Below are 288,358 nucleotides of genomic sequence, written 5' to 3'. Positions count from 1 at the left end.
GTCTCCATGTCTCATCACACCATCTTGTCTCATTGTCTCGTCATTTCATCGTCACCTCTCGTCATCTCATCTCATCGTCTTGTCTCTTCATATCATCTCATCATCTCATCTTGACTCATCTCGTCATCTCATCTCGTCATTCTGTCTCGTTGTCCCGTCTCGTCTCATCATCCCGTCTCATCATCCCATCTCGTCATCTCATCTGATCTTGTTGTCCCGTCTTGTTTTCCTGTCTCTTCTTCCCATCTTGTCTCCATGTCTCATTCCACCATTTTGTCTCATAATCTCGTCATTTCTTCGTTCGATCTGGTCATCTCATCTCATCGTCCCATCTCATCGTCTCATCTCATCATCTCATCTTGTTTCGTCTCATCGTCTCATCTTATCTCATCATTCTGTCTCATTTTCCCATCTTGTTTCATCATCCTGTCTCATCATCTCATCTCTTCATCCCGTCTCATTGATTGTCTCACCATCCCATCTCATCATCTCATGTCGTCGTCTCATCTCATAGTCTTGTCTTGTCATCTCATCTTATCGTCTCATCATCTCATCGTTTTGTCTCATCATCTCGCTTCATCTCATCATCTCTCATCATCCCATCTCGTCGTCTCATCTCATATTGTCATCCTGTCTCATCTTCCCGTCTCGTCCCCATGTCTCATCCCACCATCTTGTCTCATTGTCTTGTCATGTCATTGTCTTGTCATGTCATTGTCCCGTCATCTCTTCTCATAGTCCCATCTCATAGTCTTATGTCATCATCTCATCTCATCTCATCATTCTGTCTCGTTGTCCCATCTCATTTCATCATCCCGTCTCATCATTCCATCTCATCATCCCATCTCTTAGTCCGTCTTGTCATCCGGTCTGATCATCTCATGACGTTGTCTCATCTTGTAGTCTCATCTCATCATCTCATCTCATCATCTCCTCATTTCGTCATCTCCTCTCATCCTCCCATCTCGTCGTCTTGTCTCATCTCATCGTCCCGTCTCGTCTTCCCGTCTCATTTCTATATCTGATCCCGCAGTCTTGTTTCATTGTCTCGTCATTTCATCATCTGATCTCATCATCTCATCTCATCATCCTGTCTTATTTTCTCTTCTCATTGTCTCATCTCATCTCGTCTCATCATCTCATCACATCTCATCATTCTGTCTCATTGTCCTGTCTCATCTCCTCATCCCGTCTCATCATCCCATCTCGTCATCACGTCTCATCATCTCATGTAGTCATCTTATCTCGTAGTCTCATCTCCTCATCTCATCTCATTGTCTTGTCATCTCATGTCATCTCATCATCTTGCTTCATCTCATCCTGTCCTCTCATCATCGCCTCTCTTCGCCTCATTCCATCTCGTCGTCCTGTCCCGTTTCCATGTCTCATCCCACTGTCTTGTCTCATTGTCTCATCATTTCATCGTCCCATCTCATCATCTCATCTCATCGTCCATCTCATCTTCACACTCATCGTCTCATCTTGTCTCATCTCATCGTCTCATATATCTCATCATTCTGTCTCATTTTACCATCTCATCTCATATCCAGCCTCATCATCTCATCTCGTCATACCGTCTCATCGTACATTTCATCATCCCATCTCATCATGTCGTTGTCTCATCTCATAGTCTCGTCTCATCATCTCATCTCATCATCTCGTCATGTCATCTTGTCTCATCATCTCACTTCATCTCATTGTCTCCTCTCATCATCCCATATCGTCGTCTTGTCTCATCTCATCATCCCATCTCATCATCTCATCTCGTCTCCATGTTTCATCCCACCATCTTGTCTCATTGTCTCATCATTTCATCGTCCCATCTCGTTATCTCATCTCATCATCCTGTCTCATCGTCACACTCTACGTCCCATCTTGTCTTGTCTCGTCATCTCATCTCATCCCGTCATACTGTCTCATTGTCCCATCTCATCTCATTATTCCATCTCATCATCTCATCTCATCATACCTGCTCATCGTCTGTCTCATCATTCCATATCATCATATCATGTCGTTGTCTCATCTCGTAGTCTTGTCTGGTCATCTCATCTCATCATCTCATCATCTCATCTTGTCTCATCATCTCGCTTCATCTCATCATCTCCTCTCATCATCCCATCTCGTCGTCTTGTCTCATCTCCTCATCCCGTCTCATCTTCCCTTCTCATCTCCAAGTCTCATCCCACCGTCTTGTCTCATTATCTCATCATGTCATCATCCCATCTCATTATCTCATCTCATCGTCCCATCTCATTGTCCCCTCTCATGGTCTCATCTTGTCTCATCTCATCGTCTCATCTCATCTCTTCATTCTGTCTCATTGTCCTGTCTTGTCTCGTCATACTGTCTCATCATGCCATCTTGTCACACTGTCTCATCCTCCGTCCCGTCATCCCATCTCATCATCTCATGTCGTCAACTCATCTCGCAGTCTCGTCTCATCACCTCATCCCATCGTCTCATCATCTCATCTCGTCGCATCATCTGGCTTCATCTCGTCATCTCCTCTCATCATCCCATCTCGTCGTCTCGTCTCATATCATCGTCCCGTCTCATCCTCCCATCTCATCTACCTGTCTCATCCCTCCATTTTGTCTCATTGTCTCATCATTTCATTGTCCCATCTCGTCATCTCTTCTCATCATCCTGTCTCATCGTCTCATCTTGTCTCATCTCATTGTCTCATCTCGTCATTCTGTCTCATTGTCCCATCTCGTCTCATCATCCTGTTTCATTGTCCGTCTCGTCATCCCATCTCATCATCTCATGTCATCATCTCATCTTGTAGTCTCATCTTGCCATCTCATCTCACTGTCTCATCATCTCATCTCATCTCATCATCTCACTTCATCTCGTCGTCTCCTCTCATCATCCCATCTCATCATCTCATCCCATCTCGTCATCCTGTCTCGTCCTCCCGTCTCATCTACCTGTCTCACCCCTGTCTTGTCTCATTGTCTCATCATTTCATCGTCCTATCTCATCATCTCATCTCATCGACCCATCTCATCGTCTCATCTCATCCTCTCATCTTGTCTAGCCTTGTCATCTCATCTCGTCATTCTGTCTCATTGTCTCGTCTCAACTCTTCATCCGGTTTCATCATCCCATCTTGTCATCCCATCTCATCATCTCATGTTGTCATCTCATCTTGTCTCATCGTCTCACTTCATCTCTTTATCTCCTCTCATAATCCCATCTCGTCATCTGGTCTTATGTCATCCTCCCATCTCGTCTTCCCGTCATGTCTCCATGTCTCATCCCACCGTCTTGTCCCATTGTCTAATCATTTCATCATCCCATCTTGTCATCTCATCATCCCGTCTCATCATCTCTTCTCATCATCTCATCTTGTCTCGTCATCTCATCTCATCTTGTCATCCCATCTCATCATCTCATGTCATCGTCCCGTCTCGTTCTCCCGTCTTGTTTCCATTTCTCTTGCCACCATCTTGTCTCATTATCTCGTCATTTCAATGTCGCATCTAGTCATCTCATCTCATCGTCCTGTCTTATCATCTCCTCTGATCATCACATCATGTTTCAGCTTATCGTCTCATCTCATCTCGTCTTTCTGTCTCATTGTCCCATCTCATCATCCCATCTCATCATCTCATGTTGTCATCTCATCTCATAGTCTCGTCTCATCATCTCATCTCATTGTCTCGCTTCATCTTGTCGTCTCCTCTCATCATCCCATCTCGTTGTCTCGTCTCATTTCATCATCCTGTCTCATCTTCCTGTCTCATCTCCATGTCTCATCCACAGTCTTGTCTCATTGTTTCATCATTTCAATGTCCTACCTCGTCATCTCATCTCATCGTCCTGTCTCATCGTATCCTCTCATTGTCTCATCTTCTATCGTCTCATCATCTCATCTCATCTCATCATTCTGTCTCGTTGTCACTTCTCATCTCCTCATCCTGTCTCATCATCCCATCTCATCATCTCATCTCATTGTCTGTCTCGTCATTCTGTCTCATCATCTCATGTGTCATCTTATCTTGTCCTCTCGTCTTGTCATCTCATCTCATCTTGTCTCAACATCTCACTTCATCTCGTTGTCTCCTCTCATCATCCTATCTCGTCTTCTCATCATCCCGTCCCGTTTTCCCATCTCATCTCCATGTCTCATGCCACAGATTTATCTCATTGTCTCACCATTTCATTGTCCCATCTCGTCATCTCATCTCATTGTCCTGGCTCATCATCTCATTTCATCATCTCATCTTGTCTCGTCTCGTCATCTCATCTCATCTCATCATAATGTTTCATTGTCCCATCTCATCTCGTCATTCTGTCTCATCATCCCACCTCGTCATCCCGTCTCATCATCCGTCTCGTTATCCTGGCTCATCATCTCATGTCATCGTCTCATCTCATAGTCTCGTCTCGCATCTCATCTCATTGTCTTGTCAGCTCATCTCTTATCATCTTCTCGCTTCCCCTTGTCATCTCCTCTCATCAACCCATCTCACCCTCTCGTCTCATCTCATCGTCCCATCTCATCTTCCCATCTTGTCTCCATGTCTCATCCCACCGTGTTCTCATTGTCTCTTCATTTCATCGTCCCCACTCGTCATCTCATCTCATCATTCCATCTCATCGCTTCATCTGATCGTCTCATCTTGTCTCATATCATTGTCTCATCACATCTCATCATTCTGTCTCGTTCTCCCATCTCGTCTCATCATCCCATCTCATCCCAACTTGTCATCACATCTCATCGTCCATCTTATCATCCCGTCTCATCAGCTCATGTCACCGTCTCATCTCGTAGTCTCGTCTCATCATCTCATCTCATCATCTCCTCTCGTCTCATCATCGCGCTTCATCTCATCATCTCCTCTCATCATCCCATCTCATTGTCTCCTCCCATCTCATCTCCATGTCTCATCCCACTGTCTTGTCTCATTGTCTCATCATTTCATCATCCCATCTTGTCATCTCACCTCATCGTCCTGTCTCATTGTCTCATCTCATCGTCTCATCTTGTCTCATCTCGTCGTCTCATCACATCTCGTCATTCTGTCTCATTGTCCAGTCTCGCCTTGTCATTCTGTTTCATCATCCCAACTCCTCATCCCGTCTCATCATCTGTCTCGTCCTCCCGTCTCGTCTCCATGTCTCATCCCACCGCCTTGTCTCATTGTCTCCTCTTTTCATTGTCCCAACTCATCATCTCATCGTTTCATCTCATTGTCTCATCTTGTCTCATCTCGTCGTCACATCTCATCTCGTCATTCTGTCTCATTGTCCATCTCGTCTCATCATCCCATCTGGTCATCCTATCTCATCATCCCGTCTCATTGTCCGTGTCTTCATCCCGTCTCATCATCTCATGCCGTCTCCTCGTCTCGCTTCATTTCATCATCTCCTCTCATCATCCAATCTCTCCATCTCGTCTGATCTCATCGTCCCGTCTCGTCTTCCTGGCTCCTCTTCATTCTCATCCCACCGTCTTGTCTCATTGTCTAATCATTTCATCATCCTATCTTAGCATCTCAACTCATCATCCTGTCTCATCATCTCCTCTCATCGTCTCATCTTGTCTTGTCTTGTCATCTCATCTCATCTCGTCATTCTGTCTCGTTGTCCCATTCCATCACATCTACCGTCTTATCATCCCATCTCGTCATCCTGTCTCATCGTCTGTCTCATCATCCCATCTCATCATCTCATGTCATCGACTCTCGTAGTCTCATCTCATCATCTCATCTCATCGTCTCATCATCTCATCCTGTTTCATCTTCTCGCTTCATCTCGTCTTGTCCTCTCATCATCTTACCTCGTCATCTCTTCTCATCTCATCATCCTGTCTCGACTTCCTGTCTCATCTCCATGTCTCATCAATCCGTCTTGTCTCATTGTCTCATCATTTCATCATCCCATCTCATCATCTCATCATCCCGTCTCATCATCTCATCTCATCGTCTCATCTTGTCTCGTCTCATCATCTCTTCTCCTGTCGTCATTCTGACTCATTGTCCCATCTCGTCTCGTCATCCTGTCTCATCATCTCATCTTGTCATCCCATCTCATCATCTGTATCATCATTCCGCCTCATCTCTCATGTTGTCAACTCATCTCGTAGTCTCATCTTGTCATCTAACCTCAATTTCTCATCATCTCATCTCGTCTCATCATCTCACTTCATCTCATCATCTCCTCTCATCATCCCATCTTGTCGTCTCGTCTTGTCATCTCATCTCGTTGTCTCCTCATCTCATCTCATCATCTCGTTTCATCTCGTCATCTCGTATCATCATCCCATCACGTCATATCATCTCATCTCATCGTCCCGTCTTGTCTTCCCCTCTTGTCTCCATGTCTCATCCCACTGTCTTGTCTCATTGTCTCATCACTTCATCGTCCCATCTCGTCATCTCACCTCATCATCTTTTTCATTCTCTCATCTCATCATCTCATCTTTTCTCATCTCGTCGTCTCATCTCATCTCATCATTCTGTCTCATTGTCCCGTCTCGACTTGTCATCCCATCTCATCATCCCATCTCGTCATCCCGTCTCATTGTCCATCTCGTCATCCCGTCCATCATCTCATGTCGTCGTCTCATCTCGTAGTCCCGTCTTGTCATCTCATCTCATCATCTCGTCATCATATCTCGTCTCATCGTCTTGCTTCATCTTGTCATCTCCTCTCATCAACCCATCTCACTATCTCATTATCCCATCTAGTCTTTCCATCTCATCTCCATGTCTCATCCCACCATCTTGTCTCATTGTCTCATCATTTCATCGTCCATCTTGTCATCTCATCTCATCATCTCATGTCATCATCTCATCTTGTAGTCTTATTTCATCATCTCATCTCATCGTCTCATCATCTCATCTCATCTCATCTTCTCACTTCATCTCATCGTCTCCTCTCATTGTCCCATCTCATTTCATCTCCTGTTTCATCATCCGTCTTATCATCCCATCTCATCATCTCATGTCGTCGTCTCATCTCGTAGTCTTGTCTCATCATCTCATCTCATCGTCTCATCTACTAATCTCATCTCATCATCTCGATCATCTCGACGTCTCATCTAATCATCCCATCTCGTCATCTCATCTCATCGTCCAGTCACATCTACCCGTCTCGTCTCCATGTCTCATCACACCGTCTTGCCTCATTGTTTCATCATTTCATCGTCCTATCTCATCATCTCATCCCATTCTCCTGTCTCATCTCATTGTCTCATCTTGTCTCGTCTCATCATCTCATCTCATCTCATCATTCTGTCTCGTTTTCCCCTCTCATCTCATCATCCTGTCTCCTCATCTCATGTTGTCATCTCATCTCATAGTCTCATCTCGTCATCTCATCTCATCATCTCATCATCTCATCTCGTCTCATTGTCTTGCTTCATCTCGTCGTCTACTCTCATCTCATTGTCTCGTGTAATCTCTTCGTCCCGTCCCATCTTCCCAACTTGTCTCCATGTCTCTTCCCATCATCTTCTCTTATTGTCTTGTCATTTCATCGTCCCATCTTGTCATCTCATCTCATTGTCTCGTCATCTCATCTCGTCTCATCGTCTCGCTTCATCTCGTCATCTCCTCTCATCACCGCATCTCATCATCTCATCTCATCTGTTCATCCCGTCTCATCCTCCCATCTTGTCTCCATGTCTCATCTCACTGTCTTGTTTCATTATCTCATCATTTCATTGTCCCATCTCATCATCTCATCTCATCATCTCATCTCATCTCATCACCTCGCTTCATCTCGTTGTTTCCTCTCATCACCCCATCTCATCGTCTCGTCTCATCTCTTCATCCCATCTCGTCCTCCTGTCTCTTCTCCATGTCTCATTCCTTCATCTTGTCTCATTGTCTCATCGTTTCAACATTCCATCTTGTCATCTCATCTAATCATCTCATCATCTCATCTCATCTCACCCTCTCGCTACATCTCGTCGACTCCTCTCATTATCCCATCTTGATATCTGATCATATCTCATCGTCCCATCTTGTCTCCATGTCTCATCCCACTGTCTTGTCTCATTGTCTCATCATTTCATCATCCCATTTCGTCATCTCATCTCATCGTCCCATCTCATCTTCTCATCTAATCTTCTCATCTTGTCTCGTGTCATCGTCTCATCTCATCTCCTTGTTCTGTCTCTTTGTCTCGTCTCGTCTCATCATCCCATCTCATCATTTCATCTCGTCATCCTGTCTCATCATCCGTCTTGTCATCCCATCTCATCATCTCATGTCATCGTCTCATCTCACCGTCTTGTCTCGTAATCTCATCTCATTGTTTCATCATCTCATCTTGTCTCATCATTTCGCTTCATCTTGTCGTCACCACTCATCATCCCATCTCGTCGTCTTGTCTCATCTCGTTGTCCCGTCTCATCATCCCGTTTCGTTTCCATGTCTCATCCCACCATCTTGTTTCATTGTCTCATCATTTCAACATCCCATCTCGTCATCTCATCTCATCATCTTGTCATCGCATCTCATCGTTCCGTCTCATCTCATCATCTCATCTTGTCTCATCTCATCGTCTCATCTCATCTCGTCGTTCTGTCTCGTTCTCCCTTCTCGTCTCCTCATCACATCTCTCCATCTCATCTCGTCATCCAGTCTCTTCGTCCGTCTCATCATCCCATCTCGTCATCCCATCTCGTCATTCCGTCTCATCGTCCATCTCGTCATCCCATCTCATCATCTGATGTTGTTGTCTCATCTCGTAGTTTCATCTCATCTCATCGTCTCATCATCTGATCTTGGCTCATCGTCTCGCTTCATCTCGTCATCTCATCTCATCATCACATCTCGCCATCTTGTCTCATTTTGTACTCCTGTCTGGTCTTCCCGTCTCATCTCCATGTCTCATCCCCCCATCTTGTCTCTTTTTCTCATCATTTCATTGTCCCATCTCGTCATCTCATCTCATCGTTCTGTCTCATTGTCTCATCTCATCATCTCATCTTGTCTCATCTTGTAGTCTCATCTCATCTTGTCAATCTGTCTTGTTGTCCCATCTCGTCTCATCATCCCGTCTCATCATCCCATCTCGTCATCCTGTTTCATCATCCGTCTCGTCATCCTGTCTCATCATCTCATGTTGTCAGATCATCTCGTAGTCTCGTCTCATCATCCCATTGAATCGTCATCTCATCTCATCTCATCATCTCGCTTCATCTTGTTGTCTCTTCTCTTCATCCCATCTAGTCATCTTGTCTCAACTAGTAGTCCCATATCATCTTCCCATGTCATCTCCATGTCTCATCCCAACATCTTGTCTCATTGTCTCACCATTTCATCGCCCCATCTCATCATCTCATCTTCTCTTGTCTCGTCATCTCATCTCATCTCGTCATTCTGTCTCGTTGTCCCATGTTGTCTTGTCACCACTTCTCATAGTCCCATCTCATCATCCCATCATCTCATGTCATTGTCTCATCTCATTGTCTTGTCTTGTCATCTCATCTCATCGTCTCATCATCTTATCTAGTCTCATCGTCTTGCTTCATCTCGTCGTCTCCTCTCATCCTCCCATCTCGTTGTCTCATTTTATCTCATAATCCCAGAATTGTCATCTAATCTCATCTCATCATCTCGCTTCATCCTCTCGTCTCCTTTCATCATCCCATCTAGTCATCATTTCTCATCTCATCTTCCCATCTCATCTCCATGACTCATCCCAACGTCTTGTCTCATTGTCCCATCATTTCATCGTCCCATCTCGTCATCTCATCTCATCATCCTGTCTCATAGTCTCATCTCATCACCTCATCTTGTCTCGTCTCGTCGTCTCATCTCATCTTGTTGTTCTGCCTCATTGTCCCATCATGTCTCATCAACCCATCTCATCATCCCATCTTGTCATCCCGTCTCATCATCCGTCTTATCATCCCATCTCATCATCCCATCATCGTCTCATCTTGTAGTCTCATCTCGTCATCTCATCTCATCATCTTGTCATCTCATCTGGTCTCATCATCTCATTACATCTTGTCATCTCCTCTCATCATCCCATCCAAACTTCTCATCTCATCACGTCTTCCTGTCTTATCTTCCCATCTCATCTTCCCGTCTTTTCTCCATGTCTCATCCCACCATCTTGTCTCATTGTCTCATCATTTCATCATCAAATCTCATCATCTCATCTCATTGTCCCGTCTCATCGTCTCATCTCAACATCTCCTCTTGCTTCATCTCATCGTCTCATTTCATCTCGTCATTCTGTGTCATTTTTCCATCTCATCTCGGCATCCCGTTTCATCATCCCATCATGTCATCCTGTCTCGTCGTCTGTCTCATCATCCCATCTCATCATCTCATGTTGTCGTCTCATCTCGTAGACTCGTCTCGTCATCTCATCTCATGTCTCGTCATCTCATGTCATTGGCTTGTCATCTCATCTCATTGTCTCATCATCTAATCTCATCTCATCGTCCCACTTCATCTCATCGTCTACTCTCATCATCCCATCTCATCGTCTCATCTCATCTCATCATCCCATCTCATCTTTCTTCTCATCTCCATGTCTCATCCGATCATCTTGTCTCATTGTCTCATCATTTCATCGTCCCATCTCATCATCTCATCTCATTTTCCCTTCTCATCTTCTCATCTCATCGTCTCCTCTTGTCTCTTTTTGTCATCTCATCTCATCTCCTCATTCTGTTTCATTGTCCCGTCTCATCATCCCATCTCATCATCCCATCTTGTTATCCTGTCTCATCGTCCGTTTCATCATCCCGTCTCATCCTCTCATGTCGTCTTCTCATCTTGTAGTTTTGTCTCTTCATCTCATCTCATCGTCTCGTCATCTCATCACCTCGTTTCATATGGTCGTCCCTTCTTATCATCCCAGCTTGTTGTTTCATCTCATCTCGTCATCCCGTCTCATCTTCCCGTTTGGCTCCAAGTCTCATCCCACATCTTGTCTCATTATCTCGCCATTTCATCGTCACATCTTTTCATCTCATCTCATCATCTCATCTTGTCTTGTCTCATCATCTCATCTCATCTCCCCATTCTGACGCATTTTCCCGTCTCATCTCATCATCCAGTCTCATCATCCCATCTCATCATTCTGTCTCATTGTCTGTGTCATCACCCCATCTCAGCATTTCATGTCATCGTCTCATCTCATAGTCTCGTCTAATCATCTCATCCCATTGTCTCATCATCTCATCTTGTCTCATCGTCTCGCTTCATCTTGTCCTCTCCTCTCATCATCCCATCTCGTCATCTCGTCTCATCTCGTCACCACATCTCATCTTCCCGTCTCATCTCAATGTCTCATCCCACCCTCTTCTCTCATTGTCTCATCATTTCATCGTCCCATCTCATCATCTCATCTCATTGTCCCCTCTCATCATCTCCTCTCATCGTTTCATCTTGTCTCGTCTCGTCGTCTGATCTCTTCTCGTCATTTTGTCTCGTTGTCCTGTCTCGTCTCATCATCCCTTCTCATCATTCCATCACATCGTCTGTCTTGTCATCCCATCTCATCATCTCATGTCATCATCTCATCTTGCAGTCTTGTCTCCTCATCTCATCGTCACGTTGTCTCATCTCATCTCATCATCTCGCTTCATTTCGTCATCTTGTCGCATCATCCCATCTCGTCCTCTCATCTCATCTCGTCGTCCCATCTCATCTTCCCATCTCGTCTCCACGTCTCATCCCACTGTCTTGTCTCATTGCCTCATCATTTCATCATCCCATCTCATCATCTCATCTCATCTTCCCATCTGATCGTCTCATCTCATCATCTCATCTTGTCTCATCTCATCATCTCATCTCATCTCATCATTCTGTCTCATTGTCCCATCTCATCTTGTCTTCCTGTCTCATCATCCCATCTTGTCATACCATCTCATCATCTGTCTCGTCATCCCGTCTCATCATCTGATGTCACTGTCTCATCTCGTGGTCTCGTCTCATCATCTCATTGTCTTATCATCTCATCTCGCCTCATCGTCTCACTTCATCTCGTCATCTTCTCTCATCATCCCATCTCTTCGTCTCATCTCGTCTCGTCATCCCGTCTTGTCTTCCCATCTCCTCTCCATGTCTCATCCCTCCATCTTGTCTCATTGTCTCGTCATTTTATCATCCATCTCATCATCTCATCATCCCATCTCATTGTCTCATCTCATCGTCCCATCTTTTCTTGTCTCATCATCTTTTCTCATCTTGTCATTCTGTCTCGTTGTCCTGTCTCGTCTCCTCATCCTGTCTTATCATCGCATGTCTTCATCACGTCTCATCATCCGTCTCGTCATCCCATCTCCTCATCTCATGTCATCATCTTATCTCATAGTCTCGTCTCGTCATCTCATCTCACCCTCTCATCATCTCATCTCGTCTCATCATCTCGCTTCATCTCGTCATCTCCTCTCATCATCACATCTCTTTGTCTCATCTTATCTCGTCATCGCATCTCATCTTCCCGTCTCGTCTCCATGTCTCATCCCACCGTCTTCTCTCATTTTCTCATTTCATCATCCCATCGCATCATCTAATCTCATCATCCAGTCTCATCTTCTCATCTCATTGTCTCATCTATATTCATCTCATCGTCTCATCTCATCTCGTCATTCTGTCTCATTGTACCATCTCGTCTCCTCATCATGTCTCATCATACCATCTCATCATCCCATCTCATTGTCTGTCTTGTCATCCCATCTCATCAACTCATGTCATCGTGTCATCTCGTAGTCTCTTCTTGTCATCTTATCTCATCGTCTCATCATCTTATCTCATCTCATCGTCTTGCTTCATCTCATCATTTCCTCTCATCATCCTATCTCGTCGTCTCGTCTCATCTCGTCGTCCCATCTCGTCTTCCCATCTCGTCTCCATGTCTCATCCCACAGTCTCTTCTCATTGTCTCATCATTTCATCATCCAATCTCATCATCTCATTCATTGTCCCGCCCCGTCGTCTCCTCTCATCATCTCATCTTGTCTCATCTCGTTGTCTCATCTCATCTCGTCATTCTGTCTCATTGTCCCGTCTCGTCTAGTCTTCCCATCTCATCATTCCATCTCGTCATCCCGTCTCATCGTCCATCTCGTCATTCCATCTCATCATCTCATGTCATCGTTTCTTCTCGTAGTCTCATCTTGTCATCTCATCTCATCGTCTCATCATCTCATCTCGTCTCATCGTCTTGCTTCATCTCATTGTCTCCTCTCATCATCCTATCTCATCGTTTCATCTCATTTCGTCATCCCATCTCATCTGCCCGTATCATCCCCATGTCTCATACCACCGTCTTGTCTCATTGTCTCATCCTTTCATTGTTCTATCTCATCATCTCATCTCATCGTCCCTTCTCATCATCTGCTCTCATCGTCCCTTCTCATCTGCTCTCATCATCTCTTCTTGTCTTGTCTCGTCATCTCATCACATTTTGTCATTCTGTCTCATTGTCCTGTCTCATCTCGTCATCTCTTCTCTTCATCCCATCTCATCATCCCATCTCATCGTCTGTCTTGTCATCCTGTCTCATCATCTCATATCATTGTCTCATCTCGTATTCTCATTTTGTCAGTTCATCTCTTCGTCACATCATCTCATCTTGTCTCATTGTCTCGCTTCATTTCATTTTCTCGTCCCATCATCCCATCTCATCATGTTGTCCCATCTCATTGTCATGTCTCGTCTTCCTGTCTCATCTCCATGTCTCATCCCACCATCTTGTCTCATTGTCTTATCATTTCATCATCTGATATCGTCATCTCATCTCATCATCTTGTCTCATCATCTCATCTCATCGTCTCACCTCATCTCATCATACTGTGTCGTTGTCCTGTCTCATCTCGTCATCCCATCTCATCATCCCATCTAGTCATTTCGTCTCATCATTTGCCTCATCATGCTGTCTCATCATCTCACGTCATCATCCCATCTCGCATTCTCATCTCGTCATCTCATCATCTCATCATATCATATCGTCTCATCATCTCGCTTCATTTCGTCTTCTCCTCTCATCATCCCATCTCTTTGTCTTGTCTCATCTCGTCGTCCCATCTCATCTTCCCATCTCGTCTCCATGTTTCATCCCACTGTCTTGTCTCATTGTCTCGTGATTTCATTGTCCCATCTCATCATCTCGTTTCATCTTCCCATCTCATCGTCTCATCTAATCATTTCATCTTGTCTCGTCTCGCCGTCTCATCTCATCTCGTCATTCTGTCTCTTTGTACCATCTCATCTCATCATCTGATCTCATCATCCCATCTCGTCATCCCATCGCATTGTCCATCTCATCATCCCTTTTCATCATCTCATGTCATCGTCTTATCTCATCTCATCTCATCAACTCATCTTACTGTCTCGACATCTCATCTCGACTCATCGTCTCACTTCATCTCATCATCTCCTCACATCATCCCATCTCATCGTCTCATCTAATCATGTCATCCCTTCTTGTCTTCCCATCGCGCCTCCATGTTTCATCCCACCATCTTGTCTCATTGTCTCATCATTTCATCGTCCCATCTCATCATCTCATCTCATCATCTCATCTTGTCTCATCTCATCGTTTCTCCTCATCTCATCATTCTGTCTCGTTGTTGCGTCTTGTCTTGTCAACCTGTCTCATCATCCAATCTCGTCATCCTGTCTCATCGTCCGTCTTGACATCCCATCTCATCATCCTGTCTCATCATCTCATGTTGTGGTCTCATCTCATAGTCACATTTCATCATCTCAGATCATCGTCCCGTCACCTCATCTTGTCTCATCGTCTCGCTTCATCTTGTCATCTCCTTTTGTTATCCCATTTCATCTCGTCTCGTCTCATTGTCCCATCTCGTCTTCCTGTCTCATCATCTCATCTTGTCTCGTCTCGTCGTTTCACCTCATCTCATGATTCTGTCTCGTTGTTCCATCTCATCTCATCATCCTGTCTCATCATCCCATCTTGTCATCTCATCTCATCTCATCGTCTCGCTTCATCTTGTCTTCTCCTTTCATCATCACATCTCATCGTCTCGTTTCATCTCATCTTCTCCTCTCATCATCACATCTCATCACCTCATCGCATCTCGTCATCCTGTCTCGTCTTCCTGTCTCACCCCCACACCATGTGGAGCTCAACTCAACTCTCCTGAATGCCTCATCAGCACTCTCTCCCACTTCCTGTTCCCTGAAGCTTGTTGTCATTGCATAGAGTGTGCTTACCCCAACCTCTATACCTAGGCTGTACCCGATCCCAGCCCAGAGTTTTTGAGAGCCCCACCACACCCTGCATGAGCTTTGTACTTTTGCTTATGGCACTCCCAGGCCCAAATATGCACACGGGCACCCATTCACATCATTCAGCTCTGGGACCCACACTTTATGGCAGTCCTGGAAACGCACATGTGCACAGCCCTCAGCCTCACTTCCCAGCTCTGAAAAAGTGTGACCTGTGCAGCTGGGTCACATCTGATCATTATCCACACAGGTGTAAAAATAACCTGTTGCTGCAGTTCTACGCCTGTACACAAGGGGCCCTATGCCTTAAACCAGCGCTCACCAGGGTGACAACCCCAGGACCAGTGCACTTGCACAGCTACATCCTCCCTGTCTGCAAGACAGCCACATTCACAGCATCAGCATAACATCCCCAAACTGCATCTGTACCTGCCCTGAAATAAATCTCCACACTGAGTGCCACATACTGTGTCTTGCTCCCTGATGTACAACCATCACACACACACAAGGCCTTAGGCTACTGAAAGAAATCAACTCCCCAAATAAGTCAATCAAGATAGTTACATGCCAGGAAGACAGCAGAAGATCACTGAGCATATCAAAATGCAGACAGGCATCGCCTACCTAATGAAGAAATTAGAACACCAGAGGAGATACAGGCATTGGAAAAACTAAACAAAGATATTCATATGACTCTACTTAATGAAATAAGAGGATAGCAAATGACTTAAAGGAGATCAAGAAGACAGAGAAGAGCAGAAAGAGGAACTTGAAAGAATAACTAGAAAAACAGCAGACATCACAGATACTAAAGACACTGTTGAACAAATGAAAAACATGCTGGAGTCATACAACAATACATTTGAAGAGACAGAAGAAAGAACAAGTGATATAGAGAACAACAGAATTGATTTCAATGACTCAAAATAGCAAATGCAAAAAAAGATGGAAAAAATTTTAACTGGAACTCAGGGAAATGATAGACCAAACAAAGTATACAAATATAAGACTGATCGGTGTCCCAGAATGGAAGAGAGAAGCAAAGGGCTAGGAAGAGTAGTCAAGGATATAATAAGGGAAACCATCCCAACCCTGATAAAGGACATAAATATTTAAGTCAAAGAAGCCCAACAAACTTCAAAAAGAATAAACCCAAATTTCTGGTGGTCCTTACTAACAATTATTGAGAAGAAAAGAATTTCCAGATCAATAGATGCATGGTACCAGGGGATGTATTGCTTTGCTCAAGCAATGACATACCATCTGAAACAGCAGCTACAATTGGAGTTACCACCTGGTTGAGTTTACGATGAACCACTGTCATCCTCCAAGACCCATCTGTTTTATGCACAGGCAAAACATGAGAGTTGAATTTGGATGAGATGGGAATCAACAGCCCTGCATCCTTCAAGTCCCTAAGAGTGGCAGTCATCTCTGCAATCCCTTAAGGAATCCAGGATTAATTGTGAGTCACGTTTTTCTAGGTAGGGCAATTCTAGTTGCTTCCACTTCACCTTTCCCACCATAACAGCCCTCACTGCACAAGTCAGAGAGTCAATGTGGCGTTTCAGGTAGTTGCTCAGCATTTTTATTCCAATTATGCATCCTGGAACAGGGGAAATAACTACAGAATGGGTCTGGGGGTCCACTGGACCCACTGTGAGGCAGACCTGAGCTAAAACTCCATCAATTACCTGGTCTCCCTGAGCCTCAAATCTGACTGGTGTACCAGAGTGACGTTTGGGGGACCTGGAATTAATGTCACTTCTGAACCAGTGTCTAATAATCCCCGAAATAGTTTATCATTTCCTTTTACCCAGTGTGCCGTTGCCCTGGTCAAAGGCTATCAGTCTCCTTGGGGAAGCCTTGGAGGAAGATTAATAGAATAAATTTCTGACAGTGTAACAGGTTGCTCCCCCAAAGAGGCCTGGCCTTCCCTTCATCAAGGGGCTCTAGGTCTATAAATTGTCTCAAGTCTGGAAATTGACTAAGGGGCTGTGACTTTATGTTTTGGTAACTCATGTTAGACTTCTGTTCACTTTACCTGGAACACTTTTGTTTATGCAGCTCGAACTAGAATTCAGTAGACTGCCCATTTATTATATTTCTAAGCAGCCTATGATTGACTAGTCAATGTCACAAATTTCTGTGGATCTGATTGTTCTGATTCCTGCTCTGAGTCTGCTGTCTACTGGAATAGTCACGTCCGCCCTGTCTTTGGTGATTAAGTGCTGTCACCTGGCTTCTCCCAACTCAGGATCCCATCATCTGCAATTGTGTTTAAGGATTCCAACTCAGTGACAGCAGTTCCCCAGTAACATCCGAGGTCATATGGTAGCCCTGACAAACTGTGGGATCTGGCCTATAACTATTTCTTGAAGACTGCTTTGAAATATTGCTTTTCTCTTTCTTTGCTTATACATTTTATAGTTCACAATTAAAAAAGTTAAAAATCCATGCATTTTGGATAAATTACCATAATTTGGACAACTTGCCTCTAATTTTTAAAGGCAAACCTAGGAAAGAGACAGATAAAATGTCAAGAGTTTACAGACTTCATTAAAGTACCTTGTCGCCAGATTTTGGTGACTGGTGCACCTTCTCATAATCTTTCTTGGTCTCCAAATTCTTTGTTACCAGTCCACCTGTTGAAAATGCATGGTTTTGTGTGAAAGTTCATTCTCTGACATCAGAAACTATTCTGAATGAAGGGGAAAGGGACATGCAGAATTCTTAATTCTTATTCTACACTAAAAGCAGCTATAAGTTAACTTATTGAGAAAAATGTATTATAAAATAATACAACAGCTGTCAGTTAAAATTAACTATAAAATCTCTGAGAGGTTCAAGGAAGCCCTGTATCACTGAACAGACCTGGTTTGGAACATTTGTCCTTGGGGCCATGTGAATATGTCACACTAAGAAAAAATAAAGCAAATGGTTCAATGGTGGGCTTCCTGGAAGATGGCTGACTAGACGAGCGTGAGATGAGCCCTGCTCCATGGAAGAATTAGATAAGGGACAGGAGGGCAACTGCGGTGGTGATTCAGGAGTGCAGCTGACCTGAGAGAGCTTCTGCACCACCTGGGGCAGCCCTTTCTGCAGAGGCAGAGGAACTGAGAGGCAGAAAGCTGGAGGCTGGTGCGAATGCACCGAGCTGATGGGAGTGCATGGACAGGAACACAGGACCAGGGAGTAAGCCAGGCTGCATTCCTTGGGTGCACTACCCTCTCCTGCACAGCCCCATGATCGGTGACTCACCCCACACCAAACAAACCCAAACCACATCACCTGCTCCCATTTTCTGCACCTCAGATGCCCCCACCCACCCAGCCTCCAGTGCAAATAACTTGCCCTCACCCCCACCCCATGTGCAGCCCAACTCACCTCTCCTGCATGCCTCCTCAGCACTCCCTCCCACTTCCTGTTCCCTGCAGCTTGTTGCCAGTGCATAGATTGTGCTGACATCAACCTGTATACCTAGGATACACCCGACCCCAGCCCATTGTTTCTGACAGCCTCACCACACCCTGCCTGAGCTCTGTGCATTTGTTTATGGCACTCCCAGGCCCACACATGCACCCGGGCACCCGATCACATCATTCAGTCCTGGGACCCACATTTTATAGCAGTCCTAGAACCGCACATGTGCACAGCCCTCAGCCTCACTTCCCAGCTCTGAAAAAGTGTGACCTGTGCAGCTGGGTCACATCTGATCCTTATCCACACAGGAGTAATGCTAACCTTCTGCAACAGCTGTACCCCTGTGAACAAGGGGCTCCATGCCTTAAACCAGTACTCAACAGGTTTACGACCTCAAGACTGGTGCACTTGCAAAGTTACATCCCCCTGTCCACAAGGTGCACACGTTCACAAACACCAGCATAACATACCCAAACAGCATCAATACATGCTCTGAAACAAATCTCCACAGTGAGGGCCAGAAGCTGTGTCCTGCTCCCTGCTCTTCAAACATCCCGCAAACACAAGGCCTTTGTCTACTGAAGAAATCATCTTTCAGAATAAGTCAATCAAGATAGTTACATGCCAGGAAGACAGCAGAAGATCACTGAGCATATCACAATGCAGACACATATCGCCTGCCTAATGAACAAATTTGAACACCAGAAGAGACACAGGCATTGGAACAACTAAGCAAAGATATTCATATGACTCTACATAATAAAAGGAGAGGGATAACAAATGACCTAAAGGAGATCAAGAAGACAGAGAAGAGTATGAAGTGGAACTTGAAAGAATAAGTAGAAAAGCAGCATATCACAGATATTAAAGACTCTGTTGACCAAATAAAAAACATACTGGAGGCACACAACACTACATTTGAAGGACAGAAGAAAGAACATGTGATATAGAGGACAGGATAATTGATTTCAAAGACTCAAAATAGCAATTGGCAAAAAAGATGGAAAATTTTTTTACTGGAACTCAGGGAAATGATAGACCAAACAAAGCATATAAATATAAGACTGATTGTTTCCCAGAATAAGAAGAGAGAAGTAAAGGGCTAGGATGAATAGTTAAGGACATAATGGGGGAAAACTAAACAACCCTCAAAAAGGACATAGATATATAAGTCAAAGAGGCCCAACAAACTTCAAACAGAATAAATCAAAATTTCAGGTGGTCCTTACTAACAACTATTGAGAAAAAAAGCATTTGCCGGATCAATAGCTGCATGCCAGGTACCAGGGAATGTATTGCTTTGCTCATGCAATGATATCCCATCTGTAACAGCAGCTGCAATTGGAGTTACCACCTGGCTGAGCGCACGATGAACCACTTTCATTCTCCAAGACCAATCTCTTTTCTGCACAGGCCAAATAGGAAAGGTGAATGGGGATGTAGTGGGAATCACCAGCCCTGCATCCTTCAAGCCCCTAAGAGTTTCATTAGTCTCTGCAAAATCCCTTCAGGAATCTAGTATTACTTCTGATTTACTATTTTGCTGGTAGGGCAGTAATAGTGGCTTTCACTTCGCCTTTCCCACATAACAGCCCTCACTGTGCAAGTCAGATGTGCAACGTGGGGATTCGGCAAGTTGCTCACTATTTTTATTCCAATTATGCATTCTGGAACTGGGAAAGTAACTACAGAATGGGTCTGGGGGTCCACTGGACCCACTGTGAGGTAGACCTGAGCAAAAACTCCAGTGATCACCTGGTCCCCCTAAGCACCAACTCTGACTGGCAGACCAGATTGACGTTTTGGGTCCCCTGGAATTAATGTCACTTCAGAACCAGTGTCTAATAATCCCCGAAATAGCTGATCATTTCCTTTTCCCCAGCGCACCGTTGCCCTGGTCAAAGGCCATTGTTCTCCTTTGGGAAGGCTTGGAGGATGATTAATTGCATAAATTTCTTACAATGTAAAAGGTTTCTCACCCACAGAGACATGGCATCCCCTTCTTTGAAGGGGCTTTGGCTCTATAAATTGTCTCAAGTCTGGAAATTGACTAAGGGGCTGTGACTCTATGTTTTGGTAATTCATGTTAGACTTCTGTTCACTTGACCTAGAACTCTTTTGTTTATGCAGCTCAAACAGGAATTTAGTAGACTGCCCATCTATTCTATTCTTAGGTACCCCATGATTTACTAGCCAATGCAACAAATTTCTGTGGATCAGATTGTTCTGATTCCTGCTTTGAGTCTGCTGTCTATTGGAATAGCAACATCCACCCTGTCTTTGGTGATTAAGTGCTGCCACTGGCTTCTGCCAACTCAGGATCCCATCATCTGGAATTCTGTTTAAGGACTCCAGCTCAGTGACAGCAGTTCCCACAGTAATATTTGACCTCTTAAGAAGTACAACTACAGTGCTCCTAAGGGATGATGGTGCTAGTCTCACAAATTTATTTCTCACACTTCAGGTAAAAGGTGCATTTTCCATGAATTCCAGGGGTGTAAGAGCAGGCTTTGCATGATAAATCCACTCTAACATTCCAGCCTCTCTAAGCCTCTGGATCCCCTCATCTACATTATACCAGGGCAGGCCCTGGCATTTCAACCTCAGGTAATGTTGGCCAACTTTTGATCCATGTTTCAGCCAACCATCCAAACAAACTGTTAATACCTTTTCTAACCCCTCAAATTTTTTCACTGAATCAAGAATCTCTGGTTATTGGGCCCATATCAGGGTTTCAGCTTTATATTCTTCCCACCATTATCCCACACCCTGAAAATCCATTGCCACACACATTCCCCTGATTTCTATCTATATAAATTGGTAAACTCACACAGTTTTTTGGGAGTAGAACGTACCTTTTCATGTGTGAAACTTTGTATTTCATCTTTAGGGGCCTGTTGGGAATTCAGCCTAGTTATAATTCTGGAAGAAAAGAAGGGTTGTGGGGTGCATGATGAAAAGAATTAGAAATATCTTCCAAGCCATTTGCTTCTGGGCATTCATTTGCAGTTTCATGTGGTGAAACAGGATTAATCACTCCAGAGCTAATCCCTTCAGAAGGATCTTGGTTGGCCAACTCTTCAAGGCATGCTGGTGGTGGGGCTGTTATGTCCTCAAGGCAAACTATTACATGGTTATCTAGAAAGTACTCAGCATAACCTAGGGTTTCAACCACACCCCCAACATCATTATCAATCTATATGTCGCCATCCCATTTTTCAGTGTCCCACTCCTTTCCAATCAATGCCCTCACTTTAATGGCAGGCACCATGCAAGATAGACATTTCAGTTTACATGGCAAAGTTGCTACCCTAACAATGAGATTTTGACTCTGATTTTCAGAGATCTCCAGTCTACAGCTACAAGAAATAAGATTTTCCTTCAAGACACTCATAAAAATGTTTATATCTGTCAGACAGCACTTAAGCTTCTCATTTGAAACCTTAAACCCATCTCTTTCACTCCTTAGTGTATCCAGCATATCTAACAACAACCAGCCTGCATCTCTAAACCTCCTATTTTCACAAAACTCCATAAAGTTGTCAAAAACATTGCCCTCCAGAGCCTGGCTTTGTACAAGCAAAGCATTAGAAGAATTGAATGGTGATATTTAGCTATCTCTTCGCATGGATTGGCAGTGTCATTCTGATTATGGGAATCAGAGTCCTCAGTGCCTTTGAGTCCAGTTAGAGTAGAAAACTATTCATAAAAATTTATTTTTAAATTTCTGTTTCTGAAGAACCACTCCTTGTAACAAGTCATGTTAGTTGGGGTTCTCTAGAGAAACAGAATCAACAGGATATATCCACAAATATAAAACATTTAAAAGTATCTCACATATACAAGGAAATGTAGAATCCACAATCCATAGGAACGGCTGAGAAGCTGATGATTCCAATTGAGGATCTGGATGAACTCCACAGGAGATGCTTGCCAGCTGAAGCAGGAACAGAGCCTGTTTCTTCAGAATCCTCCTGAAAAGGATACCATTGATTAGATCAAGTTTCACCCATTGCAGAAGACACTCCCACTGGCTGATTACAAATGCAATCAGCTGTGGATACAGCTAATGTGAGCATGATTTAATTGTATGAAATGTCCTCATCACAACAGACAGGCCAGCACTTGCCCAACCAGACAAAAAGTTACCACCCCTGGCCAAACTGACTCATGAACTTGACCATGACATGGGTTATAGGGGGGAAATTAAAATGCATGCTCTGGCCATTAGTTAACAGGAAGCTATCAACATTACTATTGCACTACCACAGGAAGCTAATTTTGGGGGGTGACAAGAGATAAGGGGAAGATTTTGTGGTGGTGGTCATTGTTTTGTGACATCATGGCCCAAGAATTGAACCCAGGTCTCCTGCATGGGAAGTAAGAATTCTACCACTGAACTACTTGCACCTACCTCCCAAGGGTAGTTTTGATTTGATAGTTGATGATGTTATGCTTTTCGGTTCTTTGCCATTATGGACCAATGAAAATCGACTAAAATTGAGAGTGCTGCTGCTTGTACAACCAAGCAAGGATGCTGTAAGACATGATTTGTTTATTTGGGACATTATCCATGGTGCCCTGCAGATGGCGGGAGCTGAAGGGTTCAATGACTGAGAAGCAGAATGGTGAACCACGATATGTTTATATGATGGAATATGGTGCCTCTACAAAAAGATGTCTAGAGACACACAGCAAGCTGAATAAATCTCAGGGACAAGGTGTTGTACAAAATAAGGTAAATACAAAAGAACAAATATGTTAAGATCTCTTTCAGAAAGTACTTATCTGAAAATCAGAGCCTTGATGCAAGCCCTTCTAGCAGCCACACTTAGTGAAGTTGTAAGTGTATTTTTACATTCTGAGACACGGAGGTCTGTGTGGGTCAACTGGCATTTCCCTGCAGGTTTTAGTGACTGTGCAACACTTAAGACCTGGAAATGGAATGCTGCAGCCTTGAACGTGAGCATAGCTACCTAAAATGACAAAGGAATAGAGAAAGAGAGCAGGCCTCAATTAGAGTTAGAAAAATGAAGCCAATCTGGTAAATCAGAATACAGGGCAAAATATGATAGTGCATGTACTCTAAATCTTCAGCTACTATAGGAGACCAAAGGCAGAGTGGTTTATGATGTCTAGAACAAAAATATTCTGTAACAAAAATGTAAATCTACCTGTCTGGATAGTTCATTTACAAACCAAACTCCTGGAGCCTAGAAAAGGAATGAGACCATGTAATTCTGGAAGGATTAATGTAATACCTGGATATATTTCAGATTATTCTGGGCTGATAATTTCAAAGTATTGGTAGAGTCCCTGGAGGGTCCAAAGGAAAAAAAAGGGAACTATTTAACTTTACTATCTAGGAAACCCTGGGTACCCTCTCAACCATTGGGAACTCCCAAGAAATAGGCCAAACCCTGGATTTTGGGGATTACCCTTATGAAACTTATTTATGTAGTGGAAAAGTGAAGACTACCTATAACAAGGCCTAAGACTTGTTCCCAGGAAACCTCTTTTGCTGCTCAGCTGTGGCCTCTTACTCTGCCCAAACCTGAAGGAACAGCAATGCCCTTCCCCTTACATGTGGGACATGACACCCAGTGGCAAAAGTCTCCATGACAACGTGTGGCATGACTCCTGGGGAAGAGCATGGCCCTGGTATAGTGGGATTGGCAGCACATTCCCAATCAAAAGGGGGAAAAGAAACATAATAAAATAAGGCATCATGGCTAATGGAGATCAATAGCGTCAAGAGGCTATTCTGGAGGGGACTCTTATGCAAGCTTCAGGTAGATAGAGCTAATTGCCATGGTTTCCAAAATCCCAACTACCAACACCCCTGTTAAATCTTCAGAACACCTAGGGCTTAAACTGAGACTCTATAAACATTTCATGCACTAAGTTTGCTTTCCTGAAACCTGTAATTCCAAAAGGGTTCCTAGGTCAAATCATTCCTGAAACTGAGAGGGGCCAGCCTCTATGAGATTATGAACTGATCACATTTCCCTATCCTTTACTCCTGACACCCCTTCTCAACATGAATAATTCAGAACAGGCATTGCCTAAAGATCCCTGTAGATTGGGAAAGAATCAGAGGAGAAGGAGGACTTATAAAAGAGAAAATAAGATTTGACCAATCAATATGACTGCTGAATCATTTTATCGACACTTCTTTTAGCCTCCAGTGTTTTGGACCAGCTAGATAGAAGGAAAAATCTATAAGAGTTGAATGGTGACCCTTAACAATCTGTGAAATCTGTTGAAACGAGCTTTGAAAATTGTTGCTTTTTTTTCTTTATACATTTTATATTTCACAATTAAAAATTTAAAAATTTATAAGTTTGGGGGTATCATAAATTTGACAACTTGCCTCTAATTTTTAAATGCAAATGTAGGAAAGAGACAGTGAAAATGTCAAGAGTTTACAGAAGTCATTAATGTACCTTCTCGCCAGATTTCAGTGATGGCTGCAACTTCTCAAAATCTTCATGGTCTCCAAATTCTGCTTTACCAGTCCACCTGTTGAAAACCCATGGTTTTGTGTGAAAGTTTATTCTCTGCCTTTAGAAACTATTCTGAATGGATGAAGGGGTATGGGATATGCAAAATTCTTCTTATTTCTTATTCTACACTAAAAAAGGCTTCAAGTAAACTTTATTGATTAAAATGTATAATAAATGAATACAACAGCTGGCAGTTAAAATTAACTATAAAATATCTGAGAGTTTCAAGGAAGCCTTTTATTGCTGAACAGACCTGGTTTGGAACATTTGATCTTGGAGTCATGTGAATATGTCACACAAAGAAAAAGTAAACCAAACATTTCAATACTGGGCTTCCAGGAAGATGGCTGACTAGAGGAGCATGAGATGAGCCCTGCTCCATGGAAGAGTTAGAGAAGGGACAGGAGGGAGACTGCAGCTGTGATTCAGGACTGTAGCTGACATGGGAGAGCTTCTGCACCTCCTGGGGAAGCCCTGGCTGGAGAGGCCCCAGAACTGGGAGGCTGAAAGCTGGAGGCTGGTGCTTTCAAGACTAAGTAATAGGAAGTAGCTTCCCAAACTTTATACCCAAAGAACAGGCAGCTAATGAAAAAGTGGACAAATGAGAATTTCTCACAATCGAATGCTTCTGCACCTCAAAACACTTTGTCAAAAAGGTGAAGAGGAATAAAACTCAATGAGAGAAAATATTTGGAAATCATATATTGGACAAAAATTTGATTTTCTGCATATACAAAGAAAGCATACAATCAACAACAAAAGAAGAAACAGCCCAATCATAAAATGGGCTAAATATATGAATAGACATTTTTCTGAAGAGCAAATACAGATGGCTCATAAGCCCATGGAGATGCTCATTTTCATTGGCTATAAGGGAAATGCAGATCAAGACTACAATAAGATACCACCTCCTAGCTCTAAGAATGGTTGCTATTAAACAAATAGGTATCTATGAATGTTGCAGAGGATATGGAGTAACTGGGACACTTATGCACTAATGGTGCAGACACTATGGAAAATTGTTTGGTAGTTCCTTAGGAAACTAAATATCAAGTTATCCAATGATTCAGCAATAGCACTACTTGGTATATACACAGAAGAGCTGAAAGCAGTGACACAAGCAGAGGTTTCCACACTGATGTTCATAGCAGCATTATATACATTGGCCAAAAGATGGAAACAAACCAAATGCCCATTAACAGACGAGTGGAATATTATGCAGCAGTAAGACAAAATGACATCCTGAAGCACATGACCCTGTCATGTGGGATGAGCCCTGAGTACATAATGCTGAGTGAAATTAGCCAGACTCAAAATGATAAATAATGTATGAGTCCACTTTTATGACTAGCATAAAGGTATAATCAGAGAGCTACAATACAGAATAGCTAGAAACTGCATAAATACTTAAAAAGTATAAGAATGGTTTGGTCACCTTTAGCAAATGCTCGTAAGAGAACAGGGGCCTAGATTGTAAGCTTTTAGAGCAGACACATTAAGTCTGGAGTGGTGATAATTATTTATGGATTTTGAAAGGATGTTTTGCATATATAACCTGATATTCAGAGATAAGAATGAACCCTAACAGGTTGGGGTTAAAGTAATTCAGAATATAGAGGTAAGAAAGACAGTGTCTATAATTTAGAACCACCCATACTCTTTGAGGCAAATGAAGAAAGGTTTATTTAGTCTGGAACTGAAATTTTCTGTAGTGCATAATCTAATTCAACCTATCTGTATTGATCATTTGATCATCTGAACGACTGAAACACAGGGAGCACAGAAGAAGAAAGAGGTCCTTTAATCCTGGATATATTATTGTAATGCCTGGATACATCCAAGAGTATATTAAACAGATAATCAAAAAGTATTGGCAAAGTCCCCTGAGGGATGGGAGAAAGAATATGGAACAATTAAACTTTGCCATCAGGGAATCCCCTGATACCGTGTCAAAACTTGGGACACCCAAATCAATAGGCCATGCCCTCGATCAGCAGGCTTACTCTTGTGAAGCTTATGAAGGTAGCAGAGAAACTTAGGCTGTCTATAGGCATGCCTAAGAGTTACTTCTGGAGGACCTCTGTTGTTGCTCATCTGTGGCCTCAGTCTTTCTAAGCCCAACTCTGCAAATACATCATTGCCCTCCCCCTTACGTGGTACATGACACACTTGGGTGAAATTCTCCCTGGCAATGTGGGACATAACTCCCAGGGATGAATCCAGACCTAACACCGTGGAATCAACAATTCCATCCTGACCAAAATGGGGAAACAAGTATAATTAATAAAGTTATCAGTGGCAGGGAGAGTTCAAATAGAGTCAAGAGTCTACTCAGGGAGAACTTGCTGCCTATCATAACCTGTCAACCCCCAACCAGGAGCATTTCAGCCAATCCTAAAAAAAACACCTAGGGCAATATATTATATTCCACAAAGTTTCCAAGCACTAGAGTAACTTTCCTGAAACCTTCAACCTCCGGAGGGGTCACAGGCCAGATAAGTTCTGAAACCGTGCCCATCCTCTCCAGAACATCAGATAGATCCATCTCCCTACCCCATATTAGTGATGGACCATTCCATTACAAAAAATTTAGAAATTCCATAACCCAAACACTCCTAAAGAGAGGGATGGAAAGATCAAAGGTGATGTTGGAGTTATACTGAGAAGAAAGGGTTTAACAAATGAATATGAATGCTGAATCATTAAATTGATATCTCTTTTAATCTCCAGGATTTTACAGTAGCTAAGAAGTAAAACCTAAAGTTGTGAAATTGTAACCCATCTCAAACTCCAAAGCACACTCTACAGCTAATTGTGGTGTTGTATTTTGAACTTACAACTTTTTTTATATGTTATTTTTCACAAAACAAGGAAACAAAGTTGATTGTGATGATAAAAAAAATTAAACCTTCTAGTATCCTATACTCGGGAGCAGCTAGAAGGAAAAATATTAGAAGATCATATGGAAGCCCATCACAAACTCTGGGATCTATCCTTTGAACACGTGTTGAAGAGTTCTTTGAAAACTATTGTTTTTTTATTTCATTGTTTTGCTTTTGCATTATACTATACAATAAAAAAGTTAAAAAAAATAAAATAAAATGGTACAATGCTGGGTGGTGTGACAGTGGCTCAGTGGCAATATTTTTGCCTACCATGCAGGAGACCTGTGTTAGATTCCTGGTGTGTGCCAATGACAAAAAGAAAAAAAAAGAAAAGGAAAATTTCAATGCTTATAACTTGAAAGCAAAATGAAACCAATGAATTTAAACATATCAAATTAGCAGCCTAGGCTAATGGAGAAAAATTATTTTATAAGTTTAAAACAAAGTAAGTACTGTACATCCCTAATGGGATATATTTTAAGGACAGAGAGACAAACATCTATAAAAAAAATCCCCAGTGCTTTCAGTCATCACGTAGCTGTTAATGAGCACTGGCACTGCTGATCTGAAATCGCTGTGTATATGTTGCAGGATTAGGAAACACAAGAAGGGAGTTTTGCTTGTGGCTGCTAGGCTTTGGGATGGGGGTGCCAGAGATGGGAGAGGTGTGTGAACTCAAAGACTTAATTTGGATTAACCCTGCAGGCCTAAATTTGGATTAGAAATACCAGCATGAACTCAGGACATATTTTCTTATTTAAAAAATGCTCTACTCTGTCCAGGGAATACACCTAAATACAAGGACTAGTCCAGAAGCAACAGGCCCCCAGGCTCCTTGTGGAAACAGCAGATCCCAGATATGGGGCAGAAAATACACAAAATGAGCCTGAAACCTCTTGCCATATCTGAAAACAAAGCTGTCGCAGTCTAATGTCAAATGGTTCCCATTGGCCGAAGACTAGGCAACTGGAAAGTCACAAGAAAAACTGAGATGGAATGAAATGAAGCACAGTGGATGTGTTAAAACTCTTTGATCTCATATAATCACCAAACAGTACAAACCCCAAATCCTTCATTAGCCACCTTTGTTGGATGGCAGGAAACAAACTCACTACTATGAAAGCTGATCCATAAAAGACTTGGGTCAGGCATACAGCCTCTTCCAGGAATGGTGCCTGGGGGTATCGGAAGGCTGGGTAGGGAAATGTCTGAACCAGAATTTTCCAGCCTAAGAGTAAGGGAGGAAGAACAGTTTGAGAAAACCACCACTTTGCAACCCTGAATGTTGAAATAACAGATCTTCCCCAAGGAGAGAGACAGACAGACAGTGGCAAGCACAAGCTCCACCTACCAAATATCCTTCCAAACAATCAAACCAGAATCTGATCATGTTTCTAGAACCACTTTACAGGACATGGTGGACACACAAGTACACTGAAGCACACCATGGGAGTGTGATAACCAGTGGCTGGCTGTGAGAACAAGCTCCGTCAGCAAACAAATCAAAGCAGGAAAGAGGAGGAGGGAGAAAGTGCAGAGTAAAGCTAGAGCCTCAAATTGCAACAGTCTGTTTTTATGTCGCTGCTCACTCGTCGACATGCCTTGATACTGGGGGGTGAGCAAGTGAGGAGACATGGGCCTGGGGACTGCTGGGTGAGTGGGTGAGGTGACACAGGCCTGGGGACTGAAGGCAGAGCAGTTGAGGTGACACAGGCCAGGGGACTAGGGGTTGAGTGGGTGAGGTGACATGGGCCAGCGGACTAGAGGCTGAGTGGGGCAGGTGATATGGGCCTGGGGGCTGGGGGGCGAGCAGTGCAGGTGACATTGCCTGGTGTATGGGCGCAAGCAGGGGAGATGACATGGGCCTGGAGACTGCGGGGCAAGTGGGTGAGGAGACATGAGCCTGGGGTCTGGGGGTTGAGCAGGTGCAGGTGACACAGGTCTCAGGACAGGGTAGTGAGCAGGTGAGGTGTAAGTGGCCTCGGGCTGCTCCGTCCTGCTGAGGGGTGAGGACTATGGACACCCCTGCACTGGGGAAGAACAGTAGCATCGTGGAACAGCACACAGCCCACTCCAGCAACCTCATCTTGAGGTGCAACAGAGCTGCCAGTCAGAAACACAGAGCTGGGTGCTGGGGTCATGGGGTGGCCACCCCCAGTCCTGCAGGGACAGGTCACAGCACTCCTGAACCCCCAGAATAGAAACCGCCAGCATCGGGGAGATTCAGCCCTCAAGTGTCCCGTGACTGCTCTTCTGACCTCTGAGCTAACCACAGACAGAACAGACACAAATGCATGTGCTTTGGATCCTTTCCACACACACAGGCACGCACACCCACACCCAGAACCCACAGTGCCTCTCATCTTCTTCCACTTCCACTGCTGCTGCCTGACCAGGAAGGAGAAGAAGATTCCCACTGGCTGAATTCTGAAAATCATGTTTCTGTGTATTTCAAAATAAATGACCAAATTAAAGAGGGTACATAACTAACTGAAAATTAGAGGAACATTGGTCTACATAATTTTAAAAGCTAGAATAACTCCAATGTCATTAAATACAGTTACCCACAAGCCCTAGCCTGCAGTAACTGACCTTTCAATTTCTGACATTGCTGAGGCCTCCACCACAAACGGTTCATCCTTCATTATCCAAATGCTGGGACTCTACAATCACACTTGAGACCATTTTACAGCTCCCAGTCCTAAATAAAAGAAATAAAAGTAAACTGGAAGCTGCCCATCAGCCACAGGCTTCTGTGAATGGTAGGTTCTGGAACCATGGAAGTGTCTGGGAGGAATGGACCCACCCACCCAGGAAACCAACCTGCGAAAGCTGGGCCTCTAGGCAGGGGTTGCTCGGCCAGGCCTCTGCCCTGAAGCCCCACCCCACACCCTCGCCCCTGCCCAGGAGAATGTGTCAAGACACCTTCACTGCCAGCACCTCCCACTTCACCTGTCTGGCACCAGCACCTCCATGCTCTCCTGGCATCTGACCCTGGGAAGGGCTGGCCATGCACAACCAGGCTGAAATATTCTCCTAAAGCCAAGGGTGCTAGCACAAAAAGGATACAAGTTGCACGTTTCAAAGCAGAAAAGAGAAAACCAGGTGTTTTAGTTTGCTAGCTGCCAGCATGCAACACACCAGAGATGGATTGGCTTTTAATAAAAGGGGATTTGTTTTGTTAGTTCTTCAGAGGAAAGGCAGCTAACTTTCCACTGAGGTTCTTTCTTATGTGGAAAGCACAGGATGGTCTCTGCTGGTCTTCTCTCCAGGCCCATGGATTCCAACAACTTTCTCCAGGGTGACTTCTTTCTGCATCTCCAAAGGCCTGAGCTGAGCTGCGAGTGCTCAGAGGAGGAATGCCGAGCTGCTTAGGCTGTGCTTCATTGAGTTCTCTCATTTAAGCACCAGCCAATTAAGTCAAATGTCACTCATTGCTGTAGACTTGCCTCCTAGCCGACTGCAGATGTAATTGGCAACACATGAAGTTCACATACCTTTGGCTTATATCTGCAGCATCAAAACTAGGTATGCTCACCTGGCCACATTGACAACTGAATCCAACTAACACACCAGGGTAACATCAACAATGATTTTCAACCAGCATCTTGCTGGCTGTGACATATGCTACAGAATATTCTAAACATTGCATCAACCTGATAACTTAAAAAATACCCATTTTTTAATCTTATATTTTAGGGTTCAAAACCTAATTTTATTTAACATAACTATCAGTAATCAAAGCACAATGAGCTTAAGCCATACTTATGGATTTCCCTAAATCTTTAGAATGCTCTACATATAGTTGCTTATACCTCAACAGCAGAAAAATTACACAAATGGTTCTTTCTTTGTACAATATTTCCCCATAATTAAGCTCAAGTATTAAATAAAGACTGAATGATATAGAAAAAAGCTGTGTCAAAGTCGTGACTGTCTTCCCAGGTAAAGGTGTAAAATTCACACGGATGTAAAGCTTTATGAGAGCTTATTGGGGTTTCCACATTCTGTAAGGCCTCTGACTTATCCTGGCCAGCACGTCTGCCTTCTCCTTCTGTGTTCATGACAATTTGGACAGAGGTCACAAAGGAAGAAACAGATCATCACTTGAAAAGACAGCAATCAACTGTAAAGATAAAGGAGCTATTTTTTTTTCGTCCATCTCTTTCAAAAGATAAAACAGACTTTGATATTCACATTGGGTGAGGGTTTGAGGAAAGGGTACCCTCAAGCCCTGGAAATATGAACTGGCTCAATGTTTCCAGAAATCAAAATTCAAAAGGTAGCCAATCAATTCAGCAGGATATTGGAAAGAAAAGAAGCCTGAGCAAAGAAATGAACACAAATGCAACAATACCTTCAACAAGGTGCACACCCCGTGAGTCACCTCATCATCATCACAACACTGGCAGAAGGTGACCATTAAGTACGTGGCACACCGACTGCCCTCTGGATCGCCAGCCAGGAAGCTGTCCATGGCCACGGCAGCCCCAGGTGTGTACTGTATGGTCAACACAGGCAGGCAGCACACCTGGCAGTGACACACACATGCACCTGGGGGTGACACACACAATACTTGGCAGCAACACACACATGTGCCTAGTAGTGACACACACATATGCCTGTCAGGGACACACATGTATACCTGGCAGTGAAACACATGTGCTTGGTAGTGACACACACATATGCCTGTTAGTGACATACACATATGCCTGGCAGCGAAACACACATATGCCTGGTAGTGACACATACATACACCTAGTAGTGACGTGCACATATGCCTGGCAGCGACACACTTGTGTGCCCCTGGATGAGGCCCCCATCCAGCAGCACGGGGCTGACCATGATTTTCCATTTTCTTCTTCAGGTTCCTCCCTGTTTTCTATTTATTTACTACTTTGGGCATATACCATATTCTTCTTATAATCTGATATGTTTTCCTCATTTTCATAAAAAGAATGGGATCAGTAAGTAGCAAACCAAAGTATTAAAAGAGTTACATTTACTTCATTATTTAAAGAAAAAGAGATTTATGCTTTACAGAGCAGTAAAAATAAACCAGAATTTGAGTACTGGAAATATACTCTGGAAAAAAACTCCTGACATGTAATACTTTTAAAATTAAAACATGTAAATTAAATCTTAATCTGGTACAGTCAAGATATACTTTCCTAGGTCATCATGATGAGTGAAGCAAGCCCAGTGTCGAAGGACAAATACTATATCATGTTACTTATACAAAATAAGTATAGTATGAAAATTCATAGTCAGAAAACAGATGCAGTTTCCAGGGACGGGGTGGGGTGGGGAGCCGGGTTCACTGCGGTCACAGAGGGGCTTTGGCGTGGGTTGACGGTAAGACCAGAGCAGCAGGGGTGGAAGCACAGCACAGGAACCACGCACCTGAATGCTTCAGGCTCTACTTGTCACCAGAACAAACACTTTTACAAACCCTGAAGCTGCACAACACAAGCAGTGAATGTGAATGTAAACCATGGACTCCAGTTAATAGAACAATTACAATAATATTGTTTTACCAGTTATAACAAAGATGCCACACTAATCAAACTGTTAATAACAGACAAAACTGTGCATGTATGTGGAGGGGCAAATGGGAACTCTGTTCTCTCTGTTAATAGAAAAAAGGTGCTTCCTGAAGTTACTTTCACTGATGCAATGTAATCACGTAAAATATAAATCTGCAATGCCATGCCTATTTCTATAAAGGTATACAATTTATACTAAACATATTTATTTATTTTAAAGTTTTTTTTAAAAACATGACAACATACAAATATGAACATTCTTATCATATGGTCATTCCATTCTTGATATATAAACGATAACTCACAGTAGCATCACACAGTTGTATATTCATCATCAAGATCTCCTCTCAGAACATGTGCATCAATCCAGAAAAAGAAATAAAGAAAAAAGAAAAAAATTGATGCATACCACACCCCAACCCCCCTACTCACCAATCACCAGCATTTCAATGTACTAAATTTGTTTTAACATTTGTTCCCACATTAATTATTTAATTTTAATCTATATGTTCTACTCATCTATCGATAAGGTAGATAAAATGAGCATCAGACACAAGGTTTTCACAATCACACAGTCACATTGTGAAAGCTGTATCATTATACAAACATCTTCAAGAAATGTGGCTGCTGGAATACACCTCTACAGTTTCAGACGTTTCCCTCCAACTTCTGCAATACATCTTCATTAAACAGGTGGTATCTATTCAATGCATAAGAATAACCTCCAGGATAACCTCTTGACTCTGTTTGGAATCTCTCAACCATTGACACTTTGTCTCATTTCACTCTTCCCCCTTTTGGTAGAGAAGGTTTCATCAATCCCTTGATGGTGGGTCTCAGCCCACTCTAGGATTTTGTCCCACGTTTCCAGGAAGTTCCACACCCATGGGAGTCATGTCCCATGTAGAGAAGAGGAAGGCAGTAAGTTTGCTTGTTGTGTCAGTTGAGAGGGAGGCTACATCTGAGCAACAGAAGAGGTTCTCTGGGGGTGAATGACTCTTAGGCCTAATTTTAAGTGGACTTAGCCTATCCTTTACAGGGTTAAGTTTCATGTGAACAAGCCCCAAGATTGGGGTTGCAGACTGTTGCTTTGGTTGTCCCCACTGCTTGTGAGAATATCGAGAATTCTCCACTTGGGGAAGTTGAATTTTCCCCCTTTCTTGCCATTCCCCAAGCAGACTTTACAAATACTTTTTAATTTACTTAAACACATTTATTTTAGTCCATTTCTTACCTTCATCACTGATGGAGTCACCTAAAAAATCACATATCAGAAAGTTACCATTTATGTTAGCAAACCTTGAAATAGAAATAAGCATCACAGGATTTGAGAATAACACACGTAAATACTTATGGATCTGTACTACAAAAAAATGCACCCATTTTTTCCTAACTGTTTTTCTAGTTCCTACCATCATTTGATTTTCAAAGATGGAAAGCCAAAGAACAAACACAACTATGAATTGTAACATGGTATTAGGTAAAAACACAGGAGGAAAGTGTATCAGAGTTAACATCAGACCAATAACTAGACAATGCCCATGAGAACGTGGGTGTGGGGTGTGGGGCAGGAGAGTTGGGGGCCTTCCCCTTCTCTCTTGACCACCTTGTGGGAGTGGGAACCTCTGCCTAATGAGGGCCACCGGGAGTAGCAGCCCAGCGGCTTCTCACCAGGAGAGGACTGCATTCCAGCTCCCTGCGGCCTCCTCCAGCCTCCGCCAGGACGCTCTCCTACAGGCTTCCCCTGGGCTCTGGGGCCTGATTGTGGGTTCCCTCAGCACTCAGGAGCTTGGAGAGGTGGAGGCCAGGCCCACAGAGGGACAGAGCAGAGCATCCACTTTCAGAGTTTCCACAGACCTACAGGCTCCCTCAGACCTCATCCTCCTTGGCCCCCGGCCTCCATGTGGTCTAGTTCCCTACCCAGCCCCTGTTCACTCAGCAGCCCAGCCTTTGCCCTTTAGCACCTCCCCACAGGCTGAGGCCCAGGGCTGTCCAGCAAACCCCCCTTGGCTCCCTGCCCCTTTCTGACCTCCCTGCACCTCTCCAACCTCCTTGTGTCCCTCTAGTCATTCTTGCACCCCCTCAGGACTCCCTGACCCCTCCAGCCTCCCTGCACCCCTCCCGGCCTCCATCCCCAACTCCCAGCCTCCCTGCCCCCTCTGACTCTCGCACCCACCTCTGGCCTCCCCGCAACCTTCCAGCCTCTCAGGGTCTCAGTTCCCTCTAGCCAGTGTCCACACCACCCCTTCCTCAGAGAAGGCCCCTCACCCCAGCACAGCCTGTCTCCTCATAGCCACAGGCCTGCAACACATGGTGTCTGCTTACACAGACACACAACCAAAGTGCAGTCTTGTGGTCCAGACATCCATGCATCTGAGACACAGCCCATGCCCAGCCTGGTCACTGCCACCCGAGGGGTCCCACGTGATGACACACAATGACATGCTACAACACGTGATGGCACGGGCCACTGGCAAACCTCCATGCCAACGGTTAGCTCCTGGCTCTTAAAGAACAAATCCTGAGTAATAAACAACTCAGAAAACATTTTTCTCACTGTTATACAACTTAACACCCTGACAGAATATTACAGAGAAACACATTCTGGTAACAATAGTGTCCACGTTTAAAAATTTTTTTTTTAATGATGTATACAACCTATTCTGAAATGTTTAGAAAATAAACAGACGGATGGATGGATGGTGAGATGAAAGAGGAAGAAAGGAAGACGGAGGGAGAAAGGGATGGCAAATGTGACAAAATATTTAAAATTCATGGGCCTGGGTCTCTGGGGGGGGGTTCTTGGAGTTTTCTCTGTGGGTTTTGTATTGTTTTTGCAACAGTCCTCTAAGTTTGAAATGATTTCAAAACAAAAAACTGTCATTTTCCGTGCTTTGTCAGTGTGAACGTGGGTTTTGTATTATTTTTGCAACTGTCCTCTAAGTTTGAAATGATTTCAAAACACAAAACTGTTATTGTCAGTGTTTTGTCAGTGTGAACACAGGGTGTGCCCAGCTTGGCTTACAGGGCCCCACACAGTGACCAAACCCTCATTTTCTCAGGCAGCCTTGGAATGTGTCCTGCAGCCCCAGGAGTGCATGTGTGGCAGTGAGCCCAGGGCCCCACTGAGGGAGCTTGGTTGACCCTGATACCCAGTGGCCCAGGAGAAGAAGAGGCTGCACCATGTCCTCCCTTTGGGGCACACACCCCACACCCCTTGGCAGGGAGAGGGCATGACAGGGCCTCGTCTTACCTTTCTATCTGACCATGGGATCTGCCTCAAGAGTCTCACACCACAGACAAGTTGAATTCTCATCTGAAATACTAGCTGAATGGGTATTAGCTTCTTCTGTTCCTGACATAAAACAGTGAAAATCAGTCATTAAGTGGTGCCCTTGGTGGGTGCAGTGCTTTGTCAGTGAATGACACCGACTTATATGTCTCCTGTGCTGCAGCTTCCAGAGGCTCCCTACCCGGGTTGCTGCTATGGGGTTAGAAGGAAGGGCAGGGCACCCCAGGCTGGCAGCCAGGCCCCTGGCCCCTCTGCTTCCCATCCCCAGACCCATTGGCCACTGTACCCCAAATTGCCTATCCAGGCACAGGAGCTGAGTAGCACAGAGAGACAGCCGATTGGGAACTGGAGGAGAAGAAGTCTGACAGGGGAGCAGGGAAGAAGTGAAGCACCCCTGGCACCATGCAAGTGCTGCACAGGCGAACTTCCACACCACTTGTCACCATGTGAGTGCTGCACACATGGCCTCCCACACTCCTTGGCATCATGCGAGTGCTGGACTCATGGCCTCCCACACCCCTTGGCGCCATGGGAGTGTTGCACATACAGCCTCTCACAACCCTCGCTACACATAACTCACAATGTTCTGAAGTTTATGAAAATGGGGTGGGGGTAATCGGGCTCCTGGGAAATTAAATATTCCTCCTACAAATAGCAAAAGTGTGGGTGGGAGGTGATGAGGGTGCCAAAGAAACAGGTTTGGATCATGGTGGAACCAAGGCTGGAAAACAAACCCATTCACAAAAGGTCTCAGGGCTCACTGAGAGGAAACTGTAAGACAGAAATAACATTGCAGCATGTTCCCTTACCTAAAACCCAGATTTAGATTCTTTTAAACTAGTGAAAGAAGTAGTTTATACCAGAATCAACCTGTCTTTAGCTATCACAGAACTGCTTTATTTATGTTCAAAACGCATAAAGTAGACAACATAATTTTTCAAGGAGTTTTTTTCAATCTTAAGTTTATACTGAAAAATCTATAATTTTTTCACTCTGTGATAATACTGACTTAAACAGTTTGATTCAAATGCTTAATTACTTATGATATTTTATGGAGGGCAGCCAAAGATTCTATAAAAGAGTTGTAAAAATAATACAATTTGGCTGCTAAACATCATGAAATTTGGACGAAAATACCCCAATTATTTGAAGTTCCGTGGTATTTTATTTTAAAGTGCCAAGCATTTTCTAGATTTGATGATGAACCTGTGCACACAGTAGGGAGAGCGCATGTGAACGACCTCATTTCTACAGTTCAAGAACACTTTGCACGATTTTACCTTTGCACAGCTCTAGGGTGTTCTTAGCTAAGCTTCCCCACACCCCAACTTTAACAAATAGAAAGAGCCCCAGACAGCCGACACATCCACTGACAGTACCATGAACACCACAGAGGGCAGACTAGCCAGCTTGCCAAATGGCAACTTTAAAAGACAAATAGCACACTTACTAAAAATGTTAACATGACTGAAATGGCATAAAATGACAGACACAGCAGAATACATTGCCTGGAATGATGTGGTGCCCAGTGACCATGTAGATGGGCCTTGGGGCCACAGAGGCTGCCACACGGGGCAACAGTGAGAGGTACGTGGGCTGCACTGCAGGTAGGGCACAAGGGCTGGGTGCAGGGTCCCCTGCAGGCCACTGTCCATTCTTGGAGCTGGGTGGTCAAATGTACACCTGTGTCACCTGCCTGGCTGAAGACACAGCCGTGCCTAGGCCAAGGACGTGCATGCCCAGGGCTCTCCATGGGCTGGCAGCGTGCAGCCTGAAGCATGGGCACCCAAGTGAGCAGGCGATGACAGCCAAGCAAATGGCGGCCCACGTTTAAAAAGAGGGTGGCTAGAGAGGTGAGCATCACCACAAGCAACCATCAAAACAGGCCAGAAGAGTGGACACTCTGCACGACAAAATGCAATCTCTACAAAAAAGTCAACTGGGCATAAAAGGGATGCCAGAGGGGGATGTTAAGGAACTGAAAAGAATAATAAAAATACAATATGGTCAGCTTATTTGAATTCTGGTATTTTTTGTTTCAAAAAAAGAAACATGGAAAACATTTGTGAGGCAATCAGAATACAGCCTGGATTTTAGATGTTATTGGTGGATAATCCTTCTGAGAAATATGACCAGGGTTTATGGCTATGGAGGCTGTCTTTTTTTTTCAACTACAGGCCTAAGTATTTTGAGGTAAAGTGACAGGATATCTTTAATATACTCTGAAATGGTTCATACAAATACAGAGCTATTGGCGAAACACTATGGATGTGCTGGTTGGAAGGATGTACTTCCCCTAGAAAAGCCATGTTTTAATCTAAATCCCATTTTGTAAAGGCAGAATAATCCCTATTCAGTACTGTATGTAATTAGACCATCTTCCTGGAGGTTTAACCCAATCATGAATGGTTGTTCAATTGGATTAGGGGAGATGTGTCTCCACTCATTTGAGTGGGTCTGGATTAGTTTCTGAAGTCGTATAAAAGAGGAAACATTTTGGGAGATTCAGAGAGAGTAGAGAATTCTGCAGCACCACAAAGTAGAGAGTCCATGAGCCAGAGACCTTTGGAGGGGGAGAAGGAAAACGCCTCCTCAGGAGCTTCATGAAACTGGAAGCCAAGAGAGAAAGTTAGCAGATGATGCCTTGTTCGCCATGTACCCCTCCAGAGGAGAAACTCTGACTGTGTTCACCACGTGCCTTCTCACTTGAGAGAGAAACCATGAACTGCATCAGCCTTCTTGGACCAAGGTATCTTTCCCTGGATGACTTAGATTGGACATTTCTATATGCTTGCTTTAATTGGGACATTTTCTCAGCCTTAAAAGTCTTAACTAGCAACTTATTAAATTCCCCTTTTTAAAAGCCACTCTGTTTCTGGTATATTGCATTCTGGCAACTAGCAAACCAGGACAATAGCAAAGCATTAGAGTTACTAAATCTAGGTGAGAGGTGAACAACTATAAATGTACTATTCTTCTTTTTATTCTGTATTTTTCATAATGAAAAAGTTTGAGCACTAAAGCAAAATAAAATAAAGGAACCCAGGCAAAATAAAGATCTGGCTTAATGTTCCAGAAGCACCTGAAGCTCTCAAACAGCTGCAAAGAGAATCAGGAGCCACATGCAGGGTGTGTCACACTACAGGGCAGGGGGAGAAGCAGTTCATGTTTTGCAACACAGATGGATGAATTCCCTGCTGAAGTCTCCAACTCATATGACAAGGCAAAGCACCAGCTGAACACACTAAGGCCATCCAGCTGAGATGGCAGTGCTGCATGGGCCTGCTGTGGGCAGGGGGTGGAAGCCTGGGCAGTTGGCACCACACACTCCACCATCCTGTGCCACACGAAGAACAAACTCTCCCTGAGGTGACAGGCTCACTCACTAGGCCAATGGCCCAGAGATGGGAGACACCAAGGGGGGAGAACACCTGCCAGCCAGTGCTTAGTGGCCATGTCTGAGCATCTGCGAGAGGACGGCTGGGCAGGGCCTGGGTTTGGTTCCTGACCCAAGGTCTGGGCAGAGGCAGGGCCGCCTGTGCAGCCTGTGCATGGGTGATGGGCTTCATGATCCCCTCCTACCCAGAGAGTTCAGGTGAGAGACCACTTGTGCCTCAGCAAGTCTCTGCCATGCCCCAAACCCAGGTAACCTTGCAGGCAGATGCGGGGGTCCTGGGACAAGATTGCAGGGACATGCAGCACTGCATTTACCCATTTTGCCCCCATGAGCAAACTGGCCCTGACATCCTTCTGTGCTTACTGCTCATGACCCCAGAGCTGGAATCAGAGGGACTGGGTGCAAGGCCGGGTCGGACTGACACTGCCACCTGCTCTGCCTACTTCCCTCAGCTGTGGGTCATGGTCACTCCACGGCCACCCAACTGCCCTCCCAGGGCCGTGTTCCCAGGAGCTGGTTGATTCCCACCACAGGGCCCACGGCTGAGATAAGCATTGAGAAAAATAAAATGTACTGTCACAAACGTGGTTTTCCCCCCACACGCACATCCACAGCTCTCATCAGTGAGAAGTGACTGCTCTGGTCTGACACCCTTTCCTCATCATCCCAGATGGCCGAGGACCTGACAAAACACACACCTGCAGCCCACATGCAATAAATGACCATGCATCACCTTCAACTGGACTTACTGCACCAGTTTACAATCACATCCCCTCACAGGAAAGGCACGCTGAAGGGAAATGCCCATTACACTAGCTATGATGACCCAAAAACAAGTGAAAATGAGACAAACACAAGGCAGGTTCTGTCTTGAGTAAGACAAATGGAATCCAAGGATTCTAACATTTCCTGAAAAATTTAGTCAAAATCACCCAAGACCAGGTTGCTGATATTGATCCCCAAATTAGCCCTTTTGAAACATGACCAGCACTCATCTGATTCTTCTTAGGCAGTTGAGACAATGACTCGGCAGCATGTCCTGGCCTTCTCAGAGGTCTGGCTGTGTAATGTAAATTATATGACCTCTTCAATGTGGAAAAATGAGAACCATTTTGTGTGGGAACATTAGGGGAATGCTATTATAAAATCCATCCTGAATTTTGAACAGATGACAATGTTTTCAAATCAGTATGATATCTCCAAGTATAAAAAATATGTTAAGCATTGCATCAAGCAATAATTTCTAGAATATGAAGAAGAAATATTTAACATTCTCATGACTTTAATCAACACTACTGAAAAACAATAAGAATATAAATAGTTGAATGTAGTATAATAGAAAACAAAGACAGTTCATAGATACAAATGAAAATATAATATCAATTGCATTAGGTATAAATGATCTAAAGATTCTAAAACAAAGATTATCAGACAGTATTTATAAACTAAAACAAATAATAATTATATTTGGCTTATAAGAAATATAAGTGAATAGAAGGACAGAGAGGGCCGAAAACAAAAGGATGACCAAAGATACATCTTATAAGCAACAAACTAAGCAAGATAGGCCACAATAAGTTTCAGGGAAGAGTGCTTAAAGAGAGCTTACAAACAGTATTTCATAATTGTAGAGTCCACTCTGTCAAGAAGAAATAACGATTCCAAATTGCCACGCACCTAGAAACACAGCCTCAGAGTATGTATAGCAAAATGTATAAAACAGAAGAACTTGTCATGTCCACCCTCGTCATGATACACCTTGATATTTCTCTACTCTATGACTGTTAGAATATGTCAATGCCACCAACCATGACAATGACAAAAATGGAGGGGTACAGAGTTCCTGGTCACCTGGGTGAAAGCCTGACCCCACTAATATATCAGGACAGTGCACTCAGCAGGTGAACTCATTTTCTTCTAGGAGGCACCTGGAATAGTTTCCAGAAGTGATCATGGTCTGGGTATTAAGTGAGTGTCAACAAATACCAAAGGATTAAAATAACTTAAATCAGGGTCAACAAAGTTATTCTGAACCTGGCTTTAGGGTATCTGTCAGGACTCCTTGAGTCTCTCTTTTTAACAGAAAGCAGCCGCATATAATGTTTACATGAATTAAAATGATTTTATTACAATAAAACTTTTGTATAAACAAATGGCAGGTCTAATTTTGCCCAAAGGCATAGTTTGTCAACTCTTGACTTAGTATGCACACGGGCTACAGTGGAATTATGCTAAGACACAATACAAAATATATACCTGGCTATAAATAATATGGCTCTAAACAAATTATAGCATTAATCAGAATTCAGAAGGGAAATGAGAAAATGGACTGAACTAAAAAACGGATTAATGTAACCTGTAGAATACTGTCAAAGCACCACTCAGAAAAAATGAATACCTATAAATACCTGAATTAGAAATTAAAAGGTGAAAATCAGTTATCTATGCTTCTAATGTAGGAAGTTAAAAAGGGATCAGCCAATCACAACTAAAGAAATAAATATTAAACATAGAAAAATAAACTTATCTCCATCTATGAGCAAGACAGAAAATGAAATACAATAATTTGCAATCACATCAATAAACCAAATGCCTCTATTTGCTATAAAAATGCTGTACCATACTAAGATATATTAAGAAGTTTCCAATGCAAGGAAATACCATATATGTAGATTAGATTTTTCAAGAGTGAGAACTTGTCATTTTTCCCCAAGTTAACATAGAGATAAAATGAAAAACCAAAAAGATTCTCAGCAGTTTTGGTAATCAACATGATTGTTTAAAGTGTGTATGGAAACTCAGAAGATCTGGAATCACCAGAATAATTCTGAAGAGGTATCAAGCTAGTTGAATGACCAGGTATCAGGAGATTTGCACAGCTCCAGTGAGATGCCGGTTTTGGACACACAGGAACAGAGGAGGGTCCAGGTCAGAGGCGAGAGATAAAGGGTCATGCTGTGAAAAATGACATAAATCTGGTTCTTTGCACAAACCACACTAAAAGTCCTCACAACACTGAAAGCAGAAAAGATGTTCCTTCAAATACAAAAGAACAAATATGTTAAGATCTCTTTCAGAAAATACTTATATGAAAATCAGAGAATTGATTGTAAGCCCTTCTAGCAGCCACACGTAGGGAAGTTGTAAGTGTATTTCTAGATACTGAGACTCTGAGCTGCGTGGGGGTCAACTGGCATTTCCCTGCAATTTCTAGTGACTGTGTGACACCTAAGACCTGGAAATGGAGCGCTGCAGCCTTGAAAGTGAGCATAGCTACCTAAAATGACAAAGTAATCGAGAAAGAGATCAGGCCTCAATTAGAGTTTAAAAAATGAAGCCAATCTGGTAAATCAGAATACAGGATAAAGATGATAGTGCATGTACTCTAAATCTTCAGCTACTATAGGAAAGCAAAGGCAGAGAGGTTTATTACGTCTAGAACAAAAATATTCGGTAACAAAAATGTAAATCAATCTGTCTGGATAGTTCATTTAAAGCAACCAAACACCTTGAGCCTACAAAAAGTACGAGACCATGTAATTCTGTAAAGCTTAATGTAATACCAGGATATATCTCAGATTATGCTGGGTTGATAATTTAAAAGTATTGTTAGAGTCCCAGGCGGGTCCAAAGGAACCTTTAAACTTTCCCATCTGGGAAACCCTGGGTACCCTCTCAACCATTGGGAAATCCCAAGAAAATAGGCCAAGCCCTGGATTTTCGGGGTTGCCCTTATGAAACTTATTTCAGTAGTGGAGAAGAAAAGACAACCTATCAAGAGGCCTAAGAGCTGCTCCCAGGACACCTCTTTTATTGCTCAGCTGTGGCTTCTTTCTAAGCCCAACTCTGAAGGAACACCATTACCCTTCACCCTACATGTGGGACATGACACCCAGGGGCAAAAGTCTCCCTAACAACGTAGGGCATGACTCCTGGTGAAGAGCATGGCCCTGGCATAGTGGGATTGGCACCAACCTCCTGATCAAAAGAAGAAAAAGAAATATAATAAAATAAGGCATTATGGCTAATGGAGATCACTAGGGTCAAGAGGCTATTCTGGAGCGGACACTTATGCAAGCTGAAGTTAGATAGTGCTAATTGCCATGGTTTACTAAATCCTAACTAACATCACTGCTGTTAAATCTTAAGAACACCTAGGTCTCAAACTGAGACTCTATAAATGTCTCCTGCACTACGTTTGCTTTCTGAAACCTGTAATTCCAAAACTGTTCCTCGGTAAATAATTCCTGAAACTGAGGTGGGCCAGCCTATCTGAGATTATGAACTAATTACACTTCCCTATCCTTTACTCCTGACCTCCATTCCCAACATGAATAATTCAGAATGGGCATTGCCTAAAGATCCCTACAAATTGGGAGAAGAATCAGGGGATAAGGAGGACTTATAAAAGAGAAAATAGGATTTGACAAATCAGTATGACTGCTGAATCATTATATTGACACTTCTTTTAGCCTCCAGTGTTTTGGACCAGCTAGATAGAAGGAAAAATCTAAAACAGTAGAATGGTAACCCCTAACAATCTGTGAAATCCGTTGAAATGAGCTTTGAAAATTGTTGCTTTTTCCCTTTATACATTTTATATTTCAAAATTAAAAAAATTTTAAAATTTATAAATTTGGGGGTATCATAAATTTGACAACTGGCCTCTAATTTTTGAAGACAAACAGGAAAGAGACAGTTAAAATGTCAAGAGTTAACAGAAGTCATTAAGGTAACTTCTAGTCAGATTTCAGAGATTCCTGCAACTTCTCAGAATCTTTCTTGGTCTCCAACTTCTTTTTTAACAGTACGCCTGTTGAAAACCCATGGTTTTGTGTGAAAGTTTACTCTCTGCCATTAGAAACGATTCTGAATGGATGATGGGGTAAGGGACATGCAGAATTCTTCTTGTTTCTTATTCTACACTAAAAACAGCTTCAAGTAATCTTTATTGATTAAAATGAATAATAAACTAATACAACAGCTGGCAATTAAAATTAAGTATAAAATCTATGAGTGTCTCAAAGAAGCCCTGTATCTCTGAACTGATCTGATTTGGAACATTTGACCTAGGAGCCATGTGAATATTTCAGACAAAGAGAAAAGTAACCCAAACCTTTCAATGCTGGTCTTCCAGGAAGATGGATGGCTGGAGGAGCATGAGATGAGCCCTACTCCACTTAAGAGTTAGAGGAGGGACACGAAGGATGCTGTGATGGTGATTCAGGAGTGCAGCTGACCTGGGAGAGTTTCTGCACAACCTGGGGCAGCCCTGGCTGCAGAGGCCAAGGAACTGAGAGGCAGAAAGCTGGAGGTTGATGGGAAGGCACGGAGCACACGGGAGTGCACGGATGGGAACACAGGACTAGGGAGTAAGCCAGGCTGCATTTCTTGGGTGTGCTTGCCTCACCAGCACAGCCCCATGAACGTTGACGCACCCCACACCCCATGAACCAAAACCCTATCACCCGTTCCCATTTCCTATACTCCAGATGCCCCCACTCCCCCAGCCCCCACTACACATAACTTCCCCTCATCCCCACCACAGGTGTAGCCCAACCCACTTCTCCTGCACACCTCTGTAGCACTGACTCCAACCCTCTGTTCCCTGCAGTTTGTTGTCAGTGCATAAAGGTTGTCGGCACCAACCTCCATACATAGGCTGCACCCGACACAAGCCCATAGGCACCACACCCTGCCTGAGATCTGTGCATTTGTTTTTGGCACTACCAGGCCCACTCATTCACACAGGCCACCAATCACATCATTCATCTCTGGGAACCACACTTTACAGCGGTTCTAGAATAGCATATGTGCACAGCTCTCATCCTCACTTCCCAGCTCTGAGAAAGTTCTGACCTGTGCAGCCAGTTCACACCTACCCCCAATTCACACAGGAGTAAGGATAACCTGCTGCCACAGCTCTATGCCTGTGAACAAGGGGCCCATGTCTTAGACCAGTGCTCACAAAATTCATGACCCCATGACCGGTACACTTGCACAGCTACATCCTCCCTGGCCACAGGGCACCCACATACACAGGCATCAGCATAACACCCCCAAATGGCATCCATACCTGCCCTGAGACAAATCTCCACACTGAGTGTCCCATGCTGTGTCTTGCTTCCTGCTGTATGACCATTCCACAAACACAAGGCCTTAGACTACTGAAAGAAATCAACAACAAAAAAAGTCAATCAAGATAGTTATATGCCAGGAAGACAGCAGAAGATCACTAAGCATATCACAATGCAGACAGATATCGCCTGCTTAATGAACAAATTAGAACACCAGAAGAGACTCAGACCTTGGAACAACTAAACAAAGATATTTATATGTCTCTACTTAATAAAATAGGAGGAATAACAAATGACCTAAATGAGATCAAGAAGACAGAAGAGAGCATAAAGAGGAACTTGAAAAGATAAATAGAAAAACAGCAGATATCACAGCTATTAAAGACTCTGTTGACCAAATAAAAAACATACTGGAGGCACACAACACTACATTTGAAGAGACAGAAGAAAGAACAAGTGATATAGAGGACAGGATAATTGATTGAAAGACTCAAAATAAAATGGCAAAAAAGATGGAAAAATTGAACTGGAATTCAGGGAAATGATAGACCAAACAAAGCATACAATATAAGGCTGATTGGTGTCCCAGAATGAGAAGAGAGAAGGAATGGGATAGGAAGAGTAGTCAAGGATGTAACGGGGAAAACTTCCCAACCCTCATAAAGTACATAAATATATGTCAAAGAAGCTCAAAAAACTTGTTTGTTGACAAGTTTGCTGTCAACAAACTCAAAACAGAATAAATCCAAATTTCTGGTGGTCCTTACTAACAACTATTGAGAAAAAAACATTGACCAGATAAGTAACTGCAGGCAAAGTACCAGGGGATGTATTGCTTTGCTCAAGCAATTATATCACATCTGAAACAGCAGCTGCAATTGGAGTTACCACCTGGTTGAGCTTACAATGAACCACTGTCATCTTCCAAGACCCATCTGTTTTCTGCACAGGCCAAATAGGAGAGTTGAATGGGGAAGTAGTGGGAATCACCAGCCCTGAATATTTCAAGTCCTTAAGAGTAGCAGAAATCACTGCAATCCCTTCAGGAATCCAGTATTAATTCTGATTTACTATTTTGCTTGGTAGGGTAGTCCTAGTGGCTTCCACTTTGCCTTTCCCACCATAACAGCCCTCACTGTGCAAGTCAGAGAGCCAACGTGGAGATTAGGACAGTTGCTCAGTGTTTTTATTCCAATTATGCATTATGGAACTGGGGAAATATCTACAGAATGGGTCTGGGTTTCCACTGGACTCACTGTGAGGCAAACCTGAGCTAAAACTCCAGTGATCACCTGGTCTCCCTAAGCTCCAGCTCTGACTGGTGGACCAGAGTGATGTTTTGGGTGACCTGGAATTAATGTCACTTCTGAACCAGTGTTGAATAATCCCCAAAATATCTGATCATTTCCTTTTCCCCAGTGCACCGTTGCCCTGGTAAAAGGCCATCAGTCTCCTTGGGGAAGGCCTGGAGGAAGATTAATAGCATAAATTTCTGGAAGTGTAACAATTTTCTCCCCCAAAGAGATCTGGCCTCCCCTTCATTTAAGGGGCTCTGGGTCAATAAATTGTCTCTAGTCTGGAAATTGACTAAGGGGCCATGGCTCTATGTTTTGGTAATTCATGTTAAACTTCTGTTCACTTGACCTAGAACTCTTTTGCTTATGCAGCTTGAACAAGAATTTAGTAGACTGCCCATCTATTGTATTCCTATGTACCCCATGATTTACTAGCAAACACCACAAATTTTTGTGTTTCAGATTATTCTGATTCCTGCTTTGAGTTTCCTGTCTATTGTAATAACCACATCCACCCTGTCTTGGTGATTAAGTGCTGTCATTGGCTTCTCCCAACTCAGGATCCCATCATCTGCATTGTGTTTAAAGTTTCCAAGTCAGTGAGAGCAGTTCCCACAGTAATATCTGCCCTACAGAGAAGTGCAACTACAGCACACTTCAGGGATGATGGTGCTAGTCTCACAAATTTATTTCTCGCTGCTCAAGTAAAAGCTACATCCTCTGGGCATTCTTGGGGTGTAAGAGCAGGCTTTTCATGATAAATCCACTCTAACATTCCAGTCTCTCTAAGCCTCTGGATCTCCTCATGTACATTATACATGGGCAGCTCTGGCATTTCAACCTCAGGTAATGTTGGTCACCTTTTAATACGTGCTTCAGTCAACCATCCAAACAAACTGTTAATGCCTTTTCTAACCCCTCAAGGTATTACACTGAATGCAGAATCTCTGGTTATTGGGCCCATATCGGGGTTTCAGCCATACTTTCTTCCCACCATTATCCCACACCCTTAAAATCCATTGCCACACATATTCCCCTGATTTCTTTCTATATGAATTGGAAAACTCACACAGTTCTTTTGGAGTATAATATACCTCCTCATTTGAGAGACTTTGCTGTTCACCTTTACCAGCCTGTTGGGACTTTAGCCTAGTTATAAGTCTTGAAGAAATGAGGGGTGGTGGGGTTGCTTCGTGAAAAGAATTAGAAATATCTTCCAAGCCATTTGTTTCAGGGCATCCATTTGCAGTTTCTTCTGCTGAAAGAGGATTAAACGCTCTAGGGCTAATCCCTTCAGGAGGAGTTGGGGTGGCCAACTCATCATGGCAGGCTGAAGGTGGGGCTGTTATGTCCTCAAGGCAAACTTTTATAGGGTTATCTGGAAAGTACTGAGCATAACCTAGGGTTTCAACCACACCCCCAATATCATTATCAATCTACATGTCACCAACCCGTTTTTCAGGGTCCCCCACTCCTTTCCAATCAATGTCCTCACTTTAATGGCAGGCACCATGCAAGATTGACATTTCAGTTTACGTGGCAAAGTGGCTACCCTAACAATAAGATTATGAGGCTGATTTTCAGAGATCTCCAGTCTACAGCTACAGGAAATAAGATTTTCCTTCAGGACATTCCTAAAAACGTTTACATTTGTCAGACAGCACTTAAGCCCATCCCTTTCACTCCTTAGTGTATCCAGGGTATCTAACAACAACCAGCCAGCATCTCTAAACCCACTATTTCCACAAAGCTCCATAAAGATTACAAAAACATTATACCCCAGAACCTGGCTTTGTACAAAGCATTAGAAGAATTGAATTGTGATATTTGACTATCTCTTACCATGGATTGGCAGTGTCATTTTGATTATGGGTATAAGAGTCCTCAGTGCCTTTGAGTCCAGTCTGAGTAGAAAACAATTCATAGAAATTCATTTTTGAATTTATGTTTCTTAAGCGACGCTCCTGGTAACAAGCTGTATTAGTTTGGGCTCTCTAGAGAGACAGAATCAACAGGATATATCCACAAATATAAAATTTATAAAAGTATCTCATATAACCATGGAAACATACAATCCACAATCCATAGGAACAGCTGAGAAGCTGATGATTCCAATTGAGGGTCTGGACCAACTCCACAGGATATGCTTGCAAGCTGAAGCAGGAAGAGAGCCTGTCTCTTCTGATTCCTCCTGAAAAGGCTTCCAGTGATTAGATCAAGTTTCACTCGTTGCAGAAGACACTTCCCCTGGATGATTACAAATGCAATCAGCTGTGGATGCAGCTGATGTGATCATGATTTAATTCTATGAAATGTGTCATCACAACAGACAGGCCAGCACTTGCCCAACCAGAGAAACATGTACCACCACCTGGCCAAATTGACACATGAAACTGACCATGACAAGAGGTATAGGGGGTAATCTAAAAATGCGTTCTATGGCCATCACTAAACAGGAAGCTATAAACATTACTATAGCACTACCACAAGCAGATCATTCGTGGGGAGGGGACAAGAGATAAGGGGAAGTTTTTGTGGTTGTTGTTGTTTTGGGAGGTCATGGCCCAGGAATTGAACTCAGGTCTCCTGCATGGGAGCAGGAATTCTACCACTGAACTACACTTGCACCCCCAAGGGTAGGCAGGGTGTGGTGCCTATGGGCTTGTGTCGGGTGCAGCCTATGTATGGAGTTTGGTGCCGACAACCTTTATGCACTGACAACAAAATGCAGGGAACAGAGGGTTGGAGTCAGTGCTACGGAGGTGTGCAGGAGAGGTAGGTTGGGCTACACCTGTGGTGGGGATGAGGGGAAGTTATGTGTAGTGGGGGCTGGGGGAGTGGGGGCATCTGGAGTATAGGAAATGGGAACGGGTGATAGGGTTTTGGTTCATGGGGTGTGGGGTGCGTCAACGTTCATGGGGCTGTGCTGGTGAGGCAAGCACACCCAAGAAATGCAGCCTGGCTTACTCCCTAGTCCTGTGTTCCCATCCGTGCACTCCCGTGTGCTCCGTGCCTTCCCATCAACCTCCAGCTTTCTGCCTCTCAGTTCCTTGGCCTCTGCAGCCAGGGCTGCCCCAGGTTGTGCAGAAACTCTCCCAGGTCAGCTGCACTCCTGAATCACCATCACAGCATCCTTCGTGTCCCTCCTCTAACTCTTACGTGGAGTAGGGCTCATCTCATGCTCCTCTAGTGGCCATGTCTGAGCATCTGTGAGAGAATGGCTCGGCAGGGCCTGGGTTTGGTGCCTGTGCTTGCTGTGTGCCTCTAGACATCTTTTTGTAGTGCACCATGTTCCATCATACAAACGTATCATAGTTCACCATTCTGCTTCTCAATCATTGCACCCTTCAGCCCCTGCCATCTTCTGGCCTCATGGATCACATCAGCTGCATCCACAGCTGATTGCATTTGTAATCATCCAGGGGAAGTGTCTTCTGCAATGAGTGAAACTTGATCTAATCACTGGAAGCCTTTTCAGGAGGAAAAACCAATAAGCAAATTTATCTGGAAGGGCAGGGTACCCCAAATTGCTAAAAGTATCTTGAGGAAAAAAAAAAACGAAGCTGGAGGTCTCACGCTGCCGGACTTTAAGCCATATTATGAAGCCACAGTGGTCAAAACAGCATGGTATTGGCATAAAGATAGATATATTGACCAACGGAATTGAATAGAGTGCACATATATAGACCCTCTCATCTATGGACATTTGATCTTTGATAAGGCAGTCAAGCCAACTCACCTGGGACAGAACAGTCTCTTCAATAAATGGTGCCTAGAGAATTGGATAGCCATATGCAAAAGAATGAAAGAAGACCCGTATCTCACACCCTATACAAAAGTTAACTCAAAATGGATCAAAGATCTAAACATTAGGTCTAAGACCATAAAACAGTTAGAGGAAAATGTTGGGAGATATCTTATGAAACTTACAATTGGAGGCGGTTTTATGGACCTTAAACCTAAAGCAAGAGCACTGAAGAAATAAATAAATAAATGGGAGCTCCTCAAAATTAAACACTTTTGTGCATCAAAGAACTTCATCAAGAAAGTAGAAAGACAGCCTACACAATGGGAGAAATTATTTGGAAATGACATATAAGATAAAGGGCTAGTATCCAGAATTTATAAAGAGATTGTTCAACTCAACAACAAAAAGACAGCCAACCCAATTACAAAATGGGAAAAAGGCTTGAACAGACACCTCTCAGAAGAGGAAATACAAATGGCCAAAAGGCACATGAAGAGATGTCCCTGGCCAGTAGAGAAATTGAAATCAAAACCACAATGAAATATCATCTCACACCCACCAGAATGGCCATTATCAACAAAATAAAAAATGACAAGTGCTGGAGAGGATGCGGAGAAAAAGGCACACTTATCCACTGTTGGTGGGAATGTCAAATGGTGCAACCACTGTGGAAGGCAGTTTGGCAGATCCTCAAAAATCTGAATATAGAATTGCCATACGACCCAGCAATACCATTGCTAGGTATCTACTCAAAGGACTTAAGGGCAAAGACAGAAATGGACATTTGCACACCAATGTTTATAGCAGCATTATTTACAATTGCAAAGAGATGGAAACAGCCAAAATGTCCATCAACAGACGAGTGGCTAAACAAACTGTGGCATACACATACGATGGCCACTAAGCACTGTCTGGCAGGTGTTCTCCCGACGTGGTGTCTCCCATCTCTGGACCATCGGCCTAGTGAGTGAGCCTGTCACCTCAGAGAGAATTTGTTCAACGTGTGGCACAGGAGGGTGGAGTGAGTACTGCCAACTGCTCAGGCTGCTACCCCCTGCCCACGCCCGGCCCATAAAACACTGCCATCTCAGCTGGATGGCCTTAGTGTGTTCAGCTGGTGCTTTGCCTTGTCACATGAGTTGGAGACTTCAGCAGGGAATTCATCCATCTGTGTTGCAAAACATGAACTGCTTCTCCCCCTGCCCTGTATCATGACACACCCTGCATGTGGCTCCTGATTCTCTTTGCAGCTGTTTGAGAGCTTCAGGTGCTTCTGGAACATTAAGCCAGATCTTTATTTTGCCTGGGTTCCTTTATTTTATTTTGTTTTAGTGCTCAAACTTTTTCATTATGAAAAATACAGAGTAAAGAGAAGAATAGTACATTTATAGTTGTACACCTCTCACCTAGATTTAGTACCTCTAATGCTTTGCCCTTGTTCTGGTTTGCTAGTTGCCAGAATGCAATATCCCAGAAACAGAATGGCTTTTAAAAAGGGGAATTTAATAAGTTGCTAGTTAAGACATTTAAGGCTGAGAAAATGTCCCAATTAAAGCAAGCCTACAGAAATATCCAATCTAAGTCATCCATGGAAAGATACCTTGGTCCAAGAAGGCTGATGCAGTTCATGGTTTCTCTCTCAAGTGAGAAGGCACATGGTGAATACAGTCAGAATTTCTCATCTGGAGGGGTACATGGTGAACAAGGCATCATCTGCTACCTTTCTCTCCTGGCTTCCTGTTTCATGAAGTTCCCGAGGAGGTGTTTTCCTTCTCCCTCTCCAAAGGTCTCTGGCTCATGGACTCTCTACTTTGTGGTGCTGCAGCATTCTCTGCTTTCTCTGAATCTCCCAAAATCTTTCCTCTTTTATACGACTTCAGAAAAGAAGTATAATTAATCAAATATCAATGGCAGAGAGGGTTCAAATAGAGTCGAGAGGCTACTCTGGAAGTGGTTCTTATGCAAGCTTCAGGTAGACCTTGCTACCTCTCATAACCTGCCAACCCCCAACCAGCACCATTCCAGCCAATCCTAATGAACACCTAAGGCAATATATAAGATTCCACAAGGGTTCCATGCACAAGAGTAACTTTCCAGAAACATACAACATCCAGATTTGTCCCTGGTCCAGATAAGTCTTGAAACCTAGCCCAACCTCTCCAGAACATCAGACTGTTCTATCTCCCTACCTCATATTAGTGACAGACCCTTTAAATGTCAAAAACTTAGAATTGTCATAGTCCAAACAACCTTAAAGAGAGGTATGGAAAAATCAAAGGTAATGTTGGAATTATACATAAAAGATAGGACTTAACAAACGAATGTGAATGCTGAATCATTAAATTCATATCTCTTTTAGTCTCCAGTATTTTAGAGCAACTAGAAGTAAAAACCTAAAATGGTGAAATTGTATCCTCCATCAAAGTCTAAAATATGTTCTACAACAAATTGTGGTGCTGTGGTGCTGTGCCTTGAAATTTATGACTTTTTTGCATATACGTTATTTTTCACAAAAAAAGAAAGAAAGAAAAAAAGTCGGTTGTGATGATAGAAAAGTATTTAAGCCCTCTACCCTCCTATATTCTGGAGAAGGAAAAATATGAGAGGATCATATGGTAGCCTATGACAAACTCAGGGATCTGTCCTGTACCCACTTGTTGAAGAGTGCTTTGAAAACTATTGCTTTTTTATTTCTTTTCTTTGTATATATATATATATATATATATATATATATATACACACACACACAAAGTAAATATATTTTATAAAGTAAAATATATATTTTACTATATTTACTTTGTGTAAAATATATATTTTACTACACAATAAAAGAAAGTTAAAAAAAGTAAAGTATTGATAGGATTTAAGCAGGGAATGATCTATAACATATGTTTTAAAAAAACTTGTACTGTTATTAAGGGTTGACATGACTAAAATATAATAAGTACATAGCAATGAATAAGGAGCAAAAACAAAAACAGAAAAATACATTGGAATAATAACCAAAGAATGGGAAAAGGAAGAAATAAAGATTTGTAAGAAACATGGAAAAATGTAAAAGAAATGTAATATATGTTAAAGATATAGTGAGATAGATAACCACACCAGTGGGATCGTTCATAAATACAGTTTTGAAAAATAACTTACCAGTTAGTCTCAAAATAATTACAAAAGTTCCCTTCCCAGTATTTCCCTCCACTGAATCTATCTTAAGGAAATAATCACTATTGACACAAACGTATGCACAGGGTGCTGATTTAAGTGTTAGTTAAAATAAAGGTTTCTAATAGTTTATTCCATGGTATAGCAATCAAGTGTAATTTCATTCTCTCCTCTGTACCTTTTGAAATTTATTTTAAAAACTCTACAAGTGGCAAATTTTGTTTTGATAATCAGATAGTTATTGGAGAAGCAAATATCCAAATAAGCTCATCATAACACATAGATGATACGGTACAGAAGAAAAAATAAAGTGAAAAAAAGGGTCTTCAGTATTAGGAAGAGCTGAGTTTCAACCTTGTTTTACCACTTTCAAGCTTCACTATTTGGGGCAAACCTACTTCCTTTAGATGCAGTGTCCATACCTGTAAAATGTGGATAATAATTTATAGCTTAGAGCACTTCTGTAAGGATTAAATGCATAAATATCACTTATATGGTATTGTGAAACATTCTAACTACTACAATAAGCTATTATGAATTCCTCTAGTTGCAATCAAAATAACAACAATTTTGCACTTATTATGTGGTTGTCACTTTGGTTTGTATTTCAGTAAGCATTTTTTCCCATTTAATTCTCACAAAAAAAGGGATAAACTATCATTGTCCCCATCTTATAGATGAGGAAATTGAGACACAGGAATGTTATTTGTCCAAGGCATTAAGGACGTGGGTGGTAAATCCAATATCTGATTACAGAATCCACATTCTTAGTGACTATTCATTTTTAAGACATTTTAGCTCTCTTCTCTTTTATCTTTGTTACTCCAATTTATAGGTAAGTTCTCCATTTGTATATAATAGGTGTGCAGAAATGTGTATGCAGAAATTTGCTCATTCAACATTAAGCCTGTCCCTAAAGCTAAGTGACAGATGACCTTTGCCTGTGGCATTCATTCAGCATATATTTATCCTGTCTTTTACTGTCATCACAAAAAAAGGCTGGTATGACCTAATTCTTCATAGTAGTAATGAATTCATATTCTAGTTGCAAGGAAAAGATGAGACAATTGCAATATAAGTTAGGTTGTTATAAAAAAAGGACACAGTATTTCTGCAATAAGAATGCAGACAACCTTTCTTAGACAAAGCTTTTCCTAGATAAGTAGCTTTTGAATAGACCTTGAGCATATGGTGGACAGTCAAATCAGGGAGTGAGGTAGAGAATAAGTAATAAATGAGCAATCATGGCTAATCATCTCTGTTTGACTGGAGTTCAAGACACAATTTGTTTGGGAATGATAACAAAGAGACAAGGACCACGCCATGATCAGTTTTGGAGTGTCTGTAGAACACTCAATAGGCAGGAGAACCTCTGAAGGCATTTCACAAAGGAGAGCAAATCAGTCCTCTACTTCAGGAAGATAACTCTGCCAACTATAGAAAGAATTGAAAGACAGGAAAGTGAGAGGTGGGATGTGATTCGGAGAGGAGGGGTTTTTAATCATTCACTGAGTAATTGAAGATGACCAAGGGGAGGTAGATTAGAGGTAAGAGTGTAAGGATTGGTTATGATCAGTTTCACATACATGTAGAATGTTCATCCCTGTGAAAATGCCCATTAGGAAGTGATAAATCTCCATCAAAATAATCTTCAGTGTCTTAATATCCCAATTGTAAAATAATATTTTAGCAAACTGAGGTAAAGAAATATAAGATCAAATTCTATCTCCAAGTCGTCAAAAAGTTGCCCTTCTGAATGCAGAAAATAAAATTTTCATGTTCAAATCTTGGATCCCACATAGTTAAGTAAAATTCTTTCTTAAAAGTCCGCGATGTTGAAAAGCTTTTTGCGTAGAGCCACTTAAATGACTAGAAAAGCACAGTAGTTCCAAGTCCAGAGTATTATTCTTATTTGCCAAGCCATTTGTCATTTTATGATTCCAGATTTTTAGGAAATCCTCTCACCCCAAAATAAAAATTAACATTTACAAGATGGACATTACATAATTTTAACAGAGCAGAAAACAAGATTTGCTGGTTCAATTCTTAACACTAGCACTATTTAATAAGCCTAGGGTGCTGGATTTAAATGTTTTGTGCCCTGTAGGAAATATGGAATAATTGTTCTTGCTTTCCACATATTTCATGGGAGTCTTATGATGATGGTTCAAACTATCTGATTAACCTGTAAAGGGTGCTATTCTTCGGCCAAATGCTGCATGAGTAAAAATTTGCTTCTTTACATAAGAAAAGGTATCCAGTTGAGGTTATGAATCATCTCTATAACAAACCTGGGTTCAGTTAGAGCATGAATTTCACTTATGAAAATATTAAAAAGCCAACATCCACTCCTATGGAACAATGCTATGATTTCCCAACTTTAATTGTACTGTATAAAAAAAAATCAGCTTTTAAATACAAAGCAATATAGTGCTATTTTATTTTCAACTTCAGCTCTAAATGCAGCTAAGGTAGGGTTATTACTCACAGATCCACAAAATCTGGCTTCCAGAGTTATCTAAATAAATTAATGGAGATGACAAAGGCAGTAGCACAGAACTTCATGAGATCCGATACATCTCTAAGAAGGCTAAGTATATTTTAAAAGCTCAAGCACATTAACAATTCTGTAGTTTACAATTTCAAATCCAAAAGCAGTGAGATAATTCACAAAAAAGTATTTTTAATGCAAAGTACAAGATCATGGTCACCATTCGTGGAAAATGTATTTCCAAACACATAAATAAACACTTATATTCACCTATACACATGTCCTTAACTCATGCACAAATGGTTAAGTTGGGAAGGATCAGGCATTGAAAACTGTTCCCTAGAAAATGGACTTATTCAGGCAGGCTTGTATGTATCGCTGAACACATTTTACAATGATCTTAAGATAATTTTTGTTTACCTGTTGTTGATTGATTAATTTTGCCAGAGAGGGCTTTCAGTAAATGTTTGTTTCACAATATTCACAGAAAGAATTCAAATATAAAACCACAAAAAGCAATGGTATTTCAATGTAAAACACACAGTAAAGTTAGAATAATCATATTAGCTCTTTTTTAATCTCATTGCTCTTGGTATCTTCTCCCAATTCTTCCATCATTAATTCCTGCTTGGGTTTTCCAGCACTTTTCCTGTAAAGCAAATTTTCCCCATGAGGATTTGGAAATGTAGGTTCTTGGGCTAGCTGATTAGTTATGTTTATGAGTACATTATTTTTAGCTCTTAGGGAGTAGGCTTTCTTAGCCTTTGCTCTTTGGCAGAACTGGAGCTGAAAAGCATCTTGAAAACCACGGCGGAAATTCTCATTGAAGAAACCATAAATGATTGGGTTGATGCTGCTGTTGCAAAATGCCAGCCAGTGTGCAAAAGGGTATATGTAAATGTTGATAACCTGCAGTTCATTTGGAGAAAGGGCAACATAATCTGAGAGCATCATCAGAGTCCACAGAGGCAGCCAGGAGAGAATGAAAAGCAGGGCTACGATCAGGAGCATCTTAATGGCCTTTTGCTTCTTCTTGGACACTGCATGCCCCTGTTCCTGGTTCTGATTACCAATGTGGGGCACTGCCATCTTGAAGAGTGAAATCCCAATTCTTCCATACATGATGACAATGAGGGACAGTGGAGCCAGGTAGATATTGGCAAACAGCACAGTGGTATAGATCTTCCTCATTTCCTGATTTGGCCAATCTTCGCGGCACCAGTAGACTGGGATGGTTTTATTGTGGGAGTTCAGTTTCACTCGATAATATCTTTCTTCTTGTACATGTAACATTATTCCCGATGGAGACATAATGGTGATGGCTAGGACCCAGATGATCACAATAATGACAAACGCTGTCTTGATAGTGAACTTTGGTTTAAAAGGGTAGACGACACATCGGAACCTGCAATTAAAGGCAAAGATCAGTGAGAAATTACCTGAAAACTTCTGCATCATGAATCAAATTCATTTAAGTAATTACTATGGACTTCCCACCAACATTCTCCTCCAACACAGAAAGGTACCATGGACAGTAGAGAGAGACTTGCATTGACATTTTCTGTAATTGACATATGAGATAACTTTCAACTCAAAATTTGAATAAAGTATAGCAGAGACTACTGATAATAAAAGTAATAATTATAATAAAGATAACTAGCATATATTGAACATGAACATTTAAAACATTTAAATGTTTTGAACAGACTATCTTTTTAAGCTTCTCCATTTAAAATATGAGAAAATAGGGTAAGAAAAGTTAAAAATCTTGTCCATAATTACACAAGATTTTTGTTTGTTCATTTTGTTTTCATGGGCAGGCAGCAGGAAACGAATACACAGGATTTTAACGCAGGTAGTTTGATTCCAGAGCACATCCTCTCAAAGTCTACAGTGTGTTAAACGTGTTAAGATTGCTATCTTTATAAGACTGGGTAGACTTTTAAATTGGTGCCCATCAACATTACCATTTCTTGCTTATGGCTTTGTGTGGTCTCCTCCCACATTATCTGTGGCCTTGGCCGTATAACTTACTTTGGCCAATGGAACATTAGCAAACATGATGCAAGAGAGACTAATTATATGTTTGCACATCAGGATTTGTCCTTTTGAATTCCTTTTCTTGAAAGTCAGCTGCCAGGTTGTAAAGAATCTTGAACTAATTGAAGGGACATGTGGAGAGAGACCTCAAAGACTGAAATGCTGGCCATCTTGGAGGTTCCAGCCCCAACACAGCACCTAAGTGACAGCTACAACAGGAGTGATTTCAGCTAGAATACAAGAGGAGAAACCTCAGGGCAGGAAAGTGGACAGACCCAGACATGTGGAGAGGGTGAGTATTCTACTTTGCAAGCTTCCAGAATGTGATATCCCAGGAGTGGAATGGCTTTTAAAAAGGGGAATTTATTAAGTTGCAAGTTTACATGCTCTAAGGCTGTGAAAATGTCCAAATTAAAGCAAGTCTATAGAAAAGTTCAATCTAACGCATCAAGGGAAAGTTACCTTAGTTCAAGAAGGCTGATGATATTCAGGGTTTCTTTCTCAACTGAAAAGGCACATGGCAAATATGGCCATATCTGCTAACTTTCTCCTCAGTTTTCCTGTTTCATGAAGCTCCCCTGGAGGTGTTTTCCTTCTTCATCTCCAAAGATCTCTGGCTGCATGGGCTTTAAAGCTTTTTTCCAAAATGGTTTCCTCTTAAAGGACTCTAGTAAGCAACCCCACCTTGAATGGATGGAGACACATCTCCATGGAAGAACCACAGTTGGGTGGGTCACATCTCCATGGGAACAATCAAAAAGCTCCCTCCCAGCAATATTGAATGAGGATTAAAAGACATGACTTTTGTGGGGTCCACAACAGATTCAAACTGGCACAGTGAGTTTGCCCTGGAAGCAGAGGGTAGGCCTTCCACTTCTTTGTTTAGGAAGAGTGGTGCCACCTCAGGTCTCAGAGAAGGTGGGGCACATAAACTGGGAACTGGGGGGAACCTGGCTGCCACCATATTCTTCTGGAGAGGTTGGGCATGTGCCCCAGAGATGGAAGAGAACGTGGATGTGACCCTTATGTATAGAGAGGGTGGAGCCAAAAAAAATGGTGGTCCTCCCAACGAGCCCGTGTTGCAACATGCCCCAGCATTTGGAGATAAAGGCACTGCATAGGTCCTTAGAAAGGTTGGGACTGCTGCTTTCTAAAGCCCCAAGGATGAATGACTTAGATTTTCAAATCTAATGGTGTTTGCTATGCAGGTTTCCAGAAATCTATGGGTCTGGTGACCTCCGTTTCTTTCAAGTTCCTCCCTATGGAAATGAGTGTATGTATCCTATGACTGTTCCTCCTTTGTATATTGGTAGTAGATAACTTGTCTGAGTTTTACAGGTCCAGAGCCAGAGGAAAATTTTGCCTTAGAATAGACCATGCCTGTAAGTGACTTTGATGAGATGTTGTACTGTTTTAACTTTGAATTGTATTTGTATTGTTACTGAAATTATTTAAGGCATTTTTGATATTGTGATGAAACGAATATGCTTTGTATATGGAAAAAGCATGTCAAAGCATGTCTGGACCCTAATATTTTAGGGTCCAGAGGGTGGAATATGTTGATTTGTAAGTATTATGTACCATAGAAAACCATATTTTTGTCCTGATCCAATCTTGTGGGAGCAACTGTTTCTGTTAACCCTGATTCAACATTATATGTGGAGGCTTTTGATTAGATTATCTCCACAGAGATGTGACTCACCCAATTGTGGATGTGAAAGTTTGATTACTTGGAGATGTTAGTCCACCCATTCCAGGTGGGTCTTAATTTGTTTATTGGAATGCTTTAAAAGAAGAAATATTTTGGAGACCATCAGAAACTACAGAAATGACAGAGGTTGACAGAGAGAGAGGCAACAGAAACTTTAGGGTCAATAGAGAAAGCAGAGACACAGATGTTTGGAGATGCTTGGAGCCTAGAAGACATTGCTGTTTGCCTTCCTGTGAGATGTTAAGCAAGCCAGAACCTGCAGACAGCCAAAGGAAGCCAAGATGTGAAAACCAGCTCCAGAGAAGCAAAGTGAGGAGCCCCCACAGGAACAGAGACTGAAAGCAATGGAGCCCAGGAGCAAGGGAGCAGCAGATGCCAGCCATGTGACTTTCCAGCTGACAGAGGTGTTTCAGACAGTATCACAGTATCAGCCTTTCTTGAATGAAAGTAACCTCTTGTTGGTGCCTTAATTTGGACACTTCATTTCCTTAGAATTGTAAACTTTTGGCTTATTAAGTTCCCGCTTTGTAAAAGCTCTTCTAGTTCTGGTATATCACATTCTAGCAGCTTCCAGTCTGGAACAGTTAGCATCCAAAACTAACAGGACTTGGAGAATGACTGGAGAGAAGTTGAAGAAATAAGGAGGAATCAAGGATAAATGTCATATTTTTAACTTGAATTGGGTGAATTATCTTGCCATCCACTGATTTGGGGAACATGAAAAAAGGAGATGACTTTTTCTTTTGTTTTGTGTCATGGCTGGAGGTGAAGATAGTGAATTCAGTCTGGTTTGTTTATTTGAGGGACCTGTTGTTGAAAGTGTAGATAAAGTTATTGAGTAGGAATTGTGAACATTGGAAAGGAATTCAGGAGAAGATTTAACCTGGATAAATAATTTGGGGGATGTTTTTTATTTTGGCTTCCTCCAAGAGCAGATCTTGAGAAAAAGGAATTGTGTGCAAGTACTTTCTATGGAGAAGAAGGTTTGGTGGTTTTGAAATACATCCACATGCTTTGACACTTCATCCATAGTAGGTGAGTCTAATTGCCTTCCCCTTGAATGTAGATTGGCCTTAAAGGCTTAGTTCTAAGGAACAGAATGTAGTAGAAGTGATACTATGTGGATGTATGGGCACTATCTCTTGGGGCATGTGCCTTCAAAGCACTGAATTGATGTGTAAGAAGTCCAGTGGCTGGAAACCACCATAGTGGAAAGCCAAGAAAGGGTCCAAACAGAGATAGAATCCCTGAAGAATCCCAAACCTTCTAGTCCATAGTTGTTTCAGTCTTCCCAGTGCAGGCACCCAATATGAGAGTGAGGGTGCCTTCATTCCCAGCCTTGGAGATGCCCCACCTTATGCAAAGCGGAGCAGTGACAAGCTATACTTGCTGAATCTGCCCACATTGCCGATTGATAAGCATAATAAATATTGCCGATGTTTAAGCCACTAAGTGATTGCTGTTTGGAGTGGTTTGTTTTATACTGGTAGTAGATAACTAAAATTGTAGGGAAGGCATACAAGGGTGGGAAGGAAGGCAGAAAAGGGTGTGGATTAAACCATTAGTCACAGTGGGTGCTACAGCTTGGTCCTAAGGGAAACCTCTGAGAAATGGTGCAAAACATTTGTCTCAGAATTATCCCACCTGAAGGGAGAACGATCTGGATAATTACACACCAAATCCCAAAAGTTTTTGTTGAGGACTTGTCCTGAGGGCATTAATTCCCTGGCACTTCTGGCCAGCCCTGCTCAAGGACAGGGGCTTTCTTGTATTTGGATGGGATGCATAGAAATGAAGATACTGGCAAATAGTTATTAAGAGAACACACTGAAAGATCCAAGATATATGGGCAAGGCACTGAGAACTCCTGCTATAGGCATCATTGGCATGTAGATGGCAGTTGAAACCTTTTGAATTATACTATTACTTGTATTATTCTATTACAATAAGTTAAATTATTCTTTACAAATGTTTGTAAGTGACTCTCCCATTTCTCCCCAAGAGCTAAGGTTAAGGCACCAAGACTTTCCACTGTATACTCAAAGAGTATCTTATTTGCACAAGCAACATTAAAATACTATGCATATAATCAGTCTTAAAGCCTTGTTTAATCCAGAAACATGCTCATTAAAGAGCAATCATAAGTTTGAAAAAGCCCCAGAGCTGTCCTTTTTAAAGTAAGACTCTTAACACTAGAAAACATGGAAAAAGGTAGTTCTGAAATTAATACACTCAATAATAATGAAAAACTGATGATGCAATGTAACCCTTCTGTCTGTGTTTTTATTGTATTAATCTACATTTATAACATTTCATGTTTTACATAATAGCACTATACTATAGGTATCATTATGCAACCTTTCTTGAGCTTTTGAGCTTTTAATATTTATGTATGTTAATATATGATTCATTCATTTTAATACTGTCCAGTTATGCACTGAAAAGCAATAGCACAATTTAGTAATCCATATTATCTCATATACTTTTCAAAATGAAGATCAATGCTTATTCCTAATTCTGTATTAAGATGGTGTGCAAGAAACAATGACAAAAGAATTTAAGGACATTTCAGTTTCAAATGTAATAGGGAAGTAAACTCAAGATTCAAGCAGAAGATGCAAAGGATATTATAGTTTTTAATGCAACATCAAGGTGAAATATGCAATTAAGTGATTGAGATACAGTATTTATTATAAATATTCACATCTACCAATAATTTAGTATAGCTGTTATAAAAGGACTCAGTAACTTTGGTAATAATAGAACCCTAAATTTTAATGTAAATTTCATATTTTTGGCTTATGAAAGTTAGCATATGTTTAAATTTTCATTCTGTTTACCTGTAATTAAAATAAACTAAGATCTACATGATAGGTTCTTGGAAATAGATCAAACATTACATAAGTAGTAGGTAAATATTAAAAACAGAATTTACTGAGTTGCTCTTTTGATTTCATTAGTTCCATTTTATTAATTAAAGCTTTTCTTCTTGTTAAAACCAGTATCTAAAAATAGTATATATGTGCACATATATTTGTATATACACATATATGTTGTTGATTGGTTGTTTCCCTAAGTCCACTTGGAAACATATATGTTGATTGTTGTGTCCATGTGGACTTAGGGAGATATTTATATAATTTGCTGCTTTAGTAGAGTTACTTATCCTCTCCCATCTGAATTGCTACAAGTTTTCTTAACTATTCTCCTTCCTCCAGTATCATATTACTTCTGCCTCTTTCTAATTGCAGTTAGTTTTATCTTCTAAAATGAAAATCTGATTTTTAATCCTCTATTTAAGACCTCAAGAGTTCCCTATTTCTTCTTTAAGACAATGTTTCAAAACGTTGAAATGAAAGATGAGACCTGAGCACACTGGAAATCTACTCCTTGCCTCCTGTGGCCTTATGTGCCACCCCACTTTCCCATGTGCAACCAAACTACCTCTCTGTCCTTTCCAGCATTTTTTCTCAAGGTGAATTATGGATCCCTCAAGATTTAAACAGGTATTATTTCTTCTATGAACCCAGCACTTCCTGTCTTGACAGGTAGAATTGATCACTCTCTCTTTTGCACAGCTATTACATACTGGATGCTTATTAAAGAAAATTATTCATTAAATATTTCTGTATGTGTCTGTGTACCCCCACCATTTTGTAGACTTCCTGAGGCAATGTTTTGTCTAATTCATTTTTGATGCTTCATAACCAGCCCAGCACCTGGCACATCATAAAACAAAAAGTATAAATGAATAATGATTGAGTTAACTTTTATATTAAAATATGGATAACATTTCAGATTTATTTTAGCACATTTACATTTTCACAATTAGAATATTCCACATTACAATGTGAAAAAGAATACAATTGTACCACCCATAATTATTCAATTGTAAAATATGGAAAATTCAATAGCTTTATTTCCTTTGCACTGAACATTTAGCAGGTATATGCCCTGCTCATAAAGAGGCAGTTATTATAGATAAAATTTTGGAAAGATATATGTGACTTTGTAGATTATATGTGTTTTTCTCTGATTAGGTGAATCAGTTGCAGAAATGCTCATTTTTCTAGATTAAGAGTTTGGTGCTGACTTACCTATCCACTGCTATTGCAACTAAAGTAAATACTGAAGCTGCAACTGATATTCCTTGGACCAATCCACTGATCTTGCACATTGTGCTTCCAAATGGCCATCCTGAAATGGAAATGGATCAGTCAGTCTCTGAGAAGATCATATTTTCTATCTCACTGAAAAATATAAACTGAAAGAAGTGAAATTGACTGATGTAACTATTTTTTAAATGATAGCCAAGGAATAATCATGTTTTCCTGTACTTTCGCTAACACCAACAGAAATCTGTTTCTCAATACACTAATAATAAAATCAAAACATATATAGTAGTTACTTAAGTGCTGTAATCAATGGTTTACATTTATTAACATATTTAATCCCAAAGCCTGCTTTTTTCATGCATGTCTTTGTTACTCATCTACCCATATGCTGGAAAAAGGTACTGTCAATGACAAGGTTTTTAAAATTACATGGTAACATGATAAAAGCTATATAGCTATACAATAATTATCAAAGATCAAGTCTATTGGATTACAGTAGACTTGATCAACAATTTCAGGTATTTCCTTCTGAATATTCCTATACACTAGAAGCTAAAAGGAAATATCTATATAATATGTCAGTAGTTATAGCCATTTGTTAAATCTTAATTTCTCAGCTGCATCTCTTCCTTCTCATTTGATCATTCTTTCAATCTTCAGGGATATCTGGGCAATGACCATTTTAGCTTCTTCATGCTGGAAAGAGGTGTTGACTTATAGGATAGAGGAATGAAACTAGTTGATGTTCTTGGAGAGACTGGTACCTCTGAGTTTCAGGGCTTATTTGGCATAGGAACAATCTGGAGGTCTTACATTTCTGAAAAAAATAAATTTACTAAGTAAAGCATTTATAGAGTCTTAGATAGAGCCCAAGGTGTCTTTTAGGGTTTTCAAGAATACTATTGGTTGGGACTTGGCATACTGTGGCAATTTGCAATATTTGGCTGAAGCTTGCATAAGAGTAATCTCCAGAATGACCTCTGGACTCTATTTGAACTATCTTGGCCACTGAAACTTTATATTGTGTCATTTCTTCTCCCCTTTTGGTCAGGAAGGCATTGTCAATCCCACTATGCCAGGGCCAGGTTCATCTGTAGGAGTCATGTCTAATATTACCAGGGAGACTTATACCCCTGGGAGTTACATCCCACACAGGGGGAGAATAATGGGTTTATTTTCAGAGTTGCACAGCCAGCTTTTTTATTTTTTTATTTTTGCATGGGCAGGCACCAGGAATCAAACTCAGATCTCTGGCATGGCAGGCAAGAATTGTGCCACTGAGCCATGATTGCACCACCCATAGCCACTTTTTGAAGTAGATTTTATAATTCTATTCACAAAACAGGCAAAGATATAATATATCTTGCCACACAGCAGCATGTTAAGAATTTGAACCCAGACAATATAGCTCTAAGAGTTCAAATCATTAACCTTCATGCAATAATGCCTTTAAAATAAATAACATGGTCAGAATATTAGTTTTTCTAATCTGGAAATGTACTCCATAAATTATGGGGAATCATACTGCACACAGAATAAACTAAATATGAATTTATTTATGATATATGACAGTTTACCTTGAAGGTACTTCCACAATAGAGAGCACTTTGTATGGACAAAAGTAGTCTATTCACATTGCTTCCTACTTGAAACTTGCTTACTAGAAGGTTTACAAAAGAAATCAGCAAAATTATTTCAACAGTCTGATATTCTAAACACCCAACTGCTATTACAGGAAAACAAACAAGCAAAGTTCTACACTGGCAAATATTCTAGTTTCCTCCAAAGTGAATGTTACATAATTCACAGATTTAAAAAATACACATCATTTTAAAAATTGTTCTTCAATTTATTTTTTCAAAACAAAATATTATTGCCTAATTCAAATATTTCAAACACACCCAAGTATTTCAAATACATCTAAAATAAATTTCATAGCAGCTAACCAGACCATCTTAAAATACGTGCTCAAATGACTCTACAGAATGGAAACCAAATACAATGTCTCTCTAGATCTAAATTTCATTTGGTAGTTTCATAATCTTTTTCAACAAAAATGCAAAAAAGAAAAACAAAAGAATTTGTATAGCCATTTAGTTGAATTTTGAAGTTTAAGCTCATATTTTACCATTTTATCTTTTCTCCCTCACTAAACCCCACTAAAATGATAGTGTGGGTATAAAAAAGTATAAATCCACAAAAACAACAGCGAAAAGCAGGATACTAAACAGTAACAAATACTGGAAATTTCAAAATATATGGACAAGTGGCTATTTTGTTAGTATACATAAGCCAGTTTTAGAGGAAATATAAACAGTGAACGCATTGCAATGAGAGACATTGAGGAGCAGATACAACAGAATGCAAAGTTCGGGAAATTAAGATGATTGATAGAAATTCTGTATAAATGCAGTAAGATACCACTGGCTTCTCTCCCTATGCCAGAAGAATGATGATTTTCTCTCTGAGGGGGCAAAAGCACAGGGACTCTGGTCTCTTGAATTACCAGGTACAGGGGTCCCATGACATTAGAAAAGAGGATTTCCTTCTGGGATACATAACCTGTATCCATGAGATGAATACAAGAACATGACCTGTAGATTTTGACAGTTGGGGATTTCCCAATGAAGGACATGTACGCAAACTTCAGGCATGTATATCTTTCAGGCAGCCATATGTGCCTCATTCTGAAATGTAGCAGACAACCAAGTAGCAGTTGACACTGGAGAAACTTCAACTATAAAAGAAATAGAGTGAAACAAAAAGGAAGAAAGAGATTTGAAGGAAACAGATATGAATCAGATTGACAGAAAATTAAAAACAAATTCACTAACAACCTCATAGATGTATCTCATCTTATCCATGAAACATAAGCATGATAATATATGGAACATGCAGAAAATGAACAAAATTAGCTCAAAGAAGCTCAAATATAATAAAGAAATGAAGAACTCAGCATAAAATTTGGAAAAAAATCTCTTTGAGAGCAAAATGGCAAGAAAAGAGGTGAAAAAATGACAGAGGGAAGATGAGAAAAAGGGCAATCCAGAAACTCCAATGACTGTCATGGTCAGGTTCATGTTTCAACTCAGTCAGGTGGTGGTACCTGTTTGTCTGATTGGGCAAGTGCTGGCCTGTCTGTTGCAATGAGGACATTTTATAAAATTAAATCATGATCATGTCAGCTGCATCCACAGCTGATTGCATTTGTCTTCTTCGATGAGTGATGCTTAATCTAATCACTGGAAGCCTTTTAAGGAGGATTCAGAAGAGAAAGTCTCTCTTCCTGCTTCAGCCAGTAAGCCTCTCCTGTGGAGTTTGTCATCACAGTGATCAGCCTGCCCTATGGATTTTGGACTCTACATTGCCACAGTTATGTAGAAGCCAAGAGTTTAAAGCAAGACCTACAGAATTTGTTGCAAGCTGCTGGCCTCGGGATGGCAGCGGCAAACTGTGGAGATTGTTATGTAGAGCAGTCTGGGAGGAAGAGAATGTTTACCCAAAACAGTTATGTTAAGTATGAAGAACACTGCGAGATAAGAATCTTGCTCCCTCAGGAAATGCCTGCATATCTATTGACATCCTGTGGTATATAACAAGGATCTGGTTGAGAATAAAGTTGTCTGAAGTCTGTCTGAAGTAAACTCAAGCTTCAGACCCCCTGAGCCCATCTGTGTCTTTCTTTCTTTCTTTATTTCTTTTTTTCTCATCATTCCTTAATATCCTTCGAGCTCTGTTTCAATAGGAAGCAACACAGTTACATGAGGCATTTTAAAAAATTTTGTACCTACGGATATTTCCTACTGATTCTGTTTCTCTAGAGAACCCTAGCTAATACACTGACTAAGAGCTGAAGAAAGAGAAAACAGAGTTATAAAAAAACTCCCTAGGATTTTAAGGGCATTTATTTTTTATTTAAAAGAACACCATTTGTGTCCTACACAATGAATGAAGGGAGAAAAAAAAAGACATACTCCAAGACATAATTCATAAAATTCAGAACACTGGAGATAAAGAGATGATTCTCAAAGCTTTCAGGAATTAAAAAATAGTAATATACGTCATGAGGAAAGAAGTAGAATCAAATGAAATAAGATTAAAACCCAATTTCTCAGCTAAAGCAACAAGCAATCCCTTTAAAAGCCTGAGATTTCCAATTTAGAATTCTATATATAGCTACCTATAAACAAGCTGAAGATAGAATTTCGATAATAACTCAAAAAGTATTTGCAGACATACAGATCTCAAATGTTTTCATCTCAATGCATCCTTTCTCAGAAAGCTAATAGAGAAATAAACCAAGAAAGAGGAAAACATGCCTTTTTAGAACAGGACTGAGTACAAAGAGAAGGGAAGGGAATTCCTGGGAGCTGGAAAAGATGTGTCCAGGTAGGAAAAAGAGGAGAGAGAACAGGACCATTATCTCCAGGATAAGCTGCAACTTCTAGTTTACTTGATTTGTTTGAAGGCGTTGACAAGAGTTAGCACTTCTCAAGAAGAAATGTTGGGGATACTTTAGTTATAGGCATACAACCCACACTAACCAAATTAAAGCATGAGACCCTTATTAAATCCAGGAAGACAAAAAGCAGTTTATAAAAGAGAAATTGATTTCATAAAACTATATGGCTCGACAGGGAAATAAGATTCACATAACAATAATGCATACTCTGAATATTGATTTAACCAAAAACTATGATATAATCATATTGGAAGAAAGAAAGGAGGCAAAGTGTAAGTGTGAATATGTGTGTGTGTGCATGTGGATAGGGAGGGTTATGAGAACCAAACTTTCATCTTCTACAGTCTGATGTCAACACATTAGGGTAAAAACACATTATTTAGAAATATTGTAGTAAGTATCTTCCCACCTCCTAAAAAAAGGAAAATAGAGCTGAAAGTCACTTTTTCTTGAGTTGGGGAATCAGGTGTAAGAAGGGGTAATGCATATGCAGTTGCATTTTTAAAATGTAATTTAAAATACTTATTAGAAGATTAAGTTTCAGAGCATTTCTCCTTGGCAAATGAAATTTCTTGAGAGCAATCACAGTGAATTTTGTCAGTTCTTTCATGCTTTTTGTGTCTAGCACAGTATCCTGAGAATGTACATCCTTGACAAATATTTTTGAAAGGTAAACACTTGCACACACACACACGAACACACAAAAGACAAAACAACAACGGATTTTATGTAGTACATAACCAATAGGATCGGCATTCTGAATTGGTGCTGGCTCTTACTCCAGAGAATGGAAAGGAATAAGCAAACTGCAGCAACAAACTTCTTTTCCTATTTTCCAGTAAACTGATTTTGAAAGGGATAATGATATGGCTCACTATGCTACTTTAGTTATTTTCAATATGCTGCTAATAATAAGGAGTGACTTATTTTGCACATGTAAATTACTATGGATGAAACTACACTTTCTGAGATATTATTGGGATGGATCACTGCTCCATCTTCCTTCAAAAACTGTTGGAAAAACTCTATAGCTAACCACAAGAGGTCCTAAATTAATATTTTTATTACATCAAAGACATGCATCAACTGAGAACAGGCTTACCAGTTCCTTGAACATGAGAGTCCACATTATGCTTAATAAAGTTTATACTATATTATATCTTGACTGCACTCTACTAAGAAAATTCAAAGGCTTGGGTAAGAAGACATACTAGATCTTATTTTCTGATGACCTTAAGTAAATACTTTATAAAAGAAATGATTTTATTCCCCCTCTCTGTCATCTGATTTAATTTTTCTCCATAATTCTTATTAATCTCTGACTATGTATTTGTCTCTGTGCTTATTCTCCATCTCCCCATTAGAATATAGATTCCATAAGGAGAGGTATCTGGAGAAGTGCTTTGGAACTCCATTAAAAATTTGCTGAATAGATGAATAATGAATTAATGACCCCGTTACAGCTTGAAGTAAACTAGGACAGACATTTTTTTATCATCTTTACACTGCAACCAAGTCAACATACCTGCTATAATGTTGTCCAGTAATGTTATGGGCATACAAAATATACCAACAAGTAAATCACTGATTGCCAGGTTCAGGATGAAGAGGTTGGTGACTGTGTGCATATCTTTGTTCCTTATTACAATGAAACAAACCACTGCATTTCCCACCATGCAGAGGAAGAAAATCAGAAAATAGGAAATAATGAAGATAGCAGCCACTTGAGGCTGGTGAAGGTAGTAATCCACATAGGTGATGTTAATATCTGAGTACGAATCATGTTTTGTGTCATTAACAATCCAGATGTGAGGCCAATTTTCTGAAGAGTTGTTGTCCCATTTCTCACTCATGATGGACTGTAACAAAAGAGAGGCAGAAAAGGAAGGGTATAATTAGAAACTAGTAGAGCATATGTTCTGTACCTGAGTTAAAGAGGGACACTTTTAAAATATGGAATTTTTTACTCCAGACTCAAAGATTTACTGAAAGGACTTACAGGACTCAGGACATAATTGTACTAAGATTTCTAATAGCAACAGTTTACAAAGCAAAATCACAAATGGAAACGGTGTGGGGGGAGACATCTGGAGGAAATTAGGTACAAAAAAATCCACTCCCAGAAGTGTCACACAGGATGTTCTTAATTCCTCCAGCAGTCAGTGTGACATATATGAAGTGGTGGATACCACTCATAAGCTCATTAGAGACTAAATGCCCAAGATTTGTATTGGCAGTGTCTTACATGAGCACCCTTTGCCTAGTATATAGCAAAATTGCACACTTCCAGAAGGAATGCAGGTGTCCAGCATAAACTCCAGTGTACAGTCTCAGCAGAGTGAGTCACTCTTATCATTTAGGGCAAGTTTTATATCAACATAGGGAACTATCTATCATTTAAATTCCTAGTAGCCAGTCAAGGACAAAGTTACAAGTTGGTTTTACTAAGGATAACAGTTGCAGGACTTCTAAATTAACTCTTTTCTGCCACCCCCCTTGGTAACTGGATGAACAGAAAGTTATATGTACTTGTACATCATTTATTAGTGGACTCATGCAAATTACTTTCGATACTCACTTGCTTTTTTAGTTGCATAAAATTTGAGTAGATGGGGATAAATCCAAATGGGTCTACACTGGAAGTTAATCAGACCCAATTTGCAGATGTTTGAGGCATTTAGTGATTTCTTAATCTTTCAGCAAGTACACAAATTGCATAATTTTAGGAAGGCATATTTATTCCTCTAAATTTTATATTGGGACTAATGTATTTTTCACTTATGTTTCTTGACTTTGAATAGTTTTTCCCCTTGTATTTTGTACACAGTGAAGAATAACCAAGATAAAAAAATCACTGAAGAAGAAGAATAAGTTGATTAAAAGCAATCACTTTTCTCCAATAGCTCCCATTATTTTGCCATTTTGTTTCTCCCCTTTCTTCTAATTGTTTTCTTTAGTTTCCTGAATTGTAAACCTCTAACCCTAAGGAGAAAAAGAAAATGAAAAATGAACAGCAAAGTATGTGTGGGACAGGATGACATTTGGACAGGAGAAAAAGAAAGGAGGAATTTGAATAGAATTTAATGAATTCTCATGTGCCATGCATAGTCAGGCTAAATGTATCATTTGTGTCTAGAAGCCTGCTGGAGAATACTTTACCAGCTTGGATAAAAAGCTTTTCTTTCAAAGTCTCCAAAAGGAAAATATTCTCAGAAATATTTTAGAATGGTAATACCTAAGGCAAGGAAACAACATAAATATGAATGAGAACTGCACAAGAAAATTTTAGCTAGCAAAAATTACTGATAAGAAACATCTGGCCACAGGTTCAATTAGCATTGGAAAACATATGGTAGAAGATATCATCAGACATAATAATTTATATTTGTATGTCACTTTTTCCTTACATCTTTAGTTTAAAACAAGCACGTGTTTCCAAAACAGATGTGTCCATACAGGATCTGTTGTGATAGATTGAATTATGTACCCCAATTTAGACATATTATTAATCTTATTTTTGTTTGTTTTTCATTTTTTAATTAGAGAAGTCATACATTGAAAGAAAAATCATGCAGAAAATAGAGAGATTCCTTATAAACCCCCTCACATACACACTTTTCTCTATAATTGATACTTTGCATTAGTGTGGTACTTTATTATAATTGATGAAAGAATATCATCATAATTGTACTATTAACTCTAGCCCCCAGTAGAGATTGTGGTTCACTGTTTGTCTGGTAAGCTTTAGGTTGATTTTTTAAATTGTTATTTTAGTAACATATATGCAACATAAAATCACCCATTTTAATCACAATCAAATATATAATATAGTTTTGTTAATTATGTTCACAATATTGTGCTAACATCACCATGACCATCATCCATTAAAAAATTTCCATCACAAAAGATAGAATTTCTAAACCAATTAAGCATTATTTGCTTTTCATCTACACCCACCTCAGCCTCTAGTAACCTGTATACCAGTTCCTGAATCTACAGATTTGCTTATTCCAATTATTTCCTATCAATAAAGTCATATAACAGTTGTCCTTTTTTGAAGATTTTTAAAAGATTTTTGGTTAGAAAACTTGTAGGTTTACAGAAATGTCATGCATAAAATATATAAATACAGAGTTCCCATATGCCACCCTATTTTAGCACTTGACATTAGCATGGTACATTTGTTACAATTTATTAGAGAACAATTTTATAATTGTACTGTTAACTATAGTCCATTGTTTACAATAGAGTTCATTGTGTTGTACAATTTTAGTTTTTTTCTTTTAATTTTTATTCTACTAACATATATATGACCTAGAATTTCTCCCTTTTAACCACATTCACAAATGTAATTCAATGTTACTAATTACATACACAATGTTGTGTGACCATCACCACCATCCATTACCAAACTTTACAATCACCAGTAGAAATTTTGACAAATTCAAGCATTAACTCCCCATTCCCTAACTTCAACCAAGCCGCTGGTAACCTACATTCTAGATTCTAACTCTATGAATTTGCTTATTCTGATTGTTTCATAACAGTAGGATCAGACAATATTTGTCCTTTTGTGTCTGGCTTATTTCACTCAATATGATGTCTTCAGGGTTCATCCATGTTATCAAATGAATCAAGATTGCATTCCTTTTTAACCCTGAATAATATTCCATTGTATATATATATACCATATTTCATTTATCCGTTCATTGGTTGACAGACAATTGGGTTGCTTCTGTCTTCTGGCAATTGCAAATAATGCTGCTGTGAACACTGGTGTATCTGCTTGAGTCTCTGCTTTCAATACTTTTGGATAGTCTTTTCGATATGTACCTTTCAATTCTTTTGGATATATAACTAATAGTGGTATTTCTGGGTCATATAGTAATTCTATACTTAGCTTTCTTAGGAACTGCCAAACTGTCTTCCACAGTGGTTGTACCATTTTACTTTCCCACCGGCAATGAATTAATGTTTGTATATCTCCGTATTCTCTCCACCTCTTGTGATTTTCTTGTTTAAGGTTGTCATTCTAATGGATATGAAATGGCATCTCATTGTAGCTTTGATCTATATTTCCCTAATAGCTAATGATGTTGAGCATCTTATCATGTACTTTTAGCCTTTTGTATATCTTCTTTGGAGAAATGTTTATTCAAGTTTTTTGTTCATTTTTAAATTGGGTTGTTTGCCCTTTTGTTGTTGAATTGTAGGATTTCTTTATATAATCTGGATATTAAAACTTTATTGGACAAGCAGTTCCTAAAATGTTCTCCCATTGAGTAGGTGGCTTTTCACTTTCATGATAAAGTCCTCTGATGTGTTTTTAAAATCAAAATTTTAAATTTTTTATGAGATCTCATTTATCTATATTTTATTTCATTGTTTATGCTTTGGGTGCAAACTATTAGATACTACTGCCTAACACGAGGTCCTAAAGATGCTTTCCTGTGCACTCTTCTAGCAGTTTTAGAGTTCTGATTCTTATATTTAGGTCTTTAATCTACTTTAAGTTAATTTTTCTAGATGGGATGAGATAGGGGTCCTTCTTCATTCTTTTAATTAGAAAGTTTTTAGCTTACAGAATCATGTAAAAAATGTTATTCCCCATTACTAAAGTTTTCATTTGTGTGATAGCTTTGTTATATTTAACAGAAAAATATTATAATTGTTCTATTTACTATAGTCCATAGTATACATCAGGATGTGCTTTTCCCATATATCACTTATTATTGATGTAATATTTTGTTATAATTCATGGAAGATCATTTTTATAATTGTACTATCAAATTATAGTCCATGGCTTACAATAGTGTTCACTGTGATTTACAGTCCTATGTTTTATTGGTTAATTTTTCTCTAGTATATATGACTTATGCAGGTCCCTTGCAACCACATTCACAGATATAATTCAGTGTTATTAATTACACTCATGATGTTGTTCTACCATCACCACCACTCATTTCCAGAACTTTTTATTCAACCTACATAGCAATTCTGTACAAATTATACATTAACTTCCTATTCCATACCTGTCTCCACCCAGTCCCTTGTAACATGTATTTTAGATTCTCACTCGATGAGCTTGCTTATTCTAATTCTTTAATACCAGTGATATTGCACAATATTTATCCTTAAGTGTCTGCCTTAATTAATTCAACATGATGCCTTCAAGATTCATCCATGTTGTTGCATGAATCAGAATTTTATTCATTTGTCGTGCTAATAGCAAAGCTTTGTAGCTTTCCATGCTCAAGTTCTTTACATCCTTGGTTATATTTATTTCTAGATATTTAGTTATTTTTGTTGCTTTTGTAAATGTAATATTTTTTTCCTCTTTTAATTAAAAATATATTCATTTTTCATAGTTTTAAAGAATATTGAAAAATACTTTCTAAACCCACGGCAAATTCGCTATTTATGTATTGAAGAAAACAAATGAAAAAAAAATGTACCCTTCCCTTGAAAGCTGTAAATGATACCTTTTTTTGGTATGCTTTATGGTGGGGGTCATATTTCATTCTTTTTTCATATGAGTATTCAATTATTGCAGCACCATTTGTTGAATTTTTGTTTGTTTGTTTGCTTGTTTGTTTAATTTGGGAAGTAAATGGACCAGGAATCAAACCCGGGTTTCCCTCACAGCAGGCGAGAATTCTGCCAGTGAACTACCCTTGCACCCCCTCTAAATGATACCTGTTAACATGTTGTCATGGTCAGGTTCATGTGTCAACATGGCCAGGAGGTTGTTGTACCCATTTGTCTGGTTCGGCAAGTGCTGGACTGTTTGTTGCTATAAGAATATTTCATAGAATTAAATCATGATCATGTTAGCTGCATCCACAGCTGATTCCATTTGTAATTAGCCAAGAGGAGTGTCTTCTGCAATGAGTGATACTTAGTCTAATAACTGGAAGTCTTTTAAAAGGATTCAGAAGAGACAGGCTTGCTTCCTGCTTCGGCTGGCAAGCCTCTCCTGTGGAGTTCATCCAGACCCTTCATTGGAGTCATCAACTTCACAGTCTGCCCTACGGATTTTGGTCTCAACATTCCATGGTTACATGAGACACTTTTATAAATTTTATATCTATGGATATTTCTTGCTGATTCTGTTTCTCTAGAAAACCCTAGCTAACACAACTTAGTTGCAGAAGTTGGGTGGTTCATAAGAAGCAGAATCTTAAAAATGGGTTTTTATGATTGGTTTTCTACTCTGACTGGACTCAAAAACACTAAGGAATCTGATTCCCATAATCAGAATCATACTGCCAATCATTGCGGTGAGTTGGCAAAAGATAGTCAAAATATCACCATTAGATTCTTCTAATGCTATGCCTGTAAGAAGCCAGGCTCTGGGGGACAATGTTTTTGACACCTTTACAGAGTTTTGTGGAAATAGGAGGTATAGAGATGTTGGGTGGTTATTGTTAGATACAGTGTATACATTAATGAGTGAAAGGGATGGGCTTAAGGCTGCAAATGAGAAACTCACATGCAGTCTGACAGATGTAAATGTTTCGATGAGTGTCCTGAAGGAAAATCTTATCTCCTGTAGCCATAGACTTGAGATCTCTGAAAATCAGACTCAGAATCTCATTGTTAGAGTAGCAACTTTACAACGTAAACTGAAATCTCAGTCTTGCATGGTGTCTGCCATTAAAGTGAGGGTATTGATTGGAAAGGAGTGGGACCCTGAAAAATGGGTGACATATGGATTGATAATGATGTTGGGGACGAGGTTGAAACCCTAGGCCATGCTAAGTCTTCTCTAGATAACCCTGTAATAGTCTGCCCTGAGGACATAGCCTCCTCACCTTCAGCCTGCTTTGAGGAATTGGCCACCCAACCTCTTCCTGAAGGGATTAGCCCAGAGTGATTAATCCTGTTTCACCAGATGAAACTGCAAATGAAGGCCCTGAAGCAAGTGGCTTGGAAGATATTTCTAATTCTTTTCATGACCCATCCCCAAAACCCCTCATTTCTTCCAGACCTATAACAAGACTAAAGTCCCAACAGGACCCTAAAGGTTAGGTACAAAGTATCACACATGAGGAGGTACGTTATACTCCAAAAGAATTGTGTGAGTTTTCCAATTTATATAGACAGAAATCAGGGGTATATGTGTGGCAATTGATTTTAAGAGTGTGGGATAATGGTGGGAGGAATATAAGGCTGGATCAGACTGAATTTATTAATATGGGCCCACTAAGCAGAGGTTCTGCATTCAATGTTATAGCTCGAGTGGTTAGAAAAGGTGTTAACAGCTTGTTTGGGTGGTTGGTTGAAACATGGATCAAAAGGTGGCCAACATTACCTGAGTTTGAAATGCCAGAACTGCCCTGGTATAATGTAGATGAGGGGATCCAGAGGCTTAGAGAGATTGGAATGTTAGGGTGGATTTATCATGCAAAGCCTGCTCTTACACCACAGGAATGTCCAGAGGATGCACCTTTTACCAGAACAGTGAGAAATAAATTTGTGAGACTAGCACCATCATCCCTAAAGAGCTCTGTGGTTGTACTTCTCTGTAGGTCAGATATTACTGTAGGAACTGCTGTCACTGAGCTGGAATCCTTAAACACAATGGGGATGACAGGATCCTGAGTTGGCAGAAGCCAGGTGGCAGCACTTAATCATCAAAGACAGGGTAGATGTGGCTATTATAATAGCAAACTCAAAGGAGGCATCAAAATTATATGACATGCAGAGATTTGTGGAATTGGCTAGTAAATCATGGGGTACCTAGAAATACAATAGAAGGGCAGTCTACTAAATTCTTGTTCAAGCTGTATAAACAAAAGAGTTCTAAGTCAAATGATCAGAAGTCTAACCTGAATTATAAAAACACAAAGTCACGGCCCTGTAATCAGTTTCCAGACTTGAAACAGTTTACAGACCCAGAGCCCCTTGAATAAAGGGGATTCCAGGTCTCTTTGGGGGAGAAACCTGTTACACTGCCACAAATTTATACTGTTAATCTTCCTCCAAGTCTTCCCAAAGGAGACCGATGGCCTTTTACCAGGGTAACTGTACATTGGGGAAAAGGAAATGATCAGATATTTCGGGGATTATTAGACACTGGTTCAGAAGTAACATTAATTTCAGGGGACCCAACACATCACTCTGGACCACCAGTCAGAGTGGGGGCTTATGGAGGCCAGGTGATCAATGGAGTTTTAGCTAAAGTCCATCTCATAGTGGGTCCAGAGGGCCCCCAGACCCATTCTGCAGTTATTTTCTCAGTTCCAGAATGCATAATTGGAATAGACATACTGAGTAACTGGCAGAATCCCCACACTGGCTCTTTAACTCATGGAGTGAGGGATATTATGGTGGTAAAGGCCAAGTGGAAGCCACTAGAACTGCCCCTACCAAGCAAAATAGTAAATCAAAAGCAATACCATATTCCTGGAGGGATTGCAGAGATTACTGCCACTCTTAAGGACTTGAAGGATTCAGGGATGGTGATTCCCACCACATCCCCATTCAACTCTCCTATTTGACCTGTGCAGAAAACAGATGGGTCTTGGAGGATGACAGTGGATTATCGTAAGCTTAACCAGGTGGTAACACCAATTGCAGCTGCTGTTCTGGATGTGGTATCATTGCTTGAGCACATCAATACATCCCCTGGTAACTAGTATGCAGCTATTGGTTTGGCAAATGCTTTTTTCTCTATAGCTGTTAGTAAGAACCACCAGAAACAGTTTGCTTTCAGCTGGCAAGGTCTGCAGTATACTTTCACTGTCCTACTTCAGGGGTATATAAACTCTCCAGCCCTATGTCTTAATCTTCTCCACAGGAACCTTGATCATTTCTCCCTCCCACAAGACATCACACTGGTCCATTGTATTGATGATATGTTGATTGGATATAGTGAGCAAGGAGTAGCAACTACTCTAGACTTATTGGTAAGGCATTTGCATGTCAGAGGATGGGAGATAAATCCAACAAAAATACAGGGGCCTTCCACCTCAGTGAAATTTCTAGGTGTCCAGTGGGTGTGGGGGGTATGTTGAGATATCCCTTCTAAGGTGAACAGTAAGTGGCTGCATCAGGCCCCTCCTACAACCAAAAAAAAAGAGGTACAATGGCTAGTTGGTCTCTTTGGATTTTGGCAACAACATACTCATCATTTGGGTATGCTACTCCGGTCCATTTATTGAGTGACCAGAGAAGGTGCTAATTTTGAGTGAGTACCTGAATAAGAGGAAGCTCTGTGACAGGTCCAGGCTGCTGTAAAAGCTGCTGTGCCACTTGGGCCATATGATCCAGCAGATCCAATGGTGCTGGAAGTGTTAGTGGCAAATAGAGATGCTATTTGGAGCCTTTGGCAGGCCCTTATAGAAGAATCACAATACAGACCCTTAGGATTTGGAGCAAAGCCTTACCATTTGATGCAGATAACTACTCTCTTTTTGAGAAACAGCTTTTGGCCTGCTACTGGGTCTTAGTAGAGACTGAAAGCTTAACCATGGGCCATCAAGTTACCATAAGACCTGAATTACCTATTATGAGCTGGGTGTTGTCTGACCCACCAAGCCATAAAGTTGGGCATGTGCAGCAGCACTCCATCATAAGCTGGAAATGGTATATATGAGATAGGGCCAGAGCAGGTCCTGAAGACACAAGTAAATTACATGAGGAAGGGGCCCAAATGCCAATGGTCTCCACTCCTGCCACATTATCTTCTCTTTTCCAGACCAGAGCTATGGCCCCTTGGGGAGTTCCTTACAGTTAATTGGCTGAGGAAGAGAAAACTCAGGCCTGGTTTATAGATAGCTCGGCATGATATGTAGGTACCACCCAAAAGTGGACATCTGCAGCATTCCAGCCCCTTTCTGGAGTGTCCTTGAAGAACAGTGGTGAGGGGAACTTCTACCAGTGGACAGAACTTTGAGCAGTGCACCTGGTTGTTTATTTTGCTTGGAAGGAGAACTGACCAGAGGTGCATCTGTGTACCTACTCATGGGCTGTTGCTAATGGTTGCTAATTGTTTGGCTAGATGGTCAGTGACCTGGAAAGGCTATAATTGGAAAATTGGTGACAAAAAGGTCTGGGGAGGAGGAATGTGGATAGACCTTTCTGAGTGGGCTAAAAACGTGAAATTTGTATCCTACATGAATGTGCACCAGAGGGTGACTTCAGCAGAGGAAGGTTTTAACAATCAAGTCTTAAGGTAACCCATTCTGTGAATATCAGTCAGCCTCTTTCCCCAGCAACACCTGTCATTGCCCAATGGGCTCATGAACAAAGTGATCATGGTGGTAGGGATGGAGGTTATGCATGGACTCAGAAACATGGACTTCAACTCACCAAGGCTGACTTGGTGAGTGCCCAATCTGTCAGCAGCAGAGACCAACACTCAGCCCCCAATATGGCACCATTCCTTGAGGTAACCAGCTGGCCACCTGGTGGCAGGTTGATTACATTGGACCACTCCCTTCATGGAAGGGGCAGTGATTTGTTCTACCATACTCCGGGTATGGGTTTGCTTTCCCTGCATGCAATGCTTCTGCCAAAACTACAATCCGTGGGCTTACAGAATGCCTTATCCATCATCATGGTATTTCACATAACACTGCTTCTGATCAAGGAACACACTTCACAACAAATGAAGTGTGGGAATGGGCACATGCTCATGGAATTCTCTGGTCTTACCATGTTCCCCATCATCCAGAGGCCACTGGATTGATGGAACGTTGGAAAGATCTTTTGAAAACTTAATTATGGTGCCAACTAGGTGGCAATACCTTGAAGGGCTGGGGTAATGTTCTCCAGGAAGCTGTGTATGCGGTGAATCAGTGTTCACTGTATGGTGCTGTTTCTCCCATATCCAGGATCCATGGGTTCAGGAACACAGGGGGGAAATGGGAGTGGCACCACTCACCATTACCCCTAGTGATCCACTACGAAAATTTTTGCTTCCTGTCCCTGCAACCTTGAGTTCTGCTGGCCTACAGGTTTTAATTCCAAAGGGGGGAGTGCTTCCACCAGGAGAAACAGCAATGATTCCATTGAACTGGAATCTAAGACTGCGACCTGGTCACTTTGGGCTACTCATGCCCCTGGATCAACAAGCCAAGAAGGGGATTACTTTACTGGCTGGGCTGAATAACCCTGACTATCAGGGGGAAATATGACTACAGCTACACAATGGAGGTAAAGAAGAGTTTTCCTGGAATATAGGAGATCCCTTAGGACGTATTTTAGTACTACCATGCCCTCTGATTAAAATCAATGGAAAACTGCAGCAACCCAATCCAAGCAGGACTACCAATGGCTCTGAAACTTCAGGAATGAAGGTTTGGGTCACCCCCACCAGGCAAAGAAGCACAGCCAGTTGAAGTGCTTGTGGAGGGTAATGGGAATATGGAATGTTAGTGGAAGAAGGCAGTGGTCAGTATGAACTATGACCACATGATCAGTTAAAGAAACAAGGACTGTAATGCTGTTTTGTCCATGTTATAGTATTTAGGTTGTAAGATATCAAGTTTAAGAATGAATATTACCCAAGGACTTGTACCCTATTCTGAGAAAATTCAATGTGTTTCTGGTTGTATGCAGTACAGTTGAGTACTGTTAGGTGAGGAAAAAATGTGTCTTTTATTGTTTTCTATTTAGAAATTAGGTATAATTTAAGGAGATGTGTGTATCTGCCCAGTTGACAAGGGGTGGGCTGTCATGGTCAGGTTCATGTGTCAATTTGGCCAAGTGGTGGTACCCGTTTGTCTGGTTGGGCAAGTGCTGGCCTGTCTGTTGCTATGAGGACATTTCATAGAATTAAATTATGATCATGTGAGAGAACAAATCTTTGTTGCTTTAAGCCATCAAGTTTGGGGTACTCTGATATAGTAATCCTAGTAAACCAAGTTACTTACAAACAGAATGTTCTTCCTAGAGCCATAGGCATGCTGAAAGTGCAAATGACCACATGCTGGCTAAAGGATGACCAGAGAGACACACCTAATTTAATATTCCTGATACACATGATGAAAGATGCATCTGGAAGGCTCACCTACTTCGGGCTTCTCATAAACCCCTGTTTTTAATAAGACAAGATAACGTTCAGGAAGCAGAATTGGACCTGTTCAGTAGTTAATGCACAGGGACAAGCATGATGCTAAAATAAAATAGTACTTGAACATTGGACTGGATTTTCAGAGATAATATATTGAGTCTGGAAAAGATGAACTAAGAATCTGAGCTATGCTTGCCCAACCCCAACAGTGTACTATAAGCCTTTTGTAATAACTTGGGAAAAGAGGCCTGGGACGAGTGGGCAAAGCTTCTTAGCATTACTAGATCTAAGGTGCTTAATGTTCAATAGCACTTATGGCATAGGTGAAACTGGGAGGGTTTGAAGGTGCCATATTGGAGGAGACAAAAGTTGGAATTAGGACTGGAAAGTAAGACTACAGAGACGTTTTACCGATTACATGGTCTTTTGCTGAATGCATAGGGTTAGAAAAGAATGTTGCCTTTATCCTAAGTCCACACTTACTTGAGCTTTAATTGGCCATGATGAATGGGAACTTCTGAAATTACTCAAATTCTCTTAAGTAATACATTGTAATAATACATTATAACATGAACAGCAAGCAATACAGAATTGCAGATGTATACAAGAGATGACTGCTTTGATTAAGGAAATGGTTGCAATGTGATTATTGATTCTCATTAATTCCCATTTTAACAAACCTATCTGGCCAGTGCACAGTGTTTAACAGATTATCAAGTATTAAATAAAGTAGTTCCTCTGCTTACTTCAGCTGTACCTGTTGAAATAGACTTTACAGGAAGCACAACATGCCACGAGTAACTAGCATGCCATTAAAACTTGCTAATCTCTTCTTCTCTTTTATAATATCAGAGGACAACCAGGCATAATTAGCATTCTTACAGAATGGAAATGAATATAGATCTACTATATTGCCAGAGGGATATTTGAATTTGCCTGCCTATTGCCATACTCTCATGAGATGAGACAGACTTAAAAATAATCAAAAGCAAGTTATTAATTGCATCAGCTATATCATGAAAATTGCATCCTCAGAGTAAGAAGTTCAAGAAAAGCTAAGGATGATACTGACTTGCATGTCAAATAGAGTCAGGCTGGCACACATAGTTAAATTCAAGGACCATGACTATCTCTGTAGGTACTGGGAATTACACGGGCTGGAGCAACTATGTTTCAGGACATTCCTGAAACAATTTTCAATAATTATCTCACAGAGCCTGCCAAAGAACAAGAGTTTTAGAGACAAGTAGGGCTATTTGGGCTTTGTCAGAAGTTTTATTTCATCTAAGAGTCCTTTTAGTCCCTACTCACAGAATCACCAGAAATATCACTGGATTTTAACAAGGTCTTGAGTACAAACAATTGTTACAGGATTTTCAGAGGGTGGTGGCAAAGGAAATACTACTAGGACTTTGTGTTTTTACTGCTCAGATAACATTTGAAATATCTGAGAGCAGAACATACACAAAATGGATGCACTGGAAGAAATGAAATAGTTCAGGGAAGATCTCTTGTGTTTTCAGCAATAAAGATGCTGCAGACAGATATTTTTAATAAATGACTTGAAAGAGAATCAGTAGCTTGTCAGTGAGCATTGGTCAAAACTGTCCCCATCACAGAAAGCCATCAGATAATTCTGAGGCTAAGAATACAAGTTTTTCTTGGGTAATGTCAGAGACTTTCAGAGAGGAATGAAGTGGCTGAGCAAATCTTCATTGATAAAGTGAAAGTGGGATATTGAAGAGCACATTTTGGGAAGTGAGGCAAGTTCAAGAGAGAGAATCCACTGCATACAAAAGCAGATTGCTTCACTACTAGTTGAACTGTTAATAAAGCCCCGAGAGGACCTCTCCCACCCCACTGCTGCATTGTCTGACTCATGAATCCCTCTCAGCTGTGGCAAAGAAGGCTGTCTGGTGCATTGATGAGGATATTTGGAGTAATTTCTACTGAGCTGTTTTGTAAAGCAACAGCTTTACAAAAAATATATATACACAAAAATATATATACAAAAAATATATACCTAAGGGAATACCTGGTTAGAAGAAGACAAGGGCAAACAGACAGCATGGACATGGCTGAGAAGAATAAATAGCAGTAGAGAGTCTAGACATTAATAGACTCAATGGCCATTCTATACATCAGGCAAATAGGCACTCATTCAAAGAAATTCTTGGGGGAATTAGAGACAGATTTCAAGTGAGTAAAGTAGACAATTACCAGAAACAATCAGCTGCTGGCTCAGAAGGAAGCTTGAATAATATGGCAAATGCTTTAGCCAGATTTCTAGAACTCGCTAGCTACTTTATGAAGTGAGTTGGCATGTGAGTGTTCAAGCCATGCACTGGTGAACTAAGGGACAAGAAATTGTATGCCAGAGTCAACAAGAAATAAATCCCTTAAAAATGGCTGTGGGCAAAATTCCTCAAGGACAAAGTCAAAGCACAACCGAAAAATGTGATTATATTGGACTTTTATTGGAAGCCCTAGAATACAAGTGAGTGTTAACCAGGATCCATACCTATTCTGCCATAAACTTTACTAATCCTGTAATGGGTAACTTGGGATAATGCCTTTAAAGGCATGTGATGATTCATTCTTTATCAATCTCCACTATCTGAACATATTAATTTTGATCAATGTATGTACTACTGTCAAATGGACAGTGAAATATGATATTATAATATTATATATTATATAATAAACACAATATTATTATGTAAACGTACAAAACTCCTTATGACCTTTCCGAGCCATGATATTTCTGAGACTTGAAATGGGAAATTGAAACACCTGTTATTTAAAACAAGTGGTGGAAAAGATTTTGAACATTGACTCACTTTCTCCTCTATCATGCAAATTAGGCTAAATTAAACACGAAATTTTTTTAAGGGACTATACTTTTTGAAGTTCTAGAATTTTCATTTGGTTTTTATTTATTATATTTATCTTTCACATTAGATTTTCATTCATTCAAATTTTACCTTGGGTGCATGGGTGGTTCAGTGGTAGAATGTTTGCCTTTCATAAGGGGAGATTCCTAGACCATGTACTCAAAAACAAAATTGTGTTTTCTTTTATTCATTAAGGAGAGTTATAGTGGCCATTTTTAAGTCCTTGCTTGTTAATTCCAAATTCTGGTTCATTTCAGGTTTCAATTTATTTGGTTTTTTTATCCCTCTTGAGCATGCATTCAATTTCATTAAATCATTGTATACTAAGTAAATTTTAGATTATAACATGGATATTATGAATGTTTCATTATGAAGACTTTGGATTCTCTTACACTTATTCTGAGTTATTTCCTTTGTCTTCAAAGGTGAGTTTCTTGGCCAAATCTAAAACGAAACTCATACATTTTGGGTAGCAGGTCCAGTCTCATTTCAAATATTATATCCTTGGCTGAGCTGCTTTGAGCCTGTTTCACACACAATTCATGATTTCTCAGAGATGTTAGGGTAGACAAGAGTTTGGGGATTCTAGTCCTTCCTCTTCTGGGATTCCCCTAGTCTCTCTTTTTTTTTTTTTCAATTTTTTTTATTAATTAAAGAAAAAAAAGAAATTAACGCAACATTTAGAAATCATTCCATTCTACATATGCAATCAGTAATTCTTAACATCATCACATAGATGCATGATCATCATTTCTTAGTACATTTGCATTGATTTAGAAGAAGAACTAGCAAAAAAGCAGAAAAAGATATAGAATGTTAATACAGAGAAAAAAATAAAAACAATAATAATAGTAAAAAAAAGGCAAACAAACAAACAGACAGACAAAAAAAAAACCTATAGCTCAGATGCAGCTTCATTCAGTGTTTTAACATGATTACTTAACAATTAGGAATTATTGTGCTGTCCATTTTTCAGTTTTGGTGTCTAGTCCTGTTGCACAGTCTGTATCCCTTCAGCTCCAATTACCCATTATCTTACCCTGTTTCTAACTCCTGCTGGACTCTGCTACCAACGACATACTCCAAGTTTATTCACGAATGTCGGTCCACATCAGTGGGACCATATAGTATTTGACCTTTAGTTTTTGGCTAGACTCACTCAGCATAATATTCTCTAGGTCCATCCATGTTATTACATGCTTCATAAGTTTATTCTGTCTTAAAACTGCATAATATTCCATCGTATGTATATACCACAGTTTGTTTAGCCACTCGTCTGTTGATGGACATTTTGGCTGTTTCCATCTCTTTGCAATTGCAAATAACGCTGCTATAAACATTGGTGTGCAAATGTCTGTTTGTGTCTTTGCCCTTAAGTCCTTTGAGTAGATACCCAGCAATGGTATTGCTGGGTCGTATGGCAATTCTATATTCAGCTTTTTGAGGAACCACCAAACTGCCTTCCACAGTGGTGGCACCATTTGACATTCCCACCAACAGTGGATAAGTGTTCCTCTTTCTCCGCATCCTCTCCAACACTTGTCATTTTCTGTTTTGTTGATAATGGCCATTCTGGTGGGTGTGAGATGATGTCTCATTGTGGTTTTGATTTGCATTTCTCTAATGGCCAGGGACATTGAGCATCTCTTCATGTGCCTTTTGGCCATTTGTATTTCCTCTTCTGAGAGGTGTCTGTTCAAGTCTTTTTCCCATTTTGTAATTGGGTTGGCTGTCTTTTTGTTGTTGAGTTGGACAATCTCTTTATAAATTCTGGATGCTAGACCTTTATCTGATATGTCATTTCCAAATATTGTCTCCCATTGTGTCGGCTGTCTTTCTACTTTTTTGATGAAGTTCTTTGATGCACAAAAGTCTTTAATTTTGAGGAGTTATCATTTCTTTCTTTCTTTCTTCAGTGCTCTTGCTTTAGGTTTAAGGGCCATAAAACCACCTCCGATTGTAAGTTTCATAAGATATCTCCCAACATTTTCCTCTAACTGTTTTATGGCCTTAGACCTAATGTTTAGATCTTTGATCCATTTTGAGTTAACTTTTGTATAGGGTGTGAGATATGGGTCTTCTTTCATTCTTTTGCATATGGATATCCAATTCTCTAGGCACCATTTATTGAAGAGACTGTTCTGTCCCAGGTGAGTTGGCTTGACAGCCTTATCAAAGATCAAATGTCCATAGATGAGAGGGTCTCTATCTGAGCACTCTGTTCGATTCCATTGGTCAATATATCTATCTTTATGCCAATACCATGCTGTTTTGACCACTGTGGCTTCATAACATGCCTTCAAGTCAGGCAGCACGAGACCTCCAGCTTCTTTTTTTTTCCTCAAGATGTTTTTAGCAATTTGGGGCACCCTGCCCTTCCAGATAAATTTGCTTATTGGTTTTTCTATTTCTGAAAAATAAGTTGTTGGGATTTTGATTGGTATTGCATTGAATCTGTAAATCAATTTAGGTAGGATTGACATCTTAACTATATTTAGTCTTCCAATCCATGAACATGGTATGCCCTTCCATCTATTTAGGTCTTCTGTGATTTCTTCTAACAGTTTTTTGTAGTTTTCTTTATATAGGTTTTTTGTCTCTTTAGTTAAATTTATTTCTAGGTATTTTATTCTTTTAGTTGCAATTGTAAATGGAATTCGCTTCTTGATTTCTCCCTCAGCTTGTTCATTGCTAGTGTATAGAAATGCTACAGATTTTTGAATGTTGATCTTGTAACCTGCTACTTTGCTGTACTCATTTATTAGCTCTAGTAGTTTTGTTATGGATTTTTCCGGGGTTTCGACGTATAGTATCATATCGTCTGCAAACAGTGATAGTTTTACTTCTTCCTTTCCAATTTTGATGCCTTGTATTTCTTTTTCTTGTCTAATTGCTCTGGCTAGAACCTCCAACACAATGTTGAATAATAGTGGTGATAGTGGACAACCTTGTCTTGTTCCTGATCTTAGGGGGAAAGTTTTCAATTTTTCCCCATTGAGAATGATATTAGCTGTGGGTTTTTCATATATTCCCTCTATCATTTTAAGGAAGTTCCCTTGTATTCCTATCTTTTGAAGTGTTTTCAACAGGAAAGGATGTTGAATCTTGTCAAATGCCTTCTCTGCATCAATTGAGATGATCATGTGATTTTTCTGCTTTGATTTGTTGATATGGTGTATTACATTAATTGATTTTCTTATGTTGAACCATCCTTGCATACCTGGGATGAATCCTAATTGGTCATGATGTATAATTCCTTTAATGTGTTGTTGTTCTGCTGGTGTCTGGGCATTTAGTCAGATTTCCCTGGGTGTTCAATCCAACAAGTTGAAAGATTTTTCTGTGAAATCTCTGGGTTCTGTTTTTCTTATCCTGCCCAGTAGGTGGCGCTCGTGGCACACGTTTGTCTGCGGGTCCCACCAGTAAAAGGTGCTGTGGGTCCTTTAACTTTGGAAAACTCTCGCCATGGGGGAGGTTCGCCAGCCGAAGCAGCTTGGAATAGTGCCAGCCGGCCCGGGGATCCGAACACGGGGAGGGCCGCCGGCCTCCGCAGCCCAGGAGAGTGCCCGTCCGAATCTCCTAGCCCGCCTGGGGTGCCAAGCATGGCGGGAGGGCGCCAGCCGCCACGGCCTGGGAGAGTGCACCGTTCCCAACCGGACCGGGAAGTCATGTGTTTGGAAGGGACCCCGGTCACCGTTCTCCACAGCCTGGGGATCTCCGATCCAATTCTCCCAGTTGGTCTGGGGGGCCGCGCGTGGGGGGGGGTGCCAGCCGCCGTGGCTTGAGGGGACCGCCTGTCCAATTCTCCCAGCTAGCCTGGGAAGGAGGAAGGGAGGGACTCCGGCCGCTTGCCGCCCCGGCTCGGGGAAGCCCGCGCCCCTCGGTGATCTCACCGGGGTGGGGTACGTTGTCTTTTTTATCTCTGTCGTGGCTCTGTTCTGTATTGTTTCTATTCCCCTAGTAGCTGTTCTGGAGGAGGAACTAAGATCCGCGCATCTTACTTAGCCGCCATCTTCTCCGGAAGTCCCCCTAGTCTCTTCAGCTCTCTTTCCTGACTTTACATTTCTGGTTCTCCAGTTAAAAAGGACAGCAAGCTTTTTCACCTGTGTCATCCTCTCTATATAGGATTACTGGATACACTGCTTATAAGTTGAACCTAATCTCAGGTTAAAAGCCAAGGAGATAAGGACATAACAGTGTAAGTTCTCATTCATCTCTTAAGAATGCTGACTTCATGAGATTCTGTCTGCTCCCATATAGTCACTATTACCATCATGTAGTTGCTTTGGCCTTGTGTTGATGTTTTCTCACAGTTTTTGTGTGTATGTGATAGAGATGTTATCTGGTAGGGTCTTACTCTATCAAACCCAGAACGAAAGCCTGTTTCATTAAATTTGGTGTAGCATATTACTAAATGTACTTTGGGATGGGTTTTAACTATATCCCATGTAGCCAAAGTAGTATTAACTACGATGTGGTTCCATTACTAAGTGGCAGGATAGTCTGATGACTTTTTGTGCACCTAACCTCATAAGATATACCTATGGGGTGTTATCAAAAAAAAGAGTTATGAAGACTGCATTGGTGCTGGCTCTGGGGGGTTTAATAATATGCCTGCTGAGTTGGGAAGGCCAACCACAAGGTAAAGAGTATGGGTCAAAACAGGTTATAGCAAAAGTGAGACATTCCTATCATTTCCTTGCCAACACATCATGGCAAGAAAATATCTCTGTTGGCTATCTCTCAGATCTGGTGCTGACTAATGGAAAGTACTAGAAGAAAACCCTTGAAAATCTGGTTCCCAAAGACACATAATCTGGAGAAAAGAAGAACATAGTGCCATGAATCATACTATACTTTTCACCAATGTGTCAAATGCTGCGTTGATCTTCCTGCTATGGATATATAGTGTAACAGAGAGTTTGCAATTTCATTATGGAGTCAAATTAAAACCAGAATTACATAAATGATGCTTCCCAGGATAAAGAAATATTTGGGGGAGCTGACTTGAAACTTCTGATTCATATGAAACATGTTAAACATGTTAAAATTGATTGCCTAGAGACGAAAGTGAATTTTACTTTTAAAGTATTGTACATTTGGGCGGGCCATGGTAGATCAGCAGGCAGAGTTCTTGCCTGCCATACCAGAGACCTTGGTTCGATTCCCGGTGCCTGCCCATGCAAAAAAAGGAAAGAAAAAAATTGCACATGAAATTAAATGCCTCCATCAAATCATCTAAAAGAGCCAAGTAAGGTGCATAATAAAGGATAAACAGTAGCTTAGCTAGTTGAAAAATATCAAGGATTTTTAAAAGATTTAGTTATTATGAACATGCTTTTTAGAGGGAATGTCTACTTCACATCAGATTGTTCAAATTGTGATATTTGTTGAAGTATTGGAAGCCTTATTTTTCTTTGCAATAGTGAAGAAATTGTAATAGGCAAATAATAATAATAAACATCTGAGAAATCTGTGGCAAGGAGTTATTAACCAAGCTTGCTGACTTCATTGGGTAGAAGGCTTTAATCAGTTGGTCTGTGGTTCATTTATCACCAAAATACCAGAAAAATTCCCTAGGGAGACAAAAGAAGACTAACTCATGAATTTGTCAATACACTAATTAAACCTCAAGGTAAATAAGTTAATGGTACTTCCAAGATGAATAATCTTAAATAACTTCATCTATCTGATGTTCTTAACAGGTTTTGTTATTATTGTTTTCAGTAAATAAATGTTAGGAGACATGGATCTATCCCTAAAAAATGTCATGTAAGCTGGTATGCTGGTTTGAAACTGCTGTGTACCCCAGAAGAGCCATGTTCTTTAGTCTTCATTCAATATTGCTGGGTGGGATCCTTTTGATTAAGTTGTGTCCATGGGGATGTGACCCACACAACTGTGGGTGGGGTCTTTCGATAGGTGATTTCTATGGAGGTGTCTCCACCCATTTAAGGTGGGGTTGCCTTTGAAGAAAGCTCAGAGCTGACATAGATGTTTGGAGATTGAAATAGAAATAGCCTGGGCATTAAATAAGAACTCACAGAAATAGTCAGAACTTGAAGAGGGGGCCCTGGTAGATGCTAAGTTAAGAGATGAAATCCAGGGTTTTGTCCCAGAGCAGCTAAATGAATGCCCATAGATTCTTAGAGAGGAAACCACTGGCTTCAGAAGCTGGAAACAATGATACCAGGAACAAGGGCCAGCAGACACCAGGAACATGCCTTGCCAGCTGACAGAGGTGTTGCAGACGTTATCAGCCTTTCTTGGTTAAGGTAACCTCTTGTTGGTGCCTTAATTTGGATATTTTCACTTCCTTAAAACTGTAAACTTATAACTTATTAAATTGCCTTTTTTGGGGGGCGGGGGGAAGGTGCATGGTCCGGGAATCTAACCCATGTCTCCACCATGGAAGGTGAGCATTCTACCACTGAACCACCCATGCAACCTTAAATTTCCTTTTTTAAAGGCCTTTCCATTTCTGGTATATTGCTTTCCAGCAGCATTAGCAAACTAAAACAGCTAGGGTATAAAATATAGATATATCATAGATTGAACAATCACAAAACCTTATGGAGAGATCTCATCTATTGCTCCTGGCCAGAATGTAACTATCCAAATTAGGAAGGAGGGTCTGATAAGACACTCTTGATGTCCCAGATATCACCCTTTTTTGATTGAGCCCATTGATTGCTTATATCCTTGAATTATTAGTAAAACTTGAAAATGGGGATGATCTCTGATTTTCAACCTATTGCTTTCATTAGCTTAACATATATCAATAAGAAGTCTTTCATAAAAAGTAATACAAGTTCTATCTACAAAGCGTAATCTCAAAAAATGTAAATAAAAATATATAATAGTCTTATACCAAGAAATGTACATATCTAATATTATAGTCTACTTACTAACAGTCTTTTCTCTTTTTATTTTTATATAGATATCTTGAAGAGAAAATAATATTATTTTCAAGGAGGTATATATTCCAGATTTTATTTAGGAAAATAATTTAAGGAGTTCTCTTCGTATACAAGTAGACTATTCCCATTCTACCTTACAATACCTTCTAGGGCATAATTAAAATAAGTAGAATATATCAAAGGTATGAATCTTGTACAAAGAGTGTATACATTTGGGGTATGGGTGGAAACTGCTATTGCATGCTAGGAACTGTGTTTAGTAGGAACACATCAACGTTACCATAGGAGCACCAGGGGTAAATAATGGGAGTAAGGAAAAAAGTCAAGGGGATGTTTAGGTTTTCTATTTGGTAAGGATGCATTTATTGGTTATCTTTCTCTCGGGAACAATGAAATTATCTAAAACTGAGAGTGTTGATGGGCTGTTGACTTCGGGCATTATACATGATGCACAATGAATGGAGGTCGCTGAAGGATGCACCGACCGAGAAGTAGATTGTCAAATGATGTATATACATATGATCGAATATTGTGCTGATACAAAAAAGGAATGATGTTGCGAGGCATGAAACATTGTGAATGAACCTGTGGGACATTTGGTGAAGCAAAATAAGCCAGAAGCAAAAGAGCAATTATTGTATGATCTCATTTAGAAAATACTTATAAGAAAAAAGGGACCTAGATTGTAAGCTTTTACAGCAGTCACATTTAGTCTGGAGTGGAAATCATTATTTTTGGATTTTGAGAGGCTGTTTTATATATGTATAACCTGGTATTTAGAGATAAGAATGAAGCTGATCAGGTCAGGATTAAGGTAGTTCAGAATACACGGGTAAGGAAGACATTGTCAATATTTTTGAACCTCATCTACTCTTTGAACCAAAGGAAGAATGCTTTATTTTGTCCAGAGCCTAAATTTTCTATAGCACATAATCTAACTCAACCTTTCTGGATAGACCATATAAACAATCCAAACAGAATAAGAATGAGGGCCTTTAACCCTTTACAGTTTAATGTAATGCCTGGATATATCTCGGAGTATATTAAACACATAATCAAAAAGTATTGGCAAAGATTCTTGAGGGATGGGAGAAAAAATAAGGCACTATTAAACTTTACCGTTGGGGAAACTCTTGAGACTGTGTCAAACATTAGGGACACCCAAATCAATAGGCAAGCCCTTGATCTTGAGGCTTGCTCTTTTAAAGCTTATGTACGTAGCAGAGAAGCTTAGCCTACCTATGGTGCCTAAGAGTTACTTCAGGAGAACCTCTTTTGTTGATCAGATGTGGCCTCTCTCCCTCTGTAAGCCCAACTCTGCAAGTGAAATCATTGCCCTCCTCCTTATGTGGGACATGACATCCAAGGGTGAAAGTCTCCCTGGCAGAGTGGGAGATGACTTCCTGGGGTGAGTCTGGCCCTGCAGCATGGGGTCAACAATGCCATACTGACCAAATGGGGGAAAAGAAGTGTAACAAATAAGGTATCAGTGGCTGAGAGAGTTCAAATAGAGTCGAGACTACTCTGAAAGTCACTTTACAAATGCTTTAGTTAGATATTGCTACCTATCATAACTTGCCAAACTCCAACTTAAACCATTCCTGCCAATCCTAAAGAACACCTGGAGTGTTATATAAGATTCTACAAAGGTTCCATGCACTAGGGTAAACTTACCAGAAACCTACACTCTCCATATGGGTCCCAGGACGAGACAAGTCATGAAATGCAGAGGGGCCAGCCCTTCCAGAACACCAGTTAGTTCCATTCCCCTATCTCATATTATTAACAGTCCCTTTCAACATGGAAAAAGTTGGAATGCGCATGGCCCAAATACCCCTAAACAGTGAGAGATAGATCAAAGGTGATGATGGAGTTACACAGAGTAGATAGGGTTCAACAAACAAGTATGATTTCTGAATCATTATATTGATATTTCTTTTAGTTTCCAGTATCTTAGGGTAGCTGGAAGTAAAAACCTAAAATTGTGGAATTGGTAACACATACCAAACTCTGAAATCTATTCTACAACTAATTGTTGTGATGCACTTTGAAATGCATTGCTTTTTGTAGATATGTCATTTTTCACAAAAAAATAAAAATATGTATTTCTTCTAACCTCCAGTGTTTTGGAAGAGCTAGAAGGAAAAACCTGAAATAGTGGAATAGTAATCCAGAACACTAGTTCTGTAACTATTTGTTTAAGTGTACGTTGAATATCGTTGCTTTTTCTTTGTATATATGTTATATTTCACAATAAAAGATGTTTAAAATAAATGAGTAGAATATACAAAGAGGAAGTTGAATGCTTTATTAAGCATTCTGTGCTCAACAGTTAATTGCTTTATATGTGTCAACCCATTTAATCTCTCAGTAATCCCATGCGTTTTATTATTATTCAAATTTAATAGACAAAGGAAGTAAGACAAGAAGCATTAAATAATCTGGCCCAGGCCTCACAGACAATCACTGGAAGAGGTGGGAAATATTTAAGCAGGGTCCTCCTAAAACTGTGGAGGTGAGCACTATAGAGGGTCAGCAACGTGAAAGTTAACAACTGACAGGAATGAAGTCCCATGGGATTGAGATGGCCAAGGCAATTCTAAAGTCTGTCACATCTAAAATTTACTTTCAAATTAACTTCTGTAGTGTACAGAAAAGTAGACACTGTCTATATCCACAAATTGGTAGAAAAGGTCTAGTAAACATGTTTTGGTGGAAAATATTCTTCAAATATCAAAGAAAAGGACTAATGTTCTGAAGTTTGATTACAGGAGGACACAGAGAGAGAATAGCAACTACAAAGGATGACACAGGAGCAGAAAATCATCATATAGCTCCAAAGAATGTCTGAAGATACTGCAGTTACCTTCACATGGAGGAATATATCTCTTCTCTCTGGTTACTGTTGGTGCTTTCCTCAGCCTCCAGAAATCCCTCAGTTTACCCTGCTATAGAATATCAAAGTGAACCCCCATTCACATGTGTCACTCACCCCTGACCCACAGTTAATATTAATGCAACCTTTGTCTAGACAGGAAAGTAAGGAAAGTAAGTTGGCCCATGCTCCAAACTCTTTGCTTTATATATTGAAGAAGCCAGACAGCCAGTTCCTCTAATGTTGGATGTCTTGGATATGAAACAGACAAGACAAATATTAGCTCTCTGAAAGGTTTCCTTTATTAGCAATCCCAATTATCCACCTGGAAGTGAGTGGGCCTCACCACCTACCAATTATGGTGGATTGAGTTATATACCCTAGAAAAAAATGTTTTTAATCTTATTCACACTTCTGTGCATGTGAACCCACTATAAATAGGACATTTGGAAGATGTTATTTTTAGTTAAGGTGTAATCCAAATGAATGAGGTTGGGCTTTAATCCAAATTTCTGGTGTCCTTTCTAGGCAGAAGAAATTCAGACAGATAGAATAGACACAGGGAGGAGGCAGAAGCAGGAAGTCAATGGAAACATGGAATAGAAAGAAAACGACATGGTTATGTAATGGGAAAGCCATGGCCCAAGCATGGCCAGCAGCAAGAACACTACTGACCGGGGAGGAAGTAAGCTTTGTACCCTCTCAAACAATGAGCCAATGAATTCCCATTAGGCCAACCTATTGTGTTGTATTTGTCATAGGACTAAGGGAAACTAAGATGCCAACAAACCACTCCCCAAATCCTACATTAATTTCTAATTCTAGGGCTTTATCCCTTCGAGGTAAAAGGTAAATCATCTTTGCTACCTCCCTTTTACAAATCCTGCCTAGTAGTCCCACACTATTGTCTTGTTGGGGACTTACCTGAAACTGAAACAAGAATTGTTCCGTTGAAACATCTGTTACACAATTATAAGAAGGATCAACTCCAAAGGCACACATATCTTGGAATAGCCTGGCAAGTAAATTGATGTTACTTAAAATTTTCAGAATTGGAATTGTGTGTATGTGTATTTTTTAAAGACTGCATTCTCATTTGTAATTCAAAGATGTACTGTGATCATTAGTTCATATCAATATTTTTTTTCAAGAATGATTTTTCATTGGTAACTATCAGTTCATTACATGACATACCACAATATATATAAACTAACCCCTGACATTGGATATTTAGCAATGTTTTGATTTTCTATCTGTGCTTAGATTTGTGAGCATCATCTCAAATAGTCCAAGGATGAGAATTAATGGTTCAAAGGGCAAGGGCATTTTTATGCTCCTGACAAGAATTGATAATTATTTACTAAAATTTAAGTCTTGATTTATTTTATTCAAGCAGCGTCTAAAGTACTTGTTCCTTCTGTCATTATTTTCTTTCTATTTTTTCTAAAATATTCTGCTAGAATAAGATAAGTATCATACATAGTTTATATTATTTAAAATATTTCCATTTTACAATTTTAATTGTGTATCTCTTCTACATCACTCCTTTATTTAAAAACCCTTTCCAAATGAAAGTGTTACTATCTCTCAGCTGAGTTTTAACTAAATTTCCTCCAGATTATTATTTAGCATTACTCAAATGCATGTACTTCATATCACCCTGAAGAATTGTGAAGCTTTTTTTTAACTTTTTGAACACCTTCATTTATTATCAAAATATATATATTATATTGAAAATCAAATGGAAGCTTTTAAGATATGTCAATTATATATCCCTTGAAATTTTCCACTATTTAATTTGTTCGTAAAATCTGGCATACAATTTGCCATTTTACTCTAGTTGATTAAAATTCTTATATTATAGCTTATCCTTGAGTATTTGGGCCACAGAAAGATAACCTAAGTTTCCCAATTAACTATGGCACCTAATAATACCTTTTGAATTTATAAATTTCCTATTAATTTCCTTTAATTTGAAAAAGTCCTTCGATAATAATAGCACACTTCTGTTTTTATAACTGCAACCATTTGAAGGAAGCACTGATTTACAGGGCTTCATGATACCCACACTCTCTAGAAAGACCATATTTTTAAAAAGCAAAATGAAAACACCATGGAGAGAAACTACTTCTAAGTCATCCCTAACCTAGATCATTACTGGTCCTAGGTAAGCATTATGGGTTTGAAACTTGGATGATTTGAGTGGAAACTGAACATAGGTGTATTTAAACATAGTTTGTCATTTTTCAGAAATGAAAGAAAATATTTTACATTTTTGGTCAAGGATTTCACCATATATTATGCTGTAAGTGTTTGTGAAAAGAAGTCAAAATATTTTTGTCCTGGCAGTAACAAGAAATTGAGGTCTTTCTACTTATTTATGGAACAAGGTCTCATTCCCTAAAGATGTTTGAAAGTAAAAACAAACAAACAAACAAACAGAAAACAATGTGTTAGTTTGAAATTTTTGTGCCAGAAAAGGCCATGTTCTTTTATTCCATTCCTGTAGGTGCAGACCTATTGTGTGGGACCTTTTGGTTAGGTTATTTCAATTTGAGATATGACCTACTCTATTCAAGGTGGGTCTTAATCCTTTTTACTGGAGTGCTTTAAGACAGGATAAAAGATAGAAAAAACAGAGAGCCCTTGGAGAAAATGAACTAAGAGAGGACCCACAGAAGCTCAGAAAGGAAGCCACTGGAACCAGAAACTGAGAGTAATGAAAGCCAGGAGTGAAGGACCAGTAGATGTCAGCCATGTGGCTTGCTGTCTGACAGAGGAACCCCAGACACCAGCACTCTGTCTTTAGAGAAGGTATCATCCTGACGATGCCTTAATTGGGACATTTTCACAGATTTAGAAGTATAAATTTGCAACTTAATAAAACTCATTGTAAAAGTCAATCCATTTCTAGTATGTTGCATTTATTGTCAAGATAAGCTTAGCTATGATGGGGTACCCCTAAGACCTTTATACTTATGGCAACTTCTCCAATTACTGTGAAAGAATGTTTTGCCATCTGCAGAAATGAAGAGTAGAAAATATGGTTATAGGCTTATGTTAGATATTGCAGAGATTCTGCTGGGTAGGGTTTGTGAACTCTGTAATTTACCTCCTCGTGGTTTTTACTATTCCTAGACCTCTTCATTCTGCAAGGAAACACTGATCATGAAGTATTACACCAAGAATGCTAATCCTCAAAAATAACCCTTTTTAAGGTAGCCTCTAATTTTTCCAGAAAAAAAATTGCATAGTTTTGCCAAATATTTTGTTTTCTTAGTTCACAGATAATCAAATCAACATTTCCTATTTTGAGCAGCTTGTTATTATGTCTACTTTGATTTCTATGAAATAAGATTTGGTTATTGAATGATTTCTGATAAGATTTATTTGGAAGGTAGTTTTTTTTAATAAAGACAATTCAACACAGATTTTAATGGATACTGTTTTCTATTAGTCTTAATTTACAAATGCCATAGCAATGTAACTAATTTATTATCTCCTTTCATTTCTTTAAATGCAAGGTTAGTTCCTAAGTATTTCTCTTTGACTATCAAGAATTCTAAGATTTTAAATTAGGTGCTGTGGGTCTAAAATAAGATTTTTAATCTTCAAGAAATAGTTAAGGAGAAGGGCCACTATACATTTTTTTTAAAATCAAATCATAAAATTCAGTCTTAAAATAATGCAATTCTCTTCATAAATTGTCTTTCATCTTCTAAACTTTTCTCGGTCTATAAATTCTTCTCATTTATCCATCTTGTATGTTAAGTTACCATAATAATTTCCTAAAATACTGTATTGATCATTTTTTCCATTGTTTGGCATTTTTTAAAGGCTTCTCACTCCTACCAAGTGAAGTACAAATGAACTCACTAATCTAACATTAAAGTTCCTCCACAAACTGAACCTAACTGATCTCATGAACTTTGATGCTCAGAGTCTTCCTCTCAAGAACTCAAATGACTAAGGAGAAAGATACCTATTTCAGTTTGCCAATGCTGCCAGAATGCAATATACCAGAAATGGATTGGCTTTTACAAAGGCGATTTATTAGGTTACACATTTACAGTTCTAAGGTCATGGAAATGTCCAAATTAAGGCATCAACAAATTTAGCTTCACTCAAGAAAGGCTGATGGTATTTGGGGTTTCTCTGTCACATAGGAAGGAACACTGGTGGCATCTGCTGGGTCTTCTTTCCTGGGTTGGTTTCAAACGGCTCTCTCTCCTCCTATGGGTCTATGTGGTTTCTCGCAGGCTGTTTTCCTTCTTCAAGCATCCTTCACTTGGTTTTAACTCTCTGCTGTTTTTTGCCGGCTCTGAGCTCTCTCTGTTCTCTTCCTTTCATTCTCTTCATAAAGGGCTCCACTAAAGTGACTTTGAACTCACCTTGAATTGGGTTGCTCACATCTCCATGGGAACAACCTAATCAAAAGATACCACCCAAAAGTAGGTCTGCCCACAAGACTGGATTAGAAGAACATGGCTTTTCTGGGGCACATGACAGTTTCAAACCAGCACAAACCCATACCCAAAACTTTGGGGAAGAGTGACAGAAAAACTCGAAAAATTATTTATAGGACATATCATTATATATCTAAGTTTTTCATAAACAAAATTCAAATTTTCAATATTTTTTCCTACAAAAATGTAATATTTCAGGAAGCTATGACATATCCTATGACTTTGTGGAACTTGTGTCTAAGAAATTTGATTGCAGTTCTCAGTAGTAACCCCTCTACGTCAACTGATATTTTCACATCCTGTTCATTGACAGTCTGCTATTATTTTCCAGTCCCTTGCATTTTTTAAATTTTTCACTCTAGTGAAAAACTCTAGTTTCTCCTTCAGCTCTTCTCAGGATCATTTCCTTTCTTCTCTCAGCCCTCTTTCTGCTCCCCCCCTCAAACCTTATCTTTTCTAGGAAATTTTCTTTAACTAATGTAGTCTGAAATATATCTTCTTCCCCTAAATTCCCATATGACTTTTATTTTGTCATTCTTTACGTATTAGTTATTTACTATATTGTGATATTTCTTCTGTTCTATTATACATAAAATTATATTTAATATTTGATCTATTTATTTATCTATGCACCTGTGTCTAATTTCTCTAATTAGAATTTCAATACCTTGAGGGAAAAAGAACATATTAAACATTTGTCATACAAACATATTAGAAACATTTATCTCCTCCTGAGTACTTATTCCAGGCTGCTCTGGTCCTGTTCATAGAATTGGCATTCAATATCAATATGCTTGTTTTATTTTATTTTTGGAATATTAGATCAAATGAGCTTAGCCATATGTTTTTCAAGAAGAAACCTGAAGAAATAACTGAATTGTTTGGTATGTGATTTTTTTTTCAAAGAATATATGGTAAAAATAGAAATAATGTGCAGAACAGGGACAGATATTTTTTCAATCAAGGATTTGTTATTTTTTTCTTAGACTTTTGTATTTAATATAGAAGTAAGTGGAAATAGCTAATATGCTATTTATTTTTCCTCTAAAGTGACATTTAGTTTTAGAAAAATGGTTTTTAAGTAATTATATTTTAGGAACTAGAAACTATCATTGATTAGAAATTAGAACTATTTTTCTCAAGATTAAGTTATGAGAATGGAGAACATGTAGTAAAGTAGTTTTCAGAACTCTGAATTCTACCAAGTTGATTTAAATGATAAACTCCTAAAATAAATAATTTTCTTCTTAGCATTTATTATTCATTAGTAGTCCTCCATCAGTAATTAGGAAAGTTCTGGTCTACATCACTTTCAAGTCTGCTTCTGTCATGTGTGCAATTATAACGTTAACACCTCTCTGCTCAGATGACATATTTTGTTATGCTTATCTAACAAATTCAAATAATTATATTAAGAGAAGACCTTCTTGCCAAAAGTCAATCTATTAATAGTGGTATGGAAAGAAAAGAGGAAACAACCAATCCTTAATATACAGTCTTGTTTTGAGGCTGATTTGTCAAGTCCTCAAATAGATTGCCAAAAACATGATATAACTATTATTAGATTATTACTATTATTATCATAGCTTACTACTAATATACTATTAATAATTAGAAATTTATTGGTACTTTACATTTGTTATCTCATTTAGTCATCACAGCAACTCTGATATTCATGCATTATTATCCTTATTTTATAAATGAAAAGATAAAAGTTTATTCCAACACCATGTAGTTTTCTTTACAGTTCCTGGGTTTTGAACCATTTTAGCCAGTAGTAATCTGTTTCCTCATTTGTAAAATGTGGAGACAGAATCAGATTGCTTTCATTCTTCCTTGTACCTTTTATGGTTATCTTTGGAATGGAAAACTATTAATTTATTTTAATTACAGAATGTTGAATGTTAAAAATAATTCTCTGAGCTGCAGTAGAATCATGAAATATTTTGAATTTAGAATTTAAACACAAATGTACTAAAACTACTTCTAGGTATTGTGGTGGTTGGGAGCTAGGTACCCCAGAAAAACATGTTAGTAAAATTAATCACTGCTGTGAACGTGAACTCGTAAACAGGAGCTTTTGATGAGGGTTACTTCTGTTAAGGTGTGGCCCGGCTGAATCAGGACGGGTCTTAATCCTATTACTGAAAGCCTTACTCAGAAGGTCACAGAAAGAGAGAAAAACAGAGGGAGCAGTCAGAAGTTGGAAGTCAAAGGAACTCAGAATAGAAAGGAGAAGCCAAGAGAAGCACATGTACTGCCATGTGACAGAAAAGCCAAGGAACAAGGATTGCTGGGAGCCAGTCCCAAGAATACCACTCTCTTCTGGAAGAAAGTGCCACCTTAATGACACCTTGATTTAGACTTCTAGCCTCAAAACCATAAGCCAATAAATCCCCAATGTTTAAGTCAACCCATTACATGGTATTAGCTTCGGCAGTCAGAAGAACTAAAACATGCAACAAGATATTTCAATATTTTGAAGGTACAAATTCAGACATTAGGTCTGTGCTAAGATTGCTAACTTATTTATGTGTATGGACATGCCCCTGTTTGTTTTTTTTTTCTGTGTGTGCACCCCAAACATACATGAACATATTTCTGTACTCTAGAAATAGTAACATAAAGCACTGTTTCAATAAACCATAGTAAAGTAATTAAATGCTGAATTTTAAAAGAGAATGGTTTTATTGGTGTTTCCTAAAAGAGAAAGTAATGCAAAGGTAAATTCCACCCTCTATCTCCCAACTAATTCAATTTTCAACAGATGCATTGTGCTGAATGTCAACAGATATTGATTCAATACAGCAGTTTATCAGGAGATGAATAGTATAAGAGCTCAGCAGTGCTAAGAAGCATGTGGTTGTATTAATAGACTTTCTTACCTAAAGACAGCTTTCCATACTTGTAATTTAATGATGCATGAGGTAAAAAAATTGAAGTATACTTGAAAATAGAATTTGAGAAACTGTACAAATGAACTACTACCCAGTGCATATTTCTTTAACATTTGCTATATTTGGCATCTGGGATAGAGCCAGTACCAAACGCTGATTATGCTGATTGAACTATTTTTGTTTTCCTCTTGGGCGGAAAGCAATTATGCATCTCTGACCTTCTTGTATCTAGACAGTTAGATGATGAATTTTGTCCAAATGCATGTGAAAAGAACTGACACATCTTTTCAAAGCCAGGATCCTGTATGTGATCTTCCATACCCTCTCATTCTCTTGCATTCATTTTTAACAGCAAAGACTCTGAGTTGGCTGAAATACATGTTATGGTTTGAGAAGAATCAATTAATAAATTTGCCAAACCCAAATCAGACTAGGGTGAATGAGAAACAATTTTTTTGCACATTAAGCCACTGATATGTGAGGATTTATAATTATCAGAGCATAGCCTAACCTACGCAACTAATAAAGTACTTCAGTTACTGCTTACTTTCTTATTTCCATATATGTAGGTCCTTGACAGCAAGGGCTACATCTTCCTCATCTTTGTAAACCCTTTAGCACCTAATATAGTGTCTTATATATCATTTTAAAATTAATTCTATAGAGTTAGTCAAACACCATGGGATTTCCATATTTGTTAAAAGAAGTATTTATCAATTCCGTACACATCCATTCAGCACTTAGTATATCCTAGCACTGCACCTAGCATAAGGAATTCATAAATAAATAAGTTACTGTATTGGTCACCATGAAGCTTACAAGCTAAAAGCAGAATAGTTGTAGACCCTGGCTAATACTCACTTATAGCCTGGACCTCCAGTAAAAGTCCAATGTAATCATGTTTTTCAGCTGTGCTCTGACTCCGTCCTTGGGGTATTTTGCCCACAGCTATTTTAAAGTGATTCCTTTCTCACTGACATCAGCATACAGTTTCTAGGTCTAAGCCGGAGATAAATTCACAGTGCAGAAAGAATATAAGGGAAGAAATTGGCAGCTCTATCCAAAACTGTCAGAAAGAACTTCCAAGAAGATAAGTTATTTGAGCCTAATCTTAAGGATATATTGGAGTTCATTAAGTGACATCAAAAGGCAAAAAGTGGTGAATTTGAGAACACATTGCTCACCTGGGAGTTCTATATTTTGCACAATCCTCTAAAACTAAAAGTCCGTTAGATACATCCCAGGGGTATCGTGATCTTTTTCAAATCTAAGCTTTATCACCCTGTGTCCGGATATGGTTTATATTTGTGACTTTTCTTCTAGTTATAAAAGTTCTGTTTAAATATTAAATGTCAAAGAAAAGTTTCAAGTCAAGAATCCAGAAGTAAGTAGGAAAAGAGGAAAAGTTCCTAACAGTTAAAAAGGCTTCCATGAACCATTTATTATAAAGATCTATGCTTTAAGCATTATTCAGAGACTAATGTAGTTAACTAATTATACTATTAGCTTGGCTACATTAGGAACTGGTCTGCAATAAATTGAAGCAGGAGGATGGAGGCTGATGATAAAATCACCTGCAGCAGTGAGAAGGGCCATGTGAACACCTGAGAGAGGAGAAAACTAAAAAATATATTTATAATAGCACAGAAGGATAGGAAAATTTCATGTAGGGACCATCTACTCCACACGACCTTCTGTAGATATTAATATATAACAAAAATATTACTTAATGATTCAAGTGTTAACACTGAATTAGTCATTAAAATTTAAAGTTTAGATTTGCTGTATTTAAGAAGAAAGAGATATATAAATATATTTTTACAAAAATTCTATGAAAAATAAATAATCATTCTGTAAAGAATTGATTCTATTTTGGGAAATCTTTACTTAGAAATTGACATAGAGCAATAGTTAATCTTCTATAGTACCTGATAAAACAGAGCATTACTATTACTATCATTATTATCATCATTATATATATATATATATATATTTTTTTTTTTTTTTTTCCCCCACGGGCAGGCACCAGCAATCGAACCTGGGTCTCCAGCATGGCAGGTGAGAACTCTGCCTGCTGAGCCACCAGGGCCCACCCAGTGTTATTTTTATGTTCTAAATTTTCTACACAGCAGGGCTTAAATCTTATAAGAATGTGATCTATTTATGGTAAAGAAATCAATTTGCATTGCATAGCATGTATTTATTGAATACATGAATATACAAATGAATGGGTATAAATTTCTAAAATGTAAACTTCGTTAAAATTATACCTTTCTAAAGAAAAGAGACTTAGTTGATATTGATGTAATTCTCTTTACACAATATGTAAAAGTAGATGCTCAAGGAGAATTTTAATTAAGATATGATTTCCTCCAAAACTATATATTAATTCAACAATATACAGTTCTCAAAACTGTACATTAATTCAACAACTTAATTAAGCCTCTTCTATTTACAAAGCATTTTATTAACAGTGAATAGATATAATGAATAGGGTATGCAGGTGATTGCCCTTATGGAATGTAAAAGCCTATATACCTCATAGATGCCAATGGAAAAACAACAGGAGAATTACTATGCTCAGCTTTAGGTTCAAAAGGACTCATGCAAATGTCATGACCTACTCTCAACTCAGAACATACAGACATCACAAGCCTGCAAATTATTTTTCTTAAAATTACCAATATTTAGTTGGTACTTTTCATTTTATGAAGACTTCATGATACAGCATTTTGTTTAATGCATTTAATTGGCTTTTTAAAGATAGAAAATTATAGAAAGCAATGCTAAACCATCTGCAGTACTGACACAATTTGAAAAACAACCTTATATATACATAAATGTCAAATTGGAGTGCCTGCTTCCAACCAAGGTAGAATAACAAGGGCTGGATTTATACTTCCACCTGAAATGACCAAATAATGGGAAAAATCATGGTTTAAAAGACACTGGCAGCAGGCAATAAGGACAGTTATCACTGAGTGATGGAAAACAAAATGAGGTGAACTCTGTGACTGCCTGCCCCAGTTTACCTCCTTGAGTTTGCTGGCTGCCAAGCAAACAATGGGAACCCTGAGGATTTTCTTAGTTGAGGAGATGGTGTTGTGAATTTGGGGGGACCAGATGGCTAGAGTCCTCAGGACAGAGTATGGAAAGGGAAAAGGTGCACAGACAGACAATTCTGGAGTTCTGCGGAGGTCACCCTCAAGAATTCAGCACAGATATGTGCAGTGCCTGGGGTTTACAGAGTGTCTGGAATAGTACGTCTTCCCACCAGCCAGACTGGGAAATCACAATAAAGCTAGCAATTTCTTTAGTTTCACTTCAATTTCTTTTTTCTTCTAAAGTTCAAGAATAATTTAATATTGAATATATTTTATTTAAAAAATTCATGTCCCATGGATTAATTTTTATCTGTCTCTGTATGGTAATCTCTCTCATTTTTTCTATATTTATCTTTTCATAGTGATATAGCCAGTGGTATGTGTACTGGTAAGTGTTTAAGAACTAACTCTCAAAACAACAATAACAGAGCCCTGCTATCTAGCTTATTTTCATGGTCTAAATATCTACACCATTGCTTCTTTCAGGCCACTAATGTAGTGTGTCTGGATGCAGAATTGGGAGATGTACAAAGTTTGCTTTCACAACTAGTTAGTTCTTTCGCTGGGTACATCTGAAATAATGTTCAGCATTTGGTGTTTGCCCTTAAGTATTGGGATAATGGATTTATTTTCTTCTGAGTGCCCTTCTGAAAATTAATTTTACAGTTGCCATAATTATTTATTTTTCCAAAGAAGTACTCTTTAAGGAGAAAGAAAAAAGAAAGCCTCTAGAAGAAAGAAAGTATAGAAATGTAATCTTTAACAGTTATGATTGTTTCATCCATTTAGATATAAAAGATAAGAAATAGAGGGTTAAATGAGTGAATAAATAAAGATATCTCTTCAGATACATATGATCAAAAGAACATATGTAAGTATACATGCCATATAGTCATTTCCATATATATATTTCTGCATATACATATGGATATATACAATAGTACATAAAATACAGATTATTTTTTAAATATAAGCTATTTTACTTAAGTGTTTTTTTAAAAAATCTGTTCCTTAATCAGCTTGCCTTTAATGTCAAAAGTGAGACATTTTATTAATACGTTAGAAACACTCAGACAAGAAAATAAAAGTAGGGTGTTATAGAAATTGTTAAATACGCAACCCTTAGGATGCAAATTAGGTAAGCAGCCCAAAAATTCACCCATATCTAAACTACCTGGTTAATAATCACCCCCAAAATGTGTACTTTATTTTTTACCTAAACTTCCAAGATAAACCTTCAATGTCTTCTTTGAATGGCTAAAACTGTGGCCTGTGAACTGTAGTAAATCTGTCTTTCTCTGTCAGGCTTTGAGGAGGTGATGGAGTACAAGGGGACATCTGGTCTCTTCTTGCCCCAGATTCTGGTTCTCACTAAATTCCCCATTTCTTTTGACTTTTGTGCCTCTCCCTATTCACTTTTCAAAGTAAACTTATGCAAAGCATTTGACCAGAGGTGATGCTGGGGAATGGCAGCACAGCCAGAAATGGATATGAACTTACACTGAATTTTAGATATAATTTTTTGTAAAGTCTCTTAATCATCCCTGCCATAAAGGAACATTTTCCTCCAGGGGAATTTATTTTCTTTAAACTCAGGTTGTGAGAACTGCTCTCACCTTCACTATCCAAACCCTTCAACTTTCTCCCTTCTTTTACCAATCCTGCTATACCCTTCCAGAAAGCAAACAAACAACCTTTGTTCCTCAGCCTTATCAGGGGGAAAATCTCAACTTCCTGTTACTTTACTACTCAGAAAAGTTAGCTTATTTCTCTGAATCCTCTCCTTCTGGATCCTTTACGAGGACCCTCATTTGTCACAACTGAAAAATAAAATAAGACTGTATAAACAGAGAGACATCTACTAATGCTTAAATCTTAAGCCACCCAAATAACCAGCAAAATTTCAAGTTTTAATTTAACTCTTCCTAGATTATATTTTTAGTAAAATCTGTTTGTCCCTGCAAGAATCTCTGTAAGTAGAAAGCAATAGAAAAAAAGTATTATCTGCCTTTCCAAAGGAAACACCAGAGGCAATGAAAATATATTTTCATACATTATATTGTTTTGAATTTCTTCCCAGTACATTAGCACCAGTGGCAAACATGAGGCTTTTAGCAAAGCAGTTCCAAAATCTCTAGTGGCTCTTAATCATATTTCTAGCAAGCTGCTATGTGTCTATAACTTGGATTGTTCAGTGCTCACAAGTAAGTGTACAATTGAGGTCTAGCAAGCTGACCTGTACCCTCAGGGCACAATCCTGATAACAAAACACTCACATACATAACCTAAATGAATTTATAGAATAGTCCTTCTTTCAACCCCAATAGGTAATTGCTGGTGGAGCCCAACACTCTTCCAAGTCTAAAAAAAAAAAAGCAAAAAGTTTTATTTCTATTTCTTCCTCAATTTCTCTCAGAATATTTGAGAAGAAATTACAGATTTAAAAATGTTTACTAATTTTGTTTGCATTAAATATCTGTTTTGCGTTAAATACATTTGTTTGCATCAATGTTTATCAGCAGTTTCATTATAGAAAATATTTTTGTGATTGCATAGGATGCATAACTCATTGTATAGTTTATATTCAAATCAGTGTCTACTGATATTTTTTGTTATTTAATCTGCATAGCAATAAACTGTTACTATTTTCCAGAATATCTTTTAAGATTTATTTTGTTATGAGTGAATAATCATCAATTTCTATAAGAAAATTCTTTGAGATTATTCATTATTGAACAATAGCATATCCATAATATAGATAATGCATTTTAAAGCATTCTGGACACTAAAGAGAACTAAAGAATGAAAAGCATTAATTTCAACTTTTTCCTCTATTAATCAGCTTTAAAAATTCAAAAAAGTAGACATGACATTGTTTCTTTATAGACTAGTAAGAAATTCAAAAGAAATAAATTACTTCTCTATATCTGATTTTCTGGAATGTCCTTAAATAAGATTTAATTTTTAATTACTCTTTTATCAACTTGCATGTATGAGGAACTAAATAGAAGTTTGCATGTCAGAAAAATATCATAAAGCATTGTAGCCTGCCTACAGAGAGATAGAAATACAGTTGTTAAAAATCTGTGAGCAGGTGCATCAAATGGTTATGTGCGTCAGTGATTTTGAATTAAAGGATCTGGAATCTTTACCAAATTGTGAAATAAAAGAAGTCTGTACCTTGTCTATCTAAGCTAATCCATGGCCTATTTAACAAAAAAAAGAATTCTGTTTAAGAGAAACAGTGTTCCTCTTGGCTTTTCTTTTTAGCATATGAATACTCAAACCTGGAATTGCTATGCCCTAAGAGTTTTAATATTTTCCTTTTTATTAGAGAAAAAGTGGGATTATAAAACAATCACACATAAAATACAGAATTCTCATATACCACCCTTTTAGTAACACCTTGCATTGGTGTGAAATGCTTGTTGCAATTGATGATAGCACATTTTTATAACTGTACTACTAGGGTTCACTGTTTGTATGGTGTAGTTCAATGGACTTTTTAAAAAATTTTATTCTGTTACCATATATACAATCTAACATTTCCCATTTTAGTTACATTCAGATATATATTTATTTTTCTAACTAAATTCAATCTTCAATAGTCATAAGTGATACTTTGTTCACCCAACTATTAACAGATTGTGCCAAAGAAAAAATATTTATTTTTATGCTTAACTATGTTCTTGGTACTAGATAATCTTATATGTATTATGTTATGAAGAATGCTCTCAGCAACCCTGTGATGGTGCAGTAATAGCTGGTGATAACTTTTGCATATTTCTTGCTATGTTTCAGGCAAGTCGGAAGTAGTCCCTGCTCCCTTTTAGTTTATAAAATGAAGAAATTGACATTTTCACTTCACTTTTTCCTCTACTAGTTTTGACTTGATATGGCAATATTTGATTATGTCTAAAAGCTCTTTTAGGAATTATTAACAGAGACATTTGATTTTTAGTCATTAATTTAATTTTGAAATAATAATTTTCTCTACTAAAAATCGTGTTTGCAAGAGTGGGGTGAAAGGGTTGTTAGTATAGGGGTGTGCAGAGCCTGTTATTTTATTAAATTACAACTGATACTTCCTTCTGTCACATGATGTCCTTAAACCATCTCATGGACCTAATTAATGAAACGACATAATTCAGTTACTTTCCTTAATCAGTAGTTATATAAATAAACTATGAAAAAAATTCAATGTAATTTTCAAGTATGTGTTAGTTTGCAAGTTGCCAGAAGGTGATATACTAGGACTAGAAAGGTTTCTTTTTTTTTTTTTTTTTTTTTTTTGTGCATGGGCAGGCACCAGGAACTGAACCCAGGTCTCTGGCATGGCAAGTGAGAACTCTGCCTGCTGAGCCATCGTGGCCCGCCCTAGAATGGCTTTTAAAAGAGGAATTTAATAAGCTATAAGTTTACAGTTCTAAGGAAGTAAAAATGTCCAAATTAAGGCACCAAGAGGCTAGCTTCACTCAAGAAAGGCCGATGGGTCTGCAACAGCTATCTGCTGGGAAGTCAGCTGGCTGGCATCTACTGGTCCCTTGCTTCTGGGCTCCATTACTTTCAGCTTCTGTTCCTGTGGGGGTTCCTCATTTTGCTTCTCAGGGGATGGCTTTCATCTACTGGCTTTCCAGGTTTTGGCTTCCCTAGCATCTCATAGGAAGATACGGGGCAATATATGCTGGGCTCCAAGCATTTCCAGACATCCATGTCTCTGCTCTCTCTGTTGACTCTGAACTTTCTGTTGGCTCTCTCTCCATTGGTTCTGTTGCTTTTGACTCTCTCCAAAATGTTTCTTCTTTTAAAGGATTCCAGTAAACAAATCAAGACCATCTGGAATGGTTGAAGTCACATCTCAATGTAATCAAAAGGTCATATCCACAATTGGGCATGTCACATCTCTGTAAAGATAATCTAATCAAATGTCCAACCTACCATGCTGGATCAAGATTAAAATAAAGGGGGGTGTCCATAAGATTGGATGATGATTAAAACAGGGTTTTTCTGTGGTATATAATACTTTCAGACTGGCACAAAGTAATATATAATTTTCCCAGGTGATTATGTGGAAAGAGCTGTAAAATGAAAAGAAATGTTCTTTGCTATTATAATCACAATATGGCATACATCTGGTTGAATTAAAAAAATAGAGTAAGTCACAAAAGGAAGAAGGAGAAAAGTGAAAATAAGCAAAATGATTAATTAAAAAAAAAAAACCTGGCCAAATACTGAAAAAAATATAAAACAGCAAGAATAGAAGTTATACATATGTATATACATATATATATATAGTAAAATGTAATTGTGGAGGGCGGGCACAGTGGCTCAGCAGGCAGAGTTCTTGCCCCATGCAGGGGACTCGGTTTGATTCCTGGTGTCTGCCTATGCAAAAAGAGGAAAAAGCAATTGTGGAGTCCTCAAAAAGTTAAACATAGAATTACCAATCACCCACCAGCCCTCTTTTAGGTATATATCCCAAAGAACAGAAGACAAAGACTCAGATATTTGTCCGCAGCAACATTATTCACAATAGCCAAAAAATGGAAACAACCCAAATATCCATCAACAGATGAATGGTTGAACAACATGTGATATATTCCTACAATAAATATTAATCCATAAAAAAGAGAAAAGTTTTGATACATGCTACAATATGGATAAACCATGAAAACATTATGCTCAGTGAAATAAACCAGAAATCAAAAATACTATGATGACACTTATGCGAAATATATAGAATAAGCAAATTAAGAAACAGAGCATAGGTTAGAGGTTACCAGCGCCAGGCAGTAGGGGGATGCAGAATAATTTCTGTTTCTCTTTGGGTGATGAAAAAATTTGGGTAATGGATGATGGTGATGGTAGTATAACATCATGAATATAATGAATGCCACTGGAATAATAATTAAAAAGCAATCCAAGTTGTAAACTCTTTTGTCCCAATAGACTTTATCTCTTTTTCTTTTACAGCTGAAACAAGATTATCAGAATCTGTAGAACAGGTTAAGGTGGAAATGACATAAGAAATAAAACTGGTAATAAATAATAACTACACATTTAGTTGAGGGACGCTTTGTTAGTTTTAAGAGCTGATACAACCAAAAAGTGACGCAAGCTATGGAATATTAGTATTTTTTATGACATTTTTGTCCTGTATGCTTCTAATATACTCTTAGAAGACTTTCACTATTGTATAAAATCTCTTCCTAATTATATGGTTTCTTAGAACATTGCACAATATTTTCAACAGATTGTTTCTAAATAAACGAATAAGTGATTGATTGCCTGTTTTTGGATTCCACTTTAAAAATAGCCTAAACTCTTTATACAAACTCTACAAAGAATATCTGAACTCCTAAATCCCTAAATCCCTTTCAATTTTACCCTGCTACATTTCCAGTCTCATCATCTCCTAATTTTCAACCTACCTACCTTTATCCTTTACTGTATTGAATCACTTACAGTTTTTCTAGTAGAATATGCTGTTTCCTATCCTCTCATGGAATTGAGATAAGAGAAGGTAAAGACCAAATCAGAGAAATCCTTACAAGCCATATTAAAAGAATGGATTTTATTCTAACAGAAAGAGTTTCAGGCTGAAGAGGAACTAATTCAATTTACATTTTGAAAAGATTTTTGTATCAGTTATTTTACATAGAATGTACTTGGGAGAGTAGAGGGGCAAGAATAGAAGTGAAAAAAAAAACAGTTTAAAAATGTTTAAAACTGTTTCCTATGGTTTGCATAGAACACACTGGCAATATAGTTTAGGGGTTAGCAGTGTAAAGGTGGAGAGAAAGATGAATTGGTGGTTTGTGTTACAGACAGTACCAACTTTACTTGCTGATAGATATAATATGAATTGGGGAGAAATGAAGAGAACAAACAAATGGACCCTAAATTTGACAATGGAGTAGAATGCAGCAATATTTACTTAAATTAGGAAGCCTGTGCTGTTTTGAACATATTTAATATAAGAGATTTTAGAAATCCAAGGAGAGTAGAAAGTACTTGAGTGTATGAGTTTGGAACTCAGAAGAGAGATAAGGACTGAAGAGATCAATTTGGGGATTATTAGCATATTGATGGTAGTTAAAACATGGAAAGTGATGATATCACTAGTGCAAAGAGGATAGATAGAAGAAACAGAGGTCTAGAGCCAAGTTCAAGGTTCTCCAGTATTCGAAATTTAGACAGATGAGGTGAAACCAGAAAATGTGCAGTTAGTAAAGTAGCAGAAAACCAGGAGAGTGTGATGTTATGGAAGCCAGGAGAAGAAAGTCTTTCAAACAGGAGAGGGAAGACAGTTATACCAAGTATTTAAATGTTGCTAAGAAATGGAGTAAGTAAGATGAGGGCCAAGGAGTAATAACTGGATTTGGCAAAAAAGGTATAGTAGATGAATTAGACAAGATTATCTTTTCTATAGTGGATAGGAAGAAATCCTGAATGAAACGAAGTAAGGAGAGATTGAGAAGGATGTAGTCTTCCTCCTTGACGTCTTCACTGGATGAAACACTTCCAATCTTTCTGCCCAGTTCCTCCTATTGCTTGGAGTAAGCTGTCTTGGGAAGAGGCTATTTCAAAACTTATCCATGCTCATGTCCCTAGGAAACATGTATCCTTATTGAATTTGGTGGTGGAAGTACTGTTACTTTTCAAATATAATCCTCTACTTTGCTGCCACAGGCAGCTCCAGTCAGCCTCTTGTCTATTAAATCTGAGTCAACTACAAGTCTATAATCTTAAAAGCTCCTGCTTGTCCTCTTGTCTAGGCTTGATGGTGGAAGGAATATCCCTGTTCCCTCCCATTAAATAAGTTTGAGTGTATGTATGTGTTATTATATATGTGTGTAAGTATGTTTGGTAGTAGGATGGGGGTACAATGGACAAGGGAAAACAACACAGTCTTTCACCAATTTTCTCCAACAAATTTCCTTCTCTAGTTGTTCACTGCACTCTTGGCCTCTCTAAAATTTTTTAGAGATGAGAACTGGAAGGTCAGCTAAAAATTGCCTAATGGATTATTAGCCACCACCTTTATAAGTTTTGGTTAGGTGGTATGTCAATGATGGTTCAGTCAGGAAGGGAAACCCATAATGTGATATAGAATTTATTATATAATTATACTTCACACCAGATGTTGACAAAGTTTTTCTATAAAAAGCTAGTAGTTAATGTTTTTAGCTTTGCTGGCCATGATTTGTCAATCACAACTACACAGCTCTGATGTATGATACAAAGCAGCCGTAGACAATATATAAATAGATGGACGTAGCTGTGGAGCAGAACAAAGTGAGGAAAAGCTGGAACCTGTGAAGCAATGAATGCATTATTTTCATCACTGCATCTCAATCTTCATTTCTTCTGCATGCAATGACCACTGCTTTTCTTTAACCTCCCTAATTCCATCAATTACCTCTCACATTCAACTTTAAGCTAGAAAGATAAAGGGAATGGCATTTCAGGAAATTCAGTTTCCAATTTAATAGAGTTGATATTAGAACAAATTAGTGTATTTTATCTTTGAATCTCAGATGAAATTGAGAAACAAAGTTTCCCATCTTGGCCTAATGTAACTGTGGTGAAAATAAATCTTTCCCAGATTTCTCAGCGTCCCTGTAATAAAGTCTCAAGTCCCTGAGATATGGAAATAAATGCGACATAAAATAGAGAATGCATGCTCTGACTTCCTCTTGAAAAATTTTACTTTTCACATACTGTCAGGATTAAATCTATAGCCATTTTTTCTCCTAGTGATGGAGTTAATCACTTCATCCCCCCAAAGCTTTTATCTTCCCAAGATCCAAATGGTTATATCCTTGAATAGACATCTAGGCTAACTCCAAAAGTGGCCAACTAACAGAGGTCTCCTCAGCAGTGGATAGAACAACTACACCAACAGCATGATTACAGAAGAACTCAACAACATTGTCAACAACAGGATCTAATCAACATTTATAGGACACTCTACCAACAGCAGCTAAATATGCTTTTTTTTTCAAGTGCCTAGGGAACATACCCAAGATAGATCATGTCTTAGATCATAAAACAAACCTCAGCCAAGTTAAAAGAACTGAAATCAAATAGATTGTACTTTCCAACAAAAAGGGAGTCAAATTGGCAATCAATAACAGTGATAACAGGAAAATCTCAAAACCCTTGGAAACTAAAGAGCACACTTCTAAATAATTGATGGGTTAAAGAGAACATCTCAAGAAAAATTGAAGCACATATTGAATTGAATGAAATAAAAAATAAAGCATATCAAAATTTGTGCGACACAGCCAAAACAGTGCTGGAAGGAAATCTGTAGCACTAAACACATACATTAGAAAAAAGGAAAAGTTTCAAAGCAATAATCTTAGCTCTCACTTCAATGACCTAGAAAACAAAGAGCAAATTAAACCCAAAGCCAGCAAAATAAAAAACAAAAATAAAGAGCAGAAATTAATGAAATTGGAAACAGAAAAGCAACAGGGAAAATCAATGGAACAAAGAGCTAGTTCTTTGTAAAGGTAAATAAAATTAACAAACCTTTACCAAGACTGAAAAAGTAAAAAAGTGTGTGTTTGTGGATGGGGGCTGTTGCTATAGAAGGGTACATGAGGGATCCTTATGATGAACCTGTGCTGTATCTTGACTGTTGTGATGGCCAAACAAATCTTTACATGTGATAAAATGGCATAGAATCAAACACACACACATACACACATGAGTGCATGTAAAGCAGGTGAAATATTAATAAGGTCCTTGGACTGTTACCTGTCAAGTTCCTGGCTGTAAAGTTGCACTATAGTTATGCACGATGTTACCACTAGGGGGTACTGGGTGGAAGGTACGTGGGATCTCCCCTACTATCTTTAAAACTGCATGTGAATCAAGTTATCACAAAACAAAAGTTTAAAACAAAGAGGAAAAAGAAAAATGATTGGGTTTTGTTTATCTTTGCTTCTTCAATTCCTACTGAAAAAATATTGCAAGTCTCCAAAAATTACTGTTTGGATGATGGCCTTATAAAAATTTTAGTGATCTTATATATGCAAATTATACCTCTAAAATAAAACATATAGTCATTTAGTCAACATAATCAACTTTTATTACAAACCAGAAGCTGCAGTTAAGACAGAACATGATGTTTTTAAATTAAGTTTTAATGATGGAAAAGACAGCTTAGTATAGAAGAACTCCATAAAACTAAAGCATGATCATTCATAGCTAATAATCCAGACCATTTATAATGGAACAAACATTAAGAAATAACACACGAATTATAGGTTATGAGAGCAGAGGTATTTTTTTCTAACTTATATGCACTTTTTTACTTTTCCATATAACAATGGTTCTATCAAAGAAAGGATACGTTATCACTACACCATCCAAACACACATTCATACAACATAAATGACCTTTAAAATTTCTACATGGAGAGTGAAAGTTAGTGCTCACTCTGAGTATAAAATCTGCCAAAGGATGCCTATTTTATAGAAGAATTCATCAGTTAATAATAGCTTCCCAGTAGGTAAACTGTAAGAAAGAAATAACACAACAAAATAAGCAAATGGAATTGAGTGAAAAATAAAGGCCCATGAAAAGTTTGCCTTAAAAAATTAGAACTCATCAATACTAAGAGCTTTGAAAGTTCTGGATGCGATTCATATCTGAGGACTAAGCCCTTCAAGCAAGTGTTTAATGTGGGTGCCTGTCATGACCTGCAGCAGTTCCATTTCAGTGTTATAGATTAGTGTGCTGGTTTGGATCTGTTGTAGAGCCCAGAAAAGCCATGTCCTTTAATCCTCCTTCAATATTGCTGGGTGGGAACTTTTTGATTGTTCTCATGGAGATGTGACTCACCCAATTGTGGGTGGTAACTTTTGATTAGATGGGTTCCATGAAGATGTGTCTCCACCCATTCAAGGTGGGGTTGTTTACTGGAGCACTTTAAGAGGGAAAATTTTGGAAAAAGCTCAAGAACCACGAGAGCCTACACAGCCAGAGGCCTTGGGAGATGAAGAAGGAAAACGCCCCTGGGGAAGCTTCATGAAACGAGAAGGTGGAAGAGAAAGCTAGCAGAGTTTGCCATGTACCCTTTCAGCTGAAAGAGAAACTCTAAACTTCATTGGCCTTTCTTAAGTGAAGGTAACCTCTTGGTGGTGCCTTAATTTGGACATTTTCATAGCCTTGCCTTAATGTGGACATCTTCACAGCTTTAGAACTACAAACTGCAACTTAATAAATTCCCCTTTTTAAAAGCCATTCTGTTTCTGGTAAATTGCATTCCAGCAGCTAGCAAACTAGAACAACTAGTATAGTAAAGTGAATAACTTTTTAGGGATGTTATTTAATAGTGAACTCTTTAGAAAAAAACCTTCAATTTCCCAGGACTAAAATCTTAGATGAGATGTAAATTTTGCATGTACCTCATGGGAAGGTCATTTGGAAAGAGGGAAACAAGAGATATAAGTTCTATGCATGTGATGGTTGGCAGAGTGTATTTTCCTTCTCTTTATAATTAATTTTACCTTTTATTAGGTTTATTAGTTAATTTTCCATTTTTCTGGACCATCACAACCCCTGGAATAGGTGACTGGGATAGCTCTCAGTTCTCCCATAACACATCGTATAGGGGAATTTTTTTTTCTTGTACCAGCAAACAAACAAACAAAACGTTCATACAATTTAATGTTACATACATGGGTTACATTAGTGAAAGCCTGGAAGAATGGAAGTGATAGGCTTTTTATGAAGAATATGTGAGCTAATATACATGGAGCATATGAACAGTCCTTGGCATATAATTAGCACTTGGTAAATGTCAGCTATTATTAAGGGAAATGAGTATGATCACCCCTTTAATCTTTACCAATACGATATATTAAAATGCTATCTCATTTTAAATTTAATTTAAATTTCATTATTACTTAATGAGATTGAGCATATTTTCACGTTTCAAACATTTAGATCTATGATGCTGTGAATTTCCTCTTTATATTTCCAACTATCTTTCTATTAAATTGATTGTCATCTCTTTGTTAATATGAAGAAATACTCTGTGTGTTAAATATCAACCTTGAAAAGTTGAAATTTGTTTCTTGACCTATGGAAAGGCTTTGGAATTTTGTCTCTTTTGTTAACACAGTTTGTTCTGTTAGTGCAAATACCTTCAAAATGAATAAGAACACCATCATGTGCAGTGATTATGGGCATCCTTGTGCCATTCTTGTTTTAATAAAAATGGCTTAAGCAGTTCACTTCTTAGAATTTTTTCCAGTTGGACTTTGGAGAAGACATTTTTTCACATTTAAGCAATTTTCTTTTATTCCTATTTTCTTTACCATGTTAATTAGAAAAAACTGCTGAAGTTTATGAAATACCTTTTCAGGATTCAATGATAATATCATAGGTTTTGGTTTTTATTTTGTTAATGTATCAATTTATTTTGATAATTTCCTATTAATTAAACAATCTCTTCATTCATAGTATAATCCTTTATGAGTCATACTCCGTATTTCTTTTGACATAGCTAATTTTCAGATTGCTAACACTTTAATTTTTCAAAAATCTCTAGACATAAACGAGATTGCTATAGTCAAAAATGAGATTGAGCTAGTCTTTATAAGATTTAGCATTAAGGTTACGCTATTGTTTTCCTTAGAAAAATAGTTTAAATAGCATTGATATGATTGGTTCTTCAAAGGGTCAAAAGGATAGCGATGAGTACTTATCTGTGAGCTTTAATTTAAGTACCTTCCTTTTATTATGACATTTAATCCCCATAATGTTCCTTATAAGATGCCCAATTATCATCCTGTTCTCACAAATGAGGAAACTGGAAAGCAGAAAAATCAAAGACACTGTGTCCAAAGTCATGTAGCTAATAACGGAAAAGTAAGACCTAAACCTCAGACAAATTCCATAGCCTTACACTTAACCAATACCCCACTCTGTCTCAAACAGCCCATAATTGCCTTCCCAATTTCTTCTATGGAAAATGGTTTGAGTTTTCTATTTTGTTCATTTACCTATACATTGATTTATTACTTGATTAATTTATAAATATTAGTTAAATGCTGTAGTATGAAGTTCAGGTGTCAACTTGGCCAGGTGATGGTGTCCAGTTGTTCTGCGGCTGCGGACTTAAAGCATCAGCACATGAAATTCATCTGTGGCTGATTATATCTGTGGTCAGCTAAGGGGCGTGTCCTCCTCAATGAGTAAGGCATAAAAGGAGAAGTCAGAAGAGAGAGATGCAGCACAGCACAGCTCAGCAAGCTCAGCAGCCAGGCACACCTCAGCTCAGTACTCAGAGCTGGTTCAGACCCAGACCTTCCAAGATGCAGAAAATTTCCCTGGGGAAAGGCATTTGCACCCAGAAGCTGGGAGAAAGGGGCAGCAGATGTCACCGTGTGCCTTCCCATTTAACAGAGAAAGCCAGAGGAAAGCCAGATGCCTTTCCTCTGAAGAACTTTAATTTTGTAACTAAATAAATCCCCTTTCTAAGAGCCAGTCAATTTTGATATTTTGAATTCTGGAAGCATTAGCAAACTAAAACAAATGCCTACTGGAATTATACCAGTAAACTAAAGGGAGAAAGGCCCTGCTTTAACAAAGGTATGGAAAAAGAAAGTAAGCAAATATATATGTGAATAAAGATATGACACAGATGAGGGGGCTAGGAAATGCAGCAGTAGTGGAGGTTGCTATTTCACATAGGGTGGCCTGTGAAGCTGATGAGCTGATAGGCAGAGTTCTGAAAGCAGAACAAGGTACAAGTCTTCTAGAGAACTGGGTATGGTTACCAGAGGAATAGGCCAGGGACCCTTCAAATATCCTTCTGCTATCTTGATGTAATGGTTATAACATTCTCTTTCACCCTCCAATAAAAACTACATAGTCTATAACTAGGGTAAGTCTGCTCCTGACAGAAGCAAAGAAGCCTGAAGGGCAGTATGTTGTCTTTTAAGGAGTAGCAAATAGGACCAACTTGGCTGGAGCACAGTGATTTAGAGGGAAATATATTTCTCCTTGGGTTATTTTTTTATTATTTATATTTTAATAGGATAAGAATTTCCTTTTCCTCAAAATTCAACAATTCATACAACATTGGTTAGAATTTCTTTAAAAATGCTAATAGTAAAGCTTCATTCCCCTTTCAATAGGTTGGGTAAAAAAAAAAAATTCTTAAGACCAAGGGCCTGTTCATTCTTTCCTTATTTATTTAGTATATTTCCTTCTCATTTCTCCATTCTTCCCTCTGAGAATTTACATAATTTGCATATTAGGTTTCCTCCATTATTTCCATCTAATTCTATTTGGTTTTTCAGATATTTTTTTAAGGAGAACAGTTTCTTTAATTTAATATTCCAGGCACTGATTCAGTTTTCATGTGTTAATACAATCACTTTCCACTGTGTACAGAATGATTTGAGTCAGAAATAATGAATTTTTAATTTGCAACGTATTTTTATGCTTCAATTTAACTTTTTAAATATTCTTCTTTTTATGCAAATTGTCCCTGTCAAATCCAGTATTGTTTTTCTCTGAGTCACGGAGGCTATTGGGTTTGCTTCGTATTTCTCCAATCTCTTTGGTTGCTGAGCACTTCAACTGCCTTAATTGTACCTTCTGTCCTTTGGCTATTCATGCCCTTATTTGCATTTGGTAGTCGATGTGGTTTGGAGCATTTCTCTAGCAGCAGCATGACTGTGGGTAGGGAGATGGAAGAATAAATCACACCACTAAGGGATAGTGTTGTGCTCATTTGTCAGATCTTCAGAGACAGGTGAAGCCTTTCTGTTCCTAGATTTCTCCAATTACAAACCTTAGCATTTCTTCGCTCAAGCACAGGGATCAATCAATGTATTCCACTTACGCAGGCCCTCCAATGGCTCCTCTGGGCACTAAAAAGCCCTCTACAATTTTTCACTGGCCTGCCCCTTCAATTTCATTGTTTCCTACTTCCCACCTCTTTCCCAGACTATTCATATACCTGATGGGCGGAATTATTTCAGCATCTGTTATAAGCCATTTCTAAAATAGCTCCCATTGATCTCTGCCTCCTAGAATCCTGACCCTTATGTACTTCCCTCTTTTTAGTATAAGCTACACATAGTAACTCTCTTTACATGGATGCACTATGGCAAAAGTTGTGTGATCACTTCTTTATTTTAATTAATTAACTTTTTTTTATTAGAGAAGTTGTGGGTTTACAGAACATCATGCACAAAATACAAGATTCCCTTATACCGCCCTACTATTAGCACTGTGCATTGGTGTGGTACATTTGTTACAATTGATGATAGCACATTTTTATAATTATACTTAATAGCCCATGGTTTAACTTAGGGTTCACTTTTTGTGTGGTATTGTTCTGTAGATTTATTTTTAAATTTTTATTCTGTTGCCATATATATAATCCAACATTTTACCTTTTAATCACATTCAGATATATATTTCAGTGCTGTTAATTACATTTACAATGTTACACTACCATCACCACCATCCATTACCAAAACATTTCTATTATTCCAAATAGGAACCCTATATAATTCCCCTACCCTGCCCTGTCCCTGGTAACCTATAGCCTAGATTCTGACTCTCTGGGTTTGCTTATTCTAATTTTTTCAAATCAGTGATATTATACAACATTTGTCCTTTTGTATCTGGCTTATTTCACTCAACATATTATCTTCAAGGTTCATCCATGTCATTACATGTATAAGGACTTCATTCCTTTTATTGCTGAATAATATTCCATTGTGTATGTCTGTGTGTGTGTGTGTGTGTGTGTGTGTGTGTGTGTATCACATTTATTTACCCATTCACTGGCTGATGGATATTTGGATTCCTTCCTTCTTTTGGTAATTGTGAATAATGCCACTATGAACCTTGCTTTACAAAAATCTGTTTGAATCTCTGCTTTCAATTCCCTTGGGCATATATCAAGTAATGGGATCGCTGGAACATACGGTAGCTCTATACTTAGCTATCTGAGAAATCACAACACTGTCTTCCACAGTGGCTGAGCATTTTACATTGGCACTAGCACTGGATGAGTATTCTGGGAGTCACTTCGGAGATGAGACTAAAAAAACTGTGATTTTCATCTTGCTCACACTCTATTTTGGCCTGCCTGCTCTGATGAAGCAAGTAAATAAGTTATGAACAGTTTATGAAGAGTGGCAAGGAACTGAGGGTTGGCTCAGTCCAACAGCACCCAAGAAATTTGATCCTGCTATTAACCATATGAGTGAGCTTAGAAATGGATCCCTCCACAGTTGTGACTTCAGAGGGAACCGAAACCTTTGTGTTGCACTTCATCTCAGTCTTGTGAGAGAACCTTAGCTAGAGAATGCATCTAAGCCATGCCTGGATTCTTGACCACAGAAACTGAGATAATGTTGTTTTAAGCAACTAAGTTTTAGGGTCATCTGAAGCAACAGATAGGTAATATACCATCTGTTTTAGTTTCCTGGCTGCTAAAACAATCACCATGCAATGTACTGGTTAAACAATGGGAATTTATTGGCTTATGATTTTGAGGCTAGGAGAAGTCCAAAATCCAGGCATCATCAAGGAAATGCTTTCTCCTATAAGACCATGACATTCTAGGACTGGTTGCTGGAAAAGCTTGGTTCTGGCTTTTCTGTCACATGGTGGCCTCTCCTGGCTTCTCCTTTCTCTTCCAGGTTCTACTGACTTCCAGCTTTGGGCTGCTCCCCCGTCTTTCTCCTCTGAGCTCTTCTCTGTAAGTCCTCCAACAATACGATTAAAATGATTAAGGCCCACCCTGATTCAGTTAAGCCACACCTTAACCAAAGTAAGGGCATAAAAGGTCCTAATTACAAGAGTTCACACCCACAGGAATGGATTAATATTAATAACATGCTTTACTGGAATACATAGCTCCAAGCTATCATGCCATCTTTAGCTATCATATTTTATTTCCATGCTCTTTTGTATTTGAGCACCTATGCTCATGGTGGATGGAGTTTTCCCATTATGTCTTACTTCATCACATATTCATATATTTGTATTTTATGTTCTTTTTTACTACCACCGCTCTTGCAAACTTACAGAGACCCAATTACTTATTTTCTTCTCTGTGAATCATTCTCTGATCCATGTAGGTGAATTTGATTGCTTACATCTTATGTATACTTTTATTCTGTAGTTAATACAGATTGACAATCATTTTCTTTGGCCAAGATTGTGTCCTCCACACCTATGAGAGTGCATAGTACATTATAAATGAAAGATTGGATTTTCCTTGAACTACTTTAAACATCCCTTCTTCTTATAGCATTTCCTTTCTGTATTCCATTCACCCCATGCTGGGAAATTTCATTTGGTCACAAGTAAAACAGAGTTACTGAGAAATAACTACTCTTGCCTTTCTCAAACAATACTGCAGGGTGCTTTTGTTTAATTAGAGAAGTTGTGGGTTTACAAAACAATCACACATAAAATACAGGATTCTCATATACCACCCTATTACTAACACCTTCCATTTGTGTGGTACATTTGTTACAACTGATGAAAGCATATTTTTACAATTGCCCATTAAATATAGTCCATGGTTTAACTTCGAGTTCACTGCTTGTGCTGCGCAGGTTCATGGATTTTTTAAAAAGGTTTATTCTAGTACCATTTAAACTACTTAAATTTCCCTTTTAACCACAGTCAGATACACATTTCAGTGCTGTTGATTATGTTCACAATGTTGTGCTACCATCACCACCATCCATTACTAAAACATTTCCATTGTTCCAAACAGGGACTTCTATACATCTAAGCTTTAATTCCCTATGCCTTAACATTTATTTATGGCATCTAATATTTTGTTTTGAAAACCTTCATGCTGAATGTCATACTTTTCACTACATTTTCCTCAGAGCATCTCCACACCCCCAAAACTCTTATAAGAGCTCTTCTTCTCTTAATTACTTCAAAGAAATTTCTTTAAAGGCTGACTTCTCTGCTGCATAGCAGAATTAAAGATAACCTTTCATTCCTTCAAATTACCTTGTTTATTTAAACACAGGCAGCAAGTAAGTATAGAATGTAAGATGGAAAGAATGAATAAATACTTTGTATATACTTTGTATATACTTGGATATTTTTTCTTCAGTCTCCTGGAAGAATTAGATATCCAACATGCTTTTTCATTATAAAAGCAATTACTGAAAATTTTCCCTAGTTGTTATGCTTTCAAAAGTTTTACACTGTATATAAAGAAAAAGAATCAAAGACATTGGGATGCTATTTTTCTGACTTTACTGAACAAAGCTGTCTTTTTAAAATTTAAGTGCCCTTACTGCTAAGTTTTGCAATCATGTGTCATTGTATATGTACCAGTCATTTATCATTATAATAATATGTAACAACCAACCACACAACTTTAGAAGCCTAAATAATACTTTTATTTTGTTCTCATAAATCTGTTGGAAATTTTGCTAATCTGAACTATGCTTGATGGAGTTTACTCATGCATCTTTGACATTCTACAGGCTGGTCTTGCTATTCTCCATTGGGCTGTTTCACAAGGCTAGGCTTCAATTGGGTTCAGTGGGGCTGAGTCATGTCTACTCCACCTGTCTCTACAAGTCTTATCCTCTAGTGTGATAGCTTGGGCATGGGCTTGTTCTTATAGAAAAGGCAGAGGATCAAAGAATGGAAGTTAAAGTCACAAGGTCTCATAATGTGGCCATAACTTCCTCTTGGCAAAACACAAATCACCAGAGCAGCTGAGATTCAAGGGATAGGGGAAGATTTTGACTCTTCATGGAAGTAACTGGGAAGTTCCATTGCATGGACCATAAGTACAGAGGGGGGGAAGAATTACAATCATTTTTGACGATCAATCTATTATAATATGTCTGCTTTTGAAAGTTCTTAATATATAAAAGAATTATAAACTCATTTTTTAACCATTTATTTTCATTTTTATTCAATTTTTCCAAATGTAAAAAAAAAATAGTCAAAGATTCTTACACCAATAATCTCAAATGAGACCATGCAAATTAATTCCAAGTGTGCACAACAGTCATTTGTCCCACCTCGGTGTTGCTATTTTATATAGTGATGTAATCAACAGAAAACTGAATGGCATGTGCTTCATGGAAAATGTCACCTGTTTACAGAACTTGCAGGACAGTTTCTACACGCCATGTCTGCAAGCCTTAATTTACAATAACTGCTATTTTCTGGGGGTTTTTTTTGGGGGGGGGCTAGAGGCACATGGGACTGAACAATTTAGCTGCCCAATTTTATCCAACTATCACACAAAAAGCACAAATGACAGGCCCAATACTGCAAACTTTGGGGGGCTGAAATAGCAGATGTTATTATCCATGGTTAGGTTTAATTGTTTAGCTTGGAAATGTTGGCTTTTTCTCCTAGGAGAAATAAATTTCCTTAGGACCTTTCCTCTAATTTTGTTAGACTGGGTTCCAGAAAAATACCCCACAAATTTAAAGTGTGATAACTGTAACATATTCTGTTGCATTATACAATAGAAGACCTTGGAACATGGCTAGTTGCATAGACCAAAAAGATGATTGTTTGCTAAATGGCACTGAAGAAAATCCTGACCAAAGTGGCACTACTTAGTTCAAATGCTTCACCCAAAGAAAATTATACAATAATATTTATAAGTTAACTTTTTAAGAGATGGTTGATATCAATGTTGTACATGTTTTACATGTCAAATACATAGTTCAAGAGTTTATAAAATAAGATAATGCATTAACACCTCTAAGAACTTCATATACAAGATAGATCTCCCTTAAATACTTGTGACAGCATTTCAAGTGGAAGCAGTCATATGTACAAAAACAATCCAGTTTCTCTGCTGTGTTAAGTATATAATTTAAGGAACTTTAAGAGATTACTGAAAAAAAAGCCTATCCCATTGAAGATTGATGCAAAGTGTCAACTGTAGAATTTTAAATGTTTTCTTTTTACAAAACATCCAGAATACATAGCCTCTGTACAAAGAAAAATATAAAATTCTGGATGATTATATTTTATCACACTACATAATTTAGAATGAAACTGTATCATTAGTTATTTTCTACTTTACTCATTCTCTTGAAAGCATTAATTTGTGAACTAAAGTTTATAGTTAGCTCAACTGCATTTATGGCACAAGATTGTATCTCAAAATGTAGCACCAACTTTCTTTAAGTGTAACCATACTCTATTTTTTTAGCAGCAACTTTTAAAGGTTAACAATTTTTGGAACAAATTGTTCTAACTCTGATTTATACTCACTAGGAACATTTTTATAAAAGGCTTAAGTCTACATAGAATGACCTTTCACTCTTCCCCATCCCACATCTTAAAGCTCTATTCCTCCCATTTGATTCTGACCTTGTGGGAGAAGTACAAGAATTTCAGAAAAGATATCTAATGTGCTTTAGATGGAATTCTTGACTTTGAATGATAAACTCATTTTTAAAATGTATAATTGATTAAGTTTTAAACAAGGTTTAACTCTCTGGAAAACATTTTGTTTATTCTTGTGGTAACTCTTATTAGATATATGATCTGCAAATATTTTCTCCTATTTTGTGGATTGTCCTTTCACTTTCTTGATAGTGTCCTTTGATATATAAACATTTTTAGTTTCAATAAAGTCCTACTTACCTATTTTTCTTTTGTTGCCTGTGCTTTTGGTGTAACATTGAAAAAAGTTATGAAGATTTGCCCCATCTTTTCTTCTAAGTTTCATAGTTTTAGGTCTTAAATTTGTGTCTTTGATCCATTTTGAGTTATGTTTTTGCTATGGGGTAATGTAATTGTACAAGTTCTTTCTTTTGTATGTGGATATCCAGTTTTCCCAGTACCATTTATTAAAGTAATTATTATTTATCCATGGAATGGTCTTTATACCCTTGTATAAAATCAATTAGTCATAGATGTGAGGGTTTATTTCCAGACTTTCAATTCTATTCCATTGATTTATAGTTATATCCTTATTCCCAAATCACACTGTTTTGATAATTGTAGCTTTGAAATCAAGACATTTTTAAATCAAGAAAGATGAGTCCTCCAACTTTGTCCTTTCTTTTAAAGATTATTTTGGCTATTCCAAGATCATCAGTTTTTGTTTCATTAATTTATAGGTAGGGAGCAAATCTTTAGAGGAATTTTAGTTGCTCAAAGATTCCTAAGATGATATTTTTAAAAAAATTGTGATTCCATCAAGAAGAGCAAAAGTAGAAATTTTAAAAACATAACTTTTCACCTTGACTCACAAAAAAGTGGAAAGTAATGGCATAAAGATATTATTCAGAGTGTTCTGATAGTGGTGTTTCCCTTACCCATAAACAGTGCTAATTAGGCATAATTAGCTCCTAGAATATTCTGCCTCAACAAAAAGTAAATCTATAGAAGTTGAATTTGATGACTCATGTGGAAAAGGAACATCTCAAATAAACAATCCTTGGTACCATCTAGTTCCAAACAGATTGTCCAGTGACTGATCATTTTGTTTGGGCTCTGGAAAAACCATATTATACACTTAACAAAATTTGGCAATAATCTCTTAATGCTTTGAGACTTATTATATGCCAGGCAATGTTACACATGGTCTACTTGCATTAATCTTCAAACCTTTTATGAGGTAGGGAGATTATCCATATTTCGTAGTTAGACTAACTGAGGACAAAGAAGTTAGGAGACCTGCCAAAGGTCATACAACTAGCAGGTGGTGGAACCAGGGTATAAACTCAGGTAATCTGACTGCTGAGTTCCAGAACTCAAACTTTCAATTTTATGACAGTTCGTCTGCTGGTAGCTCAGCAAACTTCTCTACATTTTCTATATCATAAAGACTGGAAACTTTGACATTTCTTTTGTTCAAGGTTAGATTCTACCAATGAAAGATAGTTATATGATATTTGGAAGGTGGAAGAAGCAGAAGCAATATTTTGAGCTTCAGTAGACATACATGGGTATAATCTCCAGACACTTTTTCTAAGTCATAGGTTTAAGTGTTTCAGTCAGCTGGGATTGTTGGTTCCACACATTCCTGATTTTGTAAAACCTGATAGAAAATCTTCAAGCAAGAAGCTGTTTTACTGATCTTTTACCCTCCAGTAATTTTGATGCTCCTGTGAGCTTCTAAATCTCTGTATGGAATGACCTTCTGCTATTGAAAATCTCTTCCTGAAAGAGCCCTAATTGATTGTGTTTGATACATATTTGATTCAAGGAAATAGAACCTCAAAATAGTAATCTGGGATCAGTTATTTCAGTTATATTAAAAGCACTGATGACTTCATCACCAGTGGACAGTGGAATGTAATTCATGGCATGCAACAAAATATGGCAAATTGTCACAAGTGCTTGAATATAATAAAGCGCTTATTGAAGGTTAGGGAGACTGAGCACCTACTGTGATAGACCTTTATGGTGGGAATGATGGTTACAAGGACTTGGGGGGACTGGGTTATGACCTCACTGTAAGAATTATTCCCAAATAATGACAAGTTCAGAGACTTAAATTCACCACTTGAAGTGTGAACAGAGAAGAAAACAGATGTTATTACTGCTCCAAAGAAGCCCAACTTAAGGTAACATAGCCAATATTGTATACAAAAAAAAAACCAGACACGTTGGATCCTGTAATTTGTTTGAATTATGATACAAATGGAAATCACGACCTCATCATTTCCCTTACGTGAAAATTAAGGAACTTAATTAGGAAGGAATGGGGCTCTGAAAATTGAAATTGCAGCAATTGTACAGATTTATAAGGCTCAGTACTATAATCTAAGATTCTCTTGACAGCTGAAGCAACTCATATTACCCTATCTGAAGGGATAATTGCTCAAAAATGTAGCTGAGTCAGTTTCTACTGCAAAATTTCCTCAAGTCTGTCTCTACCAGCTGCCATTTCCTCTTGAATAAAAGTAATTAGACACTGGCATATCTATCCCCAAGTGAAATAGGACAAAGAAAGACCTGAGAGCTTTTGACAGTTATCACATCAGAAGTTTATAGAATAGGTACACAAATATATTTTGAAGATGTAAGATATTATAAGATATTAGAGGAGAAGAATTGAAATAATATATACAAAATAATTTTCAAAGATTTTGAATTTGGTGTGTTAGTTTGAACAGCCAGAAATAAACCATTTGCTTAAGTAGTTAAACTCAATGGCTTACATTAAATGAAATGAAATTCTTCAACGAATTTTTTATAATGAGGAAGGAATCTACCCTCTTCATTATATCCCCATGAAGTTCCAGTGGAATTTCCATTTAGCAATCATTGAGAAATACCTTGATAAGAGAAGTACAACTATCCTCAGAAAGCTTTGTAGTATGGGCACATTCTCAAAGTATGGGATAATGTTGTTATTTCGAGCTATGTACCCCAGAAAAATATGTCTGTAAATGTAATCCATTCTTGTGTGTGTGACCCCTTTGTAAGTAGGAACTTTTGATGAGGTTACTTCAGTTATAGTGTGATTCAACTCAATCAAATCTACTAACTTGATGAAACTATGATGATCAAACATGGTAAGCATAAATTAGCTAATATATTAGATGCCTTGATAAGACTCATGTGCACCAGAGGATAGGAGAAAATCTCCACAAGAAATCAGGAGCATGCCACATTAATGAAGTTCCTAGGAGGATAATGGTCTGCACTGACATTTGGGCATTGTGACCACAGATATCCTGTTGACAGACAGGGATTCAGAATGTAAATTCTGGCAATCCTAGACTGTGAATAAGAGTCAATCTCTAAGGTTTTAGAGTGAATCCATATTCTCTTATAAAAAAATTAATTTCCTTTTCAAATTCAGTTTCTGACTTGCAACCATGCTTAAGTTGAGATGGAAATGCTGACAATGGGGCAACAAATGGCCATGTGAACTAATTTGTCCATTATACACTGGATATGTTTTGATTTCCCAACTTTATAATGGAACTGGTATTTATGTTATTAGATGTCAGTCTTAAAGGTAGAAGTAAGTTATATGAACAAGGAGCTTGTATGCCTGTCAGACCTACTCCAGCTGTATTACACCTCTCCTTCCGTCCACACTTAAGGCTTGCTTTTGGAGAATTCCTTGTGACAAGGTAAATGGTTCCACAGGATGTGATAACAATGAACAGAAGATAGATACAGCACTCAGTGGTGGTCTTGAGCGGTAGCAGGAAAAGGAATTCTTTTGGGCACATAGTACTTGATAAACAGATCTGGTAGTTCAATTTGCCTGGATATTCCAGAGATATAGCTACACGCTTGTTGATGGGAAATGGCTAGTGGATCAGTATGAGAAGATTGGTGACATGGAATCTGGGAGAAAAAGTGTAAAATGAAACAACTAAAATGAATACCGACTGTGAGATTATGTCTCATGAATATCCACAAAAGAGAGGCTCTCAATATTTAGGTATATAATATGACATCCCAAGTAATTAGTCAATCTTTTTCCCAAGTTAACTTGTGCTTATAATGGGTTTATCAAGAAAGTATCTAAGGTAGGAAGAATGGAGATTATTTATGTGTTCAATAACACGAGTTCTCCTTCATCAAGGCTGATCTGTCTAACCATCACAGTAAGGTTTGTTCCTTAGATAAATAGACCATTACTATGGATACAGATTTGCCTTTCTTTCTTGAAAAGTTTTTTTGCTACCTCTGCACCTAGAGAATAATTGAATGCCATGTTCATGTTCATATTTTTCATATTTGCTTCTGATCAAGAACCATTTATAAGAGAAGAAGTAAAGCAATCATGTGATGCCCATTAGATTCACTGGTCTTTCAAAGGAATCAATTACTTAGAGAAAGCAGGCTTTATATAACACTAGGCTGGTTCTTTGGGAAACAACATCTCTCAGAATGAGGCAGCTCTTACAAATTGTTCAAGATTCTATGAAATAGAAACATTATATGCTGTTTCTTCATAGCAAAATTCATAGGCCCAGATATCAAAGGGTAAAATAATAGTGGCTTCTTTCTCTAGTTCCCATAAAAACCTAATTGCAAAACTTTTCCATTAAGCCCTAAATATTTAGGCTCTTCTGTTTTAGAAGTTTGAGTTCCTAAGAAAAGGAATAATGTGTTCTTACTAGGGAACAAAAAGATGGCTGCATTGAATATGCATTTGAAATTCCACCTACCTATTTTTGGTTCCTAATATCATTGAACCAACAGGAAAATAACTTTACTGTGCCAGTTGAAGAAATTTATCCAAATATCTAGCGGAAGTAGGGGTACTGCTACAGATAATAGGGGCATGTCTAGAACCTAGGAAACTTTCTCAATAATCAGTGTCCAGTAGAAAAACTGAAAGAAATATTTAGCAATCCAAAACAAGATAAGAAAAATGAAGGATAAAGGGATTTTTTTTCTATACTTGATAAAGGGCATCTATACAAAACAGATATCTAATATCATATTCAATAGTAAAAAGGTGTGCCAGTTTGAAGCTATTACATACACCAGAAAATCCATGTCCTTTAATCCTCATTCAATATTGTGGGTGGAAGCTTTTTGATTGTTTCCACAGAGATGTGACACACCCAATTATGGGAGGTAACTTTTGATCAGACGGTTTCCATGGAGATGTGTCTCCACCCATTCAAGACGGGGTTGCTTACTGGAGCCCTTTAAGAAGGAATCATTTTGGAAAAAGCTTTAGAGCAACCAGAACCAACAGAGTCCACACAGCCAGAGACCTCTGGAGATGAAGAAGGAAAACACCTTCAAAGGAGCCTCATGAAATAAGAAGCTGGTAAAGAAAGCTAGCAGATGTTGCCATGTGCACCACCACCCCCAGCTGAGAGAGAAACCCTGAACTTCATCGACCTTTCTTGAGTGAAGGTAACCTCTTGTTGGTACCTTAATTTGGACGTTTTCACAGCCTTAGAAGTATAAACATCCCCCTTTTTAAAAGCCATTCCATTTCTAGTATATTGCATCCTGGTAGTTCTTACAAACTAAAACAAAATGCTAAACACTTTTGCCTCTAGATCATAAGTACGACAAAGATGTCTGTTCTCACAGCTTTAATCCACTATTGTACTGGAGGTATAGTGACTGCAATAAGGCAAAACAAATATTAAAAGCATAGAGATCAGAAAGGAAGAGCTAAAATTGCCTTCATTTGCAAAAACATGACTGTATACATACACAATCTTAAGGAATATACCTAAAAGCCATAAAAAACAATAATATAGCAAGGTGTTTGTTAAGTTAGTAGGTCAATTTATCACTTCAGTTTATGTCTATATACTGGCTGTGACCAAGTAGAAAATAAAAATTTTAAAACAGTCTGATTTTAAAAGAATCCAAAAGTGAAACACATAGGAATACACTTAACAAAAGATATACAATGAAAAAGACAAAATTTGCTGATGGAAATCAAAGTACACATTCCCTATAGATCTACCAGTACTATTTTTTTTTCAGTATTTTTGCACCTCTTCTTTCCAGAGGAAATTTTAGTATAACATTAGGCTTTCTATTCTCTTCTCTCTTCCATGTTGTTTTTCACCATGGGTTGGGGCAAGAGCTTGAGAAAATGTGTACTGGGAACCATTGCTGTTTTCTTCTTACAAATGATTTAAAGTTTGTGGTAGCCTGCCTTCAGGTTAATATTGATGGCATGGGATTTGTGTGCCTTTATTTGTTCTTATTGGTTTGGATAATAACCTAGATATCATTTAGAAATAAACAGACCCTTCTAAAGGGCAAAATGTGTTTTAACCTAGAGTTAAATTCTATATTCTATGCGTAGAAATAACAATATAGATGGCATAGTTTTGGAATAAAAAGAATAAAAATCTGTCATTATATTCCAGATTACTTCAGCACACTTCTGCATTTTACTTGGAAATGCGTCCACCTACAACTTAACTTACGGTCATGATACTAGTCACTAAACTAATAATACTGAATAATTTTTTCTGCAGCTACTGCATTCACACTTGGTGTTTTGGTTTGCTAAAGCTGTAATATACCAGAAATAGGATAGCTTTCACAGTGGGGATTTATTAGCTTACAAATCACAGTTCTGAGGCTGTGAAAATATCCAAGTTAAGACAGCAATAGTATGAAGAAAGGCTGTCAACCTCTATAGCACCTCTGTCACACCATGTCTGCTGGTCTTCTCTTCCCGGTTTCCTTGCTTTCAGCTTCTGACTTCAATGGCTTGTTTGAAGTTTCTGTGGGGTGTCTTCGTCTCTCAGCTTCTCTGTGGTCTCTTTGAGCTCTTTCAGCTTTTTCTGTCATTTATCCTCTCATAAAGGACTTCAGTAAAAGGATTAAGACCTACCTTGAATGGGGTGAATTACATCTCAATTGAAAAAAACCTAACTAAAGTTGTTACCTACAACAGGTTTTTACACACAGGAATGGAGTAAATGAACACAGCCTCTTCTGGGGTACATAACACATTCAAACCACCACATTTAGTCAGCTTTGTCTGATGAACTATCCATTTATATTAAAATTAATAGATTTTTTCCATGTATATAAAGGTGTCTTGTACAGATGTTTAAGGGAAACTCACCATAGTAGAGGTTTCCCAATTAAGTAGGTAATAATATCTGTATATATTATAATATATATTATATATTATAATACTATAATATTATAACTATCGTGTTTATAAACAAATTATTCTCCATGTAATGGCTCAAAAATATGATGACTTTCTTTTTCCAGCTTATTGGTATTTTGTTTGCATTGATATAAAACCTGTTCAGTAAATAATGTGTGATCATATTGAGATTCTTAAGTGAATCCACTTCACCTGAAAGGTTAGCAGTCTGTCTCTACCTAAACATCTAAAGCAGATATTTGAAATTGTTGGTATGAATATAATTATAGTGATTTGAAGCTCTGTGTACCCCAGAAAAATATCCCTAAACTTAATCCATTCCTGTGAGTGTGACCCAGTTATAAATAGGACCTTTTGGTGATAAGGTGTGGCCCATCCCAATCAGGATGGGTCTTAATCCTAACACTGGAGTCCCTTATAAGCAGAATGAAATTCAGAAAAGAAAAAGTCACAAAAGGAGCAGCTAGAAGCTGAACATAAACAGAGCCCAGAAGAGAAGTGACAGACTAGGCGATCCTGCAATATGCCTTGCCACGTGACAAGCTAACAACCAAGGATAGCTGGCAGCCAGCCACAGAACACCACAGTCTTTGGGAAGAAAGCATCACCTTGATGATGACTGGATTTGGATGTTCCCTTAGCCAGAAAACTTTGAGCAAATAAATGCCCATTGTTTAAGGCAAACCATTGCAGGGTATTTGCTTAAACAGCCCAGAAAACTAAAACAATGATCTTATAAAACCTACGAGATCATTGCTCTTAGACAGCACAGAAAGGCTGTGGGTGCTTACCTCCATACCCAGGCTACACCTACCCCAGCCCATACAGTCATGCAACCCACCCCCACCCACCCCTGACCCCTGTGCCAGTTTACAAAACTTTATTGCCTTCCAAAATCAGCACATTCACATGACCCCAGTCATGCATCCCAGCTCTATGCAAGCACTCACCTGTGCAGCCAGGCCACAGCTGCCCCAAGCCCATGCAGATGGAACTCTAACCTGCTGCTTTGAGCTCTTGGCATGCACAAAATTGGCCATGCACCCTAGATCAGTGTACACCAGGGCCCTGACCCCAGGCTCATGCACCCACACAGCCACATCCTTTCCACCACTGGGTGCCCACACTCACAGACACCAGAGTAGCATCCCCAAACTATGCTTTACCTGTGCTGCAATGCATCACTACATTGTGTCCAAACCTGTGCCCTGCATCCTGCTCCACACCCATCCTGCAAATACAAGGTTTCATACTAATGAAGGAAATCAACTTCCAAAGTAAACCAATCCAGATGTTTTTCATGCTGCAAAGACAGCAGAAGATCACTAAGAAGATCATGTTGCAGACAGATATAGCCCAGCCTAATGATCAAATTAAAACACCAGAGGAGACACAGACATTAGAACTACTAATCAAAGATGTTCATATAACACTGCTAAATAAAATAATGGGATGGCTAATGACATAAAGGAAATCAAGAAGACACTAGAAGAGCATAAAAAGGAATTTGAAATAATAAACTGAAAAACTGAAGATATCACAGAGATTAAAGATGTTATAGACCAAATAAAAAGCATAGTAGAGACACACAACAGCAGATTTGAAGAGGCAGAAGAAAGAATAAGCAAACTAGAGGACAGGACAACTGACTTTGAAAAGTCAAAACAGCAAATAGCAAAAAAAAGATGGAAAATTTTGAATTGGATCTCAGAGAAATGATGGACAAAACAAAATGCACAAATATAATAATCATTGGTGCCCCAGAAGAAGAAAAGAAGAGTAAAGGGCTAGTAAGATTAGTTGAGGATATAATGAGGGATAACTTCCTGATCCTCATAAAGGACATAAATACACAAGTCAAAGAAGCTCAGTGATCTCCAGATAGAATAAATCAAAATAGGCCTTCCAAAGACATATGCTAATCAACCTGTAAAATGTTGAAAAGAAGCAGAAAATCTTGAAAGTGGCAAGAGAAAAACAATCTACTACATACAAGGGTAACCACATAAGACTGAGTTCAGACTACTCAACTGGCACTATGGAGGCGAGAAGGCAGTGGCATGATATATTTAAGATGTTAAAAAAGAAAGACTTCCAGCCAAGAATTCTGTACCCTGCCAAACTGTCCTTCAAAACTGAGGGAGTGATTAAAATTTCACAGATAAATAAATCCTGAAAGAATTTGTCAACAAGAGAGCAGCCCAATAAGAAATACTAAAGGGAAGTCAGCCAGTTGAAAAAAAAAAAAAGGCAGGAGAGATGTGTCTGGAGGAGGACACAGAGTTGAAGAGAACCAGTAAGGGTAACTTTAAGGATAAAAAGAGAAAGAGGGAAAAGAATATACAGATCTGACAAATAAAATAAAAAATATAAGATGGTGGATTCAAGAAACACTTTTCAATAATAACTTTAAATGTTAATGGACTGAACTTACCAATTAAAAGATAAAGATTGACAGAATGGACTAAGAGATATAATACAGCTATCTGTTGCTTACAAGAGACTCATCTTAGATATAAGGATACAACCAAGTAGATTGAAAGTGAAAGGATGAAAAAAGATGCTTCATGCAAGTTATAACCAAAAGAAAGCAGGATTGGCTATACTAATATGGGACAAAATAGACATTAAATGTAAAGACATCATAAGTGACAAAGAAGGACACTATATATTAATAAAAAGGACAATACACCAAGAAGAAATAACAATCATAATTATTTATCCTCCCAATTATGGAACATCTTGGAGTATGTTCCATGAGACAGATATATAGTAGGAGATTTCAATACACCATTCTCCTGTATAGATAGATAGAATAACCAGGCAGAAGATTAACAAGGAAATGGAGAAGTTAAACAACTTGATAAGTGAATTAGACCTAACAAGCATATATAGGTCATTACACCCAAAACACCAGGCTATATATTCTACTCTAGTACTCATGGAATATTCTCCAGGATAGAGCAGATGCTGGGGCACAAAAAAGGTCTTTATAAATTTTAAAACCTTGATGTTATTCAAAGCACTTTCTCTTGATCACAATGGAATGAAGCTGGATATCAATAACTACCAAAGAGCAGGAACTTTCACAAAATATGGAGATTAAGTAAATACTCTTAAACCAGTAGATCAAAGAAGAAATTGCTAGAGAAATCAGTAGCTATCTGGAAATGAGTGAAAATGAGAATATAGCATATCAGAACTTACAGGATGTTACAAAGGCTGTGCTAAAATGGAAATCTATTGTCTTAAATACCTATATTAAAAAATAAGAGGTCAGTGCAATGGTGGTTCAGTGGCAGAATTCTCACCTACCATGCCAGAGACTCAGGTTCAATTCCTGATGGTTGCCCATACAAACACACACACACACACACACACACACATATCTACAAACATATATATATCAAAGAGCAAAAATCAAGTACTTAACTGCTCATCTGGAGGAACTTGAGAAAGAACTAACCTCAAGGCAAATATAACAGAAATAAAAAAGATTAAAGAAGAGTGAAAAGAATGGGAGAATAAAAGAACAATAGAAAGAATCAACAAAACCAAAAGCTGGTTGATAAGTGAATTAGACCTAATTCATAAAATTGCCCATAAAATTGATGGGCAACTAGCAAGACAGACAAAGAAAAAGAGAGAGAGAATGCAAATAAAATTAGGAATGAGAAGTGGTGTACTACCACAGACCCTGAAGAAATAAATTCATACTATGAACAACTATATGCCAACAAAGTAGACAAGTTAGATGAAATGAACAAATTCTTAGAAACACACAAACGAGCTACACTGACTCAGGAAGAAATAGAAGTTATCAACAAACCAATCACAAGTAAAGAGATTCAATCAGTCATCAAAAATCTTTCCACAAAGAAAAGCCCAAGGCCAGAGGGGTTCTCACAGGAGAATTTTATCAAACATTCCAAAGATAACTAACACCCACCCTGCTCAAAATTCTCCAGAAAATTGAGGAAAAAACCTAACTCATTTTTTGAAGCCAATATCATTTTAATACCAAAACTGGATAAAGATGCTGTAAGAAAGGAAAACTACAGACCAATCTCCCTAATGAACATAGATGCAAATACTCTCAACAAATACTAGCAACTCGAATTCAATAACATGTTAAAAGAATTATACACTACGACCAAGTGGGGTTTATACCAAGCATGCAAGGATGGTTCAACTCAAGGAAATCAACTAATGTAATACAGCACATTAAAAAATTGAAAGGGAGAAATCACATAATCATTTCGACTGATGCTGAAAAAGCATTCAACAAAATTCAACATCCTTTTCTGATAAAACGGTTCAAAAGATAGGAATCAAAGGTAACTTCTTCAGTATGATAAATGACATGCATGAAAAACCAATAATCAGCATCACATTCAGTGGAGAGAGACTGAAAGCTTTCCAGTTAAGATCAGGAATGAGAAAAGATGCCCACTGTCACTACTATTATTCAACATTGTGTGAGAAGTTCTAGCTAGAGCAACCATGCAGGACAAAGAAATAAAGGCATCCAAATTGGAAAGGAAAAGGTGAAACTTCCATTATTCATAGATGACATGATGCTATACATGGAAAATCCTGAGGGAAACTACAACGAAGCTACTTGAGCTAATAAACAAATTCAGCAAGGTGGTGGTATACAAAATTAATTTGCAAAAATCAATAATGTTTCTATACACAAGCAATAACCTAACTGAGGAGTCGGTTTAGGAAAAAATCTCATTCAGAATAGCAACTAAAAGAATCAAGTGCTTAGGAATAAACTTAACTAAGGATGTAAGGGACTTGTACAGAGAAAACTACATCATATTTGCTAAAGGGAATCAAAGAAGATCTAAATAGGTGGAAAGACATTCCTTGTTCATGGATAGGAAGGTTAAATGTAGTTAAGATGTCAATTCCACCCAAACTGATCCAAAGATTCAATGCAGTACCAATCAAAATTGCAGTAACCTACTTTGAAGAATTGGAAAAGCTATTTACCAAATTCATCTGGAAGGGAAAGAGACACCAAATAGCTAAGGGTATCCTAAAAAAAAAAAAAAAAAAGGACAAAGTGGGAGAATTAACACTTCCTGACATTATAAAGCCATAATGGTTAAAATAGTATGGTACTGCACAATGATAGAAGTATTTTATGATGGAATCGAATCAAGAGCACAGAAATAAGCCACCAAATCTATGGTCAACTGATTTTTGACAAGGCCCACAAAATCCATTGAACTGGAATAAAATAGCCTTTTCAATAAATGAGCATGGGAGAACTGGATATCAGTAGCCAAAAGAAAGAAAGAGAACACTTACCTTACACCTTATATAAAAATTAACTCAAAGTGGATCAAATACCTAAATATAAGAACCAGTAACACAAAGCTTCTAGAAGAAAATGTAGGGAAACATCTTCAAGACCTAATAACAGGAGATAGCTTCCTAAACTTTACACCTAAAGCACAAGCAACAAAAGAAAAAACAGATAAATGGGAACTCCTCAAAATCAAATGCTTCTGCACCTCAAAAGACTTTGTCAAAAAGGTGAAGAGGACGCCAACCCAATGGGAGAAAATATTTGGAAATCACACATCAGACAAAGGACTGATATCCTGTATACATAAAGAAATCATACAACTCAACAACAAAAGAACAAGCAACTTAAGTATAAAATGGGCTAAAGATATGAAGAGGCATTTTTCTGAAGAGCAAATACACAAGGCTCAAAAGCACATAGAGAGATGTTCATTCTCATTACCTATAAGGAAAATGCAGATCAAGAATATAATGAGATACCATCTCACACCTATAAGAATGGCTGCTATTAAACAAATAGGAAATTATAAATGTTAGAGAGGACATGGAGAAATTGCAACACTTACGCACTGCTGGTGGGAATATACAATGGTACAGCGACTATGGAAGAAAGTTTAGCGGTTCCTCAAGAAACTAAATATCAAGTTGCCTTATAGACCAGCAATAGCACTACTTGGTATATACCGAGAAGAACTGAAAGCAGTGGCACAGACATTTGCACCCCAATATTCACAGCAGTCTTATTAAAAATTGCCAAAAGATGGAAACAATCCAAATGCCTATTAACAGATGAGCAGATTAACAAAATGTGGTATATATGTACGATGAAATTTTAGGCAGCAGTAAGACAAAATGATGTCCTGAAGCACATGCCAAGATGGATGAGCCTTGAGGACATAATGCTGAGTGAAATAAGGCAGACACAAAAGGACAGATACTGAATGACTCCACTTTTATGACCATGGTAAAGGTAAAATCAGAGGCTTATAATACAAAATATAGGGGACTTAGAGATACATAGAAGCTAGAGATAGGTGAGTGGTTAGCAATGAGACTGAACACAAATGTAAGGGAATAGATTGAAGTGAAGGTGGTTCTCTAATGGGTCTATAAGTAATATTACCATATTGAAGGTGAACATGACTGAAAGTTTGTATAGGGTTTGTATAGACCTATGTTTCCAACTGATTACAACTAGAAATATAAATAAATTCTTGCAAGAGCCTCTTCAAAGGCATGATTCATGAGCAAAGAGTGTTTAAGTCCAGGGTAAAGGGGAAAACTGCTATTGCATGCTACGGGTTATGTTGAACAGGAAAACGTCAGCAGTATCACAGCAACAGCACAGGTAAATAATGGCAGCCGGGGTGTGTGTGTGGGGTAGGAGACAAAAGTTAAGGAAAGATTGAGATATCCTATTTGGTGAGGGTGTGTTTATTGGTTATCTTTCTCTTGGGAGCAATGAAATTATCTAAAATTGAGAGCATTGCTGGACTGTGGACTTTGGGCATTATATAAGATACCTAATGAATGTAGGTGGTTGAAGGATGCACCAACCAAGAAATAGATTGGCAAATGATGGTGTATACACATGAACAAATGTTGTGCTGCTACAAAAAGGAACAGCATATGTTTCTGTGATAATAGCAGGAAACTTCAACATATCACTCTCTTCAACAGACAGAATAATTAGAGGATCAATAAGAAAACAGAGAACCTAAATAAGATAAATGAATGCAATTTAACAGATATATATATTGCTGTACTTAAAAACAACAGGATATGCATTCTTTCAAGTGCTCATGGAACACTCTCCATTCACACTTAGCATCTAAAAAAATCAAATATCTAGGAATAAACCAAAGATGTAAAGGACCTATAGAAAACTACAAAACATTGCTAAAGTCACAGAAAGCCTAAATATGTGAAAAGATATTCTGTGTTCATGGATAGGGAGGCAAAATATCAACAAGATGTCAAATATACCCAAATTCATCTCCATAGTCAATGCAATACCAATAAAAACTCCACCAACTTATTTTGCAGAAATAGAAAATTTACTTATCAAATTTACTCAGAAGGGAAAGGGGCCTTGAATAGCCAAAAACATCCTGAAAAAGGAGAATGAAGTGGGAGTACTTACACTTCCTGACTTTAAAGCTTATTAAAAAGACCACAGTGGTCAAAACAACATAGTACTGGCTTAAAGGTAGACATATGTGTCAATAGAATCAACTTGAAAATTCAGCTATAGTCCGAGGTTGATTGATTTTTGTCAAGGCCCTGAAATCCACTGCACTGGGTCAGAACAGTCTCTTCAATAAATGGTGCTGGGAGAACTGGATATCCATATCCAAAGGAATGAAAGAGAACCCCCACTTTACACCCAATACAAAAACTAACTCAAAGCAGATCAAAGTCCTAAGTATAAGAGGTAGTACCATAAAACTTCTAGTAGAAAATATAGGGAGACATCTTCAAGACCAAGTTATAGGAGGTAGTTACTTGGACCTTACACCCAAAGCACAAGCAATAAAAGAAAAAAATGGGTAAATGGGAACTCCTTGAGAGTGATTAATTCTGTGTTTCAAAGGACTTTGTCAAAAGCATGAAAGAGGGCCAGCTTAATGGGAGAAAATATTTGGTAACCACATTTTATTTTATTTTTTGCATGTGCAGGCACCATGAATCGAACCTGCATCTCCCGCATGATAGGCAAGAACTCTGCCACTGAGCCACCATTGCACCTCTGCATAGCCACACATTTGATAAGGGTTTGATATCCAGTAAATAGAAAGAAATTCTACAACTGCACAATAAAAGGACAGACAACCCAACCATAAAATGGACAAAAGACATCAAGAGAAATTCAAAGAGGAAATACAAATGGCTAAAAAAGCACATTAAAAGATGTTCATCTTCATTAGCCATTAGAGAACTGCAAATCAAAACCACAATGAAATATTATCTCACAGCTATAAAAATGGCCATTATTAAACAAACAGGAAACTACAAGTGTTGGAGAGGAGGTGGAGAAATTGGAACACTTACTTCCTACTGGTCAAAATGTTAAATTGTACACCACTCCACAAAATTGTACACCAAACCACCAATTTGGTGGTTCCTCAGAAAACTAAATATTGAGTTATCCTATAACTTGGTAATTCTATCTAGAAGACCTGAAATCAGCGACATAACCAGACATTAACACATTGATGTTCATAGTAGCATTATTATTTCCATTATAAAATGGAAACAATCTAAGTGTCCATCAACTGAAATGAATGGATAAGCAAAATGTGGTATATAAGTTTGATGGAATATTATTCAGCAGTAAGAAGGAATGAGGTCCTGAAGCATGTCACAATGTGGATGAACCTTGAGGACATAGGGCTGAGTATACTAAGTCATACATAAAAGGAGAGATACTGTTTGTGATTTCACTAATATGATCTTCCTAGTATATATAAACTCATAGTCATAAAAAGTAGAATATGAGGGGGATTAGGGGTTTGGGTGTTTGAGATCTGTTTTATGTTATTTTTCCTTTTGGAGCAAAGAAAATGCTCTAAAATTGAGTGCAATGATGATTGCACAACTTGGTGATGATATTGTGAGACATTTATTGTATACCTTGGATCATATATATGGTATGTGAATGTATCTCAGGAACATTTGAAGTTAAAAAATAAGTTTTAAAAAGGGTTTTGAACTATTGTCCTGATTTGTTAGCTTCTGGAATGCAATACACCAGAAATGGAATGGCTTTTTAAAAAGAGGATTTAATAAGTTACTATTTACAGTTCTAAGGCTGTGAAATTGCTCCAATTAAAACAAGTTTATAGAAATGTCCAATCTAAGGCATCCAGGGAAAGAAATCTTCGTTCAAGCAGGGCAATGACACTCAGCATTTCTCTCTCAACTGGAAGGGCACATGGCAAACATGGCAGCATCTGCTAGCTTTCTCTCCAGGCCTCTTGCTTCATGAAGCTCCCTGGGAGGCATTTTCCTTCTTCATGTCCAAAGGTCATTGGCTGATGGATTCTGCGTTCTCTCATCCTTCTATTGTGATTCTGCAGCTTTCTCCTCAAAATGTCTCCTCTTTTACAGGATTCCAGTAAACTAATAAAGACCCACATAGAACAGGTGGAGATACATCTCCATCTAATCAAGGTTAATACCCACAACTAATTGAGTCACATTTCCATGGAGATAATCTAATCAAGTCTCCACGTACTGAATGGGGGTTAGGAGAAACCATTGCTCCCACAGGATTGATTAGGATTAAAGCACGGCTTTTCTAGGGTACATAAATCCTTTTAAACCAGCAGAATTATTATTTCAGTTAACCAAGATGGAGGCAAAAGATATGTCAGGGTACCATTTCCCCACCGTATCTTTGGACAACTAGCAGAAATTGACAGGGCCATCTTCTTCAGAATTATGGAAAAGTTAAGAGGTTTCAGTAACTAAGCAAGTGCAGAATCAAGAAAATGCAACTTAAAAAAGGTAGGAGAAGTTTATGGCCCTGGCTGGCCCTATCCCCCCCTCCAAGGCATGATGGGGCACCAGCTTATGAGTTCATTAGTGAGCCAGAAGAAGAAGAGTAAACCCTATGCACACACAGGGTTACCTGTATGTCAGTGCCAAGCTATTGTGTGGTACCCAAAGGACAGAACCAATAAACTCCTCATGGCTCACCTTCCCACTTGCCCCTAGGCAGAAACAGTTAGCAGACAGATAAAGTAGTGTAGGAATCAATTAAATTAAAGTGGCCTGGTGCAAAGAATTGCTTAATTCAAGATACACAGCAGAGCAACCAGGAGGAGGTGGGGCATTTATTTCACAGAAAATAGAAAGAACATCATGCATAGGACAAAAAGCAGGATCAAAAAAGATGGGGAAGACTGCATACTTTTGCCTCAGTCTATTCTACTTGGTAGGAGGCCTAAACCATGCAGGAGAGCAGCAGCCAAGACTGAGCCAAATTGCAAGACTGTGAAAGGTTGTTTTTCTATCAATTTGTGTGTTTTTGTTAGCTCCTGACATGTACAAAAATCTTGGTCATATCACAAGCTGGGTATAAACTCAAGAAACAGCTGACCAACTAAGTCACAGAGGTAATACACTAAGAAATGCTAAAGTGTACAGTGTGCAACATAACACTACTGGAAAACCAAAAAAGAGGCGATGATGGTTTATCCAAAGAAACAGGACAAAACTTGAGAAACTGTGGTGGTTTGAAGATGTATGTATCCCACACAGAGGGTGAGTCTGCCCTGGGACTTAGAGAAGGTGGACCTTCAACCCCATATTTCAGGAAATGTGTTACCACTACAATGTTCAAAGAGGGTGAAGCCTGTGCCCCAGCATTCCATAAGATGCTGGTCACCATTCTGATGTGTGGAGAGGGTGGAGACTTCACTCTAGAGTTCAGGGAAAACATAGCCACTGGGCAAGCCCCACTGGGTGGGGCTGCTGCTCCATCAGGCTCAGAAGACAAAACATTGATACATGACTGTCAGACCTTGAAACAGAATGGAGTATCCCTTCAGGGTTTCAGAATTGTTTAAGATCTGTGCCCTTGTTCCCTGTTTTCTCTCCAATTTTTTTTCCTATGGAAATTGGAATGGGAATGTTTATTCTATGCCTGTCCCTCCATTGTGTATCATAGGAAGACAACTTTTTCTCTAGGTTTCACAGGCCCACAGATAGAGGGGAACTGCTTCTGGATCAACCTCACCCCACATATAACTGATTTTGATAAGACTTTTTACTAAACATTGTTTCTAAAATGACTTAAGGCTTCAAGTAAAGTAGTGGAATGAATGTATTTTGCATGTAGAAGAAACATGTCTTTGGGGAGGCCCAGAAGATGGAGTATAGTGACTGAAGCTGTATGAGCCCCAGAAAAAACATGTCCTCAAATATTATTCATTCCTGTGGGTGTGAGCCCATTGTAGGTAGAACCTTTTGATGAGGTTAATTCAGTTAAGTGTGACCCTCTCTAAATCAAAATAGGTTGTTCTAGTTTGCTAGCTGCCAGAATGCAACACACCAGAGACAAATTGGCTATAATAAAAGGGGATTTATTTCATTAGTTCTTCAGAGGAAAGGCAGCTAACTTTCAACTCATGTTCTTTTTTACGTGGGAAGGCACAGGGTGATCTCTGCTGCCCTTCTCTCCAGAACTCTGGGTTCTAACAACTCTCCTGGGGATGATTTCTTTCTGCATCTCCAAAGGCCTGGGCTGAGCTGCAAGTGCTGAGATGAGGTATGCTGAGCTGCTTGGGCTGTGCTACCTTGTGGTCTCTAATTTAAGCACCAGCTAATTAATTCAAACATCATTCATTGCAGCAGGCATGCCTTCTAGCTGACTGCAGATGTAATCAGCAACAGATGAGGTTCACGTACTATTGGCTCATGACCACAGCAACAGAACTAGGTGCCTTCACCTGACCAAGTTGACAACTGAATCTAACTACCACAAAGGTCTTAATCCTATTACTGTGATCCTTTATAAGCAGAATGAAATTCCAACAGAGAGATAGAGAAAGCCACAGGAATCAAGAAGCTGAAATAGAACCTGAAAATGACAGAAAATACCAACAGACACTGCCATGTGCCTTGCCTTGTGACAGAGGATCCAACAATCACTGGCAGCCAGCCCCATTATCCCATAGTCTTCAGGAAGAAGGCATCACCTTGATGGTGTCCTGATTAAGAGATTTTCCCAGCCTCAAAACTGAGCAAGTAAACTTCCATGGTTTGACCTGATGCATTTCACGGTATTTGTTTTAGCAAACCAGGAAACTAAACCAGAAACTATGTGAAAAAGACCAGGCTTTGTACATAACAGAAATAGACTTAAAAAAAAATTCTTCAGTATGCTTAAAGGACAAAGGAAAACACAGAGAAAGGACTGATACCAGGTGTATTAGTTAGGGTTCTCTAGAGAAACAAAATCAATAGAGAACACTCACAAATATAAAAGTGCCTCATGTGACCATGGGAATGCAGAGACCAAAATCCACAGGGCAGGCTGTGAAGCCAACGATTCCAATGGATGGTCTGAACAAACTCCACAGGAGAGGCTCACCAGCCAAAGCAGTAAGAGAGCCTATCTTTTCTAAATCCTCTTTAAAAGGTTTTCAGTGATTAGACTGAGCATCATCCATTGCAGAAGACACTCCCCTTGGCTGATTACAAATGGAATCAGCTTGGATGCAGCTGACGTGATCATGATCTGATTCTATGAAATGTCCTCATTGCAACGGACAGGCCAGCACTTGCCCAACCAGACAAACAGGTACCACCACTTGGCCAAGTTGACACATGAACCTGACCATGACATCAGGTAATAATGAATGAATAGAAGAATCTCAATAAAGAGATAGACATTTCATAAAAAGGAACAAAATAGAAATACTGGAGTTGAAACCACAATAACCGAAGTTAAAAAAAATCTCTAGTCTGCATTTGGACAATTCCTGATATTCTCACAAGCAGTGGGGACAACCAAATCAAGAGGCCAAGCTCTTAATCTAGGGACGTGATTCTATGAAACTTATCTCCACAAAGGATAAGCTAAGCCTACTTAAAATTAAGCCTAGGAGTCACCCCCAGAGAACCTCTTTTGTTGCTCAGATGTGGCTTCTCTCTCTCAGCCAACATGGCAAGCCAACTCACTGCCCTCATCCTCTCTACATGGGACATGATTCCCAGGAGTGTAAACCTCCATGGCAACGTCGGACAGAAATCCTAGAATGAGTTGGGTCTCAGCATCAAGGGATTGAGAAAACCAAAAAGGGGAAGAGAGATGTGAGGCAAAATAAAGTGTCAGTGGCTGAAAGATTTCAAACAGAGTTGAGAAGTTATTCTGGAGATTATTCTTATGCATTATGCAAATATACTCTTTTTAGTTTATCATGTATTTGAGTGGCTAGAGGGAAGTGTCTGAAACTATAGAGCTGTATGTAGCCATGTTTCTTGAAGATGATTGTACAATGATAGAGCTTTTGAAATGGGACTGTGTGATTGTGAAAACCTTGTGTCTGATGCTGCTTAAAAGTATGGATAAAAACTAAATAACTGGGGGAACAAAGGTTAAAATTAATTGATTAGATACTAGTGGTCAATGAAAGGGAGTGATAAGGGGTATGGCATGCATGAATTTTTCTTTTTTCTTTCTTTTTCTGGAGAGGTGCAAATGTTCAAAAAAATGATCATGGTGATGAATACAAAACTATGTGATGATATTATCAGCCACTGATTGTAACCATGTCAAGAATGTTCATATATCAAGGATGATTGTAAGTTAAGAATGCTGGTAAGTTGGTTCATTGTTTATAATAAAAATATTTAAAAAATAACTCTAGTGGTTTCATCAGTAAATTGGGGTTGGAAAAAGAAGGAATTGGTGAATCCAAAGATAAAAGTAAAAAAAAAATGAAAAAAACAAATAAATAATGCCTAAGAAACCTTTGGGACAGCATCAAGAATATTAATATATACATTATAGGAGTGTTGGAAAAAATGAAAGAGGGACAGAAAGCATGTTCAAATAAATAATGACATAAAACTTACAAAATTGAATAAAAGATATAAATATTCACAGTTAAGAAACCCAAGGAATCTCAAACAGGATAAACTGGAAGAGAACCATACCAAGATGCAGTGCAGTCAAGCTGTAAAATACCAAAGACAAGGGCAGAGTTCTGAAAACTCAGGAAAAAAGCAACAGGCTATGTACAAGGAAGTCCCAATAAGATAAAAGCTGATTTCTTATCAGAAATTATGAGAGCAAGATGGCAATGGATGACATATTTAAAGTGCTGGAAGCAAAATATTCTGAATCAAGAATTTCAAATCTAGCAAAACTGTCTTTCAAAAGTAAGGGAGAAATTAAGACATTCCCAGCAAACAAAATTTGAGAAGGATTGTCACCATTAGCTTTGCCCTACAAAGGATGCTAAAGAGAGTTTTTCAGGTTGAAAGGAAAGGATAATAGATGATTGATTAAAGCAACATAAAGAAATACAGATCTCCAATAGGATAATAACAGGGGTAAATATAAATGATAGTACCTTTTATTTTATTTTTTGTAACTCCACGTGATGGTTTGAAACCATATGTACTCCAGAAAAGCTCATGTTCATATAAGATCAGCTAATCCATTCCTGTGGGTATAAACTTATAACACGTATGAATGCACTGTAATTAGGATCTTTTGGTGAGTAGGGGTTTAACTTAAGTTGATATGCAATCCATCTCATTTAGGGTAGGTCTTAATTCTCTTAATTGAGTCCTTTATAAGAGGTTAAACAATCACAGAGAAGACATAGGAAAAAACAGCCCAAGAGAAGCTGAGAGACAAAATGCCAGAGAAGCTAGAAAGGGGCAGCTCAAAGTTGAAAGCAATGAAACCTGGGAGAGAAGGACGAGAAGACGTTGCCACATGCCTGGCCATGTGGTAGAAATACTGTAACTTTTCTTATGGAAGAAGGTATCATACTGTTGATGCCTTGATTTGAACATTTTCACAGTCTTTGAACTGTAAACTTGCAAACTAATAAATCCCCACTGTTAAAAACTAGTGCATTTCTGGTATATTGTATTTTGTCAGCTTTAACAAGCTAAAATACTCCACCTTTTACTTTTTATAGGATCTGAAAGGCAAATGCATAAGATATAATAAGGAATCAGTGGTTTTGGAGTCAAAATGAATAAACATTTTATTTGTAGCAAGATCTATCAAAATGTTGGGGTTGGAAGAGAAAAGGAACATGGCTTGTGTATACTACTGAAATTAAGTTGATATCAAAGAAAATGAGATTGTTACAGATTTAGAGTGTTAAAATTAAGGCCCTCATGGCAACTACAAAGAAAATATCAAGAATATGCAAGTTCACAGAGATAGACATTGGCGTATAGGTGGTGGGGGGCAAGGGACAGCAGGAATAAAGGATTAATTAATAGCATATGTAGGGTTTCTATTTGGAGTGACAGGAAATGTTTTGGTTTCCTAGACTGCTCAAGCAAATACCATGGTAAGAATTTGGTTCAGCAATGGGAATTTATTAGCTCACAGTTCAAGGCTGGGGAAACTTCCAAGTCAAGGGAATATTTTCTCCTCAATGACTTGTATTCTAGGCCTGGCTGCCAACAGTCCTTGCCTCCTTTGTCACATGGCAAAGCACATGATGGTATCTCCTGAAATCTCCCTTTTCTTGTGGATTATATGAAATATCATCTTCTTGCTTCTCTGGAGTTTTTTCCCTCTGTGTCTGAATTTTATTTCTTATAAAGGACTCCAATAATAGGAATAAGACTCATCCTGACTGAGATGGCACCCAACTGAAGTAACATCAAAAGGTCCCACTTACAATGGGTTTACACCCACAGAATGGATTAAATTTAAAAGCTTGTTTTTCTGGGTACATACAGCTTCACACCACAATAGAAATGCTTTAATAATGGAAGATGGTGAGGGGACCACAACCTGGCGAATGTGATTAACCCCACTGAGTGGTGTTGTTGAGATAGGAATATCTAATTTGTACAGATGTTGCCTTAATTAAGAGAGAGAGTTGGGTGGTGCAACATTAGTTCAGTGGTATAATTTTTTGCCTGCCATGCAGAAGACCCGGGTTCGACTCCCCAACCATAAACCTCTTCCCCCTCCAAGAAAAAAAGAGTAGAAACTAAGCAGACAATGATAATTAAGGGCACACATGACACTGGATAGAATCTAGAAAAAGAGGAGAAAAAGCTCAAAAGGACATTATCTAATCTTTATATCAACGTTAAATTTATTGAATTGATAATTTCACCTATTAAGGTGGATACATAAGTAAATATCCTTGCTCTTAGGAAATGGACATGGGAGTATTAAGGATTCAAGGAACCCACACTAAGTGTTTAGAGAGTGTATTGATAGATAAACAGACAGACAGATAGATACACAAATAGTTGGAGAAAGAGATAGATGATTAGATAGAAAGAGATACATAGAATGATACAGCAAACTTGGCAAAATGTTAGAATTATTAGGTCTGGGTAACTGAAGGTATAGGGGTATGGTAGAGTTCTCTATATTGGGTTTACTTTACTTTTGTAACTGTCCCAAAAATTTGAAAGCATTTCAAAATTTTTAAAAATTATATCCTCTGACCTAAAAAGAAAAGGAAAACAGGGAAGAGGAGGAGGATCTAAATCTAATGGCACTCCTGGAGAATGTAGAAAAAGAAAAGAAAAGGAAATTGCACTTAAGGTAAGCAGAGGGAAGGAAATAAAAAAGTTTAACGTAGCTATAAATGAAATACAAAACAACAATGAAAAAAAACCTAGCCTAGTAGAATCTCAACAAAAGTAAGGAAGTGAATCAATGATCAAAACCCTCACAATAAAGAATAGTCTAGGATCAGAGGGCTTCACTGGTGAATTTTATTAAACATTCCAAAAAGAATTGACAGCAATTTTTCTCAAAGTCTCCCCAAAAAACTGAAGCAGAGGGAACACTCCCTAACTCCTGATAAGGGTAGCTTACCTTAATAACAAAACAAATGACGATACCACAAGAAAAGAAAATTATAGATCAATATCCCTTAGGAATACAGATGCAAACATCCTCAACCAAATACTAGGAAAATTAATCCAACAGCGTATTAAAATAATTATGCACAGTGATCAAGTGGGACTTATCATAGATAGTGAATGGTGATTCAACATAAGAAAATCAATTAATGAAATGCCCTATAATAATAGAATGAAGGAAGAAAAACACAAATGATCATTTCAATTGATGCATAAAAGGCAATTTCATGAAATACAGCACCACCTCTTGCTAAAACATTTAGAAAACTAAGAATAAAGGAAACTTACTCAACATGGTAAAGGGCATATATGAAAAATCCACAAATGACATTATACTTAATGGTGAAAGACTGGAAGGCTTCCCCCTAAGATCAGGAACAAGACCAGGATGCCACTGTCACAATTGTTATTTGTAATTATATGGGAAGTTCCAGCCAGAGCAATTAGGCAAGAAAAATAAATAAAACTATCCAAATTGGAAAGGAATGCATTAAACTTTCCCTGTTTTAGATGACATCATCATATAGTGAAAATTTTGCAAAACTCCAAACAGAACTTCTAGAGCTAATAAATGAATTCAGCAGAGTGGCTGGTTCAAGACCAATAACCAAAAGTCAGCCATGTTTATATACACTAGGAGATCAAGAAAAAATTACATTTACAGCATCAAAAAGAATCAAGCACCTAGGAATAAACTAAGGATGTAAAGAAGCTATACAAAGAAAACTACAAAATGTTGCTGAAAAAAAATCAAAGACTTCTAAATGGAAGTTTATGCTGTTTTCATGGGTTGGAATATAAATATTGCTAAGATGTTAATTCTACTCAAAGCTGTTTATAGATTCAGCACAATCTCAATCACAATTACAGCAGTCTTTCTTGCAGAAATGGAAAAGCCCGTTATCAAATTCATATGAAGAGTAAGGGGCTCTGAAGAATCAAAATACTCTTGAAAAAGAGGAACGAAGTTGGAAAACTCACACATCTCAATCTTAAAACTTATTGCAAAGCTATAATAATCAAAACAGCATGTTATTAGCATAAGGACAGACATATAAAATTGGGAGTTCAGAAATAAAATCTCACTTCTATGGCTAATTGATATTTGACAAGGGTACCAAGTCAAATCAATGGAGAAAGATTAGTCTTTTCCACAAATGTTGTTGGGAGAACTGGTATCCAAATGCAACTGGATGACCATTGACTCTGACCTCGCATCATTTGCAAAATTAACTCAAAATGAATCAAAGACCAAGATATAAGAACCTAAACTATAAAACTTCTAGAAAAAAATACAGGGAAACAGCTTAAAGACTGTGTTTCAGGAAATGGTTTCTAGATTTTTTTCCAAAATCAAGCAACTGAGATAAAAATAAACAAATGGGACTTTGTCAAAATGAAAAAATTCTGTGCATCAAAGGATTTTATTACAAAATTTAAAAACTACTTAAAAACAGGAGAGAATATTTGTAAACCACGTATCTGATAACAATTTAATATCTAGAATATGAAAAGAACTACAACTCAACAAAAATTAACAAACAATCCAATTAAAAATGAACAAAAAATATAAAGAAACATTTTTCCTAAGAAGATACGCAAATGGTCAATAAGCACATGGATAGGTGTTCAACGTCTTTAGTCATTAGGGAAATGCAAGTGAAAATCTCAGTGAAACACCATTTCACACCCACTAGATTGGTTACTATTTAAAAAAAACAAGGGAAAATAACAAGTGTTGGAGAGGGAAGAAATAAGAGCACTCACTCATCCTTGGTGGGAATGTAAAATGGTGTAGCCCTGGTGGAAAACAGTTTGGCAGTTCTTCAGAAAACTAAGTATAGAACTCCCATTTGACACAGCAATATCAGTCTTAGGTATGAACCAAAATATTGAAAACAGGAATTTGAACAAAGATTTCTGCACTCATGTTCATAGCAATAATAGTTACAATTTTCAAAAAATGGAAGCAACCCAAGTATCCATCAAAAAATGAATGGATAAACAAAACGTGGAACATACAATAGGATATCATTCAGTCATAAAAAGTATGGAATTTCTGATGCATGGGACAGCATGGATGAAATTTGAAGATATGCTGAATGAAATAAGCCAGACACAAAGGACAGGTATTGTATGATCTCACTGGTATGAAATAACTACTGTAAGCAAATTTATAGACCAGAAACTACCATATACAATACCAAGATGGGGGAGGGGGGTTGTGATAGGAAATGCGGAATTAATACTTAATGGGTGCAGAGTGTTTGTTTGGATGATAGAACTTTCATAATAGGTAACAACATTGTGAATGTAAATGACACATTTGAATTACATATTTGTTATTTGGCTTAAATGGGAAAATTTAGGGTTTATATATGTTAAAAGAATAACTTTTAAAAAAGAAGCATAGGGGCTTCCAGAGAAGATGGTGGCTTAGTAAGATGCACGGATCTTAGTTCCTCCTCCAGAACAGCTACTAGGGGAGTAGAAACGATACAGAACAGCTCCCGGAGCCATGACAGAGATCAAAAAGACAGCGTACCCCATCCTGGAACGGCTGACTGGCTGAGAGAACCTGCTTCGGTGAGATCACCGAGGGGCGCAGCCTTCACCGGGCGAGGCGGCAAGCGGCCAGAGTCCCTCCCTTCCTCCTTCCCGGGCCAGCTGGCAGAATTGGGCAGGCAGTCCCCTCAAGCCGTGGCGGCTGGCGCCCCCACCAGGCGTAGCCCCCCGGACCAACTGAGAGAATTGGATCGGAAATCCCAAGGCCGCGGAGAACAGTGACCGGGGGGGTCCCTTCAAAACACGTGACTCCCCGGTCTGGCTGGGAATGGTGCACTCTCCCGGGCCACGGCGGCCAGCGACCCTCCCCACGTTTGAACCCCCGGGCCAGCTGGCACTCTTCCAAGCCGCTTCGGCAGGCGAATCTCCCCAATGGCGAGAGTTTTCCAAACTTAAAGGACCCACAGCACCTTTTACTGGTGGGATCCACAGACAAACGTGTGCCACGAGCGTCACCTACTGGGCAGGATAAGAAAAACAGAACCCAGAGATTTCACAGAAAAATTTTCCAACTTGTTGGGCCCAACACCCAGGGAAATCTGACTAAATTCCCAGACGCCAGCAGAAGATAACGGATCACGCTCAGAAAATTGAAAATATGGCCCAGTCAAAGGAACAAACCAATAGTTCAAATGACATACAGGAGCTGAGACAACTAATGCTGAATATACGAAGAGAAATGGAAAACCTCATCAAAAACGAAATCGATAAATTGAGGGAGGACATGAAGAAGACATGGGCTGAACAAAAAGAAGAAATAGAAAAACTGAAAAAACAAATCACAGAACTTATGGAAGTGAAGGCTAAAGTAGAAAAGATGGAAAAAACAATGGATACCTACAATGATAGATTTAAAGAGACAGAAGATAGAATTAGTGATTTGGAGGATGGAACATCTGAATTCCAAAAAGAAACAGAAACTATCAGGAAAAGAATGGAAAAATTTGAACAGGGTATCAGGGAACTCAAGGACAATATGAACTGCACAAATATACGTGTTGTGGGTGTCCCAGAAGGAGAAGAGAAGGGAAAAGGAGGAGAAAAACTAATGGAAGAAATTATCACTGAAAATTTCCCAACTCTTATGAAAGACCTAAAATTACAGATCCAAGAAATGCAGCGCACCCCAAAGAGATTAGACCCAAATAGGCATTCTCCAAGACATTTACTAGTTAGAATGTCAGAGGTCAAAGAGAAAGAGAGGATCTTGAAAGCAGCAAGAGAAAAACAATTCATCACATACAAGGGAAACCCAATAAGACTATGTGTAGATTTCTCAGCAAAACCCATGGAAGCTAGAAGACAGTGGGATGATACATTTAAATTACTAAAAGAGAAAAACTGCCAACCAAGACTCCTATATCCAGCAAAATTGTCCTTCAAAAATGAAGGAGAAATTAAAACATTCTCAGACAAAAATTCACTGAGAGTATTTGTGACCAAGAGACCAGCTCTGCAAGAAATATGAAAGGGAGCACTAGAGTCAGATATGAAAAGACAGAAGAGAGAGGTATGGAGAAGAGTGTAGAAAGAAGGAAAGTCAGATATGATATATATAATACAAAAGGCAAAATGGTAGAGGAAAATATTATCCAAACAGTAATAACACTAAATGTTAATGGACTGAATTCCCGAATCAAAAGACATAGACTGGCAGAATGGATTAAAAAACAGGATCCTTCTATATGCTGTCTACAGGAAACACATCTTAGACCCAAAGATAAACATAGGTTTAAAGTGAAAGGTTGGGAAAAGATATTTCATGCAAATAACAACCAGAAAAGAGCAGGAGTAGCTATACTAATATCCAACATATTAGACTTCAAATGTAAGACAGTTAAAAGAGACAAAGAAGGACACTATATACTAATAAATATTTATGCACCGAACCAGAATGCCACAAAATACGTGAGGAATACACTGCAGACACTGAAAAGGGAAATAGACACATATACCATAGTAGTTGGAGACTTCAAATCACCACTCTCATCAATGGACAGAACATCTAGACAGAGGATGAATAAAGAAATAGAGAATCTGAATATTACTATAAATGAGCTAGACTTAACAGACATTTATAGGACATTACATCCCACAACAGCAGGATAGACCTTTTTCTCATGCGCTCATGGATCATTCTCAAAGATAGACCATATGCTGTGTCACAAAGCAAGCCTTAACAAATTTAAAAAGATTGAAATCATACACAACACTTTCTCGGATCATAAAGGAATGAAGTTGGAAATCAATAATAGGCAGAGGGCCAGAAAATTCACAAATACGTCGAGGCTCAACAACAAACTCTTAAACAACGAGTGGGTCAAAGAAGAAATTGCAAGAGAAATTAGTAAATACCTTGAGGTGAATGAAAATGAAAACACAACATATCAAAACTTATGGGCCGCAGCAAAGGCAGTGCTAAGAGGGAAATTTATTGCCCTAAATGCCTATATCAGAAAAGAAGAAAAGGCAAAAATGCAGGAAATAACTGTCCACTTAGAAGAACTGGAGAAAGAACAGCAAACTAACCCCAAAGCAAGCAAAAGGAAAGAAATAACAAAGATTAGAGCAGAAATAAATGAAATTGAGAACATGAAAACAATAGAGAAAATCAATAAGACCAGAAGTTGGTTCCAACAAGATTGATGGGCCCTTAGCAAGATTGACAAAAAGAAGAAGAGAGAGGACGTAAATAAATAAGATCAGAAATGGAAGAGGAGACATAACCACTGACCCGACAGAAATAAAGGAGGCATTAACAGGATACTATGAACAACTTTATGCTAATAAATACGACAATGTAAATGAAATGGACAAGTTCCTAGAAAGGCATGATCAAACAACTTTGACTCAAGAAGAAATAGATGACCTCAACAAACCAATCACAAGTAAAGAAATTGAATCAGTCATTCAAAAGCTTTCCAAAAAGAAAATCCAGGACCAGATGGCTTCACATGTGAATTCTACCAAACGTTCCAGAAAGAATTAGTACCAACCCTGCTCAAACTCTTCAAAAAAATTGAAGTGGGGGGAAAGCTACCTAATTCATACTATGAAGCCAACATCACCCTCATACCAAAACCAGGCAAAGATATTACAAAAAAAGAAAACTACAGACCAATCTCTCTCATGAATATAGATGCAAAAATCCTCAACGAAATTCTAGCAAATCAAATCCACCAACACATTAAAAGAATTATACATCATAACCAAGTAGGATTCATCCCACGTATGCAAGGATGGTTCAACATAAGAAAATCAATTAATGTAATACACCATATCAACAAATCAAAGTAGAAAAATCACATGATCATCTCAATTGATGCAGAGAAGGCATTTGACAAGATTCAACATCCTTTCCTGTTGAAAACACTTCAAAGGATAGGAATACAAGGGAACTTCCTTAAAATGATAAAGAGAATATATGAAAAACCCACAGGTAATATCATCCTCAATGGGGAAAAATTGAAAACTTTATCCCTAAGATCAGGAACAAGACAAGGAGGTCCACTATCTCCACTGTTATTCAACATCGTGTTGGAGGTTATAGCCAGAGCAATTAGACAAGAAAAAGAAATACAAGGCATCAAAATTGGAAAGGAAGAAGTAAAACTCTCACTGTTTGCAGATGATATGATACTATATGTCGAAAACCCTGAAAAATCCACAGCAAAACTACTAGAGCTAATAAACGAGTACAACAAAGTAGCAGGTTACAAGATCAACATTCAAAAATCTGTAGTGTTCCTATACACTAGCAATGAACAAGCTGAGGGGGAAATCAAGAAACGAATCCCATTTACAATTGCAACTAAAAAATAAAATACTTAGGAATAAATTTAACTAAAGAGACAAAAGACCTATACAAAGAAAACTACAAAAAACTGTTAAAAGAAATCACAGAAGACCTAAATAGATGGAAGGGCATGCCATGTTCATGGATTGGAAGACTAAATATAGTTAAGATGTCAATTCTACCTAAATTGATTTACAGATTCAATGTAATACCAATCAAAATCCCAACAACTTATTTTTCAGAAATAGAAAAACCAATAAGCAAATTTATCTGGAAGGGCAGGGTGCCCCAAATTGCTAAAAGTATCTTGAGGAAAAAAAACGAAGATGGAGATCTCGCGCTGCCTGACTTTAAGGCATATTATGAAGACACAGTGGTCAAAACAGCATGGTACTGGCATAAAGATAGATATATCGACCAATGGAACCGAATAGAGTGCTCAGATATAGACCCTCTCATCTATGGACATTTGATCTTTGATAAGGCAGTCAAGCCAACTCACCTGGGACAGAACAGTCTCTTCAATAAATGGTGCCTAGAGAACTGGATATCCATATGCAAAAGAATGAAAGAGGACCCATATCTCACACCCCATACAAAAGTTAACTCAAAATGGATCAAAGATCTAAACATTAGGTCTAAGACCATAAAACAGTTAGAGGAAAATGTAGGGAGATATCTTATGAATCTTATAATTGGAGGCAGTTTTATGGACCTTACACCTAAAGCAAGAGCACTGAAGAAGGAAATAAATAAATGGGAGCTCCTCAAAATTAAACACTTTTGTGCATCAAAGAACTTCATCAAGAAAGTAGAAAGACAGCCTACACAATGGGAGACAATATTTGGAAATGACATATCAGATAAAGGTCTAGTATCCAGAATTTATAAAGAGATTGTTCAACTCAACAACAAAAAGACAGCCAACCCAATTACAAAATGGGAAAAAGACTTGAACAGACACCTACCAGAAGAGGAAATACAAATGGCCAAAAGGCACATGATGAGATGCTCAATGTCCCTGGCCATTAGAGAAATACAAATCAAAACCACAATGAGATATCATCTCACACCCACCAGAATGGCCATTATCAACAAAACAGAAAATGACAAGTGTTGGAGAGGATGCGGAGAAAGAGGCACACTTATCCACTGTTGGTGGGAATGTCAAATGGTGCAACCACTGTGGAAGGCAGTTTGGCAGTTCCTCAAAAAGCTGAATATAGAATTGCCATATGACCCAGCATACCAGGACTAAAGGACTTAAGGGCAAAGACACAAACGGACATTTGCACACCAATGTTTATAGCAGCGTTATTTGCAATTGCAAAGAGATGGAAACAGCCGAAATCTCCATCAACAGAAGAGTGGCTAAACAAACTGTGGTATATACATACGATGGAATATTATGCAGCTTTAAGACAGAATAAACTTATGAAGCATGTAATATCATGGATGGACCTAGAGAACATTATGCTGAGTGAGTCTAGCCAAAAACTAAAGGACAAATACTGTATGGTCCCACTGATGTGAACCGACATTCGAGAATAAACTTGGAATATGTCATTGGTAACAGAGTCCAGCAGGAGTTAGAACAGGGAAGATAATGGGTAATTGGAGCTGAAGGGATACAGACTGTGCAACAGGACTAGATACAAAATTTCAAAAATGGACAGCACAATAATACCTAATTGTAAAGTAATCATGTTAAAACACTGAATGAAGCTGCATCTGAGCTATTGGTTTTTGTTTTTTGTTTGTTTGTTTTGTTTTTGTTTTTTTTGTCTGTCTGGTTGTTTGTCTTTTTTTTTTTTACTATTGTTATTACTTTTATTTTTTTCTCTATATTAACATTCTATATCTTTTTCTGTTGTGTTGTTAGTTCTTCTAAACCGATGCAAATGTACTAAGAAACGATGATCATGCATCTATGTGATGATATTAAGAATTACTGATTGCATATGTAGAATGGTATGATTTCTAAATGTTGGGTTAATTTCTTTTTTTTATTTTTTTCCATTAATTAATAAAAAAAAAAAAACACCCACTTATCGGAGGCCGCCCAGAGAATGCAGTAGAGCAAATGCACTGGGAAGAAACCAGTGTGCTTTCTGTAAGGAAGAGGGACAGCAAAAAGAAGAATGCCCCAATAAAAAATGGGAAAAGGACAACAAGCATTCCGTTAGCTATGAAGACCCCAGAGCTACTGATTTCGTAGGTCTAGCAGACCTTGAAGACCACTCAGACCCTTCACACTCAGCCTCAGGGAGCCCAAGGTCACAATGACGGTAGGGGGCCAAAAGATGGACTTTGTGGTAGACACAGGAACAGAACATTCTGTTGTCACACAACAACTTGGACCAAAAACTAACAGGCAAGCCACCCTCACTGGGGCCTCTGGCATCTCAGCTAAACATCCCTTCTTAACAGCCTTCAAGTGTCTACTGGGATCCTGTGAAGCTTCTCATCAATTTCTTTGCCTTCCTGACTGCCTGGTACCCCTCCTGGGCTGAGATCTCCTGACAAAGCACCAGACACGAATAAGTTTCAATGCAGAAGGTGAATGTCTCTTGACACTAAACCACCCAGAGAAAAAAATTATGGTTACCCGAACAGCCCCTCAGATGGAAGAGCAGCACCTTTTTCTTGCAAAGAAAAGTGAAATCGGGCCGACCATCCACAGGTGCCAGGAGTTGATCCTTCTGTTTGGGCAGAAAACACTCCACTGGGGCTAGTAACTAATGTCCCTCTGGTCCTCATGGAACCCCATCCAGGAGTTGCCCCAGTCCATCTTAAATAATATCCAGTCCCCCGTGAAGCCCAGGTGGGAATTCAGGTACACATTGACCACCTACTTGCTCATGGTATACTATGGGAATGCCAGTCCCCGTGGATCACTCCTCTGCTACCAGTATGAAAACCCGGCACCAACAATTACCACTCCATTCAAGACTTGTGGGCCATCAGCAAAGTGACTGTTACCTTATATCCTATAGTGTTAAACCCATATACTCTTTTAAGCCTACTTTCTGCAACAACACCATTTTTCTCCTGCCTTGGTCTGAAAGATGCCTTTTTCTGTGTTCATATCACACCAGTCAGCCAACCCATTTCTGCCTTCGAATGGGAACATTGGTGCACTGGAAGAAAACAATTCACCTGGATGTGCCTGCCTCAAGGGTTCAATAATTCTCCCACTGTATTTAGCCAAACCCTAAGAAAGGACTTGCAGGAATTTCACAACAAAAAGTATAATAGTGTTTTGCTCCAATATGTGGATGATTTACTCTTAGCCAGTACAACAACCTCACAAGACTGTCTAGAAGGTACAAAGGCACACCTGACCCACCTAAATCAAAGAGGCTACAAGGTCTCTAGGAAGAAGGCTCAGCTTTGCAAGAAACAAATAAAATTCCTTGGATTTCATATAGCCCAAGGCACCCAGCACATGGGTGTTGAAAGAAAGCAAGCCATCTGTCAGATTCCTCCACCTACATCTCAGTGATAAGTCCATGAGTTCCTACAGGCTGCAGGATTCTGCTGCATCTGGGTCCCTAACTTCATCACAGTTGCTAAGCCCCTGTATGAGGCTATAAGAAGAGCTGAAAATTCACCTCTGTCCTGGGGAACCAAACAACAAAGAGCCTTTGAAATTCTAAAAAAGAAACTCACCCAAGCCCAAACTTCAGTCTCCCATACATTGACAAATATTTCACCCTGTACGTTCATGAATGACAGGGAATAGCCACAGGGGTCCTCGTTCAGAAACTAGGCTCTTGGGATTGCCCAGTAGTTCACCTGTGGAAGCAATTAGACTCAGTAGCCAAAGGATGGTCTCCCTGTCTGAGGCCACAGCTGCAGCTGTCCTAACCCATGATGCTGAATAGTTAACCTTCAGTCAACAATTAACCCTTCACATCCCACACCAAATCAAGGGCGTTTTCGAGCAAAAGGGACATCATTGGCTTTCCACTTCTTGGCTGCTGGAATATCAGGCCCTCTTATGTGACATTCCAAATATCCAAATGGAAACTGTGTGCAGCCTAAATCCAGCTATTCTCCTGCCAATGAGAGAAGGCCTGCCCAAGCATGAATGTACAGAAACCTTAGAAGAAGTGTTCCCCAGCAGACCAGATTTAAAGGACCAGCCTTTCTCCCACCCTGATGCAGAATACTAAACAGATGACAGCAGTTTTTTCTATAAGGGGATGTGAAAAGCAAGGTATGTGGTGGTGACCCTGGACTCAATTGTAGAATCTGGGCCCTTTGGTAAGCAGCTCTGCTCAAAAAGCCAAACTCATAGCAATCACCAGAGCCCTGCTATTAAGATCAAATTCCACTGTCAACATCTGTACTGACTCGAGATATGCCTTCAACACAGCTCAGGTGCACGGGGACCCTATACAAAGAAAGAGGACTGATCAATGCCAGGGGAAAGGATATAAAGCTTGGCCGGGAGATCCTGGCCCTGCTTTAGTGAGTATCGGCCCTGAGAAGGTAGCCATCATCCACTGCCTCAGGTCTCAGTCAGAAATACAACAGTAGCCCAAGGGAACCATCTGGCTGATAAAGAATCAAGGTAGCAGCCTCAAGGGGACCCCACTTTTCCTGAACAGCAGCACTTCTACTGGAACCCATAAGTGGCATACAGCTAAAATATTCTGAGAGTGAATGCACCTGGCTGAGCTCAGAAGGTGGTGCCCTCTTACCGAATAGATGGTGGAAATTCAAGGATGGTAGATTAGCAATCCCAGAAGCACTCAGCCCAGTGGTGGTTTCACAAATTCATGAAAATAATTACTATGGAAAAACAGCCCTGGAGCAGTTTCTTCTACAGGACTTTTACATTCCTCCATTGCACCAATTCTCCCAAGCAGTTTGTGCTAAATGAGTAACTTGTGCTCAAAACAACCTCAACAAGGGCCAGGGAATTCAAGCCGTGGGACAAATGCCATTTGACAACATCCAAGTAGACTTCACAGAGCTGCCCCGGGTAAGGAGATCCCAATACTTACTGGTAGGTCTGTACTTGCTCAGGATGGGTGGAAGCCATCCCAACCTGCTCAGAAAAAGCCCAGAAAGTAATTTGGTTCTTGTGCAAAGAAATTATTCCAAGGTATGTCCTGCCAAGCTCCCTGGGTTCACAAAAGCCATCTGTGGCCCAAATCATACAAAATCTCAGCAAAACCCTCTGCATCAACTGGGACCTCCACACAGTATATAGGCGAAAAAATTCGGGAAAATTGAAGTGAATGAACCACACCCTGAAATCACATCTGAAGAAGCTCTGTCAGGAGAACAGCCTGAAATGGACTCATGTCCTCCTTATAGGCTTGTTAAGAGTAAGATGCAGTCCCACAAGACAAACTGGATTCTCCCCTTTTGAAGTTTTGTTCGGACAGCCCCCACCACTGGTAAAAGAACTCCAAGGAAACATTACACAATTCGGAGAATTAACTTCAAGGAAGCAACTGCAGGGCCTAAGCTCCACCGTGTCTCAGCTGCACAGCAGGGTAAATGAGAGATTCCCACTGCAATTAACATCCCCTGTGCACTCCTTCATCCTAGGATCGTTAGTCTGGGTAAAAGATTGGGAAAATCAGGCATTAACATCTACCTGGTTAGGGCCCTATATGGTCCTCCTTTCTACCCCTACAGCTGTCAAGGTTGTCAAAATCGCTCCCTGGATCCACCATTCCTGACTAAAACCTGGAAATGGCTCAACCCCTTCTTGGAAGTGCCAAACTAACCCAGAGAACCCACTGCGTCTGACTCTGCATAAGAAATTTACCAGCCTGTCCCAGCCACTCTGGAGCTGACTGACCTAAACACGGCTGAAGACTGAGGAGTCGCCACATGGACACCCCAGTCTGCCAGACCTGTGGTCTAATTTTCTTTATCCTACTCTCTGCGTTTGCTATTCACTTGGCTGTGTTAGCTCTCCTAGAAGTAGGTTGCCTGCAATTCTTTCTGAAAACTAATTTTGCTTTAATTTGGTGGTATTATCCATGTCCAGATAACTCTTTCTTTCCCATATAAATTGCAAAATGTTTTTGTCCCCAATTTACATGTAAAACCACATCATTTGGCTCCAGGCAATAGAGTAACACTAATCACAAATTAAACTGTCTGCACTTGAAATCTGTTGGCACAGCAACAAAACCAAATTTAAAACAGCCATCTATCAGAACCGACAGGGTCTTGACTACCCGTTAGCAAAGAAAAGTGGAGTATATGAAAAGTTCAATCTTTCCAACTGTTGCCTGCAGTTACATGACTGAGGAAAGGTAATAGGGGAAATCACCAATCGCATAAAAACCCTAGCCCATGTCCCAGTTCAAACTTGGAACAGCTGGGACCCCAAAAACCTGTTCGGGGGATGGTTCTCAACTTTTGGGGGGTTCAAAACTCTGATTGGAAGTGTTTTAGTGCTGCTAAGTATATGCCTTATCCTCCCCTGCCTCTTCTCTTTTGTACTAAAAAGTGTAAGTCAAACTACAGAGGCCTTAGTGACACCGGACAAAGGCCGTGAATTCTTCTGCCAACACGCTCCATGACCAATTCTTGGGGCTCTGGGGTTTCAAAGAGAGAAAACGTTTAATACCACTTGTGTAGCAGAAAACCAGACAGCTTAACAGCTCCAAATTCTGTCTCTCTGAACCAAGAAAACTTGAAATTTTTAAGGTCTCTAGCACAGGGAAATGATGACATTTACAAAAACACACTATTCATAGTGAGTTCCACAGTGAGGAAAAAAAGCACATTTTAACATGTTAATATAAATTAAAAGGAGTTATCTATCCTTCGGTGGCAGAGCCTAGCGGTGCGAAATGGCAGAGAACATAAGAAGGCAGAACTATCTATCTTTCTACGGCAGAGCCCAGCAGATATGATTTACAATTGTAAGTGACTGTTAGTTAATTGCTGTTTTCTTTAGTGCAGAGGCTTGCTAAAGAAGAACCAGACCAGGAGTATTATGGTTCTCACCAGGTAAAAGATAAAGGCTTTTTTTATAACCCCCTCCTCCAGGATGTCCAAAACAACTTATAGTTCAGGGCTTCCTGGTACTATCTTTTGCCTGTTCCAAAATCTCAGAAGCAAAATGGAACATTTATATAATAATTCAGTAATTAAAATTATCCCGTAACTCCTAATTTCTCTGTTACATTAATAAACAAACAAAAAACTGCCTCCCACCTACTTCATCTCAGAGGCCTGCACCCCTTAAACTGTCTGAATTATGAATTAGTTCCCATAAGCAAAAATGGTGCTACACCTATAGAATAAAATGGGATGAATAATATCATCAAAAGGGGGGAACGAGGCAGTTCATAAGTTTAACCTCACAATTATTGCTGTATAACTTTATGAATTTATGTGTAGCACTTAGTGCATTTATGTGCATCACTTTATAAATTTAGGTATTCTCAAAAATATGTAAAAAGCATACTTTCTAAAAGGTGGTGAAACAAAATGTCAGCTGTGTCTGCAGATCTAGGGCTGCCTGCATTTCAGACAAAAGATATCAGCTAAGGGTGAGATAGTAACTCCCACCCTGGAAGTTCTGTTTCTGTACTTTTCCAAAGTTTACAGCCTGTTCCAATAGTAACTCCCACCCTGCTTGCTAGCCTATATGATCTGGAGACAAAGAGTGTTCAGGGCTCAGACTTTGGACAGGAGTCCTCTGAGTTTGCCATGGCGATATAAGTTTCTCTCACTTCTCCGAGGTCCTCATGCTTTCTTGCGTGATGTTCGGAGTTTCCCTGCTTCATTTTGAGAAGCTTGAGAGAGAAGGCCTAGAATGTTTTGAAGAGACTATAGAAATGTGGACTCTAAACATACCTCTGATGAGGCTTTAGACAGAAATGATGAACATGTCATTCCAAACTGGAAGGAGTGCATTCTTTGTAGATGGAAGGCAAAATTTGAGAGTGATGAACTTGGATATTTAACAGAAGAGATTTCCAAGTTAAATGTGAGAAGTGTAACCTGGATTATCCTTGCACCTTATAGTGAAATGCACAGGAAAAAGATAAGGTGAGAACTGAACTCTTGGGTATAAAGAAACCAGAAACTGATAGTCTGCATAATTCTGGGCTTCCAGAAAGGGAGACCTCAGAGAATAGTGTCCCACATGAGGGTTTAACCAAACATGGAACCAGAAAGGCATTTCAGAAAAGGCCAGAATTGGAGACACGTTATCCAGGAAGGACTCTTGGAAACTCCTTTTGTTTGATGGGTATGATTCTTGCCTACAACATAGAAAGCCAACAAGAGTGTTGTGGGATCTGTATAAATGGAACCACTGCCAGTCTGGACTAAAAGGAAAAAATGAGGGACAAATGAGAGGAAAACTGGCTTCAGAGATAGAGCTTTGGAAACCAAGGTCTGAAGTCAAAAAACCATGGGCCAAGAGAGGAGACTCACCCAAGTATTTGGAGAGGGAGAGTTTGCCCCAAGGGCAGAGGATGGGCCTTCCACCTCGTTGCAGTGGAAGAATTGTGCTGCCTCAGGCCTTGGATAAGGTGGAACACAGTCCTTGGGGATTGGGGAGAGCCTGGCTGCCATCACACTGTTCTGGAGGGGTTGAGCATGTGCCCTAGAGGTGGCAGAGAGCCTGGATACAGCCCTGATATTTGGAGAGGGTGAAACAAAGAAAAAGGTGTTCCCAATGTACCCCCAAAGTTGCATTCAGAGAGAGGTGGCCTGCTGCTTAGGCCCTTGGAAAGGGTCGGAATGCTGCTTTTAAAGCCCTGAAGATAATTGACTCTCAGTCTTTGAAAACTACTAGAGTTTGCTCTAAAGATTTTTGAAAATGTATGGGTCTGGTGAGTCCTGTAATCCTTCCGATTTCTCCCTACAGAAATGGGAATATGTATCCTATGACTGTCCCTCCTTTGTATGTTGGCAGCAAATAACTTGTTCTGAGTTTTGCAGGTCCAGAGCCAAAAAAGAACATTGCCTTAAGATAGACCATGCCTGTAGCTGACTTTGATGAGATTTTGTACTGCTTCTGACTTTGTATTGTATTTGTGTTGTTACTAAAATGGTGTAAGGCCTTCTGATATTGTGATGGAATGAATGCATTTTGCGTTTGGAAAGAACATGCCTTTTGGGGATCCAAAGAGTGGAATGTGCCAGTTTGAAGCCAGTTTGAAGTTATGCACCCCAGAGAAGCCATATCCTTTAATTTTCATTCAGTATTGCTGGGTGGGACTTTTTTACTGTTTCCATGGTGATGTGACCTACCCAATTGTAAATGGTAACTTTTCATTAGGTGGTTTCCATGGAGATGTGCCTCTACCCTTTCAAGGTGAGGTTACTTGCTGCAGCCCTTTAAGAAGGAAATATTTTGGAAAGAACCTTGAGAGCAACCAGAACCAGCAGAGCCCACACAGCCAGAGACCTCAGAAGATGAGGATGAGTAAGGGAAACACCCCCAGGGGAGCTTCGTGAAACCAGAATCTGGGAGAGAAAGCTAGCAGGCATTAGCATGTGCCCTCCCAGCTGAGGGACAAACCTTGAACTTCATCAGCCTTTCTTGAGTGAAAATAACCTCCTGTTGGTGCCTTAACTGGGACGTTTTCACTGCCTTAGGACAGTAAACTAGCAACTTAATAAATTTTCCTCTTTAAAAGCTATTCTGTTTCTGTTATATCGCATTCCAGCAGCTTACTAACTAAATCAGGGTATAACAGTTCTTGCAATCACAAAGGCACAAGATAAGGAAAGGATTTTACAATCATCTCAGATATCAGGGCAGCTGAATTATACTTTAGGGATTTCAGGTATTCCCCTCTGTCTATTTCAATATACCAGAAAGCAAAAAGAAATATCTATATAATGACTCAGTAATCAAAATCATCCCTTAAATCCTAATTTCTTGGTTACAGAAAGGGTGTGTTTAACTTTTACCAAAAATATAGAATGATTTTATATTCAATTTTTCTTACTGCTCAGATCCAGATTATACTTGATATAAACAGATATGAAATTTGAATACGTAATAAAACAGCGAAGTCGGTGAGAAATTATTTTTTCATTTTTTTCTCCTATATTAAATAAAAATATAGAAGTAGATTTGGTCTTTCAGTCAAGATAAGGAAAAGAAAAAAATGGCAGAAAGGAAGAATGAGACTCACCTAAGTTAGACATTTTAGCAACTTACTAGACCTGCAAAGAGATGCAGGACAACCTGATAGAGAAATGGAAATGCAATTTTCACTGAACAAATATTTACTGTCTACTCTGTGTCAGAGCCTTTTCGAGACACTGAGGCTAGTAGCAAATAGGAAAGCATAAAGTCAACCTCTCACAAAATTTAGCATCTGATCATGGGGTGTAAGAGCATAAAGAAATGAACTCATAAACGTATGGGGTAATCTCAAGTAGTAATCAAAGAAAGAATCAAATCAAAGGAAATTGTGATGAAAATGGCCTGGGGAGCCACAACAGACCTGGGAATGCAGGACAAAAACGGAGGCTCTCTATGTAGTGCTGGGACGCAAGATTCTCAGGCATATGGCACAACAAGGGCAAAACCTGTAGGTAGGAATATGCTTGCCCTGGTCAAGGCTGGAGGGTACCAAATGGGAGTAGAATGATGATAACCGAGGATGAGGTTGGAGAGTAAAACAGGGTCTAGAATTATGTTTTACCTACTCTGAAATCTTCAAGCCTGGCCCTACTTATGGGGGAAACATGAAGCAGAAGTTATCGAAACTTGAATAATCAAAATATCGAGAAAAGAAAACTGAAGATAGGGGTACCTGAGCAAGCTTAAATCAGTCCTCATGAGCCCCAAGGGCCACTAGTTTTGGAATAAGCATAAACAACATTCTAGATTAGAAGTCATTTGAGGTAGGTTTTCCAGCTGAAGAAAAGAAGGGACAAAAGAAATCTCAAAGAGGCAGGTTTCCAACCAAAGACTTTCAAAACCTCAAGTAGTATTGTGGTATAACAGATATAAATGCCTACCCAAGGCCAAAAATCTTTATGAGTGTATTGAAGATGGGGAATTCCAGACAGAACAGGGGATTATGAGTGAGGAGCAAAGGGAAACACAAGGCTATAAACTCTGTTTTCAGGGTTGCTGTTATAAACGTGATTCTCCCTCCCTATAAAAGAAAGTGGAAGCTGTATCCCTAGGGAGAACCAACATTTAGTTTAGCATTAGTATGCCAGAGATGCAGGGGTAGGAAATAAAATGGAAAGAAGAATGTAAAGACTTTAAACAAGGTAGTTATTTAAAAACTTTAAATGACATCCCCTAGCTTTTGTAACCTTTTGTAAAGGAAAGTAGGGGACTCAAAGAAATCCTTGGGACAGCAGGATTACATCTTTAAATGTCTAAATTTTGTAAGGAGACTAGGGTATTTGAGATGACAGTTCCTGAAAGAGGAAGCAGCTTATATAGGTGACAGCTTCCTCCCCACCCCAGGATATGAAAATCATTAAGTCAGAAGTGTTCAATTTGAATTTTTTTCTTTTCTCACTGAAGTTTCAGCTCACAGTTGATAAAACACAAATGTAGACAGCTATTTGGTTTAACTGACACTTTTATGAAGCTGTGTTCAAGAATTGTTTATCCTCTTGTTCAGTTTTTTCCAAATACTCCCTTTTGAAATACTCTTAAGATTTTTCTGTCTGTCTATGGCTATAGGCCACAATATGGATTGGGTTCAGTATTTTCACTATGAGATTATCTGAATTTGACCAATCACGAAAAGACATATATTCAGGCACCCACCACTCCAGATCCACTAATCCCTAAGGGTATGACCTAGGTATAGACAATTGAAAACGCTTCCCAGTGACTTTGATGCTTCGTAATTCTTAAAGAACCCTTTGTCAAGATTGTGACATCTATTTTCCTTCCATGTAGTTTTTGCTTGGGAAGACTTGACATTTAAAGGAGTCAGTACCTGGATTATAAACTGCTGTTCCTATCATTTTTATGAAGCACTTTTTCTTTTTTCTTAACTTACTGATCTGGTGCAATTGACTTGTGTTGTTATTCTGATACCCATTATGCAGCTTACCTTGTAGGCTCAACTGTAACAGACAGCTCAACCTGATTTGAGATGGGAACTAGGAGAGTCATGTTTTCCCAATCTTGTATGGTATTGAAATAAATTTAATTTTAATTTTAGAGATGTTCTGAATCATAGCAGGTAGTGGGGTGAAGAGGAAGATTAAAGAAGCATAGCTTGATGGTCTGACTCTCCCATCTCCTTGGCTCCTATTACATACTATAGGAACTCTACTAGTGATTAAGGAATAGATACCCTGAAAATCCAGGAGAGATTCTTTGTCAATCTCCTTCCCTGCCAGGAGCAGAAATACCTTTAGATTTTCAAAGATGGCAGCCTTAAAAACATTAATGAGCATCTCCTATGTGCCAGACACCGCAGCTGGCTCGGTCACATGCATCATCCTGTTCATTCTCTCTGATAGACCTTTACAGGGACACGTTGATGTCTTGGGAGTTCAGGGCTTTGCCTAAAGGTAGCTACTGTCAAGTGGCAGAGCAAGGGCAGAGTAAGGGCCTCTAACTCTGGCTCCTCCACCTTTCAACCACAGAAACAGGGGGAGCTAGGGGTGAAAGGATTTTAGAAGTCATATTCTAACTCATCTTTTTAAATTTGAAGAATCATAGACACAGAGAAGTTAAATAACTTGCCTAAGGGCACAGAACCAATTAGAAACCTGGCTGGGAAGAAACCTTGACCTCTTTGCTTTTAGAGGTTTGATCTCTTAAAACTGCATGAGGGAAATGAAGGGGATGAGACACATTCTGAACATCTGTCTGCTCTGACAATACCTGTGTCTCATTGCTAAACAGTACACATATATATCCATCTGCCTTTTAGTTCAATAGAGTGAGGGATTCTTTGGACCTTTAATGTTCAGTTACAAGCAATTGGAGAATTCATTTAAGAGGCAAGTTATGCCACAAAGCTAGAATGTTAAAACCAGAGGGAATGAATGCACAACTATATGATGACACTGTAAGCCACTGACTGTATACTTTGGATGATTATATGGTATGTGAATATCTCATAAAATTGCATTTAAAAATCCAGAGAGAAATAAAGAAATAAACTGTCAACACTGGATTAGTGATAAGGATAAAACTCATACATTTTAAGAGAACAATTTGGCAAGATTGAGAAAAGACCTTATAAATATGCTTCAAGATATGAGATTGTGTTTACCTCATGTTCCTTGAATATGTATGATGGTTTTAAAATTTGACCTAAAATCAATTCCTCCTCTCCTTAGTAAGGAAATAACATTTTACAAAAACGGTATTTTAAGTATATGAAACTTTGGGAAATCTAAGCTCTCCTTATTTTGTGCCCCTGATTATAAGCTGGAAAACTATTTTAATATAATATAGTGAAAAACTTTAGGAATATTTATTACAAAGGGACATCTGCATGGAACTCTCATTAAAAAAAAACACACACACACGTGCACACACACAAAGGCCAAAAACAACAACCAACACAATAACCAAACTAATTTTCCCAGAGAAAATCATTCACTGGGTAATACTGAGCTTATCTATACATTCTGCAGCCCTTGGGATCTGTGAAAGAGAATATTGACAAACAGTTGACAATTAGGAGCTATGAGGTAAAAGAATCATAAAAATTAAAAAAACGAATTTCTAATATATACTTTAAAAGACTCTGTAATGTATTTACAAATGCATCAACAATAATAAAAATGCCAAGTAAAATAGACAGGTGCTAGATGAAGAAAAAGTGAGTTTAAGCTTCACATATTCCCGAAGATGCCTATAAACATCAAGAAAAAATGCCTTTCGAAGGACCTAGCTGGATTATAAATGACAAGGATTTTAGAAAAGCTTATATATTGATAAAAAGCATTGGATAATGATACATGAATAACACGTGCTATAAAGCAATACTGAAGTCACATTTTAGATCATTAAAATATCCACTCTTTCAATTAATACATACCTTTAAAGACAGTGCAATAAATAGTGAAGGAAATATTTTCCTAAATGACAAATCTACAGCAGTTTTAACAGATAAAAGACTCTAATTGGACTCCGCATACAGTTGCCACTCAACTTTCTGCTGATGACAATGTTAGTATCTTTGGAGTACTTCATGGCAATTTTGAAATTTCAACCATAATTTAAACATCCTTAAGATAATTTTACCCAAGCTATTTTGTGTTAATTTGAATACCTAGTGAAAGCAGGAATACTTCCTTCGCACTTTACAAACCACAGCGTTTGCCCATCCTCTCCCTCAGTAGTTATCAAGTGAAAACAATTTGGAGGTGAAAAGGAAAGAAATTGAGATATGGTAAAAACAACTTTGAATAATTTGTTCTGAAAAGAAAAGCAGTATCCTTTTATAGCTAACATCATCTTATACTTAAGGGTCTAAAATAAATCAACATTTGAAATACATAGTGTCTAGCTGAAGTGAAATGCGAGATAGATAAACGTAGTTTATTTGTTCCTTAACTTGTACCTGAATCTCTAATAAAAACGATAAAGCTGAACAGAGAGATGATTTTCCTCTGCTCTGACCCTGTTTCTAACTATGACCTGGGGCTGCTCTGCTGTTAGGAAATGCCTAGAGATTTGGCCAGAGGAGACGCCGGTTGCTGGAGCTAAACTGGCATTATCTGTAAACCCTATCTCACCCCCAGAAAATGCTCAAATACCTCTCTCCCCAAGTACCTTCGCTGAAGGCGTCCTGGGCGCCCGTGAGACACCGCGTTTTAGCCTCTCCGGAAAGTGTAAACACAAACTGCAGCATAAACCCCCCAAATATCATCGGCTCCGAATCCTCACGAATGTAGAGAACAGTTTTCAAAACTCGTGCTAGTATCAAACACTCTCTCCAGAGATTCAACGAAGTTGTAACAACAGGTTCAGGAGACTGTTTTTTGAGAACTTTGAGATTAAAAGAGCGACCCTTCTAGACTGTGCCTCAGAAGGTTTCGGTGAAACTAGGAAGAGGTTTGGGAAAGGTGAGATGAGTGAAGTCCCAAAATCCCGGGTAATAGCCCTTGATCGCTAACATGTCTCATCAAAGCCAGAGGCAGGCGCTTGGGAGGGGCCCCGCACCCAAAACAGAGCCCCCTGCCCAGCCTGGCTCGCGCGCCCTTACCTGCTAACACGGAAAAGCAGAGCCGGGCAGAACCGCACGAACCACAAGCAGCCAAGCGTCGAGCTTCGGCAATGGGTTCTGCCACAGCCTGGGGCCCAGCCACCCGCCACAGCTCTGGAAGCTCAGCACACGCTAGCGCCTGCTAGCAACCGACCCAGCGCAGTTCGCCTCCGCGGCTGGCTTTGCGCTTCGCGTACCTTCCCAGGGGGCTGGGCGCTTCTGCGCTAGCTCGCTGCCTCCTCGCGCTTTCAGATGAAACGTCAGTCTTCGAGAACTCCAGCAAGCTTCTGGGGTTCGGAAGAAGCTTTTTACACCCTGCTAGGGGTATCTTGGAAAATCAGGTGAGTTCCAAATCCCTGTGCGTCAAAGCAAGGAAAGCATCCCGTCGTTGTTGCCCGGGAATCAGCCTGTCTCTAAATCTTAGGCAAGCGTGCTTTAGCTTTTCCGTGCTTCAGTTTCCTCATTTGCAAAATAGAGATGATAATAGTGATAGCAAGAAGGCAATCTGAAAATTAAATGAGTATGTTACGCGCAAAAGTGCCTGGAATGGTGCCTGGAAGACAGTAAGCAGAATCCTCCATCAGACTGTCATGAAAAATGAAGGGTTCATGGCAGGCTGCAAACTAAGATAATTCTTCCGCTCCTGAAGCGAACCTTACACTGAGTCCTTTCAAAGGGCTTTTTAACCTTTCAAGAAAACCTCTCTGGAATTCTGGAAATATTCATTCACATCATAATTTGACGTTATAGAGAAGAGAGAGCAATAGAGGAGAGGAACAGTAATTCTAACTCAAGAAAATCTGCTTTGTTAGAACTTGCTAATAGGTCACACCTAAAATTTAATGCACTAACTTAGAGTCTATACAATTACTGAGAAGTAGAGAGTAATATAAAAGAGTCATTATCTGGTCTGAGTCTGACTCTCCTAACAGCTTGGCAGGTCTGGAAATCTGAGATGAAGGAAATAATGCTGAGAACAGAAAAGCATCCTGTGTCTTATCTGAGATTTCTCCAAAGGATAGGGGAAAAAAAATTGTGGACCATCACCTCAGATAATTACTCTTATCTCTAGGAAAAATAAAAGTCATCAAAATGAATGGAAACAGTAGTGGTGCTTTATGAGACAGTGAGGTAATGTCTAGCGTGCAAGCATTTGATTACAAATTAAAGTTGATATAAAACATGTCATATCCTAATCATTTAAACGATGAGTCACTGCTGCATCCTATAAACTACACCTTTTGAGAATCATTTTTCATATATACCAGCTCTCCCCACTCCCACCCATTGAAAATTTTAGCACATGGCCATATGCTGGAGAAAACTATATAAAACCAGAGAAGGACCCAAAATGCACCTCTTCTTTACTCCCTTAAACACCCACACACCCTGCTTTGTTCACTTCCACCCTTTCATTCATCCACTTTGCTTTACCTAGTTCCAATAGAAGAGCTTGTCTTCCTCCTGGCTAAAGCCCGTATCTACAACTGTATGCTTTGCTTTCCACTACCTTCCACATTTTCAAGATTCTCACACCTTCTCTCTTGTAATTTACCCTTCTGTTCTCAAATGAATTATTCCCATTGGCTTTTATATATGCTCAATATTTCTATTTTAAAAAAAAAAAACCCTATTGCTTCCCTACAGGACTTTAAGGATGCATACCTAGATTTTCCTTCACAGGCACACACTGTAAACTGCAGCCCAATTGTACTGTTTGCATTCTCTCACTTCTCACTGACTCACCAAACCACTCCAGTCAGTCTTCTGATCCCTCATCCAATAATCTTACAAAGGTCTTCAAAATCCTTTCTGTTGATAAATACAATGGATAGTTTTCAGTCTGCATTTTACTTGGCCTTTGAGCAGCTCCACTTCCCTCTGAAACAGTTTCTCCTCTAAGACATCTATTTCACAATGTTGCCCTGTTTTTTTGTTTTGTTTACAGTGCATCTTTGGCTACTCATATTTTGTGTCCTTTACAGGCTGGTTGTTTCCTATATAGCTATCTAATAAGGCAGTTCAAGGCTTGCTACTATTCTCATTTTCTAAGCATTCTCACCCACATTAATAACCCCAATACCTATGTATATGAAAGGTATCCATGCATGTGTACCCCCAGACTAGCTCTCTCCCCTCAGTATTGGGCATTTCCAATACCTTTCGCAGCATCATCTCATACTCAACATATCTCAAACTAGGATCACATTCTTCTTCCTAAAGCATTTTCCCTAGCTCAGTTAATAGCATTATCATCCATACTTACTACTGTTAGCTTAAATATGGTGGAACTCGAAGTGCCATCTCACATAATTGGGTGGGAACCACATATTAAGATTGACAGAGAAGTAGAACAAAAGGAATCTAAGCCATTGAAAGCTCTGGAAAGCTTCTTCTCCAGTTTAAATGGCCTAACTCTTAGTTTAAATGACCTTCTTTTACATGAGAGAGAATTGAAAGTTCGTTTTTTTTTTTTAAAGCTACATATCTTCATGTATCTTTATAAATTATTTTATGCATTCTTACATAATAGGAAAATCCATGTAACTTAATGTAAACAAGAAGTACATCTTAGTACACATTAAAATATTTTAAAATTATTCAATTTTTTAAAAGTATTGTTGATATAACATAAAATTATCGTGTACTTCACCAGTAGTATCCTATCTGTATCCCACTTAGGGAATTCTAAGGAATGTGAAAATAAATTGATAGTCATTGATGTTGAAAATCATATGGACGCTTCAGAAGGACAGGTTCAAGTAGACTTGATAGAAAAGAAGAATATGAACCTGGATCACATAAAGGAGCAGAAATGAACCAACTGATTAGTGGAAGGGCAGGAAAAAAAAACATGATCTTAATTGTGATATTTTTTCTTCCAGTAGTTTTGGTTTTAACTTAGTTTTATTTATTTATTTTTTTGATGGACTAAAACCAGACTGATTAAAAAAAAATTGCATCAAAGATGATAAAGTCCTAATATCTGTGTTAAGTAAAGCATGAAGGCTAAACATATGGATAACTAAATCACACAGTTAGTAGAACTATAAAGAATAAAAAGAATGGGCAATGCTGATAATCATAAAAATGCAGATTAAAGGAGGATTCAAACTGTTTTGCCATTTAAATTAGCAATAACATGTACTTGCTAGGTTTTTATGAAAGTGGACTAATTAACATAATCTTATTGAAAGTTTGACAATATTTATTAAAATTAAATAAAAAATTCATAGCTCAAGAAACCCATTCCTGGAAATACATTGACCAGAAATCATTTGAAATAAATAAATACAGACAATTTATTCATTAGTTTTAACTAAATTCTAGAAAACCAGGGACAACATAGTCTATCAAGTCAAGGAAATTTATGTGGCCATGAGAAATTTTAATTATGTTGACAATATACCAAAATAGAGAAATAAGTATAGAATGATATTAAGTGAAAATAAAGTAAGAATGATAATTCAGGATTTTATTTATGCAAAAATATTGATTCATATGAATATTATCTGAATGAGCATCTAAATAATAAAGCACCCCATGTATTACAGTGATGTGACTGTGAGTACATTTTTTTTTAATTTCCTTTAATAATTCTATTATAGTATTGGTATAATTAAAAAGTAATCTGTTCTTTATATTGAATAAACTACCAGAATGGAAATCAAGAGGCTTTTAATTTGGTGCATCATTTTGGACCCTTTAACTTATATAGGTTTCAGTTTTTAAATTTATACTCTGTAAGGATTCAACCAGAGTTTTTCATGAGTAAGATCCTATGATTCTAACTCTCAGTTTATTCTAGTTACCTCAATAAAGCAAATTGTCTTCTTCCCTGTTTGTAAAAGTCTGATTTATTCACTCAATAATATTCCTTGACTCTTTCAGATGCAAAGTCATTTGCTAGTTCTTATAAAGAGGAGGGAAAGGTCTTAGATAAATATGTGAACTCAAGAAACTCCATTTTTGCTGTTATGGAGGAACAAGACACAAGGCAGATATGTGATTAGGACCAAACTAGGCATACAGATACAGATTTGGAGTAAAAGAGTAAAAATGATCATAGATAGAATCCTCAAGAATATAGTTAGTCTCAATAATAAGTATGATTTGGATGCGTGGAGATGAGGATGGGGTGGATTAGGTATTTCAGGCCAAGGAAATTGCATTAGCAAAATATGGAATTAGGATAGTGAGGATTGTGAGGAAACAGTTCTTTGCCCAGTTTGAAAGATGCATAGAAAATATGAGAGAGCAGAAAGAGAGAGTGTTTGAATGACTCATTGGGACCAGGGCCATTGTGAAGCAGGGCCGTCTGCACAACTGCTTTCAGAAGCAATGAAAAGACTTCTGCCCAGTTCTTTGTGGTAGACCCTAAGGGTGCTCCAACATAGCCACCATGACTTGGATGACAGAACAGCCTTGGTGGAGTAAAGTGGTCAAATGGATGTGTCAGAAGCCACGTCCCCCATTCCCCACCAGTTGCATCTAGCAGCAGAACCAGTAAAAAACATATTCTCCATTGAGGAACTACATAAGTACAGAGAAATCATGAGCCATTAAAAACAGCTGCTCTACTTGGGAATTTTGCAATGAGGTTAAGTCAAGACTCAGCAGTGGCAGGCAGCAAGTTTCTCTGAAAGGTCAGAAGAGATGGGTCTTGACCTGTCATTGCCCAGCAGAGAGACCCTTTCTCTATTATCCCCAATTGATGAATTATCATTTTAGAAGGTAACAGGAAAGAGAAGAAATCCAAAAGAATGCATTTTACCACAAGATTTTGTTTTATTCAAAGAAGAAGACATGTTTTTGTGAATTCCCAATCGGTAAATTTTGTCTCTGTATTCCCTCTCACTATGAATAACATCATAACAGTTATAGAGAATAAAATAACTAGATTTGTATTGTACATCTGAGTGCAGTATGTAAATGTGTAACCCTACTATGGAGATTTAAATCCTAGTGAGTTAATTTACTAGTATATGACTACAAGGAAATTACTAAACTTCTTTAAACCTTAGTGTCCTTAAATGGTAATATATATTTCATGGAGTAATTTTGAAAATTATTAGTAATAAAATCTAATTTTAAGCTTATTATATGCCGCGCACTATGCTAAGCCTTTTATAATAATTACCTCCTTTAATCCAGACAATAGCCCTAAAAAGAAGTCATTTCAGTTTATCCCAATTTTACAGATGAATACACTCTGGCTTACAGCAATGATTCTCAAATGTTAATGTCAACTCTAATGGAAATGTTTTTAAAAATGCAGATTCTGAGTCAGTTGTTCTGGTGTGGGACTAAGAGTCTGATTGTTTAAATTCCCAGGTTTTATTCATTAATGTTTTCATGAATTAACATCCTGACTTCCCTGTTGCTGCTGGACCAGAGAAACACTTCCAGTGGCAAGTATTTCATGAGTTAGTAAATAGCTAAGGCAAATAGTTGATAAGCATGGGGTTTAAATTCAAATCCATCTGAACCCCATGAGTCTGTGAATATTCACTAGGCTCTGCCAAGGAAAAATGGAAAATTGAAAGTAGTTCACAGAAACAGAACACAGGGGGCCTTTGTGGAAGGTGTGGAAACTGATCAAGGCCTGATCATGAATTCCTTGGGCACGCTAAGACTTCGAAAGTGTCAAAGTAGTGGCAAAGTTAAGCACCTGGAACAAATCGGTGCTTAAAAACTTTAGTTTCATTTCTCTCACAAAGAAAATGGCAAAGAGCCAGAGTCCATTATGGTAATTTCCAAACAAAATATATGTGACCTTTTCCTGTGTGTCACCACAATGCAATGAATGCTTTGCTGAATAATATGGAATGATGTCAATATGCCGAAGAATGGTATCATTAGACTTTTTTCCTGAGTAACCTCTCTTTTATGGTGGGCTGAATCTTTGAAAGGAATTACAAAGTAATTTCTAGTAGTAAGCTTGGTTTCTATTTCAGCAGCTCATTCTTACAAGCATCTAAGGTACTTTGCCTTGTGGGTATAAAAAAAGCATGGTTGACGAAAATACAGTTATGGTTTCATGACAGATAAAATCAAATCCACCATATCACAGTGTGATGGAAAAGGCTTCAGAAATTAAAACCACATGGTCTTTGGAAAGATGATATTCAGAACCACAAAGAAACTTTAGAGTGAGAAGCGTTTTTTTGTTCAATATATTTTATTAACGCTAAAGTATCTGGTGGGCTTTCTGAAGCACCCTTAACTTTGAGAATTTAGCTGAATCCATTGTGTACAACGGAGTAGGTATATTGTGTCAATTAGACTATGACATGCCCTATAATCTGAAATTTAAAAATCCATTTATCAGTCCTCTGACAGAAGGAATCGTTACTTTAGGGCAAAAGGTAAAACCTATTATGAGAAATTTCTGAATTTTTTTCCTCAGGATGACAGTTTACATAGAGATTAGAACTGATGCACACCAAAAATGAGCTACAATGCTATTGAGATCAGAAATGATAACCTGTGAAGGAAAATGTTAGAGACTCTAGCAGTTAGTATTAAAATAATTCTCATCTGTAGAATTTTGCAACTTACAGAATGTGGTTTCTAAAAGGCAACTCACCTGCAGAGTGTGTAGAAATGAGCTCTCTTGAGATGGGACAGTGAAAATTCTCTCTAAGTGATTTGGATCAGAATTAGGATTGAGGATCTCTGAAAACTTTTCTGCAACTGCCTAATTTGAGCCTCCTAGTAACTCTGAGAAGTAATCAGGGCAGGTTTTATTTTCCTATTTTGTGGATGTAAAAGAATGGATCCCCAGAGAGGCTAAGAAATTTGACCAAGTTTATAAAGCTAATGACATTTTGGAAAGGAAAATAGAAGACCTCTTCTGATTCAAATCTAATGTTTTATCCTCTGTTATTTTAAACTGCCTAAACTAAGCCCTCCCTTGGGCCAATATCCTAATGTAGAAACTTGAGAGAATGAAGCAGTGGAAAAGCAATATAATAAATGATGCCATCAGTAATCAGTATTGATTATTGTTATTTTTATGTGTTTGATTTGATAGCAATTGCTTTATTTGAGATATGTATCTAGAAGGCCTAGGATGGGAAGAAAAAGTTAGCATCTATAAGAAGACCATATCTTGAATATCTTATTAAATACTCTCTGCATCTTTACAATATCTTTTGGACATTTGGCTCTCCATAATAACCCATGATACAAGGACTATGACGATGAATCTGGGGTGAGGGGATTAAATGGGCATATTTGGGTCCTTTAGAGCCCAGCCTAACTGAGGACACTGAGCTTTACTTTTAAGACACTAAATCCTAGAGAAAGAACAAATTTGAGGGCAGCGATAAGTACTTGCAAATAAGCATGGAAGAAGAAAAGGCAAGGTATTTGCTATAGTCTTAATGAGAGGATTGTGGTAAAGAAGAGGCAGTGAAAATGGAAATAAGGGGTGGAGTGGAATGCACAGCGGAGGTGCAAGCAGCTGGATTGGGAGTTGAGGTCAAGTAACTAATGTGCTAGAATTTCAGCACCTAGAAGATGAAAATACCATGAATATAAGCAAGAAAGTCAGGAGAAAGAAGTACATTCTGGAGGAGATGACGATTCAGTATTAGGCACATTGAATTTAAGGTGAGTTTAAGAGAGCCAGATGGCAATACTGAGTAAGCAGCTGAGCAAAGGACTTGAAATTTACCAGGAAGATCATATGTACAATTTAATTTTTGACACAGCAAGGGGAAAACTGGAAAAAGAAGTTTTTGTGAAGAGCTTTGAGCAATGCCAAGGTGGTAGGAGAAGGAAGACACTCCTGGAAAATACAGGCATACCCCATTTTATTGTACTTTGCAGATATTGCATTTTTTGCAGGCAAAGTTCACGGCAATTCTGTTTTGGTCAAGTCTATTGACACCATTTTTCCAACAGTAGTTGCTCACTTCATGTTTCTGTGTAAGATACTGGTAATTCTCGTGGCATTTTAAGCTTTTCTTTATTATTGTTATATCTGTTATGGTAATCTGTGATTTCTGATCTTTGATATTACTATTTAATTGTTTTAGGGCTCCATAAATTGTTCCTCTGTGAAGCGAAAAACTTAATTAATAAATGCTGTGTGTGTTCTGACTACTCTAGAGATCAGTCATTCTCTTGGCACTTTCCTTCTTTGAGACACAACAATATTGAAATTAAGGAATTAATAACCCTACAATGGCCTCTAAGTGTTCGAGGGAAAAGAAGAGTCACACAATCTCTCACTTTAAATTAAAAGCTAACATGATTAAACTTAGTGAGGAAGGTAAATCAAAAGCCAAGATAGGCTGAAAGCTAAGCCTCTTAGACCAAACAGCCAAATTGTGAATACAAAGGAGAAGTTATTCAAGGAAAGTAAAAGTGCTACCCCAGTGAGCACAAATATAAGAAAGTGAAACAGATTTATTCCTGATAAGAAAGTTGTAGTGGTCTAAATAGAAGATTTGGCCAGCCGCAACATTTCCTTAAGCCAAAGCCTAATTCAGAGCAAGACCCTAATTCTCTTCAACTCTTTGAAGTCTGCGAGAGTTTAGAAATCTCCAGAAGAAATGTTGAAAACTAGCAGAGATTGACTCATAAGGTTGAAGGAATGAAGCTGACTCCATAGCATCAAAGTGTGAAATGAAGCAGCAAGTGCTAATGTAGAAGTTACCGCAAGTTATCCAGAAGACCTTGCTAAGATGATTGAAGAAAGTCGCTATACTTAGCAAAAGAATTCAATGTAGATAAAACAGCCTTCTGGTGGAAGAAGATGCCATCTAGGTCTTTCATATCTAGAGAGGAGAAGTCAATGTTTGGCTTCAAAGCTTTGAAGAACAGGCTGACTTGTTACAGGTTAATGAAGCTGGGGCCTTAAATTGAATCCAGTGCTCACTCACCCTTCCAAATATTCTAATGCTTTTAAGAATTATGCTAAGTGTACTCTGCCTGAGCTCTATCAATGGAATAACAAAGCCTAGAAGACAGTACATCTGTTTACAATATGTTTACTGAATAATTTAAGCCCACTTTTGATACCTACTACTCTGAATAAAAAGATTCCTTTCAAAACACTACGCATTGACAATGCACGTGGTTACCCAAGAGCTCTGATGGAGATGTACGAAATTAATGTTGCTTTCATGCCTATTCACACAACCTTCATTCTGCAGCTCGAATACCGAGGAGTAATTTTGATTTTCATGTATTTTTATTTAAGAAATATATTTTATAAGGTTGTATATAACTCCATTGATAGTGATTCATCTGATGGGTGTGGGCTAAGTTGAACACCTTGTAAAGAAGGAGTCACCATTATTGATGCCATGAAGAACATTTTACATTCATAGGAAGAAGTCAAAATATCAATGTTAACAGGATATTGGAAGAAGTTGATTTCAAACCTCATGGATGAATTTGAGGGGCTCAAGACTCAGTGGAGAGAGGAACTAAAGATGAGGTGAAAATAGCAAAAGAGCTAGAATTTGAAGTGGAGAATGAAGATGTGACTGAATTGCTACAATCTCATTATAAGTTTGAATGAGTGAGTGGTTGCTTCTTATTGATGAACAAAGAAAATTGTCTCAAGATAGAATTGATACCTAGTGAAGATGCTAGAAACATTGTTGAAATGACAGCAAAGGATTTAGAATGCTACATAGACTCAATTATTGAAGTAGTGGCAGGGCTTTAGGGGATTGACTTCAATTTGGAAAGGAGTTCTACTGTAGGTAAAATGCTATCAAACAGCACCGCATACTACAGAGAAATCTTTCCTGAATGGAAGAGTCAATTGATGTGGCAAACCTAATTGTTGTCTTACTTTAAGAAATTGCCACAGCCACCCCAACTTTCAGCATGCACCATCCTAATCAGTTTACAATTTGTAAAAGCTCTTCAGATACTGGTTAACATTTTTATGGGTTTTTTTTTTGCATGGGCAGGCTACGGGAATCAAACCCAGGTCTCTGGCATGGCAGGCAAAAAATTCTGCCACTGAGCCACCATTGCACCACCCTGAATTTTTTAAGTTAAGGCATGTACATTGTGTTTTTGGACATAATTGTACTGCACGCTTAGACTACAGCATAGTGCAAACATGACTTTATATGTACTGGGAAACAAACAAAAAATTGCATGACTTTCTTTATTGCACTATTCACTTTATTGCAGTGGTATGGGACCAAACTCACACTATCTCTAAGGTATGCTATAAGTGAGGAGCAAGTATAAAGATGTGAAAAGAATGTGTTTGATGTTACAGAAATAAAAAAGGGAGAGAGTTTCAAAAAGGACATACTAGTATCTAGTACCTGAAGAAATCAAAGAGAATGAGCCCTGAAGCAAAGTCTTTCAAAGACTTAGGTGACAAGTGGTGGGAGGCAGGGCCATACAATTGTGGGTTATAAGCTGGATGAATTGAGGTAAACATAGACTGTGGAGAATTTTAACCGAATCTAAGTTATAGTACAGTGTTTTCTTTCTGCAGATGAGAAGAGTAAGGGAGAAAGAGGTTAAATGCTTTGCTCAAAATCAGTTTCCTAGGACTGATGCCAAAGAATCTCATTGAGTACTTTATGCATTGCACCTATACTACGATACCTCATATGCCTGTATTCCAACCTCTGATATTGAGCTCTTAGATAAACCAGTAGCTACTACAGAGTTATCAAGGAATTATTTGTCTCTATCTGTTCTTTCCATCCTCCATGCCTTTCTCAAACAAGCCATGTGCGTGTGTGTGTGTGTGTGTGTGTGTGTGTGTGTCTGTGAGAGAGTATGTGAGTCTGTGTAGACTTATTCTTATCAAGTATTTCCAGTTTCAGGACATAGCAGCTAGGTTTGGAACTACTTGATATACAAAGCCATGCAAATATTATTTACAGTGTAATCTCAGTAAAGTGGATTTCTATTTCAGTAATACCCATTCATTCACTCTATGCATATATATACATGCAAATAAAGGAACAGTGATTGTGCAGGAGTTTGTAGATTAGCAGATTGCACAGAAATTGATAAATCACTCCTTAGCAAGATGGCTTGTTATTTTAACCAAAAATCACAGCATTATTTGTAAGATACAGCTCGTTAGCATATCAAAAGCTGATTGTAAAAATTAATATCATGAACTAAATATTGGTTTTGTTGTTGTTGTTTTTATCCCTGGAATCTAGGGAGGTGCCAGACCCTCAGAGAATCTTGGTAAAGATTTAGTAAATGGATGAATAAATGCATGAAGACATCTGATTTTTAAAAAATTTTCTTTATTAGAGAAGTTGTTACAGAACAATCATGCATAAAACACAGGATTCCTGTGTACTACCCTATTAACACCTTGCATTGGAGTGGAACATTTGTTACAACTGGTGATAGTATATTTTTAGGACATTTGATAGTCTTAAAACCACCTTGAGAAGCTAGCAGAAATTAGTCAATATTCAAGCCAATAAGCCATCTTCTTTAGCTGGTTAATATCATTCATTCAGCGAGCATTAATTCAGAATTTACTATAAGTTCCAGAGCACAGCAAGCACAAACAGTGTCTCTTCTCCCTGACTCAGAGGCAAGTAAATGATAGCTACTATAATAAAAGTACTATAGGAGGATTTTACAAGATTCTCTTAATCCTCCTTTAGGAGTGCAGGTGAGGCCTCTGAGCAAGGCAGAATTTGAGATCCTGTTTTTAATCAGAGGGCTTAACACATCAGAAAAAATTAAAGTACGGTAAGAAATTGTCTGGCAGGTAGTGGGGTGAAAAGAGGATCGTCCTAGCAGATAGAATACCATATTTACAGGCACAGAAGAGAGAAGAAATATGATGCAAAACTAATATTTATTAAAGACATAATAAATGCCAGAAATTTTTTGAAGTACTTTACATACATTTTTCATTTAATCTGCACAACAGTTCTCTATACTCCTTCTTCTGTAGCTGCAGAAATGGAGTCTCAGAAAAGTTAAATAAGTTTCTCAAGACCACACACACTTTAGAATTTGAACTCAGGTCAGACTAAGCAAATCTGCTTAACCAAGAAGATATTTTATGTCTGGATCAGAATAACTGTAAGTAGTTCACTGGAGCTGCATACCAAATTGTGTGTAGTTAGGCGATACAGAAGCAGAAACTGAAAAGGAAGATTGGACCAGATGGTAAAGAGCCAAATGTGCTAACAATGTGGAGATTTTTCTTGAGGATAATAGGGTGTCACTGAAGTTTTCAAATGTCATTAAATAATGATATAATTGATTGATATTTTAGGATGCTTGCATTCTAGAATACATACAAAGCATTGGAGAGAGTGCAAGCATAGGTGATTGTTTCAATAAATGAGAAAACCAAAGTTGGAAGAACTGAGTTAAAAGGTTAGCAGCTTAAATTGAGGGGAGTAGAGATGTATAATTGAGACTGCAGACTTATTTGAATGTGTAGACTCATTAAATATAAAATATAAGAGAAAGGAAGCTTTGAAGATGCTTCCAATGTTGCTGATGGGAAATTGGATAGTTTGGGGTGCTATTAACCAACATGAGAAATACTGGAGAAAGAACATATTTTAGGGGAAGAAAATGAGGCTTAAATATGTTGATTTCAAGGGACAATTGGATATAGTATATTTTCTGATTTATTCCCTGCTTCCTTTCCATCCTCATCTCTCATTAATCTACATTTGAGCCTTATGTTCTAGCCATTCTGAGTTCCTTATTTGCACTTCTCTAACCTGGACATGTTCTTTCAATTTTAGATATTCACACATGCTGCTCATTTTCTTGGACTTCCCCTAATGAGGGTGGCTCTCCTTTGTTCACCATTAGCATTTCATGCATACCTGTATTAGAATTCATCATGACTCGTTGTTATTATGTATTTACCTGTCTGCTGCTCTCATTAAAATATAAGCCCAAAGTGGGTCCAGATTTAAGTCACTTTAGAATCTCAGGCTTAGAATTTTATTGGCAGATAATAGTTGTTCAACATGTTTGTTGAGCTAATAAATGCTTTAGAAACCAGGGAGATGGAATGGAGACATCAGTATATAGCTTTTTAATAAAAGAAATATTTGTTATAAAGGAAACTGAGCATGACAGATAAGAGCATGACTCTCAAGCAAGACTACGTGGATTTGAATCTTGTTCCATAATTATTAATCATAGGATTAATAACTCTTAATTACTAATTATTAATTATATAACTAAGTTTTAATTATTAGTTATTCCATCTTTACGATATTGGGAAAGTTACTTAAGTTCTCTCATTTGATTTCTTTATGTGTCAAATGGAGGAAATGGTATTTACTCATACAGTTTTTGAGAGCACTAGTTATATGTGTATGTAGTGCATGATACCTAACAATGTCTGATGCATGAGAGAACTCAAATGTTAGAGCTATCATTTCCTGATTGATTTGTTGGATTTTAGTCATATGGTAGGTTTTAATCACAAGTTTCCCTTTCTTTTCTTCTTACTCTCTCCCAAGATTATTTATCCCTTTCCTTAGGACCCTAAAGAAAACAAAGTTTTCACTTAACAATGAGTAATACTCTTTACCACCCAGCTCTGAAGGAGGCTGAATTTTGGCTAATTTCATGTAAGGGAAATGGTTGTCATTAGCATGTAAACAGCTTCCCATTAGTCTACCTAGCAGTCTGCCAGATAGCTGATTGATAATGTCAGTGTATCTCAAATTTTCTCAAATATCTGTAGTGCATGGTACCTAACAATGTCTGATGCATGAGAGAACTCAAATGTTAGAGCTATCATTTCCTGATTGATTTGTTGGATTTTAGTCATATGGTAGGTTTTAATCACAAGTTTCCCTTTCTTTTCTTCTTACTCTCTCCCAAGATTATTTATCGCTTTCCTTAGCACCCTAAAGAAAACAAAAGTTTGCACTTAACAATGAATAATACTCTTTACCACCCAGCTCTGAAGGAGGCTGAATTTTGGCTAATTTCATGTAAGGGAAATGGTTGTCATTAGCATGTAAACAGCTTCTCATTAGTCTACCTAGCAGTCTGCCAGATAGCTGATTGATAATGTCAGTGTATCTCAAATTTCTCTTTTAAAATATACTGAAAAGATATTTGAGTCAACTACACGATAAAAAATCACAAAGCAAGATATGTAACATGTAAGTTTATTACAAAATACACCCTCAACTTCTGAACACTTGTTGTCTTAAAGTTTTTTGCCACTAATCACCAAAGCTCAGTTTTCCTAACAGACTTGAATAAGGTTTATATCATTTTGAAAATATATTGATTATATATGCTAGGATATGATTTTATTTGTTATAACTAAATCAAATGTGAGCATTTTTGCTTAGTGTTAGTTGTTATATTCCTGAAAAATGCCCCAAAATGTTCAAATACAGAAGTCTGGTCATTTTCAATGATTTAAAAAATAATTAGCTAAAATTGCACTGTTTTTGTATGCTTCTATACAAAACATACAAAATATATTTCTATACAAAATATGTTTCTATACAAAATATAGATGTTGCATGAAAATGTTGGCTATAAAAATACGAAAGTTAAGAAATTTTATTTGCAATTATAATTCGATTAAGGTTTTACGTGTATTCTTTAGACAAGTGATTTACTCATAACCAACTAACATATGATTCTATAGAGAGCACTCCCCAAAGCAAATTCATTTAATAATATCCATCTGTGTGACCTAGTGATAAATTAAGAATTAAGAATCAAGAATGTTTAATAGAAGGTTAAAGTACTCACCCCAGACTACTTATTAATGCCTTTTAAATAAAATATATTCTACTCTGTACCTAGATTTGAAACATTTATTGCATACTGGATATATTCACTATTTTGAAACATTTTAAAGTGTTATGTAAATTTTAAAATTATTGGAAAATATCATATCATTCCATTTTGACTAAAGAAAATAGGAAAATAGAAAATTAGTTGGTCATTGCATTTATGCTCTAAGCTCTTTTATTCTCAATAAGAAATATATTTGTAAACATTCTGAAGAGTAGATAAATGTAAATATTTGGAAAAGAACCAAAGTTCGTTTTTATATTTGTATCTTAAAAAGAGCTCCATTGCTTGCCACAAACTGATGTAATTGTGAACTCAGAACATTAAAATCTGAGTGAACCAAAATTTATATTTACACATAGGGAAGGCTAGTCATGTGTCCTCCCCAAACAATCTACAAAGGTGTGGCAGAATTATGAGAGTGAAGTGCAATTCTGTGGACTGTCAAACACCAAGCATTGAAGACAACGTGCCTGCTATATTAACATATTCAGAACTTTCTAGTGAAAGTTTGCTAATAAAAACACTTTAATAGCTATAGCATTAAATTCAGAAAAAAAACAGGAGCTCCACTGAGTATGACCTAAAGAACTAGATTTTTCAGATGGATGTTGCTGATATTACATAATAACATTAGTATTGGAGAAAAAAATCGGCAATAGTACAGCTTTTGAGGTCTGCCTTTTATGAAAAATATAAAACATTTTTCTTTGTGGGGGAGGGGCAGCAAAAAAGCCTGCTAGACCAGGCAAGAAGCTATATATTAATATTGAATTTCAATGGACTATTATATTAATACTCATTTATATCTATTGACCTATACGTGCACAAAATTAGTATTAATTATAAAATTGTCATCACCAGAGCACTGGTCTTGTTAATTTGTTTGTTATAATGTCTTAAATTTGGAGAACTAGATTAAAAAAAAGAACAAAGATTTTGCTTAGGTAAAAGTGTTTCTCTCCTCTCAAGAAAAGAATATCATTAGAATTATTTAATGGCCTTAAGTTGATCAAAAATGAATATAAAGTCCCTACTTTTTAAAGCATAAACTGTATCCAATAATCAGGGTGTCAAAAGGGCACAAAGTGAAATGTAATTTATTTGAGATGGAAAAAAAATACGATTGCTAAAAAAGAATAAGAAATCCACTTTAAGAACTAATTCTGAAAAAATATAAAGGTAATTTTGATAAAATGCTGACAACAGATAATAAATGACTCAAAGCTACATTAAAAAAAGGTTGGCAATGGCCTGTTTCACTCAATTTCCTAATGGATGTGTTGGTAATTTCAAATTCTTCCTAATACTTTTAGGTCTTACATTCTCTGAAAGCATTGGTTTATTATTAAGCAAAAGTTAGAATGTTAGTGCTATTCAGCACTATAAAATGAGGAAATAGTATACTGTGAAGCATTGAAACGTTTTTTCTTCTGTATTATCTTTAGGAAGTAAAAGGGAAATATCAAAAAAAAAAAAGAAAAACAGATGTGGTCTTCCTTTTTTGGGAGTTTTGTGAATTGGATATTCCAAAACATCCTCCCATTTAAAAGTATTATAAATGATGGGCACAATGCCATAATTATTATTTTAAGTGCCAATTTGAGAGTATAAGAGAATAGAGAAATCCCAAGGTTAAAAATTAAGAAGAAGGTGGAAAAAATAGATGATGAGAGACTTTACCAATATTAATCTTCCTGTTTAAAGTCCAAAAAGAGATCTAAAGACAAGTGCAGAAAAGCATGCAAGATACGTTGGAAATGAGACCACTTCTGAAACCATCACTCATGAAAAATTATACTTTTGATATAAAGAGTCAGGGGAGAGGTAAGGAAAAAGTGGCAATAGAAGATAAGAAGAAAAGGTATCTGAGCCTGGGCTCTGGATAGAAAACTATCTCACTTTAGAAATTAAACCATAAAACTGTTTTTGTATGGTTTGGTGTTTGAACTTTTATTACCAGGTTGCCCCATGTACAGAAGCCAATAAATTAATTGATATGGTCTTGGAAAAGACAATAATTGATATGGTCTTGAATTTATGACAGAAGTTAAAGCAAATATCACTTTATGGAACCAAATCTTTCAATGGTGTTCCCATCAATTAAGATCAGACAAACAAAAGCTCACAGTCTAAAATTGTAGAGACTGTAAGGAAATAGCTAGAATGGCTCGAAAGAAATAACATTCAGAGAAGTATACCCTCAAGTACTATTGATATTGGAATTCTTGGAAATCCAATATCTGTTAGAAACGTATACAGAAATAAAGCAAGGCATCCAAATAGAGAACAACAACAACAAAAAAATAAGAGACTCGGTGACTATACAGGAGAAATAAGAGGCAGAGCCATTAGGAATGGAGAAGGTAAGACAGATTAAAGACCTTTTTAAGGGATAAAGTCAATACATATCAGTGATGAGGAAAACTGATGAAGTAGTGTGAACTTTATGTCTCTCTATAAAATGTTCTGTATTCTAAATGGTCTCCTCAGTTCCAAAACTTTGGACTTTACCAGATTATGCTGATATGATTGTCCTGACTTCAAATCTAATTCCTTGCTTGAGTTATTCTTTTGTTTTCTCATCTCTGACATTGAATTTCTTGATTTCAAATAAAAACATTCCTAGAGCAATAGCGTGGAAAAGCTCTAAGCATATTTTTACAGTAAGTGAAGTCATATGGCCCTGCCTAACCCATCGATCCCAAGAATGATACTAAAATCCAGGTGACATCACTCATTTTATATTGTCTCATAGACTAATGCTACTCAAAATATGACTCATGGACAGGTGACAAAAGTCTATAAAATGTTTGTTGCTTGTCAGAGATAAAATGAGGAGCTTCTATAGAATATAAATCCAATAAGTCACTAAGTACACTCTATTTCAGCTAACATTTCTAGTAACTGTGCCTCAATACATATCGTGGTGCAAGTCCCCATCTCATTTTGGTCTGGCACCTTAAGTAGCACTGCCCTATATACTTCTAGCACCTAGGATAGTTCCCAGAACATAATAGCTGTTAAGTAAATATTTGTTGAATGAAAAATTTGACTCAATGTACACAGGTGTCACATGTAAAATTTAACAGGCAATATTTTTACATTTATATTAACATTTCACTAATATCCTATCTAACTGGCAACTAAGGGCTGTTAGGCACATTGTTCTAGTTTGCTAGGTGCTAGAATGCAATTTGCCAGAAACAGAACAGCTTTTAAAAAGGGGAATTTAATAAGATGCTAGTTTATAGTTCTAAGGCAGAGAAAATGTAGCAATTAAAACAAGTTTATAGAAATGTTCAATTTAAGGCATCCAGGGAAAGATACCTTGATTCAAGAAGGCCGATGAAGTTTAGGGTTTCTCTCTCAAGTGAGAAGGTACATGACGAATACAGTCAGGGTTCCTCTCTCATCTGGAAGGACACACAGCAAACATGGTGTCATCTGCTAGCTTCTTCTCCTGGCTTCTTGTTTCATGAAGTTCCCCGGGAGGCATCTTCCTTCTTCATTTCCAAAGGTCACTGGCTTGTGGACTGCTTCATGGTACTGCAGCATTCTCTGCTGTCTCCAAATCTCCTTCATTCTCCAAGATGTTTCCTCTTTTATAGGACTCCAGAAACTCACCAAGACCTGCCCAAATCGGTACAGACATGTCGTCACCTAATCCAGTTTAACAACCACTCTTGATTAAACCACATCTCCAGGGAGATGATCTGATTACAGTTTCAAACATACAGTATTGAATAGAGATTATTCTACCTTTATAAAATGGGATTTTGATTAAAACATGGCTTTTCTAGGGGACATACATCCTTTCAAACCAGCACACTCCCTTTGAGAGGAACAATTTTAAGATAGTCTCAAAAGGAATAAAGCATTCAAAAAACTATGTGCATTTTCTCTTAGTGAAAGCTATTTACTCCCAGAATTAATAACAGCATGCTTGCTATAGCAGAATTTGTGTATGCTTGCTTTGATGGAAAGTTGTATTAAAATCTTAGAGCCTGAAGACCATCCTACCACTTCCCCTAATTATAGAAGACTAAATATTCCGTCCATACAGAGACTATATTTCCACTATCTTTACAGTGAAATACCTGAAAATTTGATCCTTTTTGCTCATTGCATGATCAATAAACCTACATGTGGGCTTCTTACATCATTAAGGTTTGTATCACAATTCTACTATTAGAAATAACTAATTATCCTTCCAGTTCTCCCTAATATAAAGAAGGGAAATCTTTAGGGTTTAAACCTTTATGCTGTTCTGATATAGTACTTCAAGCTTTGGCATACAGTGACTATTTCTATTTTGCAGGAAAAGGTTGAGACAGCATTGATTGGCTTGGTTTTAAATTTTTATTTGAATCAGGGGAAACACTAAAACTTTAAGTGTGATGCTATAGTGGCAAAAGTCACAAGCACACTGTAGTTTACTTATTTTAATTAGAGAAACAGCTCACAGCCAAGATAGGCACAAGTTATTTTCTAGGGCAGACTGAAGCCAGCCATACTATTGCCCTATAAAGCAGCACTTTAATTGTGGGCTTTACATAGTGACTTCTTCCAAGAAGACTGTATGAAGGGGTGAGAGGGATGAGAAAGAGACTAACATTACGATGGAGAATCCTGAAAACACGACCTCAACCAGACGACTGTGCTCAACATCAATAGTGGTGAATTGTGTTGATAGTACATGCTCTTGTTATGTTTATGGTGAAAGTGTCATTTCGCCTTTGTGATCTTGCTCCCCCAATCCAAGTCTAATCATGAGGAAAACATCAGGTAAATCCCATTCTACAAAATAATCTGACAAGTAATTCTCAAAACTGTCAAGGTAAACCAAAACAAAATCTAATTAACCGTCACAGCCAAGAGGAACCTAAGGAGACATGTCAATTAAATGCAATATGACATACTAGATGTATTCCAGAAAGAAGACATTAGGAAATCTGAATTAAGTATGAAATTTATTCAATATAATGTGTTGTATAGGTTCATTAATTGTTACACTATGCCATACTTTTGTAAGATGCTACTCATAGGGAAAACTGGGTGCAGGATATGTGGGAACTTTCTGTGGAGAGAAATCACTTACTGTATAAGTCAGGATAACCAAAACCACTTGAAATAATTCAGAGGGAATTTAATACCAGTAATGGATTGCACAACTATTGGAAGAACAAAGAAACCAAACAGAACAAGGTGGAAGCTACCACACCAAAACAAGCTGGAAGGTACCACGACTCTTAAAGCTGCTGGGACAATGGGAGGTGATGGTGTTAGCAGAGCTCAGGAACATATCACTGAGAATAAACTGGGACTGTAGTGAACCTTTCCAGTGGGAGCTGGGACCACAGAGGGAGGCAGAATTTGGTGGGTAACTGAGGTCATAAAAGTGATGTAGATCATGCAAGAAATGCCACCAGTGGCAGAAAGAAAAAAAAACAAGAAATACTTTGGCTATTTCCACCATCCAGTTTTCTGCTAGTATCTCCCGTTGACTAAACCAACTAGAAGTCAGAGTGCATGGAAATCTGGGGAATGGAGCTCTGTGAGGTAGAGAACAGGGATAGCAAAGGGGAAAAAGGCTATCTGGGAACAATGATACAGATAACAACTGCTCAAAGCTTTCCTTCATTCAAATTCTTATATGTTTTACATTAAAAATGAGAATACTTGCAAAAGCTATGGCCTTATTTTTCTCTTTAGATGGGAAGGGAATAAGAAGACTAAATTTACCTGCTTCTGGGACTCTAATTGCCAGCTAGTAATCTTCATTTTTACCACCTACGTCCTCCCTCTTCTTTTTCATTTTTTTTGAAGCAATATACTTTCAATCTTTCATTATTCAGGACTGGCATTACTCTTCATAGGCAGTGTTATTTCATACATTTTAACTTTGGGAATCAACTGTGAAATTTTCTTGAATTATTTTTACTCACTAGAGCCTAGTCATCTCATTGTAGAAAGCAAATGTCAAGAGATTTACTAGTTTAATAAGAACATTTGTTGAAACAAAATTTGAAAAAAGACTTTGTTCATTTACTTTGTCTTTGAAGCAAGAAAATAAGAGGAGCTCTTGGTGATTGAGAACTAGTTGAGTACTATGAATTTCATAGTATGGCCAAATATATCAAGTCCCTGGGATTAAACAATGTCTTAAAAGGGAAAAGGCATGATTTCTTTGGGCGGGGCATATCAGGAAGCACAAAAAGCATAAAATTTATTTGAGGCTTGTGTAAATTAAAGTTACCAGATGTTCCATCTTGTCGAGTTATAACTTAATTTTCATTAAGATTGTTTGAAGAAATATCATTATTCTCTTTGGAACTCAAACTCAGGTTTTGAACTGAGAAGCTGAGAGTGAGTTAAGTTATAATCCATCAGATCTAAATTAAGAGACTGCTCTTAAAAGAAGGACCTTCTTCCTGCAATGTTTGATAACATTGCTACCTTTCCAAAATTCTTGGAAGCTCTTAGTTGATGTTCTCCCGACAATAAGATCCCTTGAGGTCATGAAAATTGAAGGAACAAGTTAATTTTCGGGAACCATAGTTAAAACAGAATCAACATTGATACCAAATTAAAAACAGAATATACAAAAACAGGCACGAAAGTCTTACAATCCAGCAGTTGAATGGCACTGTCTATATAGGCATATTACTTTTTATATAGAGTTTACTGTGCTATATATATATATGGACTGAAAAACAAATTCAACGGTGTGTTTTATATCCCAAGACATGTTACACCACTTAGCCCCACTATGAGGGGCCTGAGGTTATAATTATGGCAATGAGGATAAGATGCTGACTCCATGCTCCATTTTCAGAACTAATTTCAGCATATACCAGGGAGGTCATCATTACTTTGAAAAAATGTCATGGAAAGTTTAATAATGGGATTTAAGTAGAATAGTTGTACATGAGAAAATTAATACGATGCACTTTGACATCATATCCAATACAGTAATGGCTAAACTCATAGGGGTGAGAATAGGGAGAAGGATATACACAATAGAAGAGGTGTATGACCTTTGGCCAACATTACCCCTGCATCAGAGCTATGAAATGCAAAGAAGAATAGATGCCTTAGAACTACTCATTGGTGATGGGAGCTTAGTCTCTCCAAAAGTAGCCATCAGCAAGATTGATAGTACATAGCCTCAAATCTCTTCCCAGGATGAAACTTAATCTTAGTGCACAAAATAATCATTTTTTTTTCCTGTATCCCCCTGATTCCACAATGTATGTCATCATACAAAGTAAAGATACATCAAATATTCTAGCTGGGAGATACTTCTCTTTTCTAAACCTCTGAAGAGACTGTGGCCTCTTCAGTTTTCCAATCCGTCCTGCATACTGCTTCCAGCCTCAACTATTTTAAAAAGAAAACAAGCAAGCAAGCAAACCAACATAGCTGTAGAGCTGTAGCAGAAACAGTATAAAAGATTGATATACCAAATGTAGGAAAATGGGCAATTGGAATGGTTAGTACAGAAAAGGCAGGGGGCAAGGATTAAAGTCTGTGAGTTTATTGACGAACTGAATTAACAAACATGTCAAATAAAATTAACAAAGGGTCAAAACTTTGTCAAGGATGAGGGTGGCACCAGGTGATATGGCAACAGATTGACAGGCAGAAATGAGGAAAAGCAAAGGAGAAACCCGGGTAATTGCCTTAGGAAGTGGATGCATTGCTCCTCAGTTAGCAAATGCAGTGGTCTAAGAATATGTTTCCCAGAGCAGCAACAATGGGATCACCTGGAACTTGTCAGCAATGTAAATTCTTGGGACCACCCAGATCTACTCAATCAGAAACTGGGCCCCTCATAGTGGGGCTAAGTGGTGTAACATGTCTTCAAGGTGATTCTGATGCACACAAAAATTTAAGAACTGGGCTTGTGGGTGTGTTCTCAATTTCTTTATTTTGTTAAAGTTCATGCATTTATGTAAAGTCTTTCTTAATGAAATAGTAAGACTAAGTTAAAGTTGCAAACATTCCAGAATTAGTGAATGATAAAGGATCATAATTTTTCCTAAAGTCCTTGTTTATTCTTAGTTCACCAGTCTCAACAGTATTTAATTGTGGCCCTAAATCTTGTAGTCATTAATCTTTATAGACTGAATAGTATTATTTTGTAAATGAAAATCTGAAAGAAATAAAAAGCACAGGGATGAAGTAAAGGCATATATTTTGAATAGTAAAATATTAGCTTAAAGGCACATGAGAATAGGTAAAGTAGTCAATTACATTATTTGGATAAATAATGACAACCAGAACACGTGTTTTGTGGCTATTGTTATTGTTTCCTACCATTATTTAATGCTTAATAAAATTTAGTACATTAGAAATTTGACATTTTTCTCAACTTGAAGAGATATTGCAGTGGTTATAACTGGATTTGCTTTTATTACTTAGAATGCCAGGGAATATAGGGCCATGAATATGAAGATCATTTTATAGTACAATAAGTATCGTAATGTTTAACAAATGAGATAACTTCGTGCTTCGTAAATTATAATTTACTATGTATATATAAGATATGAGTACCACTTATACAAATATAAGAGAGTAGTTTATTGAGAAAAGATGCTTAATGAATGCCAATGATTAAAACTTCATTTTTTAAGAATTGTTAAAAAAAAAAAGCGCAGAAAGAAGGAATTCTAATTTGCAAAATTCTGTTTTATTGAGTTCTCATTAACTGATGAACCAGTGGGATAATTAATGCTTTAACATTTAAAGCTAATATTATTTAATAACCAATTTTTGAAAACTGCTTCACTGAATTGGAGGCATTTTCAGAGGTGTAACAATTTGAAGCTATTATGTACCCCAGAAAAGCCATGCCTTTTAAGCACCATTCAGTATTGCTGAGTGAGATCTTCTTTATTGTTTCCATGGAGATGTGACCCACCCAATTATGGGTGGTAACTTTTGATTAGATCGTTTCCATGGAGATGTTTCTCCACCCATTTAAAGTGGAGTTGCTTACTGGAGCCCTTTAAGAGGCAACCTTTTTGGAAAACGCTTTAAAGTAAACAAAACCCATGTGGCCAGAGATCTTTGGAGATGAAGGAAAATGCCCCTTTGGAAAGCCTTTGAAGAAGCTGGGAGAGAAAGCTGGCAGATGTCATGTGCCCTCCCAGTTGACAGGCGTCCAGAAGCCAAAGACCCCAGAAAACACCAGCTGGGTGCCTTCCCAGCTGACAGAGGGGTTCCAGACAGCATCAGCTTTTCTTGAGTGAAGGTAACTCTTGTTGGTGGTGCCTTGGACATTTTCATGGCCTTAGAACTGTAAACTTGCAACTTAATAAATTCTTTTTTTAAAAGCTTTGCATTTCTGGTATATTGCATTCTGGCAACTTTACAAACTGAAACGAGAGGTTATGAAGCTTAGTGTATTAATTCTCAAAAAACATTTTAAACTGCCTAAAGAAACAGATTACATATTGAAATTCTTAATAAAATTTCACTTTAAACTATTGTAAGCCCTACTAACATAGTTTAAAACTACTTATTATAAACATTTTGCTTGGTTTTTACTTTAACACACAAAGCAGTGGCCATTATTTAGAAATGAACCTAAAACATGAAAAAAAAACAAAAAAGAACCGTTTCCCTTTAAGCAGAGTGAAAGAAGTCTTATGAGTTTTAAGAGTAGAAACTGGAGAGCTTGTAAATGCAGAAATAAATAACTCAGTTTACCATAACAGAAGTAATAGAAAAATTGAGTTTGGAACAGATACATCTAGATTATATAGTGTAAACAGTTCTTGGGAAAAAGTCCTCAATTTGATCACCCTGTCAGATTTCCTAACTTGGTGATAAATAGTCCTGTTTGGACCTAAGGCACAGACAGTGAAATCAAAGGGATGGAAAATTCTTGTGTTACCCAGTGACCTAGAATTTTTATGAGTAATATTTATGATGCAAATCTAAGCAATAGGAACCATTTTTGGTTGGAAAATTAAAGGATGATAATGGGATTAAACTAATCTCATTTTAATTCCAAATATAGTTATTAAGTAATATAAATATCTATATTAATATTTAAGTTAATTTCTCTTTGTCAATTGTTAATGAATATTTGATTGAATTTTTTGGTGACACTTTCTTCCAAATATTCTTCTTTTAATACAAAATTTTATAACATCTATTTTTGATGAAATACATAGTGCTTTTTTATCTTAACATTTTAGTAATAAAAAGGCAACGTATTCTTACATTATCCTTACATTCTTCAACTAAATGATTATACACAGAAAAAAATGTTGATTCATTCTAGATTATCAGCTTTTGCAAACAAATTTGTCCTGCAGGTGATCTCTCTTCTTTTTTTTTAGCATTCTCTGAAAATAGATTTGAATTTAGATTGGAATCTTCACAGTTCACAATGAGCTTAATAATGTGTATCATTGATATTCACTAGTGACCTGCAATTATAGTTGTCCCTAATGACAGATGAGGCAGTGACTGCTTTAAATAGAAGTTGCTAATCAGACATACAAACTTATTCTTACTTCTGGTGCCAAAATGGGTTGCTCTATTTAGTCTATGGAGTTCCCATGGCTCTCCAGAGTTTGTGGTATCCTAGCTGTTCAGAATTACGTGAATCCTCACAGCAAAAACAAAAGGAAAAGAGAACTGAAAGGACCCATGTAAGAGAAAACTACTCAAGATTTTTAAAAATAAACATATATTCTATAAAAGTGTAATATATACATAGAAAAGTATATAAATTATAAATATTCATTTGGTGAGTTACCACAATGTGAACCCACTAGTATAATTACCAGCTGAAAAAAAAAATAACCATTTGAATTTAAAGTCATATCACATAACCATATTTAGGAGAACTGTTCAAATTTTGGTGTTTACAACAGGCATTTTAATAAAATGTCTAGATAGTTTTGACATGAAGGTTATATAGATGAAAGGACTTTACATATTTGTGAAGTTTCCCCTTTCTAAGTGTGAAAAAAAAAACAAATTTTATTTGTTCTGTCAATGTTGCTATGATGTGAAAAAAAATTTAAATGTATAAATACACACATTTACATATATATCTTATGTCTTGTGGCCTATGAAAATTTCTGAATTGAATGAAATTATAGCTATGATTTCCAAAGTCTGTGAAGAATGTGGTAAGTTTTTTTCAAAAAATCTCTTTAATGTTAATTAAATGTTAATTTCTCTTTTTTTCTTTTGCAGAACTTTTGCATAGGTGCTATGTTTATTTCCTCTCTCCCTACTTTCTTCCTTCCTTCCCATGGAGCAAGTTGCTACAAAGTGTATGGTGAGATCACAGTTTCAGGGCACAACAGAAACTTTTCCACTTTATTACATACACAGACAAAGAGTCCAAAAGAGCAGGGGAAGAGACCTCTTCATCAGGGCCAGTCTCCTGGGATGGCCAAAACTATTCAGGTTGGGGTCAATAATGGCAGCTTTGTAGGCCACGCTTTGCATCTGAGAGACCAGACAAATCTACACTGTTATCCACCGCAGGGGAGGGTGCCCAGCCACCGAGAATTCCTGCCACCATAACCATCTGGGTTTGCTTGTCTCTGGTTTCCGAGTTAGGCTCTGGTCTGGCCTTTTAATTAGACTTATCATCTCCCCTAAGTTGTGGAATGGAGATGGCACAATAGAAGAGGAAACAGTGTAGGTGATGGCTGGGAAATAGCCACTTATGTGTGTCCATGCCTTTCCCAGCACTTTCTTGCTTGCTTTCTCACTTCTATTTACTAATTTTTGAATGACAGATTTATCTGGGACTGTTATTTGTCTAAAAGTCATCTAGGTGGATTAATTAAGGGTAGATAGTTTCAAGTGTACTAAGTAAGGTTAAAAAGTCATCCTTAGAAAAAAAAGTCATCCTTAGAATTTAAGCTGAAGGCCTGATTAATAAAGTTTACATTAGTTTTTCACTCATCTGAATAGCCTGTGGGTTTGAAGAAGGACAAGGCATTTTTAGGATCTTTTTAGCTTTTTCTCCATGTGTGTTGAAAACACTGCTCTAATAATCAGCTCTATCTTGCATTTACTCAGCCTGTCCTCTTTTCTGAGTACACAAGTGACTGTACCTTTTCCTCTTAGTTTTATACCTGCCTTGTTGATGGATTCATTTCTTTCATTATCAGATTGTACTTCAGATTGCTCTGCTTTGCAGTAAAATGGATGAACTGAGTTAAGAAATGTTCTAATCTCTATGTTTTTTTAAGTAGTTACCTACTTATACCCCAAAATCATCTACCATTTTAGGATTGGTCAATATCTGCAAAACTGATTCCAAGTATGTCAATCACCATTCTTCCTTAGACCCGTATAACCTGCAGACTCGCCTCTCAATATTAGGGTGATTCCCTTTCATAGACGTGAGCGTATTCTACAATAAGAGCACTTTTAGCAAAAAATGGAGAATTAATATTTTCCTTTCATGACCCAAGAGTATTTAGGTAAAGAGGCTCTAAGTGTGTAGCAATTTTCTTTTCTTCCAGTGTCCACGTTGCTAGAGAACCCTGGACAATCTCACCTTAGCAGGCTCATGGGGCTTTTTGGCAAGTTGTGAGATGTGAATGCTTTCTTTATTTGTGAACATATGGATCTGATGAACTGCCACTTGTTCAGCATGAATCATTAAACTTATACTGTTCTATTGACTCTAGATTAATTTATGTAAGTTATGACAAGGACACAGAATAAAGCATAGCATGTTCCTTAATTTTATGGACTACATTATGATAACTATTTTTCATACTTGTCATTTAGTAAGAGCTTGCTTAGAAAATGTATGAGCTGTCCTTCATACTCAAAATGAGAAAGGACAAGTTGAGTTTTGATTCCATCAAAATTCCTTCAGTAACCTTGAATGTAAAGAAAGAAGCAGGGTACCTCTAGAGTGAGAAGCAGTAATCTCACCAGGACTAGGAGACATTCCAAGAAGGAGCATCTTTTTGTTTGCCCCTCCTGAGACTGAAGTGAGGGTGTGTAGTTTCAAGAAGGTCTCAAATCTCTGCTACGAATTTGAAGTAGTGACATTTCTAAGGAGAGAAATAACAGCAGAAAGAAAATACTGCAGCTAATACATTATTACTGCTTATCAGATACTAATATCTGATTATTATGCATCTATCTAGAATAGAGAATAAACAGACTTGGCCAAGAACACATTGAAACCATATTGATTCTGACTGTCCTATATACAAAAATGACCTTTGTTAATTTGGTGTGCCAAAGAGAGGAATGTCAATGTTAAGCTTTGTTTAAAAAAAAATCCTCCTAAGCCATTCCCCCAAGCTTGTCTCTATCCCTCTACATGAAAGGATGTTGGTAAGCTTATCAGAACTGCCTTCACTTTCTGTAACGGCAAATTGACCTCTTGGAAAGAGAAATGTTCGTTGCTTTCTGTCCGCAGCCGTCTCGTTCGGCTTCTGATCCCCGGCCGGCGAAGGGAACAGGGGGGAGAGAGAGACGGACACGGGCAAACCGACTCGAGCGGCAAACACGGGTTCGAGGCACGCAACGGTTGTGAGCACAGACCTTTACTGGAGTTAAGCTTGCATTCTCTGTTACAGGTTCCACGCGGGACAAGATACCCCGCGGGGGAACAACCTCTATGTGGCCGTCAGGTACGGCTCCCTGTGGGTCGTCTCGCTTTCCCCGTCCGGGTAACACCTTTATATACAAAATCCAAACCCAATGGGCTAACGCCACGTATACAAGGGTGATTGGTAGACAGGGTTGGCGGGCGCGTACGTCATACGCGGAGGCAGGATGCGGGCGCCATCTTGGCTCACTCGATGGGCGGGGGGAACTCTAGAGCAGGCTGCGGCGTGTCCACTAGGCCCGACCCGGGAGGCGGCTCTCCACAGCTTTCCTTCCATTCATTAAAAAAATATGCTCTCTCTGAGAAAATTGCATCTGTTGCATCACTGAGAATTGTTTGCCAGCTTTGCCATTAATACATCCTGGCCGATTTCACCCAAGGATTTTTCTCTTTGATCATTTCCATCATTCTCAGGGATTTGATGAGTGGAAGGAGCTGATATCATAAACCTTCTCATATGTTTCCTGAGTACCTCTACGTGTTTTGAACTTTAATTTTTTCAACTATTTACAAGAGAGCCACAAGGACTATATTCAATAAAACTAGATACGAAGGAATTTTATCTGACTTACATAATCTCTTTTAACAACAGGTGGATTGACAAATTGAAGAAGAATAAAAGTATTATCTTTCATGTGTTATGATGTACTTACATGTGTATTCTCAAATATTCATTGTTTAATTGAACATCAGGATTGTTTTTTCTTACTTTTATAGCTGTTTTACTACCAAAAGTGTAGAGGAATTAACATTTTTTTTCTATATATGTAAGATTTGGGAAAGAACTGTAAATAAGAATCTATACTTTAATAATGTGATTAGGGAAAGCACCTGCCACTCCCCTGATGGCATTAGGTACTGGGTAACACTAGCAATATAATATGTTAGAACCTCAGTGCCAGCCCTATCCTCCTTTCTTATGAACTGAGGGGTCTGTAATTGAAGCCTTGTATTACAAGTAGATGTCTGAGCAAGCTGGTGGTAGGATTTGCCACACTAGCCTCCTTGACTGTGGAAGCACCAGCCCCTGGGCCATAACAAGTTTCCATGGAGGTGTGCAGCAAGGGAGAGCCACTCTTTGCTGGGAGGCCAGGCTGTAGGGGACCATCTTGGGACAATTATTCATTATGTCTTAGTATTATCAATGAAAAACATCTCTGAAGTTTCCATTTCTTTGATTATTAGTTTGATGGATCATATGTTCACCCACTTAATTGTTGTTTGCATTTCTTCCTTTGCAAATTTTCTGTTCATGTGCTGCGTTTAACGAGTGATTTTTTTCTTGAAATCTTGCTGAAACATTTTTTACACTTCACTTTTTGGGATACAATAAATTCCTTGTTTATCTCCTACCTCACTGGACATTCCTTCTCAGTCTCCTTTAGTATTTCCTTCCATTCTTCCTAACCTCTAAATCTCTTATTGTCTGAAGGCTTTGTCCCTGGTCATCTTCTCCCTATCTACAGTCTCTCACTATGAAAGTCATCTGGTCTCATGGCATAAAGTATTATTTATGTTGTGATGACTCCCAAATATTTATCTTTACAACATCTCTTTTGAGCTCCATAGATTTCCTTATATTATATCTCTACATGGACTTTAATAGGAATCTTAAACTATACATGTCCTAAACTAAACTCATGATTCCTTCTTCCCATACCTCCCTCTCCTGCCCCCAATTGCTTCTCCTTCAGTTTTTGTCCCTCACATCAGTAAATGACACCACCAGTCTCACAGCTGCACAGTGGAAGACTCTGGAGTCATCCCCTGACTTCCTGCTTCTTCACAAACCCATTTTAATTCAATGACAAGGCCAGAAGGCACTAACAAGAAAATATATCCCAGATCAGATTGATCTTTACCACTTCTGCTCTTGTCACTTGTAGTCCAAGTCACTATCTTACTATATCCTGCAGTATCCTGATTAGAAAGGATAGATTGACAGAAGTCCTCTGGCATTGAGATTAGTTCAGGAGTAAGAAAGTCTAACCAGTCATCCTGCTTTCACTACTGTAGCTCCACCTCTACCTCCACCTACCACAGAATAGCCCGGGAGAACTTATACAAACATAAATCAGATGACTTGGCCCCTCTGCTCTCCATGGTTTATTTATCCCAGCACTACTGACATTGTGAGGGGGAAATTCCTTATTGTGGGGAGGTTTCCTGTGTATTTAAGGATATTTAGCAACATCCCTAGCCACTATTTACTAGATATGATCAGGAGCGATCCCCATTTGTGACAACCAAGAATTTCTCTAGACATTGCCAGGTATCCCCTGAGGGGTCAAATTATTCCTGGTTGAGAACCAATGCTCTAAGGGTTTTCTTTCCCTCACTGATGAAATCCTAGCTCTTTATTAACATACAAGATTTTATATAATCTAGACACATCCTCTACCATTCTTCTCTCATTTGCTCTGTGCTTTCCTGGCCTCCTTCTTTTACTACGGACACACTGATTTCATTTTTCAAGACCTTTGTGCTTGCCCTTCAATTGTCATAACTGCTTTTTGCCCAGAGCACTTCACTCAGGTCTCTGCTCAAATGTCCCTGGCCCAGAAAAGTCTTCCAATCACACCATCTAAAATGCCCTCTTGTTTTCAAGTATTCGCTATTCCTTTACTTAGCATCATTATTTTTAATGTATTTGGTCCCATCTTTATCATATAAAGATCTGCTTGTTGTTTATATCTATCATGAAATGGAGACTCCATAAGAAATATTGTCTTCCTTATGTCTATCCAAATGTAATACAACACCTATTAGCTGTTGGGTAAGTTGTTACTCAATAAATGGATGGATGAAATCATTAAATCTTTCTAAGTATTTTCTTCATTATACATACATGAGTGAGGAAAATATGTAGTCATGTTATATTTGCCTCAGGGGTATACAGGCAATGGATTTCTTATATTATCATCTCCAGAAAGAACTGAATAAATATATAATTTTTTTCAATTCATGAATCAGAGAGTAGTTCATAATAATAAAATCAGCCCCTCTTACTCCTGAACTGATCCCAATGCCAGAGCACTTCTGTCAATCTATCTTTTCTGATCACAGAATTGCATTTCAATAGAGTGTTTTGTTTAGTTAAAATGCTTCTATTTCTAGCACATTCAGTAAGAGCAGGGTTGAAGTTAGTTTACAAGTAGAAGTAGATAATAATACTAGCAGAAAGTCTCCATGACAATTTATCATAACCCCCAGAATGTAATGGTGCTTTCAAATCCAGCCATTGTTATTCAACAAAGGCTTTTTAGCATTGTCATTCTATGCTGCTAATCAAATGATTAGAATAGTTGGTGATTCTGGCTCATTTACAATTGTGATACATGAATTCTATTTAAAAATTAGTTTTATGGAACTGGCAAGAGGTGATATGAACAAATTATCATTAAAATTGTGTTCTCCAACTAAACTTACCTTGAATGTACATGATTTTACTTTTCATAGAAACTCACTTTTTCCTATGATCTTCATTGTAATAAGTAACACATTAAAATGAAATATATAGTAGGTCTAATTTGAAAAGCTATTATAGATAATATTCAGGTTAAAAATTTATTCTAGTGCTAAAGTTACATGCTTCCCAATGAAACAGAACAACCCAACTTAATATATTCTACATTGAATATTCTTTTAGAAATGCCTTTTCTTGGTTTGATTAAACAATACAAAATAAATAGAAAAATAAATAATACCTATTGCCACTTAAATCCAATATCAATCTCAGTATCACTAGTAACATTTTGTCACATGATATTTTATGCTTCTAAATGTGATGGGGTAAGAAATGCACAATATCACTAATGACATGTTTTCACCAAAACTATTGATTCAATGTAATCATGAAGAAACTCAATTAAATCCAGAATGTGACACATTTTACACGGGAATGTACCTAGTCCTTCAAAACAGTCAATATCATGAAAAAAATATAGACAGTTAGGGCACTTTTTATTAAAAATGACTAAAGACGCTCAAAGCTGCGCATGAATTTGGTAAGATCCTATTGCCTAAAATGAATGATTAAATAAATGAATGAATATCAAATGAATAATTAAATAATTTAAAAGTGTTGGGGAAATTTAAATTTGATTGCATATATTGTGATATTTTTGTATTAGTGATAATTTTCTTAAGTTAATTTAAATATTACCATATATTTTAGAGATTGATACTGAAGGTAAATTGTCATGATCACAGCAACTAAAGTTTATATGGTTTAACCAAAAAAATAAAATAAATAAATAAAAAGGATTGTCAGAAAGAGAGAGAGAGATAGAGTTGTGTGTATCTAAAGAGAATGTGGCAAAATTGGTATCTATGAGTAAATCTAGATGAAAGATATGAGGATATTCTTTATACTAGATTTTAATTCTCCTTAGTGTTATAAATTTGCCTATAAAATATTGGGCAATAATAAATTTTCTTTTATAAAACAACACTACTTAATTTCATTTACCTTCAAATGTTATATAGTATATCCTTTCTACTTTAAAGGGTCCTTTGACAACTCTTTATTTTCTTCCAGAGCCAAAACAGTAGTTTTAATTTTATTTTAAGGGGGTTCAGTTCATGAGATAACTGGCTCAGAACACTTTGTGGTTCTGATTAGCCATGCCTATTGATAGGTTTCTCTACCAGGAGTTAGGAGAAGAGACCAAAACTCAATTAAAGGAACTTTATTATGAGGCTATGCACAAGCAGGCTAATGATTAAAAGTCAATAATGATAATAAAATTAAATATTGAAATACTTAATCTTAAGTATTGAAAAGGAATAAAATAAACTAATAGCAAGATGGTAGATTTGAACCCAACCACATCTATAATCACAGTAAATATACATGTTCCAATTGGAATATCATGAGAACCACATGACTATTTTAAATTCTATACAGCAATATCAAAAAATTAATAACCAGATTAGCTTTAATAGCATATGTTATTTAATTCACTAAACCCAAAATATTATCATTTCAATGTATAATCCATATAAAGTTATTAATGAGACATTTTGCATTTTTTCATGCTAAGTTTTCAAAATCTTGTGTATATTTTGTATTTGTAGCACATCTCAATTTGGACTAGTTACATTTTAAGTGTGGAATCCATATTTGGTGAGTGGCTAGTGTATCTGATGGCACAGTTCTAAACACACTAAATATAAGAAAGAAAATATTACCCTGAATAGGAAAGCAAGGCCCAACTATATGCTGACAACAATAAACACACTTCTCATATAAAGGCAGAATAAAAATTAAAAGAACAAGAGAAATCAAGCAAACACTGATGAGGAAGCAGAGGGGTCATATTAATATCAGACGACATATACTTCAGAATAAAGAATATACCAGAGATAAAGAGGGGCATTATTTATGGTAAAAGTTTCTACTTATAAAGAAGATATAATGATACTAAATTTGTATGTATCTAATAATAAGCTTCAAAACACATGAAGTAAAAGCTGACGGAATTGGTGAGAGATTGATAAACTGCAGTATATTAGGCGATTTCAACATGTTTCTATCAGTTATTTACAGAAATATACAGAAAATCCATGAAAATATAAAAGACTTTAACAATGCTATCAACCACCTTGAGCTATTTCATGTTTATAATTCCACACAATAGGAGAACATGTATCCTTTTCAAGTGCACTCGAAACATTTACCAAAATAGATAATTTGCTGGTTGCTAAAACAAGCCTCCCTATTTTTAGAGCAATTGCAATCATGCAGCATGTGTTCTCTTGCTAAAGCTGAACTTTATTCAAAGTAAGAACTGAACAATATCCAAACTATCTCCAAATATTTGGGAATAAAACACTACATTTCTAAAAAAACAATGGTGAGAAAAGAAATCACAAGGGGAATTAGAAAATATTTGTAAATGGATCAGACAAAAGTACAACATAACTATAGCTTGTTGGACACAGTTACGAATGTATACTGAGAGGTAGAAATATGGCCTTATGTGTTTATAGTATAAAAGAAAGTTTAAAATCAATCATCAAAGTTTCTTCTATAAGAAGCCAGAGAAAGGAAAGCAAAATATACCCACATAAGAAGGAAAGAAGGAAGAAGAAATATAAGAGCAGAAATTGATAAAATAGAAAATGGACAAATAGAGAATTCAGTTAAACCACATATTAGTTTTCTATTGCTGCTTTAACAAATTACCAAGGATTAAGGGTCTTAAAGCAAAACAAATTATTATCTTATAGTTTTGGATATCAGAATTCTGGTGCAGGCCTTACCAGACCAAAATCAAAGCATAGACAGGCTGCATTCCTCTCTGGAGTCTCCAGAGGAGAATCTGTTACCTGCTTATTCTGATGTTTGGTAGAATTCAAATTTTTGTGGTTATAGAACAAGATCCCCTTTTGCTTGCTGGCTGTTAGCTCAGGGTTGTGTTCAGCTTCCTGAGGTCACTGCATTCCTTGGTTTAGGTATCCCTTTCCTCCACCTTCAAATTCAGCAAGGGCAGATGAAACTCTTCTCATATCCCTATTTCATCTTTTTAAATACAATTTTATTGAGATATATTAAATATTCACATACCATATAATTATCCAAATTGTACAATCCGTGGTTCACAGTATCATCACACAGCTGTGCATTTGCCATCACAATCAATTTTTGAACATTTTCATTACTCCAAAAAAATAAGAATAAATGTAAAATAAAAGTGAAAAAGAACACCTAAAACATCCCATAAGCCTCCCTATTATTTATTTATTTTTTGCATGTGTATGTGTGTGTGTGTGTGTGTCTGTTTTGTACTCATCTATCCCTAGGCTGGATAAAGGGAATGTCAGTTACAAGTTTTTTACAATCATCAATAGTTATTAAATCATCTTAAAGAATCAAGGCTATTGGTTTACAGTTCAACAGTTTCAGGTATTTCCTTCTAGCTCCTTGAATACACCAAAGACTGAAAAGCTATACACTATTTTAAGAATAGTCTCCAGAATGACTGCTTGGATTTATTTGAAATCTTTTAACCACTGAAACTTTCTTTTGTTTCATTTCTCTTTCCCCTTTTGGTGAAGAAGGCTTTCTCACTCTGATGATGCCTTATCTTGCTTCGTTCACTTATCTTTTGCTGAGTGCCTTCCCTCAATATATAACAGGAATTCCTTGCCTTGGGCTCTGTTTCTAGTTAACTTCACACAAGACTTTGATATTGGGAGTGGTCCCAGGATACAGACTCTAAAAATAAGATTCTAGAGGTAGATCAATTGCTGGAACTCCATCTTTGATGAAGTATTGGTGATTTTTGGTATGCTATAGTAGTGCAATTGCAGAGATTTTCACTTAAGGTAACTTGGAATATGATACAAGTGGGAGGGATGCACTAACTGGTGTAATGTCTCTAGTTTTTATGAACTACTGAGAGAAAATTAAATTTATGGATTTGGATTTGTTGCTAATGTCATTTATTCATTCAAGACAGAAAATGACAGGCTCAGATCTATTAATCAGAAATTTAAAGCAAAATGTAAGGATAAGGAAGCCATCTTGGCAGCATTTAAAGACTCCTCATGTAACTAGAGGATAGACGGGGCTGAACATCAGGCACAAGACCAAATTGTAATGGTGGCAGAACATCAAAGAAGGCTGAATTATCAGCCTAGAAAAGTGCTTTATGCCAAATTCAGAGTCCTAATATCAAATGAATTGGACCCAGGGGCTTAGAATGGGGATAGCAGCCTATCTATTTGTAGATCCCTCTGAACCCTCAAAGAGTAAAAAGGTAATCCAAACACCTGTGCAAAGGTAGAGACCCCCCTCCCTGCTCCCCTGCCTAAAAACATATGCAGACACTTTAAATCAAGTAGGTGCCTTGCAAGTCAATGTTTTCCCTTCTCAGGATTGTTCTCTTCTCTCTCTCTGGGTCATAAATTGGGTCAAATCTCTGCATAAGAACTGGGAAGTGTTGGACCTCCTGTAGCCAAAGGAGCTAAAGGGTCTGGCTGACTTTTTTTTTTTTTTTTTTTAACATGGGCAGGCACCGGGAAATGAACCCGGGTCCTCTGGCATGGCAGGCAAGCGTTCTTGCCACTGAGCCACCGTGGCCCGCCCTCTGGCTGACTTTTACTAGCAAGAAATGAGAGGGTATATCTTGGAGTGGAACCTGAGGATGCTGGATCTAGAGAGATAGAAAACACATATGGAAAGGGAGATCTTATCGAAATGGAGGCACTCTTTTGTGAAACAAGATTTAATACTTGGCAAGAATTCTAGGAACAGATCTAAAATACTGATGGGATGGCCCTTAGAAACTTGGAAAAGTAGAGATATCAATATGGCTACCTCAGACTGTGGAGGAAAGAAACAAAGACTCGGAGAAGTGGGTATACTAGAATGAATCTGCTATATAAGACAAGAAAATCCACCTTCTTATTACGTTCCTCAGGAGAACCCAAAACATTTCTTTATTTAAGAAGACAATAAGAAACTCAATGCTGAAAAGATACTGGCATCATTGCAAAGCTCAGAGGTGACTATCCTCTGTAGGTGAAGGCTAACAATTGGCAATGTTTTTTTTCAAAACTTAAAACTATAGGAGCATTGTCAGAAGCAATATGGGCTCCATAGTAGTGATTACTATGCTCTGGTAGTAGTAACTATTATTGCTAGGGTAATAGCAGTTGGGGTGCAGCAAGAGAGGTTGGTATTCATAAGGATATTGCTTGATATTTATGAGTAAAGCCTGAGCTCAACTGCCCCAATGGAAAACCCTTGCCTGCTTTCTAGATCAGAGCTAATTCTGAGAGCAGAATCCCATAACGTAAGGAAAGGTTAGGTACCCATTGGAAGTACCCTGTAAAAATACAATCATATACACTGTACTGATTCCCACAGTCCTTCTCTAAGGGGACCTATACCCTTCATATAACTAAGAAGAATATTGGATCCAATGTACATGATGCCAATACCAAAGAACCTAAAGTATCATCAAGGGATATGGAGTCAGTTAATTGATGGAATCCCAACAAAAGTCTGTTTCAGAGTAGGTCCACTAGTTCCAAGGATCCACCTAGGGATCAGTGCCTGTTTTAGTTAGTAAGCTGATGAAATGTGGTAGACCAGAAATGGAATGGCTTTTTTTTTGGGGGGGGGGGGGAATGGCTTTTTAAAAGGGTGAATTTATTAAGTTGCAAATCAGTTGTGTTAGTGTGAGCTGGGGGAATAGCAGAGATTAAAGCCACCCTCAATGTCTTAAATCCTCAGAGATGTTGGTACCCTGGATATCCTGGCAGAATGACAAGCCCCAGAGATACCAGGGGTGAATATAGCAGGTGCTATCTCCATAGAGGCTCTTGCTTAACAGGTAGCCATTTACTAAACATTTACTAGATTGACAACTCTAATATCTCATTTTTTTTTCCTACTGGGAAAATTAAAAAAAATGTTTGGAAGAAATTGGAGAGGAATATAAAGAGTCAATAGATAAGGAACTTTCTTCTCTTCCCAAGTTCAAAACCTATTGAAGAATAAGCCCAGGATACTGGCAGATCAAAATCAAAATGTCACTTTTATTCCTGATATGCTGATTGGAAAATGTGGTTAAAGATCTATAGCTTGTTATAGTGCTATTGCCATCCTCTCTCTCCCAATCCAGACTCTGAGAGAGCCCAAATCAACAAAAGCTCTTCACATCTTGCTAACCTACAGAACAACTTGTGGTCCTTTATCTAACGAGCCAAGAAATGTGAACAAGGGAAATCCTTAATTGGTATGTGGCTCATTCCATTTTCTTGTCTCTTATTCTAGGAAATCTCTCCATCCAGAAACATGAGGACAGAGGAAGGCAAATTCACAAAAGGTTCATAATATCTGCATGTAAGAGAAAATTTTGGACATCTACAATATCATTTGCATAAATTACAGAGTATAAACTTTCCCAGAGGAAGATGGGCTCATCTACTGAATCTGAGAGAATCATTATCTGAGATATGAGCTGACTGTCCAGCCAGACTCCAGAGATTTACTCAGGTGAATTCATCAAGTTTAGGTTATAACTTCCAAATTCACAGGCTGCTAAACATAATATTGCTGGTGCCCTAAACTTGACTGGTTTCAAGGATTTAATTCATGCTGACAATGCTCAAGGAAGCAAGGATGTGAAGCCAAGATGCAACATATCTCATCACAATGAGAAATAGACTTTTGGGGCAGATGGAACAGTTGTGACAGTTGGCCCATGCTTCACAGGAAGCCCTGTTATCACAAGCCGATTATACGCAACTGAAAACCTCTCCTAACTGATAACTGCAAATATTGCTCTCTGTGTTCCTCCTTTTTCTAATGCTTTCACTGCTGTCCAGACATTATTCTTATTTTCGGTCTTTTCCCAGATGATGATACTGTCAATACGCTTATAGCCTAGTTCTGACTGACTAGGAAATCATTTTGAGATGCTATTGGAAATTTCATTGAAAAGTATCAAATTCCTTTTTTAAGACTTTCTTCTCCCCTAATTGTCTGTCAATAATATTCCAATAGCAATTATTTTCAAGAAATTTAGGAGAAATTAGAGGGGAAATACATGAGAATCCACTTGAATAAAAATTGATTTAAATTGGCTATAAAAAGCTACAATTGTTTAATTAATTTAATGAGGGTAGTAAACACCGGACTAATTTTCATCTTAACTCTTTAATTTTATTTAAAAATAGTCTCAAAATATAGAAGAAAGAAGAGTAGTATCTTCAAAGGTATTTTCTCTCTGGAAGTTGACTTTGAATTATCCTCACAGGGAATATGATCTCTTCCATTTGTTATTTTTCCATACAGTAGTTCAAAAGAGAAATATATGCCAGTTTTGGAAACCTCACTAAATTTTGACTGCAGCAGCATGACTTTATTTTTGCAGCAACATAGTATTATACTACTTCAGGGGAAATTAAGCACAGTAGATAACCTAAACATAATTTTGCCCCAAATATAGAAAAGTCCTTTTTTAAAAACTACATAAAGCCAGCATTTTTACTTGGGTAAAGAATTATCTAGGGTTGGGTGTAGGAAATAGAGTGTTAAGGCTTAAAATGTACAGAGCTTCTGTTTGGAGTAACGGAAAATTTTTGGTAATGGATGGTGGTGATTGTAGCAAAATAGTGTCAATGTAATTAACAGTATTGAATTATATATTTGACTGTGGTTAAAGGGGAAAATTTTAGGTGGTATGTATGGTACTGGAAAAAAATTTTTTAATCTACGGAACTACACTACACAGTGAACTCTAAACCATGGACTCTAGGTAACAGTGCTATTATAAAAGTGTGCCTTCAACAAAGTAAAAGATACACTAAGGTTTTCTGCTTCCAAGAAAACCCTAAACCATTTATAGAAATTGAATTGCTATAGATACAAAGGCCTCATGAAGAAAATTATGAACTCTCCGTTAATTGTTCCATCACCTTTGGTCTGTGAAGGTAAACAGGATCATTTCCTACGAAATAATTATAGTGCTTAAATTGATCATACCGATGTGAAAAGAGTATTCATTAGGTATAAATCAAAAGATTTGAGGTTAAATTTCTGGTGAATGATGGTGTACATTAAATTATTTGAACTTCAGTTTCTCATTCATAAAATGGGGGTAAATAAATACTAAGATTATGGACTATACGAATTAAATATGAGAATCTAGGTGGCATGTAAGAATATCCAGCATGCATGTTCATGACTCACTTGTATTTCTCCACACAGGTATGTTAACTTTTCCTATTTCCATGCTGTGATATCAGCAGCTCACCTGGATTTGGAACTCAGTAATAACTTTTCAGCAAGAGTGGACTTGATTACAGTGATGGAACATACTAATCTCAGCAGAAATTTGCAAATTATTTACAAATGCAAAGAATTTTAATCTAATATTACTGTTGAGAATAGCAAAAAGCTTTCATTTTACTTTTTTTAAAAATAAAATAATCAATTATCTTATAAAATGATTGCCAGTTCCAGCTTTTTATTACTGTTATCTCAAAGAATAATTCATTATGTTGGGGGGAGAAGAAAGGCTAGAAGGGGGAGATTGTCAATAATTGTATTCATTAATGCTATCAGATTGAATCTATTCATAATTTTGCAATGATATCAATCACATTTTGCCATTCTCAGTTCCTATACTTCTAACAATATTCACAAAAATTTCAACTTAGTGAACCTCATAATGCTTATGTATCATCAAATAGCAAGTGTGTGTGTGCATGCTTGCACTGTGCGTGCATGCACATGTGTATGTATGTGCAAGTTCAAGTTTCTGTCTGGATGCACCAGGATGTTTCATAATCACAACCCGGATTTCCTGGAACTTCCCTTTTTATAAAGATATGATTTGCTTCAGAATAAAACTCACTCTATATACCAGCAAATTTTGATATCCAAATCAAATAATAAAATTTATAGTTATACCTGTTTTATATACCCTATACCCTACAAAAGTGGAGTTTTCTTTTTTATCAGATAGTATTTTTAAAAACACTGAAAATGCTTCTTACTCTTCCTAACATGAAGTTACTGCTTTTTACAGACAATAACACTACTTAATACAAGAAAAAAAAGAGAAAGCTAAATGTTTAGTATTGCTTTATTTGTGATTCTCTTAGCTAAACATTGCTTTTTGCATTCTCTCCAACTTCTCCTGTAGCTGAAAGAAGAAACTGTTGTATTTTCTCCTTATCTTTTCTACCCCTATATAATACATCACATCATGGAAAAATCAGCCATTAAATTTGCCCTTGACAGTAACAGAAAGAAACAGGGCTATGAATTGCAATCAGCATAGGACTGAGAATGGAATTTATTTTAACTAATATTTTTCAGTGTTGTTTCCTAAGAAATTTGTTTAAATTTGGTGTTCAGCAATAAAATGGATTGCATACTCTATTCCACTTAATATATTAAATATTTCCTTCATAAAAATTCTCAGGATTTGAGAAACATGAAATCTCTAATACTAAATTAGAATAACTAGGTCTAATATCAATGGCAAAAGATATTTGCCATAAATATCCACCAAAAAACTAATTTATTTTATCAAAAGCAGTTCAGAGATTTTAAATGAAGTTTTCTCCTTTCTGTTCAATGTTCTCCTCATTATGTAGAATTGCTGCAGTCTTTTCCTATTTTTAAAATTCTCTTACTAACCACAATATCACCATCACTTTTCCTTTCTGTCATCACTACTTAAAGAATATTCTTCATTCTCCTCACTATTCACTCCTCCACCTCTGTCCTCTGCCTCCCTCCACCTGACCTCTACCACATGGGTCTCCTGACCAGGTCTCTGAACCCTCATGCCCCACTCCGGTCTTATTCCATTTGCTTCCTCAGAACCATCCCCCTCCCTGAAAGTTCCCCTTCCTTTTCCACCCATGATACCTCTGATTTTCAGTCTCCCTCCTGGCCTTATTCATGAGCTTCTTTTTCTCTGCCTGCCTCTTTAACTTACCTGGTCTCCAGGCATCTCTTTCCCGTCCTCTTTCTTTCTCAATACACAACCTTGTGAATGATTCCATGAATTCCCAAAGCTTCAATTTTCATCTTGAATGAAATGAATCCCACAGATCTATTCTGAGGTGGTATATCACATTTTCTCCTCACATATCATATTACCCTCCTATAAAGCACCCTAGGGAGCATTCCCTGTGGTTGACCCACAGACATGTCAAACTTGTATATTTGAAAGTGAGCATCTTATTCTTCCCCAGAGCTGGCTTTTCCTCCTTCATTTCCTGCATGAAGGATATTACCATCTGTAGCTGTAAAAGTCAACACCCTGGGGGGCAGCGTCCGTTTCTCCATTTCTCTTGATTCTAACATCTACTTTTATCCTATTGATTCTTTCTCTCAGATATATCATACTGCTATTCCTCTTTCCTACATTGCCAGTATATCATGCACTAGTTGAAGCCACCCTCATCTCTTCTTTGCATCATAAAAGCCTCCTAACTGTTCTCTTGCTTCTAGTGCATTCTTCACACTAAATCCACAGTGGTCCTTCTAAAATGTAGATCTTGTACAGCCCATGACATTTCAAATGGGCACTGATGAAGGGAGGGGATTTACTTTTTACTCCCCTGGTTTCTATGTGAATAATTTTCCTGATTTATCTTTGAGCTCCTGTCTTGTACTATAGTACTCACTTCTCTCAAGATGGTTTATTTCATTGGTGGTTTTGGGAAAATAACTGCTCATTGGTGGCATAGAGGGCCTCCTTTCTCTACCATTTGAGAGTAGTTGTCACCAGAAGCACCATGGATGAACCCCACTCCTGTCCTTTCCTGCCCTTCTTGGGAGACTGTGATTTCAACACTGACTTAGGCCAGTACATCAAATTCTGTGGTTCAGAAGTAGGAAGCCACATTAGCCACATCTGCCACTATACCCACTCAGTAATGGAAGAGGTATTTGTTTTCAGTCTGCTTACCATGTTTTATTTCTCAGTCAATTCAGAATTTTGGGGGGGAAAAGATTTGTTATTTTGGGGGCTCCCTCAAATCCCAATATCTGACACTTTGGTTGGTAAAATTGAGAAGGCCAAGCTTTGATTTGGGGGAGAAAACTAACAGGTTGGGGCTCCTGGCAGCTCCCCGATGGATGCCTCTAAGCTATGGTGGTGTTTTAATAAGTGGGACATTTTTACCTTGGCTGTTTGCAGCTGCTTATATGGCTCCCTATGGCTGTTTTTCACAGCACTGGCTTTTATCTGTTAAATTCTACAGCCAGCTTTAGGTAGCTTTGCCTGCAGACAGGTGTTTTCCCCAGAGGCAGAACTAAACAGGCTTGTCTTTATAAAATATCACGTCTTCTGCAAATTTAGTAAATGTGGGCCTTGATCTGTGGATTACGGCAAAGCCTTGGTAGAAGGTGCTGACAGCCTGCCCCACATTCCAACAATTAGTATATAATTTAAAAATTTATTCTGGTCTAAAGGAGTGGGCAGTGCCGTGTGTAATCTCATGAATTCCTTTATCTATCATAGTCTCATAAGGGTCTCTGTCTAGATTGGAAACTGATCTTAGATTGGAAACTGATTTATTAATTACAAAAGCACTGGCTTCACTCATAGAAGGGTGGTTGATTTTAGCAATAGACAAATAGTAAAGAATGAAGTCCCCTCTTACAAAAAAAAATCAGTCATCTCCTTATTTTTGTAAATCCAAAGGCTAGGAAGATTGCTTAAAAAGCTTTTGCCAGACATGCCATCTCTTTGGTGGTTTGTAAAACATGTTTATGTTTTACTATCCAAACAAGAGAATTGGGAAAATGAAATTTAATGGCAATGAAATTGACCAAATTATAACTATTTGCAACAATGTAGATGACCCTCACAAATATAATTTAAGACAAAACAAACAAGCAAACAAAAACAAAGGAGTACATGTTGGGTTATATAGCTCCAAACCAAGGGATATCTCAGGATATTTTTGCTCTAACAGTTATGGGAAAGCAGAGTAGTGACTAGTAGAGAGCAAAAATGGGCTTCATCCTTCTTTATCTGGTGTGCTGGCTATACAGCTGAGTTCATTTGTAAGCAATCTATTGAACTGTACACTTGAGTTTTGCTCTTTTCTGTGTGCTAAACCACAATAAAATTTTCAAACAAATTCTAAGGGAAAGTACATTAAAAAGCATATTTGAACCTTAATGTACACTATGGAGTATATTTAATAGTACAATTATAATAATGTTTTTTCATTAATTGTAAAAGGTACCACACTAATGTAAGTATTATTAATAGAGGGAGTATAATGGAACTCTGTATTTTCTGCATGATTTTCCTGTAAACCTACAGTTCTCCAATAACAAAATTAAATCAACCTTATTAAACTGTATTCAGAAAAGATAATGAGAGATCAAGTCAAGACATGTCCTAGGTGTTAGCATGCTAGAAGAAAATATATTCTTGGTCAGGTAAAAGTGAGCAAAATTTCTTTAAACTGAGGATACATATGGCGAGTTCAGAATATTGATTTTATGTCACTATGGGAGAATTTAAAAGAAAATCTTTAGAAGAATTCATTAAAGAAACAAGTGTCTGGCCAAAGAAATAAGGAAAATGCAAAAGGAATGAAAGTCCTCAATTCCAAGTTGCCAATAGGTGAGAAAGAAAGAAAGAAATCAACTTAAGAAGCATGTCAAATTATTAAAGGTCAACTGAGCCCTCGTGCAATAAATGGAGGAACAACAGGAGGAAACAAATAAAAAAAACAATATTTAAGGAAAAAAAGAATGCAGAAAACATATACCGTAAAGAAATGTGACTCAAGACCTGGAATATAAAACGTGCAAGAAATAATGTTGGAAAGAAGAACACGGCAGAGTTATTAACCCTCCATAGGCTTTTTAGGGTCCAGGCTTCAGAAATCTCAGCATAGCCATAGTTCAAGATGCTGTTGAGGTTTGGAAAGATTCAAGGTGGGAAAAATGTGGGGATGCGGAGGATAACTTTTCAAGGAAGTAGGTTTTGCACATCTAAGTAATCTAAGTAAGCTAATTGCAGCCAGAAGAGGCAGAAGTGCCATTATGTCAGAGGACACAAAATGTCTGTTCCCCGCAGACAGTGGAGGCTTTGTCACCAGTCTTGCAGTATTTTGGATCTGAGTGGGGAAAATGGAAAGAAAATGAGAAAGAAATGCTTCTCAAATAAGATCTGGTAACTTGGGATGTCACCACTGAAATGTCTCAAGATCAACAAAGCAGGAATATCTCAAAGCTATTCTTACAGTATGCAGATGGTTTTTTCCTCTAAATATTTATAAATTTAAATTTATAATACAAAATTCGTTGCTTGATGAGAGAATTCTTCACGTTGAATAGAAGTTCATTAGGCGGGAACTCTGGACATCTGGCAAGGATGAACAGAGATTTTTCTCACTTATTCCCATGTTCCTCTCCCCAGTACATACTTAAAATCATGAACTGTAAATGTAATATAGTTGTCATAGAGCCAGGTATAGAAGAGGAAAGGATGGTGTTGTGGGAAAGAATATGAATAATCAGAGTGGAACCACTAAGCCATAACATATTATTTAAACCAGAAATAATAGAAAATGAACAGGCAGCAGCTCGGGATTTGATTTTACATCACCATTCATCTACCATACAGAAGTGAATATCTGCATTTTACAAACCAAATATACCAAAATTTGTGATTGTGATAAACCAATAATCTGTGTTCACAGTGATGATACACAGCAGTTATTATAAAGGTAAAGGCCTTTGCCTTTAAATATTTTAAAACAAGATTGATACCCATATGAATATGTAAAATGTGGTTGATCATTTTAAAAGCCTTTTGAAAATCTATAAATGAGTAAAATTAATAAAATCTCTTTTTTTAAACCAGTATGAAAATAAATAAAACTTATTATAGTCTTTTTAGTTATTAAGAGATTAGGAACCATCATTTTCTCATTTAAACACTAATTTGCAGACAAATATGCCATTTATATACACATAGAAATGTGTATTCATATTCATTTCAGGAGTGAATATCCTAGAAAATCACTTTGATACCACATCCAAAGATTGTTTATGTATGCTAAAATAAAACAAAAATCTAATTTAAGTATTACTGATGTATTTATCTATATCTATTAGTAGCATATTGTTCACATAATCTTTTAAATGGCTTGTTAATAATTCAACATTATGTAATCTTATAGCCTGTCCTTAAGAACAGATGAATGAGAAACTTGCTAGTTTTTCAAGTCAGGCTATTGAAATTTTGGATAATTCTTATAATGAGAGAATTTCTTAAGTAGAAATTTGCTTCTAGCAAACATTCACTCATCTGTCCAATGATAGGACCCCGTCATCAATAGTAACAGAGGATAAATCTGTCTCTTGCATCCTAAACAATATGTCTTTTATTTAGAAACAAATAATATAAACTTGCACCTTGCAGGTATTGTTCAGTGTGTCATTATATCTTTTAAATTGCAAGCGTAACTGGACATAATACTTGATATACAATCTGATCCATGCAGAGTGCAATATCACTATACTGTCTTCCTCTGGACACCATACAGATTATCAAATATTAACTTTTTAAAAACTCTCAGTTATACTTTTAATTCATTTTGAATCTGCATACATCACAAATTGTTTATCTCGTTTGCATGAATCCCTGTGCAGATAGCTTTACCCAGTACTGAAATCATGTTCTCTATTAGGGGTACAACCAATGTAAGGTGAATGCCTCAGATACAAGGTTAAAGGACTGCCAAGGCATTTATTAATCAATAAAAATGTTTTATGCAATATTTAATAAAGTAAAAGTTAATGCAAAAAATTCATGTTGAAAAATATCAATATTTAAGTAAAGATAAGCCATATTAGAGACTGAGGTAAAAGGCAAAAACAGTAATACTGATCCTGGGTGTTATAGATTGGATCATGCCCTCACAACAATGTGTTCAAGTCCTAACCCCTTGTCCTATGAATGTGAACCCATACGTAAATAAGATCTTTGAAAATGTTATTAGTTAAGGTGAAGCCACATCAAATTAGGATGGACCTTAATTTGATATGGCTGAAGCACTTACAAGCAGGCAAGTAGAAGAGGGAAGACAGACGGCCATGTGACACAGGCAGAGATTGTGTTATGGATTCCTGGTAAGTAACCTCCAGAATGCTGCAGACATCAGAGAAAACATGATCCTGCCAATACCTTAATTTTGGACTTGTAGCCTTCAGAACTGTAAGTTAAATTCCTGTTGTTTAAACCACCAGTTTGTGTATATTATAACATCCCTGACAAACTGAGGCACTGAATTAAACCTTTTTGTCTCCACCCACTCTCAGATGACCTAGGCAAAATATTACCAACAAGTCTGAGTTCAACTGATTTGAACTCCATCACATTTCTTCCTCTTCACCACAAACCTCATAGAGTTTTCACTTTTCCTTATTGCCTGTCTCTGAAGTGTTTTCTGTAGGAATTTGATATATTTGGGCTCAATCTCTTTTCCAGTACAGTTCTTTCCCTGATTTATATGTTTTGGCTATTGGCACAACCACACTCCCACATTCTCAAGCTTGAATTGGTTATTTAACTTCACTTTCTCTGTCAACAACTTTATTTATTCAATTGTCAATTCTAATTCCAATTTCTGACTCTAACCCAGTGCATCATTTCTATTCCTTCAGCTGTCCCTTCCTTATTTATTAACAAAAGCATTAACAGTTGTTTTTGTTTGTTAAATCTTCCGGAACGCAATATACCAGAAATGGAACGGCCTTTAAAACATGAATATATTAAATTGCAAGTTTGCAGGTCTAAAGCCATGGAAATGTCCAAAGTAAGGTATCCAGATAAAGATACCTTAACTCCAAAGAAAGGCCAATGGCTTCAGAACAACTCTGTCAGCTAGGAAGGCATGTGGCTGGTGTCTGCTGGAGTCTTTGGTTTTCCAGAGTTCCTCAGGGTGGTTTCCTTCTGCATCTCCAAATATCTGGGTCTCCTGTTGGCTCTGTTAGCACTGAAGCTTTTTCCAAAATGGTTCCTTCTTAAACGGCTCCAGTAAGCAACCCTAACTTGAATGCATGGAGACATATCTCCATGGAAACCACTTAATCCAAAGGTCCATCCACAATTGGGTGGTTCACATCTCCATGGAAACAACTTAATCAAAAATATCCCCCCCAACAATATTGAATGGGGATTAAAGAACATGGCTTTTTGGGGGTACACAACAGTTTTAAACCTGAACAAATGTATTGCAACTACCTTTATTAACACATTCTTCAATCTGTTGCTAGATAAATCTCATTATAGTAATTCCTGTACCATGTCATGCCTTTGTTGTTGCAGCTCTCAATCTCTTAAAGTAGTTTTCTTTTTCTGTATGTGTATGGAATTCTATCCAATTCCCAAGGACCAGCCACTTCTTCCATTAAATCTTCAGTGATAACTAAGAATAGAAATAATCTCCCTGCATCCATAGACTATGAATGTTATGCAACACTCACGTATGATTTAAATACCCAGTTATGAGCTTATTTATGATGTTTCTTATCCTTTATAAATTATAAGCTCCCAGAAAAAAACGATCTGTGTATTTACTTTCAACAGACAGCAGAGTGCTGAAATTTTATAATTAATGAGCATTTTGAACAAGTAAATGATCATTTTGAATCTCTTTAATCAGTAATTTCTCTCCACATTATAGATTATGTACCACTAGCCATTTAAGTGCTATTGGCAATGAGGAGAAAACAGAAAGAGGCTCATGTAATTTCAGAATAAAATGTCACCTTAGGGATTTCAACATATATTTATTCGTGTACAGGTTAGAAGGCTAAAATGTTTTAAAATGTTCAGCATGCTCTAGGCCTTAGAGAATCACTAAATAATAAAACAGATATTTTTTCAAGCTTAGGATGATGATGATGATCTCAAGCATCTGTCTGAGGAGACCAGAGAATTTCATACAATTAAACTCAATAATACTCTGCTGAAATTGTTATTTTGAAAGGGTGGTACCACATAACACCTATTCTGTTATCTATACAAATTTAAACATTATTATATTTCATAGTAAAAGGTGGTCTTACACTGCAACTGGAAAAATAGCTTTTCTAATTTCCCAGATCATCTAGGAAGAAAATGACTCCTAAAAAGATAGATATCTAGAAAATAACTTACGGTTTCCAAATTACAGTTTTAATTTTCACTTATTTGACAAGGGTTTGTTGAGTAGTTATTAGTTATTCTGCTAGACACCTTTCCAGGCATGGAAAATATTTAAAAAGAGGAAAAGCAATGTGTTTTAGTTTGTTAAAGATGATGAGATACCATAAACCAGAAATGGATTGGCTTTAACAATGGGGATTTATTAACTTACAAATTTACAATTCTTAGGCCATGAAAACATCCAAATTAAGGTATCAACAAGACAATGCTTTCTCCCCTAAGACCCACTCCCAGCTCCCCTGTCATATGGCCAGATACATGGTGACATCTGCTGATCTCTCCCTTCTCTCCTGGGTTTTGTTGCTTCTGGCTTCTGGCTTCTGGATTCAGTGGCTCCTTCTCCATTTTCTGTGCTTCCTCTCTTTTAGTTCACGAATCTCTTATCTTCTCTGGGGGCTTTTTTATATGTCTTCTCTTTGCTTTTTATCCTCCTACAAAGAACTCCAGTAAAAGTATTAAAAATTCCCCTCGGGCACTTAACTGAAATAACCTAATCAAAAGGCCCCACCTACTATAGGTCTACATCCACAGAAAGGGATTAAAAGAATATGATCTTTTCTGGGGTACACACAGTTCCAAACTATCACAACATGAATCCTGTTTTCAAAGGGCTTACTCTTTGGAGTGAAGAAAAGGCTTAAGGAATGACGTAATATCCTGCAAAATAGAATACTATCCAGTACTAAATCACTTAGTTCATAACATAAATGTTCTAAGAATACAAGCAAAGGGAAAACTTAGTGAGAGCTGTAGTAGTTAGGGCTTCACAACAGGGGCTAGATTTGAACTGAAACAAAGATTATTATTGAAAGGATGTATGTCCCCAGAAAAGCCATGTTTCAATCAAAATCCCATTTTGTAAAGGCAGAATAATCCCTATTCAATACTGTATATTTGAATCTGTAATCAGATCATCTCCCTGGAGATGTGATTTAATCAAGAGTGGTTGTTAAACTTGATTAGGTGATGACATGTCTCCACCCATTTGGGTGGGTCTTGGTAAGTTTCTGGAGTCCTATAAAAGAGGAAACATTTTGGAGAATGAAGGAAATTTAGGAAAAGCAGACAATGCTGCAGCACCACGAAGCAGAGTCCATCAGCCAGCGCTTTGGAGATGAAGGAAAATGTCTCTCAGGGAGATTCATGAAACAGGAAGCCAGGAGAGGAAGTTAGTAGATGATGCTGTGCCCACCATGTGCCCTTCCAGCCGAGGGAGAAACCATGACTATATTCACCATGTGCCTTCTCACTTGAGAGAGAAACCCTGAACTTCATCGGCCTTCTTGAACCAAGGTAGCTTTCCCTGGATGGATACTTTGATTGGACATTTCTATAGACTTGTTTTAATTGGGACATCTTCTAATTGTAAACTAGCAACTCATTAAATTCCTCTTTTTAAAAGTCATTCCATTTCTGGTATATTACTTTCCAGCAGCTAGCAAACTAAAGCAGGATAATTATAGGAAAGATATGGAAAGTAAGCCAAAAAAATAAAAGTTCACTTTAGAAAGGAAATACTAATGGAAAAAAAATTGGGAATTCAAATTCAACTTGGATCAATTCAAGTTTTAGATTAAATAATAGAAATAAATTTGACAGATATTTAGAATTTGCAACATACGTTTTTCATTTATTTAGTGAGCATTATGAAAAATATAGTAACAAATATCCGGCAAATATTTAGGTCTATGTCCTTTAGAAATTTATTTCACTCCTTAAATCTGGCTGTATTTGTTAAGAATTCATTCAACAGTAAAGGGAAATCTTTAATCCATGGGCCCAACCAGTTATATGTTGCTTATTTCAATCGATAAATATTTAAAGGTTTACTGTTTCTGAGGAAGTCAGGGAAAGATCTAGTGGTAATTTCAGTCATTCCTATGCCTGCCTCCTTTTCTACTTGGTGCAGATGTTTCTGTACATTTCCATTCAGCAGCCTACGGGAGATGTAATGTCTAAACCCGGAAACTGGGAACAAGCAGCCCTCACGGCTTATCAGGGTGAGAACTCTCAGTGACAGGACACCTTTCCCCTGGGGTGCTTAAATATCCAACATGCAAATAACACAAGAGCTCTACTCTCCCATATGCAAATGGGCATGAGACGCTGCCTCCCATTGACCCTGGCCAGAGCAGGTGGCCTCCTAGAGAGACTGGTGGCCACAATGAGATTTCTTCCCCCTGCTCTTTAGGACACTTTGTTCTGTGTAGATGAAAAAAGCAGTCATTTACTGAAAGTTTCTGTTGTGCCTGAAACTGTCATCAAGATGGACCATATAGCAACTTGCTCTACAACTATACTGGGTATCAAGCATTGTGCTGGTTTGAAGCTGTTATGCACCCCAGAAAGGTCATATCCTTTAATCTTAATTCAATGTTGCTGGGTGGGATCTTTTTATTGTTTCCCAAACGTGGGTGATAACTTTTGATTAGATGGTTCCCATGGAGATGTGTCTCCATCCATTCAAGGCGGGTTTACTTACTGGCACCCTTTAAGAGGGAAGCATTTTGGAAAAGGCTTTAGAGCCAATGGAGCCCACAGAGCCAAAGAGTCCACACAGCCAGCCACCTTTGGAGATGCAGAAGGAAAACGACTCCAGGGAAGCCTTATCAAATGAGAAGAGAAAGCTAGTAGATGTTCTACTAGCAGATCAATATCTGCCATGCTGTTCTTTGTAATGTCATGGTCTCCAAAGCGTTTTCTCAAGCAATAATGGATCAATTATAATGAAAGGTATAGGGCCTGACCATTTTTACCCACCATGAGACTCCTCTAACAGGCCATCTTCACTCTGGCGCTTCCCATTTGACTGCCCAAGGCTCTTTCATAATTATATGATGATCTTAAACTCTGCCAATATGTCTTCTTTGCTCATCTTTTTTCCAGGTGTAAGAAATGAAGATTTTCCCTGCATAATCCTGCCCTCTCTGCCTTTTATCTTTCATAGGCATCTCCTCTATCCCAATAAATCTGTTTAATTTACAAATTAATCTTGGTAAATTGAAGCTTTGGTACTGTACCACTCATTACCGAGCTGGAAAGGAGGGCCCCAAGATGAATGGTAAAAGGGCATGAATTATCTGACATAGGGTGGGGGTCTGGGAAAATGTCCTGTTAGCTGGGAATATGTTCTCACTCTTGTAGTGATTCATTCATTTGTAGGGTAGGGGAGCAACAATGCATAACAGCTACAGAAGAATTAGCTCATTGTTACTAAAGTTCACTGATAAGAAGTAACTGAGGATAAGTCACAAGCAGTTAAAAACCAAACAGTTAAAAAAACAGGTGTGAGAGCCACGTCAGGTTCCACAGTCAGGAGTTACCTTAGCTTCTTCTCCTGCATGCATCTGATACATAAGGTTAAAACCTAGCATAATGCATTTGGGCATATACTGGGCATGGTAAGGCTGAAAAGATATTATACTTTGGAGTAACTGCTAGATTTGGACAGCAGGACAACCAAAAGTCAGGGGAGTACATAGAAATGGCTATGCAGGATTCCTGATTAAGAAAGTCAGAATATGATGCTGGATAAGCAAGAGTTCATTGACTTGTGGGAAATCTCTTGGGAGTCAGGATGTAACATCCTGTCAAGAATCCCAAGGGATGGAGCGAACCTTCTGTAGACTGGCTTTTACAAATGTATAAAAATGATGGCACATGCTAAAGGAGGCTGCAGGGACTTAGTTGCTGCACCCAACAGTGGAGGAATAAATCAAATGACTTATAAAAGTGGTCCCATTTAGAAAAATGTTGTATGTGAAGCAAGAACACCACCAGATGAGATGTATACTTTCCACAGGAAACTCAGAGTGCACACCATTCACCAAAGCCTGTAGGAATATGCTGGTAAGAGAGGTACAAGCAGACCAAGGCTAATTCATTGCAACAAGGTTGATGGGAACCTGAAGAAATAAAGGCCAAATGGCAGCATATTAACCACCAGACATAGTGTGTCAAAATTACTAAAACACAAACAAGGTTGCTTGCCTTTCAGGAAATTGTGGTGATGCCTAATAGAAACCAGGGACCCCAGGAGAAAAACAGATAAGCAGTCAATGAAAGTTCTGCTTAATATATTCATGCAAAAGAAAATGAGCAGTAGGTGGATCCTCTGTTACTTATAAAAAAAAAAAAATAACAAAGTAGATGCAATTCCTTGCTCAAGTCCCAGAATTAAGCCAATTTTTCAACTCAGAATCTATTGACTAAAGAGGTTTCCACATTCCCAGGAGGATTGACCCAGCAACATTACAGCAAGTTTTGGTTCTCAAGATTGCCCCAGGCTTTCCCCACATGTACTTATAACTATTTACCTAGATGACTATATTCTTGGGTAAAATTTCGACCAATAGACAAAGGGTCTAATGTGAGCTGATATTAATATTCAGAGGCACCAAGCATTAACATGCATGCACTGTTAGAATGGGGACACAGAGTAGGCATGTAATAAATGTAGTCTTGACTAAAATCAAGCTTACAATTGGTCCACTGGGTCCTTGGACCATGAACATGCATATTTGTCAGATGAAGTAACATTCATGACCCGTGGGATAAAAGTTATCATCATGGGGAGGTCCAAGTGAAAGCCACTTAAAATTCCCCTTCCCCACTCAATATAGAAATAAAAAAAACAATGTTAAATGTAAAGGGAGATGACACAGTTTAAATACCTAAAATATATAGGCATGATCCTTGCTATATCTCTATTTAAATCAATAGTTTGGTCCCTGCAGAAAACAATCAGGATGCTGGAAAATCACTATAGACTATCACAAGTTTAACCAAATAGTATCTATAAATCATAGCTTCTGTGCTGTACACAGCAAAATTGCAGAAGCAGAATAATAAATTTCAAGTACATGGTATACAGCCATTGATTCGGAAAGTACATTTTCTTCTATTCCAATTCAAAAAAAAAAAATCAGAAACACCAGATACTCAGGTAAAGTAAACAACAATATCCATTTCCAGTTTTACCCCAGGGTCAGGTTAATTCTTTCTCTCTCTGCATAATATATTCCAAAGAGAAATGGATTATCTATACATACAGTAGAACATCACCTAGACCTCTTATGTCAGTAACATCATGCTAATCAGTCAGGAAGAGCAAGATGCGGCAAGCACACTAGAACCCTTGGTAAGGCACAGGTGCTTCAGAGAGGGGAAGTTTTAAACAATGAAGAGCACAGTGGTCAGGGCCATGATGGGACATTACCTCAAAAGTTTTAGGCAACTTACTGCATCATGTATGCTTCCTTAAAGAATGTGGCACAATAGCAGTAAACCTGTTTAGATTACGGTGGCAATGCATTACACACCTAGGATTATTGCTCTGACCCAAATACAGTGTGGCTAAAGGCTGCCATCAGAGTGGAAACTGGTGTAGAAAAGGGCCTTATGTTAAGCCAAATTGTGCTGTAGGCACTCTTGCCACTTGGACTATATAGAAGCAGGTTCTTCATTTTAAATGTATCAGTGGTCTTAAGAGATGCCCTGTCACCTTCTGTCAAGAGAACAAGTGGCGAAAGGACAGTGTGCAAGAAATGTGAAGAGAAACTCGGTACTGTCATCACTCCAGATACTTGGAAAGATGGTACAAGGAATACCACAGAAAGTGTTGGAAGAAAGGTGAATTAAAACAAAGCTTTGACATAAAAAAAGGCAAGATTTGATCCATATGGAAAGAATAAACTCTCCACTTGAGAATTTGTAAAAGTTCTGTGCACCAGTCAGGTTCTCATTATTGTCAGGATTGTACCTATAAAAAGGGCTTCTGTGTAATGTGTGGAAAAAAGGTTTGGGATACCAAAAACTACAAGCAAACATCTGTCTAGTTGTAATAAAGTTTCTGGCTTTCTATGTGATTTTACTTTCTGCTTTCATTTTTTAAGGCATGACAGACATGTTTAAGTTTAAAATAGCACGTTGTAAGACAGGTATTTAAGTGTAAACCAGGGAAGTTTATTGGTATTCATTACTTTGGTCTCAAGAAGTTCTGAACAGCAAAAATATAGCTAGTCTTCTGCTTTAAGTTGTTATTTTCCTTACAAACATTTTATCATATTGGAGTGACAAATTTAATGAAAGAAATTCCAATTCTATATGCACTTTTTATTTAACATTATTCATATAATTCTTATTGTCCCCTCCCTCCGCTTTATTTTTGGATATCACAAAGCTGAGAAGATTATTGATGTTTTGGCTCTGAACTCGGCATCTATTTATAATCCTTACCTCATTCCCTTACTCGCTGCATAGTTCTTAGAATCAGCAGATCCTTAGTTAATTGCAGTTTCACAGAGTTTCTAAATGTTTGAGACCATTATTGCTGAATGGCTACTTAGTAATTAGCCCATACACAAAGCAAGGACAAGTTGGATTTATGATTTTTAAAAATTCATTCTTGAAGCCAGAGTGCCAGTTCCTTTCACATTAGAATAATAACACAAAATAACCCCCCATGGGTCCAGATGCATGCACTGTATTTCAGAACAATGCATATACACACAGTACCTTGAGTTCAGACTGTCATGAAAGACAGAAGAACAATGTTTGGCCATGATGACATGTCATGAAAATGAATAAGAGTCCTTGGGAAAGCTCTTAGAAGCAGAAACCAAGCTTTATGACATTCCCTACCCTCACTCCCCCCAAAAAAATATATAGAAATAACAAACAATTTGACTCTTTTATATCTTTGACTGCTGAAAGACTATTTTGAGGCTTGAAAGAACAGCTTTTTTTTTAATGTTACCTTGAGAGATTCAGGACTTCTGCTTTTGAGACCTGCAGTCTACTATGGGAAAGCAAAAAAAAGTATTCTTTTTGCCAACTGCAGTATGCATAAATATATATCACTGTAAAATATGCAGGGTAGGTAATGTATTATATATATCATATTCTTCTCAGTTTTTTTATTGTGAAATATATAAACAAAAAAGCAATAAATTTCGAAGTACATTGTAACAAGTAGTTAAAAGACAGATTTCAGAATTTGGTATGGGTTATAGTTCTACAATTTTAGGTTTTTCCTTCTAGCTGCTCCAAGACACTGGAGACTAAAAGAAATATCAACATTATGTTCCAGCAGTCATACGCATTTGTTAAAGCCTATCTTCTCTATTATCACTCCTCTGTTTTCTTTAATCTTTCTCCTAATCTTTAAGAGAATTTGTAGTATGACCGTTCTAACATTTCATATTGGAAAGAGCTGTCAATAGAATGTGATGGGGAATGGAACGTTTCCATTCCAAGCTGGCCTCTCTGGGTTTCAGGACTTATCTGGCTTAGAAATCCATCTGGAGGTTGTAGGTATCTGGAAAGTAAGCATAGTGCTTGGAACTTTTGTAGAATCTCAGGCAGAGCACTAAGTGTTTTTAGGGTTAGCAGGAGTGGTTTTGGTTGGGGTTTGGCAAACCATAGTAAATAGCAATATCTATCTGAAGCTTGCTTATAGATATTGCACTTTCATTTGCTTTAAAATTATTATGAAATGTATTTGAAATTTTACCCATTTAAATTATCTATGGTTTTTTGTTTCTTTGTTTGCTTGTTTTTTAGTATATGTGCTGCCAAAGTGAGCACTCTATGGGTTTTTTAAATATTTTTTTCTTAGGATTTCCCCCAAAGTATAAGGATAATGCAAAAATACAATAAATGACAGTAGCTCTGTAGAAAAGAATTATCCTGTTATGCTTTAATCAGTTTGAGATTAAAAATGAAAAGCATAACACAAGGGACCTATAATAGGGTCTGGTTAGAGAACATTCCAGATTCATTAAAAATTGGGTTGGTTGACTTTAGGAAAAGCATGTATCATGGGTTTCAACTGAAATCTGGGCTTCTATAAACTGACATTTCATATCTCATGCTGTGAGTAGTCTGCTTCCATGAATGGGATCCAGTGACCAGACTCTGGTTCTCTTATGAAAATTTTTGTTAGTATTACTTCTTAGAACTGAATATTAGTATTGTAGATATTCATATTGTCAAAATAATGATATCAGTGCCATAAACTGAGTAGAAGAAGTGGTAATTAGATGAAAAGGAAAATCCCTAAAAAAGAAAGCATGAAAATAAAATATTTTTTAAAGGAAGGCATAAAAACATAATAAAATAAGATGACAAAATTAAGGCTAAACATAGCTTTTATCAAAATAAATGTCAAAGTGATAAAATAACCTATTAAGAGAATCTCAAATTATATTTTAAAACACAAAATTAGAAACATATGACAAGAGAACACTTTTTAAATAAATTTTGTAAGTAAAATTTTGTATGTTTATTGGAATATGTAGCCATCAAAATGATATAAGAATTACATTTGTGTTCAAAAGTTTGTATATGCATGCAGAAATCATCTAAAAACTGTTTTTCTCTGTGGAATGGGATTGAGAAAAGGTTATAACCTTACACCAACCACCTAATGCCTTGTGCTCTTAGTTCCCTTACCTGGAAGTGTTGGTGAAGAGTATTAATAATATTTTTAGTATCCTAGAAATATTTTCTACATTTACATAAGCATATATGTTTATATTTGCTTTAGGAATTTTAAGTGGAATAAAATATATACATTGTTCTGTGTTCAATAAAAAGAGATTCCGTGTCAAGTTTCTGCCATGCCCCAGTAGGAAAATCACAAAGCAGGCTTCCGGGGTTCTGCAGCAAGATCATCCAAACTGCAGCAGTGAATTATATGCCTTTTGAAAAACAAGTATGTTATGCTTGCTACTGTATGCTACTGAACCTGTCTGAGGAAGATCACCCAAGCATCCTGTAAACATGTGATCAGTACTTTCATTTGAGTTAGTAATTAAGATCTATCAAGTCATAAATGTCGGTGGTCCAAGTAGAAGTACATTGAAAGAAGTAAATAATGCATCCAAGACTGAATTTCAGCAGGATCAAAGGAGTAAGCTGAATGAGAGAATAGCCCAGATCCCAGTTCACCTCCTAGAATTGCATCAGCTTGCCTCTCTTAACTCCTTTGTGGCGATATGGGCGGCAGAGCAGTTCTGTGTGTCCATTCAGAGAAGGAGGAAAAAGTCTGAGCTTCGTATTCAGATGGTTCAGGTCAGTGTATGGGTGCAAGCCAGAATGTATGGCAGCTGAATTATAGCCACACTCAGGGGTTATCCTGAGAGACAATGATAAGGGATACATTCCAAATGAGAAGAGCTTTAAGTGTTGTCTTTGGCATCTGCTTTGTGTGGAATAGTAATATTCTAAGGTGAAAAACATATAGACTTCTGAACAGGAACCAGAGGCTTGGCCAGGTGGTCAGTAAATTGGAATTAAAAACTGGATGATTGGAGACAAAGAATTCTGGGATAAAGGCATTTGGGTAGATTCATAGTAGTATGTACAAGTGTCAAGGGTTTGATACACATGTTGCTGTACTTCAGGAAACATCTTCTAAGGAAAAAGTACTGAATAATCAAGTCAAAATGTCTTGGCCAATTGATGCTAGCCAGCCTTTTCCATTAGCTGACCCATAACTGGCATGATAGGCACATGAGTAGAATGGCCTTGGAGGTAAAAACATAGGCTTTAAAATTTATATTGGCCAAAAATATGGACTCCTGTTTAATAAAGCCTATTTAGCTACCGACACCTCAGAACTTCCAATTTGTCAGCAACAGACACCAATGATAAATCACTGATGTGGTGCTATTCCACAAACGGTCCTCAGAAACATATTTACTATTCAGCCTCATCCATCCAGGAAAGACAAGTAGTTGTTCTTCATGGAAATAGACACCAGTTCCAGAAGTGGGCTTGCCTTTTCTGCCTGCAGAACCTCATTCAATGCCATTATCAGGTGATTTAAAGTGCCTGATCCATAGAAATGAGATCTCACACAAGACAACATTCAACTAGGGGACACATTTCACAATGAAGGGTGTGAAAAAGTTACCCCTTGTTCATGAGATCCACTGGTTTTATCACATACCACACCATACATAAGCAGCAGCCCAATAGAGGACTGAAGTAGGCTTGGGCTACTGTAGATTCAGCTGAAGCTCCGGCCCAGAGGCAGTAGTAAGGATGATATACTATCCTCCAAATGCAGTATATACACTGAATCAGAGACGTGTGTGGCTCTGTCTTCTGAACAGAGAGCTTATACGGGCCCAGGAAGTAATAAGTGGAGGGATAAGTAGCTCCGATTACCATCAGTCCCAGTGACTTACTAGGAGAATCTGTGTTTCTTTCTGAAAAACTATGGATTCTGTAGGATTAGAGATACTGGTCCCCAAAGAGAGCACAATTCTTGCCAAGGGAAAAAGTATGGATCTTTTGAACTTTAACTTCTGGCTACCACCTGGACATTTCAGAATACCTCTTATCCAGAAACCAGCATGGGAGAATCTTTGCAGGGATAATTTACCCTGATCATTAAGGGAAGATAGAGCAACTTTTACATTATTGAGCAGAATATATAAAATTCAAGTGATCCACTTTAGTATCTCTTGGTATTTTCCTAGCTCAATTATAACTGCAAATGGACGCATGTCTGAAAAGTGTATGGTTTTCAAGGGATCACATTCTTCAGGAATGAAGATATGGGGTAAGCTACTGGGACCTGCTGAGATAAGAGAGAGTTTAGAGTGGCTAGTGGTGGAGGGAGACAATGAGGACTGGATTCAGTCCCGAAACCAACTTCAATGGCAAGGTCTGGAGTTATTCCCACTAAGCCCTCTCTTCTGTGTTTCCCCTCAGGAATTATTTCTGTTTGCTAACGCTGCCAGAAGGCAATCAACCAGAAATGGATTGATTTAGGAAAAGGAGGTTTATTAGCTACAAATATATACTTCTAAGGCATTGAAAATGTCCAATTTATGGCTTCCACAGCAGACACCTCCCCTCAGGAAAGGTCAATTGCACTTATGGTTTCTTCAACACATGAGGAGGCACATGGCAATGTCCACTGGCTTCTCTCTTGGGCTGATCCCTAAATGGTTCTCTCAGCTTCTGTGGGTCCGTCTGACCCCTCCTAGGACTTTTGCCCTCCTCAAGCGTCCTTCACTTGATTTAATCTCTCTGCTATCTGTGTCAATCCTGTATTCTCTCTCATAAAGGGCTCCAGGAAAAGGATTAAGACCCAGCTTGAATAGGGCAGGGTCACATCTCCATGAGGACAGCCTAATGGAAAGGTCCCACCCACAATAGGTCTGCCCCCACAATATTGGATTAGAAGAACATGGTTTTTCTGGGGTACATAACAACTTCAAACCAGCACAGGAAGAAAGATCCATGTGAATGGCAGTGGAACTTCTCCATGAGTATATATGGAAAGGCAGATGTGTTTTTACAGTACAAGGGACAGCCTGTAGCAGTCATGGAAGTATGCTACTTGTATCTCTTTTCAAGTTAGAACCTGCTGTGAGCAGTGTAGTTAGCCTCCAGTGGCAGTACGTTCCAGATGTCCTGTGCTGCAGATCAAAAATTGTCCTTCACCAGAAATTCCTCCATGGTTGGAAACAAAAGTCCAGTGATATTTTAATACTGTATTTAATAGTTTACTCTCATATCACATTATATCTAAACATATTCTAATTGTAGTACAGAACTGCAGTTCACAAATGTTAATTCTGACTTTGATTCAGAGGATTATGCAAAGAAACTTCAAAAACATTTCTTACCCATGGCTAATAATTAAATGCACTTTAAGATAAAGGGAATATAAAATAGCTATTTGCTATTGAAACTCATTTAAATACTCCCTGCTCTTATTAGCTAATATGCCTAATGATGTCTTCAGGCTTACAATTTCACAGAAATGCCTTGAATCACACACATATCTTTGTAGAAAAAGATTTTTAAGAAAATCTAATTCAAATAGACATATGTCAATCCAATGCCAGCGCTGAAACTTTTAAGAAAATGGGTCACAGTGTCTCAAACGGGACTAGAGACTATAGGAATCCCTGAACAATCCCATTAGATCATTATACTTTCAGATAACAGAAAATTTGGCTTGGAAGGGAATCTGAAGATCACCAACCTAATCAATCACTTCATTTTTCAATGCTGTGAGGTTCTATGGTTTTGATTTTCTAAATATTTAAGTGGGAGGATGTTAAACACCCCTTCAGAAGCTGATAACTAAACATCATTTTATACCTGAACTTAATTAATAAAAGATACAAATGAATAAAGTAAGTCCCAGAGGGGTTAAAGTGGTTCATCTAATTTGACAGACTAAAGCCTTTGAATCTTGTCTAGTGCTCTTTCCACAATAAATATATGCCAAAAGCAGAAACAAAAATAGGCAGTCATAAATAACAAACATTTTTCTTATTCTTCCTTCTTTATTAGATCCCTGACAACAATATTACATTTCAAGGTATCTGTTTCTCATGCCTTGATATGCAGAAATTATTGCCACATCAGAAGTGATATAACATTGTTTTCTACAGAAGATGAGAGTTGGTAACTGTCAGGATTGTAAAGAAAGCAAGGGAAGATTACTTGAATCCTCGGGGAAAGGTCATAAAAAGTTAGAATAAAAATAAATTTATATCATTATAATGCTTATGGATGATCTTACTGTTATAAAATGTGAATGAAAAAAATTCAAATGAAAAGTATGCAACCAAAGAGCTTTGAGTATTTACACAAATAATGACAAAAATTGTATGTTAGTTTTTTTAAAAACTGGTTTTAAATACTGCTGTCATTATGCTAAAGTAAAATTTATTTGGACTTTAATTATAGTTAATATTTAAACATTCTTACATTTAACCATGATCAGATCAATACAGTTGAAAACAGAAAGCTTAATTACTGGGGCTCATGTATGCAATTTCATTGCAGTGCTGTTGAAATTATGCTCAATACATTCTAAAAGAAACATTAGTTAAGAAAACCAAATGATTGGTCTAGGGCTGATGTGGTGTGTTTGCGTAACGAAGTTCATAAAATCAATCTATATCTATAGGTTTCTTTCATTTAATATAAATTATTTTTTACATTTTATTGATCACCATGGTCTCAGTTTTCTATCTGACTATTTACAACTAGGTAATATATCATCTTATTATAGTTTTAAAATGATGATTTCTTCAGAAGAAACAGATAATTACAAAATGAAAAAAATAGTTCTGTCACAGTAGATTAAATTATTCATTGAATAATAAATATTCACAAGTTATTTAACATGATTTTATGAAAGTTTGTGTATATTTTAATATATTGTTTGAGAAAGCCACTTATTTATGAATATCAATTTTCATATGTAGAACATGAAAATAATGCTTAACAGAAAGGAAGATTAAAAATTCAAAAATGGGTGTCCTTAAAACAGTTTACTGTTTTGAACTATTAGCTGAGATTGCATTTAATATTTTGTTACTTTAATATAGGGGAAAGATTTGAAATTAGAATAGTAAATGTGGTTAAGACAAAAATCTGATTCTGTCATTAAAAATGAAATATTAGCTGCTTTAGAATATTGAAATTTGAATAGCTTTTACTTCACATATAACATGGTGCATATTGCTGTATATTTCAAGTAGATTTTTGTCTGTGAAACTTACAGAACACTAAATGAGAGGGATAGACTGAAAAGTTTAGTCATCAGTCCAGATATTCTGAATTCATGATGCCATAATAACAGATATTTAAAACATTGATTTGAATTCTGTACTTTTTATACAGACTTTTGACATGCAAAGATCAGAGAGTCGTCTAGTTTCTTTGCTCATTTTGCATTGACCTAGATTTGTGAATTTCTCAGAGATAATAAATTTTGGTCAAGAAGACCTAGTTTGGAAGAGAATGCTGAAAAGTAGGATAGTTTAGAAAGATAATCTATGCTTCAATTTAACTGGATACATTCTATAAAAGTTTCTGCTGGAATAGTAGACTGTTGCCTGCATAATATAATAAGCCAAGGATATAAGCACAAATTGTGACTCTTTAAAGTTTTTCCATGGAGTGAAGAAGCTATTAAATTTAAGAAATATTCAGTGTTTAAGTCCAGAAGTATTAGGATATTTATCTTGGTATTTTACGGTCTGCAAAGTCTAAAGATTTTGAGGGTACAAAACCCTTTTCAATTTTTACTTTCTTTATTAACTAAAGGATAAACTAGGTTTATCGTTTTTTCTATTCTTTAGTTAATTTGGTTAAGGTTAGAAATTGAAATCGTTGCTGAAGAGCTTCCAAGTTCTGAGTTTTGTTTTGTTTTCTTTTCTTTTGTAATCTTTGTGCATGTTGAAAGACTTGTAGTAGCATCATCTTATTCAAAAGTTGTTTAGGGTTTTGACAAATCTAGCTGTTTCAGTTTGACCTTATTCCTTTACTCTCAAATTATATAATTAGACTCTTGGTGACAAGTAGCCAAGTTTATGAGGCAGAAGTATTTTTTGTTGTTGTTTTGCTTCAATTAGTGCAATTATGTTTTTCTCTTTACCATCTTTCTTCAAGGCTCAATATTCAGCATCATGAGCATAGGAATCTGGCTACCCAACAGGTTTCTCAAGTATAAAAAAGAAATAATAAAAGGCTTACATTGTGGTAGTTCTGTGCACTCTTTTGTAGCTCGCTTCTTTCGTTCAAATAAAATCTGTGAGATTCTTCCATGTTGTTTGTATATGAACATTTTGTTACCTTTTATTACTGTGAAGGAGTCATTGGATGGGTATACTATTATTTGTTTATCTATTATTGCTGGCAGATATTTCATTGTTTCTACTTTGGGATTATCAGGAATAAATCTATTTTTATTTTTAGTTTTTTTGGTTAAGTACCTAGGAGTGAAATCACTTGGTTATGTGGTAAAAGCATATATATTTTTAATTACAAGAAAGTGTTCAACACTTGTTAAAACAAGTTGAACAATTTTACCTTCAAACTAGCAATATTTGAGAATTACATTTGCTCCATATGTAATGGCTTGCTAATTTTAGCCATTTTTAGGAGTAGGAGGAGATAGCTACTTGTATTTCTCCTTTTTTCCATATTATTCTTTTTTCTGAAACATTTCAGAGTAAGTTGTGGATGTGATGCCCTATAATCCTTAAATAGTTATTTCCTAAGTGCCATGACACTTCCCTACAGAACCACAAAAAAACCTATAAAATGAAATCAGCATCTGATACTATACTACCATCTACTATAGAGACCACATTCTCATCCTACTAATTGTTCCAATTATGCCCTTTACAAAAGGAAAAAAAATGTTGTCTTTTTTCTAGGATCCAATCAAGACTTATAATAAAATGCTTGCCATGTCTTTTCATATCTTTCAGTCTGAAAGATAAATTTTCTTGACTCCCATGACCTTCCTTGATCTTTTCAAACTAAAATCAAATATTTTCAAGAATGTGCCTCAGTGTGGATCTCTATGTTGTGATGTTTTTACATGATCAGATTTAAATAACATATTTTGGTCTAGAATTCCCCTGACCTGATGTACTCTCTGTTTATCCTACCAGGAGAAAATGATGTCTACTTGTGCCATTACCAGTGATAGCTTAACTTGGTTACAGTATTTTCTGACAAGTTTATCCATTGTAAAGTTATTGGTTTTCCATTTGCTAATGATAATTATTTTACAGGAAGATACTTATGACATGTTAATATCTTGTTTTTTGTCAAATTTTTTCACCTAAAATCTAGGTACTTATTTTCAGACTCTTTTGATGATTCTTGCCTAAATTGGTAATTACTATGATGGTTGCCAAAGAATGATTTTCTAATTCCATCATTCTTTTAAATTTGCTAATTGGCATTCATCCATTTACTTATTCATTTATTTATTAATATCAATATGAATACATGAATTTTTATTTTATGCAGTGTGCTTTAATCTGCTCTATGTAGATTTATTTTTGATTGTTAAATTACTCATGCTTTGGCCAATGTGAGCCTTTTTAAGCTGTCTCATGAACTATTTTGAAAGTCCTCAGCGTTGTTTGGACACTCTTTTATTTTATGGCACAAGATAGTCCATATATGTAGCAATAATAGATATATCTAGTGTTTTTATTTTTAAATCCTTACATTCAAATCAGAAAAAAATGCATTTCTTGTTAACAGATACACCCACCAATAAATTGAGGCTGATGTCAAAACTTTGATGTAGCAAAGTCATGAAATAGAGGCAGATGTAGCTTTGTCTCCTGCAGTATGTTAGAGAACATAATAAGGGTCAGAATAAAAATCACTTCAATAATGTAAAAGTTATGGCAAAACTCACCCACCAATACAATAAGCAAAAACAGTTTTGACACCTACTCAGGGCTGAAGTTTATATAATATGTTATGAAGAGACAAAGACAACTTCAAGTCACAGCAGTGCCTAAACACCAGCTCCAAAATATGTAGAAAATAACAGTGGGATGGAAGTCTCAAGCCACTATCATGAGACCTGCTTCTGAATCGGAGTTTCAGTCACAAAAATACCAGACAGGGAAGGATTAGCATAAAGAAAGTGAAACAGAATAGTGGACAAACCTCCCATTCAAGACCGCAAGTTAAGATTCGAAATCACATGAAAAATATGTTATGGCAAGGAACAAAGTAAACAATATAGAACTGACAAAAGTCAAGTAATAGAAACAATGGAATTTAAAATAAATGTTTAAAAACACCAAAGTTCAATATGTAGTATCAGTTTCTTGCTCCAAAAATCTCCTCTGCTCTTAACAGATGGAAATACAGGATAAATGAAATAAAAGAGAAAAGCACAGTAACACAGTTTAGCTCAAATACAACATAAAAATCTCCACTGACAAATAATGGAACAGATTTGCAAAAGTGATAGCAGAAGTAAATCTGTGGGTTTGCTGGAGTGTTAATACAGAAGTGAAGCAGCTACAGAGGATTAAAGCATTTACAGCAGAAAACGGTGGACCAGAAACAAGATCACTGCTTGAAACCATAGGTGGGCAAGCTGCACAACATGTGGAAGGCTGAAAAATCACTGAAAATCTCTAGGCCTACTAACTTGGGCTAGGCAGCAAGCAAGACAACACACAGTCTCACTTTCAGAAACTGAGTCAAACCACTTGTTTGTCTCCATGACTGTGTTTGTCAGGTCCCCAAATCCCCACAAAGGCAGTAACTCCAAGTCATGAGTTTTGGCCTGGTTGTAGACTACAAAGAGAAATTTGTTTATCAATATCCAAGCAGGATGTTTTATTTAATGTTGTTCAGCAATTGATTGCTCAAGTAGCAATAAATTAATACACGACATGCAAACAGAGGAAATGGCCAGTTGGCATTCACAAAAAGATTTCTGGATGAGCACTCAATGGACAAAACTCAGGAAGACATCTTCCACTGCTCATCATGACATTGACAGCACAGGGCAATCTGGTAGGACCAGACATCAGACTCCAGAACAAGGATCCTGAGGAGCTTTAAATGGTCTCATTCTAAACTCCAACTGTTTCCTTAGTGTTATCAAGAGTTATGATACAAAAGCAATATACTATGATGGAATGTGGACCCAGCCCTTCCTTCTGACATCTCCACATCTGTGGATGGGGAAATCACCAGCCCACCCCTGGTGTGATCAGGGGCTGACATCCAAGCCTTACAGTTGCTGCCGTATGTGATAGAAGCAGCAGGATTTAACATATCAGTGTTCAAGGTCAGGGATTTACTACTATCCTCCCTTTGAATTATCAGGAAGCAGTTGTTGGAAGTTTTATGGGTGACAAGAATTTTTTGCCTTAAACAGTCATATTTATTTGGCTTATAAGGACTTTGCAAGAGGCCTAATCTTCCTCTTGGAGGCCACAATCTTGTGGGGGATAAGCTTGATCTAGTGGACATCACTATAAGGAATCAGAAGAAAACACAGAAAATGTTTTCTAAATGGCCATTTTAAAATATATATATATATATATATATACACACACCATATTTTCTGTGAACAACACAGATTAAATTAGAAATGAGTGACATAACTTTAAAAGCTATACATTAAGAAATATGAAAAATATTCTCATGAAATATAAAAGAATGTTGTCAAAATGAAAAAAAGATGAACCCCTAAAATTGAAAGGATGATAAAATAGATTTAACTATGCATTTAGTTGATTGCATAATCACGGACAGAACTATTTGAATGATTTTAAAACTCTACATCTCCAAGGGGATACCCCTTATACACAAAAAAATCTGCAAGAAGAATATTAAACTGCTATTGTTATTCAGAAAATATATGTGTATGTATTCGTGTGCCCTCCAAGGGAGGACCTGCCACTAGCTAAAGATAAGGCAGTTTGAACATCAAAAAGAAAAATATTGGGAAAACACGTGTAAGCCTCTTTGACAGAATGTACTAAGTTTGAGCATATGTGTGACCTTCTATCCCCAAACCGCATTCCTTAGTATATTGTAATGCATATGTGTGTTCATAAAAATACAGGCACAATAATGTTCATAGTAGTACTATTCTTATAGCCCAAACATGAGGGCAACTCAAATGCCTATATAGAGAGAATGAATAGTAAAATTAGCGCCACATCCATTCATGGAATATTATTCAGAAATGAGAATGACAAACTATTGCTACATGCAGCCATAAAGATGAACCTCAAAAGGTAATATGAAATAAAAGAAAGCAGAAATAAAAAGATACATACTGAATAAGTCCCTTCATATTGAAATTAAAATATTTAAAGATAATCTCTGGGGTTAGAGTCAGGACAGAGGGCTAGGTAACATAAGAAGGTGTGAGGGGGTTTCTGGGTGTTGCTGGTTCTTCCTTTCTTGATCTGGGTGCTGATTATACAAGTCTGTTTTATCTGGTAAAATGTCATGATTTGTAGACTTTCATATATGCAGGTTATTTCCAATATAAAATTTGCATTAGAAAAGAAGTGTTAAAACTTCCCCTTTTAGGTGAGATGATGTACCTAGCAGCTGGCTAACATGTTCAACAAGATCAACTCTGAAAAAAAAGCAACTGCAATGGATTGTAACACATCCAGTATGTTAAAATTTTCAGGTTCACAGTGATACTAATTTTTTAACTTGTTTTATTGTATAATATAACATATATGCAAAACAACAATAACAAAAAAAGCAATAATTTTCAAAGCACTCTTCAACAAGTTGTTACAGGGCAGATCCCAGAGTTTGTCATGAGCTACCATACCATCCTCTCAGATTTTTCCTTCTAGCTGCTCCAGACAGAACACAGGGGACTAGAAGGAATAAGTATTTTTTTAATCACAATTGCCTTATTTTTCTTTTTTGTAAAAAATAACATATATACAAAATAGCAACCTTACATTCCTGGTATAAACCCCACTTTGTCATGGTGTATAATTCTTTTAATATGTTGTTGGATTTACTTTGTGAGTATTTTGCTTAGAATTTTTGCATTCATGTTCATTAGGGAGATTGGCCTGTAGTTTTCCTTTCTTAGCATCTTTAATCGATTTTGGTAATAAAATGTTATTAGCTTCATAAAATGAGTTATATAGTATTCTTTTTTCCTCAATTTTTTGGAAAAGTTTGAGCAGTACTGGTATTAATTATTTTAGAAATGTTTTACAAAATTTCCGCATGAAGCCACCTGGTCAAGGGCTTTTCTTTATAGGAAGATTTTTGATGGCTGATTGAATCCCTTTACTTCTGATTGGTTTGTGGAGAATTTATATTTCTTCCTGAGTCACTGTAGCTTGTTTGCATGTTTCCAGGAATTTGTTTATTTCATCTAAGTTTTCTAGTTTGTTGGCATATAGTTGTTCACAGTATCATCTTATAATTTCTTTTATTTCTTCAGGGTCTATGGTAATGCACCCCTTCTCACTTCTGATTTTGTTTATTTGCATCCTCTCTCTTTTTTTCTTTGTCATTCTTTGCTAGTGGCCCAATAGACATAATCAATAAAACCAAAAGAACCAACCTTTGGTTTTATTGATTATTTCTATTGTCTTTTTGTCCTCCAATTCATTTAACTCTGCTTTAATCTTTGTTATTTCTCTTCTTCTGTTTGCTTTGAGGTTAGTTTGCTGTTCTTTCTCAAATTCCTCCAGGTGAGCAGCTAAGTCCTCAATAAATATCCCTCTCAGCACAGTCTTTGCCACATCCCACAAATCCTGATATGTCGTATTGTCATTTTCATTCATTTTTACACAGCTTCTCATTTTTCTAGCAATTTCTTCTTTGCCCTAATGGTTGTTTAAGAATCTGCTATTTAATCTCCATATATTTATGAAAGTTCTTATTCTTAACTGGTTGTTGATATCCAACTTCATTCCATTGTGATCAGAGAAAGTGCTTTAATAATAACAATTTTTAAGACCTGTTTTGTGCCCTAGCATATGATCTATTCTGGAGAATGTTCCATGAGCACTAGAGAAGAATGTATATCCCGGTGTTTTGGAGTGCAATGACCTATATGGGTCTGTTAGGTTTAATTCACTTGTCAAATTCTTTAATTTCTCTCATTGCTGATCTTGTGTTTGGTTGTTCTATCTATAGAGGAGAGTGATGCATTGAAGTCTCCTACTATTGTTGTTGAAACATCCATTGTTCTCTTCAGTTTTGCCAATGTCTGGCTCATGTACTTTGATTGGGAGCATAAACACTTATATTGTTATTTCTTCTTGGTGAATTGTCCCTCTTATGAATATATAGTGTCCTTCTTTGCCTTTTATAATGTATTTACATTTAAAGTCTATTTTGTCTGATATTAGTATAGCTACTCTTGCTTTATTTTGGTTACAACTTGCATGGAACATCTTTTTCCATCCTTTCACTTTCAATCTATTCATATTCTTGTGTGTAAGATGAGTCTCTCGTAAGTAGCATATAGCTGGATTATATTTCTTAATCCATTCTGCCAATCTGTATCTTCTAATTGGTAAATTTAATCCATTAACATTCAAAGTTGTTACTGAAAAGGCATTTCTTGAATTCGCCATCTTATCTTTTGAATTTTATTTGTCAGATCTATATATTCTTTTCCCTCTTTCTCTCTCTCTCTCTCTCTTTTTTTCCCATGGGTAGTGTATTAGTTAGAGTTCTCTAGAGAAACAGAATCAACAAGAAATATTCACAAATATAAAAGTTATTAAAGTGTCTCACATAAGTGGGAATGTAGAGTCCACAATCCGTAGGGCAGGCTGTGAAGTTGATGACCCTGCTGGAGGGTCTGGACAAACTCCACAGGAGAGGCTCGCCAGCTGAAGCTGGAAGAGAACTTGTCTTTTCTGAATCCCCCTTAAAGGGCTTCCAGAGATTAGATTAGGCATCATTCATTAAAGAAGACATTCCCCTTGGCTAATTACAAATGGAATCAGCTGTGGATGCAGCCGACGTGATTATGATTTAAGTCTATGAAATGTCCTCATTGCAACAGACAGGCCAGCACTTGTCCAGCCAGACAAACAGGCACCACCACCTGGCCAAGTTGACACATGAACCTGACCACGACAGGCAGGCACTAGGAATCGAACCCAGGTCTCCGTCATGGCAGAAGAGAACTCTGTTTACTGAACCACCGTGGCCAGCCCTCCCTCTTTCTCTTTAATTTTACTCTTCAATTCTGTGCCCTCTTCCAGACCGCCCTCTCTTGCCTTTTTTTTCAACCAGCATAAATCCCTTTAGTATTTCTAGTAGGGCCAGTCTCTTGTTGTCAAATTCTTTCAGGATTTGTTTGTCTGTGAAAATTTTAATTTCCCCCTCAGTTTTGAAGGACAATTTGGATGGGTACAAAATTCTTGGCTAAAAGTCTTTCTCTTTCAGGATCTTAAAAATATCATACCACTGCCTTCTTACCTCCATGGTGCTAGTTGAGTAGTCTTAACGTAGTCTTAGGTGGTTACCCTCGTATGTAGTAGATTGTTTTCTCTTGCCATTTTCAGAGTTTTCTACTTTTCCTCAACTTTTGACAGACGGATTAGTATGAGTCTTGGGAAAGGCTTATTTGGATTTATTCTATTTGGAGTTCATTGAGCTTCTTCGACTTGCATATTTATGTCCTTAATAAAGATTGGGAAGTTTTCCCTCATTATATCCTCAACTAATCTACCTAGCCCTTTACTCTTGTCTTCTCCTTCTGGGACACCAATGATTCTTATATTTGCATTCTTTGTTTTGTCCCTCATTTCCCTGAGATTCAATTTAAAAATTTCCATCTATTTTGCCATTTCTGTTTTGAGTGTTTGAAATCAGTTTTTCTATCCTCTAGTTCACTTATTCTTTCTTTTGTCTCCCCAAATCTGCTGTTGTATGTCTCTAGTATATTTTTTATTTGGTCTACAGCATCTTTGATCTCTGTGATATCTGCTATTTTTTCATTTATTCTTTCAAATTCCTCTTCATGCTTTCTAGTGTCTTCTTGATCTCCTTTATGTCATTAGCCATTCGATTTATTTTATTTAGTAGGTTTATATGAATATCTTCGATTAGTTGTTCCAACATCTGTGTTTTGGTGTTTTAATTTGGTCATTAGGCTGGGTTGTATCTGTTTGCATCATGATATGCTTAGTGATTTTCTGTTGTCTTTGAAGCATGTAACTATCTTGATTGGTTTACTTTGGAAGTTGATTTCCTTTAGTAGTCTAAGATCTTGCATTTGCTGGATGGATGTGGAGCAGGATGCTGGGCATGGGGTGGGGCACAACAGTGTGGTGATGCATTGTAGTGCAGGTATAGGTGCAGGTTGGGAGTGCTATGCTGGCACCTGTGAGTGTGGGTGCCCAGAGGTGAGGAGGATGTGGCTGTGCAGATGCATGGTCTGAGGGTGGGGCCCTGGTGTTCGCTGGTGTAGGGTGTGGGGCCCTTTGTGCACATGCACATAGCTCAGGGCAGTGTGTTGGCATTGTATCTGCATGGGCTGGGAGGGTGAATGTGGCCCTGCTGTTCAGGTCAGCGCTTACCCAGAGCTAGGGGCATACGAATTTTTTAAAACATTCATTATATATCTTTGATGATGCTAAAGATACTAAATTATTATTTTGAAATCTCATAAGTATAAATAAAGAATCAAGCAGTTATGCTGACTTTCTTTAAAAAATATACCTCAGGGTAACCAAATAGTTAATGACTGCACATTCATCTTTATACAAATATTCCAGCTGATGAGGAGTGCTAGAATTAGAATATATGAAATACTAGAAGTGTTAAAAGAAGTGCTAAAAGCTATAATATAACCATTTCATAAGCCCTAACAAAATATAGGACCTACATAATGATTATTTTTAGCTACCAAAACTATTGAAGTGCTAATGGAAAACTATAATGAATGGACTAGGCTGAAAACACCTGAATCTTCTGAACAATTTTAACAACTTAAAAAATTTGCACCTGACACAATACAACAAGAAATAGGCATTGCACTGAAGTACTCTTAAAAAAAAAATCAAACTTCATCAGGTCTCAAGATCTAATTACTAGTTTATAGGAAATAACAAAGCTGAAGCACAATGCAATCATAAAAATCCAGAATGTGGGAAATTATGTGGGACAAATTATTTGAAAAGAAGAAAAAATAGGAAAGAGAATCTATACATTAAAAGAAATATGAGATATTGGGTGCATGGGTGATTCAGTGGTAAAATGCTTACCTTCCATGCGGGAGACCCAGGTTCAATTCCCAGACCACGCACCCCCTGCCCTGCTAAAAGAAAAAAAAATGATACATGAGATACATCAACCAAATGCAACATTAGAACTATGTTAGAATACGGTGTCAAACAAACCAACTAGTAAAAAAACATATATATATGGAAACTAGGGGAGATTTGAGCAACAGCTATTTTATAATATTAAGGAGCTACTAGGAAAGTTTTAGCTATGACAATAATATTGTAGTTATCGAATCTATCTTTAGAACTATTAATATATTATGAATTTGTTTAAAGTCTTATATTTGTTTCAAAACAATCCAGTGGAAGAGAAATAATGACTCACAACATCCTAATAGTTGTTGAACTGAGTGATGACCTCTTCTAGTTTGCTAGCTACCAGAATGAGATATACCAGAAACAGAATGGTTTTTAAAAGGGGAAATTTATTAAGTTGATAATTTATAGTTCTAAGGCCATGGAAATGTCCCAATTAATGCAAGTCTATAAAAAGTGTCCAAATTAAGTCACCAACAAGAGATTACCTTCACTCAAGAAAGGCCAGTGAAGTTCAGGGTTTCCTCTCAACCGGAAAGGCACATGGCGAATATGGTGAAGCTTGCTAGCTTTCTCTCTGGGCTTCTTGTTCATGAAGCTCCTCCAAGGGCATTCTTCATCTCCAAAGCCCTCTGACTGAGTAGTCTCTTGGGGTTCTCATGGCTCTTTCCAAAATGTTTCCTCTTTTAACAGATTCCAGTAAAGTAATCAAGATCCACTTGGGAATAGGTGGAGTCACATCTCCCTCTTATCAAAGGTTAAAACTACAGTGGGTGAGTCACATCTCCATAGAGATAATTTAATCAGGTTTCTAATCTATAGTACTAAGTAGGGAAATAAAGAACCAGCTGCCTCTATGAGATGGATCAGGATTAAAACATGGCTTTTCTAGGGTACATAATCTTTTCAAACTGGCACATGACCCATGGAGGTTCATTATACTATTCTTCTATTTTATATAAGTATGAAGTCTTCCAACACAGACAGTAATAACATAACACTAAATAAATCATTAAAACATTACAAACCCTTAAAAGAGAATGATAATTAAAATATGCTATTTTTAAAAATTTGGGGAGGAACAAAGGTAGTTCAGTGGTAGAATTCTCACCGGCCATGTGGGAGACCCAGGTTCAATTCCCGGATCATGCACTTCCCAAAAACAGCAACAACAACAAAACAATGAAAGCAACAACAAAAATAAATCCAACAAATGGTGCTGCAATAATGGGATAGTCACATGGAAAAAAAGAATGAAATGTAAACCCCACCATACAGCATACAAAAAATAATTGGATGAGGATTTCTGGGGAAGATGGCAGAGTAAGTAAGGAGCTCCAAGACTCAAGTCCTCCCACCAAAACAAGTATTAGACAGGCAGGAATTGTTTGAAACAATTATTTTGAAACTCCATTGGCCAGAAGAACATTGTGTAGAATCCAGAATGGAGCTGGAGGAAGAGGCAGATAATTTGCAGTATATAACTCTAAATTACTCTGTCTACAATGTGGTTATTGGCACCCATTCTCAACTCTTGCAGCAGTCCAGTTACTCTTGAAAGTAAGGGACCAAAAATCCTCTTCCCAATGAGGGTACACCTGGCCAATCACTGATCAGGGCTTTTGATTAGCAAATTTGAGTCACCGGATCCTGGCCCTGAAAGCAGCTATTATTTCAACTTGCCCTAGAAAAAGGCAGCATCCACTGTTTGAACCCTGCCTTGACAAAGGCAGTGTCAGCTATTGTTTCAAAAGTCCCAGACAGGGGCAGAAGTGGTAGATATCAAAGATGCAGGATTTCCTCAGTTAGCTGAAGGGTTGCATTAGGTAAGCAGGCAGGAAAGCTCAGGTTTGGGGAGTCATTGAAGAAGTTTTTGGAGTCTTTACTTATCCCCTCCTCAAGGCACTTAGGAACTGATCTGCATCCCTTCATGTGTGCCTGGTCCTGTTTTAGCTGGGAAAAACTGACTTCGGAAAGTAGTGTCTAAAGTGACCCACATCCCAGAATTTGCCCTTCTGGAAAAAGCAGCATGACACAGTAAAAGGAGCATAAAAAAACTAAAGAGGCAGACAGACTGGGACAAAGGCCTGTCTGAGTCAAACATCCTACCTGGGAGGCAAAGTTCTATCTCCTGGGGAACATGGGAGACAATACAACTCCTGTAAATATGGAAATTCCAAAATGATTAAAAAATATGAAGCCCAGGACAAAACAGGGGCCTGAAAAACAAGGAAAACCCTACACAACGCATTCACTTCAGGCATACCTTCCTGATAGGAAGACTAAAGCTCAAAAAAATCTCTGTCTTATCACCAGCTTGTTGCAAATCAAAAGAAACAGACATCCTAAGGAGTAAATCCCAGAGTTAACATTTTAAAATGTTAAGATATATAGTGTGTAACAAATGAGTACAAGAAAAGCAAAGAAATAGGAAATTATGGCCCATCCAAAAGAAGAGGATAAAAATACAGAAAACATCATGAAGATGATGAGAATGTGAATATACCTTTAGTAATTGAGAAGTACAGTTAAAAAAACAGCAATACAATATAATAATTGACTGGCATTCTTAATCACCAGAATGGCTACCTTTACCAAATGTCTTTATTTCTTTATGCTATTTGGAGCATATCCAAAATGAAAAATGCCCAGAAGTGTTTCAAGAGCCAATTGGAACTGGCAGAAGAAACAATCAGTGAACTTGAAGATAAGACACTTGAAATGAGTCAGGCTGAGGAGCCTAAGAGAAAAAAAGTATTAAAAAGGAGTATAGCCTAAGACAGTTATAGGATACTATAAAGGAGACCAATAAATGTTATGGGAATACCATAGGAAAAGAAAGAGAGAAAGGGTCAGAAGGAGTAATCAAAGAAATAATGACAAAGAACTTCACAAACTCAGCAAGCACATGAATATACACATCCAAAAAGCCCAGAGAACAACAAAGAGGATAAACATAAAGAAAAATAGACCCAATCATTTATTGATTACACTGTCAAATGTAAAGGGCAAGGAGAGAGTTCTGATGGCTGCAAGAGAAAAGCAGCATGTTATGTACAAGGGAGTACCAGTTAGATGGAGTCCCAATTTCTTATCAGAAGCCATGGAAACAAAGCAGAGGGTTTAAATTCTTAAAATATTGAAAGAAGACAACTGCCAGCTATGAATTTTATATCTGTCAAGACTCTCATTCAAAAATGAGGGGGAGATTAAGACATTCTCAGATAAACAAATATTGAAGGAGTTTAGGGAGTTTAGACTTAAAAGCAACACTAAAGGGAGTTCTTCAGACTGAAAGGAAAGGACAGTAAGTAGTAGCTCCACGTAGCATAAAGAAATAAAGACATTTGGTAAAGGTAGCCATTCTGGTTGTGTTAGTTAGATTCAGTTGTCAACTTGGCCAGGTGAGCATACCTAGTCTTGTGGCTGTGGACATAAGCCAATGGTACGTGAACCTCATCTGTTGCTAATTGCATCTGCAGTCAGCTAGGAGGCGTGTCTGCTGCAATGAGTGACGTTTGACTTAATTGGCTGGTGCTTAAATGAAAGAACGCAATGTAGCACAGCTAAGCAACTCGGCATTCCTCATCTCAGCACTCGCAGCTCAGCCCAGGCCTTTGGAGATGCAGAAGGAAGTCACCCCAGGGAAAGTTGTTGGAACCCAGGGGCCTGGAGAGAAGACCAGCAGAGACCATCTTGTGCCTTCCACATAAGAAAGAACCTCAGTGGAAAGTTAGCTGCCTTTCCTCTGAAGAACCAACAAAATAAATCCCCTTTTATTAAAAGCCAATCCATCTCTGGTGTGTTGCCTTCCAGCAGCTAGCAAACTAGAACACTGGTAATTAAGAATGCCAGTCAATTATTATATTGTATTGCTGTTTTTGTAACTCTACTTCTCAATTACTAAAGGTATTAAAATTTAAATGCATAAAAAGTAATGATAAATCTAGGTTTGTTTTTTTTTTTTACTTTAGTCAAAGACACAAGTAGATTGAGAGTGAAACGATGGGAAAGGTATACTATGCATGTTATAACAAAAGAGGGCTGGGATGGCTATACTAAAATTAGGTAAAATAGACTTTAAGCAAAAAATAGTTATGAGGGAGAAAGATAGTCATTAAATACTAAAAATATGGACAATTCAACAGAAAGATGTAACAGCTATAAATATATATGCACCTAACAACAGAGTCCCAAAACATATGAAGCACATACTGATAGATTTGAAGGGAGAAATTGATAGTGCTACCTTAATAGTAGGAATTTTTAATGCACCACTCTCAATAATGGATAGAACATCTAGTATCAAGATCAGTTAATAAATACAGGACTTGAATGATACACTAAACCAACTAGACCTAACAGACATATAGAACACTGCATCCAATGAAACCAGAATACACATTCTTCTCAAAGGCACATATATAATTCTCCAAGATACACCATATTTTGGGTTACAAAACAAGTCTCAATAAATTCAAAAACACTGAAATCACACAATGCATATTCTCTGATCATTATGGAAAGAAGCTAGAAATCAATAACAGAAGGAGAAATGGAAAATTAACAAATATGGGGAAATTTAAAAACATACTCCTAAACAACTAATCAGTTAAAAAGCAAATCAGAAGTAAAATTAGGAATCGTCTTGGGGTGAATGAAAATACAATGTATCAAAACGTATGTGATGTAACAAAGACAGTGCTGACAAGTAAATTTATAACTCTAAATGCCTACATTTAATAAAAGAAACACTTCAAATCTGAGAACTAGCCTCAGAACTAGAAGACTAGAAAAAGAAAAGCAAACGAAACCCAAAGACAGAAAAGATTAGAGTTGACATAAATTAAATAGGAAAAAAAAAGAGAGAATCAACAAAACCAAGTTAGTTCTTTGAAAACATCAATAAACTCAACAAACCTGTAGTTAGACTTACAAGGTAAAAAAAAAAGAGAGAAAAAATACAAATAATAAAAAAAGCCCTCAATACCAACATGGCTGAAATAACAGGACTATAAGACGATACTAGAAACAGCTGTATGCCAATAAATTTGATAACATAATGAAATGAACTAATTCTTAGAAACTTACAAACTACCAACCTTGACTCAAGAAGAAATAGAAGATCTCAACAAAACAACTGCTAGTAAAGTGATTGAATCAGCCGTCAAAATCCTCCCAACAAAGAAAAGCCCAGGGCCAGGTGGCTTCATTGGGGAATTCTACCAAACATTCCAAGGAGGCATCACAAATTCTGCTCAAACTATTCCAAAAATTGAAGAGGAGGAGACTCTTCCTAACTCATTCCTTGAGGCCAACATCACACTCATACCAAACAAGGTAAAGGTACCACAAGAAAAGAAAACTAGATGCTAGTAGGAATATAGATGTGAAAGTCCTCAATAAAATGCTAGCTACTGAATACAAATGTACAGTAAAAGCATTATAAACCATGATCAAGTGGAATTTATCCTTGCTAGCAAGTTAGCTCAACATAAGAATATCAATTAATACAATACACCACATTAACAGAATGAAGGGAAAAAACACATGATCATCTCAATTGATGCATAAAATGCATGTGGCAAAAGGTAGCACCATTTCTTGATAAAAATCTTTAGAACACCAGGAATAAAAGGAAACCTCTTCAACATGATAAAGAGTATGAAAAGCTCACAGTTAACTTCCTACTTAATGGCAAAAGTCTAAAAGCTTTCCCTCTGAGATCAGGAGCACGGATGTTCAAGATCACCACTGTTAATCGACATTTTACTGGAAGTTCTTGACAGAGCAATTAAGAAAGGTAAGGAAATAAAACACATCCAAATCAGAAAAGAAGAAGTAAGGCTTTAATATTATGATCCTACATGCAGAAAATCCTGAAAATCTGCAACAAAATTCCTAGAGCTAATAAATGAATTCAGCAAATTTTCAAAGTATAAGATCAACATCCCTAAATCAGTAGTATGCTATACACAAGCAATAAGCACCTGGAAGAAGGTATCAAGAAAAAAATCCAAACACAACAGCAAATAAAAAATTAAATACCTAGGCATAAATCTAACCAAGGATTTAAAGGACTTGTATACAGAAAACTAAAAAATCATTAAAAAGACCGAAATAAATGGAAGGATATTCCAAGTTCATGGACTAAAAGACTAAGTGTTGTTAAGATATCAATGTTACTTAAAGAAATTTATAGTCTTAATGCAGTCCCAGTGAGAATTCTAACAACCTTATTTTCAGAAATGGAAAAGCCAATCATTAAATCTATATGGAAGGGTAAGAGACCCCAAATACTTAATACCAATTTGAAAAAGAAAAATGAAGTTGGAAGTCTCATACTTTCTGATCTTAAAACTTATTACAAAGCCACAGTAATCAAAGCAGCATGGTAATGACACAAGGATAGACATATAGAACAATGGAATAGAATTGAGAGCTCAGAAATTGACCCTTATATATATGTTCAACTGATTTTTACAAGGTGACAAAGACTATTAAATTATGAAATAATATTCTCTAGATCAAATGGTGCTTAGAAAACTGGATATACATGTGCAAATAAAATAAAATAAAATAAATGAAGACATCTACCTCACACCATAGACAAAAACAAACTCAAAATGGATCAAAGACCTTACTGTAAGAGCTAGAACTATCAAACTCTTAGAAGAAAATGTAGCAAAGCAACTTCAGGACTTTGTGTCAGGCAATGGTTTCTTAGAATCTTAAACTCAAACATAAGCAACAAAAGAAAAAACAGACAAGGCCACATCAAAATTTAAAACTTTTGTTCCTCAAAGTACTGTAACATGAAAGTAAAAAACAATGTATACAATGGGAGAAAATCTCCAGAAACCACATATCCAATAAAGGATTAAAAGCAAGAACTTATGAAGTAATCCTTCAACTCAACAGCAAAAGGAGAAACAACCTAATAAAAATGGACAAAATACTTGGACATCTCTCCTAAGTATATACACAAATAACAAAAAAGCACACGAAAATATGCTCAACATTATTACCCATCAGGGAAATGCAAATCAAAACCACAGTTTTGTTACCATTTCACTCCCATTAGAGTGGCTCCTATTCTAAAAACAGAAAATAACATGTCAAGAAATAAGAACACTCATTCATTGCTGAAGTGATGCAAAACTGTGCAGCCATTGTGAAAGATAATTTGCTGGTTCCTCACAAAGCTGAGTATAGAACTACCATACAATCTGAAAATCCCACTAATAGGTACGTACCCTAAATAATTGAAAGCAGGGACTTCAATGGATATTTGCACAGCAATGTTCATAGCAGCATTTTTCACAATTACGAAAAGAAGGAAGTGACTCAAACAATGAATAGACATATAAAATGTGGTAGATACATACAATGAAATATTATTGTCACAAAAAGTAATGAAGTCCTCTTCTAGGAAGATGGCTAAATAGAGTAGCTCGAGATTAGCCCTGTTCCACAGAAAAGTTAGAAAAGGGACAGGAGGGCAACTGAGGTGGTGATTCAGGAGTGCAGTTGACCTGGGAGAGCCTTCTGCACTGCATGGGGCACACTGGCTGCAGAGGCCAAGGAACTGAGAGAGAGAAGGCTGGAGCCTGGCCTGGAGGTGCAGAGACTGTGGAGTGTGGGTGTGGGAGCTAGGGACTAGGAAGTAAGCCAGGCCATGTTCCTTGGGTACACTACCCTCACCAGTGCAGCCCTGTGACTGGTAACTCACCCCACACCCCACACACCTGAATCCCATCATCTCCACTCATTTCCCATGCTCCAGGCACCCCCACCATATCAGCCCCAGTGCCCATACCTGCCCCACACCCTCACCCCAAATGCCACATAACCCACCTCTCCTACACACCTCCTGAGCACTACCTCCCCCTCCCTGTTCCCTGAAGGCTGTTGTCAGCACATGAAGGCTACAGGCATTAATCGCCATACCTAAGCTACCCCTGTCCCCCTGCCCATAGTGTTGCACAGCCTCTCCCTGCCTACCCTGGGCTCTGCACATCAGCTAATGGCACTCCTAGCCCATGCATGAGCACAGCCCCCCAATCACATATTCAGCTCTGGGAAATGCACTTTGCAGGAGTCCTAGAATTGTGCGTGCACATAGCCCTCAGCCACACTTCCCAGCTCTGAGAAAGTGCTGACATGTGCAGCTGGGTTACATCTGCCCCCAATTTAAGAAGGCATAATGCTGAGCTGCTGCCACAGCTCTACACATGCACGCAAAGGGCTCCATGCCTTAGACCAGTGCACACCAGGTTTACACCCCCAGACCGGTGCACCAGCACAACTATATCCTCCCTGGCTGCTGACTGCCCACATTCACAAGCATTGGTGAAACATTCCCAACTTGTGCGATGTTTGAAATAAATTTCAACCAGCCTTGAAATAAATCACCACAATGAGTGCCCCACCCCTTGCCCTGCTCCCTGCTGTACAACCATCCTGCAAACACAAGGCCTTAGACTACTGAAAGACATCAACTCCCAAAGTAAACAATCAAGATATTTACGTACCATGAAGACATCAGAAGATCACTAAGCATATCACAATGCAGAGAGATATAGCCCTGCTTAATGATGAAATTAAAACACCAGAGGAAAAACAGACATTGGAACAACTAATCAAAGATATTCATACAATTCTACTTAATGAAATAAGTGGGATAGCAATTGACATGAGGAAGATCAAGAATACAGTAGAAAAGTATAAAGAGGAATTTGGAAGAATAAATAGAAGAATAGCAGATATTGCAAAGATTAAAGTCTCTTTTGACCGAATAAAAAACATACTAGAGCCACAGAACACTAGATTGGAAGAGACAGAAGAAAGATATAGAGGACAGGATAACTGACTTGGAGACTCAAAACAGCAAATGGCAAAAAGGATGGAAGAATTTGAACTGGATCTCAGGGAAATGACAGACAAAGCAGGCACAAAAATATAAGAATCATTGGTGTCCCAGAAGGAGAGGTGAGGAGTAAAGGGCTAGAAAGAATAGTTGAGGATATAATGGGGGAAAACTTCCCAATCCTCATTAAGGACAAAAATATACAAGTCAAAGAAGCCCAATGAATTTCAAACAGAATAAATCCAAATAGGCCTTCCCCAAGGCACATACTAATAAGTCTGTCAAATATTGAAGAAAAGCAGAAAAGCTGGAAAGTGGCAAGAGAAAAATAATCTACTATATACAAGGCAAGCCAAAGAAGACTGAGTTCAGACTACTCAACTAACACCCGGGAGGCAAGAAATCAGTGGTATGATATATTCAAGATCCTGAAAGAGAAAGACCTCCAACCAAGAATTTTGTACCCAGCCAAACTGTCTTTCAAAACTGTGAGAGAAATTAAAGTTTTCACAGATAAAGAAGTCCTGAAAGAATTTGTCAAAAAGAGACCAGCCCTACAAGAAATACTAAAGGCAGTTCTGCTGGCTGAAAAAAAAAGTAGAGAGAGATCAGGAGGAGGGCACAGAATTGAAGAGTAACACTAAGGGTTATTTAAGAATACAAAGATAAAGAGAGAAAAGCATATGTAGATCAGACAAATAAAATAAAAAGATAAGATGGTGGAATGAAGAACCACCTTTTCAGCAATAACTTTGAACGTTAACAGATGAAATTTACCAATTAAAAGATACAGATTGACAGAATGGATTAAGAAACATAATCCAGCTATATGCTGCTTACAAGAGACTCATTTCAGACACAAAGATACAAATAGATTGAAAGTGAAAGGATGGAAAAAGATTTTCCACTCAAGTTGTAATGAAAAGAAAGCAGGAGTAGCTATGCTAATATTGGACAAAATAGACTTTAAATGTAAAAACACCATAAGAGACAAAGAAGGACTCTACATACTAATTAAAGGATCAATTCACCAAGAAGATATAACAAGCATAAATGTTTATGCTCCCAATCAAAGAGCTCCAAAGTACATGAGACAGACATTGGCAAAACTGAAGGGACTAATAGATGTTTCAACAATAACAGTAGGACACTTCAATACACCATTCTCTATAGATAGGACAACCAGACAGGAGATCAACAAGGAAACAGAGAAGTTAAATAACTTGATAAATAAAATTATACCCAACAGACATATAGGGCATTGCACCCCAAAGCACAAAAATATACATTTTTCTCTAGTGCTCATTGAACATTCTCCAAGATAGATCATATGCTGAGCACAAAATATGCCCTTATAAATTTAAAAACACTAAAATTATTCAAAGCACTCTCTCTGATCCCAATGGGATGAAATTGGATCTCAATAACCACCAAAGAATGAGAAAATTCACAAATATATGGAGATTAATCAGCACACTCGTAAACAGTAGGTCAAAGAAGAAATTGCTACAGAAATCAGTAGCTATCTGGAGATGAGTGGATATAAGAATACAACTTATCAGAACTTATGGGTTGTGGCAAAGGCTGTGCTGAGAAGGAAATTTATTGCCTTAAATGACTATATTTAAAAAACAAGAAAAAAGAAGAAAAGCAAGTAAGAGAGTAGGCCACAGTACTTCAGTGGCAGAGTTCTCACCTGCCATGATGGACTCAAGTTCGATTCCCAATGCCTGCCCATTAAAAAAAGCAAGCAAACAAAACAACAAAAATAAGAGCAAAAATTGAGTACTTAACAACACAGTTGGAGGAACTCAAGAAAGAACAGCAAACCAAAACCAAAGCAAATAGAAGAAGAGAAATAGCAAAGATAAAAGCAGAGATAAATGAATGGGAGAATAAAAGAACAATAGAAAGAATCAATAAAATCAAAAGTTAGTTCTCTGAGAAAATCAATACAATTGAATGGCCACTAGCAAGACTGACAAATAAAAAAACAGAGAGAATGCAAACAAACGAAATCAGAAATGAAAAGTGGTGCTTTACCACAGACCCTGAAGAAAAAAAGAAATCATAAGATGATACTATGAACAACTATATGCCAAAAAACAAGACAACTTAGATGAAATGGGCAAATTCCTGGAAACACACAAACAAACTGCAGTGACTCAGGAAGAAATAGAAGATCTCAACAAACCAATCACAAGTAAAGAGTCATCAAAAATCTTCCTACAAAGAAAAGCCCGGGGCTAGATGGCTTCACAGGGGAATTTTATCAAACATTCCAAAAAGAACTGACACCATTCCAGCTCAAACTGTTCCAAAAAATTGAGGAAAAAGGACTTCTAACTCATTTTATGAAGCTAATATCATTGTAATACCAAAACCGGGTAAAGATGCTATAAGAAAGGAAAACTATAGGCCAATCACCCTAATAAACATACGTGCAAAATTCACAATAAAATATTAGCAAATACAATCCAACAACACTTAAAAAAATTATACACTATGACCAAGTGGTGATTATACCAGGAATACAAAGATGGTGCAATGCAAGAAAATAAATTAATGTAATACAGAACATTAACAAATCGAAAGGGAAAAATCACATGATCATCTCGATTGATGCTGAAAAAGCATTTGACAAAATTCAGTATCCTTTTCTGATAAAAGCACTTTAAAGATTGGCATCAAAGTAACTACCACAATACGATAAAGGGAATATATGAAAAACTGATAGCCTGCATTGTACTTAATGGAGAGAGATTGAAAGCTTTCCTCCTAAGATCAGGAATGAGATAAGGATGCCCACTGTCACAACTATTATTCAACATTGTGATGGAAGTTCTAACTAGAGCAATCAGGCAGGACAAAGAAATAAAAGGCATCCAAATTGGAAAGGAAGAAGTAAAACTCTCTTATTTGCAAATGATATGATACTATACTTGGACGACCCTGAGAAATCTACAGCAAAGTTATTTGAGCTAATAAACAAATGTAGCAAGGATATAAAATTAATGGGCAAAAATCAGTAACATTTCTATACACAAGCAATGACCTAGCTGAGGGGTGAGTTTAGGAAAAAATTCGATTCACAATAGCGACTAAAAGAATCAAGTACTTAAGAATGAACTTAACTAGGGACATAAAGGACTGGTCCATAGAAAAGTATATAACAATGCTAAAAGAACTGAAAGGAGATGTAAATAGGTGGAAAGACATTACCTGCTCATGGGTAGGAAGGCTAAATATAGTTAAGATGTCAATTCTCTCCAAATTGATCAACAGATTCAACACAGTACCAAATCAGAATACCAAAAATCTATTTTGAAGATTTCAAAAAGCTAATTACCAAATTCACCTAGAAGGGAAAGAGACCCCAAATAGGTAGAAGCATCCTAAAAAAGAAGAACAAGTTGGGAGGATTAATATCCTCTGACTTTAAAACCTATTATAAAGCCACAGCAGTCAAAACAGCATGCTACTGGCAGAAATATAGAAGTATTGACCAATGGAATCAAATCAAAAGAGCAGAAATAGACTACCAAATCTATGGTCAACTTATTCTTTTCAAGACCCACAAATCCTCTGAACTAGGACAGAAAAAAAAGTCTTTTCAATAATTGGGCATGGAAGAACAGGATATCAATAGCCAAGAGAATGAAAGAGGACCCCTATCTTACACCTTACACAAAATTAACTCAAAGTGGATCAAACACCTAAATGTAAGAACTAGAACCATAAAGCTTCTAGAAGAAAATATAGGGAAACATATTTAAGACTTTGTAATAGGAGAGAGCTTCCTAAACTTTCTACCTGAAACACAAGCAGCAAAACAAAAAATAGATAAATGGGAACTCCTCAAAATCAATGTTTCTGCACTTCAAAAGAGTTTGTCAAAAAGGTGAAAAGGCAGCCAACTCAATGGGAGAAAATATTTGGAAATTACATATCAGTCAAAGGTTTGATTTCCTCTATATACAAAAAAATCATACTACTCAACAGCAAAAGAACGGACAACCCAATTATAAAATGAGCTAAAGAGATGAATAGGCATTTTTCTGAAGAGCATATACAGATTGCTCAAAAGCACATGAAGAGATGCTCATTTTCATTGGCTATAAGGAAAATGCTGATCAAGACTACAATGAGATACTACCTCACACTTACAAGAATGGCTGCTATTAAACAGAAAATTATAAATGTTGGAGAGGTTATGGAGAAACTGGGACAGTTATGCACTGCTGCTTAGAATGTATATTGGTGCAGCCACTATGGAAGACTGTTTGGTGGTTCCTTAGGAAACTAAATATCAAGTTACCCTATGATCCAGCAATAGCACTACTTGGTATATACGAGAAGAGCTGAAAGCAATGACACAAACAGTCATTTGCACACCAATGTTCAAAACAGCATTATTCACAATTGCCAGAAAATAGAAACAAACCAAATGCCCATCAACAAATGAGTGGATCAACAACATGTGGTATATACATATATACATACAATGGGATAAAGTTAAAGCAGCTAAAAGTAAATTTATTGCTGTTAAAGCTTTTATTAAAAAGAGAAAAAGGACTAAATTAATGAGATAAATCTTAACATAAGAAATAAAATAATCGTGAAACAAATATTAAAATGCATAAAGAAACAACATGGCTAAAAACAGAAGCTATTGCTATAGAAAACAAAGATACAATGGAAAAACTCAGTACACACAAAAGGTGGTTCTTTAAAAATATTAATAAAATTTACAAACATTTCACAGAATTGGTCAACAAAAAAGAGACCAAGCACACACATGCAAAAAGAGTATTAGGATTTTTGAAGGCCACAAAACAGAGATATCACAGGGATGAGCAAAAAATAGTATATTCTGCCTCCAGGAATGATGGACCAAGCAATTCTGGTCCCTTTTATGCTGAATTATATATTAAAATATTCCTTCCTATGTCCTAACAAGATTGTAAGGGATTAACTGACCAAAATTCGAGGAGAGAATGAGTTCACAGAATGGTAAACGTGGCACTCAAGTTATTTTTGCCCTGAGGGTATTTGCACATCCAGAAGAAATTGTTGTGAAACTGAGCTGTACTGTTATAAGCCTCAGAAGGCTAAGGCTAACCAACATATCACAGGATTAATTCAAAGTGGATATTTTGATAGATAAGCTATCATTTTAGACAGGATCTTGAATGATCAAAATGAGCATAAACTTGTAGTCAGAACTTTCAAGGCCTTTCACCCACTTGTAATTATTGAGTGGGCCAAGGAACCTCAAGTCTAAAACTAGGATTAAGATGGACATAGTGGATATGAATTTGTCATATCTCCAATAATTTAATTGGCAAGAGTCAATGAAAACACTATGCTTCATTTTATTTTTAATTAAATATACACACACACATATATGCATATATATACACATATATGTATATATACGTATAGTTTTCAATATACAAAGATGAAAAGAAATGCAAGAGAGAAAAATGACATTAGAAAAATAAAAGAACAAATATTATATGTGGTGATTTGTAACTGTTTGTACCCCAGAAAAATATGTTATCGCATTTAATCCATTCCTGTAAGTGTGAATCCATGATAATTAAAACCTTTTGATGAGGCTACTTCAGTTAAGGTTAGTCAGGGTTCTCTACAGAAACAGAACCAGCAGAGAGATCTGTAAATATTACATTTATAAAGTTGTCTCACACAACTATGGGAATGAAAGAGTCCAAAATCTGTAGGGCAGACTTTGAAGATGGCAGCTTCAGTGAAGTGTCTGGAAAAACTCCAAAGGTGAGACTCACTGACTGAAGAAGCAGTGAGAGTCTCTCAATTGATTGGATTATCTCATTGTGGGAGACATGCCTTAGTTGATCACAGATGTAATCAGCTACAGTTGAACTTGATAACCAGTCTTCCAGTTTATCAACCAGCCCCCTAAAATATCCTTGCTGAAATCAGGCCAATACTTGCCTGACCAGACAACTGAGTATAATCATTTGGCCAAGTTGACACCAGAACCTAATCATCACAAGGTATGGGTGGAGCGTAATCCTGGATTAACATTAATGTTATTTTTAAAATTTCAGTTTCTTGCTTCTGTACCTTTTTCTCTCTGTCTGAAGTTCATTCTCTTACAAAACAACGTCAATGTAGGATTCTAGAACCCCAACGTTACTGAAAGAACATAAAGAGAAATTTAAGCATATAAGCATCAATTGAATCTACAGAAAACCAAGGATGAAGCAAAAGGAAAAGCTACAAAAATAATAAGGAAAGATTGATTTAAAAGGGATGACAGTCAGATTGACAGTTGACTACTCAAAAGGAAAAGCTACAAAAATAATAATGAAAGAAATGTGTGTTTGCCATGAGCAAGCCAATGCTAGACTAGTTTCTAGAGGACACTGGAAGCAATGAAAAAAAGATACAAGATGGAAATTAGGAGATGCAGGAAATAATGAAAACTAGTCAAAATGGTGTTATATGTTCATAAAAACAAGTGGACATTAACTTTAAATGACAATTGTAGCAATATTTTTGGACATTTAGAAAATATAAAAATACAATACGTGCAAAAATGTTATACAGGTTGACAGAAGGATAATTGAAATTAAAGGACTGTAAAGTCATTTTATTATTCAATGAAGGAGTAAAAGTATTTATTAAAATTAGATTTTGATAAGTAAAAATGCATTTTACAATTTAAAAATTAATAAATAAGAAGAGTGTACAATCTCCAAAAAAGTAGAGGCAAAAAACAGGAGTGATAAACAGCAATAAATTTTTAAAAAATAGGAAAGGAAATAAAAATAACGATGATGATAGAAGGAAAGTACAAAATTACATTTTATATGTATATCCAAATACAGCAACAATTGCAATGCAGAAATTGTATTCTTCAATTAGAAGTCAAAGATTGTCAAACTGGATATTTAATTTTTGTATTCAAGAAGTAGATTTACAGAAAAATCATGCAGAAATAGTGTCCCCTTAATGCTCTCACACATAGGATTTCCCTATTATCAAAATTTGCATTCATGTGGTGACTTTTTATAATTAATGAAGAAATATTACTACAATTATACTACAATTCAGTTTGTGTTGCATAATACTTTTTTTTTGCATGGGCAGACACCAGGAATCAAACCCAGGTCTCCAACATGTGTATAATATTGTTCTTTTAAAAGTTATTCTAGTAATATATATAGACAAACTAAACTTTCCTTTTAACCACATTCAAATATATAATACAGTGGTGTTAATTACATTCCCAATATTGTATTATCGTCACCACCATCCATTATCAAAAATTTTCCATAACTCCAAAGCAAAACTTTGTACCAATTAAGCATTAACTTCCTCATTCCCTACCCCTATTCCAACTTCTGGTAACTTGTAATCTAATTTCTGACTCTATGAATTTGCTTATTTTAATTATTTCCTGTCAGTGATGTCATACAATATTTTTTCTTTTTGGTCTGGCTTATTTCACTCAACATGATGTCTTGAGGTTCATCAATGTTGTAGCATGTATCAGAATTTCATTCCTTTTTATAAATTAATACTATTGCATGGAGTGTATAGTACAATTTGCTGATCCATTTGTCTGTTGATGAACACTAAAGTTGCTTCTATCTTTTAAATTTTTTAAATAATGCCTTTATGAATATCAGTGTGCAAATATCTGTTCAAGAACCTGTTTTCAATTCTTTGGGGAATATACCTAGAAGTGGGATTGGCTGATTCTATGCTAATTCTGTACTTAACTTTCTGAAGAACTGCCAGACTGTTCCACAGCAGCTGCACCATTTTATATTTTCACCAACAATGATGAGTGTTTCCATTTTTCCACATCCTTTCCTACACTTATTATTCACCACTTTTTAAAATAACTACTGTCTAGCATAAGGTCCTATGAAGATGCTTCCCTATATCTTCTTCTAGGGGGTTTATAGTTTTGTTTCTTATATTTAACTCTTTGATCCATTTTGAGTTAATTTTTGTATGTGGCATGAAGTAAGTATTCAAATTCATTCTTTTGCACGTGGATATCCAGTTACTGAAGAAACTATTCTTTCTCATTGAATGTACTTGGTATCTTAGTCAAAAATCAAATTCACCGTAGATGTGAGCAATTATTTCTGAACTTTTAATTCAATTCTATTGGTCTATATATCTTCCCTTGTGCCAGAACCATGCTGTGTTGATTACTGTAGCTTTGTAATAAGGTTTAACATCAGGGAGTGTGAGTTATCCTACTTCATTATTTTTCAAGAAGCCTTCAGCTATTTGGAGCCCTTATCCTTCCAAATAAATTTGATGGTTGCCTTTTCCATTTGTAAAAAAAAAAATTGTTGAAATTTTGATAGAGATTGTGTTGAATCTGTAAATCTCTTTGGGTAGAAATTGTATCTTAACAAAATTAAGTCTTCCAATCCATGAACATAGAATGTCTTCTCATTTATTTAGCAAAATGCTAAAATTATTACTTTTTTGCAAAATACAAAGTTTAAGTCCCTTCCATCCTTGGTTAAATTTATACCTAGATATTGGATCATTTTAATTGCTATTATAAATGAAATTACTTTCTTGATTTCCCTTCAGATCTTTCATTACTGATTATAGAAACATTACTGAATTTTGCTTGTTGATCTTGTCCTCTGACACTCTGCTAAATTCATTTATGAGATATATTGCCTTTGTTGTGGATTTTTTTCATAATAGTCTATATATACGATCATGTCATAGCAAATACGGAAAGTCTTTCTTTCCACTTGGGATGCCTTTCTTTCTTTCTTTTTTTTTTTTTTTTTGCCTAATTACTCTGGTTAGAACTTCCTGTTCAATGTTGAATAATGCTGGTGACTGTGTACATCCTTGTCTTATTCCTAATCACAAATGGGAAGCTTTCAGTCTTGCACCATTGAGTACAGTGTCAGCTGTCAGTTTTTCATCATGCCCTTTATAATGTTGAGGAAATTTCATTACATTCCTAGTTTTCTATGTATTTTTATCAAGAAGGGGTACTGAATTTTTTTTTGAAATTCCTGTTCTGCATCAATTAAGATGATCATGATTTTTTCTTCATTCCACTGATATTGTGTGCTACATTATTTTCTTATGTTGGACTACCTCTGCATAAGTGGGATAAATCTCACATGACTATGTTGTATAATTCTGTTGGGTTTGGATTGCTATTACTTTGTTGAGAATTTTTGTGTGTGTATTTTTAAAAAGCATGCATCTGTAATTTTCTTTTCTTATGGTATTTTTATCTGGATTTGGTATTAGGATGTAGTTGTCTTCCAGTAATAGCCAGGGAATTTTCTTCCCTCTGCATTTTTTGAGGGAGCAGTTTGACCTAGATTTGTGTTAACTCTTTTTGGAATTTTTGGTAAATTTCACCAATTAAGGCATCTGGTCCTGGGCTTTTTCTGTTGGGAGGTCATTATTATGATTCACTCTATTTACTTGTTATTGGTCCGTTGATATCTTCTATTTGTTCTTGACTCAGTGTAGGTAGTTTGTGTATTTTTAGAAATTTGTCTATTTCATCCAGACTACCTAATTTGTTGATATACAGTTGTTCATAGCATCCTCTTATAATCTTTTTTATTTTTGTGACATTGGCAGTAATTCCTCCCTTTTTATTCTATTTATTTAATTTTATTCAATTATTTGCATCTTTTCTCTTCTTTCTTGTCAGTCTAGTGAGAAGTTTGTCAATTTTATTAATCTTTGCATCTTTTGGTTTCACTGATTGTCTCTTTTTAAATTCTCCATTTTAATTATATCATGCAAATCTTTGTTATTTCCTTCCTTCTACTTGCTTTGAATTTAGTTTGTTCTTCTTTTTATTGATTCTGCAGTGGTGACAGTAAGTCTTTGATTTGAGATCTTTCTTCTTTTTAAATTTGAAAATCGTAAATTATAAACTTCCCTCCCATCTATTTTTGCATCTCATAAGTTTTCATATGTTATATTTTTGTTTTCATTCACCTCAAGATACTTCCTAATTTCCCTTGTGACTTCTTCTTTGCCCTATTGATTCGTTTAGATTGCATCGTTTCATTTCTGTGCATTGTGAATTTTTCATTTACCCCTCTATTACTGATTGCTAGCTTCATTTCATTATGGGTGGAGAAGATACATTGTAAGATTTCAGTTTTTTTTTAATTTTGAGACTTCTTATGTGTCTGAAAACATGGTCCATCCTGGGAAATAATACATGGGAACTAGAGAATAATATACATTTTGATGCTTTTGGGTGAAATATTCTATATATGTCTGTCAGGTCTAGTTTGTTTATAGTAGCATTTAAATGGTCTATTTCTTTATTACTTCTGTCTTGAAGTTCTATCCCTTATTGAAAGTGGTTTATTGATGTCTCCTACTATTAATGTAGAACCATATTTTCTCCCATCAAACCTGTCAATATTTGCTTCATATATTTTTTGGATTCTGCCATTAGGTACATTTTTTTTTTTTTAGTAATTATGATGTCTTCTATAGTTTAATTGACTTCTTTATTAGTAAATAGCGACTTTGTTTCTCATATCAGTTTTTTAGAGTAGGGAGTCAATTTTTTATATAATAGCTGTATAACATCCCCAGTTCTTTTTTAGTTACTAGTGGTTAGGTCTACTTATAAATTTGAATTTAAATTATTTTATATGTAGCTGTTACATATATAACGGTTTAATGTATCACTCAAGTCTTCCATTTCCTTATTGATCTTCTATAATGTTCTATCAATTGAAATTGAAAGTGGTGCATTGAAGCCTACTATTAATGCATCCTGGTGCCTGACCATGCAAAAATTCACTATTAATGTAGAATTATTAATTTCTCCCTTCTCATATGTCAGTATTTGCTTGATATATTTGGGGGATCTGCTCTTAAGTGCATATTTATTCATAACTGTTACTTCTCTTTGTTGAGTTGACTCTTTTGTCAGCATATTGTGGCCATCTTTGTCCCTTGTAATAGTTTTTGTCTTCAAATTTATTTTATCTGATATTAGTATAGTTATCTCAGCTCTCATTTCTGTACTAGTTGCATGGTATGTATTTTTCCATATTTTCCCTTTCAACCACCTATGTCTTTTAATTTAAGGTGAATCTCTTTTAACAAGCATATCTATGTCATGCTTTTTATCCATTTGTCAACCTCTGCCTTTTGACCTGAGAATTTAATCCATTTCCATTTAAAATAATTATTGATAATGCAGGACTTTCTTCTTCTGTTTTTCTATTAAGTATTTATGAGCTTATACCTTTTGGTCCCTCAATTTTTCCACAATTACTTCCCTTCATATTAGATTTTTTGTACTCTATTGATAATTTTGAGTCACATCTCCTTTCTTCCTACATATAGTTTTTATATATTCTCTTTATTTTTACCATGGAACTTAAATTTAGCATCCTAAATTTATAACAATTATGTTTGATTTGATGCCAAGTTAACTTCAATAGCATCCATGTACACTGTTCCTTTTAGCTACCATCCCACCACCGCTTTGTAGTACTTCTTACAAATTATATCTTCATGAATTGAAGTCCAAAATCATAGGTTTGTCATTACTTTTTACATATTTCCATTTTAGAACCTATAAGAAGTAAAGAGTGGGTTTATATACCAAAAATTAGAACAAAATTGTACCAGCACTTAACAATTGCCTATATGGTTACCTTTATCAAAGGCACTTATTTCTTTATAATACCTTGATCCACTGTCTAGTACCTTTTGTTTTCAGTTAGAACCATTTTGTTTAGCATTGCTTGTAGGGCAGTTTTGTGGTTACAACCTTTCTTAATTTAGGTTTATCTTGGAATAACTTAATCTTTCATTTATGAAAAAATAGTCTTGCTGGATATGAAGTTCTTGGTTGGCAATTTTTCTTTTTCAGTGCTTTAAATATTTCATCCCGCTTACATTCTTGCTTCTATGGTTTCTGGTGAAACCCTTGTGTATAACTCATTGCTGTTTTTCTTGGAGCTTTCAGAACTCTTTCCCTATTCTTGTAACTTGACAGTTTGACTACCATGTACCTGGTCATGGTTCTTTTTAATTTATCCTGTTTGGGTTTCACTGGGTTTCTTGAATGTAGATATTCATTTATTTCATTAGGTTTAAGAAGTTTTCTGTCATTATGTCTTTGACTATTCCTTCTGCCCCTTTCTTCTTACTTCTCCTCTGACACTCTCATAATGCATATATTGGTACACTTGATGGCGTTCCATAGTTCTTCTCTTAGGTTTTGTCCATATTTTTCATTCTTTTTTCTTTTCTGTTCTTAGCTTGATTCATGAAATCATGAATGATGGCTAAAACTTGTCTTATCTTCAAGTTTACTGATTCTCCCACCAGCTCCACTTTGATGTTGGAAGCTTTTAGGTCACTTTTTCATTTCAGTTATTGTGCTTTTCAACTGCAGTATTTCTGTTTGGTTCATTTTTAAAAATTTCTATGACCTTATTGAGATTCTCATATTGTTCACTCCTTGTATCTCTGATATTATTCAGCTCTTTCTGTGTGTCTTTATTTCTATTCTTGAGCATATTGAGTATCCTTTTTTAAAAGTTTTCTTCGGGTACGGCCATAGTCTTTTCTTGTTGTTGATAGTTTCTTGATTTTATCTTGTTCCTTTGGATAAGCCATCATTTCATGTTTTCTATTTTTCTTTTAATATTTTGTTTCACATTACAAATTTCATTATTTTAAACTGTTAATGCTAGATTTTATTTCTTGAGCTGTCTGTTCCTTAGATTTGTACATGGCTAATGAAATGATAAAAATTTCCTTGAGCATCAGGAGCTAGCAAAAGCCTTCAAACCAATACAAAAAACACCTTTCATAGTCTTTGAAAATTGATCTTCATTGGTTAGTCCTCTCCTTCGGAGTTAAGCACTCCAATTAAGTATAGATAAATGTGAAATGCAGGTTCTCTCTGTTGTTTCTGAGCCTGCCTTATCTCTTGAATGTGTGCTTGCTCACATTTCTTGCCTTAGGAATTTTCCATTTACAAGAATATGAATGCTTCCTCTAGTCCATATGCAACAGATTTTCTCCTCCTTCCAGGTGCTCTTTTGTATGACAAAATAAGTAATCTTTAGCCCTTGTCTACATTGACTTATTTGTTTCTTTCATTGCCTTAGCTACCTGCAGACTGCTTTTGTCTGCAAACTGCAAGCCAGAGATAAGTTTGTTGATTCAGTCTTTCAAGCTATCTCCCAGTAGATTGGCATGAACATACAGGTAACCTAGTATGCACACACAGGTAAGTTTTTCTCTTCTGGAACAAGCCAAGGACTCACAATTTCAGTGCAGGCTGGCTCTATACCATGCTGATGTGGTGGCAGAGAAGGGGTTTACAAAGTTACCACAAGCTTCTCCTACCATTTTTAAAGCAGCATTTCCTTGATTCAGTATTTGCCCAGTTACTACAACATTTAACTGTTTTCTGGAGTTTTGAAGAAGATGTCTCTGCCTATTTTGCCAGTTGTTCAAAGACTTATGAGTAACAGCACTCTGGAGTGTCATATCCCTGCCATCTTCATCAACCAGAAGCTGTGAAATTGGATTTATAAAACCATATGCTGCTAAAGAGACACATCTAAAGTTTGAGTACAGAAAATTTGAAAATAAAAAAAGAGAAAAGATTAATCAAGCAAGCATTATCTAAAAAAATGTTAGTATGTCTCCATTAACATCAGACAAAACAGCTTCAATGGAAAAGCAATAATAGAGATAAAGGTGTTCAACTAATAAAGATAAATGTTTCTTTTCACCAGGAAGATTTAAGTACTTTAAATTTGTGTGCACTAAATCAAATTTTCTCTTAATAACAGTTGCAAGAATTGACAAATATGCAAGTAGAAATCATAAATCTTATTACTTTGGGACATCTTATAAAACCACTTTCTGTTGTTGATAGGGTAAGCATTACATTTAAGTAATATTTAAACATAATGATAAGTTAAAATGACATACGTAACATCACACACAACAACTCCAGAATTTTCTACCATACAATTAACTTCTATAAAAATTGAACATTAACAAGACATAAATCAAAGTAACAAATTTAAAAGATTGAAATCATTGAATGTACACTCTCCAATCATAACGCAATTTTGCTAAAATGCATTAATACAAAGATAACTGGAAAATCTCCATATGTTTGAACGTAAGAAAAATACTTCTAAATAATCCCTGATCAAAGAAGACATCATAATGCCTTCTTGATTAGAAGATTAGAAAGATTAAAAAAAAATTTGCATTCAAAAATAATATAAACATCAATATCAAAATTAACCTGAGTGGGACAACATTGTGAACATAATTAACAGTACTGAATTTGAATGTGGCTAAAAGTGCATTGCATGAAAGGCAATGTGATATTTGTAGCCACTTAATTTATAGGCTAGAATTCGTGGACAACAAAGACTTCAGTGTTATAAAAACAGAATTTATAAGAAAGTAATTAAAAAATTATTAGAAATAAGACATAGTTACATCACCAGCTAGGACAGCACCAACACCTGACGAGGAGTGCTGGGGAATCTCAGAGACATCATTCGGGGTCTGATTAGTAAAAATCCACAGTAATCTCAAAGACAATATTCAGAGTCTCATTAGTAAAAATACACAGCAGAGTGTTCTTTTCCCAGATAAGATTCTGATGAGACACTCTCTTTCTCTTTCTCCTAAGATTCTTCTCTCTTCTTCTTCCTTCCTTTAACTGCTTGCATATAGTCTATATGAAGTCATTGCACAATGTAAGCCAAATTCCAACTAGTGTACATGACTGGGCCCAGTTTGCTTCTCTGGGAACTGGCTAGGGACTGAGAAGAGCTTCCTGGGACCTAGATAACTTTATCAAAGTGCGTCCCCTTCTAGAAGGATAGCCAGTCCTCCCAGCTGGAGTGCACATTTCAACAATTTATTGCTAAGGTCTTGCAATGGCAACATTAGTTGAACAGAACAGACTCTACAAATTTATCGTTCCCTTACAAAGTGGAAATATTGGATGGTATACATAGTACTAGAAACAAAAATAATGTGAACTACATCAGCATAGATGAGTCTTAGAAGAAAATTTTTCATGAAAAATGTAATATGCAAGAGTATGTACAGTATAGAATAAAATTGACATAGATAATCAATAGCATTTTCATATAAAAGTAACATACATTAAAATATAATATAAAAATTATCTATCATTGTAATAAGAAAAACTATTTATTGTTTTGGAATAAAATCAACAAAAAATGTGCAATACTTATACACAGATATTAGTAAAATTATTGAGAAACAAAAATGATCTAAATAAATAGAGAGCTATGCAATGTTTATAGGTTAGAAGATTCAATTTATAAACTTTTAATTTTCTCCAAGTCAATCTTTGAAATCAATACAATTTCAATAAAAGTAGGAAGAATTTGCATGGCCCTATATCAGATGATATTAAAATATAATGGAAAAAAAAAGACCCAACAGAGGTAAGATAATTTTGAAGAAGGTCAAGGCTTTCCATTAAGTAATAGTGATTAAGACAATATGGTCAGGATAGATAAAAGATCATTACATCAGAACAGACAGTGCATACATAGATCTTACCTCATACCAAACACGGTATCAATTTCATGTGGTTTAATGACCTAATAGGAAAAGCAAAAATAAAAAATTTAGAAGGTAATGTAGGAGAATAGTTTTATGTTCTCAGGATAGTAAGGAACTATTAGAAAAGTCACAAAAGACATGCACTTTGAATGAAAATAGTATTGATATATTTAACCACATTAAATTTTATATCTGTCAAAAAGACACTATATAGAAAATGGAAATGCAAGTTGCAGATTGGAAGAATATTTCAATGCATAAAACTAACAAAGGATTTGTGTCCAGATTACATAGAGAACCTCTACTAATCAGTAAGATAAAAGACCAAAAGAAAATTTGGCAAGGGATACTAAGAGACATTCCACAGAACAAGAAAAGTTATTGGGCAAGAAAGAAACCAGGTTTGTTTTCATATCACAAATTGTTGACAGATGTTTCTTACATTATCCTTACCATAACAAATTTCAAGGAGAATGGGAAAATGAGTATTTCTACTAGGGATGGTCATATGCTTCTTTTCCTTGTCCAAAAAAGGGGGTTTTACTTGAGAGGTAGAAGAGGGTATGATCCAATGTCTGCCATAATGGGATAAGTTTTTTTAAAACCTTTTTTTTTTGTATTGCATAACATATATACAAAGCAAAGAAATGGAAAGCAATAGTTTTCAAAGCACTCTTCAACAAGTAGTAACAGGACAGATCCCAGAGTTTGTCATAGGCTACTATGATCCTTTCAGATTTTTCCTTCTTACTGTTCCAGAATATAGGAGGCTAGAAGACTTAAATGTTTTTTATCATCACAATCGACTTTTGAAAAATAACATATATAGAAAAATCAATAAATTTCAAAGCATAGCACCACAATTAGTCGTAGAACATATTTCTGAGTTTGACATGGGTTACAATTTCACAATTTTATGTTTTTACTTCTAGCTACTCTAAGATACTGGAGACTAAATGAGATATCAATTTAATGATTCAGCATTCATATTCATTTATTAAATCCTATCTTCACTGTATAACTCCACCATCACCTTTGATCTTTCCATTCCTCTCTTTAGGGGTGTTTGGACTACGGCCATTCTAAATTTTTCATATTGGAAGGTTTCATATGGGGCCTGGAGATTGAACTATCTGATGTTCTGGAGAGGCTAGGCCTTCTAGGTTTCAGGACTTATCTGGATCAGAGAATCATCTGGAGGTTGTAAGTTTCTGGAAAGTTACCATAGTGCATGGAACCTTTGTGAAATCTTATATATTGCCCTGGGTGTTCTTTAGGATTGTCTGGAATGGTCCTATTCAAGGTTTGGCAGGGAATGACAGGTAACAAGATCTGACTGAAGCTTACATAACAGCAACCTTCAGAGTAGCTTCTTAACTCTATTTGATCCCTCTCTCTGGCACTGATACTTTATTAGTTACACTTCTTTTCTCTCCTTTTGTCAGGATGGAATTGTTGATCCCATGGTGCCAGGGCCTGACTCATACCTGGGAGTCATCTCCCACATCACCAGGGAGACTTTCATCCCTGGATGTCATATCCAACATAGGGGAAAGGGCAATGATTTCACCTGCAGAGTTGGGCTTAGAGTAAGGTCAAATCTGAGCAACAAAAGAGGTACTCCAGAAGTAACTCTTGGGCATGTCTATAGTTAGCCTAAGCTTCTCCTCTACCTAAATAAACTTCACAAGAGTAAGCATAAGGATTGAAGGCATGGCCTACTGATTTAGGTATCCCTAAGGTCTGACACTATATCAAGGGATTCCCTGATGCTAAGGTTTAATATTACCATATTCTTTCTCCCATCCCTCAAGGGACTTTGCCAATACTTTTTGATTATCTGCTTAATGTGCTCTATGATGTATACAGTCATTACAATAATCTATACAGGATTAAAGGCATCTTTCTTATTCTGGGCTCCCTGTGTTTCAATTGTTCAAATGAACTATGCAGATAGGTTGAGTTAGGTTATGTGCTATGGAAAATTTCAGTTCCAGACCAAATAAACCTTTCTTCCTTTGGTCTCAAAGAATATGTGTGGGTCTAAAACATAGGCACTGTCTTCCTTATCCCTGTGTTCTGAACTACTTTAACCCCGATCTGATTGGCTTCATTTTAATCTCTAAATATCAAGTTATATGTATTATTATCTCTAAATACTAAATATATTTTTTATCTCTAAATACAGGTTACACATATATGAATGTGTGAGTGTGTGTGTGTATATATGGATATGGATATGAATATGGATATAGATACAGATATAGATATAGATATAGATATAGATATAGATATAGATATAGATATAGATATAGATATAGATATATAGATATAGACATAGATATAGATAACAGCCTCTCAAAATCCAGGAATAATAATCACCACTCTGGACTTAATGCATCTTCTTTAAAAGCTTACAAACTAGGCCCCTGTTTTCTTATAAGCATTTTCTAAAGGTGACCACACCATTGTTGTTCTTTTGTCTCTGACTTATTTTGCCTCACCAAATGTCCCACGTGTTCATTCACATCATGTCAAGTGCCACGACACTGTTCCTTTCTGAAGCAGTGCAGCCTTCAATCATAAGTACACACCACCATTCACTAATCTACTTCTCAATCAGTGCGTCCTTCAGTCATCTACATTCATTGGACATCATGTATAGTGTCCACAGTCCACAGTCCATTAACATTGTCAACTTTAGATAATTTCATTTTTCCCAAGAAAAAGAAAACCAATAAACACACCCTCGCCAAATAGGAAATCCAAATCTCTTAATTCTTGTCCCTCACTCCATTATTTACCTCTGCCATTGCTGTGGTAGTGCTGATGTTTTTTTTACATAGCCCATAGTATGCAATAGCAGTTTTCCCCCATACCCTGGACTTAAACACTCTTTGTACATGAATCATATCTTTGAAGTAATTCTTGCAAGAACTAATTTATATTTCTAGTGTTAATCAGTGTGGCACATAAGTCTATACAACCTTTTTCAGTCTTATTCACCTTCAATATAGTTATATTACTTATAGACCCACTAAACAACAGCCTTCATTCCTCTCTACTCCCTTGCATTAGAATTCAACTTCACTAGCTAACGGTTCACCCACCTCTTGCTTTATTCTGTATTAAAAGCCTCTGATTATACCTTTATTCTGGTCATAAAAGTGGAATCATACAATATCTATCCTTTTGTGTCTGGTTTATTTCATTCACTTCATGTTGTCAAGGTTCATCCATTTTGTCATGTGCTTCAGGATGTCATTTTGTCTCACTGCTGCATTGTATTCCATCATATGTATACACCACATTTTCTTGATCCATTCATCTGTTGATGGGCATTTGGTTTGTTTCCATCTTTTGGAGATTGTGAATAATGCTACTATGAACAAGAGTGTGCAAATGTCAGTTTGTGTCATTGCTTTCAGCTTTTCTGGATATATACCAAGTACTACTATTGCTGGGTGATAGGGCATCTCTATATTTAGTTTCCTAATGAACCACCAAACAGTCTTCCATAGTGGCTGTACCATTATACATTCCCACCAGCAGTGCATAAGTGTCCCAGTTTCTCCACATCCTCACCAACTTTTATAGCTTTCTGTTTGTTTAATAGGATCCATTCTCATAGGTGAGAGGTAGTGTCTCATTGTCGTTTTAATCTGCATTTTCCTTATAGCCAATGAAAATGAACATCTCTTAATGTGCTTTTGACCTATCTGCATTTGTTTTTCAGAAAAATGCCTGTTCACATTTTAGTCCATTTTATAATTGGGCTGTTTGTTCTTTTGTTGCTGAGCTGTATGATTTCTTTGTTTATACAGGAAACACAAACCTTTGTCTGATACGTGATTTCCAAATATTTTCTCCCATTGAGTTGGCTGCCTTTTCATCTTTTTGACAAAGTCTTTTTGAGGCACAGAAGCATTTGATTTTGAGGAGTTCCCATGTATCTATTTTTACTTAAATTGCTTGTGCTTTGGAAGTAAAGTTTAGGACGCTACCTCCTATTACTAGGTCTTGAATATGCTTCCCTACAATTTCTTCTAGAAGCTTTATGGTGCTAGTTCTTATATTTAGGTGATCAAACCACTTTGAGTTAATTCTTGTGTAGGGTGGAAGATAGGGGTCCACTTTCATTCTTTTGGCTATTGATATCCAGTTCTTCCATGTCCAATTATTAAAAAGGCTATTTTGTCCCAGTCCAGAGGATTTGGGGGCCTTGTCAAAAATCAGTTAACCATAGATCTGATAGTCTATTTCTGCACTCTTGATTCAATTCCATTGGCCAATTCTTCTATTCTTATGCCAGTAGCATGCTGTTATGACCACTGTAATTTTATAAAAGATTTTAAAGTCAGGGAATGTTAACCCTCCATTTTGTTCTTCTTTCTTCAGGAAGTTTTTAGCTTTTGGGGGTCTCTTTCCCTTCCAGATGAATTTGGCAACTAACTTTTCCAAATCTTCTAAGTAAGTTGTTGGAATTTTGATTGGTACTGTGTTGAATCTGTGGATCAATTTGGGGAAAATTGACATCTTAACTATATATAGCTTTCCATGAACAGGGAATATTTTTCCACCTATTTAGATCTTTGATTTCTTTTATCAATGTTATGTAGTTTTCTGTGTACAAGTCCTCTACATCCTTAGCTAAGTTCATTCCTAAGTACTTGTTTCTTTTAGTTGCTATTTTGAATGGAATTTTTTATTTAACTGACTTCTCAGCTAGGTCATTTTTGTGTATAAAAATGCTACTGCTTTTTGCACGTTAATTTTTTATCCCGCCACCTTGCTGAACTTGTTTATTCGCTCAAGTAACTTTGGTGTAGATTTCTCAGGATGTTCCAAGTAAAGTATCATATCATCTGCAAATAATGAGAGTTTTACTTCTTCCTTTCCAACTTGGATGCCTTTTATTTCTTTGTCCTGCCTAATTGCTCTAACTAAAGCGTCTTACACAATGTTGAGTGATAGTTGTGACAGTGGACATATTCATCTTGTTCCTGATCTTAGGAGGAAAGCTTTCAATCTCTCTCCATTGAGTATGATGCTGGCTATCAGTTATTTATATATTATTTTTATCATATTGAGATAGTTACCTTTGATTCTTACCTTTCAGAGTGTTTTTATCAGAAAAGGATGTTGAATTTTGTCAAATGCTTTTTCAGCCTCAATCGAGATGATCATGTGATTTTTCCCTTTTGATTTGTTAATGTGCTGTATTACATTAATTGATTTTCTTGTGTTGAGCCAAATTTACATTCCTGGTATAAACCCCACCTGGTCATGGTGTATAATTCTTTTAGTGTGTTGTTAGCTATGATTTGCTAATATTTTGTTGAAAATTTTTGCATCTATGTTTATTAGCAAGATTGGCCTATAATTCTCCTTTCTTATAGCATCTTTACCTGGATTTGGTGTTAAAATGTTATTAACTTCATAAAATGAGTTAGGTAGAGTTCCTTTTTCCTCAATTTTTTGGAGAAGTTTGAGCAGGATGGTGTTAGTTCTTTTGAGAATGTTTGATAAAATTCCCTTGTGAGGCCATCTGACCCTGAGCTTTTCTTTGTAGGAAGATTTTTGAGGACTGATTGACTCTCTTTATTTATGATTGGTTTGTTGAGATCTTCTATTTTTTCCTGAGTCATTGTAGCTTGCTGTGTATTCCCAGGAATTTGTCCATTTTATCTAAGTTGTCTAGTTTATTGGCACAGAGTTGTTCATAGTATGCTCTTATGATTTCTTTTATTTCTGCAACGTTCTTGGTTTTGCACACCTTCTTATTTCTGATTTTGTTTGTTTGCATCCTCTCTCTTTTTTACTTTGTCAGTCTTGCTAGTGGCACATCAATTTCTTTGATTTTCTCAAAGAACTAATTTTTGGTTTTATTGATTCTTTCTACTGTTCTTTTGTCCTCCAATTAATTTATCTCAGCTTTAATCTTTGTTATGTCACTTCCGCTATTTGCTGTGGGGTTAGTTTGCTGTTCTTTCTCAAGTTCCTTCAGGTGTGCTAAGTCCTCGATTTTTACTCTTTCTTGTTTTTTAATATACGCATTTAGGGGCAAAAAAAATGTCTATCTGCACAGTCTTTGCCATATTCTATAAGTTCTGATAAGTTGTATTCCCATCTTCATTTCTCTCCACATAGCTACTGATTTTTCTAGCAATTTCCTCTTTAACCCACTTTTTTTTAAGAGTGTGTTATTTAATCTCCATTTATTTGTGAATGTTCTCATTCTTTGGTGGTTATTGAGATCCAGATTCATTCCATTGTGAGCAGAGAAAGTACTTTGAATACTTTCAATGCTTTTTAATTTATGAAGGTCTGTTTTGTACCCCAGTATATGATCTATACTGGAAAATGTTCCCTGAGCACTAGAGAAGAATGCATATCCTTGTGTTCTGGGGTGAAATGACCAATATATGTCTATTAGGTCTAATTCATTTATCAAGTTATTTAACCCCTCTGTTTCCTTGTTGATTTTCTGTCTGATTGATCTATCTATAGAGGAGATTTGTGTTTTTAAGTCTCCTAATATTATTGTTGAAACATCTACCATGCCCTTCAGTTTTGCCAATGTCTGTGTCATGTACCTTGGAGCTCCTTGACTGGGAGCATAAACATTTATGATTTTTATTTTTTCATGGTGAATTGATCCTTTAATTAGTATAGGGTTCTTCTTTGTCTCTTCTTATGTCTTTACATATAAAGTCTATTTTTGTTAGATATTAGTATAGCTGCTCTTGCTTTCTTTTGGTGACAACTTGCATGGAAAATCTTTTTCCATCATTTCCCTTTCAATCTAATTGTATCCTTGTGTCTAAGATGACTCTCTTGTAAGCAGGCATATATTGGTATTATGTTTCCTAATCCATTCTGCCAATCTGTATCTTTTAATTCGTAAATTTAGTCCGTTAATATTCAAAGTTATTACTGAAAAGGCTTTTATTATACCTACCATCTAATCTTTTTATTTTATTTGTTAGATCTATAATTCTTTCCCCTGTTTCTCTTTTTATCCTTTAAATTACCCTTAGTGGCACTCTTCAATTCTGTGCCCTTCTCCAGACGACCCTCTCCTATCTTTTTTTTTTTTTCAGCTGGCAGAACTTCTTTTAGTATTAGTAGTAGGGCCGGTCTCTTCTTTTTTTTTTTTTTTTTTTTTTGCATTTTTTTTATTAATTAAAAAAAGAATTAACAAAACAATTAGAAATCATTCCATTCTACATGTACAATCAGTAATTCTTAATAACATCACATAGTTGCATATTCATCATTTCTTAGTACATTTGCATCGATTTAGAAAAAGAAATAAAAAGACAACAGAATAAGAATTAAGACAATAATAGAAAGAAAAAGAAACAAAAACAAAAACAAAAACAAAAAGCCTACACCTCACATGCAGCTTCATTCAGTGTTTTAACATAATTGCATTACAATTGGGTAGTATTGTGCTGTCCATTTCTGAGTTTTTATATCCAGTCCCGTTGTACAGTCTGTATCCCTTCAGCTCCAATTATCCCTTCTCTCTTTTTTTTTTAATTAACGGAAAAAAAGAAATTAACCCAACATTTAGAGATCATACCATTCTACATATGCAATCATTAATTCTTAACATCATCACATAGATGCATGATCATCATTTCTTAGTACATTTGCATAGGTTTAGAAGAACTAGCAACATAACCGAAAAAGATATAGAATGTTAATATAGAGAAAAAAATAAAAGTAACAATAGTAAAATCAAAACAAAACAAAACAAAACAAAACAAAAACCTATAGCTCAGATGCAGCTTCATTCAGTGTTTTAACATGATTTCTTTACAATTAGGTATTATTGTGCTGTCTATTTTTGAGTTTTTGTATCTACTCCTGTTACACCGTCTGTATCCCTTCAACTTCAATTGGCCATTATCTTACCCTGTTTCTAACTCCTGCTGGACTCTGTTATCAAGGACATATTCCAAATTTATTCTCGAATGTCTGTTCACATCAGTGGGACCATACAGTATTTGTCCTTTAGTTTTTGGCTAGACTCACTCAGCATAATGTTCTCTAGGTCCATCCATGTTATTACATGCTTCATAAGTTTATCCTGTCTTAAAGCTGCATAGTATTCCATCGTATGTATATACCACAGTTTGTTTAGCCACTCTTCTGTTGATGGAGATTTCGGCTGTTTCCATCCCTTTGCAATTGTAAATAACGCTGCTATAAACATTGGTGTGCAAATGTCCATTTGTGTCTTTGCCCTTAAGTCCTTTCAGTATATTCCCAGCAATGGTATTGCTGGGTCGTATGGCAATTCTATATTCAGCTTTTTGAGGAACCGCCAAACTGCCTTCCACAGTGGTTGCACCATTTGACATTCCCACCAACAGTGGATAAGTGTGCCTCTTTCTCTGCATCCTCTCCAGCACTTGTCATTTTCTGTTTTGTTGATAATGGCCATTCTGGTGGGTGTGAGATGATATCTCATTGTGGTTTTGATTTGCATTTCTCTAATGGCCAGGGACATTGAGCATCTCTTCATGTGCCTTTTGGCCATTTGTATTTCCTCTTCTGATAGGTGTCTGTTCAAGTCTTTTTCCCATTTTGTAATTGGGTTGGCTGTCTTTTTGTTGTTGAGATGAACAATCTCTTTATAAATTCTGGATACTAGACCTTTATCTGATATATCATTTCCAAATATTGTCTCCCATTGTGAAGGCTGTCTTTCTACTTTCTTGATGAAGTTCTTTGATGCACAAAAGTGTTTAATTTTGAGGAGTTCCCATTTATTTATTTCCTTCTTCAGTGCTCTTGCTTTAGGTGTAAGGTCCATAAAACCGCCTCCAATTATAAGATTCATAAGATATCTCCCTACATTTTCCTCTAACTGTTTTATGGTCTTAGACCTGAAGTTTAGATCTTTGGTCCATTTTGAGTTAACTTTTGTATAGGGTGTGAGAGATGGGTCTTCTTTCATTCTTTTGCACATGGATATCCAGTTCTCTAGGCACCATTTATTGAAGAGACTGCTCTGTCCCAGGTGACTTGGCTTGACTGCCTTATCAAAGATCAAATGTCCATAGATGAGAGGGTCTATATCTGAGCACTCTATTCGATTCCATTGGTCGATATATCTATCTTTATGCCAATACCATGCTGTTTTGACCACTGTGGCTTCATAATATGCCTTAAAGTCAGGCAGTGCGAGACCTCCAGCTTCGTTTTTTTTCCTCAAGAGGTTTTTTGCAATTCGGGGCACCCTGCCCTTCCAGATAAATTTGCTTATTGGTTTTTCTATTTCTGAAAAATAAGTTGTTGGGATTTTGATTGGTATTGCATTGAATCTGTAAATCAATTTAGGTAGGGTTGACATCTTAACTATATTTAGTCTTCCAATCCATGAACACGGTATGCCCTTCCATCTATTTAGGTCTTCTGTGATTTCTTTTAGCAGTTTTTTGTAGTTTTCTTTATATAGGTTTTTTGTCTCTTTAGTTAAATTTATTCCTAGGTATTTTATTCTTTTAGTTGCAATTGTAAATGGGATTCGTTTCTTGATTTCCCCCTCAGCTTGTTCATTACTAGTGTATAGAAATGCTACAGATTTTTGAATGTTGATCTTGTAACCTGTTACTTTGCTGTACTCATTTATTAGCTCTAGTAGTTTTGTTGTGGATTTTTCCGGGTTTTCGACGTATAGTATCATATCGTCTGCAAACAGTGATAGTTTTACTTCTTCCTTTCCAATTTTGATGCCTTGTATTTCTTTTTCTTGTCTAATTGCTCTGGCTAGAACCTCCAACACCATGTTGAATAATAGTGGTGATAGTGGACATCCTTGTCTTGTTCCTGATCTTAGGGGGAAAGTTTTCAATTTTTCCCCATTGAGGATGATATTAGCTGTGGGTTTTTCATATATTCCCTCTATCATTTTAAGGAAGTTCCCTTGTATTCCTATCTTTTGAAGTGTTTTCAACAGGAAAGGATGTTGAATTTTGTCAAATGCCTTCTCTGCATCAATTGAGATGATCATGTGATTTTTCTGCTTTGATTTGTTAATGTGGTGTATTACATTAATTGATTTTCTTATGTTGAACCATCCTTGCATACCTGGGGTGAATCCTACTTGGTCATGATGTATAATTCTTTTAATGTGTTGTTGGATACGATTTGCTAGAATTTTATTGAGGATTTTTGCATCTGTATTCATTAGAGAGATTGGTCTGTAGTTTTCTTTTTTTGTAATATCTTTGCCTGGTTTTGGTATGAGGGTGATGTTGGCTTCATAGAATGAATTAGGTAGTTTTCCCTCCACTTCGATTTTTTTGAAGAGTTTGAAGAGAATTGGTACTAATTCTTTCTGGAACGTTTGGTAGAATTCACATGTGAAGCCATCTGGTCCTGGACTTTTCTTTTTAGGAAGCTTTTGAATGACTAATTCAATTTCTTTACTTGTGATTGGTTTGTTGAGGTCATCTATATCTTCTTGAGTCAAATTTGGTTGTTCATGTCTTTCCAGGAACCCGTCCATTTCATCTAAATTGTTGTATTTATTAGCATAAAGTTGTTCATAGTATCCTGTTATTACCTCCTTTATTTCTGTGAGGTCAGTAGTTATGTCTCCTCTTTCATTTCTGATTTTATTTATTTGCATCCTCTCTCTTCTTTTTGTCAATCTTGCTAAGGGCCCATCAATCTTATTGATTTTCTCATAGAACCAACTTCTGGTCTTATTGATTTTCTCTACTGTTTTCATATTTTCAATTTCATTTATTTCTGCTCTGATCTTGGTTATTTCTTTCCTTTTGCTTGCTTTGGGGTTAGCTTGCTGTTCTTTCTCCAGTTCTTCCAAATGGATAGTTAATTCCTGAATTTTTGCCTTTTCTTCTTTTCTGATATAGGCATTTAGAGCAATAAATTTCCCTCTTAGCACTGCCTTTGCTGCGTCCCATAAGTTTTGATATGTTGTGTTTTCATTTTCATTTGCCTCGAGGTATTTACTAATTTCTCTTGCAATTTCTTCTTTGACCCACTCGTTGTTTAAGAGTGTGTTGTTGATCCTCCAGGTATTTGTGAGTTTTCTGGCATTCCGCCTATTTTTGATTTCCAACTTCATTCCTTTATGATCCGAGAAAGTGTTGTGTATGATTTCAATCTTTTTAAATTTGTTGAGACTTGCTTTGTGACCCAGCATATGGTCTATCTTTGAGAATGATCCATGAGCACTTGAGAAAAAGGTGTATCCTGCTGTTGTGGGATGTAATGTCCTATAAATGTCTGTTAAGTCTAGCTCATTTATAGTAATATTCAGATTCTCTATTTCTTTATTGATCCTCTGTCTAGATGTTCTGTCCATTGATGAGAGTGGGGAATTGAAGTCTCCAACTATTATGGTATTTGTGTCTATTTCCCTTTTCAGTGTTTGCAGTGTATTCCTCACGTATTTTGGGGCATTCTGGTTCGGTGCATAAATATTTATGATTGTTATGTCTTCTTGTTTAATTGTTCCTTTTATTAGTATATAGTGTCCTTCTTTGTCTCTTTTAACTGTTTTACATTTGAATCTAACTTGTTGGATATTAGTATAGCCACTCCTGCTATTTTCTGGTTGTTATTTGCATGAAATATCTTTTCCCAACCTTTCACTTTCAACCTATGTTTATCTTTGGGTCTAAGATGTGTTTCCTGTAGACAGCATATAGAAGGATCCTGTTTTTTAATCCATTCTGCCAATCTATGTCTTTTGATTGGGGAATTCAGTCCATTAACATTTAGTGTTATTACTGTTTGGATAATATTTTCCTCTGCCATTTTGCCTTTTGTATTATATATATCATATCTGACTTTCCTTCGTTCTACACTCTTCTCCATCCCTCTCTCTTCTGTCTTTTCAGTTCTGACTCTAGTGCTCCCTTTAGTATTTCTTGCAGAGCTGGTCTTTTGGTCACAAATTCTCTCAGTGACTTTTTGTCTGAGAATGTTTTAATTTCTCCCTCATTTCTGAAGGACAATTTTGCTGGATATAGGAGTCTTGGTTGGCACTTTTTCTCTTTTAGTAATTTAAATATATCATCCCACTGTCTTCTAGCCTCCATGGTTTCTGCTGAGAAATCTACACATAGTCTTATTGGGTTTCCCTTGTATGTGATGGATTGTTTTTCTCTTGCTGCTTTCAAGATCCTCTCTTTCTCTTTGACCTCTGACATTCTAACTAGTAAGTGTCTTGGAGAACGCCTATTTGGATCTATTCTCTTTGGGGTGCATTGCACTTCTTGGATCTGTAATTTTAGGTCTTTCATAAGAGTTGGGAAATTTTCAGTGAAAATTTCTTCCATTAGTTTTTCTCCTCCTTTTCCCTTCTCTTCTCCTTCTGTGACATCCACAACACGTATATTTGTGCGGTTCATATTGTCCTTGAGTTCCCTGATACCCTGTTCAAATTTTTCCATTCTTTTCCCAATAGTTTCTGTTTGTTTTTGAAATTCAGATGTTCCATCCTCCAAATCACTAATTCTATCTTCTGTCTCTTTGAATCTATCATTGTAGGTATCCATCGTTTTTTCTATCTTTTCTACTTTGTCCTTCACTTCCATAAGTTCTGTGATTTGTTTTTTCAGTTTTTCTATTTCTTCTTTATGTTCAGCCCATGTCTTCTTCATGTCCTCCCTCAATTTATCGATTTCGTTTTTGAAGAGGTTTTCCATTTCTGTTCGTATATTTAGCATTAGTTGTCTCAGCTCCTGTATCTCATTTGAACTATTGGTTTGTTCCTTTGACTGGGCCATATTTTCAATTATTTGAGCGTGATCCGTTATCTTCTGTTGGCGTCTGCACATTTAGACAGATTTCCCTGGGTATTGGATCCAAAAGTTTGGAAGATTTTCCTGTGAAATCTCTTGGTTCTGTTTTTCTTATCCTGCCCAGTAAGTGGCGCTCGTGGCACACGTTTGTCTGCGGGTCCCACCAGTAAAAGGTTCTGTGGGACCTTAAACTTTGGAAAACTCTCGCCGTCCGGGGGGTTCGCTAGCCGAAGCGGCTTGAGCCGGCCCAGGGTCCGAACGCAGGGAGGGTTGCTGTTCGCCGCAGCCCGGGAAAGAGCCCGTCCGAATTTCCTAGTCGGCCCTGGGCGACAAGCGTGGCGGGAGGGCGCCAGCGGCAGCGGCCCGCCCAAGAGAGTGCACGTTCCCTGGGAGTCACGGGTTTGGAAGAGGCCTCCCCCACCCGTCACCGTTCTCCATGGCCTGGGGATTTCCGATCCGATTCTCTCAGTTGGTCCAGGGGGCTGCGCGTGGTGTGGGCGCCAGCTGCCTTGGTTTCAGGGGACCGCCTCTCCAATTCTCCCAGCCAGCCCTGGAAGGGGGAAGGGAGTAACTCCGGCCGCTTCCCGCCCCGCCCGGTGAGGCCTGCGCGCCTCGGCGATCTCACCCGTGCTGCTTCTCTCAGCCAGCCAGCCGTTCCAGGATGGGGTACGCTGTCTTTTTTATCTCTGTTGTGGCTTTGGGCGCTTTCTGTATCATTTCTGCTCCCCTAGTAGCTGACCTGGAGAAGAAACTAAGATCCGCGCGTCTTACTAAGCCGCCATCTTCCAGGAAGTCTCGGCCGGTCTCTTCTTGACAAATTCTTTCAGGACTTGTTTGCCTGTGAAAACTTCAGTCTCTCCCTGAGCTTTAAAGGACAATTTGGCTGGGTACAGAATTCTTGGCTGGAGGTCTTTCTCTTCAGAATCTTAAACATATCATACCACTGCCTTCTCACCTCCAGGGAGCTAGTTGAGTATTCTGAACTCAGTTTTATTTGATTCCTCTTGTATGTAGTAGATTGTTTTTCTCTTGCCATTTTCAGAATTTTCTGCTTCTCTTCAATATTTGACAGACAGATTAGTATGTGTGTAGAAGCCAAGAGTTTAAAGCAAGACCTACAGAATTTGTTGCAAGCTGCTGGCCTCGGGATGGCAGCGGTAAACTGTGGAGATTGTTATGTAGAGCAGTCTGGGAGGAAGAGAATGTTTACCCAAAACAGTTATGTTAAGTATGAAGAATACTGTGAGATAAGAATCTTGCTCCCTCAGGAAATGCCTGCATATCTATTGACATCCTGTGGTATATAACAAGGATCTGGTTGAAAATGAAGTTGTCTGAAGTCTGTCTGAAGTAAACTCAGGCTTCAGACCCCCTGAGCCCATCTGTGTCTTTCTTTCTTTCTTCCTTTCTTTTTTTCTCATCATTCCTTAATATCCTTCGAGCTCTGTTTCTACAGAAAGCAACATTTGGTGCCCAAACGTGGGGCTTGAAGAAGAAGACTCCAAATCAATATTAAGGAACCAAGGAAAAGTCTCATTAGAGGCACGTGTGTCCAGCCGATAGAAGAGGACTCGAGTCATATTGGTAAAGTAAGCATTTTCCTTGGATCATCAGGGTAACGGGTAATCATAATAGGTGGCTGGAGGAGTATGGGTGTGTGTTAAAGCTACTGGGGTGCCTGTTAAAGCATCTGAATTAGTAAGCTTATTTGATCTCATTCAAAAACATTGTTGTTGGTTTCAGCCTTAAGGCCATAATGTTTTAAATCTTAAGTAATGGAAATTCATTATGAAGGCTTTGCAGTGAATAAATGATGGGGAAAATATTCCTGTTTCTATTTGGTTATTGTGTTCAGTCAGGCAATGAACTACCTGGCTCATGCTTTGTCTTAAACTCTAAGTTGTGTTTCTTCTCAATCTCCCACTACCACTTCTTACCCTGTTTCGACAGTTGCTTGAGCCAGACTCGGCAATTGGTGCCCAAACAGGGATCTAATAAGGAAACTCTTAAAGCATAAAGTGAGGAGATGCTCCAGGGACATCCACTACAAATACTACAGGCGGGCCTTTTTGAGTTGAGCAGTGGCCCTTATTTGTAGAGAGGTTTGAGGCTCTGACTCGGTTAATTTGGGAACAGTTTGGAGCAGGACGTTTAGAGGAGTCTTGTGGTTCTTGGAATTCTCCAATATTTATTGCAGGAGGGAGGTCAGGAAAATGGAGAATGTTGACTGATTTGATAAAAGTTGATACTGTGGTTCAGCCTATGGAGTCATTGCAGCCTGGCTTGCCCACACCAGTTGTAATTTCTAAGAACTGATTTATTATGATAGATTTAAAAAATTGCTTCTTTGCTGTGCCTTTGGCAGAGCAGGATAAAGAAAGATTGGTTTCTGGGCTTGTTCTTGATGGGCTGCCTTTATATAGGGATTCATGTACACCTGAGTCAGAAAGTATTCAGTGAGAAAGGTGCCATACCAAATGGGGGTCAGTGCTCATTGATGGTTCCTGTGGCAGGTTGGTCCCCAACGGGTTGTGCAGTTCAGGATTGTAGTTCTGACTCAAGGTATTCTGTTAGGTTACCTTTGTTTAGTCTGAATGATTATTCTATGAGATTTATACCAATGCTACAGGTAAAGTCCTATGACTCAGAATGGGAACGGCAACCCCATCTCCTTTTGTTAGCTTAAATCTTCAATAAACAGCAATTTGGAAACTGGCCATGAGTTTAGCTCCTATTCATGTTTGAAAAGAGAAATATATTTTAAGAACTTTAAAACTAAAAATTCTTGTTAAAAACTATATATTGATAGTTAATGCATATTTGAAACATTAAAGTATTTTAAATATTTAACATTATTCTAACAAATTTAATTTTGATGGTAATTACATATGTGGTAAAATATTTGTTCAAAGTAATGATTTAAGTATGAAAAATATGAAAGATGTATTTTTATTAAAAGGAAAACAGAATAGTTTTATCCTAAAATGAATAACTGTTACTAAGTGAGAAAAATATAGGACAAAGCCTAAACTAATATAATAAGTGCTGAGGGCTTATAAAAATAGAAATTATGGTTAAAATCAAGAAAGATTTAATGAGTCTAAAATGACAATGTTTTCTTGGACTTTTAGCTTGTTCTAATGAAAGGATATTAAAAAAATTCTAAATAATTAGTTAGAAAGCAAAGAGTCTGTGTTTTATCAAAATAACTTATGTTAACTTTTATCATGTTGTTATCTGTATAAAAAATACTGATTTTCTCCTGGGTATCATTATACTGGCAAAAAGTGCTTCTTTTCTTGCCCTAAGCCAGGTGGCTTAATCTATTAATCTAAGTACGATTACTATAAATGAATCTATTACTGACTAAATAATATTCAAATCATTTAAATACCTAAATTACTTTAAGCCAAAATACTTTAATGCTTTGTCCAGTGTTTATATAAACTATATATGTATAAACTAAATTTTTCCCAAGATAACCATGGCTTATATTGGAAGCAGATCAGATTTGAGGGTTGAATGCAAGGAAAAAATATACTTGTGGAGTCTTTTTTGTTCACCTGATGTTGCCATTACATGCAACTGATATTGCTATCACATGACCTTGGTAAGAAATAGTTAAAATGTACACTCTAGCTGGGAGGACTGGCTATCCCCCCAGAAGGAGGTGTACTTTAATAAAGATATCTAGGTCCCAGGAAGCTCCTCTTGGTCCCTAGCCAGTTCCCAGAGGACCCAACTGGGCCCGGTCATGTAAGCAAATCAGAATTTGGCCACTACTGTGAGAAAATATCATAAAAACTGCATGAAATAAATTTAAAATTAGCAAAAATGCACAACCAATTATAAAGAATCCACATTCTTGCATTCCTTTTTGATCAATCCAATGAATTCAATTTTAAAAATCTGGTCATTTACTATGGGTACACGTCACTATTGACACCCTGCTTTCATTTTTGCTACCTGCCACTTTAGGGATTCCTAATTATATGTTACAAAACTTGTTTAATATTTTACAAGGAGATTCTGATTTATTAAGCAAAAGGCAGTTAACAGCTGCAGCTGAATGAGAGTTACAATTAATTGAACAATGCATTCAGAAAAGACAGCTTGTTCAAATAGATCTAAAAAAGCCTGTTGATTTTATTATTTTCTTTACCTTGCAATCTCCCACAGGCCTATTTTAGCAAGATGGTGTTTTAAAATGGATTTTTTTACCAAACAATTGACAAAAATGTTTAAATACATATTTGCAAAAGATTATTTCTTTAATAGTCAAAGGTCACCAAAGATATCAATTACGAGGTCATGATCCCTAATTGCATAGTGTGTAATCTCACAAAGGAAGAGGTTCAAAGTCTATATATTTTCAATACCTCTTGGCAAATAGCATTAAGTGACTTTAAAGGACAAATGAATAATCATTTGCTATGTCAAAACTTTTACAATTTTTAAAAATGAACGCAATGGATTTTGCCTAAAATAGTTCCAGCTTCCCTGCTAGCTATTTCTGTCTTAACTGATAATAATATTAATGGGAAGGCTGCATATGTCACCCCAGTGGAAAACAAGTTAGAAAATGCCTTATGCCTCAGCCCAGCGTACTGAATTAGCAGCTGTAATTCAAGTATTGCAAAGTTTTCCACAATCTCTTGATATTGTTTCTGATTTTGAATATGTTTACCAAACAGTTACTCACATTGAAATGGCTTCTTTGTTTAAAAGAAATGAATTGTCCTGAATGTTTTTACATTCATGAACATTAGTCAAAGGCTGAATTACTCCCCTTTTTATCATGCATATAAAGAGCTCAAACCAATCTTCCAGGTCCTTTATCATTACAAAATCAGCAAGCAGATACTTGTCAAACCTGTGGGCCTTTAAATGCACTCCCATTTGCATCAGGGATTAATCCTAGAGGTCAAAAAGCAAATGAATTATAGTAAATGGATGTTACTTGTATTTCACATTTTAGTAAAATGCAATATGTACATGTTATCATAGACACTTGTTCTCATTTCATCTGGGCTACTGCACAATCTGGAGATCATTTCTGCCATGTTCAATCACATTTACTTAATGCTTTTGCTGTTATGGGATGCCCTCAATCTATTAAAATGGACAATGGTCCTGTTTATACAGGAAAATAAATTTTATACTACTTTTAATATTACTCATATTACAGGAATTCCACACAATCCCTCAGGGCAAGGAATTATTGAACGAGCAAACCGGACGCTAAAGTCTACGCTTTTAAAACAAAAAGGGGGAGACGATGATCAGGAGGATGATGTTATGAAAATAAGTACTCCTAAAGATCAATTAGCAAAGGCATTGTTTACTCTAAATTTTTAAAACATTTATGATAATTCATCACAAACTCCTGCAGAACAACATTTTAGCAATTTGAAAAAGAAAAATGATATATCCCAAACAGAACTGCAGCTGCATCCAATCTATTGGAAAGATGTTAAAAATGATTTATGGAAACCAGGAATGGTAAAGGTGTGGGGTAGGGGATTTGCTCTTGTCATTGCAGATGACGGAACTTCAGTTTGGATTCCCTCAAAGAGAATAAAACCCAGACATATCGACCTGGACAAAAAATAACTAAATGGGTAATGTATACTATAGGACATACAATTTTGATTACTGAAGGACAGGGACATATTTATACTTACTGGGATTATCTGTGAGCCCTAACATGGGCCAATCCAACTTTACCAAAATAACCTAAATACAAGTTTAGGATTCCCAGGTCCACTAAGAAGAAAACTGGTGTCAAATTTAATTCCATTTTTAGAAAGACCTATATGCTTAACTCTGGATACAAAGGATACTTGCCTGTTAGGTGGGAAAGAAAGTTGGAATGGATGGCAGTCATGTCATATGGATCAAGCAGTTATCATAATTAATGATTCCTATGGAATTGTAAGATTCCCCTGTGGGGTTGAAGATAACTGAGACTATATGGATAGGCAAGCTAAACCAGAGTTATTACATAGAGGATGATTTGTGCCATGATTTGGGATGATAAATACATTATTCAGAGAAATTTATGGGGAATTTTCCTAGGACTGGGACCAATTTTCATAGTGAATTCTAGTAACTATAACTTCTCTTTAGCAGCCATAAACACTATATACAAATATGTATTAGAGATCCATATATACTTGTTAAAGTTCATACGCATATAAGAAATCAAACTTCTAATTGTGAAAATTATTCTCTATTCACTTGTCCCCAAGCATTTATGTTGCAGGAAAATGAGACGATTATAGCAGCAAGAAGAAGAGGTATTTGGCTGCCGGTGCAGATGTCAAGATCTTTGCAATCCTCTCCAGAAACACATATACTGATCCATTTGGCAAAAGAATATCTAAAAAGGACTAATAGACTAATTGGATTCATTATTGCATCTGTCGTTGGAATCATTGGAAGCATCACAGTGGCTGCAGTCGCTGAAACCGCATTGCAACAAACTATACAGATGCAGCATTGTTAGAAAAACACCAATGAACTGGGGCATAGACAATCTCATTGATGAACAAACTAATAATGGACTAAATAATATAGAAATGACATTGGTTCATATTGGAGATCAAATGTATAATTTAAATTTTTTACAAAGTTTAAAGTGTAAAAGGAATAAGAGCAGTTTTTGTATTACCCTCTTTTAACATATGGCTTGTTTGAAATAGAATGGGAAAAGGGAATAGGCATCTTTTAAGGCTTTCAGATAGTTTAAGACCTGATATCTTAGAATTACAAAAAAGGGGTATTAGAATGTAAAT

At 37.5% G+C, this 288,358-nt stretch overlaps 1 protein-coding gene and 1 pseudogene across 1 annotated transcript; one reads left to right on the top strand and one right to left on the bottom strand.

The window, feature by feature from the left end:
- Positions 1-56,886: 56,886 nt before the first annotated feature.
- On the bottom strand, positions 56,887-171,676 carry NPFFR2 (neuropeptide FF receptor 2). The gene is made up of 4 exons (XM_077137166.1): positions 171,547-171,676; positions 70,858-71,191; positions 64,853-64,952; positions 56,887-58,409 (listed from the first exon to the last, which is right to left on the bottom strand). The coding sequence occupies exons 2-4, from the start codon at positions 71,183-71,185 to the stop codon at positions 57,563-57,565; spliced, it is 1,275 nt and encodes a 424-aa protein (XP_076993281.1). The 5' UTR covers positions 71,186-71,191; positions 171,547-171,676; the 3' UTR covers positions 56,887-57,562.
- A 54,078-nt stretch (positions 171,677-225,754) lies between these two features.
- On the top strand, positions 225,755-226,502 carry LOC143663429 (cysteine-rich PDZ-binding protein pseudogene; annotated as a pseudogene).
- The last annotated feature ends 61,856 nt before the right edge of the window (positions 226,503-288,358 follow it).

Source organism: Tamandua tetradactyla, chromosome 19 (genome assembly GCF_023851605.1).
Source record: "Tamandua tetradactyla isolate mTamTet1 chromosome 19, mTamTet1.pri, whole genome shotgun sequence".
Classification (NCBI taxonomy): domain Eukaryota; kingdom Metazoa; phylum Chordata; class Mammalia; order Pilosa; family Myrmecophagidae; genus Tamandua; species Tamandua tetradactyla.
The sequence above is the reverse complement of the archived record's forward strand: the minus strand, read 5'-3'. Positions and strand labels throughout refer to the sequence as shown.

Bases quoted from the DNA above. Each gene is read 5' to 3' on its own strand.
- NPFFR2 (XM_077137166.1), bottom strand. From the start codon at position 71,185: ATGAGTGAGAAATGGGACAACAACTCTTCAGAAAATTGGCCTCACATC. The intron at 64,953-70,857 runs GTATGTTGACTT...TTTCCATTTCAG, and splicing joins ACTGGACAACATTATAGCAG to GATGGCCATTTGGAAGCACA. The intron at 58,410-64,852 runs GTAAGTCAGCAC...CTTTAATTGCAG, and splicing joins GTTGCAATAGCAGTGGATAG to GTTCCGATGTGTCGTCTACC.